Source organism: Bos grunniens, chromosome 9 (assembly GCF_055505025.1).
Source record: "Bos grunniens cultivar Pamir isolate PY7600 chromosome 9, Bosgru_T2T1.0, whole genome shotgun sequence".
Taxonomy (NCBI): Eukaryota; Metazoa; Chordata; class Mammalia; order Artiodactyla; family Bovidae; genus Bos; species Bos grunniens.
The window spans coordinates 24,978,249-25,266,606 of record NC_141173.1 but is presented as its reverse complement, the minus strand read 5'-3'; the positions used below and the strand labels follow the sequence as shown (position 1 = coordinate 25,266,606).

Sequence of the window (288,358 nt, the reverse complement as noted above, 5' to 3'; positions counted from 1 at the left end):
CTGAATAAGTTAGGTTCTGGTAAAACCCCAGCATCTTTTAAGCTTTAGCAAAATCGTTTCTCCTACGGGAAGGTCTTGTTAAGATGAACAGAGTGCTCTAGCACATTTCAAAATGGTTTCTTTTATCTCTTACTGCATGAGGAGATTTTCTTGATACTCACTGTGAGGATCTCATGAAGCCCCTGGAAGCAAAACTAACAAAAGTGTGAGGGTCTTCAGATGACTGGGTCCTCTTGGAATTTTTAACCTTCAAGCCTGTCCACTGTGAGCCTCTAACAATTTGTCAATTACAGTTCATATTTTCCTCTCCTGACCCTGGTTTCCATGGAGATTTCTGCTCGTGGTTTTCTACCCTGGTAAGTTGAGATTCTTTGTATCTTCCGTATCTGTCTCCTCAATTTGAAGGTCAGCAGTTTGCCGTATGATCTCAATTCTCTGATAGATATAAGAAGCTGTTCATTGTTCAGTCGCCAGCTTGTGTCCAACTCTTTGCAACCCCATGGACTGCAGCACTCCAGGTTTCTCTGTTGTTCACTATCTCCTGGAGTTTACTCAAACTCATGTCCATTGAGTCAGTGATGACATCCAATGATCTCATCCTCTGTCAGCCCCTTCCCCTCCTGCCCTCAATCTTTCCCAGCATTAGGGTCTATTCCAATGAGTCCGCTCTTCCCATAAGGTGGCCAAAGTATTGAAGCTTCAGCCTCAACCCTTCCAATGAATATTCAGGGTTGATTTCCTTTAGAATTGACTGGTTTGATCTCCTTGCTGTCCAAGGGACTCTCAAGAGTCTTTTCCAATACTACAACTCAAAAGCATTAATTCTTCAGTGCTCAGCCTTCTTAATGGTCCAACACTCACATCTATACATGACTACTGGAAAAACCATAGCTTTGACTCTACAGACCTTTGTCAACAAAGAGACAAAAATCTCTCTGCTTTTTAATATGTTATCTAGGTTTGTCATCGTGTTCCTTCTAAGGAGCAAGTGTCTGAATTTCACGGCTGCAGTCACTGTCAGCAGTGATTTTGGAGCCCAAGAAAATAAAATCTGTAACTGTTTCCATTTTTTCCCCATCTATTTGTCATGAAGTGATGGGACAGGATGTCATGACCTTAGTTTTTTGAATGTTGAGTTTTAAGCCAGCTTTTTCACTCTTCTCTTTCACCCTCATCAAGAGGCTCTTTAGTTACTCTTCACTTTCTACCATTAGAGTGGTATCATCTGCATATCTAAGGTTGTTGATATTTCTCCCAGTAATCATAATTCGAGCTTATGATTCATCCAGCCCAGCATTTAACATGATGTACTCTCCATATAAGTTAAATAAGCAGGATGACGATATGCAGTTTTAATGTACTCCTTTCAGAATTTTTAAAGAGTCCATTGTTCCATGTCCATTTCTAACTGTTGCTTCTTGACCTGCATACAGGTTTCTCAGGAGACAGGTAAGGTGGTCTGGTATTCCCAGCTCTTTAAGAATTTTCCAGTTTGTTGTGATCCACACAGTCTAATGGCTTTAGCATAGTCAATGAGGCAGAAGTAGATGTTTTTCTGGAATTCCTTTGCTTTTTCTATGATCCAGCAGATGTTTTGGCAATTTGATCTCTGGTCCCACTGCCTTTTCTAAATCCAAATTGTATATCTAGGAATTCTTGGTTCACCAACTGTGAAAGATGAGCTTGAAGGGTTTTGAGTACTACCTTGCTAGCTTGTGAAATGTGAGCAACTCTATGGCATCTTTGGCATTGCTCTTCTGTTGGAATGAAAACTGACCTTTTCCAGTCCTGTGGCCACTGATGAGCTTTCCAGTTTGCTGGCATATTGAGTGCAGCACTTTAACAGCATCATCTTTTAGGATTTTAAATAACTTAGGTGAAATTCCATTACCTCCACTAGCTTTTCTTGTAGTAATGCTTCCTAAGGCCCACTTGACTTCACACTCTAGGATCTCTGACTCTAGTTGAATGACCACAATGTCATGGTTATCTGGGTCATGAAGATCTTTTTTGTCTAGTTCTGTGTAATCTTGCCACCTCTTCTTAATATCTTCTGCTTCTGTTAGGTCCATACCGTTTCTCTCCTTATTGTTTCCATCTTTGCAGGAAATGTTCTCTTGGTATCTCCATATTTTTTGAAGAGACCTCTAGTCTTTCCCATTCTATTAGTTTTCTCTATTTCTTGGCATTGTTCATTCCAGAAGACTTAGCTCTCCTTGCTGTTCTCTGAAGCTCTGCCATTAGTTGGGTATATCTTTCCCTTTCTCCTTTGCCTTTCACTTCTCTTCTTTTCTCAGCTATTTGTAGTCCTCCTCAGACAACCAGGAGACCTGTGTTTGATCCCTGGATTGGGAAGATTTCCTGGAGAAGAAAATGGCAACTCATTCCAGTATTCTTGCTTGGAGGATTCCATGGAGAGAGGAACAGGCTAGAGTCCATGGGTTTGCAAAGAGAAATTCAAAGAAGGTTTAAATTCTGTAATAATATGTGTGAGCAGTGAGCTTACAAAGTATTCCAACTAATATTTACATAGCACTTATCACTAGTTTAAGTGAGAGATTTATTGAACACAAATGCAGGCTATTTGTTATCTGTATCAAATGGATGAGGAAACCTGGACAAAGGGAAATTTAGTAACCATTTAAGGTCACCCTCTGATCATCCAGTGTACACTATAATAAGTTGGAAAATCCAAATTTATTGATATTTTGGCTCCTCCATGAAAATGGGTTTAGAAATATTCCTTCTTTGACCTAACAGATATTCTTCTTTGATTGTTCCTCAACAGAATTTATCTCCTACTGATACAAGCAAGCTGAATTAGGGAGCATGGAGATAAAGTTAATTTTCTTGTATATCAGACATATTATTTATACATTTCTAGATTCATAAATACATTCATAAACATTGGAAATACCCCCCAAGTACCAGATTTGTCAGCACATGCATTCAGGTGATGCAAATAAAGGTGTTTAATACATAGCTAAGTTCCATAATAAAAGGCAAATTACTGTAATTATTTCATAAAAAGTAATTTGAATGAATAAACATGTTATCTATATGTATGTCTGTAGCTATCTATGTCCATTCTAAAATATCACATTAAAACATTAAATTTCACATTAAGAAATGCCCTAAATAAGGGCAAAGATCCAAAGCAGTTTGAGAGCCTGATAGTTCTTCTGAGTTATGCAGGAGAAACAGGATCCATAAGCAACATCTCTCATTAATAATAAAAAAGAGTACACAGAATTGAGCCTCCTACTTTCATTGCTAAGCATTTAATTTAACTCACTTTTCCTCTTATCATAAAAGTAGTCAGTTCACATCACAGGGAAGAGAAGAAGTGCTGAGAATCAATCATTTTCCTTGTTGCTGAAAACATAAAAAGTCCCCACTGGGACAAAAATGATTCCTTACTCAAAATCGCTTGATTTACACCACATTAGCTATTCTCTGGGCTCATTGGGTAGCTTAGTTGGTAAAGAATCCACCACCAATGCAAGAGACCTGATTCAATTCCTGGGTCAGTAAAATCCCCTGAAGAGATAGGCTACCCACTCCAGTATTCTTGGGCTTCCCTGGTGGCTCAGATGGTAAAGAATCCACCTGCAATGCAGGAAACATGGGTTCTATCCCTGGGTTGGGAAGATCCCCTGGAGGAGGGCATGGCAACCCACTCCAGTATTCTTGCCTGGAGAATCCCCATAGACAACAGATGTCTTATGGGCTACAGTCTACGGGATCGCAGAGTCAGACATGACTGAGCAACTAAGTTCAGACATTCTCTAATAGTTGACATTACATAGATATTGACACTGAAAATGCTATGGAAGAATACCTAGGGGCCTAAATAACTATAGCTCCAAAAGGATGCTCTAATGTAATCTGAATTTAAAGGGACAGATAAAACCTTAACATACATACTTGTTTTAAGCACTCATGTCCCTTTATTGCAATTGCCTTTGCATCAATGTGTTTTTCTCCATGTGGGCCTTTTTGATGGCTTGAATCATCACTTGTTTATCTTTGCCCTTTCAATTTCCAACAAATTGTTTGTCTTAAAATCTGTAATGACAGAAAATGTGCTAAATGAATAAGTGAAGGAATACCTGCATCTCTAAGAAATACTTTTTCTTTTCTCTGGTGAAAATGATTGAACATTTCTTAGTCATTTTCAGAATTTCTTATTCTCATTTATGGAAGAGTTGCTCTCCTTACTTATAAATGGAAATACCATACACAATCCATAAAATGAAACTGCTTAAACTTATTTTATACAAATAGAGCAGGCTAGAGAGAAAGCATTGGTGTTGGAGAAAAGGAAAAAAACACTGTTGAGATTTGACATAGGATTTGCTTTTTTCCCCAAGCATGGTTACATGAATCCATGAATTGACTCTTGCTCTCTACTCTCAAGGAAACACAAATTAGTTAAGGATATTAAAACCAACACTCAGTTTCGTGTTTGTGGGTTGACTTGTTACATTGAAATCAGAGTGTATTTTCTGTGGCATAATATTTTTATAGTGAAGCAGCCAAAATACCACAAGTGCATAGCACGAACAGGGAGCACTCTGGCCCTTCAAGGCATTTCTGTGGCTTGGCATTGATAAATGCAGGTGAGATATGGGTTGCAGTCAGGATCAAATTACAGCAAACACTGACTTTTCCAAAAATATGAGTTGCTAAAACAGCTTCCCTATTACCTTGAAAGAGGATGCTTGTCCATCAACAAGCTGGGACTTTAGAGCAAGTTCTCACATTTGGATCTTTGGAGTGAACAAAAACTCAAACCCAGAAAAATAAAGACAATAATGAAAGACACTTCCTTCACATTTCCACAGTAGCCTTGTGTAGCAAACACAAGTGCACAGAACCACTTCCTTTTCCCTTCTTCTCATGTCCCAGGTGTATATTTTTGCCTGCTATTGAATTTAAAAGGGTAAGGTGATTGATTGATTTCTTAATTTGAGAAGTGATCAAAAAGTAAAGAGACCAGTTTGTGTGTTTATCTATAGAATCCTTCTCATTCTTTTTCTAGGCCCACCTAACACTTATGTGTACCACTTATATTAAATATTAGTATGATTTCTTAATATATAGGTCATTATTCTATTGTTGTTAACTTGTTGCTGTGCATTCATACGTGCAGGCTCAGTCGTGTCTGACTCTTTGCAATCCACCAGTCTCCTCTGTCCATGGAATTTTCTAGGCAAGAATTCAGGAGTGAGTTGCTATTTCCTACTCCAGGGAAACTTCCCAACCCAGGGATTAAACCCATGTCTCTTAAGGTCACCATTCCCTTCTCCAAGAGATCTTTCCAGCCCAGGGATTGAATCCAGGTTTCCTGCATTACAGACAGACACTTTTATTACCTGAGCTACCAGGGGAAGCCTTAAGTCTCCTGCGTTGGTAGGTAGATTCTTTACTACTGTACCAACTGGGAAGTCATGAAACTTGTCCATAAGGGTCTTTTCCTTTGTATTTTCTCCCATGAACTTCTTTTTAATTTGCTTACATCAGATAACAAGACAATGTACCTTGAAAACACAGTGTGTGGCACATACAGCATGTGCAGTGTCTTGTGGTTATTAATAGACCGTCTAAATGTAAGATACTTCTAAAGATTAAGAAAAAATAGAGCCTCTGTCTTTTATGCATGTATGATTTTAATTTGCTTTCCTATAATAAATGTGAAATATAGTCTATAATTATCCAAAGCTGTCACTATAGTCACACTACATTTTCACTTATTCTTTGTGATTGAGAGTCTAAGATAAAATTTGTGTTTTGAGATAATGTGGCTTTTCTGAAGCTGGTAAGTCCTAGCACCATTTCTCCTGTGGATGAATTTCTCAGTATTTTCAAGAATATATTTTGAGAATAAATATTTCTATGACATTTTTTCTACCAAATGAATTTTTTTTTAATTTTTAATCAGAAGATTGGAAGATTTACAATGTTGTGCTGGCTTCTGTCGTACATCACTAATCAGTCATAACTAAATATATATTCCCTCTTGAGCCTCCTTCCTACCCGCCGCCCTCATTTATGTGGCTCTTGACATAGCAACTATGATTAATTTCATTTCAAACAATCAACCAAATAGTATGGAGTCCACACATTTGGATCCATATAAAGTTAAACAGTATTGTACCATAGTTCTACTTTATACGAAAAACATTTAAAACAGTACTGAAAAAAATGCTAAAACTTTTAAATTATTCTCAAAGAATGAATCCCTCAACACATCATCAATCATTTTCCTTTTTTCCCTTCCCCATGATATCCCTTCATGCTACTTTCAACAAACTCCCTGTGGATATTTTGACCTTAAGACAACTGCCACCATTCTTATAGAGACACAAAAAGACATTTATTACAGTCAGATCGATGCAAAACTGATGTAGTTAAACCATTTTATGATTAGTTCCCTCTCCAATTAATCTCTGATGAATGCTTTCCACTACCTCAAAAGTTCCAACCAACTGATGTTTTGTTCTTTTGTTTTTATGTTGACAAGGACAAATTGAATTTCTCATTGCCCAGGAATACACTTACAACCATTACAATTATTTATACTTGCACTGGTAAAAATTTCAGTCCTCCAGAACATTTAGTGATAAAGAACCGCTCATGTTGGAAACATTAGAAAGACAGTTACCACACTAATTTCAGCCTTTGTATTGAAAATTCTATTAGCCATGTAGAGAACGGTGTAAATCGATTGTAATCAAATTGAAAATGTGAATCAAATGGGACAGGGTAGATACTAGGCAATGAAACAGCTTTCTAACTTCTACACTACGTACATGGTCCTGTGAAGTCTGATAGATCCTGATGATTCATTGACCCGATAATGGAGCCAAACATTTGGGTTCTGAAGTTAGGAAAGAATCTGGGTAGCTCAGACATAGTTCTGACCATGCCAAAATAAGCTAGGGAAGGGAAACAGCAAGTCTAACCAATGATTTGGCAGCATGAAAACCCAACAAATATGTTAACTGATGTTTGTTTTAATATTGAATATAGTCAAATCCTTTTTATGTAAAACCAACCCATTAAAGAAGACACCCTCTGAAGGAGAACAGTTAAGCAATAGTGGTCAAGTGTGAACTGAGCCATTCTTCCTTAGAAGTAACAAAAAGAGGCTGAAATTTTCTGATAAGGTTTTGAAATGAAACGGAGGGGAAAAGAATATGGAAGTTATGCTGCTTTTCAGGTTGTATATGTAGTATTACTTGGCATTTGTAGAGCAAGAAAAATTTTCCTCACCAAATTCTGGTGTTCAAAGGCTATAAAATATGAAAGTGTTAGATCTACATTTGCAAAAGTCCTCTGAAATATTAAAATCTTAACATTTTATTTCAACAATAAGTTGTGAAGTATTATGTACTGAGATTCAAATCTTTTTGGTTTGGGGAATTTGCATTAAAATATATTTTGAATGAATCTTCCCTTTCTTTTAAAACTTTCTCTGGGTTATAATGTGCTTTTTCTCTGCTAATGTGTTTTATGATATATAGATCCAGTTGATAAAACCAAGGTTTGTATAGGTACTATACTAATTCCTAAGCATATCCTTCATACTCAAACAAAAAGCCACATAACACTTGATACCTAAGAGGTTACAGTTCATTCTACTCTGAGTTCTACTAATCAATGTCTTCTTGATAAAATAAGATGAAAATCATATATCAGAGAATACAAGTCAAGTCTAATAGTGCTTTAACTTAACTAGGAATGAAACAGAACATAGCTATGATAATAATAATAATAACCTTAGATTGAGAACACATAATACGTGGTTTGTGATATAGCAATTCGGATATTCTCTTTTATTTAATCATTAAACAAATATTAAGGTCAATTTTATCATTCCCTTTTTATAGATAAGGAAACTTGTTAAGTAGCCCATCCAAAAATAATCACACAGTTGGTTAATGTGAAGCTGAAACTCAGATCCAGATATGACTGCACTGAAAGCCCACTCTCTTTTCACTCAGCAACTGTGCCTAAAAAAATAATAATAAAGTGAAACACCAGGGCTAAGGAGAGAATATGATATCTCTGGTCAAGTCTATGTGCTTTCATGCTTTGAGGTCATATCCCCCATCTCCACCCCGCTCCAAACTCAGCAGTTATTAAAAAAAAAAAAAAAGAAAGAAATTTCAAGGAAAACAGTGAAGTGATAGAGACAAATTAAAAACAATTGAGACGGAGCTCTCTGTGGACCTGAAGTGGAAGAGAAGCCATGGTGAACTAGTGTGTGTGTGTGCATGTGTGTGTGTGTGTGTGTGTGTGTGTGTGTGCGCTGGGCAGGATGGGGAGGGAGGCATGGCTGTCATTTGCCTGTTTGCACTCAAATCCATCCCCTGCCCTTCTTCTGTCTATACTGCAGGTAGTTACATTTCCCCAACCCCCTTGACAGTTGGTTTTGGCAAAATTGAGTCAATGAGAAGCAATGGCAAGAAATTAAAGACCAGGAGAAAGGAAGCTCGAGGTTATCTTGCGCCTTCCGTCTGCCTCACTGGCATCCAGCAGTGACTGTATCTCTCTAGGGGATCCAGTCCTGCCACGCCTGCTCCTTCCATGTTCCCACCTCCACAGACTGGTTTCTGCTTCTGGCCAGTGGCGTTGGTGGTCAATCTTTGATAATAGTAGCTTGTCCTCAAGTCTCTTCAGTCATAGGGACAATGTCATCTTCTCACCATTGATAACCTCTAGGATAACTTACTGTCCTCTGTTTGTCTTCTCAACTCACTGTGTAAATAATGATCTGAATTAAATACCCTTTCTGAAATAAGTGGAATGATTTGTTTTCTAGATTCTGACTGATAGTATGAGGTTGTTGAGGGTGGTGGGGAGAATAAAAGCTACAATAATGTACATTGGTTTATGAGTCCAGAACCCAAGGAACATTTAAGTCCTACATTTAACACAGATAGTGGTTGTTGTTCAGTCACTCAGTTGTGTCTGACTCTTTGGACTCTCATGGACTACAGCACACCAGGCCTCCCTGTTCCTTTTGATCTCCGGCAGTTTGCTCAGACTCATGTCCATTGAGTCGGTGATACAATCCAACTATTTCATTCTCTGTCGTCCCCTTCTCCTCTTGCCTTCAATCTTTCCCAACATCAGGGTCTTTTCCAATGAGTCGGCTCTTCCCATTAGAATTATTGGAGCTTCAGCTTCAGCATCAGTCCTTCCAATGATTATTCAGGGTGATTTACTTTAGGATAGACTGGTTTGATCTCCTTGCAGTCCAAGGGACTCTCAAGAGTCTTCTCCAGCACCACAGTTTGAAGACATCAATTGTTTGGTGCTCAGCCTTTTTTATTGTCCAGCTCTCAGATCCGTATATGACTACTGGAAAAACCATAGCTTTGACTAGACAGACATTTGTAGGCAAAGTAGTGTCTCTGCTTTTTAATACATTGTCTAGTTTGTCATTGCTTTTCTTTCAAGGAACAAGCGTCTTTTAATTTCATGGCTACCGTCACCATCTGCAGTGATTTTGGAGCCCAAGAAAATAAAGCCTGTCACAGTTTCCATTTTTTCCCCAATTATTTGCCATGAAGTTATGGGACCAGATGCCATGATCTTCATTTTTTGAATGTTGAGTTTTAAGCCAGCTTTTTCACTCTTCTTTTTATCAAGAGACTCTTTAGTTCCTCTTCATTTTCTGTCATAAGGGTGGTGTCATCTGCATACGTGAGGTTATTGATATTTCTCCTGGCAATCTTGAGTACAGCTTGTGCTTTATACAGCCCAGAGTTTTGCTTGATGTACTCTGCATATAAGTTAAATAAGCAAGGTGACAATATACAACCGTGACATGCTCCTTTCCCAATTTTGAACCAGTCCATTGTTCCATGTCTTGTTCTGTCTCTTCTTGACCTGCATACAGGTTTCTCAGGAGGCAGGTAAGGTGGTCTGGTATTCTCATCTCTTTAAGAATTTTCCTCATTTTGTTGTGATCCACATAGTCAAAGGCTTTAGTATAGTCAATGAAGCAGAAGTAGACTTTTTTTTAATTCTCTGTTTTTTTTTTCCTATGATTCAACGGATGTTGGCAATTTTATCTCTGGCTCCTCTGCCTTTTCTAAATCCAGCTTATACATCTGGAAGTTTTCAGTTCACATACTGTTGGAGTCTAGCTTGAAGGATTTTGAGCATTACTTTGCTAGCATGTGGAATGAGTGTAATTGTGTGGTAGTTTGAACATTCTTTGGCATTGCCTTTCTTTGCAATTGGAATGAAAATGGACCTTTTCCAGTCCTGTGGCCAATGAGTTTTCCAAATTTGTTGGCATATTGAGTGCAGCATTTTCACAGCATCATCGTTTAGGATTTGAAACAGCTCAGGTGGAATTCCATCACCTCTGCTAGCTTTGTTCATAGTGATGCTTCCTAAGGCTCACTTGACTTCGCACTCCGGGGTGTGTGGCTCTAGATGAGTGATCACACCATCATGGTTATCTGGGTCATGAAGATCTTTTCCGTATAGTTCTTTCGTGTATTTTTGCCACCTCTTCTTATCTTCTGCTTCTGTTAGGTCCATGCTATTTTTGTCCTTTATTTTGCCCATCTTTGCATGAAATGTTCCTTTGGAATCTCTAATTTTCTTAAAGAGATCTCTTGTCTTTCCCATTCTACTGTTTTCTTTTATGCCTTTGCATTGTTCACTCAGAAGGTTTTCTTATCTCTCCTTGCTCTTCTTTGGAACTCTGCATTCAGATGGATACATCATTCCTGTGCACCTTTGCCTTTCACATCTCTTCTTTTCTCAGCTATGTGCAAGGCCTCCTCAGACAACCATTTAGCCTTTTTGCATTTCTTTTTCTTGGGGATGGTTTTGATCACTGCCTCCTCTAAAATGTTACAAATCTCCACATATAGTTCTTCCGGCACTTTGTCTATCCGACTTAATCCCTTGAATCTATTTGTCACTTCCACTGTTTGATCATAAGGGATTTTGATTTAGGTCATACCTGAATGGCCTAGTGGTTTTCCCTACTTTCTTAAATTTAAGTCTGAATTTGGCAATAAGGATTTCATGATCTGAGCCACAGTCAGCTCCCAGTCTTGTTTATGCTGACTGTATAGAGCTTCTCCATTCTTTGGCTACAAAGAATATAATCAATCTGATTTCAGTATTGACCATCTGGTGATGTTCATGTGTAGAATCAGACATGGCTGGAGCGACTTAGCAAACATGCAATGTTAGTCGCTTAGTCGTGTCTGACTCTTTGCTATCTCATGGACTATAGCCCACGAGGCTCCTTTGTCCATGGGATTCTCCAGGCAAAAATACTGAAGGAGGTTGTCATTCCATTCTCCAGAGGATCTTCCTAACATAGGGACTGAACCTGGTCACCTGCATTGCAGGCAATTTCTTTACCTTCTGAGCTACAGAGAAGGCCATTCCATTGGGTAAATCTAGACAAATTTAGCACAATATCATATTCTCTCCTTCCAATTTTACTATACAGAAGTTAAGGCCCTGAAAGCAACCAACTCATATTCAAGAAATCTCCCTCAAGTCTACTTATTTGACCAAGCTAAATGTGGTGTAAGTACATTTTTTAGGATTTTAAGTAGCCATGGATGACATATCATGGTTTATGCTCTAAAAAATGTGTAAGTGGACATCAAGTCAGCTATGTTTAAGTTGACAGCCATTGAGGATTTATTATTTATTCATATGCTGTAAAGGGTGATGGATTAATGGTCTAACTGATTGATTGATGCCTTAAGTGATCCTGGAACTGCCTAAGGATGCTAGTATGGCTGGCTTCTTTTCCAAAGGCTTGACTACCTATTTACATCAGAGTCCTAATTAGGATCCTCATTTTTCACAATTCATGTATCATTTACTTCATTTAAATAAATAGAATTTCTCCTTATCAGAAACTCAACAATACCTAGATTGCAAGCCTTTGTCAGAGGATAAATCTTCAAGTATTTATTGTTCTATATTTGTCAAAAACACCTGAGAGTAAATATATTTTTGAAAGTGGGTGTTAGTCGTTCAGTTGTGTCCTACTCTTTGTGACCCAATGGACTGTAGTCTGCCAGGCTCCTCTGTCCATGGAATTCACCAGGCAAGAATACTGGAGTGGGTAGCCGTTCCCTTCTCCAGGGCATCTTCCAGACCCAGGGATTGAACCTGGGTCTCCTACATTATAGGCACATTTTTACCATCTGAGCCACCAGGGAAGCCCTGTATATGTGGAAGGAAATATCAAAGATAATCCTCTAGTTTAACTGACGTGCATCCTCAGTTCAATCTGCACCATCAGAAAGCCTTAAACACTAGGAAACACTATTATCATAGCTCTCTAGAGACCTATTTTTACTGAATTGTACTTTGGTACAAAAGAATCCTCCTGCCAATGCAGGAGACGTTAATGATGAGGGTTCAATCCCTGGGTCGGGAAGATTCCCTGGAGAAGGAAATGACAATCCATTCCAGTATTCTTGCCAGGAGAATTCCATGGACAGAAGAACCTGGTGGACTATAGTCCATAGGGTTGCAAAAAGTTTGATACAACTGAACGTCTGAACACACACACTTTGGTACTGGGTCCTAGACTTGTATTGAGAGCTGCAATAAGAAAAACAAAATAAAAGTAAACTCTTCAGTTAGAGTAGACTAAACCTATTTAACAAACAGACCTAAACATCTCTATGTGCCTCAAACACAATAGCAGTTCATCTGTCATTCACATAAAGCCTAAAATGGTCACTCCCTGTAGTTGCTCAATTTTCATCTGTGTGTTGAATCAGGAATCTTTTGTGGCTCTGCCAAGCCCTGTGCTCTCATTGTCACGTGTGTTGAATGCTAAAAGTTGATGGAGATTATGGCAGAACGAACCTCTTCTACAATATTGTAATTAGCCTCCAATTAAAATAAATAAATTTAAATTAAAAAAAGGCTTAACTAGAAAAGAGCACTCATATCTTATGCTCACTTTCCACTCATAAGAGTTATTAATAGATGAATGGTCACATTTTTTAGAGTCTTAAAAAATAGCTGTGACAGCACATTTGTCTTTTCCTAAAGCATTATTGGGAATGTTCCTAAAGTTCCCCTTTTAGAATTTCTCCCTTAAAATAAGGGGTTTTTTTTCTCTTTTATGGTAGAATTTATTTAATTTATGATCAATAAATTCAAATTTACTATTTAAAGTTTTATTTTTCAGGTTTAGTTATAAAAGTGATGCTAAGTTGAGTAAAACAATTCAAAATTTTCTTTTCTATGTTATAGAGCAAGTAAATAAAAGAGTTTTCTGCTCCATATATTAAAACATACTCTTGGACTAAAGCTTTAGGGTGGAGAGGAAAGACAGTAACACAGTACAAATTCTTCCCTTGCTTTTATGACATTTGAACTATTTGGGGGGTTGTTTTGGAAATGTATCTTTCCTAGAAAATCTCCCATTTTTTCAAGATGTGCTAGGTTTTTGAAGGAGGTTAAAAGACATCATGTGGTCCTTTTAGATTTCCTCCAATCTATAGTTATTTCCCCCTCATCAATTCTTATTTGCACATTTGTGCTTTCTCCTCTTGCTGTCCTTAAGTAGGTCTGCTTACCTAATTTTTAGGGAACTTGTTCTTGGATTTATTCAGTAGTTCTAAGTTTTTTTCCATTTTCTAATTTATTAATTTCTGCTTTTATCTTGCCACTATGTTCCTTCTCCTTTCCTTAAGGCTACTTATTCCTTTCCACCTTTCTGAAATGAATGCTCTATTCACTTCTTTTTACTATTCATTTTTGATTAATACAAATATTAAGGCTGAGAATTTTCCTAGGTTCTGATATGAGTGTTTTCATTTTATTTTCTAGGCTTTTTTAATTTTTATTTTCTCTTGTTATTTGAGAAAGAGGTTTTTTTTTTTTTGGTTTTAATTTCTAAATGGAAGCATTTGTCGCTTTCTTATTTAGCTATTATTTCTGCTCATATTATATTATGGTCAGAGAATATTGTTTGTATTATTTCTCCTGCTTTAGATGTATTAAGATATTTTTAATGTCCCATATTAAACTAAATTTTGTGAATGGTCATTGAACAGTAAAAAAGACATATAATTTGTTTCCAAGCTACATACAAAGTTTGTCATATTAGTTAACACTATAAGGTCTTTTGTTTTATCTAGGTCTTCAGTTTCCTTAAAAATCTTTATCCACTAAATCTATCAAAGGCTAAGAGAGTGAATAAAAGTCAGGTACTAATGTTGTCTCTCTGTTTTTGTGTGCATTTGAGTTTGTTTTTGCTCTAAGAATGGCAATGCAATTTTTCTATCAAATGGTTATTCACATATGTCAGAGTTTCATTGCAGAATGCACTCTTTATCATTATTAAGGATTCTTCTCAGTCTTTTAGTGTTTGTGCCAGTAGTACAACCATTTTTGATACAATGATGTGTCCTTTTTATTTTCATTTGTCCGGTGTGTTGTTATTTGTTGTTTAATTTTCAGTCTTCCTGAGTCACTTTCAGTTAAATAAATCTCTTGTTTTCTCTGCTTTTGCCTTGTGATCCAATTTGAGAATTTTCTTCTGTTAATAGATGAGTTCAGGTCATTTGTACTTATTAATATGACCTGTGTGTTTATTCTTAGTTAAGTCACCACACTTAATATTTTCTGCTGCTGCTGCTGCGTCGCTTCAATCATGTCCGACTCTGTGCGACCCCACAGATGGCAGCCCACCAGGCTGCTCTGTCCCTGGCATTCTCCAGGCAAGACTATTGGAGTGGGTTGCCATAGTATATTTTAACCTTCTTAATGTTTTATCATTCTTATCAAACTGTATTTTCTTTGGCTCTAGTATTTAATTTATTTGTACTTTATTGGATGCATGTTAAATAGTCTTAAAATATATTGTTATACAATATGGAAGAAAATAGATACTTACTGGATAAATGTGTGCATATAGAATATATACCTACTCATGTACCTGTGCCCATTTATAAATTTCTCTGTCAGACAAAACATTTTATATTTCTCATATCACATATGACCAGAAAGGCAATTCAACAACAGAAAGAACACTGGTATAAGACTCAAAAGACCTGGATTTTTCTGGTTCCAAATTGTACTAGCCAGAATACTCTGGGGATATTATTAAGCTTCTCTACAAAATTAAGTTTTCTTTTATGGTAAAAGTTCTTTAAAAGATAAAATATATTAAAGTGTTTTTCTAGAAATACCAGCTCTTGGTCTGTTTTTTTTTTAATTTCTCAATCACCCGAACAATAAAAATTTTAACTCAAAGTCTTAACACTATGCGTGAATCTGACTTGAAAATTCTCATGTACACAGATTCAGAAACAAAAATTTCATAACCCCACTGAATTTTATCAGATCAGTAACCCTTTGCAACAATTTTGACATTTGCTCATTCAGAAGTCACTCTGACAGTGAATATAATTTGCATAAATACTTCTGGTGAATTTTAAGTAAGAGAAACAGAAGGCATCTGATGATGACCATGATGAAAACACATCACTGTGTCTGTTTTCAACAACAGCAGGTGGCTTTGGACCTGAAAAGTAATAGGGTGGGAGTCCCTCGGTCATTTAGAATTAGTCATGAGGCTGTATAGGGGCGGGGGGGGATACATATACCACAACATGAAATAAAATAGCAGAACTACCTCACACAAAAACGAAATCAGAAGACGGAGCAGAGCGTGAAATGTAACATGAGCTTAGCTAGTGTGTGGGCTAGTACGTCATCCCTCTGTGCTTGTTGTGCCTCAAAATAGAAAACAAAGGCCACTGGCACCTCCTGTGCAGCGATCTAAACCTACATGAATTTACAGTCTCAGTTCCCCTGTCACCTAGGAACATCACAGACATAAATCATTACTGTAATGTTACTGTAAACAACAGCTCACTGGACTGTTGTTGATCCATTAACTTCTCACTGTTTCTAACAACACTTCATTTCTCGACACAAGGAATCTCCCTAGGCATAAAGAAAAGGACTCTAAGGACCTTTAGCAGCACACATTACTGTATATTACATGTAAGACCAGGCTGTTCTTTTAGATAAGAATAGCACGCTGTAGCTTTTAGAGGTAAATTAAGCTAATTGGCTGTAATAACCAGGAAAGCAATTACATTTCATGAATTAGTATGTGTATAAGAAAAATACTACCTTAAAAGGTACAAAATACTTTGATAGAATTAAAAATCGAAATTCTACTAAAGAGCAGAACTAGAGCAACTATTTACTGCCTCCTCAGTGCACTTAGATATGCTGTCTTTTAGGATCCTTACGGAAAATCTGTACTGTCTGTGTTAATGCTTTAATTTTACAGGTGAGAATATTGGGGAACAGAGAGGTTAAGTATGTTTTCTAAAGCCATTCAGCTTAGGAAACAGCAAATACAGGTGTCAAACCCTGGTGTGTCTGACTTCTAAGCCCTTTTGCTTTCCAGTACACCACACTATTTCCTTTAGGGCCTTTAAACAAGGTGCACACTTCTATGCCGACAAAGGTCCGTATAGTCAAGGGTATGGTCTTCCCAGCGGTCACGTATGGCTGTCAGCACTGGACCGTAAAGAAGGCAGAACACCAAAGAACTGATGCCTTCCAACTGCGGTGCTGGAGAAGACTTCTGAAAGTCCCTGGGACTGCGAGGAAATCAAACCAGTCAATCTTAAGGGAGATCGACCCTGAATATTGACTGGAAGACTGATGCTAAGCTGAAGCTCCAGTATTTTGGTCATCTGATATGAACAGACAACTCTTTGGAAAAGTCCCTGGTGCTGGGAAAGATTGAGGGCAGAAGTAGAAGAGGGTGTCAGAGGATGAGATGGCTGGACATCACTGATGCAGTGAACATGAACTTGGGCAAATTCCAGGAGATGGTGAGGGACAGGGAGGCCTGGCGTGCTGCAGTCCATGGGGGTCACAAAAAGTTGGACACAACTGGCTAACTGAACAGCAACAACAACATGTGTATGCAACGTAGGATATTTAAAATAGGTAATGCAGAGTCTGTAGCACTGATTATTTTGAAAGTTAACTGATTAGAGTTTATGAATAAGTACAAGACAAAGCGTGAGGAGAGGTTTAAAACAGTAGTAGGAGAGGTTTAAGAGAGTAGTGAAGGATTTAAATAAAGTTGATATGAAATCCAATTTACAAAATTCAGAAACTATTTCATGAAAAATGGCATTTCAAACTGTTTTAAAAATTAGAAGAATGTTGTAGGGAGAAACCATATTGTTAAACATAGCTTTTAAACTATGTGAAATTGGACGTCCAGTTTATTTGCTTTTTTGTAGATACATGGCAAGTGATTTCCATTTTACCTGGTGTGTTTCATGAAGGAAGTTAAGTCTCTGGCAGATAAGAGATTCTTGCAGGTAAGATTTATTAAATCTAACCTGAGAATGTTCCTAGAAAATGTTTGCAGGCGTTTTTCTAAAAATCTAGATGATCATATTTGTACCTTAGCCAAATGTAACGTAATGAATCTGTTCTTGTTTATAAAGGAACACTTCAAAAAGTTTCAACAAACTACCTTCCACAAAGAAGAATTTAGCATCAAGGTATGCCAATTAAAGGTATATATTACAATGTGTATATATTTAACACCTGGACAACTCATTGACATGTGTTGGAAAATGGCTCCAGCAGTCTAAAATTCAGCCGTGTCAAGGTTCTGGGGTTAAAATTGGACTCAAAAGACCTCAACAAACCTGGTGAGCTTTAGGTCAGTGGGCCAAATTCTTGCACACAACTGCTACTGACATCAGGGAAAGAGATCAGACTGCAGTGAAAGGTGACCTTAACTGATCTGGAGTAGCACCGGTCTTCCAACTCACTATTTAATTCATTTAAACTAACTGAGCCCATTTAAAAGACAAAAGCTGGGTTTCAACATCATGAATGAATAATATTTTCTGTGTCTATCAGAATCCTCCCATGTGAAACGGACAAATGGAGAAACAGTCTGTTCGATTTCTTCTCTGACAATGCCCACAGCACTCTCCAGAACACTCCATAACAAGGTGAGATATTTCTACTTGTTAGAGAACAATTTCTTCTTTTTAATTTTCTTTAAATCAAAATTCCTTACCCGCTAAACTCTGTTTTCACTTTTTCTCAGAGTAACTTCGTTTTTTGTTCAGGGTGTCAATTATGTTCCTCATGTGTTACATGTTTTTATAAATAACGTTTTCATTGATGTAACAATGACATGTCCTCTTTCTCAACTGCAAAAGAAGATAGCCAGTGTTTCAGTGGAATAGGAAAACATTGACTTATTTCTTATTTCTTTATTCCTCTGTTTCAGTCACTTTCATATATGCTAGAAGCTAAACATAATGGTAGCTGAAAGTGGCATTTAATGTTTCAAAGTACACTGGAGAGGTGAAGGGCGTTTCTGTAGGAATCAGGAAGCTCCACTATCAGGGTCTAGGAACTGTGGGTATGCTTTGGAAGTTCCTGGTCAAGTTCATATCAACAAGCATCCTGCTTCTTTTAGGATTTTTCACTCTTATTCTCTCACCATCCTTGATGCTCAGACAGACAAAACTGCCCTCAATTCCCATCTATCACATCCATTCTCACTCTTAATTCTTTTTATGTTCCTTTGCTCAGGCACCACCTATTGCAAATAACTAACACAGGTCAGTTAGAAGACCTTTGTATCATGATAGCTTTGTTTTCCTCTTCTTATTGAGCACTTACATTGCAATTGCATGCTTACTGGTCTGAGTCTCATCCCTTATTGAAAGCTCACTGAAAGGGAAATACTTTGTCATATTGTTCACAGTTATATATCTCACAGTGTCTGGCACATGGTAGGCATTCAATAAGTATTTATTAAATGAGTAAGTAGTAAATGAATGAATGAATGAATGACTTTCAGACCTGTATGAGGAACATTAGAGTAATATTTGCTGACTTTATACATAATAATTGATATCATTGCTCAAATATAATATTATTGTAGTAAATGAATAAAGAAAGAACATATGACTATATCATAACTTTTGAACAAGTTGAATGATAGATCTAAGCAATTTGGACCTAGGTGGAATTTCCTCTTCAGCCAGAATAAAGAAAAGCAGCTTTCTTGATATTCCTGAATTTATCATTATTCTAGAATCCATCTGGTCTAGTCTTTAAGTTATTAAACATTCCAGAGAAGTTTGACAGGAGATGAAGTCCACTGAGCATTCACACTGACTCCTTACCTTGGCTTCCAGAGCTGGATAGGAAAGTGGACCACACACCTGAGACAGTATTCTTTCTCCATCCACACCTGTAACTATACCTAGCCAGAAAGTGTGTGACTGCTTCTCATTGATAGAGTTATGTCAGGCATCCAGCCATACAGATCACTTTTACAAGCTCCAGTGCCCTCCTTGCTAAACACTGATGGATTGGTTGAGACATCTTTAACCTTTACTCTGCTTTCTACTTTCTGACATCTGTGAATGACACATTCACAAATTTAATGCAATTTCAACTCTGAGATAGAGTGGAATGTAGAATATCTTGGGATCTTGGGGCTAGAGAAGGGGAAGAAACAAGATGTTGGAGTTAAAAAAAAAAAAAAAAGACTGAATGGAAAGAGACCAGGACGGCAGGGGAGTAAGGTTGTCAGGTATAATGAAGATTTAGTGCTTCAGCAATAAATCTAATTCAGCTAGAAGAGCATGCTGCCAAAACACTGTGCAAGAAATACCCCCAAGGTATTCAAAGGGGTCTCTTTAAACCCTGTTCCCTTCACATTGCATATCTGAACACAGACAGTTGGAGTTCAGAGAGCACACATCTGGGTCACTGTGCAAATCCCTACTCTCCTTTAAAAAAATAAAATACACACACTCCACCTACTCTAGACTTACTCTACTGCTGTGTCTGCCAAGGAAAACCATTTTGTTTTGGAATACAAAAGCCAAAACACAAAGTGGAACCAACCCACACAGAGTAATGCTCAGCTACTTCATGTATCCAAAGAAAGGAAAGTATTCAAAGCCCAATTCTCAGATTACTACTCCATCAGGCAACTGGACTTAGTTTTTTTTTTTTTTCCATTCCATTGTTTTCTGCAGTGAGGACCAGAAATCTCTGAGAAGTCATGAGATTTAACAAAGCAATATCCAGCACCATTCATTTCTCTTGCATTTAATGTAGAATTAAGCTCCATACTCACAGTTTGACACATTACACTTTTTGCACATTTTTTGGTTCATCATGATAATGTAAGGAGAAAGGCTTTGTAAACTTCAAAATGCTACCTTTAAAGAGAAATATTTTATGGTTACAAGTTGCTTTCCTCTCTTTTTAATTTTATACTTTGATATTTTAATATAGGGGCATTTCCAGTGGCTCAGCAGTAAAGAATCTGCCTGCAATGCAGAAGACCTAGGTCCAGTCCCTGGGTTGGGTTGGGAAGATCCCCTAGAGGAGGGCATGGCAACCCACTCCAGTATTCTTGCCTGGAGAATCCCATAGACAGAGGAGCCTGGTGGGCTACAGTCTACAGGGTCACAAAGAATAGGATATGACCGAAGCTACTGAGCATGCATGCCTTTTAATACAGGAAAGCAAATATGTGTAATTGTCTCATTATTTGGCTTCTAAAGATTAATTCTTTATATAGAAGTTGCTGAATGGAAAAAATACCTCCTGAGTTTTCCAAAATCATTCAGTAAAGAAGGAAATTGTGTCTAAGTAGGTGCTTACTAAGAGAGTTCCATCACAATCCTCATAGTAATAGATAAAACCAAGGTAAAACAACTCAGTAGTTTAGTCACTAAGTCGTGTCCAACTCTTCTGTGACCCCATGGACTGTAGCCCACCAGGATCCTCTGTCCATGGAATTTCCCAGGCAAGAGTACTGAAGTGAGTTGCCATTTCCTTCTCCAGGGGATCTTCCAACCAAGGGATCAAACTCATGTCTCCTGCATTGGCAGGTGGATTCTTTGCCACTGAACCATCCAGGGAAGACTTCTAATAGGGTGCGTGCTAAGTCACTTCAGTTGTGTCCAACTCTTTGTGAACCTATGGACTATAGCCTGCCAGGCTCCTCTGTGCACAGGATTCTCCAGGCAAGAATACTGGTGTTGGTTGCTGTGCCCTCCTCCAGGGAATCTTCCTAAGCCAGGGATTGAACCCACATCTCTTATGTCTCCTGCATTGGCAGGCAAGTCCTTTACCACTAGCACCACCTGGGAAACCCTCTGATAGGGGTGGATTCAGGCAATCCTCAATAAACTATTCTTGTCCCATCAACCTTCATTTCAGATAACTAATACAAATATCAAAACAATAGACTAAGAAGAAGAAAGGCCCCCAACTTCATTTATCTTATTTTTATTTCATTTAAGATCATGTTTTCTTTTCATGAGAAGGCAAGATAATCAATCAAGAAGTTTAAATTATGGTGCCCACCCTCAAGATGAGAGACAAGTATAAGCACTTGATGAGCTAAATAGCAATACATCTTAGATGTAACAGCCAACAACCTAGAGATATCAAAACAGAAGTTTAGACAATAATTACTGAAATGGCAGATCATTGTAAACCACAGTGGTTTACAGGCTGTCTGTGAAATGATGCTCACTCTACAACTTGCACAGAATTGTTCAAACTGATTGGTGCAGTTGATGTGAAAAAAATGCCCTAAACAATTCTATAATGACTACAAATATTTATATATGTAATGAGAACTTGAGTCAATAGAAGTCTTGTTGATAGTAACAAGACCTTATTGCTTAAAACAGAGTTTATGAAACTTTTTACCTACTTATTGTATCTTATCCCTACAAAGTATCAGAATCCTTATTTGAGGGATGAAGTCCAAGGCTGGGAGAAGATGAAGGGACTGCCTAAATGTACATTGTTCGTAGTGGTTTTGATCAAACTTTAAGCATTTGATTACTAGTTAATGTCATTTCCACTATAGAATTATTAAAATTATCTTTAGGAAAATAATATTTATAAAACTGAATGACATTTTAAGCTTGATGATAACTAAGAACTGACCATATATTTCTGAATTATAATAATTAACATTTACAGGGTACTAAGTTAGAGCTAAGAATATTTATGTATACTATCTCATTAAATCCTTTTAGTAATTTTCTGTTTGGGACATTGTTAATCTTATTATTTCTGTTTTGTTCTATTCAGTCGCTCAGTCTTATCTGACTCTTTGTGACCGCATGGACTGCAACATGCCAGGCTTCCCTGTCCATCATCAACTCCTGGAGCTTGCTCAAACTCATGTTCATGAACTTTCTCAAACTTATGTTATCATTTAGAATATGGAAAAACTGAGTTAGAATTAAAATTTTAACCCCAACCTGTACACAGTCCAGAGGCTTCCTCCATGGTCACCTATGCACAATCTGGGCAAGTTGATTTATATTATTAGACAGAGGCTCTCCATAGCAAAAAATTATTCTTTAGCAGTTGTACATTGGACTCAGTTTAAACCTACAATATCATCATTATGGTAAATAATCTGATGACTTACTGCACATCTGAATTTAGCCTATAATCACTTTACCACTCAACCTCAGAATTAAAGAAATCATGTTAATATAAAATATTAGAAAAGCTTTAGAAGAAAATATTTCAGTTATACATAGAGTTCACATGTATATTTCAATCTCTAAGTTAGAATGACATCACATGAGATAAAACAAAATAAGCCTCCGGGTATCAAATAATTTTATTACTGTTGGAAAATACTTACTAATTCCATCAGCTGTGAAGTTCTAAAATCAATCCAAATGTCTTTAAAATGTCAGGAACCATATTGAAAATTCTTCTCAGCTCATTCCAAATGAAATTCACTATTAATAACATCGTACATTTACTATACTCTAACAAAGAATATTACGTTTAATTCATGATTATCAGATCTACAGTTGGTGGAAATAAGAAAGCAATCAACATACATATGAAAGTCCCAGTCCCAGATTCCATAGATTCTAAACCATAGCTTTTTGTGCCCTAGGGAGTTTTCAGTTAACTTCAAAATAACTAAAAATATTCCTTAGTTATAATAGAGGTCTATGAGCCAAAAGGTCTTTGAAACCACACAGATCCTTAGTTGTAGTACTAATAGAAGAAATTCTTCAGTAGATTTTGGGTGGCACTAGAGTATTCAGATTTTTTTTTTTAAAGAAAAACTTCCTGGATTTTCTCTTATGTAATATCCATTATCAATGAGAGTATCTGCATCTGAAAACTCCTGAGGTAGAACATTTCATTACCTCACCATGCTGATGCACCAGGTGTTATAGTGAAAATAAATTTAATATGAACAGTTTAGAGATAGCATTTGATGATGGATTAGTTTACAGAAAAGATGCTATAAATCAAATCTTATCTTAATATGGTAAATTCCAGTATTATTATTACATTCTTGATCTTCCACTCAGTATTTATGGAATTGACCACAAACATAACATTAATTCAACTACAAAGGAACTGTTTCTATACTGTAAAAAAAAAATATTTGTGGCTTCCCTGCTAGTTATTTTTTAAAGATTTATTTATTTTAATTTAAATGTATTTATTTTTAATTGGAGAATAATTGCTTTACAATATTGTGTTCATTTCTGCCATCAACATGAATCAGCCATAGGTATACATATGTCCCCTCCCTCTTGAACCTCTAGGTTGTCACTGAGTACACTGGGTTTGAGCTCCATGCGTCATACAGCAAATTTCCACTGGCTATCTATTTTACATATGGTAATGTACATGTTTCAATGTTTGGAAAAGCTGAAAGAGTAACATTCAGTCAGTTCAGTTCAGTCGCTCAGTAGTGTCCGACACTTTGCAACCCCATGGACTGCAACCAACTCCCGGAGTTCACTCAAACTCATGTCCATTGAGTGGGTGATGCTATCCAACCATCTCATCCTCTGTCGTCCCCTTCTCTTCCCGCCTTCAATCTTTACCAACATCAGGGTGTTTACAAATGAGCCAGTTCTTTGCATCAAGTGGCCAAAGTATTGAAGTTTCAGCTTCAGCATCAATCCTTCCTATGAATACCCAGGACTGATCTCCTTTAGAATGGACTGGTTGGATCTCCTTGCAGTCCAAGGGACTTTCAAGAGTCTTCTCCAACATCATAGTTCAAAAGCATCAGTTCTTCAGTGCTCAGCTTTCTTTATAGTCCAACTCTCACATCCATACATGACTACTGGAAAAATCATAGCTTTGACTAGACGGACCTTTGTTGGCAAAGTAATGTCTTTGCTTTTTAATATGCTATCTAGGTTGATCATAACTTTTCTTCCAAGGAGCAAGCGTCTTTTAATTTCATGTTTCAATGTTTGGAAAAACTGAGAGAGTAACATTATTTATTATTTAATTTATTTTTAGCTATGCTGGGTCTTCATTGCTACACACTGGCTTTCTCTAGTCGCAGTGAGCAGAGGCTACTCTCTAGTTATGGTCATGAACTTTTTATGCAGTGGCCTCTCTTTTTGTGGAGCACAGGTCTAGGCACAGTAGGCTTCAGTAGTTGTAGCACATGGGTTCAGTAGTTTCAGCTTATGGGCTCCAGAGTGCTGGCTCAGTAGCTATAGTCCATGGGCTTAGTTAACCTGCCACATGTGGGACGAGGGGTTGAACCTGTGTTCCCTGAATTGCAAGGTAGATTCTTTACCACTGAGCCACCAGGGAAGCCGCCCTGTTAGTTATTTTACTAGTAATCAATATAGCATAACAGGCACAGATAAAAACATAAGTGAATCAAAGTAATACATAAAGAGAAAATTGGGCATACCTTCACTTTTCACTTTTAAATAACTAAACAAGAGTTTAGACTTAAAGGTAACTTGTAAAGATTCATTGCAATATATATTTTTAAGCCTATAGCACCCGGTATTCCCAGGAGGTCTCCCATCCAAGTACTAACTAGTCATTGCAATATTTTAAAAATGGAACTGACATGATTGAACTTGTGTTTTAGAAGAGCACTCAAGAGGCAATTATGGAGGATGGACATGAGGGGGAAGAGATTAGCAGCAATGGGAACAGTTAAGAAGCAAATTGACGGGAACTGAAAGTCCCATGGCAGTGTAGATAGAGTGGCAAAGAACATTATTAACTGACATCTAAATACTGCTTACTCTGTGCCAGGCAACATCCTAAGCATTTTACACATATTAATTCATTTAATCTTCACTACAACCCTATGAATTAGTGTTATCAGTTTGCTTTTATGAGATAATAATCCAAAACATAGTACTTTAAATAATTGGTTGGCAGTTCTCCTAATCTTGGCTAACATCACACATTCTCTGTGGTCAATGTCTGTGTTGGCTAGGGTCTGACTGGGCTAAACTGGCTATAGTTAAGAAGATTTTTCTCTGAACCACATGGTCTCTCCTTTCCCAGAGAGTTGGCTCATGTTTGAGAGAACATAAATATTCAAGGTCTTTTAAGACCTGTTTAGAATGGACACACAATCATATTTTCTTCATTCTATTAATCAAAGCAGTATACAGTCTAAACCTGATTCAAAGGTGGAAAATTAACTTAGTCTCTTTTAATTTTTTAATAAAACATAGTTGACATACATCATTATGTTAGTTTCAGCTCTACTACTCAATGATTTGACATTGTATACATTATGAAATGATTACTACAATAAGTCTAGTAACCATCTGTCCCCAAACAAACATTGCAGTATCACTGACCATCTTTCTTAAGCTGCATATTAAATTCTCTGATGATTAGTGATGTTGAGCATTTTTTAATGTGTCTGTTCACCACCTGTATGCCTTCCTTAGAAAAATATCTATTCAGGCTTTCTGCCCATTTTTTAATTAAGCTGTTTTTGTTGTTGTTTTTATTGAGTTCCATGAGTTATTTGTATATTTTGAATATTAACCTGTTATTAAACATATCATTTGCTAATGTCTTCTTCCATTCAGTAGGCTGTCTTTCCATTTCTTTAAAGGTTTCCTTTGCTGTGCAAAAAATTTTATAGTTTGATGTATTCCATTTCTTCATTTTTGCTCTTCTTTCCCTTGTCTGAGGAGATGTATCCAAAAATAATTGCTAGGACTGGTGTCAAAGAACGTACTCCCTACGTTTTCTCCTAGGGGTTTTATAAAAGACTTACATTTAAGTCTTTAATGCACTTTGAATTATTTTTGTATATAATGTAAGAAAGCAATCTTGTTTGATTCTTTTGCATGTAGCTGTCCAGTTTACCCAAAACCATTTATTGAAAATGTCATCTTTTCTCCATCACATAATCTTGCCACCTTTGTTGTAGATTAAGTTAAGTGTAGGTTTCTTTCTGGGTTCTCTATTCCGTTTCATGGATCTGTGTATCTGTTTTTGTGCCAGTACCATACTGTTTCAAGTACCGTAGCTTTGTGGTATGGTCTGAAATCAAGTGTGTGATACCTTTGTCCTTCTTTCTCAAATTTATTTTGTCTATTTTTATTCTTCAATCTTTAAATATAATATATAGTATTGAGTGATTTGCAAATACTGAACCATCCTTCTCCCAGAAAGATAAAAGGGAGAGAAAGCAGAGAAAACTTTGCCATTTTAATTCTAATGTGTCTTGGTGTCGACATCTTTGGGTCCATCTTTTTTGGGACTCTCTGTCCTTTCTGTAGTTGATTATCTGTTTCCTTGCCCAGGTTAGGAAAGTTTCCAGCTAGGATGAATCTGAGTACTAGGGTGGCTGCCTGTGGGATCCAGGGGGCCGAGGGCCATCAACCTCCTCTCTTGATGATAGGGGCTTGAAAATCACATTGCAAGGGGAACAGTAAAGAGAAGAGGAAAATATTTTGGTGATCCTTGATGTCTGCCTCTGGGAGGTATTATTATTATCAAGCCTCTTTTGCAGGTAGGGAAACAGAAACACAAATTTATTAAATAGTTGCCCTAAGCCATTCACCAAACAGTAAAGCTCTAGTCTGTTGTCTAAGGAATTTTCTTATATGTCTCTAGGTACAGAGGTACAGAGTGTTAGTCACTCAGTCATGTCCAACTCTTTGCGACCCCATGGACTGTAGCCCACCAGGCTCCTCTGTCCATGGAATTCTCCAGGCAAGAATACTGGAGTGGGATGCAACTTCCTTCTCCAGAGGCTCTTCCCAACCCAGGAATTGAACCCAGGTCTCTTGCATTGCAGACAAATTCTTTACCATCTGAACCACCAGGGAAGCCCATATGTATCTAAGTTTTTAATAAATGGAAAATGGTTAAGAAAGTATTAGAAGGAAAAATCAATAAAATTTAATGATTGATTAGATTTAGGAATACTCAGAGAAGGAATAAGAGAGGATTCAAATTTGGAAAAGTGATACTATGAAGAGGAGTCAGTATTTATTGATTATACTAACCACAAATTAAGTAATGTAGAATAATAAAACATTCAAGACTGAGCTACCCTCAGGTTATGCAGGTGGATATATTTATTGGGCTGCTGCTAGAGTTGGAGTGTCTCACTCAAAAGAAAGAGATCTGAATAGAGATACAGATTTCAGCTTCACATAGTTGATTTGGCAATTGAAAGCATGAGAGTAGATGAAGAGACTCAGAAAGAGCTTAAAGAAGGCCAAGGGCAAAGTCTAGAGAAGTACAAAGACAATGCAGAGGAAGAGGGGCCTTCCCAGTAACTTTCAGATGACAAAAACAGTACACAAGTTCCTGGCAGAAACACATGTAAATTTAAATCCATTTGTGATATGATAACATCATTGTAAGATTCAAATTATTTCAGCAAAATATTTAAATATAAGGTCTTACACATAATCAGGCATACTAGAAGACAAGGCAACATGAGCAAAAGCAAACCAACAACAACAAAAATTAGATAATAGAAAAAGACTGATAGGGGCTTCAGATACTGTCATTCACTGATAGACATTTTTAAATAACCATGAATGCGGTGCAAGGAAATAAAAGACAAAATAAAAATTGATGAAAGAACTGAAAATACTAAAAATATTCAGATGGAAATTCTGAAACTCAAAAATGCAAAAAACAAAACTAAAAATTCAGTCAGTAAGTTTAACAGTAGGTTAACACAATTAAAGAGACAATTAGTAACCTGCAAGAAAAATCAGGGGGAAAAGTGTCCAGAATAAAATCATAACATGTCGAAAATATAAGAGTACACAGGACACAGTAAAAAGGACTACCTATAAGGTTTTAGAATATCACACAGAGAAAACAGAGAAAGGCACTTAAACCACACTTTAAAGAAATAATATCCAAGTGGTCAATAGACATTGTAAAAATGTGTTTCACTTCATTAGCATTCAGAGAAATGCAAAATTCAAAACACACTGAGATACCACTACATTCCAAAATGACTAAATTTCTGAAAGACGTCAATTGCAAATTTGGCAAGGATGTGAAATAAGAGGAACTCACATACATGTCTAACCATGTAGGAAACATAGGAAGCCATTGATGAGCAAGACATAGGAATCGGAAAGAAGTAAGTATACAACAGGAAATTTACTTTTACAGAGATGAAACCTATCTTTTCTTTGAGAGCAAGGAAAATGGATAGATTTGTTTGGGGCTAAAGTTTTGAGGAAGCTTTGAGTGTGCTCTGAGTTCATTATCCAAGAGAGTGGGGCCACTAATGAAGTGGAAGTAAGCAAGGCAAGGTAGGGAGTTTGCAAATGTTGAAGAAACATTTGGGATATCTGTTGGGAAGACTTGACATGAGAGTTCACTAGGCATGTATAGAAGAGTGACTGAGATTACGAAGAGCCAGTTGATAATGAAAACAATGTCATTTATATGAGTCTATGGTGCAAAGATGGTGACTGCAGCCATGAAATTAAAAGATGCTTACTCCTTGGAAGAAAAGTTATGACCAACCTAGATAGCATATTGAAAAGCAGAGACATTACTTTGCCAACAAAGGTTCGTCTAGTCAAGGCTATGGTTTTTCCTGTGGTCATGTATGGATGTGAGAGTTGGACTGTGAAGAAGGCTGAGTGCCGAAGAATTGATGCTTTTGAACTGTGGTGTTGGAGAAGACTCTTGAAAGCCCCTTGGACTGCAAGGAGATCCAACCAGTCCATTCTGAAGGAGATCAGCCCTGGGATTTCTTTGGAAGGAATGATGCTAAAGCTGAAACTCCAGTACTTTGGCCACCTCATGCGAAGAGTTGACTCCTTGGAAAAGACTCTGATGCTGGGAGGGATTGGGGGAAGGAGGAGAAGGGGACGACAGAGGATGAGATGGCTGGATGGCATCACTGTCTCAATGAACGTGAGTCTGAGTGAACTCCGGGAGTTGGTGATGGACAGGGAGGCCTGGTGTGCTGTGATTCATGGGGTCGCAAAGAGTCAGACACGACTGAGTGACTGAACTGAACTGAACTGATGGTGCAAAGAATGTTCAAACTACCACACAATTGCACTCATTTCACATGCTGGCAAGGTAATGCTCAAAATCCTTCAAGCTGGGCTTCAATAGTATGTGAACCAAGAACTTCCAGATGTATAAACTGGATTTAGAAAAGGCAGAGGAACCACAGATCAAATTGCCAACATCTGTTGGATCATCGAAAAAAAACAAAAGAATTCCAGAAAAACATCTACTTCTTCATTGACTATGCTAAAGCCTTTGACTGTGCAGATCACAACAAACTGTGGAAAATTCTTCAAGAGATGGGAATACCAGACCACCTTACTTGCCTCCTGAGAAACCTGAATGCAGGTCAAGAAACAATAGTTAGAACCAGATATGGACAAATGGACTAGTTCAAAATTAGGAAAGGAGTACTTCAAGGCTGTATATTGTCACCCTCCTTATTTAATGGCTAATTATGTCATGCAAAATGCTGGGCTGGATGAAGCTCAAGCTGGAATCAAGATTGCTAGGAGAAATATCAATAACCTCAGATAGCACATGATACCACCCTAATGGCAGAAAGTAAAGAGAAATTAAAGAGCCTCTTGGTGGGTGAAAGAGAAGAGCAAAAAAGTTGGCTTAAAACTCAGTATTCAAGAAACTAAGATCCTGTCATCTAGTCCCATCACTTCATGGCAAATAAATGGAAAAAAAAAAAAAATTGAACCAGTACCAGACTTTATTTTCTCAGGCTCCAAAATCACTGTGAACAGTGACAGCAGTGCTCCTTGGAAGGAACACCATGACAGACCTAGACAGTGTGTTAAAAAGCAGAGACATCAATTTGTCAACAAAAAGGTCCATAGAGTCAAAGCTGTGGTTTTCCAGTGGTCATGTACGTATATGAGAGTTGGACCATAAAGAAGGCTGAGACTAAAGAATTGATGCTTTGGAACTGTGGTGTTGGATAAGATTTGAGAGTCCCTTGGACAGCAAGATCAAATCAGTAAATTCTAAAGGAAATCAGCCCTGAATATTCATTGGAAGGAGTTATGCTGAAGCTGAAGCTCTAATACATTGGCCACCTGATGCAAAGAGCTGACCCACTGCAAAAGACCCTAATGCTGGGAAAGATTGAGGGCAGTAGGAGAAGGGGGCAACAGAGGGTGAGATGGCTGGATGGCATCACCAACTCAATGGACATGAGTTTGAGCAAACTCCTGGAGATAGTGAAGGACAGGGAAGCCTGGCGTGCTGCAGTCCATGGGGTCACAAAGAGTCAGTCACAACTGAGCGACTGAACAACAACAAACGGTACTGTTTTAGTGATTTCTCTGCTTTCAGTGTTGCTGTACCATCTTGGTTTATGAAACATAGCATAGGTCTTATTGGAGTTTTCTTTGAGGTCTAATTCATTCATTTACTAAGAAGTGCTTCTACACCATACTCAATATAAAAGGGCATTATATATCTGTTCAGAAACAATTATACTTAGTTATATAGAAAAATATGCAAGGGAAATGAAGACAAAGCACTTACATTGAATCTAGAATATAGTGGTGAGCTTGACCATTTAATCCACATGCTTGGCTACAGACAGTCAGCATTTAAGGTATCTTAGGCACTCAAGCATCTGTGTCCCTGAAGCCATCTCAAGCAAAATGGTGCAGGCCCTCAAATATCACTAAACCTCAGTAAGAAAGATTCAGCCAACTTCCTTTGTAGACCATTGTAGTTTCTCCCAATTCTTATGGCCCAGACATACTTTCTTATATGTTTCATGGTCTATTTAACTTTCCCCGAAGTCTGGAAAACCTCAAAAGCCTGTTGACAGCAAGGATTTTTAAAAGTCATTCCTAAGACAGCCAAAACTGTAGTTCAGAGCTTGCATAGAAACCTTGATTTTTACAAGCAGACCAGTGATATAGATACTCCCTCCCCACACTCAATTACATTCCCTCATTTCAGTTCAGCTTTGCATACGAGTTTTACAAAGCTGAGTCTGACGAGATGAAATGTTAGGAAGAAAAGGCAAGTGCATGGCAACACCCCACCAGATATATATTTAATTAAAATGACTCACCCTAACAAAGCGAAAAAGCAGGTCATTTCATAGACTGTCCCCCAAATGTTCTCCTTATCTTACCACCCAAATTCACATGGTCTTTAAAAAAAAATACTCTTCAGAACAGGTCCTGAGTAGATTCTGGAAGGGAATACGTGTTTGCTTGGTACCCTTTTACATTTTATTATCCCACAAAACATCAGAATAGACAGGACCAAGTTTGAAAACCAAGTTTGACCAAGATTGAAAACCCAGGACAGACCTTCAACAGCAACCTTATCTTGTTTGAATGCATGTTCTGAGGTCACCTGGGGTGAGCCAGAACTCAGCTGACAGTGTATCAAAAGGCTTCAAGCTCACAAAAGAAAGCATCGTGAGTGCACAAAGGTCGAGCATCTTTGGAAGTGGGTAAATTGGAACAATATGATATGCCATGTCTGAAAACATTTCCCATTTTCTAACTTTGCAAAAGCAGTTTGTGGTCTGGATTCTTGGAAGCAAAGGAAATGAAAATGAATAAAAGTAAGTTAATGTCAGAAGTGCTGGACTTTTTGGTGGTGATGGTAGTGTAAAAAATAAAAATAACACTTATACATGCCGAAGTACATAGACAGTAATTCCTTCAAAAGCTGGAAAACTTGGGGCAAACCCAAACAGCATGCACCTATCATTCAATTTGAGGAAATCAAGACAGCACTGAATTTCACAGATTGTATCATAGACAGCTATTACTGTCCAAGCCAGTGGCACCTTTTGCTCCATCGTGACTAACTACCAGTCCAATTTGCTGGATTCACTCTCTCTGTGTGTCTTCATTGTTTCAAGCCGGGAGAGACTTATCCTAATAATGGGTCAATCCTCAGCCAAATGTGTTCAGCTGAAGGCCACCATAGAAGAATGGCAGGATATTGTCTTTCCACCAGCAAGTGAATTGCAGGCAGCTTAAGGCAATATCCATTTCGCTATAATGCTGGTTTATATTACAGCTCTTTTCAAACTTCTAATTGCCCTGTATTGCTGACATTTATAGACATGCCCTATTTTAAACGAAAACACAACACTGAGGTCAGGAGGAGGTTCTGGGACAGCTGAGACCCTAGGTGAAGCCAAAGGGGGAAATTACTTTAAAACTTCTAAATGCCAAACATGTTTGAGAAAAGGAAGAAAAAAATAAATAAAATCTTCGGGCAGAAAAAACATTAATCATAGCCCCATGGTATAAATTAATAATAACCATATTTAATTCTATGTAAACATTCATTGGTTGGATTATATAATTTTTAAATGAAAGTAAATATTATTCATTTGGCTTGGTAAGTCTGGTAAGTCTCAGCTTATATGGAATAACTTTATGATTTTTTTCCTTCCAATTTCACTTTTATTTGTTAAAAGCAAACACACCAAGCTAACCAGGTTTGTCAGCTGCTTTTGGCAATCACAATATGTTATGAGTCTTTCAGATCATTCTAAAAGTTGCAATGAATAAAATAATATTTCACATTTATGTAGGACTTTTCACCTTGTATCTCATATGGTTTTATAAGCAATAAATCACTCATTCCAGACTTGCAACTAAACAGTCTCAAATGCAGTGCCAGTAGGTATTTCCCAGGTAGCTCCAGAAGAAGAAAGGTATATATGGGCTATAATCATTTTCATTTGTATATTTGTACATTCATTCACTGAATTAGTGAATCATTGATCCATATACTTGACATATATTCATGTCATGTTCATAACTGTCTAACACTGTGTAGATTTCAGGCTGTATAAAGAAGTATTAAAGAGTTTACACTTTAGTTGGGTTCTGATTAGGAAATCAATTGTTTGAGATCTTACTCCCAATAGCCAGAACAAATTCTTTTCAATGCTGTGGTCTCTTAGTCTCCTTGTGAATTGAGAAATAAGAAAATTATTAATAAATAGTCAACACTAGTGCTTTTCTTTTTACAGGCCATATATATTCATAGAAAAATTTTAGGAAAAAAAGAACTCACCATTCATTTATTTATTTATTTGGAGGCTAATTACTTTACAATATTGTATTGGTTTTGTCATACATTAACATGAATCCGCCACGGGTGTACATGTGTTCCCCATCCTGCACCCCTTTCCTGCTTCCCTCCCCATCCCATCTCTCTGGGTCATCCCAGTTCACCAGCCCCAAGCACCCTGTATCATGCATTGAACCTGGACTGGCGATCCATTTCACATATGATAATATACATGTTTCAATGCTATTCTCCCAAACCATCCCACCCTCGCCCTCTCCCACAAAGTCCAAAAGTCTATTCTTTACATCTGTGTCTCTTTTGCTGTCTTGCTTACAGGTTTATTGTTACCATCTTTCTAAATTCCATATATATGCATTAGTATACTGTATTGGTCTTTTTCTTTCTGGCTTACTTCACTCTGTATAATAGGCTCCAGTTTCATCCACCTCATTAGAACTGATTCAAATGTATTCTTTTTAATGGCTGAGTAATACTCCATTGTGTATATGTACCATAGCTTTCTTATCCATTCATCTGCTGATGGACATCTAGGTTGCTTCCATGTTCTGGCTATTATAAACAGTGCTGCGATGAACATTGGGATACACGTGTCTCTTTCAATTCTGGTTTCCTCGGTGTGTATGCCCAGCACTGGGATTGCTGGGTCATAAGGCAGTTCTATTTCCAGTTTTTAAAGGAATCTCCACACTGTTCTCCATAGTGGCTGTACTAGTTTCCATTCCCACCAACAATGTGAGAGGGTTTCCTTTTCTTCACACCCTCTGCAGCATTTATTGCAGTCAGAATGGCTGCTATCCAAAAGAACTCACCATTTAAAATTTTTCTTTTTGTCATAGTTGTTTAGTCGCTAGGGCATGTCTGACTCTTTTGCAATCCCATGGACTCTAGCCTGTCAGGCTCCTCTGTCCATGGGATTTACCAAGCAAGAATAATGGAGTGGGTAGCCATTTCCTTCTCCAGGAGATCTTCCAACTTAGGGACTGAACCCACATCTCCTATATCTCCTGCACTGCAGGTGGATTCTTTACTGCTAAGCCACCAGGGAAGCCAGAATCACCATTAATTCCACTATAGGAAGATAAACATTGTTAACAATTTGGGATACAAATTTTTTGTTTTTAGTTTTTCTTTGTATAAAATACACCCACTTTTTGCATAAATAAGATCATGATATGTATATTGATTTATAACGGACTTTTCAGTTATTAATATATTATGAATATTTCTTATATGATTAAATTTGAGCTTTGAGTACATGAATTCATATGTAATGACTATATGGGGTTTTTAATTTCACTTCAAGTTGTGAAAGGACACTGGACCACAACTCAAGCTTAACTGAAGAAATAAAGAGTACAAGCAAACTACTGAACATACCAACAACTAAAAAGGATTATGCAACATGACCAAGCTGGATCTATCCTAGGGATGCAAGGCTGGTTCTTATAATGAGAATCAATCAATGTAATATGCCATGTGACTAGAATAAAAGTAGAAAAACCATGGTCATCTCAAGAGGTAGTTTGACAAAACACAATACTCTTTGATGATTTTTTTTAAAGTTTATTAAGATACAAATAGTGTAAAAGTTTTGAATTCCTTTTGTTAAATTTATTCACAGAAAAACTTTAAAACGTTGCTGAAAGAAATTAAAGAAGATCTAAATACATGGAACAACATTCTGTGCTCCTAAATTGGGAAGCTTAATATTGTTAAGACCATGATACTCTCCAAATCAGTCTTCAGATTCAAAGACCCCTTTCAAAATTTCACTGCTTTTCTAGAATTCATGTTACTGAGTCCAAGCTTGCTCTGCTCACTGCAGAACAGGCCAATGAAGCCAAGAGACAAGGTGTTGAGGCAAAGAATACAACTTTATTTGGAAAGCTGGCTGACTGAGAAGATGGTAAAGTCTCAAAGTAACATCTTATTGGGGCCTGGATGCTAGGGATTATTTTACAGCATCAGAGAGAGAGAGAGGCAATGAAGAACAAAAGTCAAAAGGCAAAATAGAGAGGGAGAGGCAGTGAGGAAGTAAAGTAAAATAAGGTCTTTAATCTTGCAAAACATCTCCTGGAAGGGTCAGCCTCTGGAAGGAGTGTGTTAATCTCTTCTATTCACAGGTGAGCAGAGTCAGATCCCCTGGTGGCTCAGACAGTAAAGAATCTGCCTGCAATGCGGGAGACCTGGATTTGATCCATGGGTTGGGAAGATCCCCTGGAAGAGCGTGTGGCAACCCACTCCAGTATTCTTGCCTGGAGAATCCCCATGGATAGATAGATGCCTGGTGGGCTATAGTCCATGGGGTTGCAGAGTCGGACAAGACTGAGTTACTAAGCACAGTTATGAGCTGAACAAAGGTACTTTGTATTAGTTTACAATCAGAAGGACAAGTCCTCTGAGGCAGGCTATTATGTATGATTATAATAACAAACCTAATGAAAACCAAGTCAAAGAAACAGTTTCCAACATGGAGTCAGAATTGGCTTCTTCTCTGCAACATTCATACAGAAATACAAGGTACCCGGAATAGACAAAATAATCTTGGAAATGAACAAAACTGAAGAACTCACAATTCCTAATTTCAAACTATTAAAAATCTATAGCAATCAAGAAAGTGTGATAGTGGCATAAAGCTGAACAATATAGGTCAATGTTATAGAATTGAGAGATCAGAAATAAACCTGCTGTCTATGGCCAAATGATTTTCAATGAGGGTACCAAGATTATTTGGGGGCAGGGGGAGAATCATCTTTCAACAAATGGTACTGTGACAACTGCATGTCCCCATGCAAAAGTATAAATTTCAACCCTTAACTCATATCTTATATAAAAATTAACTCAAAATTAATCAAAGGCCTAAATGTAAAAGTTAAAACTATAAAACTCTTAGAAAAAGACAGATATAAATTTTTGCAACCTAGGATTAGGAAATTAATTCTTAGATATGACATCAATAAAGCTTTCCAAATATAAAATAGATAAGCTAGACTTCACCAAAATTAAAAACTCTTTGTGTTAAAGGATGCTATATGATAAGGAAAGTGAAAATACAACCCACAAATTAGAAGATTGTAATTGCTAGTCATATATCTGATAAAGAATTATTGGCCAGAATATATAAAGAACTTCAGAATTCAACAACAAAATGTCAAATAGCCCAATTAAAAATAGGCAAATGATTTAAATAGATATTTCTCCAAAGATATACAAAAGACCAATAAGCACACACACACACACACAAATGGTCAACATCATTAGTCATTAGAGAAATGCAAAGCAAAATTATGAGATACACTTCACACTCACTAGGATGACAATTTTTAAAAAGAAGGAAGGACAGAAGAAAGGAGGGAAGGAAGAGAAACCTGGACAAGAATGCGAAGAAACTGAAACTCTTATACACTGCTAGTAAAAATGTAAAATGTTGTGCTTGTAGTGGAAAACAATTTAGCATTTATTCAAAAAGTTAAATGTAGAATTACCATGTTGTTGTTATTTAGTCACTCAGTTGCCTCCAACTTTTTGTGGCCCTGTGGACTGCCTCACACCAGGTTTCCCTGACCTTCACTATCTCCCAGTGTTTGCTCAAACTCATGTCCATTGAGTCAATGGAGCCCTCCAACCATCTCTGATCCAGCAATTCTTCTAGGTACATACCTAAGAAAACTTAAAACTTAAGTTCATATAAAAACTTGCACACAAATATTGATAGTAGCATTATTCATAATAGCTAAAAAATGAAACAACCCAAATGTCCACCTAGTGAATAACTGATAATGGATAAGCACAGTGTGGTATATCCATATAATGGAACATTGCATACATGCATGCTCAGTCACTTCAGTTGTGTCTCACTCTTTGCATCCCTATGGACTACAGCCCACTAGGCTCTTCTGTCCACAGGATTCTCCAGGCAAGAATACTGGAGGGGGTTACCATTTCCTTCTCCAGGGGATGTTCCTCACCTAGGGATCTAACCTAAGTCTCTTATGTGTCCTGCATTGGTCGGTTCGTTCTTTACCACGAGTGCCACCTGGGAAGCCCAGAGAAATATTATTAACCCATTAAAAGGAATGAAGTAGTGATAAATGCTACAAAATGGATGAACCTTGAAAACAGTATGTTAATTGAAAAAGGCCAGGCACAAAAGGCCATATACTGTATGATTACATTTATATGAAGTGTTCAAGATAGGCAAATCCACAGCATGAGAGAGGAGATTAATGGTTTCCAGGGCCTGGTTGCTAATGTGTTCATGATTTCTTTCTGGATAATGGAAATGTCCTTGAATTAAATAGTGGTAATGGTTGCACGACTTTACAAATATTCTAAAAGCCAATGAGTTATATGCTTAAAAGCAATAAATTTTGTTGCATGTGAATTATATCTAAATTATTAAAAATTGAGGCTAGAAGACATTTATAAACATCTTAGAAGTACATGGCTTCCTGAAATAAGAAGGTAAAAAGCAGAAGAATGTGTGGAAATAACAGAAAAACAGGAATACAAAATGCATGAAACAATACATTTTCTTAAAGAAAAAAGATCACAGATAATAATGAGGTAACACTTTGGCCACCTGATTCAAAGAGCTGACACATTGGAAAAGACCCTGGTGCTGGGAAAGATTAAAGGCAGGAGGAGAAGGGGATGACAGAGGATGAGATGGTTGGATAGCATAACCAACTCAATGGACTTGAATTTGAACAGACTCTGGGAGGTAGTAAAGGACAGGGAAGCCTGGTGTGCTGCAGTCCAGGGGGTCACAAAGAGTTGGACATGACTTAGGGACCAAGCAACAACACAATTAAGCCAAATGGAAAAAAATCCTTTGTGTTGTCAATGCATTTTGTCCACTGATAGAATATACCTGCTAGGGTACCATTTGTGCGTGTGTACGTGAGTATTAGCAAAACATAAGGCATGAATAGACATTGTTTTTTGTTTTGTTTTGTTCTGGTGACTTTCACTTTTTATAGGTAGGGAAACTGAGGCACCAAAAGTTTAATGTTGACATCACACATCTAGTAAGTGATGGAGCTCAACCCTAGAGCCTCTGCCTCTAGAGCCCCTGCTCTGAAACCCACATAGCAGCGCCATTCAAATCTATCTTTGAAGCCTAGGCAATCTTAGAAATACAATCCACTCTCTGTATTGTTACCTTCTGATTATGCTCACAATTTTTCTCTGCAAAAGTGATAACTTGGGAATATTGAGGGACCAATTGCTTAAGTAATAAATGAACTGCTACGTATGCCACAGTCACCGCATTTTGAATAGTTTTAAAAGCTGCTCCTCAATCTAGCCTGCTGAAGTTTCTGGTCAGGGTAAGGACCTCTACTATGTGTATGATTTTACCACAGGACACAGAACGGTGTTCCTATTTTGGAAAATTAAGGATAGCTATATCCATAGTTATTAAATATTAGACACAATATTAATTAAATATTAGACACATATACTCACCTCTCTCTCTCTGACATTTTAAGTCCTTGAACTATGAGGATATACACAGTGTTTCCATTTACGGTTCTCTGTTGCCAGGAATAGTATTCATTTCTGTTGCATTTCAGTAACTTGTGACAAAATTTAATACACAGCAGTATTATAGTACACATTAAATATAAGAAGAAAGGAAGGAGAAAGTAATGGAGAGGAGGGAAGGAAGAAGAGTAAGGGATGGACGAGGGAGAAAGAAAAAGAGAAAGGAAGTTTAGTTGGTTTATAGACTGAGTAGTACACTGAGGTCTCTATTCTCTGCAGAGTTTAGGGCAGTGGTCCTCAAACCTACAATGCCCCCTTTAAGAAGTAAATGTGTAGTATTATAGTATCCTCTTTTTTACCCTGAAAAGTAATTCTGAGATACTATAACATTCAAACAAATATCTTCAGGAAAATATAATATGAAATCTTATTTTTAAAAGAATTTTAGCAAACAAATGTAGGGTTCAATATGTAGCAAGTGCTCAGGTATAACTATACTACAAGGCAAAATGAGTTCATCAGGTGCTTCACCTACTTGTAATGAATATGTTTGTATTTAAAGAACAAGGGAGATCAGAGGTCATTCCATAAAAGAAGTAAAGGAAAATGAAATGTTGATGCTATTGGTGATATTAGATTAAAAATTAGAGTTAGGAAAAGTATTGACAAACCAGACTTGTGTATTTATAAGAGGAGGAAATGCTAAATAGGTAGCATTGCTACCTAATTGCTAAATAGGAGGAATTGCTAATAGACCAAATTACATCTTGTGAAAATAGGAAAAGTAAATACAATATACCTTCGTTAACTTGCCACTGTCCTTCTTTGTAAAATGTTCATTTGGTTTTCTTGGTTTCACTACTTGCTTCATTATTTAAAAAAGAATGTTACCATAGAACATTGATAACTTTTCAACTGTAAGCATAATTATAAAACTCAATTACAACTATTCAACTGAATGTTCTCAGTATTTTTCTTTTTGTCATCAAAAAAAAAACTTTAAGTAAATGTGTGTCTATATGTGTGTGCATACACGTGTAGCTACGAGAATTACAATGAATGTGAGAAAAACTGATCAGAATATGTGGTACTGGCAACTCAAATACCAAAGTGGCACTGCCAGTGGTGATTTGATTTTCCAAATCAAATAAATTTTAAATGTGATAGATTTTAAAAAATCTTATTCCAATTTATATCTTCTGATCTCTGAAAAAATTCAGTGCATGTAAAGATGTTCCAAACTTCTTGTAGTTATATACTAGATAACTGTATTAAGGTTCGGATATTTACAAATTGGTTTTTCAGTCATATGTTTGTCTCCTAGAGTTTTCAAAATCCACGCAGGATGGGAGCCAATTCTCTTTTGTGTGGGATTGCCCCACTTATTGAAAGACATCAAACATCCATGTCTCCTGTTAAGTAAATGTAAATGGCAATAAACACAAAGATGTGTTTTGTATTTGTTTGCTGGCTTCTTGAGAAGATCAATGAAATATGATTCTGGAAACACAGTTTCTAGCATAAATTGATCTGAAACATTTGTAGGGCTGCTGATGTCTCAGACTAAAATCTCATTAACTTAAGATAAAAAGGCTCAAACGCAGGATGTTAAATTTAATAGCGCACTGTTATTGATGAGTAGTAGCTGAAGAATAACAGCTGCTTACCAATACTAACTTAATTACAGTTTATTGTAACCAGTTCTGGCACTAGTGGCTTATGAAACCTTCTATTGACAACTTTTAACAACAATGAAAATCCCAAAGGGCCTTATTTCTCCTTAAATCAAATTGGCGAAGGTGAAAAATGGACTAGAGTGAAAGGTATACCTAATATGGAAATGCTTTATCTCTTCCCATAACTATTGTACTTTCCGCCCCCACCCCCAAACTATTTGAAAGGTAAATAAAAATCTGTAGCCTGCATTATGATTTCCCAGTGTTCTTTAAAATATTAGGAGAGTCGATGTTGGCTTGGAGGAGATTGGAACCCAGTAATGGAATTTACTGTATTTTAATTTTTGGAAAGAATTTTTCTTGTTATTTGGAAAAGACAATATTAGTGCAATTCTTAACATTGACAAAGAGACCACAATTCTTTTGACGTCAGCATCTTAATAGAAAAGTCTACCAAAAACATTTGAGTGAAATAATTCATTGACGTATAGGAAAATTTACCAGTTTTAAATCAACAACACAAGAAATACCAGAAGGACTTATATCTACTTGATTTCTACTCAAACTGTGACATAAGAGGAGCATGATTGTGAAGGGAATCTGATTGTCAGAAAAAAATTTTGTTCAGTACAGGGATTGAGCCTAATGCAGATGACTCAGAAAACCTTAGGGGTGATGAAAATATTATGAATATTTTTTGCATGTTGCTCACGTAACTATACACATCTGGAAAAATCATAAAACTATACTTCTAAAAAGGGGAGGGTTCTGTTGTTGTTTGTTTTACACATAATTTATTTTATTAAAATAACAGAGAAACACTTGCATAACTGTATTTGTCAGACACAATGAAAACAAAATTGACAAAAACTTCTGTTCCTAGTTTCCTTTCATACATAAGATATGATGTAGAGACAAAGTAATCCTGTGGACCTACCCCATGCTAAGTCGTTTCAGTCGTGTCCGACTCTATGCAACCCCATAGATGGAAGCCCACCAGGCTCCCCCGACCCTGGGATTCTCCAGGCAAGAATACTGGAGTAGGGTGCCATTTCCTTCTCCAATAAATGAAAGTGAAAAGTGAAAGGGAAGTCGCTCAGTCTTGTCCAACTCTTAGCGACCCCATGGACTGCAGCCTACCAGGCTCCTCCATCCATGGGATTTTCCAGGCAAGAGTACTGGAGTGGGGTGCCATTGCCTTCTCCATGGACCTACCCCAAAGGGGCAGCTATAAAAAGAAGGAGTTTTACTTTATACAATTCTAACTTTAAAAAATAATTTGGGGGAAGGATGTAGTTACTGGTGCTTGTTCAGTGACTCAACATTATCAGGATGAATGTTGTGTTATGATTTCATTTTGTTATCATTCAATAGAAGTTCCATATAATTTATGGGATGCATCTAAAGCAGTGTTTTGGGAGAAATATAAAGCCCCGAATGTGTCCTTAAAGGAAGAAATACTGAAAATTAACGTAGCAAGGGATTGAAAAAATAATAGCAAAATAAATGTAAAACTAGTAGAAAGAAATAGTAAAGAGATTGATCAAAAGAATTAGCAAAGCCAAAAGTTGGTTATTTGAAAACAAAAATAAAACTGATAAACCTCTATTGAGATTAATTTTTGTTTAGAAAGAGATGGTGCAAATACCTAATATCAGATTCTCCAAGCATTATAAACAACTTTAGGCCAGCAATTTTGAAAACTTAGAAGAAATGGATAAATTCCTAAACCTATCAAAACTGATAGAAGATGAAACAGAAAAACTGAAAAGGCTTAAAGAAATCTTTAGTAATGTTATTAGATCTTTATTATAATTTTACTGAAATAATCTGAATATTTAAAACATTCCCACAAGGACACCTCTGAGCCCATATAGATAAAATCTTACCAAACAAAAAAGAATTAATGTCAGTATTATGCAAATTCTTAAAGAGAATAAGAATAGTAGAGAATAAGAAAAGTAGCTCTATCATTCAGGAAGGCTAGGTCCTGACTAAGTTGTTGACAATAAACAACCTCAGAAATTTCAATAAAATATATAGAATTATTTTATACATACCATATATATACATATAATATTTATACATGTACATGTTTTATATGCTACTATAGTATATATACTATAATTATATATTATTATACTAGTATATGGGGCTTTCCAGGTGGCTCAGTGGGTAAAGAATCCAACTGCAATGCAGGAGATGCAGGAGACATGGGTTCACTTCCTGGGTTGGGAAAATCCCCTGGAGGAGGGCTCGGCCACCACTCCAATATTCTTGCCTGGAGAATCCCATGGACAAGAAGAGTCTGGCAGACTATAGTCCATTGGGTCACAAAGAGTTAGACATGACTAAAGCACCTGAGCACATATGCATGCATACTATAATAATATGTGAACCACAAAAATCTAAATATATAGTACCATCAATACTATATACTATATGTACTGTATGTTGTTCAGTCACCCAGTCATGTCTGACTCTTTGAGACCCCATGGACTGCAGCACGCCAGGCTTCTCTGTCCCTCACCTTCTCCCAAAGTTTGCCCAAGTTCATGTCCATTGCATTGGTGGTGCCATCCAGTCATCTCATCCTCAGATGCCCTCTTCTTCTGCCCTCAATCTTTCCCAGCATCAGGGAACTTTCCAATGAGTCAGCTGTTCACATCAGATGACCATATATATACTATATGATACTATTCAAAAAGTATTATTAATATATTGTAGAATAATAAAACATATATTAAGTATTTTTCTTCAAGACTACTTAATATACAAATAAGTGAAATTTATAAGTAACACAAGTAAGTGAAAATTATAAGAGATGCGCCAAGATATTCTACAAAAATTTCTTGTACACACTATGTGTTAGAGTGCTGCTGCTGCTGCTAAGTCACTTCAGTCGTGTCCGACTCTGTGTGACCCCATAGACGGCAGCCCACCAGGCTCCTCTGTCCATGGGATTTTCCAGGCAAGAGTACTGGAGTGGGTTGCCATTGCCTTCTCTGATGTGTTAGAGTATATGACTGTTAATCAGTATTTTTTTTCCTTATTCGTGAAAGACTACATTTCCCTGCAAAATTAAAGTTAGGCTTTACTTCAATTCAACAGTGATTTGTGTTGGCTAATAAGAAAATGGGTTATAATGTTCTCTGTGACTTCCAGGCTGAAGCCTCACTCTCTTCTCCCTCTACCACTGTGATAGGAAGTCCTCTAGCCAGGAGCTACTTTTCCAGCATGGGTTCTAGACTGAGGACAATGGCAATGTAAGTTGCAATGGACTTGAAACATGAACAAGAAATAAACCTTTGGTGTTTTAACCCAGAGAGAATGTGGTTGTCATTACAGCATTACTTAATTTGTTCTGACACAGCACATTAGAACAATAGACAGACTACCCAAGTCCTTGGGCATTCAGAGACACAAACAGGGATTTGATTTAGAAGGCTGTATATTGTCACCCTGCATATTGAACTTATATGCAGAGTACATCATGAGAAACACTGGGCTGGATGAAGCACAAGCTGGAATCAAGATTGCCGGGAGAAATATCAATAACCTCAGATATGCAGATGACACCACCCGTATGGCAGAAAGCAAAGAAGAACTAAAGAGCCTCTTGATGAAAGTGAAAGAGGAGAGTGAAAAAGTTGGCTTAAAACTCAACATTCAGAAAATTAAGATCATGGCATCTGGTCCCATCACTTCATGGCAAATAGATGTGGAAACAGTGACAAACTTTATCTTTTTAGGCTCCAAAATCACTGCAGATGGTGACTGCAGCCATGAAATTAAAAGACACTTGCTCCTTGGAAGAAAAATTATGACCAAACTAGACAGCATATTAAAAAGCAGAGACATTACTTTGCTGACAAAGGTCTGTCTAGTCAAGGCTATGGTTTTTCCAGTAGTCATGTATGGATATGAGAGTTGGACTATAAAGAAAGCTGAGCACTGAAGAATTGATGCTTTTGAACTGTGGTGTTGGAGAAGACTCTTGAGAGTCCCTTGAACTGCAAGGAGATCCAACCAGTCCATCCTAAAGGAAATCAGTCCTGAATGTTCATTGGAAGGACTGATACTGAAGCTGAAACTCCAATGCTTTCGCCACATGATGTGAAGAACTGACTCCTTGGAAAAGACCCTGATTCTGGGAAAGATTGAAGGCAGGAGGAGAAGGGGAAGACAGAAGATGAGATGGCTGGATGGCATCACCGACTCAATGGACGTGAATTTGAGTAAACTCCAGGAGTTGGTGATGGACAGGGAGGCCTGGCGTGCTACAGTCCATGGCGTCTCAAAGAGATGGACACAACTGAGGAACTGAACTGAACTGAACTGATACCTCCTCATAGTTTAACCATCCAATTGCTCTTTCCTTTCATCTTTTCAGAAGTCTATACAGATTCTTATTAAAGAACTTATATTAAACATTTCTCATATTGGCTTCCTCAACTGAGTCATGAGGTTCCTGAGCTCAAGGATTCTGTCCCTTCCATCTCTGTATCCACAATGTCTGTTGCCCAGCCGGTCTCCGATTATCAAGAACTGAATCATCAGGCATGAATGGATGAGTGGATATTAGAAGGGTAGACGAGTGGAGAAACAAATATTTAAGTGCTAAAATAATCTGGTCTCATAATCTCCCTCTAAATTTGGGTAAACAAATTTATTAAATAATTTAAATTAAAATTTCTCTTTTGACAGTAAATACACATTTTCTAAAATTATTTGCCTTATTACTGATATAAGACATTGACTAGGTCTTAATTTGCTACAAGCTAAATTTTGCCATTAACCTCAAAGCACAGATAAAAGAGGGCCTTAAAGTAAATATAAATGGGAAACAAAGACTGAAGTAAACTACCATCCTCCCTTGCCCCAGAAAGAGGAGCTGGGGTGAGAATGAAAGCTGTTGGGTGGAGAAGCCCATGAAAACATCTGCCAGGAGGGTTTCAAAGAGTGAAGAGGACACTTACTGTGTGTGCTATTGCCAAAGCCCCCCAAAACTCAACATCAATGGAGTGCTGTTTGTTTTTTCTATAGTCAATAGATCAAAAGCCTGAGCGGTGGTGCGATCTGCTCTTTGTAAGGAGAAAAGGTCTATGCAGAGAAATGGGGGAAAACATCTGGAAGTATCTGTCTATGAAGCTGTTTGAAAAATCACCATGTAGCAGCAATAGGAGAAACATCTGTGCTGTGTACACCAGCCTGGCATAGGAGAGAAGCTGCTGAGAAGAGAACCATGTAATCAAGACAAAGATCAGGGTGGAGACAGGCACCCTTTGAATGACAGAGCTTCCCAGATCTCATTTGTAGCCATATGTAATCAATAAGAACAGTTTTCCCTTCCAAAGAATTTAGATTAGCAGCACCTGCTCCAGACATAGCTGGGCAAAGGCAGAATACAATATGTTAAGGCAATTTCTCAAAGACATTGTCAAATGTCATTAAAGAGCAGGATCTGTGTGTTATGTGTTCACTGTGAAGTTCTAAACACTAATGAATTATTTTAGAATGATGTTTGGAAGCAGCTTATAAGCACGAATGTTGAACCCCAGATACCTTCAACACAGTTTTCTTACACAAATTATGTGCATCAGTTTTTTAATCAAAGGTATTTTGAAAACACTATTTTTCATCAAAGCTAATGCAAATTCAACAATTTTCTTAAAACAAATGTTTGTTTTGTTACATTTTGAACTAATGCCGTCACACAAGTTTTTAAAAATAAATATGCAAGTAATAAATACTCAGTTACATGCTCTTTAAAATACAAATTCATGAAATCGTTTCCTATATGCCTGGGGGTATCTCTATCATCTTTTGATAAATTAAATTAACTCTGTTATTCAATTAAAATATAAAGTTAGAGAAAATCTCTAGAGATGAAAACTTCATTTACATCTACATTTTAAAAATACTGTACAGCTGTGAAACTAGATTAAAGTACATTCAATGTTTTTGTTATTTATAAAATTTGGCCTGCAAACATGGTGTTCCCGATATTGGTGTTAATTAGCAAGTTGTCACTTTGTATTAGACTGGAGTTTTCTAATGCTTTTATTGCATCTTGAAACAGTGTTTACATGCCCCATGAAATTATTTTGTTAGAATATTGTTCAATTCTTTTAACTTTTCTCAGTCCATGCTCCCATAATTTATCGGCATAGCCCTCAGAGTCAACAAAAGAGTCTGAAATGCAGTACTTGGGTGCAATCTCAAAAATGACAGAATGATCTCTGTTTGTTTCCAGGGCAAACCATTCACTGTCACAGTAATCCAAGTCTATGCACCAACCACTAATGCTGAAAAAAAAATGAAGTTGACTGCTTTTATGAAGACCTACAAGACCTTCTAGAGCTAACACCAAAAATAAATATATCCTTTACATCAAAGGGGACTGGAATGCAAACGTAGGAAGTCAAGCGATACATGGAATAACAGGCAAGTTTGGCCTTAGAGTACAAAATGAAGCAGGGCAAAGGCTAACAGAATTCTGCCAAGAGAATGCACTGATCATAGCAAACACCATTTTTCAATAACACAAGAGACGACTTTATACATGGACATCACCAAATGATCAATACTGAAATCAGATTGATTACATTCTTTATAGGCAAAGATGGAGAAACTGTAAACAGTCAGCAAAAACAAGACCTGGAGCTGATTGTGACTCAGATCATCAGCTCTCAGAGCAAAATTCAGGCTTAAACTAAAGAGAGTGGGGAAAACCACTAGGTCAGCAAGGTATGACTTAAATCAAATCCCCTATGAATATATAGTAGAGGTGATGAATAGATTCAAGGGACTAGATCTAATAAACAGAGTGCCTGGAGAACTATGGACAGAGGTCTGTAATATTGTATAGGAGGCAGTCAACAAAACCATCCCAAAGAAAAAGAAAGGCAAGAAGGCAAGGTGGTTGCCTGAGGAGACTTTACAAATATCTGAAGAAAGAAGAGAAGTGAAAAGCAGGGAAGAAAAGAAAAGATACACCTAACTAAATGTAGAGTTCAGAGAATAACAAAGAGAGACAAGAAGGCCTTCTTCAATGAAGAATGCAAAGAAATAAAAGGAAAGCAACTGAAAGGGAAGGACTAGAGATCTCTTCAAGAAAACTAGAAATATCAAAGGAATATTTCATCCAAAGATGGTCACAATAGAGGACAGAAATGGTAAAGACCTAATAGAAGCAGAAGAGATCACAAAAGATAGAGAAAAAATACACAGAAGAAGATACACAAAAGAAATACACACAAAAAGATCTTAATGACCCAGATAACCACAATGCTGTGGTCACTTACCCAGAGCCACACATTCTGAAGTGTGAAGTCAAGTGGGCCTTAGGAAGAACTGCTTTCGATAAAGCTCATAGAGGTGATGGAATTCTAGCTGAGCTATTTCAATCCTAAAAAATGATACTACCAAAGTGCTGGACTCAACATGTCAGAAAATTTGGAAAACCAAGCAGTGACCACAGGACTGGAAAATGTCAATCCTCATCCCAATAGTCAAAAAGGGCAGTACTAAAGAATGTTCAAGCCACTAGACAATTGCACTCATCTCCTATGCTAGTAAGGTTATGCTCAAAATCCTGCATGCTAGGCTTCAGCATTTTGTGAACCAAGAACTTCCAGATGTCCAAGCTAGGTTTAAAATAGGCAGAGGAACCAGAGATCAAATTGCCAACATTTGCTGGATCATAGAGAAAGCAAGAGAATTCCAGAAAAACTTCTGTTTCATTGATTACGCTAAAGCCTTTGACTGTGTGTATCGTAACAAACTATGGAAAACTCTTAAAGAGATGGGAATACCAGACCATCTTACCTGTCTCCTGAGAAACCTGCATGCTGGTTAAGAAGCAACAGTTAGAGCCTTGTATGGAACAACTGACTGGTTCAGGATTGAGAAAGGAGTATGACAAGGCTGTTTATTGTTAACCTATTTATTTAACTTATACACAAAACACATCATGAGGAATGCCAGGCTGGATGAGTTACAAGCTAGAATCAAGATTGCTGGGAGAAATAGCAACAACCTCAGTTATGCAGATGGTACCACTCTAATGGCTGAAAGCAAAGAGGAACTAAAGAACCTCTTGAGGAAGGTGAAGGAGGAGAGTGAAAAAGCCAGTTTAAAACTCGGTATTAAAAAACCAATATCATGGCATCCAGTCTCATCACTTCATGGCAAATAGAAGGGGAAAAGATAGAAGTAGTGCCAGATTTCCTCTCTTCTTGGGCTCTAAAATCACTGAAGATAGTGACTGTAGCCGTGAAATTAGAAGATGACTGCTTCTTGGCAGGAAAGCTATGACAAATCTAGACAGTGTCTTAAAAAGCAAAGACATCACTTTGCTGACAAAGGTCCATATAGTCATGGCTATCGTCTTTCCAATAGTCATGTATAGATATGAGAGCTGAATCATAAAGAAGGCAGAGCACCAAAGAATTGATGCCTTCGAACTGTGGTGCTGGAGGAGACTCTTGAGAGTCTCTTGGACTGCAAGGAGATCAAACCAGTCAATCTTAAAGGAAATCAACCTTGAATACTCATTGGAAGGACTGATGCTGAAGCTCCAATCCTCTGGCCACCTGATACAAAGAGCTGACTCATTGGAAAAGACTTTGATGCTGGGAAAGATTGAAGGCAGAAGAGGGCAACAGAGCATGAGATGGTTGGATGATATCACCAGTTCAATGGACATGAACTTGGACAAACTCTGGGAAATGGATGTTTATAATAACTTGATTCACAATTGCCAAAACTTGGAAGCAATAAGGTGTTCCTCAGTAGGTGAATGAATAAAGTATGGTAATACAGACAATGTAATATTATTAAGCCATGAAAAGACATTGACAAACCTTAAATGCACATTACTAAGTGAAAGAAGCCAATCTAAAAAGGCTGAATACTATATAATTCCAATTATTAATATATGAAATTCTGGAAAAGATAAAACTATGGGAGAGCATAGAGAATTTTTAGAGCAGTGAAAACATTCTGTCTGATCCTGTAATGGTATATATATAATATTATGCATTTGTCAAAAACCATACAAAGAAGCACGCAAACAATGAACCATAAGGTAAACTATGCATTTAGTTAATTATAATGTATTAATATTATTTCATCAGTTCTAAAAAATTTACTACTCTAATGCAAGATGTTAATATTATGGAAGACTATGTCAGGAATGTATGGATGTGAGAGTTGGACTGTGAAGAAGGCTGAGCACCGAAGAATTGATGCTTTTGAACTGTGGTGTTGGAGAAGACTCTTGAGAGTCCCTTGGACTGCAAGGAGATCCAACCAGCCCATTCTGAAGGAGATCAGCCCTCAGATTTCTTTGGAAGAAATGATGCTAAAGTGGAAACTCCAGTACTTTGGCCACTTCATGCGAAGAGTTGACTCATTGGAAAAGACTCTGATGCTGGGAGGGATTTGGGGCAGGAAGAGAAGGGGATGACAGAGGATGAGATGGCTGGATGGCATCACTAACTCGATGGACGTGAGTCTGAGTGAACTCCGGGAGTTGGTGTTGGACAGGGAGGCCTGGCGTGCTGCGATTCATGGGGTGGCAAAGAGTCGGACACGACTGAGCGACTGATCTGATCTGATATGTCAGGAAGGAGGGAGTACACGTGACCTCTGTCTTTTCTGCTTAATTTTTTTGTAAATCTGAAACTACTCTAAAAAATAAATCCTGTTAATAGTGTTTTAAAATGCTATCAGAGCTCAGAGTGAAAAAATTGTTTCCAGTCAGAAAAGGCAGGGAAAATAAAACTACTCAGAAGAGATGATATTCCGAATAGACAGTGACAGATTATTAAGATTTAGATAATACAATATCCTTGTATAGGATAAGGACATTCTGATATTAAAAAAAGAGAGAGAGAGAATGGGTAAAGACAGAGGTAACATTCTCAACACAAACCGAAGTTGCTCAGTTGTGTCCGACTCTTTGCGACCCCATGGACTGTAGCCTACCACGCTCCTCCGTCCGTGGGATTTTCCAGGCAAGAGTACTGGAGTGGGGTGCTATTTCCTTCTCCAGAGGATAAGGACATTCTGGTAGAAAACAAAAGAGAATGGGTAAAGACAGAGGTAACATTCTTAGCAGAACAATTAAGCAAATGTGCAAATCAATTCATCTGTGTCTCCTGAGTTCATTATACACCAGTAACCTTTACTACTTAACCTATGTGAGCTTCCATGTCTTTATTACTAAAGTAGGGATAGTTGTATATCACAAGTTTGTTCTTATAATTATATTATATAATACGCATACAGTCTTTATATTACATGAGCATGGCATAGCCCTAGACTCACTACTATTCCCATTATTAGTAGGAAAATATTCAGTGGGTATAGGTTACAGTGGATACTGTGATGTCCATCCCTCTAAGATGGACTTAGAGGGATTGTAAGAACAGTTGAGGGAAAGGATTGATAAAAATTTTGTAAAAACAACTGTTAGAACATTTGAATTAAACTAAAGACTTTGGACAACGTTCTATTTTTCAGGAAGAGAATGGAGGTTCTACTTTGGTCAGTATCATAACATTTGAGATGCATCTAGCTCTGTATCTGTCACATAGTAGATGTGAAGGATGACAGAATGTTAAGGAAGGCTACAAAGGAAAGAATTCCAATGACATGACATTTTCAACACTATCAAATACTCAGAGGTGTTAAGGAATCTGAGGAAGAGTCAAAATCATTGGATCTGTCAACCAATTGGTTATATGTGACTTCTGAGAAAATTATTTTTACAAAGCAGTTGGAGCAATAGACAAAAGAATGGTTTTTAATGTGTGGAAAAGAACTAGAAAACGCAGTGGAAACAACTCTTTCTAGAAGTTTAATTGGAAAAGGAAGCAGAGACCTAGGAGAATAACTCAAAAGGGTAGCAAAAAAGAAAAGCTTGTTTTTAGGATGCAGAATATTTCAACATGCATACTAGTATAGAATTTTTCAATATTAAAGATGCAAAAGAAAGGATAGATAGAGGGTATACAATCAAAGCACATAGGCTAGGTAGACAGAGAATCACGGTGGTGGTGGTCGTTTAGTCGCTAGTTTGTGTCTGATTCTTGCGACCTCATAGACTGTAGACCACCAGGCTCCTCTGTCCATGGGATTTCCCAGGCAAGAATACTGGAGTGGGTTGCCGTTTCCTTCTCCAGAGAGACAGAGAGTAGTAGGGAGAAAAGGCTCATTTTGAAGGAAAGGAAAAATGAAGAAAAGAGGAGTGAGTAACTGAAGAAACAGATATTTTGAAGTTTAGAGAGTAGAAGTTGAAGCACCTCCTTCATTCAACAAACATTTTTCTGCATCAAAGTTTCTAACATGGGCAAGGGAGCAAGAACAGAAGCATAAAATGCATATAATTCCAGGATGGAACAGGAAATTCTGTGATAGAGGGGAGTGTGAAATGGCACTGGAGTCAGGGGAGACTCCACAGATAAGGCAATATTTCAACAATGTCTTTTAAGTTACAAGTAGAGCAGTCAGGGAAAGGCATTTCAGACAGAAGAGACAATGTGTAAAATTTAATAGGGAAAATTAAGAAAATCATATATGATAGTCCTTTGGAGGTAAAGTCTTGTTTCCTGGCTTCTATAATAACTGACGGGAATTTGTTTTCTTCTAAGCAAATGTGTGTAGACAGTGGAGATCATAGTCAATAATTCCAATGTCATTCCTTCAACCTCACAGACAAGATGGCTACATTACTGGTCCATGAGTACATACAACCAATAAGCAGATAAGCACAAAACCAATTCTCCCTTTGCTTATAATTATTAATGGCAATACCATTTTCCCTACACCCACTTCAGCTTTTTTTTTTGTCTCTTCACGTACCACTCTATTAGCAACAAATACTCTAAATTAATTCTTCACAGAGTTTTTCATTTTTAAAATTTTCTACATCCACTGACTAGGTTTTAATCGAAGTCATCATTAGATCATGCCTAAATTCTTGCAACTTTCTTAGCTTCTATCTATAATTCCTTACTTTTCAAAACTATCCTGTACCCAGCTGCCAGCTTATCTTACCAAGCACTATCTTCCCTAGGCTTTCTGCTATTATCAGACCCCTAGGTGACTCCCGGCTACTGAAGACGGAGCCTCTAGCCACAAAGCCTGGTTCCTTCACAACCTAATCAGGACTCAGTTTTTACCACTTAGCTTCGGCATGCTGCACTAAATATGCAAGAATATGGAGCAAGCAGAACTCTCACACATTTTTAATGGAAACTGAGAAGAGATATGGCAATTTCTCACAAAACTAAATATGCATCTACCTTATGACACAGCAATTCCACTCAGATATTTTTCTAAGGAAAGAAAACTGTATGTAGGAATAGTAATAGCACCTTTTATTCATAATAGCCCCAAACTCAAAACAGTCCAGGTGTTCATCAGTAGACAAAAGGATAAACTATAGTATATTCATACAAGAAAATATTATTCAGTTGTAAAAATGAATGAGCAACGGATACAATAAAATGAATGAATCTCAAAAACAGTATGCTAAGTGGAAAAAAAAAGGCAAAACAAATCTATGGTCAAGTAATATCAGACTAGTGGGGCAGCGGTTACAAAAACTAACCAACAACAGAAACAAGATAATGCTTTGAAATGATGGTAATATTTTGTATCTTGATAAGAGGTTTGTTTTAAAAATGTACATGGAGTAGTCAAATTTTTCAACAGTACACTTAGACATATTTTTCTGTTTATACATTTTACTTTAAAAAATAACTTTAAACAAATATTGAACCCACTTACTCATATACATGATGAAGTGCTTGGTGGGGAAGTATACAGATGTTTGCAACTTACTTTGAAATAAATTAATAAGTAAGATGGATTGACTTACAGATAGATGGATATATAGATGGACAGATATGTGATAAAGCAAATATACTCAAATGTTGAGTGTATAATTTAGGTAGCAGTATATGAATGTTCACTGTATAATTCTTTTAAATTCTGTGCATTTGAAATTTTAATAATAAAATGTCAGATGTGGGGAGGGACCTGGTTTCCCATAACTTCTTTAAATATATATATATTCCCTGGTGGCTCAGATGGTAAAGCGTCTGTCTACAATGCAGGAGACCCGGGTTCGATCCCTGGGTCGGGAAGATCCCCTGGAGAAGGAAATGGCAGTCCACTCTAGTACTATTGCCTGGAAAATCCCATGGACAGAGGAGCCTGGTAGGCTACAGTCCATGGGGTTGCAGAGAGTCAGACACGACTGAGTGACTTCTCTTCACATGTATATATATACACACATTCTGACCTACTTGACCATTTTCATTTTTTCTCACCTCTTGTACCTTTAACGAACAAATATCTCCTTTACCCTCCTTCATACTCAAACCCAAACTTATCCAATCTATAGGCTGTCCTCTACAAAAGTTTTGGTGACTGAGTCCATCTAAAATGACATCTCTCTCTTAAAATGAAGTTTAATTAATTCAATGCTTTTCACTGGACTTAAAATATAAATTGTGACAAGAAATACTCTATCTGAGTGTTATAGCATAGGCCAGGCTCTAGAGAAAAGCACCTAGTTTTAATCCCAGCCCCACAATTTATTAAACCATGTAGTCTTAGGCTTGAGATATCTCACTCGTAAAACCAGAAAACTTTTATCTCAGATATTATTGTGAGGAAAAGGTATTTTCGTGTTAATATCTTCTGCCTGACACATAGAGCTTAATACATGTTATTAAGTATTGTCTTTGTTCGAGATAGACACACTGTTTCACTGCGTTCTTCTGCAAAAAGGTACCATATAATAGAGGTAAACCCACTAAGAAAAGTATCTCATTAATGAATGAATGACGGAACTTTACAAATTAGTCTGTTTTACTAGGGTGCTACGCTGTCTCTGTCTGACCATCCTTTCCAGAATTATAGCTTTAACTAATCTCTTCCAAGCAGCATATAACAAAATTACTAACAAATGAAAGACTGTTTGTTAATTTAATGCACATTCTTCACTGTTGTGTTAGAAGCACATCTATGTTTTGACTGCTTTTAGAATCATGAAAAGAAATATTTGGTACGGACTGCAAACTTTGCTAGTGTTTTCTTACATACTAAGATCCAATTAGCCATTCATCTTCTAGAGTGGGGAATTCTGGAGTTCCGGAGATGCTCAACTTTGAAAGCTTCTAACACAGAACAGAATCAAACAAACATGAGTTTTATGTCTTTGCTGTTTCTTTAGAGAAATATTAAAACATTGCTGGAAACTAATTTTATGAACTTCAAAAAGCTAAAGGAAACCATACATCTTGCAGGATCATAGTAAGACTAAGCCTTATTCATCAGTACCACAGCAATGATGACACAATTATTTTTATGGGATATAGAAGTATAAAAACTTATGAACAACTGAGAGATAAAATTAGCAAGTTACATGGCAAGTTGGAGGGTCATATCTTACCACAAATGCAGAGAGGCCCTATAGAAATTATATGCAAATGTAAAGACTTCAGGAAGTCTATCACACAATGAGTTTCCATCTCAAAAACTTTTCTCAGAATTCCAGAACTATGGAGTAATTAGAAATCATAAGTGCCTATCTATGAACAGTCTACTTTTCATATGCCATAATGAGAATTTAAAGCTTATGCACAGATGGCTTTAAAATGTCAAGATAACTATTACGTACTTTCTACTACCTGGAACTTCTAGAGGAGCTCTCACATCTATACTTTATACAGGAATCCTGGCTAGAACAGGATTCTAAAGAAAGTCCAATGTCTTTGTTTTGCTTTAAGGCTAAGGCCAGGTACTTCAGCCTGGCCTCTTGGAAAGAATGTTCTGAGTCATGCAAAAAACTCATGAGAATGTAGAGGTATCCACAAACATACCACTGGAATAGCTCAAGTTAAAGAGATTACAAAGGCCTGTGGGCAAGTAAAAGGATGTATTTGGTGGGGAGGGGTTCTCTGCTGGTGCTCATAAACTAACTGGATACATTTAGCAAGTAGCAGAAATTTCTTGTACTTCCTTCAGAGGAAGAAGGCAGGCCTGAGTTGAAGTGAGGTCTCCAAGGTGATGCTTCAAGGTTCACCAACACAGGGGCTCTCCATCCAGGGGAGTCTTTTCTATTAACAAGTGCCTCCTACACGGGGTCCTGGTTCTCATGGGTATTTACCAATTATTTACCTATGTGAGGGCAAGCACAGCGTATTGCATGCAAAGACTGGATGGCTTGCATAGGAAGTTAACACCAACATTCGCATTAATTTATAATTATCATATTTCACTTAACAGGTAAGTTCCCTAGTCCACTTCCCCATCACCCCAGTCGCACCTAATTGCCTAACCACACTAAGAAGTCTGTTCCCTGAATAATCCCAATTATTTGCCCTCAGTTGCATTGTTTGCTCTCAGAGTGATCCGCTCAAACTCAATCTCATCCTTTCATCTCTCAACTTTTACAGGCTAGAGTTGTTCTTTATGGTGATTTGGCCTTTCAAAAGTTTCTCTCTGGTTTCCCTGGTGGCTTAGTGGTAAAGAATCTGCCTGCCAATGCAGGAGACACGGGTTCAATCCCTGATCCAGGAAGATCCCGCATGCAGCAGAGCAACTAAGCCCATGAGCCACAACTATTGAGCTTGCACTCTAGAGCCCAGGAGTCGCAACTACGGAGCCCATGTGCTGCCACTACTGAAGTCCAAGCACCTAGAGCCCATGGCGCACAGGAGAAACCATTACCAGGAGAAGCCTGTGCACCGCAACCAGAATGTAGCCCCCCAGTCACCAACTAGAGAAGAGCCCGAGCAACAATGAAGACCCAGCACAGCCAAAAAGAAATTTTAAAAATTATATAAAAAAATTCCTCTCATCCCTTAATATTTATAAAACCCTTGCAGATTTCAACCACAGGAAATAGCTTGTAATCCTGATAGTGTGTATACATACAAACCCAGAAATACTTGGCAATGAGCAGTTTTAAGAACATAAAATACCAAATCTTAAAAGGGTACATTTCCCTTTTTGTTTCCTGTGGCTACTGTAGCAAACTATGACAGACTTGGTGGTTTCGACCAATGAAAATGGATTCTGTCACAGTTCTAGGAGCCAGAGCACCAACATCAGTGTCACTGGGCGAAGATCAAAGGCTCATCAGCTCTGCCTTCCCTCTGAAGGCTCTGGGGGAGAATTGGTCCCTGGCTTCTCCCAGTTTCTGGTGGTGCTGTGTATGTTTCTTCTTCTGTGTGTATATCTCCCATGTATATATCTTCTTCTTTATTATCTGCATCAAACCCCACTCTGCCTCTCTCTCATAAGATATTACATTTAGGGTCCATCCTGATTATTCAGGATAATCTCCCTAACTCAAAATTCTCAACTGAATCACATCTATTGTACATAGACCTTTTCTTTCCCTTTATAAGGCAACACTTACAAGTTTCAGAGACCAGGAACTGATATCTTTGGGGGGCATTATTCAGCTTACCCCACCCTCCAATGATCCCCCCATTCCGGGTGCTTTATATAAATATCAGGGGATCATTTTGCTACTATTACTCTATAAATGGAGGAGGAAATGGCAACCCACTCCAGTATTCTTGCCTGGAAAATTCCATGGACAAAGGAGCCTGGTGGGCTATAGTCCATGATATTGCAAAGAGTTGGGCATGACTGAATGATTGAACACGCAAGCACTCTGTAAATACCATTCTTATTATAATGAATTGTATTTAAATATGTTTATATACTCAGGTGTAAGAGCCAAGCTCATCCACTATGTATGGGGAAAGGGCTAATCAGATAGATGAAGTCATTTCTAGTACTACTTAGACAAAACAAACATGCAAATTTAAAAAAAAAGAAAAACTCAGAAACCAAAGCACAGTCTTCCACTAACTGAGGAAAAACATCAGAGTACCTTTGCCTCAATCATGGGCATATTAGGTCACCATAGAGAAGAGTATTTAAGCCATCCCCCAGAGTAGTTTTAAGATGGTACTAAGGGAAACCATCTAAGAAGTAAGTCATAAGAGCCCAGGCAAAGTTGTGAGGGCCCTTGGGGGCCATCTGACTCAAACTGGAGAATGAGATGAGTCAAGTTCATGAGCCCAGTGGCAGGACTGCCAACACAACTCTAGAAACTATTTACTTCTTTGATTGCACTCTTTTTATATCTCCTGAACTATCTATGCTTTCCCCATTTGGCTATTCTTATACCCTATTATTCAGTCCACAAATATTGATTGAATGCCCAATATACGCCAGGCATAGCATATGTCCCCACAATGCAACCCTTAACAAAACAGACCCAGTCTCTATCCTTCTTGCACTCACAGTCTGTAAGTGTAGCTCCTTGGTGCTCAGTAGCAGAAAATCCCTGCCTTATGTCTGTGAAGAGAAGCCCAGGGCCAGTGGCTTAACAGGAGTACATCATGAAGGTGGGAGGGCTTCCCCGAGACGTAGGTTTGATCTCTGGATGGGGAAGAGCCCCTGGAGAAGGAAATGGCAACCCACTCCAGTATTCTTACCAGGATAATCCCATTGACAGAGGAGCCTGGCGGGCTAGGGTCCATAGGGTTGTGAAAGAGTCAGACATGACTGAACACACACACATGAAGCTGGAATGGGACTAAATTGAATGTGAAACTGAAGGAAGCAGAGACAGAGAAACTCAATAAGCTGTGCTTCTTCATTTGGAGATTCCCCTTCCAGGGAAAACCCAGTGTTCCGGAATTTTATTTTAATAAGAAAGTCCAAATTGATATAGAGCAAAGGGCTTCAGAGCCCTCGGAGAAGTGAGAGAGCAATGGGATGAGCCCCCTCAAGCGCCTTCTTCAAACAGAGCAGCTCTGTTTTCATCTGGTTTACATCTTAGGCGTTTAAACAAAGGGTTCTGCAACCAGAACAATGAAGATTGAAAACTCCTGCTTCGAGGAGCAGGCCCCACAGTGACCAACGAACTCCTCCTGCATTGCGGCATGCATGGGAAACAGCTCAAAACGTATGCACCAGGAATGGTGGGTCAGGCATTGGCTTTTCTTAAGAAGTGTATGCTATTTAACCAGTGACAGGAACCAGTGTAGATGACGATAACCTGACTTTTCCTGGTGTTTCATTTTCCCTTTATGTGACGGGAAAAATAACCAGGAAGGGAATGAAAAAAGGCAAATTTGTTCTCACAGTGCTTGCCACCTATCAAGTGATAATTTCCCTGCTCATGTTCCAAACATTCTCCATCTCATTTGAAGCACTTTACATCTTTATGAATTTCTGAAGAGCTGGATCTTGGAATTACATGAGTTACTTTTTTAAAAAGGAATTGAGTTAATATCTGAAAGTTTGATGAAAATCTCCCCTTATTGATTATAGATGTATCTTTTTTACTACCTTATGAATTTTTAGAAAGATGTGTGTGCATGCTAAGTCACTTCAGTCTTGTCCGACTCTGCAACCCTATGGCCTGTTGCCTGCCAGGTTCCTCTGTCCATGGGATTTAGAAAGATGAGTGAAACTCATATTTCACAGACTACACGAAGAGGTTAGTGAGATAAGTGATAATAACAACAGTAATCGTCAGTTTGATCTGGTTCTCCTTCTGCCTGATCTGCTGCTGCTGCTGCTAAGTCGCTTCAGTCGTGTCCGACTCTGTGCGACCCCATAGACGGCAGCCCACCAGGCTCCCCGTCCCTGGGATTCTCCAGGCAAGAACACTGGAGTGGGTTGCCATTTCCTTCTCCAATGCATGAAAGTGAAAAGTGAAAGTGAAGTCGCTCAGTCATATCCAACTCCTAGCGACCCCATGGACTGCAGCCTACCAGGCCCCTCCGTCCATGGGATTTTCCAGGCAAGAGTACTGGAGTGGGGTGCCATTGCCTTCTCCGTCTGCCTGATCTAGAGTTCAAAAAATTCTTCCCAAATGGTTCTGAGTTTTCTTAGGTGGAATCTTACACTTGGCACCTAATATTACCAGGCCCTTTCATTCTTGCTTGCAGTCACAATTTCTTTAGTCACCTTTAATGTCAAAAGTGGCATCATATCATAATGACCACAGTTACTTAAAATGAACTGGTTTAGAGTTCTAGCACTTTAATGAGTCAAATCTCAGTTGTGCCAGAATCTGAAGGCACCCTGCCGACAGAAGCGAAGATAGTTCAGAGATGTCTGTAAGCTCCAAGGGCCAAATGGGACAGTGGGTTCAGGGTTGCGTAAATAGACAAGCACTAAGAACCAGGCTGATGAACCCTCCTTCACAATATCTGAGCTCCACCTGCTCCAGTGTTTCAGAATGCAAATATAACCTGGGGACAGATGTAGACTGTATTGAGAATATTGTCTCTACCTCCATAGGAATCGTGTTCAGGTAGACAATAAAGTTTTATGTTCTAATCACCCAAATTCATTAACTGATAATTCTTTCCCTTTATGTAAAATGATTAATCATGCTCAATTAATTATTCATTAAATCTAAATATTAAATTATAATACATTATAATAATAAAGTTAATGTTATCCAAAATCACTTTAAAATACTAATTACATATATATATAACTGAATTTTATGTTTTCCTAGGCTATTCTTTTGGAATAGTTGCTTAACCAATATTCCCCCAAAGATTTTTTCCAATTTTTCAGCATTTGATGCTTTATAAATTGTTTATTAAACCAACTGGGCCCCTACACTTGATATTTTTGGAGAAAGAACTTATATTCTCTTCCTATGAGTCAAGAACACAAACTATGAATGAGGCAGCCATAGAAAGGGGGCAAACTCTTAAGTCCAGGGCCTCAGTGAGAAGAGTCTCAGATATGCACGTAACTTGAAAACTGCCCTTTCTTACACCTTCTCCTATTTTACTCAAAGAAGTTCTTGCAAATCCCTTTATGTTTAACTCTAAATTAGATCTTCATTTGCTAAGGTTCTGTTAGAGAACTTAAAATCGTATTACTATTTAATGGAACTAGGACAGCACCCTTCCACCACTCCAACAATCATGGTACCTGAAAATTTCAGCCAGGGAGGGGAGAATAAGCAAAAGAGTATTGTTTTAAGAGAACAATAGATCTTCTTATAGGTTCACTGGAGACACAAGCAACAAAGCAACTACTGGAAAGTCTGGTAAGTCTTGGCCTGCATCTGGAATTGATAGGAGGAAATGACTTAGGACAATTATTTGTCTTCTGTGAACTCAAAAAGTCAGCCTGTTGAGCACTGTATTTTTTTTTCCTAAGAATATTTGTTCTTCAACATAGTATAGTCTTTCTTGTACACAGATGTACATAATGGATGAATAGAGCAAGGCCCATGGTTTCAATGTTCTCACCCTCCAAAACTGAATTATACCAAGATGCTGCTAATTACACAATAGTTCTAAATGAAAGCTCACAGCAACAAAACTCACAGTGGGGGGTTTTAATGGATAGTATTGAATAATTGAATCTTTAGCCCCTGAAGAGGTCCTCAGCTTTTAAAGTTAAAGGCAACCAGGCCTGGCATGGGAGGGAGCCATATAATTCATACAGAGAAAAAAATAGTACTAGGAACCAAAATAATTTCCTCTTTACCACATTTCCTCCCCTATACATATTTTGTACATTTATTACCAAAGAGCATTACTTGTTTACCATCTCATCAAGACAAGTATTATTTTCCCCTTTTATAATGTCTGTTTTATAAAAGACATTAAATAGAATATCAATTGAACACAGACAATTTAGTTCCTTTTTTCTTAACTCTGAATAATTACACTATTACTAGCATTAATAATCATGTATTATTATTATTTAGCTACCATTTTTCACACAGCAAGATATTGCGGTAAGACTTATGCATTAAACTAATTTTTCAACAACCTATGTGATACAGTAACACTCCTTCTACAGATACGAAACTCTAGGTTCAGTAGTAAGCACATTGGCTAAGGTTATACAGACAATAAGTGCTGAAGAGGAATTCAAAGATAGGGCTTTCTAAATCTTTTATGATACGGGGGATTTCCACTAAATGGTTGTTGTTGGTGGTGGTATTCAGTCACCAAGTTGTGTCTGACTCTTCACAACCCCACAGACTGCAGCATGCCAGGCTTCCCTCCCTCATCATCTCTAGGAGTTTGCCCAAGTTCATATCCATTGAATTAATGATGCCATCCAACCATTTCACCCTTTGTCACCCTCTTCTTCTGCCTTCAGTTTCTCCCAGCATCAGGATCTTTTCCAAAGTCGACTCTGCCAGGTGGCCAAAGTATTCAGTTTCAGCAGTGGTCCTTCCAATGTTGACTTCCTTTAGGATTAATTGGTTTGATCCCTTTACTGTCCAAGGGACTCTCAAGAGTCTTCTCCAGCACCACAGTTTGAAAGCATCAATTCTTCAGTGCTCTGCCTTTTTTATGGTCCAGCTCTCTCAGCCATACATGACTACTGGAAAGACCATTGCCTTAACTTTATGGACCTTTGTCAGCAAAGTGATGTCTTTGCTTTTTAAGACACTGTCTAGGTTTGTCATAGCTTTCCAGCCAAGAAGTAATCGTCTTCTAATTTCATGGCTGAAAGAAAGTGAAAGTGAAACTACTCAGTCATGTCCAGCTCTTTGCAACCCCATGGACTGTAGCCTACCAGGCTCCTCCATCCATAGGATTTTTCCAAGCAAGAGTACTGGAGTGGGTTGCCATTTCCTTCTCCAGGGGATCTTCCCAAACCAGGGATCGAACCTAGGTCTCCCGTATTGTAGGCAGACGCCTTACTGTCTGAGCCACTAGGGAAGTACAATCTCATGGCTAAGTACCACTAAATTGTACTTACCTCTCAAATGCATTCTCTCTCCCCTCGTTGGACTGGAATTGTAAGAAATGCTCAAAGCCCTTAACAGATTCTGGGTCTAGATTTCCTATTAAGATCTTAAGTTCCTCAATAAGATTAATTGTCCCCTTTTATAATGAGGGCCTGATGTCTCAGGCAAATAATAAAGAGTCATATTTTCTTTCACATACAATCTCTTTGGGCAAAAAGGCAAAGTGCCTTTACACTGCTTCCTGGCTATTGAAGCAAACACTGGGGCAGTTCTAAATCTAACCTGCTTTTCAGGTTTGGCTTTGAGGGGTGAAACAAATCTTTGTGATGCTGATTATCTCAAATATTACCAGACATTTGCATCTCTGGCTGCCACACACCAAATATCAATGGTGCCACAAGGCCCCCCACACAAATACAAACCCCACTAGGGGTGATACTGCCCCTAGTTAAGAACCACTGAGTGCATGGCTTGCAATGTTCTGCAGTCAGCAAGCAGCTACTATATAGATGCAAAAATGAGTCCTGGACTTTCCCTGCAGGGTTACATCATTTTGATCCTAGTCCAAGAATGTTAGGAGCAGATCACGTGCTGCCATAGGCAGATTTGTACTAAGCCACTGCTCTAGGACAAAACTGTATTAGATCAAGTGTGCAGGGAATGCTAGGGAGGCAGATCAGAACGCATGGAAGTGAAAAGTTGGTCAGTCGCCATCCTGAGTCATCATCATGAGTAGGAAGGAAAGGAAAGAGAAAACACATTAGGAGATGCATGTCTCCAGTTCACTGGAAGTAAAGAGCAGTAGTAAAGCCTGGTTTAGTCTCCATCTGACTGGGTGCCAGCTTCCCACACACTACTGGCTCATGACATGAAAATTCTCTGTCTGGAACCCCTTCTGCCTTTACAATCACTCCTCAATCACCTAGTAACTACTTTTAGGCCCCATGGAAGACAGGCCAACTGTCTACTCTCATGTCTGCTGTAACTTATTCTGGAAATATGTCACTCTGAAGACTAAAAAGCTTGTTGCCCCGTTCAGCACATTTTGAATTGTATTTTTGTAAGAGGATGTTTGGGCAATGACACACAAATTACATGCACAAAGCCAAATTAATTATTTGCAGATATGTAGCATAATTATATGGGTTTATGCTATCCATCTGTGAACCTTAGTCTCCCCTGCTGCAAGTACTGCTTACAATAAAAAGGGTTTAATAGCTTTAAGAAGAATTTATTGTGCTTACATTTGCACGAGAGTTAAGTCTTCATTACTGGATGGCATTCTTGGGATCCTGTGGGTGGAGAGGACCTTGATGAGCCAAGTGGTCCATTTTCCGGCATTCAAGAAAAATCGTTGTTAAACAAATTTGGAAAGACAGTATTGAGGAATTGTCACAGCCACTTGGATGAAACATTTCATTATTTAGTATCTTTTACCCTCAAGAAATGTTTTTATTATTGTATCTACATTTCCTATGGAAATTTACACTATCCCCACTCATCTGGTGCTCACTGGCTCCACAAAATGCCCAGTTGTGTCCTCTATGTTAAATCACATTGCAACTGAGAATTGTTATGGAGTGATTTCTACTTACTCTTTGCTGCTGCTGCTAAGTTGCTTCAGTCGTGTCCGACTCTGTGCAACCCCATAGATGGCCTCCTACCAGGCTCCTCTGTCCCTGGGATTCTCCAGGCAAGAACACTGAAGTGGCTTGCCATTTCCTTCTCCAATGCATGAAAGTGAAAAGTGAAAGTGAAGCCGCTCAGTCCTATCCGACTCTTAGCGACCCCATGGACTGCAGCCTACCAGGCTCCTCTGTCCATGGGATTTTCCACACAAGAGTACTGGAGTGGGGTGCCACTGCCTTCTCTACTTCCTCTTTAGATTGACTAATAGTACAATTAGCCTTTCCTCATAGGTCTTGTTTTATAAAGCATCATAATTTTCAGTCCATCCCATACAAATTTGCCATACTCGTTTTTAACAGTGAAGACAATCAGACACAAGGTTGGTCAGTGCATGATTGCACAGTAATGAGAAGATCATTTCAGAGGTCCTTTTATGCATTTTTCTTTATTTGTATTGGTATCATGTCAGCTTTTAAGAACATTATGTGACTGACTGTGTATCCTCCAAGCCCAGGTGCCTCATTCTTATGGCGCAGTGACATAACAGCTGCTTTGGCAATTGGACAAGATATTGAAAGAGGTTTTAAAAAGAGAATAGAGTGTTTACCTTAGCCTTGGGTGTCAGGGGGTGCTTTGCAGAAGTGCCCTGCAGTTTCATCTTCTGGAATGAGAAGCAACTCTCCAGCAGGAAAGAGAAAGTTACACTTAGAGAGAATATTATATGACAAAAATGGATGGGACCAAAAAACAGATTGGAGGTATTTCATGCATACCAGCATGCTGACACATAAGGTGAAGGGAATGCAGTGAGTGAAGGAGGAAAGGAAATGTGTTGAGTATTGTTTAGGTGCTGAATGCATCACATACATGGTTCCATTTAATCTTCACCATGGTTATATACATGGCTTCCCTGGTGGCTCAGCCAGTAAAAGCGTCTGCCTACAATGCGGGAGACCCAGGTTCAATCCCTGGGTGGGGAAGATCCCTGGAGAAGGAAATGGCAACCCACTCCAGTATTCTTGCCTAGAAAATCCCATGGATGGAGGAGCCTGATAGGGTACAGTCCGTGGGGTCACAAAGAGTCGGACATGACTGAGCGACTTCACTTCACTTCACTTCATGGTTATATACACTGACCAATATTCTACCCATGAAACACCCAAAGTTCAGAAGGCTCATTACTTTGCCCACAGTCAGACAGACAGTGAGTGGCAGAGCCAGGATGAGAACTTGGGACTGGCTTGATGGTAAAGGACATGCTGTGTGTTTATCATATTACTCTTATTCCAAAACTAGTAGATCAACAGCAGTCCGATCAGGAGAGCTTTGACTGTACCGCTGTTAATACAAAATTTGTCATTTCTTTACAGACTCAGAGTTGGAAGAGTTTTTCTTATTTTATTATATAGAAAAAAACGATAGAGATGATTCTTGTGATATTTAAAGTGGATCTGAAATTTAAAGTAATAGAAATGTTAGTCAGAAGCTGTCAGAGGCTAAGGTATCTGAAATTTAAAGCAATAGAAATGTTAGTCAGAAGCTGTCAGAGGCTAAGGTAACACCCAGTTCAGACCCAGTGAAGACCTAATCTATGGCAGTAGCAGTGAGGATGACATGGAGCAGATAGATTCATGAGCTCCTCCAAAGGTTTTATCTCCAGGGTTTGGTGACTGCTTTGATGTGGAAATGAAGGTCCATGAGGAGTCTGGGATCATTCCCAGGTTACTGACTCGGCAGAGGGTGGGGTGTGGTGAATAATGGTACAATAAATCAAGATAGTAAATGCCAGAAGGAGTAGCCAGTTTGGAAGCAAAAGATGAAGAGTTCAGCTTTGGGACATGTTGAATTTGAAATAAAGATGTCCTGTAGGTAAGGAGTTCTCTGGGATTTGAGTTCATAATTGCTGAGAGTTGGCAGAGAAAAGAAAACTTATCCTGGGGAAAGATATAGAGTCAAGAAAGCATGGACTGAGGAGTAAACCCCAAAAGTCATTAATTTTTTTTTTTTTATTTTTTAGAAGCTAGGTATAGAAGAAGGAATGGGTATCAAAGATTCCAAGGACTGATTCAGGAAGTGGAAAGAAAACCAAGAAGTTTGGTGTCATAGAATCTGAGGCAGGAAAGTATTAAAAATAAATAGTGGTGAGTACAAACACTGCAGAGAAAAAAGTGATATGGAGACTTATGAGAGTCTTATAAGTTTGCACAGTTGTCACATTAGTGGTAAAGACTAATGGTGGTGTGTGAGGAACTAATGGGAAGTGAAGAAGTAGAAATGGTGGAATAAAGTGCATTTTAAGAGCTCAGAGTGTAATTAGTGACTTGAAAGTGCAGAAATCATAAGATACATTCATGAAATTAATTTCATTATCTCTTTAAACATCTTCATTGAGGATAATCCTTCCATGCTGGTGCTGGTGCTCAGTCACTAAGTCTTTGCGACCCCATGCACTGTAGCCCACCAGGCTTCTTCTCTCCATAGGATTCTCCAGGCAAGAATACTGGAGTTGGTGGCCACTTCCTACACCAAGGGATCTTCCTGGCCCAGGGATCAAATCCACATCTCCTGCATCACAAGTGGATTCTTTACTACTGAACCACCAGGAAAGCCCAATCCTTCTCTGCCCCTGGATAAAAATTAGGCAGAATCCATGACTCTGCTTTCAGTTAGTAAAAATTCTCATAGGTATTTCAAGTCACAATTTCAGCCTCATTTCATTAATTAAAACTGTCCAGGCAACATAATAAATGCATTTTCAAGGCTTGTTCAAAAATAAATATTTGTTCTCTTTTCTCCGGGAAGAGAGGCATTTCAGAAAAACACCTCACCTACTCTTTCCCCAACTGCATTCCAAGGGCAGCCTTTGAGACCTTTACTCTTGCCTCATCTCCTGATACCGTGTGAGCTTTCTCAGCTTCTTCATATAAGCCATGGGGTAGTTCCGCCATTCGGCACTTAATCTCACCTAACTGGACCTGTTGAGATGCTGACTGTCCTCCCATGCCCAGGTTCATGGAGAAGCCACGCACTGCAAAGCACAAGGTCTGGCTTTCCTAGCAGCTTTCTAGAGGGGCCTGAAAACACAGACTGGGTCAAGGGTCAAAAGTAAGGAAGTTAATGCCTCAGAAGTTGAACTTGAAATGACAAGGGACAAGAGATAAGAAAACAAAACCAGCAGATCAATGTCTCCCCATTACTTCCACTGAGAGAATATTCTAAGGAATGGTGGCTCCACAAAACCTGTGTGGAAGAAGTGACCTGCTCGTGCATGCTCAGTCACTTCAGTGTCGTGTCCGACTCTTTGTGACCCTATGGACTGTAACTCGCTAGGCTCCTCTGTCCATGGGATTTTCCAGGCAAGAATACTGGAGTGGTTGCCATGTCCTCTTCCAGGGGATTTTCTTGACCCAGGGATCAAATCAGCATCTCCTGTGTCTCCTGCACTGCAGGCAGATTCTTTACTGCTGAGCCACTGGGAAGCCCAAGAGGTGCCCTAGGAACAAGCAATTAGCTCTGAGTCCTGGTGAAGCTATAGCATGCTCAGTGATGTGCCACCTGCTAAAGGCACTTGCTTTTTCCCTGCCTGACTCATTTCCTTTTCCCCTTGACCTTGCCATATTGACATGACATTTTGCTATACAGTCTCAGAATGTAAGCTTTCAACAGGACTTTCTTCAGGGAACCAGGCCAAGATAGAAGTGGTTGTCTTCTCTTTTTTCCACTTAACAGCAGTTTTTTTTTTTCCCCCTAAAGTCTTAGGAGCAGGTCTTGACTGGTACTGCTACACCCTGTATGGCTCTATATTCAGTTAACATTGACTCTTTCCCTGGGCATCTTGGAAAGACCCTGGGTGGACCTTCTGACAACTCCCTTGATCCAGGCAGTGCTTCCTTTTTGGCTGCTTATTGCAAATCCCCCACTACCTGTCTCCAATAACACAACTTACAGCCTCTTTCTGCTGGACAACACCACTATCAGGTCACACTTTCTCAGGTGTGAATCCATCACAAGCTCACAATTTCCCCCAACTTTAGAAAATACACTAATATACACTTACAAATACACTTTTATATTATATATGCATGCATATTATGAATCATTCATATATATATACACATATGTACTCAGTTGATCAGTCATTTCCAGGTCTTCAAGAACCCATGGACTGTAGCCTGCCAGGCTCCTCTGTCCATGGAATTTTCCAGGCAAGAACACTGGAGTGGGATGCCAATGTCTACATCAGGAGACCTTCCCAACCCAGGGATGGAACCCTGGGCTCTTGCCTCTCCTGCTTTGGTAGGCAGATTATTTACCACTGTGCCACCTGAGGAGCCCACATATATGTACACAAACCTGTATATATGCATATCTATATACATATATACCAGATTCCTTCAGTAGTCCCCTTAAGCCCCTTTTAAAAGATGTAAAGTTAAGAAGTTGCTTTGAAGAGATGTGGATGAACCTAGAAACTGTCATACTGAGTGAAGTCAGTCAGAAAGAGAAAAACAAAGGTTATATATTAGCACATATAAGTGGAGTCTAGAAAAGTGGTATAGATGAACATTTTTGCAAAACAGAAATAGAGACACCGACATAGAGAACAAACGTATGGACACCAAGGCGGGGAGAGGGGGTGGAATGAATTAAGAGATACATAGTTCTTCTGTGTATTCTTGCCACCTCTTCTTAATATCTTCTGCCTCTGTTAGGTCCCTACCATTTCTGTCCTTTATTGAACCCATCTTTGCATGAAATGTTCCCTTGGTATCTCTAATATTTTTGAAGAGATCTCTAGTCTTTCCCATTCTATTGTTTTCCTCTACTTCTTTGCATTGATCACTGAGGAAGGCTTTCTTATCTCTCCTTGCTACTCTTTGGAACTCTGCATTCAAATGGGTATATATTTCCTTTTCCTCTTTGCTTTTCACTTCCCTTATTTTCACAGCTATTTGTAAGGACTGGAATGGGTGAATTTAACTCAGGGCAAAGGCTAATAGAGTTCTTCCAAGAGAACGCACTGGTCATAGCAAACATCCTCTTCCAGCAACACAAGAGAAGACTGTACACATGGACATCACCAGATGGTCAACACCGAAATCAGATTGATTATATTCTTTACAGCCAAAGATGGAGAAGCTCTATACAGTCAGCAAAAACAAGACAGGGAGCTGACTGTGGCTCAGATCATGAACTCCTTATTGCCAAATTCAGACTGAAATTGAAGAAAGTGGAGAAAACCACTAGACCATTCAGTTATGACCTAAATCATAAACAAGATTATAAGGCAACTATACTCCCCCCAAAATTAATGAATTAATTACAATGAAGTTGGACCGTCATTCCTCTGGGCAGAGGGAAAGGATGAGATAGGCTCACAACACACAAAAAGTTCTCTTCAAATATCTGTCTCAAAAAACATTCTCCTTTATTTCTAACCCTGGATAATTTTATATTCTTAATATATGAGCTGTTCAAAAAACAAGTAACACATCTTTGATTATCTACTTTGAAATTTTGAAATTTCACATAAAATCTAGTATCTCCTCTGATTTTTTGTCTAGACAAAATCCACTCTTACTGTACAAAAAAGATCTTCATGACCCAGATAATCACGAAGATGTGATCACTCACCTAGAGCCAGACATCCTGGAATGTGAAGTCAAGTGGGCCTTAGAAAGCATCACTACAAACAAAGCCAGTGGAGGTGATGGAATTCCAGTTGAGCTATTTCAAATCCTGAAAGATGATGCTGTGAAAGTGCTGCACTCAATATGCCAGCAAGTTTGGAAAACTCAGCAGTGGCCACAAGACTGGAAAAGGTCAGTTTTCATTCCAATCTCAATGCCAAAGAATGCTCAAACTACCACATAATTGCACTCATTTCACATGCTAGTAAAGTAATCCTCAAAATTCTCCAAGCCAGGCTTCAGCAATACATGAACCGTGAACTTCCAGATGTGCAAGCTGGTTTTAGAAAAGGCAGAGCCACCAGAGATCAAATTGCCAACATCTGCTGGATCATTGAAAAAGCAAGAGAGTTCCAGAAAAACATCTATTTCTGCTTTATTGACTATGCCAACGCCTTTGGCTGTGTGGATCACAATAAACTGTGGAAAATTCTGAAAGAGATGGAAATACCAGACCACCTGATCTGCCTCTTGAGAAACCTATATGCAGGTCAGGAAGCAACAGTTAGAACTGGACATGGAACAACAGACTGGTTCCAAATAGGAAAAGGAGTACGTCAAGGCTGTATATTGTCACCCTGCTTATTTAACTTATATGCAGACTCCATCATGAGAAACGCTGGGCTGGAGGAAGCACAAGCTGGAATCAAGATTGCCGGGAGAAATATCAATAACCTCAGATAGGCAGATGACACAACCCTTATGGCAGAAAGTAAAGAGGAACTAAAAAGCCTCTTGATGAAAGTGAAAGAGGAGAGTGGAAAAGCTGGCTTAAAGCTCAACATTCAGAAAATGAAGATCATGGCATCTGGTCCCATCACTTCATGGGAAATAGAGGGGGAAACAGTGGAAACAGTGCCAGACTTTATTTTTTGGGGCTCCAAAATCACTGCAGATGGTGATTGCAGCCATGACATTAAAAGATGCTTACTCGTTGGAAGGAAAATTATGACCAACCTCAGTTCAGTTCAGTTCAGTTGCTCAGTCGTGTCCGACTCTTTGCAACCCCATGAATCGCAGCATGCCAGGCCTCCCTGTCCATCACCAACTCCTGGAGTTCACCCAGACCCACGTCCATTGAGTCAGTGATGCCATCCAGCCGTCTCATCCTCTGTCGTCCCCTTCTCCTCCTGCCCCCAATCCCTCCCAGCATCAGAGTCTTTTCCAATGAGTCAACTCTTCACGTGAGGTGGCCAAAGTACTGGAGTTTCAGCTTCAGCATCATTCCCTCCAAAGAAATCCCAGGGCTGATCTCCTTCAGAATGGACTGGTTGGATCTCCTTGCAGTCCAAGGGGCTCTCAAGAGTCTTCTCCAACACCACAGTTCAAAAGCATCAATTCTTTGGCGCTCCTAGACAGCATATTAAAAAGCAGAGCCATTACTTTGCCAACAAAGGTCCGTCTAGTCAAGGCTATGGTTTTTCCTGTGGTCATGTATGGATGTGAGAGTTGGACTGTGAAGAAGGCTGAGCGCTGAAGAATTGATGCTTTTGAACTGTGGTGTTGGAGAAGACTCTTGAGAGTCCCTTGGACTGCTAGGAGATCCAACCAGTCCATCCTAAAGGAGGTCAGTCCTGGGTGTTCATTGGAAGGACTGATGTTGAAGCTGAGACTCCAATATTTTGGACACCTGATGCAAAGAGCTGACTCATGGGAAAAGATCCTGATGCTGGGGGGGATTGGGGGCAGGAGGAAAAGGGGACGACAGAGGATGAGACGGCTGGATGGCATCACTGACTCAATGGACGTGGGTCTGGGTGAACTCCAGGAGTTGGTGATGGACAGGGAGGCCTGGCATGCTGCGATTCATGGGGTCGCAAAGAGTCGGACATGACTGAGCGACTGAACTGAACTGAACTGAACTGTCTTTATAATGAAAATGGTGAGAAATAATATATAGCTAAAGAGAGCCAAAGAATTTAAGTAGTACTTTTAAATTTTATTTTATTTTGATGGAAATCTAGAAAGCTTTACTATACAGATTCAAAATGGACTTATCAAAGCAGAAAAGACAAAATCTACAGTAACAAAAGTGTATTATTTTCACTTGGTTAGTTTTCTTATCCACAGAGTGGAGCTAATAATACCTACTAATATAGAGAGATTGTGAATATTAAATGCAATAAAAATGTTAAAGATGTTAGGTATACCTGGCCTAGAGTAAAAGCATAAAGAATCTGGAATCCATTAAGCTGAAAAATTTTTTTTTAGATTTTTCTAGAATCATGATCTAGATCTCTGTTTTTAACTCTGCTGTGAATCTATAAGTTTTTAGTGTTTCAGTAACCTGGATTAGAGTAATGTGAGAGGATTTATTCTTTATAAATATGAAATCTCTTTCTTTTCAAGGGGTCTGTGAAATTGACTTTAGTATAAATCTTTGCCTTTTAGTCTCTATAATTTTCAATATCATTCATATATATGTGTGAATTTATATTATATTATATTACATTATATACATGTGAGTGCTAAGTCACTTCATTCATATCTGACTCTTTGCAACCCTATGGACTATAGCCTGCCAGGTTCCTCTGTCCATGAGATTCCCCAGAAAAGAATACTAGAGGAAGCTGCCATTTCCTCCTCCAAGGGATATTCCCAACCCAGGGGTGGAACCCACCTCTCTTTCATCTCCTGCGTGGGCAGGTGGATTCTTTACCACTAGTACCACCTGGGAAGCATTATTGTATTAGCCTAAATTTTCTCCCTTTTTAGGAACATTCTGATCTTTTATGTGGTTTTATAATAACTGGTGTCTTTGGACTGATTTGACCTAATCGTTTTATTAAACTACAAGAAAGTCATCCAGGACTGCTGATTTCACTTGTCTACTGAGGCAACTTTAATTTTTAACAAATTGATAATAATAGAAAAATTAACAGACACCGAGTGCCTCATATAAGGTACTGTGCTAAGGAGGTTACTTGCATTAATACACCCAAAGATCTTATGAGACAGATAGTTTTACTATCCCCATTCATGGATTTTTTTTTAGTGAGGCTTAGAGAAGTTAAGTTTTCAAAATGATTCTAAGATTTGCCAATATCTTAAAAGCAGCACATTTCCCATAAGGATGAGAGTCTTATTAAGGAGATTGAGAGAAGTGACCTTGTACACTGTGGGCTCTAGCTCTTTGCCCAAATATGGTGGCTTCCCATGGAGCCGCCTCTGCCCTCACTTCGACTCTGCCCACCTCAGAAACACACCTCAATCATAATGAATTACCACAAATAGAGTTTTTGTTGAAGAATTCATGATACAGAAGAATATCTTCCTTGAAAAATTGCATGACATTGGAAGAACAAGATGGCAGAGGAGTAGGTGGATGGAGAGTACATCTCTCTCCACAGATACATCAGGAATACACCTTCAGACACAGAAGTGCCTGCAGAACACCAGCTGAGAGCAGACAGGAGTACCTGGCCAGTGGAAAAGAATATACAGAACCACGCAAAACTCAGTAGGATGAAGGAACTAGGGGGAAAAACAGGAGTGTTAGTAAGACTGGACCTGCCCTCAGCAGGTGGGGGAACTGAAGCAGGGGTCAAATCCCCAGAGCGAGGCAATTTTCTGAGCCAGAGGAGAAACATTTAAGGCTGAGAGTGAAAGAGCTGATCTGTCACAGCCTACATGGAATGAGAATCAGACAGTCCTTGCCGCAGCCATACATACCCAGGACAGGAACACTGGTCTCCTAGAAGGTGCAGCGGCTGGGAGCTGGAGTTTAGGGATTGTGGAGCAATCCCAGGGTGAGGGCTGCTGCTGACTGCGGAGAGATGGATTGAGGGGATGTGAGGGGTGAGATTGTCGTGGGAAATGCCAGTGGAGGAAAGCCAGGCAGCCGTGGAAGCAAGGCAATACTGCTGAGTCACGCGTTGGGGGTGGAGCCATCACCGTGGCCTCTCTCTCCCCACACACCAGCACGGGCAGCTGAACAATAGAGAGGCTGGCCCATCAAATGCCTGAAGAGCTGAACTACAGAGTAGGACCCTACCCAGTGTGCCCCTTTAAGTGCCTGATGTGCCAATCTACAGAGTAGGATCCCAGCCAGGGGGTCCCCCTCTATGTGCCTGCCACTCGGAAAAACAGAGAAAGACCCCAAGCAAGGGCGCCTGTAAGTTCCTGAAAGGGCAGAGTTATGGAGAAAGACTGGCCAAAGAGGCCTTCTGATCACCAGCTACAAGAGGCTTGAAAAAAGACTCTGATAGCTGTAATCCCTGCAGCGGAAGCAGTCCATGTCCCTGTGCACTTGGTGCCGCCAGGGTCCCCACAAGCCAAACAGCTGTGCCACCTTCAAGCTCAACTCTCACTGGGGAACTTCCACAAGCAAAAAAAGTCTTGCATCTATGCATGCAGGGTCACTTCAGTCGTGTCTGGTTCTTTGCGACTCTGTAGACTGTGGTCTGCCAGGCTTCTCTGTCAGGGAGGGGGGTTCTCCAGGCAAGAATACTGGAGCGTGTTGGCCAATACTGGTTGCCATACCCTTCCAGAACACTGTATCTCCTTCTGCCCTAGCCACCAATGCCCCTGAGGACCTGGTGCTGCCAGAACCCCTGCAACCCAAGCAGCTGCACCACCTCCACACCTGGTCTTCACTGGGGAAAAGCCAAGCCTCAAGGGCAGCCTCAGGAGTTAAACCCCAGTGGGCAACCAACATGTAGAGGTAGAAATAAAACCACAATTGAAACCCAGGGGCAGTGTGGCTAAGGAAGAAGACCCAAAACCTTCCCACCAGATGTACAAGCTGCAGATGAAATCCACACGCTCAACTACGCAGACTCTGTGCCTCTGTTCCTTTGTTTGCTTTTCCTACTGTTCTTTTCCCCTTGCAGTTAATCTTTAATGTGCATAAATCTTCTTTATCTACCTCTATTTAACTTTGCATATCTATTCTTTCTTTCTTTCCTTTCCTCTCAACATATTTGTTAATTTTATTTTCATTGCTTTATTCCCCAATTGACACCTTGCTTTAGTTTTGTTTTCCAGTTTGTGCTTTAATTAGTTTTGTATATAAAAGGCCATTGAGAGTTCCCACAAAAGAAAACACGTTAGTTCTGATAACTGTGGACATTGGAGGCAAGAATACAGAGGAGTAGGACCAGATTAGAATCTGAGCTGCCCCCAGAGGAGGTCCAGAGATCAGCACAGTGTTAGAGGGCATCCTAGGGAGGGAAGGTGGACTGTGACTCCCAGTGAGGGAAAGGGCTGTGACAGCAGTGACTTGAGAAAAACGTTTATTATTCTTATTTTTTGACTTGTTCTGTAGATTCTTTTGGATTTTTTTTCTTTTCTTTTTTTTCCTTTTCTTCCCCCTCTGTTGTAGATGTCAATTTTATTGGCACTAAGAAATCCAGTTAAGCTTTGAGCTTTTTCTTTTCCTCAGTCACATTTTCTATTGTTGTCATAAACCTCTGTCTCTACATTGGGTTTTTGCAGTTCTGTGAAAAACTCCTAAAGGAGTTTTCCTTTTTTTCCCTTTTTTTCATTCTTTTCTTCTTCCTTTTCTTTTCTCTTTTTTATAATTTTAATTTATAATTTTTTAAACCTATTACATTTTTCTACATTTATTCTTTTGTTTGTCTTTCCAGTAGGAAAGTTAATCTTTAATGTATATAAATCTTCTTCATCTACCTCTATTTAACTTTGCATATCTATTCTTTCTTGTCTTTCTTTCCTTTTCTCTCAACATACTTGTTAGTTTTGTTTTCCTTGCTTTATTCCCCACTTGGCACCTTGCTTTAGTTTTGTTTTCCAGTTTATGCTTAAATTAGTTTTGTTCTCAACTGGTAAATATAATTTTTGATTTCTTTTGTTCACCAGGTCAATCTACTGTACTTTACTTGTGCTGGACTGTTTTCACTTTGCTCATGGGTATATATTCAATTATTTTAATTACTGTTTGCCTAATTTTGTAACTGCCATTTGTCTGGGGTTCTTCTTTGATTTCTTATTTTTGGATATTTGGTTTAATCTCACTTACGGCCATAACAAACCACTTGTGGAAATTTCATTCCTGACCAGAAATCAAACCCTGAGCCTTTGGAGTGGGAGCACAGACTCCAAGATGGTAGACTACCAGAGAACAAATCCTAGGGAGTATCAAATAGTGAGAACTCACACAAAGGAAACCACTTGAATACAAGACCTGGCATCACCCAACCACCAGCAGCATCCTGTGCAGGATGCTTCATCTAAACAGCAAACAAAACAAAAACATAAACCCAATCATCAGCAGACAGGATTACCACCTCACTCAGCCTTGCCCATCAGAGGAAAAACAAACAAACAAACAAAAACTCAGCACAATTCTTACCCTATACAAGCTCACACAAACCACTGGACCAACCTTATGAGGGCAGAAATCACAAGGAAGAAAGAATTCAACCTTCTTCAAGGAAAGAATTGAACTTCCCTTGAAGCCTGAGAAAAGGAGCCCTCAAACACAATAACTTAAAAAAAAAATAATTTAAAAGGCAGAGAAATACTGCACAAATGAAGGAACAAACTAGAAACACAGAAGTCCAAATAAAAGAAGAGGAAATAGGCAAACTACCTGAAAAAGAATTCAGAATAATAATAGCAAAGATGATCAAAAACCTTGAAAAACAAAATGGAGAAAATGCAAGAATCAATTAACAAAGACCTATAAGATTAAATAATAAACACACAGAGACAAACAACACAATTACTGAAATTAAAAATACTCCAGAAGGAATCAATAGCAGAATATCTGAAGCAGAAGAACAAATAAGTGAGCTAGAAGATAAAATGTTGGAAATAACTTCTGAAGAGCAGAATAAAATAAAAAGAATGAAAAGAGCTGAGGACAATCTCAGGGACCTCTGGGGCCGTATCAAAAGCACCAACATTCAAATTATAGGGGTCCTGGAAGAAGAAGAGAAAAAGAAAGGGTATGAGAAAATTTTTGAAGAGATTATAGTTGAAAATTTCCCCAACATGGAAAAGTAAATTGTCAATCAAGTCCAAGAGGCACGAAGAGTCCCATGCAGGATAAACCCAAGGAAAAACACACCAAGACACATGCTAATCAAATTAACACAGACTAAATACAAAGAAAGAATATTAAAACCAGCAAGGGAGAAGCAAAAAGTAATATACAAGGGAAACACCATATGCTTAACAGCTGATCTTTCAGCAGAAACTCTATAGGCCAGAAGGGAATGGCAGGATATATTTAAAGTACTGAAAGGGAAAAATCTACAAGCAAGATCAGTGTAGCTGGCAAGGATCTCATTCAAAACTGATGGAGAAATAAAACACTTTTCAGATAACCAAAAGTTAAGAGAATTCAGTACCACCAAACCAGGTTTACCACAAATGTTAAAGGGACTTATATAGTCAAGAAATACAACAGAAGAAAAAAGATCTACAAAATCAACCCCAAACAATTAAGAAAAGGGCAATAGGAACATATATATCAATAATTACTTTAAATGGATTAAATGCTCCAACCAAAAGACACAGACTGGCTGAATGGATACAAAAACAAGACCCATATATATGCTGTCTATTAGAAACCCACTTCAGACCTCAAGACACATATAGACTGAAAGTGAGAGGATGGAAAAATATATTCCATGCAAATGAGAAGCAAAAGAAAGTTGAAGTAACAATCCCCATATCAGAAAAAATAGACCTTAAAATAAAGAAGATTATAAGAGATAAGGAAGGATACTACATAATGATCAAGGGATCAATCCAAGAGAAAGACAGCAATTGTAAATATCTATGCACCCAACATAGGAGCACCTTAATACATAAGACAAACACTAAGACATAAAAGGAAACATTGATGATAACACAATAATAGTAGGAGATTTTAACACCCCACTCACACCACGGGACAGATCATCAAAACAGAAAATTAATAAGGAAACACAAGTATTAAATGTTACATTAGATGAGATGGATCTCATTGATATCTTCAGGACATTCCATCCAAATGCAGAAAAATACACCATATTCTCAACTGCATGGAACATTCTCTAGTATAGGCCACATCTTGGGTCACAAATCAAACCTCAGTAAATTTAAGAAAATTGAAATCATATCAAGAGTCTTCTCCGACCACAATACTATGAGACTAGATATCAATTACAAGAGAAAAACCATAAGAAACACAAACACATGGAGATTAAACAACACATTTCTAAATAACCAACAGGTTACTGAAGAAATCAAAAGGAAAATAAAAAAAATTTCTAGAAACAAATGACAATGAAAACACAACTCAAAACCTATGGGATTTGAGCAAAAAGCAAAAGCAGTCCTAAGAGGAAAGTTTATAGCAACACAATCCTACCTCAAGAAACAAGAAAAACATCGAATACACAACCTAACTTTACACCTAAAACAACTGGGAAAAGAAGAAGGAAAAAAACCCAACATTAGTAGAAGGAAAGAAATCATAAAGATCCAAGCAGAAATAAATGAAAAAGAAATGAAAGAAACAATAGTAAAGATTAATAAAACTAAAAGCCAGTTATTTGAGAAGATAAATAAAATTAACCAACCTTTAGTCAGACTCATCAAGAAAAAAAGAATCAAATCAACAAAATCAGAAATGAAAAAGAAGAGGTTTCAACAGACAATGCAGAAATACAAAAGATTATCAGAGACTATTATGAACAACTATATGGCAATAAAATAGATAACCTGGAAGAAATGGACAGATTCTTGGAAAAGTTCAATCTTCCAAGACTGAACCAGGAAGAAATAGAAATTTTGAACAACCCAATTACAAGCACTGAAATTGAAGCTGTGATTAAAAAAAAAAAAAAAAAAAACTCCCAAAACACAAAATCCCAGGACCAGATGGCTTCACAGGAGAATTCTATCAAATATTTACAGAAAAGCTAATGCCTATCTTTCTAAAACTCTTTTTAAAATTGCAGAGGAAAGAACACTTCCAAACTCATCCTATGAGGCCACCATCACCCTGATACCAAAACCAGACAAAGAAAACATGAAAAAAGAAAACTACAGGCCAATATCACTGATGAACATAGATGCAAAACTCCTCAATAAAATTTTAGCAAAAAGAATTCAGCAACACATCAAAAAGCTCATACACCATGATCAAGTTGGGTTTATTTCAGGGATGCAAGGAATCTTCAATATACAGAAATCAATCAATGTGGTACACCATATTTACAAATTGAAAGATAAAAACCAAATGATCATCTCAATAGATGCAGAAAAAGCCTTTGACAAAATTCAGTAACCATTCATGATTAAAATTCTTCAAAAAATGGAGATAGAAGGAATCTACCTCAACATAGTAAAGGCTTACCGTATATGATAAGCCTACAGCAAACATTATTCTCAATGGTGAAAACTGAAAGCATTCCCCATAAGATGCAGAACAAGACAAGGGTGTCTACTATGGTCACTATTATCCAACATAGTTCTGGAAGTCATAGCTACAGCAATCAGAGAAGAAAAAGAATAAAAGGAATCCAGATCAGAAAAGAAGAAGTACAGCTCTCTCTGTTTGCAGATGATGTGATACTGTACAATTAAAATCCTAAAGATAGTATCAGAAAATTACTAGAGCTAGTCAGTGAATTTAGCAAAGTTGCAGGATACAAAATCACAGAAATTAGAAAATCAGAAATCACTTGCATTTCTATATACTAACAATGAAAAATCAGAAAGAGAAATTAAGGAAACAAACCCATTCACCATTGCAACAAAAAGAATTAAATATCTAGGAATAAACTTACCTAAGGAGACAAAAGAACTGTACACAGAAAATTACAAGACACTAAAGAAAGAAATCAAAGATGACATAAACATATGGTGAGATATTCCATGTTCCTGAGTAGGAAGAATCAATTTTGTGAAAATGACTATACTACCAAACACAATCTACAGATTCAATGTGATCGCTATCAAATTACCAATGGCATTTTCCACAAAACTAGAACAAAAAAATTTCACAATTCTTATGGAAACACAAAAGACCCCGAATAGCCAAAACAGTGTTGAGAAAGAAGAATGGAGCTGGAGGAATCAACCTTCTTGTCTTCAGATTATACTACAAAGAAAGCTACAGTCATCAAGACAGTATGATACTGGCACAAAAACAGAAATATAGATTAATGGAACAAGATAGAAAGCCCAGAAATAAACCCATGCACCTATGGGTACCTTATTTTTGACAAAGGAGGCAAGAATATACAATTGGACAAAGACAGCCTCTTTGATAAATGATGCTGGGAAAACTGGACAGCTACATGTAAAAGAATGAAATTAAATCACTTCCTAACACCATACACAAAGATAAACTCAAAATGGATTAAAGACCTAAATGTAAGACCAGAAACTATGAAACTCTTAGAGGAAGACATAGAGCACTCGATGACATAAATCAAAGCAAGATCCTCTATGACCCACCTCCTAGACTAATGGAAATAAAAACAAAAGTAAACAAGTGGGACCTGATTAAATGTAAAAGCTTTTGTACAGCAAAGGAAACTATACGCAAGGTGAAAAGACAACCACTCAGAATGGGAGATAATAATAGCAAATGAAACAACTGACAAAGGATTAATTTCCAAAATATACAAGCAGCTCATACAACTCAATACCACAAAAAGAAACAACCCAATCACAAAGTGGGAAAAAGATCTAAACAGACATTTCTCCAAAGAAGGCATACAGATGGCTAAGAAACACATGAAAAAATGCTCAGCATCACTTATTATTAGAGAAAAGCAAATCAAAACTACAATGAGATAGCACCTCACACCGGTCAGAATGGCCATCATCAAGAAGTCTACAAACAATAAATGCTGGTCAGGGTGTAGAGAAAAGGGAATGCTCTTGCACTGTTGATGGGAATGTAAATTAATACAGCCACTTTGGAAGACGGTATGGAGATTCCTTTAAAAACTAGGAATAAAAGCACCATATGACCCAGCAATCCCACTCCTAGGCATATGCCCTGAGGAAACCAAAATTGAAAGAGACACATGAAGTGTGTCACACATTTGTGCACACATTGAAGCACTATTTACAATAGCTAGAACATGGAAGGAACCTAGATGTCCATCGACAGATGAATGGATAAAGAAGTTGTGGTACATATGCACAATGGAATATTACTCAGCCATGAAAAAGGAAGACATTTGAGTCAGTTCTAATGAAGTGGATAAACCTAGAACCTAATATATAGAGTGAAGTGAGTCAGAAAGAGAAAGACAAATACCATAATTTAATGCATACATACAGAATTAGAAAAATAGTAATGAAAACTTTATTTACTGGGCAACAATGGAGTAACAGACATAGAGAATAGACTTATGGACATGGGGAGAGGGGAGGAGAGGGTGAGATGTATGGAAAGAGTAACATGGAAACTTACATTGCCATACGTAAAATAGATAGCCAACAGGAACTTGCTGTTTGTCTCAGGAAATTCAAACAGGGGCTCTGTATCAACCTAGAGGGATGGGATGGGGAGGGAGATGGGTGGAAGACTCAAAAGGGAGGAGACATATGTATACCTATAGTTGATTCATGTTAAGGTTTGACAGAAAACAACAAAATTCTGTAAAGCAGTTATTCTTCAATAGAAAATAAATAATTTTTTTAAAAAGACAGACACACACAAAGTTCACATTGTTTCAACTCTACTTCAGTTAAAAACACACTACATTGTATACTTTAAATATATAAAATTTTCACCAATCATACTTCAGTAAAGCTGGAAAAAATAATATTTTATGGAAAACAAGCAAATCTTAGTGATCTTAAAAGGCAAATCCAACAAACTAATTTGATCAAACAACCAAAAATTGGAGGAAAAAGTACATAAGTTGTAAATGTAACAAAGTACCTTCTCTAGTGATTAAGCAATACTTCCTTTTTTCTTAATAACACAGGCCAGAAAAAAAATATTATCTAAAATCACTTGTCCTAAACCAGGCATTTCATATCCCTTCTCTTTCTTCCCTTTATCTCTTAAGGAAGGGCATCACTGAACAAGCAAAAGCTACACAGTTCAGGGAGAATCAACTGCTACTTAAGCCTGCTCCTTCAGTTGGGTGGGGAGAGCTATCTCACTCACCTATCCCCAAGAGCCCATGCAATTTATTCACTATTTCAGTCAGTTCAGTTGCTCAGTCGTGTCCGACTCTTTGAGACCTTATGGACTGCAGCATACCAGTCCTCCCTTCCATCATCAATTCCCAGAGCTTGCTCAAACTCATGTCCATTGAGTCTGTGATGACATCCAACAATCTCATCCTCTGTCATCCCCTTCTCCTCTTGCCTTCAATCTTTCCCAGCATCAGGGTCTTTTCCAGTGAGTCAGCTCTTTGCATCAGGTGGCCAAAGACTGGAGTTTCAGCTTCAGCATCAGTTCTTTCCATGAATATTCAGGACTGATCTCCTTTAGGATGGACTGGTTGGATCTCCTTGCAGTCCAAGGGACTTTCAAGAGTCTTCTCCAACACCACAGTTCAAAAGCATCAATTCTTCGGAACTCAGCTTTCTTTGTAGTCCAACTTTCACATTCATACATGACTACTGGAAAAACCATAGCTTTGACTAGATGGACCTTTGTCAGCAAAGTAATGTCTCTGCTTTTTAATATGCTATCTAGGTTGGCCATAGGTTTTCTTCCAAGGAGCAACTGTCTTTTAATTTCATGGCTGCAGTCAACATCTCCAGTGATTTTGGAGCCCCCAAAAAATAGTCTCTCACTGTTTCCATTTTTTCCCCATCTATTTGCCATGAAGTGATGGGACAAGATGCTATGATCTTAGTTTTCTGAACGTTGAGTTTTAAGCCAACTTTTTTCACTCTCCACTTTCACTTTCATCAAGAGGCTCTTTAGTTCTTCACTTTCTGCCATAGGGTGATGTCATCTGCATATCTGAGGTTATTGACATTTCTCCTGGGAATCTTGATTTCAGGGTGTGCGTCATCCAGCCCAGCATTTCTCATGATGTACTCTTCATATAAGTTAAATAAGCAGAGTGACAGTATACAGCCTTGACATACTCCTTTCCCGATTTGGAACCAGCCTGTTGTTCCATGTCCAGTTCTTACTGTTGCTTCTTGACCTGCATACAGATTTCTCAGGAGGCAGGTCAAGTGGTCTGGTATTCCCATCTCTTTAAGAATTTTCCAGTTTGTTTAGATATTCACCATGTAGGTAAAGCTTATTAAGAGTGGAAAGTGGCAAGGCAGGTTTTGATACAAAGAAGAAAATTGTCCCATCAGTCTTTGCAGGACTGGGACCAGAATCAATTCCCTGACAACAGTGGATCAAAACAGAAGAGAGAATAGGATGGACACACCCTCTTTGATGATCAGAACAGATGAGCCTAAACCTCTCTGTGAATTCTATGTATTATTCAATGTTTTAACTGATCTTTGTGAACCAAATGTAGAATTCTGAAATTTGATAAGTCCTTTAATATCAACCATCAGTGACATACTTAGTAGTTACTATAGAAACAGGTTAAAAGCAGAGGCAAGGAGAAAAATTATGCTGACCATTTCTGCTATGTTGTCCTGAAGGAGAAACTCAACAGCTTCTTACTCAGAATAAAAGGAAGAAAATAAAGGGCATAAGAAAGAACAGGCAATGATTAAATTATTTCAGAAACAAAAAATTTTCTTTGCCAAACTGTGTTTTCTAGGACACAGACATGTTCAAGTTTTGTTGGTCTTTGACTTAGATGGAGATTTTCCTTACAACAGATATTTTAGAGAGGGTGTGAAAGTAATCTCACTTGGTAAGTTTTACTTGGGTATTAAATTTTGAAAACATAAATGATGTTTTCTCATGTCTAAATATATATCACTATTAATGATGGCATAATCACCAACTTCTCTTCAATTTCCATACAAAGATTCTTTCCCTGTGTGAGAATTTATTGACTTGCAGTTTAAAGCATAAAATCCTTTAAAAAAAAAAAAAGTAGTCAGCATTTCTAAGTATGAAAAATATTTTGACCAGAGAAAGCCAACTCCAAAACAAGGAAATGTTTTTTGGTTTGTAAATTTAATCTTTATCTTCCTTTTATAGTAAGGGATATTTTTGTAATTTGTACTTATTTCCTTGCAAGTTCAGTTTCATGTGGAATAGTTAAGGTGGAATAATATTCCATGAATAATTATTCACGTGGAAAAAAAATTATTCACGTGGAATAATAAGCCAATCTATTATATTTCCCATTTTTGAATTACAAAGACTATATACTATTGCAAACACCCAGAATAAAAAGATCAACCAGTAATGTCCACAAAAAAAAAATAGATGCTACAGTATTGAATCAATTTTCACTGAGATGTTATAGGACAATGTATTCCAAATCAAAAATTATATATTCTGTTTTTTATGACTTTGAGGAAAGGCTATAATTAGTTTATTAAATTGACATCCCTTGTTATTTTTGATTCTCTGTTTAAATTTCTCTCATTGTTATCTCCTTATTCAGTATCTCTTATTAGACTCTTTTATTTATATCAGTTATAAAAATGCTGTCGTTTTGGCATCACAAAATTTAAATTCTTCAAAAATCCATACAACTTATATATCTAAATTGCAGCTAATTCTGATATATTTCACTATAAGTAAAAAATTCCATTAAAAATCAATACTCTTCAGTAAGTCAACATTCACTGGTGAAAATAGATATGATAATTATCTCCTTTCCCTTTTTTCTTTATCTGCTGCTGCTAAGTCACTTCAGTCGTGTCCGACTCTGTACGACCCCATAGACGGCAGCCCACCAGGCTCCCCCGTCCCTGGGGTTCTCCAGGCAAGAACACTGGAGTGGGCTGCCATTTCCTTCTCCAATGCATGAAAGTGAAAAGTGAAAGTGAAGTCGCTCAGTCTTGTCCGACCCTCAGCGACCCCATGGACTGCAGCCTACCAGGCTCCTCTGTCCATGGGATTTTCCAGGCAGGAGTACTGGAGTGGGTTTCTTTATCTAAAAACTAGCATATCCTTCAGATTCCAGATTTATTTCAGGGTTCTAGATCAAAGAAGAATCAGTCACAATAATTCAGATGCCAGCAACTAGAATTCACAGTAATCCATTCCACACTCTGCCATAGTTAATACCTATAGCACCCTCTGAATACTCAGAAGACAGCCAGGGTATTCCTCAGTCCTGCCTGGGAACTAGCAGTTGCCAAAAGTAAGGCATTTTTCTATCCATTTGACCACACAGTATATTCAATTTTTTACACAAAGATAAATTGCCCTTCTTCTCAAATTGTTTCACTAATTTTGAGAGCTTGAGAGCCCTATTAAAAATTCTTTAATCAGGTTCATTCTGAACCATTTAATAGGAGTTCAGAGCTTAAACTCTGGCAGACCCTCTGTTTCATGCAAGAAGCTGAGAGGTTCTAGGAAAACAGGGAATGGTGAAACAAGGTTCACCATGCCCTCCAAGTTTATTTTACCATGTTTCTTCCAGATTTTAATTCTCTTATTTTCCATCCAGTCTTATTTACTGATTGTTGTTCTGTGCTGATTAACGGGAAATCTTAGGCCAGAACTCACGCTAGGAAGAGATACTTCTGATGTAGAGACCTAAGGGAGAGGTAAGTCCAAGGGATTCAAGATCATGCAGGTATAAAGCACACTGAAGAAAAAAATCTCCAATATGAAACATTTCCTTACTCGTTTTCTTGGAAAACACAAAACTTCATCAGGCTTCAACCCAGAGAATGTAATTAAGAACTAAGACAAAAAGAGTTTCCACAAATGTCTTCCTAGTTATTATTCCTATCCTAAAAATAGTAATAATAACAGAAATAATTTACAATTTCCTTAATAAAAAGAAATTCCCCATGCTATTTAACATTATTAATAAGGAATATTCTTTGGTAAATTAGCAAAAAAATTACTGGAGTATCTACAATAAAATTGATAATATTACAAGTTTGAAGTTCTAAAGCTCATTGTTTTTTTTTTATTTTTTTATTGAATGATAATTGTTGTACAGAATTTTGCTGTTTTCTGTCAAACCTCAACATGAATCAGCCATAGCCATAGGTATACATATATCTTGGAGAAGGCAATGGCACCCCACTCCAGTACTCTTGCCTGGAAAATCCCATGGATGGAGAAGCCTGGTAGGCTGCAGTCCATGGGGTCACTGAGGGTCGGACGCGACTGAACGATTTCACTTTCACTTTTCACTTTCATGCATTGGAGAAGGAAATGGCAGCCCACTCCAGTGTTCTTGCCTGGAGAATCCCAGGAACGGGGGAGCCTGGAGGGCTGCAGTCTATGGGGTCACACAGAGTCAGACACGACTGAAGCGACTTAGTAGTAGTATACATATATCTTCTCCCTTTTGAACCTCCCACTCGTCTCCCTCCCCATCCCACCTCTCTAGGTTGATACAGAGCCCCTGTTTGAGTTTCTTGAGACCTACAGCAAATTCGCACTGGCTATCTATTTTACATATGGCAATGTAAGTTTCCAAGTTACTCTTTCCATACATCTCACCCTCTCCTCCTCTCTCCCCATGTCCATAAGTCTATTCTGTATAGAATATGTAAAATAGATAGCATATAGGTGTTAAAATACAATATTTATCTTTCTCTTTCAAACTCACTTCCCTGTATGTGATAGGTTCTAGGTTCATCCACCTCATCAGAAATGACTCAAATGTCTTCCTTTTTCATGGCTGAGTAATATTCCATTTTGCATATGTACCACAACTTCTTTATCCATTCATCTGTCGATGGACATCTAGGTTCCTTCCATGTTCTATCTATTGTAAATAGTGCTTCAATGAAAAATGGGATACATGTGTCTCTTTCAATTTTGGTTTCCTCGTGGGATTGCTGGGTCATATGGTGCTATTATCCCTAGTTTTTTAAGAACTCTCCATACCATCTTCCAAAGTGGCTGTATTAATTTACATACCCACCAACAGTGCAAGAGCATTCCCTTTTCTCTACACCCTGACCAGCATTTATTGTTTGTAGACTTCTTGATGATGGCCATTCTGACTGGTGTGAAGTGCTATCTCATTGTAGTTTTGATTTGCTTTTCTCTAATAATAAGCGATGCTGAGCATTTTTTCATGTGTTTCTTAGCCATCTGTATGCCTTCTTTGGAGAAATGTCTGTTTAGATCTTTTTCCCACTTTTTGATTGGGTTGTTTCTTTTTGTGGTATTGAGTTGTATGAGCTGCTTGTATATTTTGGAAATTAATCCTTTGTCAGTTGTTTCATTTGCTATTATTATCTCCCATTCTGAGTGGTTGTCTTTTCACCTTGCATATAGTTTCCTTTGCTGTACAAAAGCTTTCACATTTAATCAGGTCCCACTTGTTTACTTTTGTTTTTATTTCCATTAGTCTAGGAGGTGGGTCATAGAGGATCTTGCTTTGATTTATGTCATCGAGTGCTCTATGTCTTCCTCTAAGAGTTTCATAGTTTCTGGTCTTACATTTAGGTCTTTAATCCATTTTGAGTTTATCTTTGTGTATGGTGTTAGGAAGTGATTTAATTTCATTCTTTTACATGTAGCTGTCCAGTTTTCCCAGCATCATTTATCGAAGAGGCTGTCTTTGTCCAATTGTATATTCTTGCCTCCTTTGTCAAAAATAAGGTACCCATAGGTGCGTGGGTTTATTTCTGGGCTTTCTATCTTGTTCCATTGGTCTATATTTCTGTTTTTTGCCAATACCACACTGTCTTGATGACTGTAGCTTTCTTTGTAGTATAATCTGAAGACAAGAAGGTTGATTCCTCCAGCTCCATTCTTCTTTCTCAACACTGTTTTGGCTATTCGGGGTCTTTTGTGTTTCCATATGAATGGTGAAATTTTTTGTTCTAGTTTTGTGAAAAATGCCATTGGTAATTTGATAGCAATCACATTGAACATGTAGATTGCATTGGGTAAAATAGTCATTTTCACAATATTGATTCTTCCTACTCAGGAACATGGAATATAATCTCCATCTGTTTATGTTGTCTTTGATTTCTTTCACTAGTGTCTTATACATGTGTTTAAAGCTATACATGTGTATAAAGCTTATACATGCATATAAAGTTCTAAAGCTCATTGTTTTGATCCAATGACAGAGAGAGAAAGGTGAATCATAGCATATATCTATATATAAGTATACATGTATGTATGTACATATACTCATACTTTATATATATGTGTGTCTGTGTCTATGTTCCCTGGTGATTCAGATGGTAAAGAATGTGCCTGCAATGAGGGAAACCTGGGTTCAATCCCTGGGTCAGGAAGATCCCTGGAGAAGGAAATGGCAACCCACACCAATATTCTTGCCTGGGAAATTACATAGACAGAGGAGCCTGATGAGCTACAATTCATGGGGCCACAAAGAATCAGACACGACTGAGAAACTAACACTTTCACTTTCACTTCCATGAGTGTGTTTGTGTGTGTTTATACACCATTTTCATTGTTTTCAGTTTTTAAGGAGGTAGAACATGTGCCATATTACATTGTGCACATACTACGTAGCATAGCTACAGGAATGGCATGGGAGCTGAAAAATATTAATTAGCTCAGTTCAGTCTATTCAGTTCAGTCGCTCAGTCGCGTCCAACTCTTTGCAACCCCATGAATCGCAGAACGCCAGGCCGCCCTGTCCATCAGCAACTCCCGGAGTTCACTTAAACTCATGTCCATCGAGCCGGTGATGCCATCCAGCCATCTCATCCTCTGTTGTCCCCTTCTCCTCCTGCCCCCAATCCCTCCCAGAATCAAGGTCTTTTCCAATGAGTTAACTCTTCGCATGAGGTAGCCAAAGTATTGGAGTTTCCGCTTTAGCATCAGTCCTTCCAATGAACACCCAAAACTCACCTCTTTTAGGATGGACTGATTGGATCTCCTTGCAGTAAAAGGGACTCTCAAGAGTGTTCTCCAACACCACAGTTCAAAAGCATCAATTCTTCAGTGCTCAGCTTTCTTCACAGTCCAACTCTCACATCCATACATGACCACTGGAAAAACCATAGCCTTGACTAGACGGAACTTTGTTGGCAAAGTAATGTCTCTGATTTTAATATGATATCTAGGTTGGTCATAATTTTCCTTCCAAGGAGTATGTTTTTTTTTTTTAATTTCATGACCACAATCACCATTTGCAGTTATTTTGGAGCCCCCAAAAATAAAGTCTGACACTATTTCCATTGTTTCCCCATCTATTTCCCATGAAGTGATGGGACCAGATGCCATGATCTTTGTTTTCTGAATGTTGAGCTTTAAGCCAACTTTTTCACTCTCTTCTTTCACTTTCATCAAGAAGCTTTTTAGTTCCTCTTCACTTTCTGCCATAAGGGTGGTGTCATCTGCCTATCTGAGGTTATTGATATTTCTCCTGGCAATGTTGATTCCAGCTTGTGCTTCCTCCAGCCCAGCGTTTCTCATGATGGAGTCTGCATATAACTTAAATAAGCAGAGTGACAATATACAGCTTTGACGTACTCTTTTTCTTATTTGGAACCAGTCTGTTGTTCCATGTCCAGTTCTAACTGTTGCTTCCTGACCTGCATATAGGTTTCTCAAGAGGCAGGTCAGGTGGTCTGGTATTTCCATCTCTTTCAGAATTTTCCACAGTTTATTGTGATCCACACAGTCAAAGGCTTTGGCATAGTCAATAAAGCAGAAATGGATGTTTTTCTGGAACTCTCTTGTTTTTTCCATGATCGAGCAGATGTTGGCAATTTGATCTCTGGTGGCTCTGCCTTTTCTAAAACCAGCTTGAACATCTGGAAGTTCACGGTTCACATATTTCTGAAGCCTGGCTTGGAGAATTTTGAGGATTACTTTACTAGCATGTGAGATGAGTGTAATTGTGTGGTAGTCTGAGCATTCTTTGGCATTGCCTTTCTTTGGGATTGGAATGAAAACTGACCTTTTCCAGTCTTGTGGCCACTGCTGAGTTTTCCAAATTTGCTGGCATATTGAGTGCAGCACTTTCACAGCATCACCTTTCAGGATTTGAAATAGCTCCACTGGAATTCCATCACCTCCACTAGCTTTGTTTGTAGTGATGCTTTCTAAGGCCCACTTGACTTCACATTCCAGGATGTCTGGCTCTAGGTCAGTGATCACACCATCGTGATTATCTGGGTCATGAAGATCTTTTTGTACAGTTCTTCTGTGTATTCTTGCCATCTCTTCTTAATATCTTCTGCTTCTGTTAGGTCCATACCATTTCTGTCCTTTATTGAGCCCATCTTTGCATAAAGTGTTCCCTTGTATCTCTAATTTTCTTGAAGAGATCTCTAGTCTTTCCCATTCTGTTGTTTTCCTCTATTTCTTTGCATTGATCACTGAGGAAGTCTTTCTTATCTCTTCTTGCTATTCTTTGGAACTCTGCATTCAAATGGGAATATCTTTCCTTTTCTCCTTTGCTTTTCGCTTCTCTTCTTTTCACAGCTATTTGTAAGGCCTCCTCAGACAGCCATTTTGCTTTTTTGCATTTCTTTTCCATGGGAATGGTCTTGATCCCTGTCTCCTGTACAATGTCACGAACTTCCATCCATAGTTAATCAGGCACTTTGTCTATCAGATCTAGTCCCTTAAATCTATTTCTCACTTCCACTGTATAATCATAAGGGATTTGATTTAGGTCATACCTGAATGGTCTAGTGGTTTTCCCTACTTTCTTCAATTTCAGTCTGAATTTGGCAATAAGGAGTTTGTGATCTGAGCCACAGTCAGCTCCCAGTCTTGTTTTAGCTGACTGTATAGAGCTTCTCCATCTTTGGCTGCAAAGAATATAATCAATCTGATTTCAGTGTTGACCATCTGGTGATGTCCATGTGTAGAGTCTTCTCTTGTGTTGTTGGAAGAGAGTGTTTGCTATGACCAATGCATTCTCTTGGCAAAACTTAAAGATAAAATTAGCCTTTGCCCTGCTTCATTCCATACTCCAAGGCCAAATTTTCCTGTTACTCCAGGTGTTTCTTGACTTACTTCCTACTTTTGCATTCTAGTCCCCCTATAATGAAAAGGATATCTTTTTTGGGCGGAGAAGGCAATGGCAACCTACTCCAGTACTCTTGCCTGGAAAATCCCATGGATGGAGGAGCCTGGTCAGCTGCAGTCCATGGGGTCGCTAAGAGTCAGACACAACTGAGCGACTTCACTTTCACTTTTCACTTTCATGCTTTGGAGAAAGAACTGGCAACCCACTCCAGTGTTCTTGCCTGGAGAATCCCAGGGACAGGGGAGCCTGGTGGGCTGCCGTCTATGGGGTCGCACAGAGTCGGACACGACTGAAGCGACTTAGCAGCAGGAGCAACCTCTGCTGCATTCCTAGTCTGTGCCTGAAACTATCCTGTACACACTGGCAACTAGCATTATGAGATATTGCCCATTGTCTTTGAAAGGCTTACAGCTAAATAGGAAAGACAAGACCTCCTACACAAAGCTATTCAGAGTCCCATTAGAGAATAAATATCTTGAGATAACAATGCAAGATGAAAAATACATGGTTAGGTGTGAACAACTGCACTTAATATCAGAATCAAACAATGGTGTTACATTTCACAAACTGTAGCATCGGAACAGTTCCCTTCCTCTTGTATCCAAAACAGAGGTGTCCATATTACACAGCTATTAGCGGAGTTAGGGCAATTCTAACCTTGAAGTAGAGATGACCAAGCCTCCCCTCCAGCCCCAACATGCTTCTTTGCTAATGATACCTAAAGTCTTGATTGAGGCTAACAGGTGTCACAGTACTTATTTAGTGACTGTCTGCTTCATCTATGAGGCTAAAATGCCTTTTGATATCTTTAATACTGACATAATAGCTAATAATATAAGCAAACTGAAAGACTATCCCATTGTCCTTGCATGGTATTGAACAGAATTTAGTGAGCCATACAGCTGGCCATAAAAAGCCTTCTTTCCAAGAGAGGGGGGAATGTTCTAGAAAGCAGATAATACAAAAAGAAATTATACAACTTTCATGAGAAGTTTTATGAAAAAAAAATAAAAAACACATTTATTTGAAATTTGGTAAAACCACAACTAATTAAAGATAAAATAAGCACAGACTAGAGCATGGAGAATATAATTTTTATATTCAAATGAAATTGCTTTTTGTCCAAAGCAGTTCTGTTAAAAGCAGACTGCATTGAAGAATCCCCTTTGTTTAATTTAAACCAGTAGTTTTCCATAGAAGTCTATGGAGAAGCTTCAAGAGTCACACAAATGTTTGATAGAATATAATTTCTAAATATTTTTGGCTAATTTGAAGAGTAGAAAATGCATAAAACAATATATATCATATTTTAATACATGAGAATCTGTGGCACTCACCGTGACTTCTAGGTTAAATTGCTTTTATGCAGATTTTGGAAATATAGCCTGCTTTGCCATCTCTATATATATTTAACTTTCTTACAAAGGTGAAATTCATGAGGAAGTTTTAACTTAGTACTGGTCTTTTAAGTGCCAGGCCTCTGCATGTCCACTTCTGTAATATTGCACAAGTGAAGGGAGTACCATGGAGAATCTCGATATTGTGCAAAATCAAAATGGTATTCAAATAAATAGGTTGTCAACTTGAAACAAAACAGTGGCCGTTAATTTGGACCACAAGTTCAAATTTCAAATTTTTTTATCTTGAAGGTAGCCTTATTCTTCTTGTGTATTTTCTGTGTAAGTTCTATAAATTTCTAAAATAAATTTATAGACATATGTGTATCCACTATTTACAAATGTTATCATTTATGAAATATGTTTATACTAATAAACACACATTAGGCTTTTATTTATTTCCCTTTCTAAAGGGCTTTCTTACAGTTGTTAATAATCTTGAGTAGCATAATACTATTAAACATTTTCCAAAACCAAATTTCATTCCTTATCCATTTCAGTTTCATTATTCACTCTAGTAAAACTGCTGTATACAAGATCAGTAATGGCCTTAATAAAATGAGTTGTCTTCATCGAGCCCATGTTCTCTGGCTGTTCCTCATTGTCCCGTCAATATCTTGCTCTTCAGTAGCAGCATTTGCTAATTTAATTCTGCTCTCTCCAATCATGCTGTTTCCTTCACTAACACCTGGAGTATTTTTCCATTGACGATTAATACTGGTATTGCTCAACCTCAGTCCTTGCCTTTTGTCTTCTCTAAACTTCACCCTCAGGAACCTCATTTGTTCACCTGATTTGGTTCTACATCTCCAAACTTTTAGAGTACCATGCCAAGTGGTATCTGTGACAGGACTCCACCACTGCATTATCTACCTATGCCAAAACTACATAATGGCATCCAACAACCACTTTGTTTAACTTGTGATTTGGGGATAAGGTGCCTGAGAAGGACTCAACTTGATGTTCCATTTTGATAGTCACGATATCAGGTTGATAGCTAGGGTAGCTGGAGAATGTACAGTCCTCAAAGGTTTCTTCACTGACATTTTGCACCAGTGTGCTCCTTGTGTGTGTGTTGTTTCTCTCTCCTTCTCTCAGAGCCTCTCCACGTGGATTTGACTTCTTAGAGCATGGTGGTTTCTGGGTAGATGCAGTTCTGACAAGGTAGTTGGCTTTTCAGAGGCTTGCAGGCTATGCAAAGGTCTGGCACAGTATCACTTCCTCCATAAACCATTGTATTACCACCTCAGTGGGAGATCATGTGCTCATTTTTATTCCCCTGACTTAGAATACCTTCCTTCTTCTCCTCCTCCAATTCATGTCTCTTGCTTCCTTTAGAAAACATTCTCTCATGATTTCTTTCCAGATTGACTCCATATCTCTTGAGTTCCTGTCCCTGAGAACTTAGACACCATCTTACTATATTATGTATCATGGACATTTCTTGCTTTTTGGCTGTTCATTATTGAGCACTTCCCTTCTTATTGGTAATTCAAATTTATTTGAGTAATTACTTTTTGTAGAAATCTATGGAGGTTTTATCCACCTCCTTCAAAATAAGCTGTACTAGTTCTACTCCAGAGAAGTAGAACCAACAGGATGTGTGTGAGAGAGAGAGAGAGGGAAATTATTTTAAGGAATTGGCTCTCATTATCATGTGGTTTGATGCATCCAAAATCTAATGGAGTAAGCTGGTAGCCTGGAGACACAGGAAAAAGTTCAGTTCAAGTCCAAAGGCTGTCTGCTGGCAGAATTCATTTTTACTGGGAGGAGATCAGTCTTTGTTCTAGAAAGGTCTTCAGTTAATTGCATAAGACTATGGAGGGTAATCTGTGATTACTCAAAAGTTCACTGATGCAAATGTTCATCTTACCCAAAAAGAAAAAAAAAAGCCTTCATAAAAACATACAGAATAATATTTGTCCAAATATCTGGGCACTGTGGCCTGGCCAAGTTGACACATAAAATTAACCATCACCTAAGCCAAACAGACTTGTTCCTCCCTTGCTTCTCCACACCGTGGGCACCTAATGTAAGTTCAGTGCATCAGATGCTCTTTTCAAGGTTGTTGAATCTTAAGCAATTAACACAATGGTATCAGAATAGCAGGTGGTCATATTTGTTACAGCAGCAGTAACAGCAATAGCATGTCATCAGATTGTAGCAGCACGACTACCACTGTTTCTGCAGTCCAGTCTTCTAGTCAATAATCCTAAGTCTGGAGACTCTAGACACTCCCAATAAATACCCTGTTTTCTGCAGATAAACAGGATTGATTTCTGCTGCTTAGCACCAAGTTGCACTTAATACTATATTATATTACTTACATTCATAAGTTATACTGAGAATAAATGCATTGTTAAAAGTATACTGAACAAACTCCTAGCATAGGAGGATGATAAATAAATTATATTAGTATGTTTTTCTTCATGTTTATTTTATTCTTCCTATCCTTCCTAATTATTAGTAGTATTATAATAACTATTATTGACCTTTCTATATATGTTTTAAACAAGAAACAAGACTCCTGGCATAACACTCTGGACAATGCAGCACCCAGCTCAATTCTTTAGACTGATAGGCTCATACACCACAAGACTAAAATTTTGAGTCTTAAGGAACTTTAGTAGTTCATACAATAAGCTGTACAGTTCAGTGCTGAACTCTCTAAACTCTGCTATATTTTACTACATACTTAAAATATTTTGGTTATCTACAGAAAAGAATCTTAATAGCATGGAAATTGGAGATGAAAAAATATCAAAGTTGATTTTTCAGAAGTACAAATGAAACTTTATTCAAATTGGAAGTTAGAAAGAAGGTACCAGTTCTCTGAAATTTCTATCAATAAATCCCACAAAAGGCTGCTAAGGGGTACAGAATTTCTTTTTGAGGTGATGAAATGTTCTGGGATTAGATAGAAATGATGGTTGCATGTTTTATGAATATATTAAAAACTACTTAAGTTATATACTTTACAAGTATAAATTTTTGTGGTAAGTGAATTATACCTCAATAAAAAAATTTTAAAGCAGCTAACCATGCTTTAAATATCTGATTAGTGATTTAAATTATAGAATTTCATTATTTACTTCACAGCCAGGATTCCTGTATTACTGGAGGAAATTTCTAAATCACTGCTATTTATTTCTTGGGCAGTTTTTAAACCTGTCAACTTATGTATTCACTTTAAATAAAAACTTCATCATTCAGATTTCAGGTGGAATCTAGTTGTGGAATTCAGTCATTCCTAATGGACACATATTTTATTATATCTGGAGATTTATCTGGCAGCTACTTAGTAAAGTAAGGAGATGGATTGATTCCAACAATATTTGAAGTTGTGTGGTGGGTCAGCGCATCCAAAGCATATGAATAAATCAATGACACCTTTCCATTTTTTCGTCATGGCTCAAACATTCAACTATGCTTTGGAGTGCTTACATCTAAACACGTTTAAGATGGAACATTCATTGTTCTTTTGTGTTACTTCCAGGCACATAACTGGGGACAAATACAGGTTACATGATAACACTACTAATGGCTACAAACGGCACAGGAATACACTGCCTATACATTATTTGCCTAAACTGCTCTGAGAAAGAGAGGGAAATATTTCAAAGTCCTCAAACACAACTTTAAGAAGAAACATTTTATATTAATTCACCTGCTTCCATTCCAGGAGTTTGATGTCGCTCCCTGGACAATTCTTTAAGGGAGCATATATCTTCAGTCTCACTGCAGCATGACAAGAAGGCAGATGAGAGGAGGTGGAGAAGAAGGAAGAGGAAAAGGAAGAAGAAGAAATAGTTGCTAAAACTGGCAATGCGCCAAGATTCACATTCAGTACTCCGCTGCATAAAATGGAATCGGGCCATTTTATCTCGTGAGTCTTTCTTTCTCTGCCTCTCTGTGTCTGTCTCTCCCTCTCTCAAGCAATCCACTTATCACTGTGCCCAGGCTTGATTAGATTTATAGTTTGTTTATCTGAGAGCTCAATGCTTTATTGCATCCAGAAGCCAAAATATGTGCACCTCCACAACCCAGCTGAATAAAACAAACTCATTTTGATCTTTGTGTACAAAGCCATCAGCACTGGTTCAAAGTGTAGCGCAGCCGGTTCTGGACAGCAGATGCGGAGTTCAGCTCTTCTCCTGGGCCCTTGGTTTCAATTAGGCCGTCGGCCAAGTGGCCCATGCGCCTCTGTGTGCTGAAATATTTCTTTGAGGCAGATTTTTTAAATTAGGAAATAAAGACTTCCCATGTGATTTGCTATATATACAATTTATGACAATTGATTTTTATAGTTAAAATACTTACATTTTTAACATATTTCTCTTTCTGCAAAATAGCAGCTTTCTGACAAGAGAAGAAAATTAGCAAAATGTAAATACTGCATTTCATTTACTCTTCCAGCTCTAAAATATACTCAAACATACATAAAAATGATATTAAAGGCCATTAGGTTGCAAAAATAAATAACGTCTTTGTCTTAAAAGATTTTTTGAAAAAGGGGACAGTGGGATCAAAGCATTTTCTGACTTCTAGGAACTGTAAATAGGGAAAAAATAAATATGAACAAAAAAGAAGCTATAATTTCTTGAGATTGGTCAGTTAGTTCCTCAACCTGAGTAGATATTTTCTTTACTTTCACTACCATTTGGGCCTTTTAACTCCTGAACTGACCAACACAACCTTGTGACCTGGCAGCAGATATAACAAATTCCAAAAGCCAACTGCCAATGTCTAGCTGATTCGTAGTAGATCCATAAGGTACACGCACAGCAGATGTCTGTGCTCCACAGCCCTGGACGCACACATATGTGTGTCAACATAACTCTCACCAAAGACAGCCTCGTGTGGCAAAAAAATCCAGAAACTCTTGAAAGCAGTTATCTCATTGTCCCCAAGCTATTAACAATACCCTCCTGTTGCTACTTAGAGAAAGGAGCAGCCAAGTCCTAAGACATCTCCATGGACAGCAACTATCCCATAAGGAAGGTCCAGGCCAGGAAATCATGATGCTTTCAAACTTCTTGAAAGCTTTCAGGTCAACTTTGAAGAAGCGCCCACACAGACCTGGATTATGCCTTACAGTGAATTCAGGGGCGTTTAAACCCTAAAAACCTGGGCCTACAAATTGAGCCATCACTTAGCAGATGTTAGCCACTGCCAGTGCCAAGCCAAACTGAAAATAACCGGGTACCCACACTAGCAACTGAATGGTAACCAGCTGTTAGTGGTGAGTTTAAGCAGGCCCCATACCATGCTAGGCCACTCACACAGCAGGGACCCATAAGTGTGGCATACAGGTTTTTTGTTTTTGTTTTTAGTAACCAGATGGTTTTATTGAGTCATTTGCCTGTTTTCCATAAAGCTGAATTACTACATTCCTGAAAATCTCTATTTCTAAATTAGTACATTGTCCATTGCCATGGTGCTTAATGTTGAAGATACTGAAAATGACAGTGCTATGCTTTCTTGATGCAGGAAATTTCAATAACAGAGAAAGGAGCAACTGAAAAACATAAACTTATTGAAGAAATATTTAGAAAAAAATTTCTTAATCAAAGAATAATAGGATTCATGTCAGAGATAAAAATGTTTTAATTTTTTCCCTTTCTCAAGGCAACGTGACAATTAGAAGTTTATAAATTATCTATATATATCTTGTTACACTCAATGTAGTACAGAGTAGATGAGATAATCTTTCTAGCACTTATCATAAAACATATACAGACGATGCAGCTGAATTAACGCTTAACAGATATCTACAGTATTTGCCTCTTTTTCTTCTACCTTTTGACCCCCTTCACTTATTTCTCTTACATTCAACCCTTCATCTCTGGCAGTCGTCAATTTATTCTCTGTATATCTGAACTTGTTTTTTTGCCTTTTTTTTTTTTTTTTAAGATTTCACATATAAGATAGATTACACAGTATTTATCATTCTCTGACTTACTTCACTTAGTATAATGCCCCCAAGCTCCATACATGTTGTCACAAATGACAAGATTTCATTTTTTTATGGCTGAATGACATATATAGTAATATGCATGTGTGTGTGTGTATCACAATGTCTTTATTCATTCGTCAATCACACTTGAACTATTTCTATATCTTGGCTATTATAGATAATGCTGCAATGAATACGGGTGTGCATATATCTTTTTGAATTGGTGTATTCATTTCTTTAGATAAATATCCAGAGTGGAATTGCTAAATATTATGGTAGTTCTAGTTCTAGTTTTTTGAAGAGCCTCCATACCATTTTCCATAATGGTTGAACCAATTTATATTCCCACCAATAGTGCACAGGGTTTTCCTTTTCACTACATCCTAGCTAACAGCTGTTATCTCTTTCCTTCTTCATAGCCATTCTAAAAGATATGAGGTGAAGCTTTATTGTGATTTTGATTTGCATTTCTCTAATGATTAATGATACTGAATATCTTTTCATGTAACCGTTGGCTATCTGTATGTCTTCTATGAAAAAATGTCTCTTCAGATCCTCAGCCCATCCTTTAATCGGCTTGTTTTCCATTGGGTTGCAGGAGTTCTTTATATATTTTGTTTATTAGCTCCTTATCAGATGACTTACAAACATTTTCTCTCATACAAAGGTTACCTTTTCGTTTTGTTAATACTTTCCTTTGTTATGCAGAAGCTTTTTGGTATAATGCTGCTAAATTTATTTATTTTTGCTTTTGTTTCTTTTACTTTTGGTGTCAGCTTCAAAAAAATCACCACCAAGATCTATGTCAAGAAGCTTACCAATTATGTTTTCTTCTAGGAGTTCTATGGTTTCAAGTCTTACATCCATTTTGAGTTATTTTTGTATGTGGTGTAAAATAGCAGTAGATTTTCTTTTTTTTTTTTTTTTGCATCTAGCTATTGTTTCCCCAATACATTTATTGAAAACACTGTCCTTTCCCCATTACATATGCTTGACTGCTTTGCTATAAATTAATTGAATATATATGCATGTGTTTATTTCTGGGCTCTCTATTCTGTTCCGTTGATCTGTGTCTGCTTTTGTGCCAATAGCATACTCTTTTGATTACTATAGCTTTGTAATGTAGTTTGAAGTCAGGGAACATGATAACCTCCAGTTTTGGTCCTCTTTCTCAAGATTATATTGGCTGTTCAGGATCTTTTGTAGCTCCACACAAACTTGGGGGTTATTTGTCCTATTTTGGGGAAAAATGCCATTGGAATTTTGATAGGGATTGCACTGAATCTATAGATTGCTTTGAGTAGTATGGACATCTTAACAATATTGATTCTTCCAATCCATGAGCATGTGCTATCTTTCCAATTATTTGTGTCGTCTTCAGTTTTGTTCATTAATGTCATGGTTTCCATGTATAGGACTTTTATTTTCTCAGTTAAATTTTTTCCTAGATGTTTTCTTCCTTGATGCAATTGTAAACACGATCGCTTCCTTTCTCTTTCTGGTAGTTCATTATTAGTATACAGAAATGCAACAGATTTTTGTATATTGATTCTGCATCCTTCAACTTTACTGAATTTGTTTATTATTTCTAAGTTTCTTAATGAAATCCTTAAGATTTTTCTATATGAGTATCATGTTATCTGCAAATAGAGACAGTTCTATTCCTTCCTTTCCAACTTGCTGCTGCTGCTAAGTCGCTTCAGTCATGTCTGACTCTGTGCGACCCCAGAGACGGCAGCCCACCAGGCTTCCCCGTCCCTGGGATTCTCCAGGCAAGAACACTGGAGTGGGTTGCCATTTCCTTCTCCAATGCATGAAAGTGAAAAGTGAAAGTGAAGTCGCTCAGTCATGTCTGACTCTTCATGACCCCATGGACTGCAGCCCACCAGGTTCCTCCATCCATGGGATTTTCTAGGCAAAAGTACTGGAGTGGGGTGCCGTTGCCTTCTCCGTCCTTTCCAACTTGGATGCTGTTAATTTCTTTCTCCTGCCGAATTGCTCTGGCTAGGACTTCCAAAACTATGTTGAATAAAAGTGACAAGAGAGCACATGCTTTTAGGTCTTTGTATATTTCCTTTATACACTGAGGTACTCCTGTGTTGGATGCATAAAGATTTACAAACATTATATCCTCTTATTATTGACCTCTTCATTGTTATGTAATGCCTATCTGTGTCTCTTATTACAGCCTTTGTTTGAAAGTCTATTTTGTCTGATCTATGTATAGTTACTTCAGTTTTCTTTTGGTTTCCATTTTCATGGAATATCTTTTCCTATCCCTTTACTTTCAGTCTGTGTCTGTCTTTACATGGAAAGTTCTTTGTGGGTAACATATTGACTGGTCCATCCTACCACTGTAATGTCTTTGAATCAGTGAATTTAGTTAATTTGTATTTAAAGCAATGATAGGTTAATACTTACTGCTATTTTGTTCATTTTATATGGTTGTTTTTTGTAGTTCTTTTCTGTTCCTTTCTTCTCTTGCTCTTCTCCTTTGTGATTTAAAGACTTTCTTTAGTGATATGCTTATACTCCTTTCTCTACTTTTTGTGTATTTACTATAAGATTTTGCTTTGTGGTTATGATAAGAGTTACATATAACAACTTGTATCTATAATAGTTTAAGTTGATAACAATGTAAGTTTAATCCCATTTTAATTTAAAGTTCAACATTTTTACTGTCCTCCCCTAATATTTTACATTTTTGATGGCACATTTTACATCTTTTTATCTTTTGTATTCCTTAAATAATTAATGTAATCATAGTTTTTATTACTACTTTTGTCTTTTAAATTTTTACTAGCTTTATGAGTGATTAACCACTAAATTTACCTTTACATTTACCTTCTCAGTGAGATTTACTCTTTCTTTGTTTTCTTGTTACTAATTAGTGCCCTTTCTTTTCAACCTAAGGAAGTCCCTTTATCATTTCTCATAAGGCTGCTTTAGTGGTAATGATCTCCTTTAGTTTTTGCTTGCCTGGAAACCTCTTTATCTCTCCTTCGATTCTGAATGTTAACTTTACTGGGTAGTGCATTCTTGGTTGGAAGTTTTTCTTTTTCCTTCGTGCTACTCTCTTTTGGCCTGCAATGTTTCTGCTGAAAAAATTTGTTAATAGTGGTATGGGGGTTCCTTTGTACATAACAAGTTGCTTTTCTCTTGCTGCTTTTAATATTCTGTTCTTGTCTTTAACTTTGATATTTTAAGTATAATGTGTCTTGATGGTCTCTTTGGAGTCATCTTATTTGGAATTGTCTGGGTTTAACAGATCCGGATGTCTATTTCCTTATCCAGGTTGATAAAGGTTTAAGCCATTATTTCTTCAAAGAAGATTTCTGCCCCTCTCTTATTCTTTTGGGCCCCAATAATGTGAACATTATTTAGCTTGATGTCCATAAGCCCTTAAGCTATTTTCACTTTTTTTCATTCTTTTCTCTTTTGGCTGCTCTGATTGAATGAATTACACTGCCTTTTCTTCAAGTTGACTAGTTCCTTTCCTATGCTTTATTTTTTTCTACTGTGAACCCCTCTAGTGCATTTTTCTCTTAGCTATTATATTCTTCAGCTCTGTGACTCCTATTTGCTTCCAGTTCAAGATAGTGACATGGAAATATCCTGAAATGACCTTCTCCCGTGGATACACTGAGTCTACAGCTACATATGGAACAATTTCTTCTTAAAGGAAACCTAAAGGCTGGCTGAGTGATGACTTCACATTGGGAAAACAAGAACAAAACCACACTGAAGTGTGTAGAAGAGGCTGGAACACAGTCTCACCATAAACCCCATGCCTACACCCAGGAGAAAACTCAAAAGCCAGAGCTTCTCCCTAAGGAGCAAATAGCTTAAACTCCACATCAGGCACTTCAACTTTTAGAATTTGTACCAAAGAGAAAAGACCCCAAAACATCCAACTATAAAAATTAACAAGGCTGTGTCCTGAGATCCATAAAATTGCAGCAAACTGAGAGACAGCTCTTAAAGGACCCAAGCTCAGACTTACCCACTTCTGAATCCAGCTCAGACACAGCAAATTTCTCCCATACTTAGAGTACAGAAGAATAATTTGCTTATAATAAGCATTTCCCTGATGGGCAGGCATCTAGTTTAACATATTCGAGAAGCTTCCTGGAACATTCTCCAGGGACAAAGACTGCAAGATACTATCTTTTCTCTTCCCTTTGTCATGCTTTAGAGTACCAGTATCTTTGAGAAGGGGAATTTTTTTATGTGTCTGGTGCCTTGATCTCTGCAGCTGCTACCCAGGGGACATTTCCTGGCTGCCTGACTCTAGGGGCCAGGGAAGCTTGTGTTTTTGGTCCCATGGGACCATAATAATTGGGGTCCCACAAAGGACTTCATATTTCTATCTGGCACCCTGATTTTTGTGGCTCTGGTGACCAGCAGGACCTACACTTGTTGTTCTCACGAGACTGTAAACCATGAAGAAAGAATTCTTAAACAAATACCACCCCCAGGGCACAAGAGGCAACAGGCCCAGGATCTCAGTCTTTCTGTGAAAGAGACCTATTAGGTAATCATCAGGGCTGAAGTCTGAAGGTCAGGTTTCTAATTAAGCAGTCCTTAATTAGGAGCTAACAGCAGTCCTTTCCAGGGATCACAGAGCATAGGTGCTATCTTCATATTCTCCCTCTGCCATGCCCAGCCCACCAGTGTCTACTAAAAAGGAGCTTTATATGCAGCTGGTGCCCTGGTTTTCACATCTGGTTTTCACCCCAATTTTTGCAGCTATAATCCAACCCCCTTCATTGCCTAGCTCTTGCAGCCAGGTAAACTTGCACTGTTAAAGCCCACAAGACTATGATAATCAGAAAGATGGTTCTTGGCAGGATGCCACAACTAGGGCCCTGTGCAGATAGCGACTGAGTCACTACCCGTAGTCTTTCTGTGAAAGAGCCCTCTTTGCTTGTCCTGGAGCTTCAGTTTGGCTTCAGGTTTGGCACACTGCTAGTGTCAAAACATATAAATATAAGGACACCAGTTAAAGGAGTGACTCATTATCAGCTGCTCCCTTTGGCTCAAATATCCACATGGAATCTAACTTAGCTTGTGAGTTAGGCTGAACTACATAGAGCTACATGTCAATTGCTGATCAGTTGCTAAGTCATAAGGGATTTGATTTAGGTCATACTGAACTGAACTGAACTGAACTGAATGGTCTAGTGGTTTTCCCTATTTTCTTCAATTTAAGTCTGAATTTGGCAATAAGGAGTTCATGATCTGAGCCACAGTCAGCTCCTGGTCTTGTTTTTGCTGACCATATAGAGTCAGTCATCTATCTTCTCCATCTTTGGCTGCAAAGAATATAATCAGTCTGATTTCGGTGTTGACCATCTGGCTATGTCCATGTGTAGAGTCTTCTCTTGTGTTGTTGGAAGAGGGTGTTTGCTATAACCAGTGTGTTCTCTTGGAAGAACTCTATAAGCCTTTGCCCTGCTTCATTCTGTATTCCAAGGCTAAATTTGCCTGTCACTCCAGGTGTTTCTTGACTTCCTACTTTTGCATTCCAGTCCCCTATAATGAAAAGGACATCTTTTTTGGGTGTTAGCTCTAAAAGGCCTTGTAGGACTTCATAGAACCGTTCAACTTCAGCTTCTTCAGCATTACTGGTTGGGGCATAGACTTGGATTACTGTGATATTGAATGGTTTGCCTTGGAAATGAACAGAGATCATTTTGTCGTTTTTGAGATTGCATCTGAGTACTGCATTCCAGACTCTTTTGTTGACCATGATGGCTACTCCATTTCTTCTAAGGGATTCCTGCCCACAGTAGTAGATATAATGGTCATCTGAGTTAAATTCACCCATTCCAGTCCATTTTAGTTCGCTGATTCCTGGAATGTCAACATTCACTCCTGCCATCTCCTGTTTGACCACTTCCAATTTGCCTTGACTCATGGACCTAACATTCCAGGTTCTTATGCAATATTGCTCTTTATAGCATTGAACCTTGCTTCTATCACCTATCACATGTGCTTCTATCACAACTGGGTATTTTTTTTTTAATTTATTTTTAATATAAATTTATTTATTTTAATTGGAAGCTAATTACTTTACAATATTGTATTGGTTTTGCCATACATAAACATACATCATGTTGATGTATGGTATTGTTTTTGTTTTGGCTCCATCCCTTCATTCTTTCTGGAGTTATTTCTCCACTGATCTCCAGTAGCATATTGGGCACTTACTGAGCTGGGGAGTTCCTCTTTCAATATCCTATCATTTTGCCTTTTCATACTGTTCATGGGGTTCTCAAGGCAAGAATACTAAAGTGGTTTTCCATTTTTGGGCTCCAAAATCACTACAGATGGTGATTGCATCCATGAAATTAAAAGATGCTTACTCCTTGGAAGGAAAGTTATGACCAACCTGGATAGCATATTGAAAAGCAGAGACATTACTTTGCCAACAAAGGTCCATCTAGTCCAGGCTATGGTTTTTCCAGTGGTCATGTATGGATGTAAGAGTTGGACTGTGAAGAAAGCTGAGTGCTGAAGAATTGATGCTTTTGAGCTGTGGTATTGGAAAAGACTCTTGAGAGTCCCTTGGACTGCAAGGAGATCCAACCAATCCATCCTAAAGGAGATAAGTCCTGGGGTTCATTGGAAAGACTGATGCTGAAGCTGAAACTCCAATACTTTGCCACCTCATGCAAAGAGTTGACTCATTGGAAAAGACCCTGATGCTGGGAGGGATTGGGGGCAGGAGGAGAAGGGGACAACAAAGGATGAGATGGCTGGATGGCATCACCGACTCGATGGACATGAGTTTGAGTAAACTCCAGGAGTTGGCAATGGACAGGGAGGCCTGGCATGCTGTGATTCATGGGGTTGCAAAGAGTCAGACATGACTGAGCAACTGAACTGAACTGAACTGCTAAGTCATGTCTGACTCTTTGTGACCCCATGGACTGCAGCACACCAGGCTCCTCTGTCCTCCACTATCTCAGTTTGCTCACATTCATATCCATTGAGTTAGTGATGCCATCTAATCATCTCATCCTCTGTTGCCCCCTTCTCCTCCCACCTTCAATCTTTCCCAGCATCAGGGTCTTTTCCAATGAGTCAACTCTTCGTATGAGGTAGCCAAAGTACTGGAGTTTCAGCTTTAGCATCATTCCTTCCAAAGAAATCCCAGGGCTGATCTCCTTCAGAATGGACTGGTTAGATCTCCTTGCAGTCCAAGGGACTCTCAAGAGTCTTCTCCAACACCACAGTTCAAAAGCATCAACTCTTTGGTGCTCAGCCTTCTTCACAGTCCAACTCTCACATCCATACATGACCACAGGAAAAACCATAGCCTTGACTAGACGAACCTTTGTTGGCAAAGTAATGCTCTGCTAAACTATAGCTTTGACTATCTGGACTCTGTTGGCAAAATGTCTCTGCCTTTTAATACGCTGTCTAGATTTGTCATAGTTTTCCTTCCAAGGAGCAAGTGTCTTAATTTTCTCAAGTGTCATGTTTACAGTCACCATCCGTAGTGCTTTTAGAGCCTGAGAAAATAAAATCTGTCACTTGTTGTACTCAAGTTGTTCCATGTCCAGTTCTAAATGTTTCTCCTTGACCTGCATACAGGTTTCTCAGGATGAGAGTAAAGTGGTCTTGTATTCCCATCTGTTTAAGAATTTTCCACAGTTTGTTGTGATCCACACAGTCAAAGGCTTTAACGTAGTCAACAAAGAAGTAGATGCTTTTCTCTAATCCCCTCACTTTTTCTATGATCCAGTGAATGTTGGCAGTCAGATCTCTGGTTCTTCTGACTTTTCTAAATCCAGTTTGTACATCTGGAATTTCTCAGTTAATGAACTGCGGAAGCCTAGTTTGAAAGATTTTGAGCATAACTTTGCTAGCATGTGAAATGAGTGCAATTGTACAGTAGTTTGAACACTCTTTGGCATTACCCTTCTTTGGGACTGGAATGAAAACTGACCTTTTCCAGTCCTGTGACCATTACATAGGCCTAAAACCAGGACTCCAGCTTTCTCTGTGCCTTTCTACTACTGCCAAGGTCATATCTCTATCTGTTAACATGGGAAATTCAACTCAAGGTAAGACAAGCAAAGGAAGGGCTATTCTACTCAACCTAACTCAAGCTTCCTAAGAGTGGTGCTGTTCCCTTCCAAGAACAACCATAAGCCTTTTCTTCACAGCCACACTGGAAGGAGACAGCGATCCTAATAGAAAATAACCAAATAAAGGGCTTCCCCACGCCACGAAATAAGTGTCCTTGTTCTGGATTCATCCATGTCTGTTGCCAACACCATTACTTGAGGTAGACTGAAAGTATGAAGGACTAGCAAAGTCCAAAATCATGGTACACTTGTGGAGATAATTGAATTTAGTTATGGAGGTTTTGTTGTGTATAGTTAAGACCATTGTTAACCTGAAATTTCCTAACAACTGCCAATGGTAGCAGCTGAGTTTCCAGTCTCCATGAACTACAGTATCCATAAATGAATTTTACACCTGACCCATAAGCATTTCTGGATCCCAGAAAGTTCCTTCTAAGAGGCTCAAAAGGAAAAGATCGGGGACCTGAAGAAACTACATGAAAATCACAGCAAAATGAGTCACAAAGTAGAGTGTGGACACTTAGAAGGGAAGTTGAGTTTTTACTTTTAAAAACCTTTCTGTGGAAAGAAAATGTCAAAGCCCAATAGGATTTAGTTACTTGTCATTATTTATGTGAAGAGAAAATTGAATAATATTAGTGAATACAAACTAAATGTATAACTGCAAAAACCAAACACACATGACATAACCAAGGATAAATGTAGAGAACAATATGGTGGCAATTTGTAAAACAAAAGACAAATAACTAGAGAGTAATGTCTGGACTAATCTAGGTGTTTTAGTAAATTAACTATTAGTTGAATTTTCCAGGTAGCTAAGTGTATTTCTTTCAAAATCCAAAAATACTTCACTTTAATCATTATTTTCTCTAAACCATTTATGGAATTTCTTGACTTTTTAAGTGATATTAATTCACATGATGCAATCTTTTATTTTAATTCACTTTACCTAATTCAAAATTACCTAACTCACTTTACCTAATTCAAAATTTACCTAACACAAAATTCCCCTTTAATCTCATCTAGCCCACCAGGCTCCTTTGCCCATGGGATTTCCCAGGCAAGAATACTGGAGAGAGTCACCATTTCCTTCTCCAAAGGATCTTTCTGACCCAGGGATCAAACTCACTTCTTCTGCACCACCTGGGAAGCCCCTCTAATTTCATCAATATAATATAATTATTTTTAAAAGTTTTATCAACACATATAGTAATATTATGTTCCAGGCATTATTCTTAGTGTTTTTCACATATACTCTATAAGTTCAATCCTTATAACAGCATACAGAGAAGATAATATATCCTTGTTTATCAGATGAATAAACTAAGACACTTGGGTTTAGTTTCATAATTTGCTCAAAGTAGGGAAACTAAAAAGCAACAATCTGGAACCCAAACTCAGGAAACCTGTTTCCAAGGTTGTGAACATGGCCTCATGGCCTCTATGTTCTGTGTTTGCATTTATTTTATTTCATTCCAATCTTTATTGACAAATATGCTTCTTTTAAATAGCAGTGATCAATCAGATGTCTGTGTAATTCTATGATCACTTCTTTACTTAACACTGTTGACATTCCGTATTTTGATATAGTTCTCATTATTATAGTTTAAATGACTCAATAATATTCTATTGGGTTAATAGACCATCTTTCAGTAAACTTTTTCTTATTGTGGGACACAGATTTCTTCAGTTGTTATGGAATCACTTGTATTTGTTTGAAAGTTTTTTGTGTCAAATTTCATGAATTTTTTGACCTCAAAGAAGATAACATTTGCCTGAAAAAGTTTTTTTTTTTTTTTTTGTACTCCAAAATGTTATTAAAGAAACAGAAATTAAAATTATTTAACTTATTCTAGAAGACTCAAAGCAATTATTGCAAATTCCAATTATTTAACTATGATGTACCAGTGTTACCTTGGGAACCACTGAAAGGTGCAGGTTATTTTACATATACAAATTAAATAAAACACACACTGCTGTTCAAGTTTTGTCTGTTTTATGTAGATTCATTTTAGTCTCTTCTTTTGCTAAAAAGCTGACAGGATTCAATTTTGTTTTTAGAGCATGTATACTTCCAATATATGTTGCACATATAATTTTGTAATATTGTATAAACAACGACTAAGTGAGATCTGACTGAAGGTAGTGCTCTTTTAGGATTGAAATTTTGGATGTTGTTAAAAATATTTCAGCCACTTATAGTCTTTCAACAAATTTCTCTCCTTTGTTTCACAAAAGCTAGAGTATTAGCCTCAGATCTACCCAAAGTGAGCTGCTACCAAATTTCAATAGTGGGAGAATAGACAAAAAGGCATGAAGATAGGAGAAGACAAGAGAGTAAATTCACTGAGAGCCATATTGATGTATAAAACAGGCAAATAAATAAAGATCCATTACCTAAAGGGTTTTCTCTTTAGGAATTTATAATTTAACTTTTGTTTGAGACTTGTGGTTAACTCCATAAGCTAATGCATAAGAATACCATCAGTTCAGTCAGTCAGTTCAGTCGCTTAGTCATGTCCGACTCTTTGCAACCCCATGAATAGCAGCACGCCAGGCCTCCCTGTCCATCACCAACTCCCGGAGTTCACTCAGACTCACGTCCATCGAGTCAGTGATGCCATCCAGCCATCTCATCCTCTGTCATCCCCTTCTCCTCCTGCCCCCAATCCCTCCCAGCATCAAAGTCTTTTCCAGTGATTCAACTCTTCGCATGAGGTAGCCAAAGTACTGGAGTGTCAGCTTTAGCATCATTCCTTCCAAAGAAATCCCAGGGCTGATCTCCTTCAGAACGGACTGGTTGGATCTCCTTGCAGTCCAAGGACTCTCAAGAGTCTTCTCCAACACCACAGTTCAAAAGCATCAATTCTTTGGCACTCAGCCTTCTTCACAGTCCAACTCTCACATCCACACATGACCACTGGAAAAACCATAGCCTTGACTAGATGGACCTTTGTTGGCAAAGTAATGTCTCTGCTTTTGAATATGCTATCTAGGTTGGACATAAGTTTCCTTCCAGGGAGTAAGCGTCTTTTAATTTCATGGCTGCAGTCACCATGTGAGTGATTTTGGAGCCCAAAAAAATACAGTCTGACACTGTTTCCACTGTTTCCCCATCTATTTCCCATACTAACTCATAATAGCAACTATATTTAAGATGTACTTAAACATTTTTATTATTAGAATCCATTGTTTGCTGAACTATACAAGGTGGGGATATGAGCATATAGCTGATGTATGTAACATGAAATCTGCTTTTGAAAATCCAAGTCTTTTTAGGTATAGCATGTGAAGCAATGTAAGAGAGCCTACAGATATTAATAACTGTAATGATATGATTTCCAATGAGAAGACAATGTTAGTGACTTAATATTAGTGATATACTTATTATTATTATAGTTACATATTTATATTGAAATGTGACTCTCTGTAAGTTACTTTTGCATGTATAGTAGATCCTGAGGTTAAAAAAAAGAAAAAAGACAGTATGAAGTTTCTTAAATATATAGGACATAGAAAATCTCAGAGAAGGAAAGAATGCTCATAATTCTCTGGGAACCCAGCAGATTTTTAAAGTCTGGGTCATGATGGATTACATTAGAATGTGGGAGAGAAATACCATGCATTGTTCTGTAGCATTTTTCTTTTAACTATTCCTTTCCCATTTCTTTAATGTTCACCTTATATTAATAGTGACTGACATGTTATAGTCAACAGACTTGTGTTGTACATCCAAAGAGAAATTTGCAATGAATTTAAAGATTTGACCTCATCTGTGATTCCAGCAGATAAATAGAAAAAAGCTAGAGAATTGGGATAAAAATTAAAGGAATATTGAAGTCAAATTTTATGCATTATGTCTTCACATTTTTGTGAAATATGAAAATGTATGCAAAAATACACAAAACTTTGCTGTCAGCAAGAATGGATTAGCAAAAGAGAAACAACAAATTATTATAATCATCATCAAGATTCATGTGTTAATTCATATATTTTTATTGCATTGGTTTAGATGTGTTAAAAGCAAATTAAATAGGCATGGTCCTTATCCTACAGAATCTTGGGATTTAAGACAGGCTCCATTACCAAGACAAATGTAAGAGAAAAATAGACAAGTATATACCTCTTAGAGAAAGACATACATTAAGTGAATGAAAGAATAAATAAACTGAATCCTTCCTTTGGCTTATAAGTTTGAGAAAAAGGAAAATGACACCTCCTCAGATTTGGAGTTTAACCACCAGTTGTCACAGGAATAACTTTGAGGGTATACTTTTGCAGTAATGGCAGAAAATAATCTGAAAATACTGGTCTATATCAGTCTATTATTCCTGGTCTATTCTGGTTTATTCCAGTCTATTTCAGTCTATTCTGATCTACTCTACTCTAAACTGGTCTACTGGTCTAAACCAGCATGGTCTATTCCAATCTAAACCAGTCTATTCTGATAAAAACTGATCTGATACAGTTAAACCGACCTGAGCCAGTTGGGACCAGTCTGAAACAGATTGAACCAACTCCTCAAAAACGGTTTAAACTGGCCTGAATCTGTTTGAACTAGGCCAAACCAGTTTGAACTGGTCCGAGCTAGTCCAAGCCAGTTTGAACCAGTCTAAATTGGCCTGAACCAGTTTAAACTGGTCTGAACCTGTTTGAACTGGTCTGAGCTAGTTTGAGCCAGTCTGAGCCAGTTTGAACCAGTCTAAACCAATTTGAACCAGTCTGAACTGATTTGAATAGGTCTGAGCTGTTTTGTGGATGTTCATTGGAAGGACTGATGTTGAAGCTGAAACTCCAATACTTTGGCCACCTGATGCGAAGAGCTGACTCATTTGAAAAGACCCTAATGCTGAGAAAGATTGAAGGCAGGAGGAGAAGGGGACAACAGAGGATGAGATGGTTGGATGGCATCACTGACTCAATGGACATGAATTTGGGTGAACTCCAGGAATTGGTGATGGACAGGGAAGCCTGGTGTGCTGCGGTTCATAGGGTTGCAAAGAGTCGGACATGACTGAGCGACTGAACTGAGCTGGTTTGAACTGGTTTTGCCCAGTCCAAACTAGTTTAAACCAGTGTTCATTCAAAATCCATACTATTCTGATCCAACCAAGTTAAATTTTCAGAACAGACTATTTTAATAATTAAATTAAAATTTCAGTCATCCTCAAAGTTCCTTTTTTTATTTAAAATGCCTTCAGTAATAAAAAAGACTGAATCTGGAAAATACAAGCTTTCATAATTTAATATCCTTAAGTCAATTATTTAAAAAGTAGAATGAAATAGCATGAACAGTATGGCTCATTAATATATTAGCAATGCAAAAAGTAGTTATAGTAGTTGCACAATGTTATAATTTTTTAAAACACCCTTGGTGTTATTCACTGCTTCTTAGTGAAACACATTTGTATTGTTTATTTTTTAATTTGCTTTTCATTCCCTGCTTTACAATTGAACATGTGTTTGCAATTGTATTTAGCAAAATTCATGATCTTAACATTGTACACCAAAGTCAATGTGCCTTCCTGGCACAAAATACTCCGTATTCAAACACTTTTCTAATGTTTGGGGTTCCTGTCTCAATTGACAATACTGAAAAATATGTATTAGCCAAGCAAACCCACTATCTCAAAGCCATGCTGAAAATTACTCCAACCTGTCAAAGCCAATTGCAATTCCCTCCTAGCCCAATTCTTAGCTTCACTTTGTATGTGAAATAGGAAAAGTTGGATTTGATTATAACCACATGCAGAAGAAATCAAGGAATCATATATAACTTATATATTTAATATTATAGATAATTTTCCTTTTAAAGAATATGTCTTTCTTTTCCCATCATTTATCCCATCTCACCTCTTCCAAATAAGTCACTCATCAATACATGAGTAGTTTAGAGTTGTATAACACATTTTAAAATCCTTGCTGCACCACATCATTCTCACCTTGGAGATAGAATAACCCTAATGGAAGAAATCTAAATCTCTTGCAGATTCAGTAATTTGAGGTTTTGCTCAAATGTCAGCCTATTTTCTATGATTTATTATGTTTATATACCGACTACAGTGGTCTGCTAACTATAGTACCCAGTGGCTATTAATACAGTTCTAACAAAAGGGCATGATTCCATCCTTGAAGTTCACTTACATAAAAGTAAATTTCCTTCTTTGAGGAAAAAAATCAATTTTATTTCATACCAGAACTCAGAAGGGCTAAAACAAGGTTATACACTAGATGAGAAACATGACTAAAATATTACCCTGCCCCACTACTGATGGCGAGCACTACAAATTGCTTAAAAGTTAGAGCCCATAAAAATCCCTGGCAAAACTTAAGAGAACAACAAAAAACAAAATAATGGCATTGGGGAAAATAAAGGCAGGTTGCTTGGAATAAACAACATGATTTCCATCTATAAAATCACCCGAGTCCATTGCATTTAACATTTATGAGCATTATCTAAAGGAGAAAGCAGACTGCGTTCAAAGAAGTCTAAGAGACAAATATAAGCTTTACATCTCGGTTCACTGTTATTTATTGATGAAATATTCTAGGATTTTCATCAAGGCTTTGATGTAACTATTTCTTCCTCATTTTAGCTAGTGTGATTGAGACTCTGGTAGAATAAATGATGCAGTCAGACAAGTCAGCACATTATTGTCATGGAAGGAAATGCATTGGGAACTAATTTTCAGGCACTAGAATGACTTGGAGAAGGCAATGGCACCCCACTCCAGTACTCTTGCCTGGAAAATCCCATGGACGGAGGAGCCTGGTGGGCTGCAGTCCATGGGGTCGCTAAGAGTTGGGCACGACTGAGCGACTTCACTTTCACTTTTTACTTTCCTGCATTGGAGAAGGAAATGGCAACCCACTCCAGTGTTCTTGCCTGGAGAATCCCAGGGACGGGGGAGCCTGGTGGGCTGCCGTCTCTGGGGTCGCACAGAGTCGGACACAACTGAAGTGACTCAGCAGCAGCAGCAGAAGAATGACTTGAGATACTCAGCCATTCGGGGTAAGTAAAGTTTTGAATTCTAGTTTGAGGTACTTAGGCTTTTCATCATTTATACTTGCTTATGGGTGAAATATAAATTCAAGGGAGAAAAGTACCTGTAAGACTGAGCAGATGCCCTCTTCCACTACCACAACAATTGTGGAAAGAATTGTTAAGGAAGTGACACATGATCAAGTTAGTCTGTGCTCCCAACCCGGGGCGGGGGGGGGGGGGGGTGGGGGGGGGATGGTTCTATGCTCCCACATGGAAGACAGCTGCCCTGGAAAGCTGCCTGTACCCTCAGCAGACCTTAAGAGAGAGCAAATAAATAAACTGTTGTATATTAAACCACTGGGATTTCAGTTTTTCTTGTTTCCAAACTATAATGCAACCTATCTTGACTGATATTATCAACCACAGTTACAAAACTGTTAATACACTTCCATTAGCTTTCCAGTATTATTTTAGATTATATATATATATGTGTGTGTGTGTATATATATATATATCATGTTTTCCATGTTATTTTGTAAACTATTCTCTACATATATAATAAATTAACATCTATATAATATATAATGAATATTTTCCAGGTTATTAAATATATTTTCCAAAACACTATTTTCAAGTTACAGAGCACTGAACTAATACCATACCATATTTTATCTAACCTTTCACTAATATTGAACAGTTTTGCTAAATAGTGCTTTACTAGCTAACCTATCCTAGCTCTTTGTGTATATTTCTATCTTCCTGGGATAATGTTTCCAAAATGGTAACACTGAATCAAAGCTTATTCATTTTAAAGGCTTTTGATACACATTGCCAAATTACCCTTCAAAGTTTTTGTATGAATTTATAATTTTTATGAGTATGCAATATATCATTGTCACTCTGCCCTTGATGACTCTGAAAATTATAGTTTCAAAAACTGAAAACTTGGTATATAAAAACTATCTCATTTCTTATTTTAATTTGAAGGTAAAGTTATTTTGAGTAGCTGATGTCAAAGAGAAGACCAGGAATTCAGATCTTTTGAGAATGGAACCATTTAATGCTATATATTTGACTCTCTATATCTTTCATCTCATTCTGAAAATGCTACTATGTGACCTTTCATCATCATTATTTTATAAGGGTCCTATAGATTCAATTTCATACTTGATCCCAAAATTTCATAGGACAATTTCTAATTCCAATCTTTGAGGCTCTTTTTATTTGCTTTGTTGTTGTTCAGTCCCTAAGTCATGTTCAACTCTTTGCAATCCCATGAACAGCAGCATGCCAGGCTTTCCTGTCCTTCACTATCTCCCAGAATTTGCTCACATTCATATCCATGGAGTTAGTAATGCTATCTAACCATCTTATCCTCTGCTGCCCCCTTCTCCTCCTGCCTTCATTCTTTCTCAGCATCAGGGTCTTGTCCAATGAGCCCGCTTTTTGCATCAGGTGGCCAAAAGATTGGAGCTTCAGCTTCAACATCAGTCCTTCCAATGAACATTCAGGGTTGCTTTCCTTTAGAGTTGACTGGTTTGATCTCCTTGCAGTCCAAGGGACTCTCGAGAGTCTTCTCCAACACTACAATTTAAAGGCATCAATTCTTTGGCTTACATCCCTTTTATAGATTACCATTTTTATTAATTCATGGTCTGAGACTGATTTGCATAATTCCATTTATTAGCATTAAAATAAATATATTTTGACTCAAATACACACTCATTATTTTTAAAGTTTTGTTTTAGTCTCACAGACATGGTAGACATGATCAATCTGGCACAAAGGAGCCATTCTCTCTGTTTTCTGAAGAGTTTTTTAGAACTACGAAGTCTGGAAAGCTAAAATCCATATTTCCAAGGTTAACTGGCAATTTCAAATGTAGATGTGAAATAGATCACACTGAAAATGTAAGATCCTTGATCCAAACCTCAAGATTGGGAAGGTGCAGGTGAAGCAGGGGACTTCTTATTTTGTCTCTTGCACTGGCAAGTAAGGACAAAGATGGTATTGCCTCGGTGCCAGGTCACTAAGCTTACAAGCACTTGCAATGGAGGCACGAGCAGCAGTCTCCTGATGCTGGATCACAGCTCCAGGGTTGTGCTCTTGAACTTGACAGTCCAGGTGGAGTTTGCGTAATTACCCACTTCTCTGATCACAGCAAAGGTAGCGGCAACCCTGCAGGCCCATTGAGCAGTGCGATTCTGGGAATCATAGCCCAGTTCCCTTCTCTTTCCAGCCATTTTGTGTGAACTAAATTATCTGAGTCAAATGTCTTTTGCTTTAAATAGCTAGACTTGGGAATTCCCTGGCTGTCCAGTGCTTAGGACACTGGGCTTCCATTGCAGGAGGCACGGGTTTGATCCATGGTCCGAGAACTAAGATCCTGCATGCTACACCATCAAAAAAAAATGAATAGATAAATAAAATTAAATAATAATTTTTAAAGTAAATAATTCTATATATGCTGCTGCTAAGTCGCTTCAGTCGTGTCCGACTCTGTGCGACCCCAGAGACAGCAGCCAACCAGGCTCCCCCATCCCTGGGATTCTCCAGGCAAGAACACTGGAGTGGGTTGCCATTTCCTTCTCCAATGCATGAAAGTGAAAAGTGAAAGTGAAGTCACTCAGTCGTATCCAACTCTTAGCGACTCCATGGACTGCACCCTACCAGGCTCCTCTGTCCGTGGGATTTTCCAGGCAAGAGTAGTGGAGTGGGATGCCATTGCCTTCTCCGATATGCAGAGTACCTCATATGAAATGCCCAGGGGGATGAAGCATAAGCTGGAATCAAGACGTAGTGTCGTTGCTGGTAACATAAACTAGGACATCAGAGGAGTTCCTGCCAGTGGTATATCGATAGCAGTTCCAAACACAGCTGATCAAGTAACCCTTAAAAGCCAAGATAATGCTGATATATAGAAGAATAACGAGGACCAAACAGGTAGGATTCACTGACATGATATCATCTTTGTACGGAATATCAGGAGGCAGCTGTCGTGTGTATTCCTGGATGGAATTTGGATAAACAAGTATGGTGACCACAACCAAGGTGTTCAGGGCAAAATCAAAGATTCGGTAGCAGAAGAATGGGATGATCCAGGCTGCGTGTTGCTTGTATGCTCCATATGTAGCCATGGCACAGATAAGGATCATGAGAAAAGAAATCACGATGGCAATGCACATGTTGGCATCATTCATGAACTCAAAGTCACCCCTGAGTTCAGATCTTGAAAAGTGGTAATGATATGGATCAGCCAGGGTGTTCAATAGAATCAGCAGTACCACGGCATTGACGATCAGGTACCAGACACCGAGCAGGATGGTGCATAATAGTCTGTATATTTCAATCCCAGTGTCCCAATTTATCCTTCCTCCTCTGTTTGTTTTCTACATCCATAATTGTATTTCTGTTTTGTAGATAAATTTATCTGTTCTCTTTTTTTAGTTTCACATGTAAGTGATATCATATGATATTTGTCTTCCTTTGTCTGACTAACTTAACCTATCTGTTTTTAAATAATTAGAGAGTATTGTATTGTATTGAATTGTATTGTACTGTATAGAAGTCTTCTTCAACAGTTGTGGGGGGTTTTTTTTTCTCCTTGATTTATAATGTATTTTCTTTCATGGATTTTTATATTCTACTTGCTTTGTAAAGTTTCATTTTGTTAGAATTTCATTGTATTTTTGTATCTTTCACCTACTAAAAAATAACCACTTTGTTCACTTTAATGCTTTTCTTTTTCTTTAAACTCTTTCTCATCTGATACCTCTGGAGAAGGCAATGGCACCCCACTCCAGTACTCTTGCCTGGAAAATCCCATGGACAGAGGAGCCTGGTAGGCTGCAATCCATGGGGTTGCTAAGAGTCAGATTCGACTGAGCAACTTCACTTTCACTTTTCAATTTCATGCATTGGAGAAGGAAATGGCAACCCACTCCAGTGTTCTTGCCTGGAGAATCCCAGGAACGGGGAAGCCTGGTGGGCTGCCTTCTATGGGGTCTCACAGAGTTGGACACAACTGAAGCTACTTAGCAGCAGCAGCAGCATCTGATACCAATATTTAGATTTGGAGCATCATTTTTATTGCATTTGTTTGATATAAATTTGTTCATTTTTAATTTTTAACCTCTATACATGACTTTGATTTTATACATATAGCAGTCTATTTACAATGAAGAATTAGTTGACTGAGGTGAGATGATAATGTGTGAATAAAGTAAAAAGCAGGAACTTCAAATGGGTCCAACTTACAACCAGTTCAACTATTATTCAACCTTGATAATATCAATCTAATCTAAGACAGCTTGGTTTAAGTAAATTGTCAAAGTAATAATATCAACATATAACTTCTGCCTTTTGCCATGACATAAAATCTAACTCTGCCTTAAGACACAAAGTGCTGGTCACATTTAGTAAGGAAAAATAATCATGGCCCACAACAGGTAAACTTCCACATAAACGACTTTTATATCAATGCAATTTCATAAAACTAACTTTATGAAAATATTTAAGCAACAATTAAAGACATATTGTGCTCATTTCACATGCTAGTAAGGTTATGCTCAAAATCGTTCAAGATAGGTTTCAGCAGTATGTGAACCAAGAACTTCCAGATGTAAATCTTGGATTTAGAAAAGGCAGAGGAATCAGAAATCAAATTGCCAACATTTGCTAGATCATAGAGAAAGCAAGGGAATTCCAGAAAAACATCTACTTCTGCTTCATTGACTAAGCCAAAGCCTTGACTGTGTGGATCACAACAAACTGTGGAAAATTCTTAAAGAGATGGGAATACCAGACCACTTTATCTATCTCCTGAGAAACCTGTATGTGGGTCAAGAAGCAACAGTTAGAACTGGACATGGAACAACAGACCAGTTCCAAATTGGGAAAAGAGTACATCAAGGCTGTATATTGTCACTCTGCTTATCTAACTTGTATGCAGAGTTCATCATGAGAAATATGCCAAGTTGGATGAATCACAAGCTGAAACTAAGATTGCCAGGAGAAATATCAACAACCTCAAATATGCAGATGATACCACTCTCAATAGCATAAAGTGAAGAGGAACTAAAGAGCCTCTTGATGTGGGTGAAAGAGGAGAGTGAAAAAGCTGGCTTGAAATTCAACATTCAGAAAACTAAGATGATGGCATCTGGTTCCATTACTTTATGGCAAATAGAAGGGGTAAAAGTGAGAGCGGTGAGAGATTTTATTTTCTTGGGCTCCAAAATCACTGCAGATGGTGACTGCAGCCATGAAATTAAAAGACGCTTGCTTCTTGGAAAGAAAGCTATTACAAACCTAGACAGAGTATTAAAAACTAGAGACATCACTTTGCTAACAAGGGTTCATACAGTCAAAGCTATGGTTTTTCAGTAGCCACGTATGGATGTGAGAGTTGGACCATAAAGAAGGCTGAGAGCTGAAGAACTAATGCTTTTGAATTGTGATGCTGGAGAAGATTCTTGAGAGTCCCTCAGACTGCAAAAAGATCAAATCAGTCAATCCTAGAGGAAATCAACCCTGAATATTTATTGGAAAGGCTGATGCTGAAGCTCCAATCCTTTAGCCATTTGATGCGGAGAACTGACTCATTGGACAAGACCTTGATGCTGGGAAAGGTTGAAGGCAAAAGCAGAAGGGGTTGGCAGAGGATTAAATGGTTAGATAGCACCACCAACTCAACAGATATGAGTTTTCACAAACTCCGGGAGTGACAAGGAAGCCTGGCATGCTGCAGTCCATGGGGTAGCACAGTTGGACACAACTTAGCAACAGAACAACAAGGAATTTTAAAAACATTATATCTGAATTTAGAAAACACATACATATAAATGTAGAAGTGGCTCTGATAAGCAGCACTTGATTAGTCAAGTTTCCATTACAATTATTGTCTTAATTGCCCATTTTGAGATTAATCATGTAGGGCACTCTTGCTACTAGTTAATCTATGGCTGAAAAGGAATGAAAAGAATACAGAAAAGGAACTCAGATTGTGTTAGTTTTCTATTGCTGCAAACAAATTACCACAATCTTAGAGACTTAAGACAACATCTACTTACTGTCTCACAGTATCTGTAGGTCAGAAGTCCAGGCACAATGCAGCTGGGGTCTCTGCTGGGGTCTAACACGGATGTAACCAAGATTTTGGCCTAGGCTGTGTTCCCATCTGGGGCTCAGAGTCTTCATCCAAGCTCATTCAGGTTGTTGGCAGAACTATGTCTCTTGCAGCTGTAGGACCGGGGTCCCCAGGGACTGATCTCAGATTTTAGAGACAAACCTCAGATCCTAGCCACGTGGCCCTGTCACAATACTGCAACTTCTTTAAAGCCAGCAGGAAAATGTCCCTCCACACAGCACAACCTAATCAAGGGAATAATAACCCATCATATTCATAGGTCTTCTCCATTCTCCAGGTCGTGCAGCTTGTGTGCACCAACAGGAGGAAATTAGGGGGCCGCCTTAGATTCTGCCTACCCCAAGATGGTTACAGGGAGATTTTTAATACAGTGTCAAAAGCATGGCCTATTGTGTATCAAATGAATGTGTAGAAGACAAGTCTCTGACCTGAAGAACAGGAATTGAGTCCTTAACAAAAATAGATATGAAACAACTCAGGAAAAATAAACAAAGGAATCAAGCATTTAAAAATAGAATTTAGCTACAATATTATAGATTTTTTTTAAATTTGGAGTTAGCATTTAAACAATTGTTTTATTATTTTTGAAGTGAAATTGTAATGTTATTGATTATAAATACACTGCTCAGTGGTACAATTAACAACGGTCAATGTGGAATGCTCTGTGACACACCAGATGGGTAATACAATTCAGACCATCTCCCCATCTTCAGGTTCCAGTCCTCCACAAAGACTTAAAACTGGTTGAAATGACCTGAAAGACCATAGTTTTAAACTATGCTGCTAAGTGCAATATTAACAGTAATCCACTAACAACTCAACTCAACTCTTGAGAGAAACAACTCACTATAATCAGTTAAATAATTTTAAATGATTGTTTTGTAAGTCTAATTTGTTTCCTTTGTTCCACTTGCTTTTTTTATTTTAAAGTGAATCGAGAGACTGGGATTGACATATATTAATATATACTACTGTATATAAAATGAACTTTCCTAGTGGCTCAGTGGTAGAGAATCCACTTGCCAAAGCAAGACACATGGGTCTGATCCCTGGGGTCGAGAAGATACCCTGGAGAAGGAAATGGCACCCCACTTCAGTATTCTTGCCTAGGAAATCCTATGGACAGAGGAGCTTGGCAGGCTACAGTCCATGGGGTTACAATAGAGTCAGACATGACTTAGAGACTAAAAACCAATAATAATATAGAAAATAAGTAACTAATAAGAACTTACTGTATAGCACTGGGAACTGTATTCAATATTCTGTGGTGACATAAATGGGAAGGAAATCTAAAAAGACTGGACATATATATAGGTATAACTGATTCACTTTGCTATTTAGTGGAAACTAACACAACATATTAAAACACCTATACTCCAATAAAATTTAATTTGCAAAAGTGAAATATCATAGGTTTTTACCCTGATTCCTATATTACCATAAAGTATTTTCAATAAAACCCTGAAGGTTAAAGATCATTTTGTCTCTTAAACAACATCACAATCTCTTTTTGGATGACATAATCTTTTTAATAATTCAAATATTTTCTAAGTAATTATTAGTTTCCAATATTTAGACTTTGCTTTCTAATTTCTAGATATGGGAAAGTGTGTTCTAAAGCATAATTTGCTTTAATTGCCTTTTCCCATATACTCTATTTGATAAAACCATAAAGTCAAAATAGTTTTAAGGGTTGAAAGAAATTCCCTACATTTGACAGTGTATTAGCATATCAAATGACTTCTGCTTTTATTAAAAGAAAATTAAGACATTGAATACAGAGTAATATAAAACTGAACATATGCACAAAATTTCCACCAGAAAGGATATAAAGCAAAATGTTAAATCTCTATGTATAATATGGTATGTTATGCTTCAGTTTCCATAGCAACTTTGACAGATGTTAACAGGGATATTGCCGTGAAATATAAAATAGCATAAAACAAAGTTATGCACATTTTCAATCAGTGATTAGCTTACTACACACAAGAGCAGAAGCTAAACCACATGATATTACTGTTCTAAACAAAGATGGTGACAGGTCTGAGAGGTTTACACTGCAGCATTAACAAGCTCTATATTGGAGATAAATCATTCAAACATCCAACTGCATAGCTCTTATAATGGCATTAATAATCAGGACAAGGAATTTTGATGAAAAAGCAATTGTTTCTGTGAGCAGACTATTGTCTACACTGTAGTCCTGTAAGGATATTTTTTCTATGAGCACAGCCTCACTGTCACTGTTAAATGGGTAATTAGCTTAATATCTTGCTTTGTTTGGTACAGATGAGCCTATTTCCAGGGCAGGAATAGAGACCCAGAAGTAGAAAACAGACATACGGACATGCGTGTGGGGGAAGGGAGGGGGGATGAATTAGGAGATTAGGATTGAATATATACACTACCATGTGTAAAATAGACAGCTAGTGGGAACATGCTCTAAAGCACAGGAAGCTCAACTCGGTGCTCTGTGATGACCTAGATGGGTGGGATGAGGGGGAAGTGGGAGGGAGGCCCAAGAAGAAGGGGATATTTGCATATGTACAGCTGATTCACTTTGCTGTACAGTAGAAACTAACACAACAGAGTAAAGCGATTATACTCCAATAAAAAATTGATTGAGCCCCTTTTGCTATAACAAGATAGAAACCCAATTTAAAATGGCTTCAATACAAAGGAATATTTTCTTAACTAGAAAATTTTAAAAATAGGACTAAGTTTCTCTTTTATTTTCTCTTGGACGTTCATTGCTCAACATATCTCAGACGATCTTCACATTGCAAGCCAATAACAAATTTTTGGCTTTATATTATGTCACATATCAGCACCATTTGTCCTAATCATTCATTACAGCTTGAATCCCTTTCTTTGCTTATCTGCCTAGATACTGGTACAGCAAATTAGTTTTTTTTGTTTTGTTTTCCAAAACACTCAGATTATTTAACACATTGGACCAAATCTTCTAAACAATTTCCATGTCACTCAGAACAAAAGAATGAGCCTGACCCTCTGTATGCATGCGGGTCATTATGACAGAAACAATTTCAGTGTGGATGAAGGCAAAGCAAAGTTCATCGAAGACTTACTGGGATGAAAGGGGAGTAAACTAGATAATGCTTTCAAATAGTTATCATAAAGAAAGAAATAATTTAGGATTTTAAAAATATTTTATATAATGTTTTTATATACATATAAGATGATGTATAAACATAGCCTGAATAAGTACCCTACATTAAATTTAGCTTTTTCCTTAAATACATAATATTTTGTACAATACAAAACCATAAACCTTTTTAAAAAGCATTCAGTTATACAGAATTTTATTATGCATAATACTTGGTTTATGACACATTCTTGCTACTGATCTATTTAATAAATTAGTCTTTTTCCCCTAAATTCTTGAATTTATGAGTGTATTCCCTCATTATGATTTTAATGGCTTCAGGATCTATAGTAAATAATACCCATGTCATTCTTGATATTATTTTCATTTTCTCTCTTTCAATCCTTGTTAGTCTCTCTAGAGGTTTATCAATTATGCTGCTTTTCTTCAGAGTCAGCTTTCTGTTTTATTGACTTTTCTCTGTCATTTTCCTATTTTCAATAGATTTCTACTCTTTTCTTTATTATTCAGTAATAAAGAATCAGTATTTCACCATTAAGCATAACATTAGCTGTAAGTTTTTCATAGATAATCTTTATCAAACTGAAACTGTTCAATTCCAAATTTTCAAGTGTATTATCAGGAATGGATGTTGAACTTTTCAAATACTTTTTATGTCTCTCCTGACATGATCATATTTCTTTTCCTCTTTTGTTTGTTAATGTTGTGCCTTACATTAGCACAAATAAATCAAAACCTCAGGCCTGTCTTCAAACTAGTGTATTCTTTTTAGAGTCTTCAAAATTCAGTGGTATAAATTTAGATTAGGATCTCCTTTCTGTGTATCATTTCCTCAGAGCATTTAGAGACATTCTCATAACTTTTTTTAAAAATTCCATTAAGTATTTCCATGTATTTGACACTTGGCAAGGTCACACTGGTAGGTAGGAAGGCTATGAAAGGGACCAGTGAAGATAAAGGATGGTTCTATTTTAAGTGTCATTTTTCTTAAGCTTTAAAGCACTGTTATTTAATTAGAACAAAAGCAGTACTGATGAAATTCAAATTAAGTTTGTGAAATAGGCAAAATAACTAAAGCAGTATCAAATATGATATGTAAAATACCATCAACATGGTATAGATTCATGTGTATTGAACTTTGGTTTCTCTGAAATGGGTAAATGTTTTTGATGCTGAATATAAGAGTTTTTCAAAAGGAATGATCAGAGGACATAAGCTGCTTCAGGAGTAATTTAGTTGTTCTGATGTGGTCTTAATAGTCAAATAATTATATGTTGAAAATGTTAAACAAACATTTAATGAAAAATCCCACACAGCAGTTATCTTTGATAGACAAATAAGTAAAAGATAAAATTAATTCAACAATATACTTAAATTCCACATATACACACCCACTCAATATAGCAAATATGATAAACAACTGAAGTGTATATTGTGTGATTTAGGTAGTTTTAAATCTATAACTAGTAGCCAAATAATGTAAATGTTTTCATTAATCTATATTTCTAAGTTTACTTTGGAATTTGTTTGCCTTTGTTGTTATGTATTTGGGGAACCAATGAAGTCTTTGTAGAATGTTGATACCTTATCTGTTCTCTTCAGTAGCAACAGACAATTTTTTTTTCATGAACAGATGACAGACTGGAATTGCTTCTCTTTAGGTTATTATTGTTCTACTCAGATTTTCTTTTTCAACAAGTCCATATTACCTGCAGAAGAAAGACCAAAATGATGAATTCTACATCTAAGGCCCCTCAGAATCTGCTACTAAACAAAATTTCCTATCCCAATTTCCAAGTTTTTTCAGTTAGTAACTCAACATTCTAGCCAAATTGGAAGACACTGCATCTTTTGAGAACTTTAAGTTTTCACAGTTTGGCGACTTTGATTCTGTGTTCTCTCTTCCTGGAAATCATTTACACTCATCATTTTATGCCAAAACTCTTTTCTATCTAGATTGCAGATAATAGTTCAAATAACACATCCTCCAAAAACCTTCAAATTGCAGAACCAAGTAAAGTCTAATATTTAAAGAAATTCTGAATAACTCTCTGAATGATAGGTTAATTTTCATATTTAAGTAGGCACTTGAGAAATCTGTATGCAGGTAAGGAAGCAACAGTTAGAAGTGGATATGGTCCACCAGCTTGTTCCAAATAGGAAAAGTAGTACACCAAGGCTGTATATTGTTACCCTGTTTATTGAACTTATATGCAGAGTACATCATGAGAAACACTGGGCTGGATGAAGCACAAACTGGAATCAAGATTGCTGGGAGAAATATCAATAACCTCAGATATGCAGATGACACTACCCTTATGGCAGAAAGTGAAGAAGAACTAAAGAGCCTCTTGATAAAGGTGAAAGAGGAGAGTGAAAAAGTTGGATTAAAGCTCAACATTCAGAAAACCAAGATCATGGCATCTGGTCCCATCACTTCATGGCAAATAGATGGGGAAACAAGGGAAACAGTGGCAGACTTTATTTTGGGGGGCTCCAAAATCAGTGCAGATGGTGACTGCAGCCATGAAATTAAAAGACACTTGCTCCTTGGAAAGAAAGTTATAACCAACCTAGACAGCATATTAAAAAGCAGAAACATTACTTTGCCAACAAAGGTCCATCTAGTCAAAGCTATGGTTTTTCCAGTAGTCATGTATGGACATAGTCATGTTGGACTATAAAGAAAGCTGGGTGCTGAAGAATTGATGCTTTTGAACTGGGTGTTGGAGAATACTCTTGAGAGTCCCTTGGATAGCAAGGAGATCCAACCAGTCCATCCTAAAGGAAATCAGTCCTGAATATTCATTGGAAGGACTGATGCTGAAGCTGAAATGCCAATACTTTGGCCACCTGATGCGAAGAACTGATTCATTTGAAAAGACCCTGATGCTGGGAAAAATTGGAGGCAGGAGGAGAAGAGGATGACAGGATGAGATGCTTGGAGGGCATCACTGACTCAATGGACATGAGTTTGAGTAAACTCCAGGAGTTGGTGATGGACAGGGAGGCCTGGCGTGCTGCAGTCCGTGGGGTCTCAAAGAGTCGGACACGATTGAGTGACTGGACTGAACTGAACTGACTGATGATTCTGTGTGGTCATGATTATAGTATTAATTGATGAGGCCCTGATTTTGCTATAGTGTGCTTTCTAGTAAAAGATACACACTCAAGCTTTGTCAGGAAGTTTGCAGACACACACATTGATACAGGTAGAGTGAGAATTTAAATTTCCTCATTTTTCAGTATAGATAGTTTAAATGAATAATTAAGAATATTTATATTTTCCTTGCTCTAAATGATTTTATGTGATATTAGATGATCTACTTTAGAAAATAGGTTTTAGTGTCATTCTTTTGGAGGGTCTAGCAAGAAAGCCTATGTCTACATCTGCAGTATAAATACCTTACTGCCATTTTCGCAGCTGATTTTTCCAGATACCATGGACATCATAATTTAGGCAACCAAGCTTTAGAAAAGGCTAAGTTTAAAAAAAAAAAAAAAAAGAAAAGGCTAAGTTTAGAAAAGGCTAATTACTCCTGTGGGCCTGTGATAGGCATGGGTTCGTTCTGGTGATACTGTACCTTGAAACAACTCAGAGGCTTTGACTTTGGCCAACATGGGTGTTAATATCAACCTTGGTGTTTTCTTGAGACACAAATGTTACAACAATCTTAACACTAACTGGTATTCTAATAGTAAAAATTATATCTGATCTCAGCTTCCCAAATGTAGATTATCTAAAGCACAAAAGTGATAAGCACAAAAAAATCAAGCTTATTCAAACTTGAAATTCTAAATTTTTTCCATATTAATATATGTCTTTGATATATATCACAAAAAAAGATGAATTCATTTCATATTCATACAATTTTCTGCATTCTGTTTATTATTAAGGGCTTTCCAAATGGCTCAGTGGTAAAAGAATCCATCTGCCAAGGCAGGACATGCAGGAGGCTCAGGTTTGATTCCTGGTTGGGAAGAACCTCTGGAGAAGAAAATGGCAACCCTCCCCAGTATTCTTGCCTGGAAAATCCCACGGACAGAGGAGCCTGGCAATCTATAGTCCATAGGATCTCCAATGGTCGGAAACAACTGAGCACATCACACACACATTTATTATTAAATGGGTCTAGTAATGCTAGTAAGGCCTTCCAGGTGGCACCAGTGATAAAGATCCCACCTGCCAATGCAGGAGATGCAAGAGACGCATCTTCAATCCCTGGGTCAGGAAGATCCCCTGGAGGAGGACGTGGCAACCCACTCCAGCATTCTTGGGAAGATCCTCTGGTGGAGGGCATGACAACCCGCTCTAGTATTCTTGTCTGGAGAATCCCATGAAAAGAGGAACCTGGTGGACGTGGCCCATGGGGTAGCAAAGAGTCAGACACAACTGAAGTGACTTAGCATGCATGCTAGCTATGTTATCTGACCAGAATTTCTAAAAGTTTGATTTATATACAGTGAGGAACTATTTAAGTAAAGTTTGGTAGACAAGATCTTCAGACACATATAGTTCAATAGTCAGGGAGTAGTCAGACACAACTGATTAAAATTTAAGTCACTGTCATCCAAAATAAAAAAACCATAATTATTACTTTGATAATACAAGTATCTTTGACATAGCACTAATTTGTTCTGTACATGATACTGCATCCTATAGCCTACTTGGCGAAGTCTTTGCATCTTGGTATTTTCATACCTAAACTTTTTGTAAGCTTTCCTTGAGTGTGCACATATGCACACAGACACACACAAATGCACATACTTCATTTGGGGGTATGTCTCTTCAATTTCATATCTGGTATATAACTCTATCCATCCAATTACTCCATTGATAGATAACCCTAATTAGATATTTATATCCCACATGCTCCTTTATGCTGCTTATCATTGTGTTCCCAGTATCTTCTACCTCAGTGTCTGATATACAATAAGTTAAACTCTTAGCAAATGAGAGAATCTGTCCCTTTCACATTATTTTTTTCTTTTTTTAAAATAATTCACCATCTCACCACTAGTAACTTACCACCTCAGTGCAACTCTAACCACTGAAACCTCAAGTCTTTTGTCCTTTTTCACCTTATTCATATTAGCAAATACTCATTTTAAGTTGACAGTACTAACCACCACCTAGTGGCTAGGATGGGGAACTATATGGTTTGATATAAGCTACCTGGCACCTTTTAAGAGATTTCGGAGGTCCACAGACTTGGAAATAGAGGTTATCAATGACAGCAGAAACAGCAAGTAAACCCCAGCAGAATCCAGCCTAGGCTCTGGATAGCCTTGCTCTTTGACCCTCTTGTCCTGGATTTAGATCATTTAATCCTCCTTTAAGATGTCTGCATACGACAGTGAGGGACCCAATACCAGACTTCCCAGGTTCAAGTCTTATATCTCCCATTTACCCTCTGAATGATCTTAGACAAGCTATTTAATCTCCCTATGTAATAGTTGTCTTATCTATAAAATCGGGATACTAATATTACTATATGGGTCTTCATGATGGTTCTATCCACACTGAGGTTCTTTGTCAAATAACTACAATAACTCATTTGAAGAAATGAACACAGTGCCTGGCACTTAATTACAGCTCAGTATTGAGTATGGCTTTTTTATTGAGCTAGTTCATCTTCCTGGCTGGAATTGAAACCACCCTTGATTATACTCATTATACTCAGTGCAGTTTTTCTCCAGTTCAGGTCCTGGTTTCCATTTTCTTCTTTGTCTGCACAAAGAAGACAGAAGGTATCTGCTTCTGTCTTGCCCTGGCCCCATCCCTTTGTAAGTCCAACGCTTGACTCTTCATGGGGATGGTGAAAAACAGGCCCATGCTCAGTCATGTCTGACTCTTTGAGACCCCATGGACTATAGCCTGCTAGGTTCCTCTGTCCATGGAATTTTCCAGGCAGGAATACTAGAGTGGGTTGCCATTTCCTTCTCTAGGGAATCTTCCTGACCCAGGAATAGAAACTGTGTCTCCTGCACTGCAGGCAGATTCTTCTCCACTGAGCCAAAGACAAACATCTCCTTCCCAAAATCCACTTCTTTGCTGAAAAGATGTGTGTCTGAAGTGAAGTTCCTGTATTTTCATTTCTATGACAATAGAGATAATTGCATCTTGGATAACTTTCCTTGTTTGTTAATTTCATTTTGATCACTTTTCCATTTTTATGTATCTCTCATTGCACACTCTGTTTCTTCAGAGGAAAAAAAAAATCATCATCTCTTTCTCCTACTCTTTTCTTCTGTGGTATTGTCATGAGGAATAACACAGATGTGGGTCTGTGGAACATTATGGGAACCAAAGAAAGAGAAAAGTTAAAAATTTTAAAGCAGACTTCCCTAATGGTCCAGTAATTAAGACTCTGTTCTTCTACTGCAAGGGGTACAGGTTTGATCCCTGGTTGGGGAACTAAGATCCCACATACCATGAGGTATAGCCAAAAAATAACAAAACAAACTTCCTTAGAAAAAAAAGTTTTAACATAAAATTAGGCTTAAATCATATGAATGCTATTAATCTCTAAAGACCTTGAAAATGTCCATAAATCCACCTAAAAACCTGCACAAACTTGCCATTTTCTAGCTTCTCATCTGACTGAAATACACTTTTCTTCAAGCTTCAATCTATGAAGAAATATTTTTAAACATTTCCTAAATAATTTTGTTGTGACAAACTGAAAACATTTTCTGTAAATGTTTATACTTCAAGCATATGTTTTATTTTATAAAGTGGGCATTTGTACCAATCCTGGAAACCTAACCACTACCATGAATATTGGTATCATAGGATAATGTAGGCCAAATGAATTTATGGTACTCGATTCATTTCTAAGTTAGGAACTGGATATAAGAAGAAAGAATATGATACCCAAGTTGAATTATTCTGCTTGGCATGTCCTCCTGTTATCTAAGTTATTGAGTAATTTGATCTTAGTTGTTTTTTTCTTTTCCTCGGTGAAACAACTATGCTTTGAAATTTAAAATAATCAGAACAGCATAATCAGATACATTTTACTCAGATTCCATCGAATATATCCTAAATATATTACCTGGTGATGACAGTCTTTTGTTCAGTGGGCTGTTCACAGTATGTTGAACAGTGGAAACATCACTCGTGGTGATATTATATTTCTCAGTAACAGGTCAGATGGTGGGAATTTCCTGGTTTGTTACCCTCACTCAGGTAAGATAACTTGTTCCCAAATATTTGGATGAAGGTGCAATCTCTTTTGATAACAGCAGCTGTACAGATATAAGGTCTCATTCAGTTGGTTCCATTCTCAAACTGGACATTCTTCTACAAATCAGGTTAAAAGATGAAAGGATAGAAGCCAGTCCCATTTCCTTCTGATTTTGGTCTGTCATGGTTCCCACATTTTCCTCTGGTTTACTCAGAATGCACTGGCAAGTGACCCCAGAGTAGACACAGAGAAATCAGTCAGAGGTCTGCTCAGATCGCAGTAGATAAGACTTGCCTGCTTACAGTGCAGTCTTCTTGGCTTATGACTCTTACTTTTTAATATAATATAGAGTCTGAAATTTTTTATTTTGTGATTTATATTTATTTATTATTTGATCCTAGATGAATCGCTGAAATTATGAAAGGAAAGAAATCCTCAATGCTAGAACTAACAGAATCCTTGTGTTATACATGATGGCTATCAGAAATAGGTTTTAGTCATAAGATTTCTGTGATGTTAGATATTTTTAAGTGTCAGAATTTTGCATCCAAGATCCATACTGTAGAAATGTAAGAAGGAAACTGACACTTAAATGACTGTTCTGTTAATATCTAGTGTGTGTGTGTGTGTGTGTGTGTGTGTTGGGGGCAGGTGTTTCTGAGGTGCTGGTTCTGGGTTCTCCAGATTCTATCAGGTCTTATTAATTCACTGCCTAAAATTTGAAGATTTATTAAAAATGTTTTTCTTTCCTAAAATTACAAAAGGAAATGAGTTGATTTACCTGGAGATCTCTCATTACTCTTGGGAAAAATTTTTCCATTAAATTTATACCTGCTTTATAAATATTCAAGTTCATACACTCATGACACATGTGTTCATTCAAAGCAATTTTTTTCTAATGGTCAAACTGTGCAAGTGTTAAAAGTAGGCTGAGTCTCACTCACAAGGAGGGAAATAACACAAAAACATGTAATGGAACCAGACAATTATAAATCAACACAGATGTAAGAATAGGATAATATAAAGCAGTAATCTCAACACAGTATTCATTTTTAGAAAACAAACTATAGAAGGAAAGTTAAGCTGTATCCAGGTCAACATTGGACCATGTGAGAATTTAAGGAAGCTGGCAAAGGGAATATAAGAAAAGAAGTCACGAATTGTATGACAGTGAAACTAAGGAGTGAAATACAAAACCAACATGCTATATGCAAGACAAAAATTAAAGAGCAGTTAGAGATTCCATTAATTAATACAGAGTCCCTCAAAATGAAGTTCCATTTGTCTCAGAACAACTAGAGATGTTTTCATTATAATCAAGAGAGAAAATATTTCATTACCTCGAATGTTGTAGATTACTTCTTACAATATAATATAAAGAAATTTTAATCTGCTGAATGTTCTGAAAAATTTAGGTAGGTGAGTGTTCTTTACTATGCTATATAAAAGTTAATACTTAAAAAAAAAAAACAGACACAAATAGTTAATCCTGGAGATTAAATTTTAAGACATAAAACTAAATGCAAGAGAAATATTTTAGAACATTTTGAAAGTTAAGGGAGCAATAAAGAGCAAAAATCAAACAAATAGAACTACCAAGACGAAGCACACTGCCATTACTTTTGTGAGTGTGATAGTATTAACTGACTAACTTAAAATATTTCTTCTAAACAGCTGACTAAAAAGTTACTTGGGATTCAGACAGTGTTCCAGAACAGAAGCTAGTAAAAACTCTGTTTCAATAGGAAGGGATATAAACATCCAGCGGAGCCATTCTCATTAGAGCCCAGAGAAATGCAACATGTCATAGGAAAGTTCCCTAAGTCTTCACTTGATTTGAAGTGCTACTATTTAAAATATTGATTTCTCAACAAAAGTAGTTATTTCCATGTTTCTTTTTGTAGAAGGCTTCCTTGAGGACATTTAATCCCCATCCCCCTCACCATCCAACACCTAAAAGAGTAATTACTTCATCTTTGCTCCACCTTGAATCTATTTCTGTCATAAAAATATTACCCATTATTACATAGGAACAACCAACAAATAACACTTGTAACGAATGGGGAGCTCCTTAGGACCAATGTTCATTATATCCCTATAGCCTCATACACTGCCAGGCATCTATGAGGGATGTAAAAAACTATTACTAAATAAAAGTAGAAGTTTAAAGTTTTCTTAGAATTAACATTAGCTGTTTGGAAAAAGTATATTATATTCCTTTGTAGCATTTTGAATTTTTTCTTCTTATCCATTACTATATTTGTCATGAAATAATTACCAATGCAAATAATTTTTAATGATCGTCTTCTCATCATATTAAGATGCACAAGAGCAGTGATGTAATCTGTCACGTCCATAGGTGTGAATCTCCAGTTTCTAGGACAGCTTAACAGGAGCACAATAAATGAGTGAAGGTTTGAACAGAGGAACAAACGAAGACATGAATGCACATAATTGTTTAAACTACCTGCTGGCTTCCTTAATCGACTCTGATATGTATACATGTATATATATAAATACATTATGTTGCCTGGGCCAAAGACATAACTAGAGGGCTCAGCACAAAATGTAAATGTGAAGTCTTTTCTTCATAAAGTGGGGGGAAAATTCCATAAAATCACTAAAATGGAAAGCTTTTTCCTTTCTTCTGAAGTCTCTTAAATTGTCATGGTGTTTTTATTTCCTATTTAATGTCATTCTAAGTAAATAAACAATTTAAATTAAATTGTTGTCCTAAATATTACCACAATTTTATATTGTGCAGTGTCAGTTTTAAAGGCAAATCTAAAAAAAACTAACTCACAGAATCACTGAAATTACACAATTTCAGTTTCGTAACTTGTACATGCATATGTATTTTGATGTTGTCAGCACAAAGGATATTCTGCATAAAACTGACTCATCTATTTTATTTCAGTTTTTGATATGCATACTCTACCATGCTCTCTATTTGTGGCTTACCCATGAGCAAGGAAGGACAGAGAAGAAAAGGAAATATGGGTTACCCTACCTTTCCTTTCCCTTCTGTAACAACAACTTTCATTGCATACTTGTCTTGTATCTGCTCTAAGTCTTTCTGAATGAACTCCAACACACTGAATCCAATGGAATGCATGGATGGGACATCAGGTAGGCTTTAAGCAAATGGGATGGTGAGGAACAGTGCCCACACTTACTGCTCACAGCTTCTCTGCTCATGTGAACGCTCTACTGTCCCATCAAACTCCACTTACAAACGCAAGTTCTCCGATAAAAAGAGTAAGAACTGAAGGTGCACACGAGGATATTAATCCAAACAAAGGGTATTTCTGAGGGCAGAGGCTCGTGTGACCTGCACAGGTCATATGCACATGAAGCCAGCCCTGTCTGGTGCCCTTGTTCACCTTTAGACAACAACTCAACCATCAATATTGGCCTGGAATTAGCACTAGCATCAGAAGGCAGGTGACTTAAGTTTTGCTGTATCTGGATAGTTGATTCAGTTCAGTCGCTCAGTCGTGTCAGACTCTTTGCGACCCCATGAATCACAGCACGCCAGGCCTCCCTGTCCATCACCAACTCCCGGAGTTCACTCAAACTCATGTCCATCGAGTCAGTGATGCCATCCAGCCATCTCATCCTCTGTTGTCCCCTTCTCCTGCTGCCCCCAATCCCTCCCAGCATCAGAGTCTTTTCCAGTGAGCCAGCTCTTTGCATCAGGTGGCCAAAGTACTGGAGTTTCGGCTTCAGCATCAGTCCTTCCAATGAACACCCAGGACTGATCTCCTTTAGGATGGACTGATCGGATCTCCTTGCAGTCCAAGGGATTCTCAAGAGTCTTCTCCAACACCACAGTTCAAAAGCATCAATTCTTTGGCGCTCAGCTTTCTTCACAGTCCAACTCTCACATCCACACAGGACCACTGGAAAAACCATAGCCTTGAGTAGACGGACCTTTGTTGGCAAAGTAATGTCTCTGCTTTTCAATATGCTATCTAGGTTGGCCATAACTTTTCTTCCAAGGAGTAAGCGTCTTTTAATTTTGCGGCTGCAATCACCATCTGCAGTGATTTTGGAGCCCAAAAAAATAAAGTCTGATACTGTTTCCACTGTTTCTCCATCTATTTCCCACGAACTGATGGGGCCAGATGCCATGATCTTTGTTTTCTGAATGTTGAGCTTTAAGCCAACTTTTTCCCTCTCCATTTTCACTTTCATCAAGAGGCTTCTTAGTTCCTCTTCACTTTCTGCCATAGGGGTGGTGTCATCTGCATATCTGAGGATATTGGTATTTCTCCCAGCAATCTTGATTCCAGCTTGTGTTTCTTCCAGCCCAGCGTTTCTCATGATGTACTCTGCATATAAGTTAAATAAACAGGGTGACAATATACAGCCTTGACGTACTCCTTTTCCTGTTTGGAATCAGTCTGTTGTTCCATGTCCAGTTCTAACTGTTGCTTCCTGACTTGCATACAAATTTCTCAAGAGGCAGGTCAGGTGGTCTGGTATTCCCATCTCTTGAAGAATTTTCCACAGTTTATTGTGATCCACACAGTCAAAGGCTTTGGCATAGTCAATAAAGCAGAAATAGATGTTTTTTTCTGGAACTCTCTTGCTTTTTCGATGATCCAGCGGATGTAGGCAATTTGATCTCTGGTTCCTCTGCCTTTTCTAAAACCAGCTTGAACATCTGGAAGTTCACGGTTCACGTACTGCTGAAGCCTGGCTTAGAGAATTTTGAGCATTACTTTAGTAGCGTGTGAGATGAGTGCAATTGTGTGGTAGTTTGAGCATTCTTTGGCATTGCCTTTCTTTGGGATTGGAATGAAAACTGACCTTTTATAATGTTATCTTTTAGACTGTGGACAGGAAAGCTAATAGAAAGAAAGAAAGTGAAGTCGCTTAGTCGTGTCTGACTCTTTGCCACCCCATGAACTGTAGCCTTCCAGGCTCCTTTGCCCATGGGATTTTCCAGGCAAGAGTACTGGGGTGGGTTGCCATTTCCTTCTCCCGGGAACTTCCCAACCCAGGGATCAAACCTGGGTCTCCCACATTGCAGGCAGACACTTTTACCGTCTGAGCCACCAGGGAAACCAAAGCTAATAGGGTGATTGACCAAAATTTCATGAATTTTATTTAAACTTATATAGATACTGTTTGTGGGAATACAGTCAGACAAAAGCCTCTGTTACAGAGATGCTACGTATCTGAAGTAAAAAATGATTTTCAAGCCACGAAATGGCCCTCCACTAGTGGACCTTAAAATCAAATTACTGGATTTTAAAGACAATTTTTTAAAATAATGAAATAGATTAGACAAGAGTAGAAAAGATTAAACAGCTGCAAATATGGCAAATATATGGATAATTTTATAAAAATTTTATTTCATATATATATAATACATACTATATATATATATATATATATATGAATGAAAGTAATAGATGGCAAAATAAGATATTTCTTACTGTAGGTTATCATTTAAAAAGCCATTGTCCTAAAATCTGTGTCCTCCAATGAAGTCTATGGTTTTTAAACTGTCCAACCATCTTTCCATATTATAAAAATTTAATTTCAAAAGAGAAAAATCAAGTGCATAAAAGAAATCTGAAAATTACTTTCTACAAAATGTTGTCTTTTCAAGCTTAGATTTTTGTAAATGATTATGTTCTCAAGGATTTGTAGACAATGTACCTAGCCATTCTCACCCTTGCAACATCCATCAAAGACTAGGCATTCAGAAGTAGAAAGAAAAAAACATACTTATTCACTTTAATTATGTGATTGAATCCTCAGTGTCATCTCTGAAGTGAACACTACCACCCTGTTTTATAGGTGGGGAAGGTGAAACTCTGAACATTTAAGGAATTTTCCCAGTCACATATCTTACTAGTGGCAAAATGAGACTTGGAGCCTAGGCTGTCTATGTCAAAGTCCAGCATTTAAGTCTCCCGAGGTGCTATAATCTTATAAAAATGTTGAAAACTTAAAATTAAAAAGGGAAATAATGTAACTGATGCACAAAAATCAAGGTTTGATTGTGTTACAGTCTAGTGAAACATAATTTAATTTTGGACTCTATTTTCCCACTGAACCATACCGTAACTAATAGGTAATATTCTTTTGTGAATCAGAGTCTCAGCATTTGCATTTTCTTGTGGTTACATTATAAGAAATAATGTGCAATGTTTTGATTTCTTTGAACCCACAATCTAAGCTTTTCAAAAACAACAAAATTCCACAAAGAAGGAGGAAAAAATAAATTTTAGAGAATTTTGGAAAGAACAGTATCAACTTTTTATAGCAATCATAAGAAAATCATCTACATTCGTATCAAATATCAGGTTTCCAGCTCAGGAAAAGAAAACTGCAGTACCTGCCATTTTAAATTACTCCTTGTCATGTTTTTATTTCTCCTCCTCCCCTGGGATGTTAATGTCTTGAAGAAATATGTGTGCACTCTGAAAATATTTCCTGAAGTCAGTGGATTCCATATGTTCCTAAGGAAACAAATTATTCACTCCATGGGTCATTCCTGGTGACATTCAGGTCTTCTAATCAGTACATTTAGGCCCTATGTACTTCGTATTTTCAGAGCTCTCTAATGTAGACCTACATAGAACTTAAGAAATATTCTTGACTCAAATACTCCCTCAACCTAAAAGAACACACATGAAACACACACATACACTCTCTTTCATACATATTTATACACACAAGCACATATACAAAGCTGCATGAATATATATTGTCTATAGTTCAACAATAATGGATATTGGAGTTTTGGGATAATGGTTTTTGAAAATTAAAACAGCTACTGGGACTTCCCTGGTGGTCCAGGGACTAAGGCTTTGCACTCCCAACGCAGGGGCCCCAGGTTCGACACCTGGTCAGGGAACTGGATCCCATATGCTACAACTAAAGATCCCACATGCTGTAACTAAGACCAAGTGCAGCCAAATGAATAAATAAAATATTTTTTTAAAACAGCTATTAATATTTTGAACTAAAATAAATGATAATCCCAAATGCAAAGTTAGAAATATACAAGAAAATATACCCAATATCTTCAGTTCATAAATAAAATTGATCATAGAGAAGAAGACAAAAATAATGAATTATAAGAGACGAATTTTGTTTGATTTGTGGGACTTTTCAATTTTTTGTTTTGTTTTTTACAAAATAAAGAGCAAGAATTGGAGTGTGACTTTTGCTTTCCTTTGAATGACAACAAGAGGTGCTGTTCTTTAAATACTTTCTTCATTTGGTTTCAGGGCACTGCTATCTTTCTGGTCTCAAAAATCTATAATGACTACTCTTTTCTGACTCTAATGTTAGAACTTCCCCAGAGTATTTTATTGGTCCTCTTCTTTGCCATCCTTAGAAAGTTCAATATTATCTCAGGCTTCAATTGTCATCAGTACACCAAGAACTCCCCAGTATATATCTTATTCATTTATTGTGCATGTATTTGTTGATTGCTTATATATCCCAGAAAGTTGTATTATTTAGTTGGAACAAAATAGTCATTGCCATCTTGCAACTTAACATCAAGTACTGAAGACATTTATTTAATATGCAAATACTACAAAATGTAATCAAAGAACCATACATAATACCAAGAGGGGAAAAAAAGAAAAAGGACAAAAAGTAAGAGCATAACAAAGGAGGAGAAAGGTCATGAGGTAGTCACAATTAAGTTGAGATCTAAAGGATAAGAAAATCTAGTCCAACAAAGAGCTAGGAGGAAATTGTTCAAGGGATTCTGGCATGGAACCCCTCATATCCTGATTTCTCTCTGAGCTGTGAACACACTCCAAAAGTTGCCCAATAAACAAACATTGGCATATGTAACTTCCTTGATTTTAAGATGTATATAAATGAACTCTCTAATTTCCATGCAAATTCAGTTGTTTCTCCTCTCAGCTATTTCTGTCTTGGTTAATGGCACAACCATTGACCCAAGCTGAACACCTCAAAGAGTCTCACAAGAATCTTTCTTGTACCTCACGTTTTACATAAATCATTCATCAAATTCTATAAGTTTCACTCCACAAAGAAGGTGCTTTATTTTTTTTGTAAATACATGAATGAATCAGTAAACCAATGACTAAAAATCTTTGGGCTTCTGCTTACTGTTGAGAAATTTTCAAGTGCCACCATTAAACTATCTTAATCACCAAGTGCCTGCTTCTTCTTCATTTAGAATGTATACTCTGTCTTTCAAAGGAACGTTCAAACTACTTTTTGTTGAAAATATCACATTACTGCAAAACTGGGGAGAGAAACTAGTTCCTATCTTGCCACTGATCTCAGTCTAAAATCAGTTCTTAACAAAGAAGATTTGATAAAGGCTACATCTTTATATTGGAGAAGGCAATGGCGCCCCACTCCAATACTTTTATTAGGAAGTATTGTTCTTTGGGAAGAGCATCAAAAAAAGGGGGAAATAATGCTCATCTTTTGGGGCTTCCCTGGTGGCTCAGACAGTAAAGCATCTGCCTGCAGTGTGGGAGACCCTGGTTCAATCCCTGGGTTGGGAAGATCCCGTGGAGGAGGAAATGGCAACCCACTCCAGTACTCTTGCCTGAAAAATTCCATGGACTGAGGAGCCTGGTAGGCTACAGTCCATGGGGTGGCAAAGAGTTAGACACGACTGAGCAACTTCACTTTCTTTTCTTCATCTTTTACTATTTATACAGCCAGCTCACATATTTATATTTCTGTCCATACCTCTTCTCTGAATTACTCATCCATAGATATATATTCAACTGCCTACTTGTAATTTCTACTTAGATGTACAAATAACTTCCTGAACATATATATCTGAAATGAACCCCTGATATTCCTCCTCAAACTCTGCTTCTCCAACAGTCTTCATTATCTATGTTGATAACAACTCCATCCTCCCAATTGCTCAAGACAAAACCTTTCTTTCTTAACCCTCCTCTTTTCTTATATCCCACACTCAATCTTTCTGAAAATCTTGTTGGCTATACCTTCTAAGTAGATCCAGAATCCGAACAATTATCACCACCCTCACCCCTACAGCTGCCCTAAATCAAAATTATCTCTCTTTGATTATTGCAAAATCTTCCCAAAGGGTTTCTCTTTTTACACTTGCTTCCCTACAGTACTTTCTCAAAACAGCAGTCAGAATAATATTTTTTGCTCAACACTCTTGAATGGTGCCATCTTATCTGGAAAAAAGAAAAAAGGGGTGGGGGGGGGCATTTTTCCTTTGTCTTCATTTGTGTCTGTCTTTATTATTCTTGATTTGGCTGAAACGTTTTAATCTGTTGATCAACTTCTTCCTGAAACAAACTCCCTTGTTTTTTAAAAGACTGCATCATCTCATTTCTATTCTTTTCCTTCATCATGGTACTTTCTTGATCTCCTTTGGAAGGATCATGATTTGAAGAAAGAGAGAAGGGGAGAAGGGGAAGAAAGAGGCAAGGAAAAGCTTCTGAATCAGAAAATCCACTTTCAAATAAGACTGTACTTTCAAAAAAGACTTCTCTTCTTCTACAAGGCCTTATACCAGTTATTACCTTGTTTTTAACTTTCTTCATCTGTATATTTATACTGAAAATATGGAGCTAATAAGATTATTGTGAACATTAAATAGATAATATAATTGATTATCTATATCCCCTATGACATGACCAGGTTGAAAGTCACAATGTCCTGCATTCTGGTTTAACTCAGTCACCACTGGCAGACCAGCCTCCTTCTACATCAACTAGCCTTATCTCCCAATTTGGATCTTTATATCCTTTAAGTCTAACTTAAGCTTCCACATCTTGTCAACACTCTCCACTCTAGCACTGTGCCCCCCGGAATTCATGGTTTGTCATCATCAGTGAACCCAATTCTCAACCTCTTCTATTCCAGTCCTCTTTATCATCAGATTCAGTCTACCCTGCATATTCCTCCACATTCCTTGCATTTTCTTCCACCCACAGGAATGAGGTAGATATTCCCTCTGCCTTTTATTGCCACTTCCAAAAAAGCTTCCAGCTACTTCCAAGTACATGCGATCAGACTCTGATATGTGATACACCTTCCTTGTGTCATCATCCAGGTTGCTTCCTCTCCTTCATCTTTCTCTTTACCACCAGCTCTGCATTAATATTCTGGGAATTTCAATGCCTATCTAACACGTGATGACTTGGTTCATTGACATCCCACTCATCCTATGCTGTTCTTCTACCACAGCCGTAAACCAAGCTAAACTATGTAATATTTCCCAAATATGCCCCATGTTTTCCAGTCGAGGAATAATTTCTTAAGCTCTTTGTGTCTGCAGTGGAGCACTATCCTTTTCTTTTTCTATCTAGAAATTTTCTGCTCATCATTCATTGCCTACCCTTAATGACATTTTCCTCATGCAGCTTTTCTTAATCATTTGGTTGTGAATTCTCTTTTCTTAAAATCTTGTGTCATTTTTATTAAAGTTAGTTTTTAATTATACTCTTTTGTATTCTTACCTTATCTCCCTATGTCTTATACCGATGTTTGCTTTATAGTAAGCCCTTAGATGGGGCTTCCCGGGCAGCACTAGTGATAAAGAAGCTGCTTGTCAATGCAGGAGACATAAGAGATGTGGATTTGATCCCTGGGTTCAGGAAGATTCCCTGAAGGAGGGCATGGCAATCCACTCCAGTATTCTTGCCTGGAGAACCCCATGGACAGAGGAGCCCGGTGGGCTACAGTCCATAGAGTCACAAAGAGTCAAATACAACTGAAGCAATTTAGCACACACTCTTGCAAGCCCTTAGATAGCAGGAATTAGTTCTTACCCATGGTGGCATTACTTAATACACCTAATTCAAACATTTCCCTAAGTATATGTTCAAGAACCCTTATTCAATTGGAGAATTACAGTTACTTCATGATAGTTAATAACTTAAACATTTTTTATCTTAATAAGCTGCTGGTTTCCATAAAGAAGATAAAGTCAGGAAAGGGGTAGAATAGCATCTTTTTCAGATTCTGGTTGCCTACAACACTGATTTTATAGTAAAACAATTTTTGCTGAATAAATTAATTGTTCTGTTTTTGTAGGTCATGTTTTCCCATGCACAATAAGCAAGACAGACCCATGCAAGGGGCAAACAATCTGCAGAAGTCTTGCAAGAAAAACAATAAACCGGAGTGAAAGTATTGGCAATTCTCTAAAATTATAATTCAAAACTTGATCAGTTATAAGAATCATCTTCAGAATATGTAAATGTCTACCAAAATGTAAATGTCTAAGCCCCAGACATACTAATTAAAATTTTAGCAAGTGAAACCACTGTTCAAATAACTTACAATCTGGGGCTGAGACAATTTTGGAAACATCTCCTGTAGGAGACATGACTGATAGCTGGTTCCATTTCCTACCAGTAGATATAATCTCTGTACCCATCCAAAGTAATTATATATAACATATTTTTTAAAAATATGAATGTTTGTATTCTGTGCATTGAATAAACATTTAGGAAATATAATTGAGGATTCTCCAGGCCAGACTACTGGAGTGGGTAGCCTTTCCCTCCTCCAGCAGATCTTCCAGACCCAGGAATCGAACTGGGGTCTCCTGCATTGCAGGAGGATTCTTTACCAACTGAGCTATGAGAGAAGCCCAATTATATGTAACATACTTAAAAAAATCTGAGTGTTTGTAATCTGTGCTTTAAATAAACATCTAGGAAATATAATTGAGGCAGAATAATTAAATTTGCAGGTCAGTGATAATTACGAGTAAATACTTCAAAAATGAAAAATGTAATGTGGTTCTGCTTCATTTAAAATAGATTTAGATAATATTTAAAATGCTGGATGTCCCTGGCGGTTCAGAATCTGCCTACCAATGAAGGGGTACAGGTTTGATTCCTGGTCTGGGAAGATCCCACATGCCATGGAGCAACTAAGCCCGTGCACCACAACTACCGAACCTGTGCTCTAGAGCCAGCGAGCTGCAACTTCTGAGCCCACGCGCCACCACGCCTGAAACCTGAGCACCCTAGAGCCTGTGCTCCACAAAGAGACGCCCATGCGCCTCAACTAGAGAGTAGCCCCCACTCTCTGCTACTAGAGAAAGCCGAGCACAGCAACCAAGATCCAGTGCAGCCAAAAATAAACAAATATTCTTTAAAATGCGAATTTGGTATACGAGAAAAGATTTCCAACCTAGTGTTTTTCTGGAGATTTGCTGAATACAAAAAGACTAGGAAATGTTAGTGTGTATTTTATATTGTCTTTTCTTGGCTTGTCATGTATAATTGTGTCATATGAACAAGTCCAAGCCAAGCAGAGATAATTTAACAATGTAAAAGTAACATGACAGCTAAGGAAGATTATGTACAGTTACGTAAGACAGCCAATTGGAATTTCTGTTTTTCATTCGTGGAACTAATCACAGTGGAATAACACTAACTTTTACTTAGCTAATCCACATCTCCTCTATTTTCAGAGAAAACTGAGCACCACACCTTGTTCTCAGAAAAGATTTAATAACCGAGAACTGAAGTGAGGTTGAAATGTCAAGTTGTATTTCTCATATTAAAATTAAAAGTGGTTGGCAAGAAGCAAAAACACTGGACATTGTTGACTCAACTGATCTAAGTTCTTGTGCTAATTCTACCCCTGAATTGCCGCAGGGAAAATGAAAGCTGTTTCAAATACTGCCGATATATTTTTATTTAAATAGCAATTAATAATGATAATAAAGACAAAAATAAACTTTGTTTCATATGTGATAGACATAGGAAACTCTGACCTACAAAGATAGAACAGAAGTCATTCATTCAACAAAAATAATTTGAGCATTAAATGATTGCAGCAGACACTCAGAAGACAAAAAAAAAAAAGATGACCCTCCAGCCCTTTGGATTCATGGTCTAACAGAGAAGAGATAAGCAATGAATATTTTATTAAACATCTATTGTGCAGTTATCTAACATGGGATGAGTTCTTGGTAGGCTTTTGTAGCCATAAAAAACTTGGAAGGAAGAGAGCAAATTTAGCTAGGTTTGAACATTAAATGAAAAGATAATGAGGCATCAGAAAGTATTATAAAAAATGTTCTAAAGTAATAAACACCATATTTGCAGTCACAAGACTTTGAGTTCATTGAGAGTCATGTGATTCTTAAAAGCCACTTAGCCTTTCTAAAACTCAGGTTTCTCATGTTAGAAGTGGGGAAAATAATATCTACCTCTCATGATTATTGGAAGGATTAATAATACCTGCAGAAGTGCTTTTAAAGATGCAAAAAGCCATGAATATGCTTTGGATTCTTTTAGTTGGGAAAATGATGTAACTGAAAGACCCACATTCCCTGGGAGCCAAATGTTTGGAAGACAAAAATTGACAGTAAGAAACTCAACTTGGTTTAAGTGAAGACTTTTTGGAAGTAATGTAAAGTCAAGTCAGATAGACAGAATTAGGGTCAAATGATTTTGTTTGCAATCTTGAAAAGCTGTCTGGAGTTGGTTTAGTAAGCAATGTTAAAGTACTCTAAGCCCTTGAAGTGGAGGGGAAAGGGGGCAAGTCCAACCCGAATTATTTTCTGACAAAGCTATGCAGATGGCTCAAAAGAGGGAAAACATATCAAATAGTGAAAAACTGCCGCATTTTAGAAATGATTTCTTTGTGATCTGTGCTAGAATATTGTCTCTGATAATGGAAAAGAAGAGCTGTGTAATGACAGAATCAACTTGGCAGAGTAGCTGACATGTTGTAAAAGTGTGATATTCCAATAGGATACCCAAGATTCCATACTGTTGTTGGGTCATGAATACAAATGGAATATAGAAAAATAAAATCACTTCAAACGTTTAAGGCAGTGGAGAAGTAGAGAGGCAGGGGACTGCCAAAATGACAGTTTGTTTTAATCACACTGATATACTGTTAGAAATGAATGCAAAATTTGAGTATAATAGGAACATGGAAATCATGAGTATAGAATTGATAATGGAAATGCTAAGAATTTTGATTCATATGTATGAGGGAGAAGAGCATAGGATATTCATATGTATAAGGGAGTTGGTAAAAATGAGAATGTTTAAGAACTAACAAGAAACAAGAGACAGCAAGTAAAGGTTACAACTATTTTAGTTATTTTAGCAAGTTTAAATTATTAATATTATTAAAATATTAATAATTAATAAAACCTTTAGTGGTATTAGGACAACAAATTGTAATGCTATTGAGCATATTTGTAGACAAAGTGAAAACAGGAAATTAAAGAAAGAAGTTCCCAAGAGGGACTGCAAGATGAGACCAATTTTTTCATTTTGTTTAAGATATAAACACTTCCTATTCCTTTCTCTCTTTCCTACTAAGTAATTTTTATTTTTTCATAATGGTACCTCAAAGTATGAGAGGACATTTGAGGAAGGAAAAAAAACAGGCATTGCCACCCTCTTTAGCAGAGTGGGACAAATCTCCAATAAGCTGGGGGAGCATTGATGATTGTGGAGGTCAGAAGACCTGAGGAACTTGGTGAGGTGGAACTCCGAACTCTTTTATAGAGGATCAAGCAGTTAAGTAGGACGGGAACTAATTTTTATAGAATGCTTATTAGATAGCCAGAATCATTCTGTTTTCCATATTCTTGGGCTTCCCTTGTGGCTCAACTGGTAAAGAATCTGCCTGCAGTGTGGAAGACCCGGGTTCAATCCCTGGGTTGGGAAGATACCCTGGAGAAGGGAAAGGCTACCCACTCCAGTATTCTGGCCTGGAGAATTCCAGGACTATACAGTCCATGGGGTCGCAAATAGTCGGACACAACTGAGTGACCTTCACTTTCACTTTCAGTGAGCCAGAGAGTGCTATTCTCATTCACAGAATAGCCTCACAGAAGTCAGTTTTCCAAAAACCAAATATCAAGTAAGTAGCAAGCATAGGGATTTAAATGTGATTAAATCTGACTCCAAAGCTTGTTATCACTCTCTCTATCCCACTTTCTCTTTATCCATAAGATGAAATTACTGGGCTAGATATTCTCTAAGACCCCTTCCAATTCTAACATTCTCTGCATCTCCATCGTGTAACCACTTCACTGAACAACTCACTTAATTTTTTCCTTGCTGGCAAAGCAAGGTTTTAAAATGAGTCCTTTGACTGATACTTTGAGGGCGTGAGGGCTTCCCACGTGGCTCTCGTGATAAAGAACTCGCCTCCAATGCAGGAAACATAAGAGATATGGGTTTGATCCCTGCTTCAGGAAGATCCCCTGGAAGAGGACACAGCAACTCACTCCAGTATTCTTGCCTGGAGAATTTCATGGACAGAGCAGCTTGACAGGCTACAGTCCATAGGGTGCCAAAGAGTCAGACAGGACTAAAGAGACAGCACACATGCCTGAGTCCCCGATCTTCCTTAACTTGCGTTTCTTTCATTTAAAAATGTATCCTTTATTTAGTATATGAAAGTGAAAGAAAGTGTTAGTCGCTCAGTCATTTCTGACTCTGCAACCCCATAGACTGTAGCCTGCCAGGTTCCTCTATCCATGGAATTCTCCAGGCAAGAATATTGGAGTGGATTGCCATTCCCTTCTCCAGGGGATCTTCCTGACTCAGGGATCGAACCCGGATCTTCTGCATTGCAGACAGATTCTTTACCACCCAATCCACCAGGGAAGCCCTATTTAGGATATATGTCATATTTAATTTGTAAAAATTCCCTATCTGAATCTTTGCCTGTTCTTTGAAAAGTACTAGCAGGTTAGACATTAAATGAAAAATGATCCAGATGGTAACGAATATATGTTGGGAAATTCAGGTGGTATTTTCTCTTCTATTTACTCCATTGGTATAGAATACTCAAAGTGTGCTTTAAGAGTTCTGCATTCTGCAGCAAAATTTCTAAAACATCTATAGAAATGTGGAGTTTGAATAAAGTTGAGATTCTACCTTAATCATTTCATTTTATAGGTGGAATAACCAAGGCCCAGAAACATAAAAGCAATAGAGTATTCAGTAAACACACGAACTTTGGAATGACACAGCCAAGACTAAATCTTGGCTCCTAATAGCAATGGTTTCTCAGACTCAGTCTTGGTCTGATTCTCAGATGATTATCTATAAAATGAGGATAATTTTAGTATCTACCTGATAGAGTGAGTAGTTGAGATGATTACATAATTTAACATATATAAAGCCATAGTGCCTGACCTAGGATGACTGCTCAATTAAAAGTTTTTGTTATTCCTACTATCACCTTCATTATCACAACACTGTTAGTATCCGCAGCAGCAGCCTTGTTATTCAGGGCTAGTCAGAGGCAAAGCTTGAACCTAGGTCTCATGAGTCCTATCTCAGTATTCTTTCACTTGAGTTTCAAGCTACTCCACAGAATTCTAAGTTAATAACATTGCATAAAACTGCTTTAAAAATGCCTTCTTCTTGGATACCTCTCTCAAAACTGGCAATTCTGTTTCAGTAAACATTACTATATATGTACTTTCCCCAATCCTGCCCTGACCATGGCCAATTAGGATGAATGTCCTGATAAAAAGCAATAACAAATAAAGCTTCATCACAAATGCAAATAGCAATATTAGAGAGCTGAGACAATGAAATGCATAATCACTGAGTGACAACATGAAGTTGACATTTTTCATCAGTCTGGCTGTCTGTGGCACAACTCTTCTCTAATTGTCCCACATTCTTCAGATGGTAGAATCTTTGCATAGAGATATATAGTTTTTAGAAAAGTTTTCAACTCATATCTTCCCATTTGAGTCTCATTATTCCATTTTACAAGTGAGGATAGTGAAGCTAAGTGACTTGTATATTACCATATGTGAAATAGATCACCAGTCCAAGTTCGATGCATGAAACAGGGCACTCACAGCTGGTGCACTGGGATGACCCTGAGAGATGGGATGGGGAGGGAGGTAGAGGGTGTTCAGGATGGGGGACACATGTACACCCATAGCTGATTCATGTCAATGTATGGCAAAACCCACTACAATATTGTAAAGTAATTAGCCTCCAATTAAAATAAATAAATTTTTTTTAAAAAGTGACTTGTTCTAGGTGATCCAGTTGGTAAGCAGCTGAGCCTTCACTGAAACCCTGAAATTCTGACCACAAGTGCATATATGCCCTTCAATTAGAAAGTACTCTCCCTTTAGCTTGATTTCGTACATAGACAATGATTTGCCAGACCATCAAAACGAGAGGCTTCCCCAGTGGCTCAGCGGTACAGAATCTGCTGGCAATGCAGGAGCCACAGGAGACATGGGTGTGATCCCTGTGTTGGGAAGACTCCCTGGAGAAGGAAATGGCAACCCACTCCAGTATTCTTGCCTGGAGAATCCCATGGACAGAGGAGCCTGGCAAGCTACAGTCCATGGGGTCTCAAAGAGTTGAACATGACTGAAGCAATTTAGCATGCACACAAAATGGGATTTCTGTTTTCAGACCAGGTCTCAAGTATAGAGTTGCCAAGCATGTTCTTAGAGTAACTGAAAGATACTAGCATCCTACAAAATAAGTTAGTCCTAAACAGACAGAAATATTAGTATGGTTTTCTGAGGGGTTTGTAGCTGTACTCCTTCCAGACAGAACTAGATACCTGTGAAGATAAACTTATGAATCTTTCTCTAAAGCCTGGACACATACATAGTAACCTTTCCAATGAAAAGAAAAGAAACTTAACAGAGCAAGCAAGCAATGGCCATCTTTCTAAGTTGTTATCAAGACTTCCCGTGCAACATCTGATTCTGCACTCTGTCACTGCCCAAAGCCAAGAAATAAAGAGACAGTGGGAGTCAAGTCCTTTGTAGAAATTAGTGGAGTTGTTGGGGGCTTTGTTCCCTTCCTTCTGCCAAATGGGATGGGACTCTGGCAGCAAAACTTTATAAATCGCGAAAACAGTTCTAAGGGCCAAGAAATTACTTCATAAGGGAGAGGGAAGGCGATGAAGAAGGAGATGCTGGATCCCTGGAGCAATCAACTTATGTGCTGCGATATGAAGTTTGATTATCTTTATCTGATTTTTATTACTTCAAATGCTATTGGTCACCAAATACCTTGCATTTTTAGGATCTCTGATTCACTTTTTAGCCTGGTGACCTGTCTCTACATCCTGGGTATGTGTTCAGTTTTTCCCAAGCAGTTCAGTTTGCAATACCTCCACACTCCCTGAGGGTATTATCTTGTCTTTTGTTAACTGGCATTGATTTTCATTTTTTATTCTTTGATTCTAATTCATTTTTCAATATGAAGCTAAAATAATCACAGCAGGTTATCATGGGGAAAATGCTGAATTTAATGTAGGGAGGCTTGAATTGAGGTCCTGGTTTTGTTATTAATTGTATGACTGTGTTAAGCTTAATTGTATCAAGCTATCTTTAACCCTCAGGAGCTCAGTTTTCTCTTTCATTCAGGAAAAAAAAAAAAAGTTTCTTTCTAATTTCTAAGGCATTAGTACATTCTATAATTCTACAAATTTCTGAGTTCCAAACAATCCATAGAAATTTCTATGTAGCCGAACACTGAGGCAGTATTTCTAAGTAAAATACACTCTCCTCCCACTCCAGTAGGAGACTAGAATTTATAGGCTACAGCACATATAGCTAAGGCCACATTTTATTCTAAAATATATCTGTCTAGGTAAATTAAATAAGCAGATACAAAAGCAGTTAAGATTTTATGTATTTGTTCATATCTTGTTTTAACTTGTAACTTTAAAATATATATAATAATATGGAAATATTAACATTGAAGAATTAAAATAAGGAAAATTCAAGTTGAACAGAAGATCAAGACCATAATGGTAGACAGAAAACAGTGTGTGTGGATTGACAAGGTCTTTAATTGTTATTAACATTGATCTTCATGTCAGTCCTCACTCTATGTTTTCCCCTTGCTTAAAGATCACAAACTTTTTTATGGGGCAACGAAGTTAATGTTCATTATTTCTGAAGTCAAACATATTTAAATATTTGTGGTCTTTCCTTACAAAATATCTATCTCATTCTGAAAAAACTCTGTCTCATACCATATTTCATAGGTCCCAGATCATATCTGAAGCACTCAGGATTGGACAATTTTACCTGTCTTATGAAAATAATGTGTTCTCGATGTTTTTTACAGCATATATATCTGATCCATACTTAAATAGGTTTTAAATCCAAGGTCTGGATCTTTATTGAAATGGTTTTCAAGATATACCTCCCAGTTATACATTACTATTTGATTCTTTCAACCCCACTGTCAACCCAGAATATACACACGAAGTAAAAGCTTGATGACCATCTGGTAGGGATCTTACAAAGAGTGTTCATGTTTCGGGCAGAGTCTGGCTTCTTTTCATAAAAGCTGGTGAAAAGTGGGTATGGACTTCAAGCCTGTGGACCAGTTCTCAGGAATGAGATAGAATCTTGGAGGCCTGGCTAGAAGAGATCTGTTTTGCAGAGTACTGGACAGCAGATATAAAACAAGGAGTAAGCACTAGTTTTATCACAAGGATTATCAGGCACTATTGGAAGAATTTTATTAAACAGAAGATCCAAGAAACAAATGTAAAGACACAGACAAGAAATAAGGCAAAACTCAGGACCTAAAGAGATCATGAGCAAGTCAGAAATCAGAGTGAATGCTGCCATAGAGTGAAATGTTTATGATAAATGCTATCTTGTCCACAAACAAATGAAGCAAGGCTGCCAGGACCTTTTTTGGGAGGGATAGTGGTACAGGGGATGGTAAATAGATTAGTCAGCTTAAAAGAGCATTATGTTGGATATATACATATATATACTTCCACCTCCCCCAAGCCCCCACAGCTACCCAGTAGAGAAGACAAAAGTGTCAAACTCTCTTCAAACATTCTGGACCCTCCACAGCCACCTTAGTGCCATTTGCCCTAGGAAACTAAATGTAATAGGCCTTTCAGATCACTCAATAGTTTAAGTGCAAGATACCTAGAGGATAAGCACATTTTTGTCAAATTTTGTTTGAGGACAGAGTTCTCCACGAGCCTCTTCCATTCTTCCACATCTTGGGAGCAGAGGCAGTTTCTATTGTTCTTACAGACTATCTTTTCAAGGATATTTGTATAACAAAGAGCCTTTGGAAAATAAAGACAGGTTACACACCAGAGCAAAGGGCAGGTCTGTCCATTGTCCCGTAGAATAAAAAGTGTGTCCCTTTTCAGACTAAAGAGCAGGAATGGTTACTGTCCATTATAAAAGATTCGGGTTTCCTAATCTTAGGACCTTTCTCCTTTAATACAACTCACTGCATGGACAGGTATTACCTAATCTTTTGTACTGTCCAATAAGAATGGTGTGTGGGGAAACAGCACAAGAAAATGCTTGATACTCTGGCTTTGGTATTATTGATAATAAGGTCCTTTGTCTCAGAAGCAGGAATCCTGTGTCATCTGCCAGCATCTATGAAAGTATAGCAGGTTAGCTTAATTTGCAAGGAGTACAAAATCTCAAACAGAATAAAGATTAATTTAAAATAATTTGCTTATAAAAGAATTATCTCTGTTAACTGCCTCCAGGCGAAAAGTGATTCTTTACCATAAGCTCTGAAGAGTTTGAAAGCTTAAACTAACCACTGTATGTACTTTATGTGATAGTTATCTATTATATTTTATACACCAAAAATACTGGCTTTATATAACTTTACTTCAAGAGGCCTATGCATAACTACGGAAAAGAAACCCATTTATACCTAAAGAAACATTGAGTACATTCTATCTAATGTACTAAACAAGATTTCCTATTAATTGATAAAACTTAGATTTAAAAAGGGGCTTCCCTGGTGGCTCAGATGGTAAAGAATCTGCCTGCATGCAGGAGACCTGGGTTCAATCCCTGGGTTGGGAAGATTCCCTGGAGAAGAGAATGGCAACCTACTCCAGTATCCTTGCTTAAAGAATTCTTCTCCATGGAAAGAAGAGCCCAAATCCTATGACTTTTCCCCCTTGAGTTTCACCTCAGTTATTCTTGATCTCTACTCCAATTTGCACTGAATCTTTATTTATGTCTTTAATATATTCAGTACATTTGCAAGGCTCAAATGGTAATCATTTATAATTATACCAACCTGTTGTTTTCCAGTTATCACATCTACAACATTATTGGTCCAGGTCAGTCCTGTAAGCCTTTCCTTAAAAACTGGAGGAAAAATGAACTATATCTACGTGGCACTCTTTTCTTTTTTCTTTTAACATGGTACTCTTTACAAAGGTCCCTTGGAATTTTTTAACTCATTTTTTATATGTTTTTGGCATTATGGCTAGATTGGGTCAGTCATCCTGGAATACAGTTGGAGAAAGATACAGTGCAACCAGAGAGAATGAAGGATCGTACTATATAAATAGAAAGGAAGAAACAAAATGTAAGGAATTACAATGAATTTTGGTCAAAGAGGTCAGTAAATTCAAAAGGAGTCCAGGAGGGGAGGAGATAGAAGGAATGGAGGTAACGGGACAGGTTGTGTCCTGAGGCAAACATGTGAGTGCATCCCAAGCTTAGATTGTTTTATCACTTCCTTGTCCCAAACAATTCCATCCATACAAATGTACCACCCTATTCACTTCAGCAAAGCTTGCCAACACTCAGTAAGTTTCAGTTTAAACACATCACACAGATGTTTACATTCAGCAGAGAAATTTGAGAATTTTCATCAGGATATACAAAAATTGAGTCTGGAAGTCTGTGGTCTAAAAAGTCCTCCTACTTAAAGGCATTATGGCTAAAAAGGCTGTTGATGAGGGGACAGAAGGACTGAGAGGTTTTACAGACAATGGGAAATATCACACTCATCCCAACTACTTTGTGTTATGAATCAAGTCATCTTTCTAGCCACACCAAATTATCCAAGACCAGATTTCTGTGTTTCCTCGAATTTAGTGTCATAAAAAAAAAGAGGAACTGTTTATTTCAAACACTACACAATGGAATTCATGGCTTTGGTTTTTTCAGGAATGCATGCTAGGACCCTGAGTAAGCAGGCCTCTTATTTCTATCAATGGAAGTTTTCCCCTAGAATATAAGTTCTAAATTGTCATTTCCCTTTTGGTTTCTCATTTTTCACTTTCTGCTATTTATGCAATAAAAGTCATTGATGACCTACTATATTTAAAGCATTTCACTCAGCACAGAGTACCCAATGATGAATAAAACAAAATCTTTGCCCTTAAGGAACTTAAAGTAGACAGTTATCTTTGGAAACAGACCATCATAGAAACAAACACATACTGCCTTGCCAACAAAAATATTTAGGTTGTGAGTTGGTTTAACTTGCCACATTTATTAAGTGATTTCACCTATCAGAATAAAATGCTTTATATTACATGTATTTACATGTATATAAAATTGTTACTATACTTTTATAAAGTTGGAAGTGACGCAAAATCACAAGTGGCTAGGCTCATTCTTGTCATGCATTTCTATTAAATAGTAAGGTAGTAGAAATACAAAAACTAGCTTGAATTAAAATATAGTAACAATAATGACTTGTGGTTTTTCTATAACCACTACAATCCCCAGTCTCCAGTCATGAATCCAGCACTTGGTCACTCTTTTTACCTGTGTAAAGGAGCAGCTGGGTCATTCTTATCTTATTGTGAATTCACTGCCATCATGAAGTTTGCTTTTTTTTGTTAAGTAAGTCCAAAGAAAGTAATCCAAGGAAAGTTTCAGATAGCATGGTCAGAACAGAGATAATACAGGCATTGAAGACCCATCCTATAGCCATCAATCAGCATCACATAGTCATCTGATAAACTTACTGTTTGGGTTTAGCCTTTTAGCAGCCACCTCTGCTTTTGCACACAAGACAATTACTACATTGACATCTATGGGCTTCCCAGGTGGCTTGGTGCTAAAAAGTCCGCTTGCCAATGCAGGAAATGCAGGTTCAATCCCTGGGTCAGAAAGATCCCCTGGAGGAAGAAACGGCAACCCATTCTGGCCTGGAGAATAACATGGACAGAGGAGCCTGGTGGGCTGCTGTCCATAGGGTCACGGAGAGTTGGACACAACTGTGAGACTCACCATGCACACAGAGGCTCTACAGAAACTGCAACTAAGAAGTCTATATGAGATCTATTAGGAAACAAGGACAAAAATTGAATAATCATTTTCTCCAATGTCCTTCTATCCTAACACCCTCTGCATCAGAGAGTAAAGCCACCTTGCTGCTAAGTCGCTTCAGTCGTGTTCGACTCTGTGCGACCCCATAGACAGAAGCCCACCAGGCTCCCCCATCCCTGGGATTCTCCAGGCAAGAACACTGAGTGGATTGCCATTTCCTTCTCCAATGCACGAAAGTGAAAAGTGAAAGTGAGGTCGCTCAGTCGTGTCCGACTCTTAGCGACCTCATGGACCACAGCCTACCAGACTCCTCCGTCCATGGGATTTTCCAGGCAAGAGTACTGGAGTGGGGTGCCATTACCTTCTCTGAAAGCCACCTTATGTTCAGTCATATATGGTCTGTACTTAATATCTGGAGCAGCAGCCCTAGAGGAGGAGAGAATAAGCAAATAAAATCTAAACACAAAAATCTGCACTATTGATACTATGTACAAAATAGGTAACTAATGACAACCTACTGTATACTTTAGGGAACCCTACTCAATGCTCTGTGGTGACTTAAATGGGAAGGAAATTCAAAAAAGAGGGGATATATACATATAGCTGATCCATTTTGCTGTACAGTAGAAATTTAACAAAGGCTTCCCCAGTGGCTCAGTGGTTAAGAATCCACCTGCAATGCACAGCCCTCTTCTCTGTAATCCTCTTATGAATGTTCCAGTTTTGCCATTTGGGGTTAAAACTGTGAATGTATTCTACTAACTCGTCTTTCTTCCTCAACCTCACTTCCTATCAATGCTCCTGCCATGGTGATACCAGAGCAATGTTTCTAAAACACACATAGGTAATTCAGTATGAAACGGCTAGAAGTCTGATAAATCTCACCATTCACCACCTAAAAGAAATGAAAAGTTGAATACACTGGGAATTAAGACTGACAGTGAACTAACTCCAGACTTTAGGAAGCACTGGGGAAGAATCTTAAAAGGAAAGCTGATGGCACTATGGCACTGCCCACCACAAGGAGAGAAAAGAATACTTATTTGTTGAGTACCTCAGTTCAGTTCAGTTCAGTCTCTCAGTTGTGTCTGACTCTTTGCAACCGGATGGACTGCAGCATGCCAGGCATCCCTGTCCATCACCAACTCCCGGAGCTTGCTCAAACTCATGTCCATCAAGTCAGTGATGCCATCCGACCATTTCATCCTCTGTTGTTCCCTTTTCCTCCTGCCTTTCCCAGCATCAGGATTTTTTCAAATGAGTCACTTCTTCACATCAGGTGGCCAAAGTATTGAAGCTTCAGCATCCTTCCAATGAATATTCTGGACTGATTTTCTTTAGGATTAATTGGTTGGATCTCCTTGCAGTCCAAGGGACTCTCAAGAGTCTTCTCCAACACCACAGTTCAAAAGCATCAATTCTTCTGCACTCAGCTTTCTTTATAGTCCAACTCTCACATCCATACACGACTACTGGAAAAACTATAGCTTTGACTAGACAGACCTTTGTCACCAAAGTAATGTCTCTGCTTTTTAATATGCTGTCTAGGTTGGTCATAGCTTTTCTTCCAAGGAGCAAGTGTCTTTTAATTTCATGGTTGCGGTCACCATCTGCAGTGATTTTGGAGCCCAAAAAATAAAGTCTTTCACTGTTTCCATTGTTTCCCAATCTATTTGCCATGAAGTAATGGGATTGGATGCCATGATCTTAGTTTTCTGAATGTTGAGCTTTAAGCCAACTTTTTCACTCTCCTCTTTCATTTTCATCAAGCTCTTCAGTTCCTCTTCACTTTCTGCCATAAAGGTGGTATCATCTGCATGTCTGAGGTTATTGATATTTCTCCCGGCAATCTTGATTCCAGCTTGTGCTTCATCCATCCTGGCATTTCGCATGATGTACTCGTCATATAAGTTAAATAAGCAGGGAGACAAAATACAGCCTTGACGCACTCCTTTCCCGATTTGGAACCACTCTGTTGTTCCATGTCCAGTTCTAACTATTGGTTCTTGACCTGCATACAGATTTCTCATGCTTTCTCATACAGATTTCTTATATTGAGTACCTACCATGTGTCAAATCATCTAGTGGGTCTTTAGACAGGAATTCAATTCATCACAATCCACTGGATTTGAAGTGTACGAGTTGGACTGTGAAGAAAACTGAGTGCTGAAGAATTGATGCTTTTGAACTGTGGTGTTGGAGAAGACTCTTGAGAGTCCCTTGGACTGCAAGGAGATCTAACCAGTCCATTCTGAAGGAGATCAGCCCTAGTATTTCTTTGGAAGGAATGATGCTAAAGCTGAAACTCCAGTACTTTGGCCACCTCATGCAAAGGTGGACTCATTGGAAAAGACTCTGATGCTGGGAGGGATTGGGGGCAGGAGGAGAAGGGGACGACAGAGGATTAGATGACTGGATGGTATCACTGACTCAGTGGACATGAGTCTGAGTGAACTCCGGGAGTTTGTGATGGACAGGGAGGCCTGGCATGCTGCGATTCATGGGGTCGCAAAGAGTCGGACACGACTGAGTGACTGAACTGAACTGAACTGATCCAGAAGGAAGACCTAAATATCCCTGGTGGTGTGTGCTAAGTTGCTTCCATCCTGTCGACTCTTTGCAACCCCCTGGACTGTAGACCACCAGGCTCCTCTGTCCATGCCATTCTCCAGGCAAGACTACTGAAGTGGGTTGCCATGCCCTCCTCCATGGGATCTTTCTGACCCAGGGATCAAAACTGCATCTCTTATGTCTCCTGGAATGGAGGTTCTTTACCACTAGCCCCACCTGGGAAGCCCATCCCGAGTGGTAGGTGCAGGTTTTTGAAGCAGGCAAGGGGCTTCTTCCCACTTCCACTTCCCAAACCACCAGAGACCTCCCTTTCTACATCTTGGTCTAATCCCACAAACTCTAGAAAAGCTGGGTAGGGATAGAATGTAAACACAGTAGTAATGGCATACTTATTTCTAGAAAAGATAATTCTTACAAATAAGATATTCTTACATTTTAGACATAGGTACAGACAAGAGCATATTCAAAAGCAGAGCATTACTTTGTCAACAAAGGTCCATCTAGTCAAGGCTATGGTTTTTCCAGTAGTCATGTATGGATGTGAGAGTTGGACTGTGAAGAAAGCTGAGCGCTGAAGAATTGATGCTTTTCAACTGTGGTGTTGGAGAAGACTCTTGACAGTCCCTTGGACTGCAAGGAGATCCAACCAGTCCATCCTAAAGAAGATCAGTCCTGGGTGTTCATTGAAAGGACTGATGTTGAAGCTGAAACTCCAATATTTTGGCCACCTGATGCAAAGAGCTGACTCATCTGAAAAGACCCTGATGCTGGGAAAGATTGAGGGCAGGAGGGAAAGGGGACAACAGAGGATGAGATGGTTGGATGGCATCAACAACTCAGTGGACATGGGTTTGGGTAGACTCTGGCAGTTAGTAATGGACAGGGAGGTCTGGCATGCTGTGGTTCATGGGGTCGCAAAGAGTTGGACACCACTGAGCGATTGAACTGAACTGAACTGAACAGACAAGATTTGTGTATACTGAAGATTGTAGTTTTTAATGTCCTCATGTGTTCAAAACGACATATAGCAGGCAGTGTAATATAAAGACAGATCAAATTTTTTATAGTGACACTAGATAAACAGTTGCAGTTAGTGAAAATTGAGAAAGAATTCCCTGTACTAACCAGCCATTAAGGCCAGAAGTCTGAGAAGTAGACTTAGCCATCACTAAAGTAAATCGACTCTAAAGCCCAAGGGCAATGTAGACAGCCAGTGTGTTAGCAAACACCAAGAGTAAATAAATAGAAAAATAAGACAAAAATAAAGAAAGCAAACTGGACTTCTGGAGAAAAATAAAAAGCAATGGCAACCTGGGAGAAGTTACATCAAGTTTAAGGCCCAGTGAAAGAAAGAGAACTTTGAAAAAATAATTTAAGATGTACATGTTTGGTACTTTCTTTAAGACTCAAGGACTTAGAACATTTATGAAATGGAGGAGAAACCCATAAGGGAGAGATGGAAAACCAGCAGAATATGAAAAACAAGGAAATAGGTAAGAAGAGATCACTTTCTTAAGCTAAAATGTAATAACAGAATTTAAATTCACATTGGAAGACATAAATTATGATATTAGCACTGTGAGAAGTCAAATCAGTGATGTCATATACATACCTGAAGCAGTCTTCCAAAATACTTTGAAAAAAAAGAAGACTACATGGTGGTGTGTAGACAAAGTAACAAATATCTAAAACATGCAGAGAAACTTTCAAAGCACTTTACATGCATTCCGCTTTCTCAGTTCTCTCAACAACCCGTTCCATATTTATACACTTAGCAATTGAGAGAAACAATGACTAGCCCAAGATCACAAAGCAAATAGGGAAAGCCTTACAACTGAGGCCATTTGACATCAAAGTCTGCTGTTTATTAGTGGGTATGCCATAATATCCAGGGGAAAAAAGTCACATAAAAAAGAGAATTTAACTGATAAAGGATTTGAAAAGTTATATGTGGACTTATTACCCATACAGATAAACCTAGACAAGAAATTTACATGATGACTACAAAGAAAAGGAATAGCTGATATAAATTTTTTTTCTGTAACAATAACTGGCAAAAAGATCTAAGGGAAAACTTCTTGTCTCAATAATTTAATATTCAGACAAGTTAGTATTCATCTGTGAAGGCAACTGAAGACATTCAAAGGTTCAGAAGTGTTACCTTCCTTGTAACACTTATAAAAAAATATATTGACATGTTTAAGAACATCATACAATTGTGGCAAAAGTAAATTATAAAATAACAGGTATTATATGTCATTTTAAAATATATGTATCATTATAGACATATTCACTGAAAATATTTTAAAAGTTATATAACAAAATATTAACATATATGAAAGTGTTTTTTATCCTTGTGAATTTCCATATTTGTAGTTTATAATTGCTTGTGTCATAAAATAATAATAAACGTTGAAGTTTAAAAAGATTTCTGAAAGCTAAAAATCAAAACTTCGTAAGTAATCGTATTATTTAGAAAGATTCTAAGTGCTGAACTCTGTTAAGGACAAGCAGGAAGTTAGCTGAGAGCAACAAGAGTTGGCCCCTTCAGCTAACTGTCCAAGAGCTACCTAATCCCACCAAGCAATTTGCAAGCCCCACCCTTAACATGCCCTTGCCAGCACTCCAAAAATAGTCAGAGAAGGCATAAAAACCAGCCCCAACATCTTCACTGGCAGGACTTTCCCCACTCTAGCACATGCGCAAACCTCACACTATTCTGTACCAAAATAACCTTTGGTGGCCATTGGACTCATTCAGTTCAGTTCAGTTCAGTCGCTCAGTCGTGTCTGACTCTTTGAGACCCCATGAATCGCAACACGCCGGGCCTCCCTGTCCATCACAAACTCCTGGAGTTCACTCAGACTCATGTCCATCGAGTCAATGATGCCATCCAGCCATCTCATCCTCTGTCGTCCCCTCCTCCTCCTGCCCCTAATCCCTCCCAGCATCAAGGTCTTTTCCAATGAGTCAAATCTTCGCATGAGGTGGCCAAAGTACTGGAGTTTCAGTTTTAGCATCATTCCTTCCAAAGAAATCCCAGGGCTGATCTCCTTCAGAATGGACTGGTTGGATCTCCTTGCAGTCCAAGGGACTCTCAAGAGTCTTCTCCAACACCACAGTTCAAAAGCATCAATTCTTCCGCGCTCAGCCTTCTTCACAGTCCAACTCTCACATTCATACATGACCACAGGAAAAACCATAGCCTTGACTAGACGAACCTTTGTTGGCAAAGTAATGTCTGCTTTTGAATATGCTATCTAGGTTGGTCATAACTTTCCTTCCAAGGAGTAAGCGTCTTTTAATTTCATGGCTGCAGTCACCATCTGCAGTGATTTTGGAGCCCAGAAAAATAAAGTCTGACACTGTTTGGACTGTTTCCCCATCTATTTCCCATGAAGTGATGGGACCGCATTAACTGCTTATAATTATTCCATGAGTACATGCATCTAATTATAACAGACTGAATTATGGGAAGGACATCCAGAGTAGAGCATCTGGTTGTATAACCTGCAGTGGTCAATCAAGGCTGTCAATCAACAAGCCCCTGGATTATGCAAATAACCTTGCCTTAACAACTCTGTACCCCAGCCCTCCAGCGCCATTTGACTCCCTTGGCGTGGTCTACCTCTCTCTTGCAGTGTTCTCTTTGTTCTTTCTCTGTGTCTGCTCAGTCACTTGGTCCTGTCCAACTCTTTGCAACCTATTCTTTCTTTCCTTATTGTTAATGAACTTACTTGCAAGGGCTAAGACTGTAGATTCTTCTTTGTGTCCTAAACAAGAACCAATGCCAGCAGGAGGAAGGGTCTTCAGACTCTCCTTCTGCTAACAGAATCAAACTGAAATATTTGATAATAAAACCTAATGAGAAACTACATGAAAAAATAGTTATTTGCTAATCATCTTACATAAAAGTCAGTATTTATGAAAAATAAGTACCTCAGTAGCAGGAAAGGCTGAAGAGTTAAATATTCCATAACACTTCATAACACACGTGGGCCCAAAAGCTATCATGAGGAAAGAATAAAAGCAGGCACTTTTAGAAGAAGCCATTTTAGTGGCTGGGAAAACATGGGAAGCTATTTGTCTTCTTTAATTAGGCAAATATAAATTAAAAGAACAATGAAATTTTTTTCACATATGGGCTTGGCATAAAGATTTATATTATCCAGCATTGTTGAGTTTGAAAATTGTTGAAGTTGATCACAGTAAAAATATGTGCAGATGACGGAAGATGTGGGATTTGGGAGTAACAAGTAAAATTTACAATGTGCATGACATTCATCTCCAGCAATCTCACTCAGAACTTCTGTATCCCAGAGAAATATGTGAACATGGACACATAGCACGTAGAAGCACCTGCAAAATATTTATTGCAACATTATGTGTAACAGTGAAAAAATTGGAAGCATGTAAACATAAGTTAAAAGGGAATGGCTTAGACCTTTAGGTTCATCCATACTGTGGAATACTGTGTTTAAAGGAATGATATAGAACACGATGTACTGGCATACAACAATGTCCAAAAATCATGGCTTTATGAAAAGACCAAATCTCAGGAAAATGTATCCAAGATTATTTCATTTCTTACAAAACTCCACAGAGAGAAAAAATAAATAAAATATATATATATATATATATATATATATGCATGTATTACCATCTGTCCTAAGTATATGAAAATGTTTACTAAAAATCTGGAAAAGTGGGCCTTCCTTGATGGCTCAGTGGTAAAAAATCCACCTGCCAATGCAGGAGACACCAAGTCGATCCCTGACGTGGGAAGAACCCACATGCCTCTGAGTAACTCAGCCCCAGCACCATGACTACTGAGCCTGTGCTCTAGAGCCCGTGAACGGCTGCTACTGAGCCCACACGTAGCAACTGCTGAAGCCCACGTGCCCGAGAGCTCATGCTCCACTAGAGGAGAGAGCACCACAGGGAGAAGCCCCACACCAAGACCAGAGAGTGGCCCCTGCTCATCATGACTAGACAAAAGCCTTCACAGCAACAAAGACTCAGGACAGACAAAAACAAGTAAATAAGTACACACACAAAAATTTTTTAACTAAATGTTAAAAAAAGAAAGAACCCTTACAACTCAATAATAGAATAAATAGCCCAACTTTTTTAAAAATCTAGAAAATGAAAAAAAAACAGGAATTATTTTTTTAATTCCTACATTTTTATATTTCAATATAGGGCTTAATTTAAAACAAATATATATCTGTCAAAACCAGGATTTCCTCTAAACAGAGGCTAAGTTAAAGATTAAGTCTTAATAGCTTCACTTGGGAAAAGAATGCAATCAGTGGCTCCAAGAATGAATGAGAGAAACCAGCAGAGGAGACAAGGAAGCAAGGAAGCAGAAACAACATGAGACTGGCACAGCTTCACAGGAAAGCGTGGCTGGGGCCGTGTCCTGGCAGGCCACATGGAACGTCCGTTCGCACGCTGCAGTAGTTGGGGATGAGATGGGGGTGAACTAGAGAATCAGCTCTCTCTCATCTCCTCTTCCTCACTGGTCAACTATCCCTTCACAAGTTAACTCCTCTGTCCTGCTGGCTTGTATTAGTCATCACATCTGAAGAGTCTTTGGGAAAGGCATGTCTCATGCCCAATGCTCAGCGGAAAGCAGAACCAGTGGGAAGAGGAAAAGTTGTTGTGCATTTAGCCGGGTTGAGCCTGCTTTACCTGCTGCTGTAGTTCTCCTCCATCAGGTGCAGTAAAATCTGCCATCTTGCCAGGGGAATCTGCGACAACAAGTGATATTTGGGAACAAGGCAACACTATAGTGTAATGGTCAAAGATCTCCACTGAGCAAACAGCCAAGACCCCGGAAGTACATGGCATCAGGTGAATGTGAGAAGATGCAGGAATGTTTAATTCGACCACAGATACATCAATGATGTAAATATACTAATTACAGAAATAAAAATAAGTAACCTAAACAAATGAGTTATTAATATATGTTTACCTTCAATATAAGACACACTAATAAACTAAAGCATTTTTGAAAGTATTTTAATTCTACTAGTTAAGCAGGAGTAAAATTTAAAATGGGATGCTTACTTTCCAAATTCCTAGACAAGTCAAAACCAAAATATAACTCATCATTAGTAAAAGGAGACTCCAAGGGAGCACGAAAGTCAGGAAATATCAAACAGAATACTAAAAAAGAAAGATTTAAATTATGCTAAATGGTCAACCTCCCTATTAAAAGGCAAAAATACACAGTATTAAAGCAAACAAATCAATATCCAAATATTTATTGGAAAAACATTCCTCATCAGTTCTGAGACCTCTCAGAACACATGGATGAAAAGATATTTATTTTATTCAATGTAAAACATCTCCAACTGTCAATAGAAAAAGTTAGTCCCCAAATGAGTAGATGAATACAGATGTCTACGCATAAAATCTAATGGCCAGAACTAATTCGGAAGTTTGAATCTAAATGCTTTACTTATTTTTAATGGAATGTATCTTGTCTATAGTAGTAGAAACATGGTTACATTGCCTTGTTTTCTAATATGAAAAAAATCATCATTTTACAAATCATGGAAACCACAGTGGCATGGAGATGTTTTGATGGGGTGAGGAGAGACAAAGCACAGGAAGAGTGCGAATCCTCAGGCTTATGGAGAAGATCGTTTGAGAGCTTGACTTCCCTATATGTTTTGCATTTTTAAAAGTCTTGGCATAAAGCTGAACAGAAGTATAAAGGCAACAAGAGAAATCTACCAGTAATAATTCAGATAAGATTTTTAAGAGAGTTCATCATGATTAAGATAAGTTCCTTATTTCTGTGCCTCTGCTCCAACATAACTTTTTTTCCCTATAAATATTTTACATATTTTTCTGCATTATTGTAAATGAAACTTAATCTTTTTTTCTTCCCTACTTCAAAGACTTTTAGTGGGTTTCCCAAAGCCATATCTAAATGTTTGAGATAATTGCTGCACTGCAGAAATTTACATATGTTGTCCAAGTCCTTACCATTTACCCTCAGGAAATTTTGCAGTTAAAAGATAGTTTTTTCTGTGTCATCATGCTATCCTTGATATAAGCTGCACCCCAAAACATAAAATATGAAGGATAAAAAACCATATATGCAGGACAAAAGCCAAGACTTATGACTCTAAGTAATGCATAGGTTACTATGAAGACTACTCTTCTGACACATTTTTTCCCAAGGAATGATCTTGGCACTGCCTCTTTATATATCTTTACAGATAAACACATTAGCCATGATGTGTTTAGTTCTAGATTCTGAACATTTTTATGATATTAGTGTCTTTCTTCCAAGATATTCAAGCACTAGCTTTATCAGTCATTCATTTTAAGAGTTTCAAAAAAGGCTTGGGTCCAGGACACACGAACACATCAGTTTGTCAGTTAATCTATACTTTTCAGCCATTAAAAAGAAATGAAGAAGGAGCAAAAGAAAGAAGGGAGATGATGACACAAATCTAAAATCCTGAAATATTGAGAGCAGTTCAATGCTATGACAACATCATAAAATTTATGTTCACTTTATCAATATTGGCCATACATACGTTATACTTTACCAGCAACTTATATCGTTATCAACAGCATGAAGTGCCAGCCTGAAATCCAAGTCAGCTCTGAAACCAAGAGAAGAGAATGATACCAACCACCTTATGAGGGCAGAGAACCAGCTGTTCCTTAGTAGAGTCACAATGGCTTTAATACTCAAAAGATTCCTCTATCATTTAAAGGCACACCTTAAACTGCAAAAGGAATCATCAAAGAAGACACAGAAACTAAGCCTCTAAAATCATAGATGATACTATCTCTATTATGAAATTCTGTTCAGAGTTTTGATGTAAAGGGTAAAAATATGTTTTGTTTTCTGCCATATCAATAGTTTGATTTTTAAATGAAAACATCTTCCTTCTACAAGGAAGACCTAGAAATTAACCTGGAATATAAGTTATCACAAAGCCTCTGCAATCTATGTTAGACATTGCACACTCCATACTGCTCAGCCTTCTGGAATGCCAAAAAAAAAAAAAATCAGTTGAACAAAACATCAATCCAAGGGACAGAACTCAAATACAGAATGCCATGAACTCCTACCAGAGCTCATCTTTGCAAATGGCATTTATCCTCTTTAATATACAGGATGAAAAGTTTGTGATGAAAAAGACCACTGAGAGGGCAAGTAATTTTGCAAGTTACCGAAAAAAAAAAAGACAAATTCTACACGCATGACTCGTTTCCCTGGATAAAATTCCACTCCCTAGTAGAGGAAAATGACCAGTAAGAATAAAAACAAATAAAACATGTATTGAAAACCTAGTATATAAATGTCTTGTCATAGCTGTGGGCTGTAAGGAAGAAACAAAATGTGGAAATCAAAACAGGAAGAAGAGAAGGAGGCATAATAATAGAAATCAAAGTTGCAATGATTAAGAAACTGTGAAGCAAAAGTCTATACGCATTTTGTACTAAATATAAGAATTTCTAATTTCACATCCAGTTCTACTTGGAGATGTGATCCTGTTATGATATGGAAATAAATTGGTATCTGATGAGAAAAATGCTGGCTACTCCTCATCCCCAAGGGCTACATTTACAAGAATGAACTACATGAAAATGTTTTGCAGATCTTAAAAGCATTCATACAAAATCTGCTTTGAGTAATACCAACTTATAGCTGCCAGAGAATAAAATCGAAACTATAATTTCTTAGAAATAAATATGTAAAGTACACTAGAAAAAAGATATTCAAAATAATTTTTCCTCCCTTGATCCCTAAAGAGAGAATTTCCTAAAACTATTTCCTCAAAAAATATAGGAGCTGTCTCAGCATTCAAGGAGGAAGCGTGAAGAATTGCAATTAGTGATACTAAAATGGACTCCACGTCTCCTTATAAGTTTCTAAAACTAGGTGTGTTTTTTTTTATTAAGTAGCATTCTTTTTATTCATGTTTGAATAAATATTTGAGCATTTCCTATGAGCAAGTCATGCTACTTAAAATGAAGAACATAATCAGAAAAGTTATGACCAACCTAGATAGCATACTCAAAAGCAGAGACATTACTTTGCCAACAAAGGTCCGTCTAGTCAAGGCTACGGTTTTTCCAGTGGTCATGTATGGATGTGAGAGTTGGACTGTGAAGAAGGCTGAGCACCGAAGAATTGATGCTTTTGAACTGTGGTGTTGGAGAAGACTCTTGAGAGTCCCTTGGACTGCAAGGAGATCCAACCAGTCCATTCTGAAGATCAGCCCTGGGATTTCTTTGGAGGGAATGATGCTGAAGCTGAAACTCCAGTACTTTGGCCACCTCACGTGAAGAGTTGAGTCATTGGAAAAGACTCTGATGCTGGGAGGGATTGGGGGCAGGAGGAGAAGGGGATGACAGAGGATGAGATGGCTGGATGGCATCACTGACTCGATGGACGTGAGTCTGAGTGAACTCCAGGAGTTGGTGATGGACAGGGAGGCCTGGCATGCTGCGATTCATGGGGTCGCAAAGAGTCAGACATGACTGAGCGACTGAACTGAACTGAATCAGATCTACACTTAAGGAGCTTTAAGATGTGCTGAAGATCCCTGGGTAGGGAAGATCCCATGGACTAGGAAATGGCACCTCACCCCATTATTCTTGCCTGGAAAATCCCATGGACAGAGGATCCTGGTGGGCTACAGTCCACGTGACCACAAAGAGTCGGACACAACTGAGCACAAAGAGGTAAGCCACATCCAAAAAACAATTACGAGGCAAGACAAAAAATGATAATGCCAGAAGAAAAATGAAAGCAAAATGCCAAGAAAGTTCAGAGGAAGCAGAAATCATTCCCATTATGTTGGAAGGTACAAGGTGTTTTTCATGGAGCACACATCAACTGAGTAGGGCCTTGAAGAACACATAGGATTTCTATAGTTGCAGAGAGCAGCTGGAGGAATTCCAGATGAAAAAAAAAAAGCCATAAAAGGAGAAAAGAGCCCAATAAGTGTTTAGGAGAAGAACATGTAGTCCAGTTATGTATGTTCAGTGATGGTCCAAGTATTTTAAGAACAAAACACTGGACATTCACAATTTATCTAGAAGTTCCTGGCTCCTTCTCAGATTTTCAAGGCAGGCTTTTATACAAATGGTAAACTATCTTCTGTTGAAATAATATCATAAAATTTAGATCTGGATCTTTCTAACTCAATGCTCTATTTTAGCAGAATTGGAAAACTGACTTTCCAAGAGGATAATGGCATCTCCAACTTCATACAGCTAATTAAAGGCAATGTTAAGACTCATAGTGGAGCTTATATTTTTATCTGGAAGGAAGAATTTCCCTGATTCATAAACACTTTCTCACTCCACTCTTTACCTCCCCATACATGCCAAAACATGCATTGGTTCACAGGCTGACCCATGCAGTCTGTAACGACGGACAGGATATTTTCTCTGTAAGATGCTATCTGGTTCGTATAGGGAGTCAGTCCCCACTTTGGCCTCATTAGCTCCAGGTTCTCATCACCTCCTGGACTGAACCTTTATTAACTAAGAGGACCAAACAACAATGTCACCAAAAAAAGGAATTTCTAAAAAGAACCAATAGCAGTTGAAATGCAGGAAGTATAACTTTCTTAGATTTGACTCCCTCTAGAGTATGTTGGAGGAAAAGACTTGATCCAGTGAATTATTTTTCAGTTCATATTTTAAAACAGGAAAAGCTATTGATACAGTATTCCCCTTCCCCCACAAAATCTACGAAGTTTCTTAAAGAAGAAAAGCCATAACAATTCTGTTATTCTTAATGGATAGAGCTAAAATGTTTCTGCTGAGTAAACTATTGATTTATATCTCTAACCTGCCAGGACAAGAGATCTCTAAAGTCAAGTCATTAAATACTGGCTTTGTGATTTATAGTATTAAAATTCCAAATTCCCAATAATAGCTTTAGTGTGAGGCAGCTAGTGTTTTTTTCCAATGCGCTAGCATTTAATAAATGCTATCAAATAAACCTACCATGAAGCCTTTATTTCTACAAATTAAAGTTCACTAACCAAATTCAAATATATTCAGCTTTTTCACATGTATAATGAACATAGAGTTACTTGTAAATGTGAAAATGTTATGCATTTTATTATGGCAAGATATATATGTATTAGTTCCATGCTGCAAAAACAGAAATCAGGGACTTGCTTAATTCTCCTAATATCTTAACATTTGGATACCTTTAAGAAATTTCTTTCACCTGTTCTGCATTTTCAAACTCAAGTAGGCTTATTAAACAGAGAAATTTTCTCAAGGTCATTGAAACATTAAGTATCATACATTGATAACAATCGACATAACTGTGAAACCCCTCAAAGGAATAATACTTATGCTGCTGCTGCTAAGTTGCTTCAGTCATGTCCGACTCTGTGCGACCCCATTGACGGAAGCCCACCAGGCTCCCCAGTCCCTGGGATTCTCCAGGCAAGAACACTGGAGTGGGTTGCTATATCCTTCTCCAATGCATGAAAGTGAAAAGTGAAAGGGAAGTCGCTCAGTCATGTCTGACTCTTCGAGATCCCATGGACTGCAGCCTACCAGGCCCCTCCATCCATGGGATTTTCCAGGCAAGAGTACTGGAGTGGGGTGCCATTGCCTTCTCCGATTCTTATGGTAGGATAATCAAATTACATCTAACCATTTTTGTTCTTTATAGCAGGATACCTACATAAAGTGCATCTATATATGTGTGTGTGTGTGCTTAGTCTCTTCAGTCCTGTCTGACTCTTTGTGACCATATGGACTATAGCTCACCAGGCTCCTCTGTCCATGGGATTCTCCAGGCAAGAATACTGGAGTGGTTGCCATTGCCTTTTCCAGGGGATCTTCCTGATTCAGGGATTGAACCCAGTCTCCTGCATTGCCAGACTGATTCTTTAAAACTGAGCCATCAAGGAAGCCTATTATGGATATAGATGGATATTTTAGTGACCTGTTTAGTGAACTTCTGCTATTCTAGGTTGGTAAATCCTATTTTAATTTTATTTTATTATCTACCAACCCAAAATTTAAATAGTGCATTTGAGGGGGTGGGGGGGCAGCACGCGTGCAGGGAGCATGTGTGCAGCTTGCCAGATCTTAGTTCCCAGACCAGGGATCAAACCCAGGCCCAAACCCAGGCCCTGGTAGTGAAATGGAGAAGGCAGTGGCAACCCACTCCGGTACTCTTGCCTGGAAAATCCCATGAACGGAGGAGCCTGGTGGGCTGCAGTCCATGGTGTCGTTAGGAGTCGGACACGACTGAGCAACTTCATTTTCATTTTCACTTTTCGCTTTCATGCATTGGAGAAGGAAATGGCAACCCACTCCAGTGTTCTTGCCTGGAGAACTCCAGGGACGGGGGAGCCTGGTCAGCTGCCGTCTCTGGGGTCACACAGAGTCGGACACGACTGAAGCGACTTAGCAGCAGCAGGTAGTGAAAGCATGGAGTCCCAAGCACTGGACTGCCAGGGAATTCCTGAAGAAACCATAAAATCTTAATTGGAAAATGCCTTAATATTCATCCGAATTTACTTAGAAATTCTACTCTGCAGGAAAACATATTCCACTTTAGGCAACTCTCATGATTCAAAGCAACCCTTAAGTTCTCTCTCAACAAAGCTCCTATCAGTAAAGAAATCTCTTCTTAGGCCTTTGGTCTCTGGCTACTAGTTAGTAAAGTACTAGTTAGTAAAGTACTTTGGCCTGTCAACTAATATTAATAATTAACTTGATTGATTAATATACATTAAAGAGGCAGAGGAAAGTCATGCTGGTGGGAACCTGTACGAACTGGTTATTTATTTGAACACTACAGTACATTAAGAGTTCATTTTGACTTCATTGAATACTGCAAAGCAGATAACTGCTCACTTTCTGCAGGATTTAGAGGGGGAAAAAGTTTTTTTTGGTAAGTTGCAAAATGCAGTGACTAATCTTTATTATATTGTATGACACAGTTGTGTGATCACTCCTGATGTCAATAGACCATTTCCCATCCCACAGACTGGACTCACTTGACTTTCTGTTTATTTAAGTGACACTTTTGTTTGAAATTCTGGGTGCTTCTTATCCCTTTGAGTCACATACCGCATCTGGGAGCCTCTGCTCTGGCACTTTTTAGCACCTCATTAATTACTAATTGTAGCAAAGTCCTGCTGTTTTGCAACTCCTCTGCCTTTGTTGGGAAATCACAACCCCTTGCTAGGAGGAGAAGGCAGGACAATAGTTATCTGCAAAATGTCCAGTTTGGAAGCATATTACAAAGGCTAATTATCTTAAGGTCTTGTAACTTCCCTAGATATTCAAGCTTAGCAAGATAACTCATTGTGTCTCTGAAGTACCTTAAAACTTAGCGCCAGGGACACACCTAAGAAACCTTTGCATTCAGCTGTTTTTAAGAAAAGTTAAATAATTATTAAAGCTCTAAGTGAGAAAAAGTGATGAAATAGAATAAGTCTCTGAGTTCACACATCTTTTAGAGGGAGAAGCCCAAAGCATAATATCCACAAACGTAAGAGAACCCCCAGTGGGTTCTCTTCCCTGTCCATTAGCACTTGTCTGAATCTCCCATTTGGCTTTCAATGTGTGCTCTGCTTCACAGTTGTTTATGTTTTGGGGCATACAAGTTCTGACCATCCCACTCCCCCTATTTCCAATAAATTTTAAGCCCTTCAGAGGCAGGAGTGGTATCCTTTAATATTCTTTTCATCTGCAGCACCTAGCAGAGTACTCTGCACATTTCTCTATGTAGGTATTTAAAATACACAGTATTTTTCTACTACAAAAATAAAACAAATAAAACCTAAATAGTTCCATAAATGAGTGCAAGGTCTTGAATGACAACTAACAATTTTATGAAGGATTCATCTTAGATATCAATTTGGTGCTGTACGTCAAGATGGTTGATGTATTGAACGAATGCAAGGATCATATCCACACCACTATTAGAAAAGTGTTGTTGCCCTTTGTGCCAGCAATAAAAAGACTACACATTTTTGAAATCAGTATTCCTCAACTTGGGGACAAAATAGTAAAAGAAATCCACAGAATAGCTTTCCACAGTACTGAAGAACGCCTACTCATTCCTTTCCTATTGAATCTGAAGACTCTCAATCATATTATCCATTCTGATTTGCTCTCTGTCTTCCCCTAAATACTCTGGTTATCTTCTCTGAAATGTTACCTTCAGCACCACCCCTTTCCCAAACAAAGAGATTCAGAATTGTTGAAAATCATTCACTGACCTAGGTGCACCAATGACTCTTGATTAAGATAAGGGGATGCAAACTGATTTGAGCCCCACCCACCTCCACCTCTGCTTCAGTTCAGTTCAGCTCAGTTCAGTCGCTCAGTCCTGTCCGACTCTTTGTGACCCCATGGACTGCAGAACGCCAGGTTTTCCGGTCCATCACTAACTCCCGGAGTTTACGCAAACTCATGTCCATTGAGTAGGTGATGCCATCCAACGATCTCATCCTCTGTTGTCCCCTTCTCCTCCTGCCTTCAATCTTTCCCAGCATCAGGGTCTTTTCCAATGAGTCAGCTCTTCGCATCAGATGGCCAAAGTATTGAAATTTCAGCTTCAGCATCAGTCCTTCCAATGAATATTCAGGACTGATCTCCTTTAGGATGGACTGGTTGGATCTCTTTGCAGTCCAAGAGACTCTCAATGGTCTTCTCCAACATCACAGTTCAAAAGCATCAGTTCTTCAGTGCTCAGCTTTCTTTATAGTCCAACTCTCACATCCATACATGACTACTGGAAAAACCATAGCTTTGACTAGATGGACATTTGTTGGCAAAGTAATATCTCTGGTTTATAATAGGCTGTTTAGGTTGGTCATAGCTTTTCTTCCAAGGAGCACACGTCTTTTAATTTCATGGCTGTAGTCACCATCTGCAGTGATTTTGGAGCCCAAGAAAATAAAGCCTCTCACTGTTTCCATTGTTTCCCCATCTATTTGCCATAAAGTGATGGGACTGGATGTCATGATCTTAGTTTTCTGAATGTTGAGTTTTAAGACAGCTTTTTCACTCTCCTCTTTCACTTTCATCAAAAGGCTCTTTAGTTCTTGTTCACTTTCTGCCATAAGGGTGGGGTCACCTGCATATCTGAGGTTATTGATATTTCTCCCGGCAATCTTGATTCCAGCTTGTCCTTCATCCAGCCCAACATGTCACATGACGTACTTTGCATATAAGTTAAATAAGCAAGGTGACAGTATATAGCCTTGACTGACTTCCCCAATTTGGAACCAGTCTGTTGTCCCATGTACAGTACTAACTGTTGCTTCTTGACATGCATACAGATTTCTCAGGAGGCAGGTCAAGTGGTCTGGTATTCCCAACTCTTGAAGAATTTTCCACAGTTTATTGTGATCCACACAGTTAAAGGCTTTGGCATAGTCAATAAAGCAAATGTGAAAGAAAGTGAAGTCGCTCAGTCGTGTCTGACTCTTTGCGACCCCATGGACTGTAGCCCACCAGGCTCCTCAGTCCATGGAATTTTCCAGGCAAGAGTACTGGAGTAGGTTGCCATTTTCTTCTCCAGGGGATCTTCCCAACCCAGGGATCGAACCCAGGTCTCCCGCACTGCAGGCAGATGCTTTACCGTCTGAGCCACAGCAAAAGTAGATGTATTTCTGGAACTCTTTTGCTTTTTCTATGATTCAACAGATGTTGGCAATTTGATCTCTGGCTCCTCTGCCTTTTCTAAATCCAGCTTGAACATCTGGAAGTTCATGGTTCACGTACTGCTGAAGCCTGGCTCAGAGAATTTTGAGCATTACTTTGCTAGCATGTGAGATGAGTGCAATTGTGTGGTAGTTTGAACATTCTTTGGCATTGCCTTTCTTTGGGATTGGAATGAAAATTGACCTTTTCTAGTCCTGTGGTCACCGCTGAGTTTTCCAAATTTGCTGGCATATTGAGTGCAACACTTTCACAGCATCATCTTTTAGGATTTGAAATAGTTCAACTGGAACTCCATCACCTCCACTAGCTTTGTTCGTAGTGATGCTTCCTAAGGCCCACTTGACTTCACATTCCAGGATGTCTGGCTCTAGATGAGTGATCACACCATCATGATTATCTGGGTCATGAAGATTTTTTTTGTATACCTCTGCTTAGACCCTATAAGATACTTTGAAACACATATCTTATCCTATATTCTCTCTTTCCCATGTTTACCTCCCTGCTTTGTGGGTCTGTCTTGTCATCTGGTAAAAGGATGTAGGGGCACTGACTAGAAGAAGGGCAATGCCAAAGAATGCTTGAACTACCACACAACTGCACTCATTTCACATGCTAGCAAGATTACGCTCAAAATCCTTCAAGCTAAGCTTCAGCAGTACATGAAACAAGAACTTACAGATGTAGCAGCTAGGTTTCGAAAAGGCAGAGGAACCAGAGATCAAATTGCCAACATTTGTTGGATCCTGGAGAAAGCAAGGGAATTCCAGAAAAAACCTACTTGTGCTTTATTGACTACATAAAAGTCTTTGACTGTGTGGATCACAAAAAAACTTCAGAAAATTCTTAAAGAGATAGGAATACCAGATCACCTTACCTGTCTCCAGTCAGTTGTTCCATATCTGGTTCTAACTGTATATGAGTCAAGAAGCAACAGTTAGAACTGGACGTGGAACAACTAACTGGTTCCAAATTGGGAAAGGAGTACAACAAAGCTGTATATTGTTACCCAGCTTGTTTAACTTCTATGCAGAATACATCATGCGAAATGTTGGGCTGGATGAAGCACAAGCTGGAATCAAGATTGCCAAGAGAAATATCAACAGCCTCAGATATGCAGATGATATCACTCTAATGGCAGAAAGTGAAGAGGAACTGAAGAACCTCTTGATGACAGTGAAAGAGGAGGGTGAAAAAGCTGGCTTACAACTAAACATTCAAAAAACTAAGATCATGGCAGCCGGTCCCATCACTCCATGGCAAATAGAAGGAGAAAAAGTGGAAGCAGTGACAGATCTTATTTTCTTGGGCTCCAAAATAACTGTGGATGTGACTGCAGCCATGAAATTAAAAGACTCTTGCTCCTTGGAAGAAAAGCTAGACAAACCTAGACAGCATATTAAAAAGCAGAGACATTACTTTGCTGACAAAGTTCTTTATAGTCAAGGCTGTGGTTTTTCCAGTAGTCATGTACAGATGTGAGAGTTGACCATAAAGAAGGCTGAGTGCAGAAGAACTGAATTGTGCTTTTGAATTGTGGTGCTGGAGAGGACTCTTGAGGATTCCTTGGACTGCAAGGAGATCAAACCAGTCAATCCTAAAGGAAATCAACTTTGAATATTCACTGGAAAGACTGATGCTGAAGCTTCAATACTTCGGCCACCTGCTGTGATGAGCCGACTCATTGGAAAAGACCCTGACACTGGGCAAGATTGAAGGCAAAAGAACAGGGGAGCAGTGGATGAGATGGTTAGATAGCATCACCGACTCAATGGACATGAATTTGAGCAAAGTTCGAGAGATAGTGACAGAAGTGCCTGGTGTACTGCAGTCCATGGGGTCACAAAGAGCTGGACATGACTTAGCAACTGAAAGAAGCACTGACTAGAACCTCCCGGGAAATGTTTCAATCATACAGATGCCTAGTCACCAGAGATTCTGATTTAACTATGTTGAAATAGAGCTCACTAATTAGTACTTTGAAAGTGTGTTAGTTGCTCAGTCATTTCTGACTCTTGGTGACCCCAGAGACTGTAGCTTGCTAGGCTCCTCTGACCATGGATTCTTCTGGCAAGAATACTTGAGTGTGTTGACATTCCCTCCTCCAGGAGATCTTCCCAATGCAGGGATAGAACTCAGGTTTCCTGGATTGCAGGCTGATTCTTTACTATCTGAGCTACCAGGGAAGTACCTTGAAAAGCTCCCTTAAATGACTATATTGGGAAGCAGCTTCTTAACCCTGAATGTGCATGCAAATCACCTAGGAAAATGGTTGAACTGATTCAGTAGACTGCTTCAGCAGATCTCAGGTGGGGCCTGAGATTTGGCATTTCTAATAAGGTGGACTCTGGGGTGCTGCTCTGTGGACCACGTATGAGCAGAAAGGCCTATTAAATTGACATCTTTGGGAACAGAGTGAGAGCTAGAGCTAGGGCTTAGTCACCGCCTCTCCTTCCCTTCTCCCTCTCCCCTACACACATCACTTATATATTTTAGATTCCAGTGGTGGGTAAGACTAATAGCATGGAGGGGAAGATTGAGAATAACCTGCCTCCATGGAAAAACAATTAGGTGAACGAATGTGACAACATGCCAGAGCGCTTTACATGGTTAGTGGAACTGAGCTCTCAGGAATTGCTGCTGAAAGGGAACCTGAGCATTCTGAAGGAGCGGGTGCACAGACTGGGACATTCAGTTAGTCTTAAAGGAGAGAGAGAAAAATTCAAGCCCAAGTGTTTCCTTTGAACAGTGAGAACGTCAGCACCTGAACTACCCTCTCCCTATATCTTCATCAGGTTTGCTTCAAAATCTGGCTTAACACCCAAATCTTCAAACACTGACACGTTGACTGACTGACCTAGTGTTTCTCATTTCTCTGTAGTCCAAAGAGTAACCTTTTTCTAGGGATAAGAATATATCAAGAGCATAAGATTTTCATGGTTCTTATATTTCTTTATGTCTTCTTCATAACTAAATTATGAGTTCCTGTGGACCTATGTCCATCATTTCTTTGGTATAATTTTCACAAGAGTAATAAATTCATGTTTATTGCTCACATGGCAGACACAGTATTCTCACTAATCAGCAGTGGGAAAGCAGAATCCAAGTGACTTTTTTATACATGAACTAATTTGAAAATAAATGACAATTTCATCAGTACAAGTATAGGGTAATACATGGAATAAATACATGGCCTTATTTAACTGTGGAAGTTATACTTTTTTTTTTCCTTAAGTGCAACTGAAAAAACAGGGCCACTTGTATAGCAAATTCATATTGGAATCCTATATTATAAAAACAAATATGGGCCTCAGGAAAATAAAAACAGAAATATTAGATCTCCCTTCTATTATATTCGGAATTCATCTGACCCTAGATTTTGCAAAAACAAGTAAATGAAAGTCTGTGAGGAATTATTCAAAGAATCAGAATTAAAGTGTTAAACCCAAGGAAATTGGTAAATTCGTACTATTTTCTGTATGAAGAGTTCTTCCTTTGAAAGTGGTAATGAGGATCAATACAATTTCCAAAGAAGGTAGTAAAGGAGTGTTGGATAAATGGGAGTACACAAAAAAATGAACTAGTTAATGAATGCGCTGTTCTGACCCTATTGATGTGAAACAAAAAAATACAAATTTCTAAAATAGTGATGAACACTGAATGCTAAATGAAACTACATGCAGAATCTTGGTGTGGTCAAAAATATCCTAAAAATGAGAGGGATTGGGCTTTAGTCTCAGCTTTGCCAGTGTGATTTTGGGCAGGTCATCTAATCTTTCAGGTCTCAGTTTCCTCATCTATAAAACTAAATAATATACACTAGGTGATCTCTAGGAGCACTTCCAGTTCTAGAACTCCATGAATTTTGCAAGTCAAATTAAACTGAAACTTACATTAAGAACTGGAAGTTTTACCAGCTTCTGGGCAGTTTTTGGTTTGTTTTTGAAATTGCAATTCAGGACAGAAACCTTATGCTGGCATAAGTGGCATTAGTGTTAGTCGCTCAGTCGTATCCGACTCTTTGCGACCCCATGGACCGCAGCCCTCCAGGCTCCCCTATCCATGGGATTTTCAAGGCAAGAATTCTTGAGTGGGTTGAATTCCTCCTCCAGGGGATCATCCCACCCAGGGATCTAATTTACCTCTCTTTTGTCTCCTACACTAGGAGGTGGATTCTTTATCACTAGCACCAGCTGGGAAGCCCATAAGCTGCATTAGAGTGAAATAAAATTTGTTCTGTACTTTTTTAAGCTTGCAAAGAAGACTGGAAATCCCTCCCGCCAAGGTGTTTAACAGCAGTGCAGTCTCAGGGATTCCTTAAGCATTCTGCCTCAGGTTCTGGTGCCAACAGGTTTCCCTATTGTATTCCAGCTCTAAAGGCAGTCATAGCATGCTGCCCTGCATACACAATAATCCTGAAGCCCCTTAGGGCTTGGTGTTCCAAAGTGCCACAATCACAGTGAATGAGTGCACTTCAGAGGGCGGGAGTTGGAGCATCAGAGTGAAATATTTGCCAATATGAAAAATTAGAGTAACTACCACTCCCTTCAAATTCTCTAAAACGTGTATATAGCAAACATATCCTACTTCAGGGAATCAGCTATACAATCTTTCAGTTAATTTTGCCCATTATCAGTAAGAAACTATTGAATCTTACCTTGTAAATGATCCATTATTATTATTTTTATGGAAATTGCCTATTTTAATTCTCTAATTTATTCTCCTTCTGCACACTTATTTTCATTCACATATGCTAGGACCTATGTTGACTGAAGGAATAAAAATCTGACTTTAGGGAAATCTTAGTAGCCCACTAACTACAAAGTTTTGTTTCTCTTTCCTGCTGCATGTCCAACACAGCCATCAATAGGTAGAGAGTAAGAGGGCTGGCCACCATAGTCCCCCAGGGACCTAGTCTGATGAAGGCTTCATTTTGTCAAAATTATTTTTAGGACAATCCATTGTGAAGACCTACAAGACCTTTTAGAACTAACACCCAAAAAAGATGTCCTTTTCATTATAGGGGACTGGAATGCAAAAGTAGGAAGTCAAGAAACACCGGGAGTAACAGGCAAATTTGGTCTTGGAATACGGAATGAAGCAGGGCAAAGACTAATAGAGTTTTGCCAAGAAAATGCACTGGTCATAACAAACACCCTCTTCCAACAACACAAGAGAAGACTCTATACACGGACATCACCGTGTCATGATGTCACGGTCATGGTCAACACCGAAATCAGATTGATTATATTCTTTGCAGCCAAAGATGGAGAAGCTCTATACAGTCAGCAAAAACAAGACCAGGAGCTGACTATGGCTCAGACCATGAACTCCTTATTGCCAAATTCAGACTTAAATTGAAGAAAGTAGGGAAAACCACTAGACCATTCAGGTATGACCTAAATCAAATCCCTTATGATTGATTATACAGTGGAAGTGAGAAATAGATTTAAGGGACTAGATCTGATAGATAGAGTGCCTGATGAACTATGGAATGAGGTTCATGACATTGTACAGGAGACAGGGATCAAGACCATTCCCATAGAAAAGAAATGCAAAAAAGCAAAATGGCTGTCTGGGGAGGCCTTACAAATAGCTGTGAAAAGAAGAGAAGCGAAAAGCAAAGGAGAAAAGGAAAGATATAAGCATCTGAATGCAGAGTTCCAAAGAATAGCAAGAAGAGATAAGAAAGCCTTCTTCAGTGATCAGTGCAAAGAAATAGAGGAAAACAACCGAATGGGAAAGACTAGGGATATCTTCAAGAAAATCAGAGATACCAAAGGAACATTTCATGCAAAGATGAGCTCAATAAAGGACAGAAATGGTATGGACCTAACAGAAGCAGAAGATATTAAGAATAGATGGCAAGAATACACAGAAAAACTTTACAAAAAAGATCTTCACGAACCAGATAATCACGATGGTGTGATCACTGACCTAGAGCCAGACATCCTGGAATGTGAAGTCAAGTGGGCCTTAGAAAGCATCACTACGAACAAAGCTAGTGGAGGTGATGGAGTTCCAGTTGAACTATTTCAAATCCTGAAAGATGATGCTGTGAAAGTGTTGCACTCAATATGCCAGCAAATTTGGAAAACTCAGCAGTGGCCACAGGACTGGAAAAGGTCAGTTTTCATTCCAATCCCAAAGAAAGGCAATGCCAAAGAATGCTCAAGCTACCACACAAGTGCACTCATCTCACATGCTAGTAAAGTAATGCTCAAAATTCTCCAAGCCAGGCTTCAGCAATCTGTGAACCGTGAACTTCCTGATGTTCAAGCTGGTTTTAGAAAAGGCAGAGGAATCAGAGATCAAATTGCCAACATCTGCTGGATCATAGAAAAAGCAAGAGAGTTCCAAAAAAACATCTATTTCTGCTTTATTGACTATGCCAAAGCCTTTGACTGTGTGGATCACAATAAACTGTGGACAATTCTGAAAGAGATGGGAATACCAGAACACCTGATCTGCCTCTTGAGAAACCTATATGTAGGTCAGGAAGCAACAGTTAGAACTGGACATGGAACAACAGACTGGTTCCAAATAAGAAAAGGAGTTCGTCAAGGCTGTATATTGTCACCCTGTTTATTTAACTTATATGCAGAGTACATCATGAGAAATGCTGGACTGGAAGAAACACAAGCTGGAATCAAGATTGCCGGGAGAAATATCAATAACCTCAGATGTGCAGATGACACCACCCTTATGGCAGAAAGTGAAGAGGAACTCAAAAGCCTCTTGATGAAAGTGAAAGTGGAGAGTGAAAAAGTTGGCTTAAAGCTCAACATTCAGAAAACGAAGATCATGGCATCCGGTCCCACCACTTCATGGGAAATAGATGGGGAAACAGTGGAAACAGTGTCAGACTTTATTTTTCTGGGCTCCAAAATCACTACAGATGGTGACTGCAGTTATGAAATTAAAAGATGCTTACTCCTTGGAAGGAAAGTTATGACCAACCTAGATAGCATATTCAAAAACAGAGACAACTTTGTTACTTTGCCAACAAAGGTCCGTCTGGTCAAGGCTATGGTTTTTCCAGTGGTCATGTATGGATGTGACAGTTGGACTGTGAAGAAGGCTGAGCACTGAAGAATTGATGCTTTTGAACTGTGGTGTTGGAGAAGACTCTTGAGAGTCCCTTGGACTGCAAGGAGATCCAACCACTCCATTCTGAAGGAGATCAGCCCTGGGATTTCTTTGGAAGGAATGATGCTAAAGCTGAAACTCCAGTACTTTGGCCACCTCATGCAAAGAGTTGACTCATTGGAAAAGACTCTGATGCTGGGAGGGATTGGGGTCAGGAGGAGAAGGGGAGGACAGAGGATGAGATGGCTGGATGGCATCTCTGACTCGATGGACGTGAGTCTGAGTGAACTCCGGGAGTTGGTGATGGACAGGGAGGCCTGGCGTGCTGCGATTCATGGGGTCGCAGAGAGTCGGACACAACTGAGCGACTGATCTGATCTCTGATTGTTTAATCTTTGACACAATCTTCTCCTATGGTAAGGGAATTGCAAGAAGGTGTCTAACTTAAATTTTCATTAATGCTTCATTTGCTCACCTCCAGAAAACTAAGTTCATCCTTGAAACAGTCACATCTCCCCTCTGCTGCTTTTTCTTGCAGCTTCTGTTTCTGTCCTTATTTTTCAACCTCCCATAGTCACTGAGCATCCTTATTAGACACGTCTCCCACACACTCACATTTCATAATGCCCTGCACACGCTGATCTTCCCTTGCCACATGTCAGAGATCTGTTAAGAAAAAACAACCTAATTAAAATAGTTCACCTGTTCTTAACTTTCTTGGGGGTATGTGCATTTAAACTTAATTTTTAATTATGATGATTTCAAGTAGTATACATAATGTTGTGAACAATTTCAGCAATGGGATTAAACAGGTGAAAAAAATATATAGTCATGAGCGCATATAAAGGCAAAGGTAAAGCAAGCTGTATATACTAATATAATTACTTGAGGGAGACATCCTCAGGTTATTACTTATCTATTAGAAGCTGAGCTGGCATCAAATTTCTAACTACTATACCACATGTCTTTAACAAAAACATGAAAGACACCATATTTTACATATATTATGATGCTACTAAAAATATTAATTCTTATGACCACAGATGATGAAAATTCACCGTAAAGTCAGGCAAAATCACTGTGCCATTCTTAAGTCAGAGAATCAATGAATACTGAGGGAGTAAAGATTGTGGCTTCACCTTATTAAATTCCTTATGTTCCGGTGCACGAAAATGAAAAGTCCATTTGTCAGTGTTGGTAGGCAAAAGAAAGGCTCTCAGGAAGAAGGCATTTAAACAGTAGTTCTTTTTAATGAAGAGCTCTCTATGCTGTATTCACAAATCTTAAGTCACACTTATCTTAGCCCATGAGACAAGAAAGAAAGGAAGGGAAATAACAGGCTCGAGTTACCTCCATATAGAGAAGCTCTTATGACTTCTCCCAAGACTACAATGCCCCAACAAGTTTTTCCTCCATGAGTTCCAAATGACAACAGCTCTCTACTTTTAGACTTAAGTCCAGAACTTTGTCCTACAAGTGTCCTGGAACTCTGTTGCTCTTGTTCAGTGGCTAGGTCGTGTCCAACTCTTTGCAACCCCATGGACTGCACCATGCCAGGCTTCCCTGCCCTCCACCAGCTCCCCCACCTGCCAAATGGGAAAAAGTCAAAAGCAGGCTAGCATCCACATGCCAGAACCACCAGCAAACCAGAAACTTTTCTATTCCTTATACAGGCTTTAAAATCCCTATATCTGGGGCATACCCCCCAGACCAATGTGAAATCAAAATATGTTTCTAGAAAGAAAGGCTTCTGTGAGGGAAGAGAAGAAGGAGACAGTGACAGAGCTAAGTCAATCCTTTATCACTAATGTGTGAATTAGACTTTGGTTTCAGAGTAGGGCGCTTCTAAAGCGGGGGAGGGTTAGATCAACCAGTGGATGAGACTCAGCAGGGGACGTTTGGGCAAGGTTGGGTGACCGAAACACTGTCTGAGAGAACATGTTGCAAAGAAATACTTGAATGTGTATGGAATGGTGGAACGTGGGGGTGGGGCAGGAGAATGAGAGCAGCCAGACACCAAGCAAGACTGACTTTCATTTTTTGTTGTTGTTGGTTATTAGAAATATATTCAAAATACTTATAAGAAACTGGAGAAACGAACTGTCATTTTTCTCACATGAGTGGAATCCACCCACAGTGCAGCTATAATAAACCGGTCAAATCATTAACCCACAAAGACCCCTGCATAGGTATCAGCCATTAACAACACTCCCACATAGTCAATACTGAGCCACATTGAATTGCTGGAAGAGGAGGCCTGATACCACTCCAGGGGTATGGCCTCCTCCCTAGCAAGCAGGCAGCCAACCTTGACCACCGACCTTCACACAGCAAAATAGAAGGAGAGCTTATCCCTCCACTCTGAGTTAGGGCCAGTCTAAGCAAGGGAAGGAATCCTTCCTTATCTGCATTAAGATTCACTATTAGTCCTTTAAATGTTGCCCATCTTAGACACAGAGCTTATCACACCCCACCTTCCCCCAAAGCATTGTTCCTCTTTCCTCTTCCCACAACACGGCACCAGCCTTATCACACAGCATTTATCTCCTGGAAGCTTTCATGGTGTATGTGGCTCTCTCCCTCACTAAGGGGCTTCCCGGTGGCTCAGTAGAAAAGAATCTGCCTGCAAAGCAGGGAACTGCAGGAGACAGTGGCTCAAGTTTGATCCCTGGGTCAGGAAGATCCCCTGGAGAAAGGAATGGCAACCCACTCCAGTACTCTTGCCTGGGAAATCCCATGGGCAGAGGAGCCTGGCAGGCTACAGTCCCTGGGGTCGCAAAGAGTCAGACACAACTGAAGCGACTTAGCACACACACTCCTTCAATGAGCGTTCTCTACTTGAGGGCAAGGTCCTAGTCTTCAGAGTTTTTGTATCTCTAGAGCCAAGCATGGTGCTTACCATATGTTCAGTGAATGCTGAAATAAGGGTGACCAGTTGACCAAAACCAGCTACCTAAATGTATTGGGTAACAACCAATGTAAATGAGAAGCAACAGGTAAATATATAGATGGAGAGAGATTGTTTTTGTTCTATTGTTTTGCTTTTTAATAGAGTTGCTCAGATGAGATATTTCCTTAAAGCTTTTGAACATGCCCTAATGTATCTCTCCATGCCATTTTATTTCTGTCATAAACCATCATATTGTTTCTAACCAGAATGCCAATACAACCTACACAGCCATCACTTCCACATTCTTGTCTTAAAGACCATGCATGAACCTCTGTCTCCTTGTCCAGCCTGGTGTCCTTCACAGGAGGCACCATCAACATACACTTGCGGAACAAATGAGTACCTGATTTACCTTTCCTGTGTAATCACCTTATTTCTGATGCCCAGTATAATTTTGTACATGAATTTCACTTTGCTCATTGCCATTCTGATTCTAGTTATTCACTCTGGTTTAACCCACAACTTTGCTCCAGAATCTGTTGTATGCCTGCTTGTTTACATCAGAAGCCTTCCTGGCTTGGAACCCTGCAACTTCCCCTATTATCTGCCCCTTTACCCATCTCAGTGTTAGTCAGAGTACATTCCTCTGGATAGGGCTGATGACATGGTAGAAAAAGCACTGACTAAGTCAGATGACCTAGTTTCCAGTCTCAGCTCTGACACTTATGTGTCACTTGGGGAGGGACCTTACAAGACTTTTTGAATAGGTGGTGTGTTTTTTTTGTTTGTTTGTTTCTTTTTTTAAAAGGATTATTTATTTGGCTGCATCGGGTCTTAGTCATGGCATGCAGGAACATTTAATCACATCAGGTGAACTCTTAGTTGCAGTATGTGGGATCTAGTTCCCTGACCAGGGATCGAGCCTGGGCCCCCTGCATTGGGAGCACAGAGTCTCAACCACCGGACCACCAGGGAAGTCTGGAACCCCACAAGAATTTTTGGAACATACTTTTACAAAAAGGACTATTTATGATAGCACAAAGTAAAGGGAAACAACAGGAGATGTTAAGGCACCCAGGAACTAGCCATTTTAACTCCTAGGTAAATAAGCAGGGAGAGTCAATGGTGTTATTGAAACCTGGTTAAGAACTAGAGCCATAGAAATGGGGCTGCTTGACAGAGCTGTGGCCACCCCCATGGATACAGCCACTTCTAGAATGATGCTGAAGCTGAGAAGGAGCAGAATCACTCTTTCCTCCCATATTCTGATCTCCTCCTGGTGGTCCCATTGACCGAACTGAATCAGGAACCAGAGGAAGAAAGTTCTGGTGGCTAGTCCATAGAAATCAACAACTTGGGGGTCAGGGAGAGCAGAGAACATAGCTCTTGAGGGTGACATAACCAAAGAGTGTCTATATACGTTTAGGCAAACAATTTTATCTTTCTGACTTTATGTTGTCTCATCTATGAAATCATGTGCTTTGAGGCTGTTTTGAGATAACACATTCAAGAGCAGTTGTTAACATGTTAACACATGCAAAAAAAGTTGTTCATTTAAATTATCATGTAGCCTTGCCCACGACATCTTATAGGATTTGAATGTCATTGACGGTAATCCTTCCACCTAAATCTGTGACCACTGCCACTCAAGCTTCACCGTTAACTTCCTGGAGCATTTCCTGGGACAAACGAGACATGGATATCAGTCCTCATCCAAAGACAGGAGTAGGAAAAAGAAAGGAATAACACAGAATAAAAGGAAAGGCCACACACTCAGTGAAATCCATGTGCCTTCCCCACTTACAATTCCTAAAAACAAAAAGAGATTGAGTAGTATCTCCATGAGGCACAGAAGTCCTTTTCCCTAATCTCTCTGGGCATGTGCCCAGAATCCAGGATTAAAATTTGTTCCTCTTTGTCCCCAAGTCTAGAGACATCTAGACAGATGAAACTAGTCCTGGATCTGACTTGCCAGGCCAGTCATCTAGGATTCTTGTAAGAGCTTAGGCATTTCCAGAAAATCAACACATTTACAGGCAGATTTCTAAATCTGGACCTATTCAGTTAAACATAATTCTGTGAGTGAAAGCTGTGATGTCACATAACTAGAAATAGCGTTGACATTTGCAATTACAAGCATGTCTTTCTTTTCTGGATATATTGCCATTATTTTCAGAGCTAAAAGGGACTCTGCAGATGATTGGATTCCCTCATTTTTCAGATAAAGAAACCTGAAACACAATCACAAATTCAGAACAAGGACTCACCTTGATCCCTAGATTTCTTGCCCTTCTTATCACAACACACAGCCTCTTTCTATTAATACTCTGTAGTCAAACAAAATTTTCTGAGGTAGTAAATAATTTATATTAAGTACTACCAGACATTCACTATTTAAATGAGCTCAGTAATCAACTGACTTGTGAAAGGTTTTTAAAAACAGGCACACCAGACAGTGAGTGTGCGCTCAATTGTGTCTGAGTCTTTGTGGCCCCAGGGGACTGTAGCCCACCAGCCTCCACTGTCCATGGAATTTTCCAGGCAAGAATACTGGAGGAGCATTGCCATTTCCTACTCCAGGGGATCTTTCTGACCCAGGGGTCGAACTGGAATCTCTCATATCTCCTGCATTGGCAGGCAGGTTCTTTACCACTGTGCCACCTGGGAAGCCCTTACACCAGATGGTGCTCACCACAACTTTCTAAGTGTCCCATAACTTCATCTGGGAGGAAGAACATTCTTTCTCATTGACAGAAAGTAATGCATCATGGGTCTTGATTTTCTCATGTTCTTAATGCTATATAACGATTTAATCATTTTTTAAAATGCTATAATAATTCTGTCTCCTCTGTTACTCTCTCTAAAAATAGTCATTTCCTTCATCTACTCATTTCAATAGCTTTTAAATACTGCTGTCTGCTCTCTGTTTCAGGAGTGACTTCCAGCTGCATCAGTTACACAGACCCCACCCGCAGTACCCTGCTTGACTTAACTCACTCAGATGCCTCCAGATCTGAGTAACTGGAGAGCTGAGCGTTTTCAGGGTCTGCATGTTAGCTTTGTGGTATAATGACTGATGTCAGCCCAAACTTTGCCAAACATCTCTCATCACTACCAGTGATGTCCCATTCCAAACTCTTGGGCTTGCTCTCTCTTTCTGCAGCACGCCTCCACCACCACCGCCGCTCCCACCCCCTTCACATATTTGCAGTATGGATTCAACAATATGACATTCATTTTCTTTCCTTAAAGTGCCACTGCTGCAAGGGACAAAAATAAAGTGTTACTGTTGTCACTGCCTGGTGGGGGAAGTAAAGAAAGGAGAGATGAGAAATTGCAGTAACTAGTCTGGATGTGTTTAACCCTCTATCTTTGTCCAAAACTCTTCTGTCCTCACGGTCTGACTCAAACTCCTGGTTATCTAAACTCCCTGGAACTTTAATGTTTTCTGGAGAAAAACAGACAGCAAGCAAAAATTGACTTCTAGGCTAAGCCTATGGCTTTTAACTTGTTTTAGGCTTGGGCCCTAGAATCCATCAGCAGCCACATGCTTTTGTGAGCATCGTTTCCTTGATTTAAAAAAAAAAAACAAAAGGACTATGTTGCACAAAATAGGCCATGGCAAGCTTTCCATAAGCTGCAAGGACAGTGCAGGGGACGTAAGACTCAGCCAGGAAAGAAAATACGCGTTTAATAGTATGATAACATGGATCAGGAAAAAGTTATTCTAACACATAGTGTCAAGAGAGAAAGAATACACTAGCCATTTATTTAATGTTTTCCTTATGTTTCCTCAGAGCAGCTCCTTGACAAGCTTTTCCTGCCCACTGCATCCTTTCTGGGATGGCTCAGGAACCGTAGTTTCTCACTGTTTGTTTATTTACTGACAGGGCCATTCCTGCCCTCATCCAAATGAACGTATGTCTGCACAACACACAGTGAAAAGTAAATGTCTTTCTTTGTGTTTATTTCCCTGAACTTGTTCGCCAAATTGCTTTTTTACATCCCCTTTTTGCAACCTCACCCCATCCGGCTCAAGTATCTAAGATTAGAAAAGCCCTCTCTGGAGTCCTTTTCAAAGGGAGCCTCCCACAGCCTTTAAATCCCCACGTTTTATGGTGCAGATATTCAGGATCTGAGGCATTAAGAAGGAAAGCAAGGCTGGCCCAGAGGGGCACAGAAAACTAGAGTAGCTTCTTCCTTGGACAATCAGTATTGGAATTGTCCTGTTATCTGCAACTTTTCTGGTTCAAAGTAACAGACTCAGTCATTTGGAACAGGACATTATGCAACAGATTAAGGAAGGGAGTGTGTGTGTGTGATGTATAGAAAATACAGCTCCACCACAGAAAGAGAAATGTTGCAAATGCCAATCTTTAAAATAAGCCCCAAAGGATAATCTTGATGGGTTGTTTTCTGCAGAATAAAGAAGCTAAAGAAAACTATTTCTACCTTCAAAATCCCCATACAGGTATGCAAAGTAATAGATGATATTTAATTAAGGAATTCACAAGGAAAGGCAAGTCTCTCAGATTCTAATTTTTAGCACCTTCACAGCAGAGTTTATTTCATGTTTCCTTCCTATTGCTTCCAGGCCATTTCATCTCCTCACTTTGGGGATGAATAACAGCTACATCTTCATAGACACAAACAATTTGAATGAAGCATTGCAAGCTTGTAAAATGTGATGAATAGAAGCAATCACTTTTTTTTTTCCTCCTCTCATTCATCAACATATAAATTAAGGCAAACCAGTAAGAAAGATTACAAATGGATAAAAGAAGGGAAAAGACAGATCTTACTGTTTTTCTGCAAGGCTTTAGCTATTTTCTAAACCTGAATTTTTGAGCATACGCATTAGCAAGCTGTCTATGAATCAGGGACTTTTTCAAAGCCACCTCTAAGAAGCCTGGGGCTGTGTAAAGTTGTAAGGCCATAGAGCAGAACCCTGGAGACAGACACTCCGAGTAATACAGCACAGAGGACAAATTTACATTAAAATCACTTTGGGGGCTTGTGACTTTCAGTTTCTTCAGTAAGTACTGGAAGCTCTTCCGACTTGTGGTACTGGAGAAAAGAGATGGGAAGCTACCACTGAGTAATAACAGCCTGGGTGTACCCTGCTCTGAAGGGCCAGCCCTCAACTTTCCCACCTCGGACGGAGGTGGGGCGTAGGAGGGGGGCGAAGGTTCGGGAGAACAACGAACCTTATTTTCCACTGCCAAGGACCCCCTACTTGCACTGGGAACAGGGATAGCGGACCTTCTCCTCCTCCCCCAGCCCAAACCGGGAAAAAGCTTTCCCAAGATCATTCCCAATCCCCCAGATGAGAAATCAAATTGCACACGAGATCTTCTCGAGAAGATTGAGAGAGAGAGAGAGAACGGCTCAGAGCGAGGGCGAGCTGACTGTGGAGGGAACTGCCCGAGGGGAGGAGGAATCTTCCAGAGCCCCGGCAGAGACTCCCTTTAGGAGAAAGTCGCAGCACAGTTGAACTTCCAAACTGTGTGAGGGCACACACCTCTGAGTCCGACCCGCGTCGGGCAGGTAACGAGCGGTCCGGCTGACCGCCAGTGTCCACCGAAATTCCTCCGGACCACCCGCCCTGCGCCGGACCAACTGCAGCGACTTTTATTGAAAAGAAAGAAAGGAAAGGAGAGAAGCAACAGAGGAGGGGCTCGAGAAGACGGGGAAGGAGTCCGTAGCCAGAAACCCTCCAGCGATCTGCCCCGGAGGGCGAGGAGCGAGCTGCCGTGGGGCCGGGGTTGCGCGCGGGCTCCGGGAGCCGAGGCGTTAGGGAGCCGGGACGCTCGGCCCCCGGGAGGAGCGGAGCGCGCCCGGCCTCTGGCGGCGGAGACCCGCCCAACTCGGGAGTCGGCCCCGGGGGGCGGGGCGGGGAACGGGGGCGAGGGACGGGGTGGTCTCGCGGCCGCGGGACCTTCCACCTCCACACTCGCAGCCGGAGCGCGCCCACCTCTCCCCGCGAGAGCCGCCCTTCGGAGGGGTTCCACTGCCCTCGCAGTGCCTCCTCGGCTCCCCCCGCCCCGGGCTCGCGTTCTCCCGCCTTCTTCGCCGCGTCCAGAGATGCTCCGCCGCAGACCCGAGACCCCTTAGGCGCCTCTTCCCGTCCCTCTGCCAAATCGCGACGCCTGTACTTTTCCAGCTCCCTCTTTCACTCTTGAAATTGAAAGTTATTGAGGTCGCTCGGGGTTGTTGCTCCAGCAGTTTCCTTCCCCGCCCCCAAGCTCCCCCCGCCCCCCGCGGCCGTCCCCCTCCCCCTCCCTCGCCCTGTCCCTCCCTCGCGGCCTCCCTTCTTCCCTCCCTCCACCAGTGGAGCCGCTCCTGCTTGCGAACGGCAGAAGCAGCTCGGGGTCTCTCCGCCGCCCCTTGGCCATGGCCGCGGTGCCCACGGCGCCCGCTCCCCTCCGCTCCCGGGACCCCCGCCGCTGCCTCCGCCACCTCTAAAGCCCCAGGGGCCGCCACCGTCGCCACCGCCCGCCCGGATCCCGCGCAGCCGCGGCGCACCATGCTACCTGCGGCCACCCTGGCGAGGCCGCTCGCTGCTTCTGGAACCCTCACTCGCGGCATTGACAGCCACCGCACGGGAGCCCCCGCAGCTCAGGGCTCGGACAGTTTGAAAGTACAATAGTTGGTTTCCCTGACCACCCGACCCCGCTGCGTTTGCCATCCCGGCTCGCCTGTCGGATCTGAGTGGAGAAGTTGTCCGCAGCTGGGGTTAGCGCTTGCTCTCTCCATACGCCTAACACCTACGTGTATTTCTGAAACAGTCAATCTTAATTAACAATCAAAAGAAAAAAAAAAGGAGCAAAGGAAGGGAAACATTATTGGGTTACTATGCACTTGCGACTGATTTCTTGGTTTTTTATCATTTTGAACTTTATGGAATACATCGGCAGCCAAAACGCCTCCCGGGGAAGGCGCCAGCGAAGAAGTAAGTGCAGGCTTTTTTACGCATTTGCTCCCTCCCGCCGCGTTCACCTGTCGGGTCGCTTTTCCTTAACTTGAGTCGGCTCACAGCGGCGGCAGTCCTCCCACCCAACACCCCACGCCTGGAGAGGAGGTAACAGTTGAGGCTCCTGTGTTTCACGCCTTCTTTTCGGCCGCTCCTCTCTTGCCCCGCATCTTTCTGGGTGCCATAGTCCGGCGGACCCGGCGCTCCTGTGCCTCCCGCGCCCCCATAACCGCAGGTTAGCGGAAAAGTTTGCTCCTTCTTTAAGACCAGCTCAGAGGATGTGTGCTTTCCCCCCAAGACTGGGACAGGAGCCTCCAGCCCCCAGGCGTCGCGGACGCCCGGCTAGCGGGATGCCCCTGACCCACTGAGTGCCCGCCGGGGGAGGCGCGGCCGCGGCACCCGCTCACCTTGCGTCGCCACCTCGCGTGGGGAGACCTCGCGGGGTCCTCCCTCGGCAAAGGGGTCGCGAAGAGCTCTGCCGCCCCTCGGGAAACCGAGAGCCAGCGCCTGCGCGGCCGCTACCCTCAGCCACGCGCGAGTGGAACGGTAGGGCGCGCCGGGCGCTCTGGGTTCGCTTGCCTACGCGCTGGCGGAGCCGCTCGGCGTACCCCTCCGGGGATCGCGAGAGATGCAGAGCCAGCCGCTGGGAGCCAAGGGTGCCAGGTTTCCAGTGACAATCTTGCCTGTCACCCAGGAGGGCTTTTACCGTCTCAGGCCCTTTCAAGTGGGTCCCCTGGGGGCAGACACATACCGAGGGTGGGGTCCCCCTAAAGACTCTGGCTCGCCTCCTCGCTTCCCCTTATCCTGACTCCAGTTACTCGGAAGGTTGGCTGGTGTAGCCTTCCTAGGACTGTGCCGTAGCTGGGATGAAACGGGTATCCCGAAGGGCACCCCCATCGCGGCTTGGTCTGTTTCAAGGTGGAGTCTTCCATAGATGAGGAGACAAACCCGAGAAAGGCACCTCTCCTTGCTGCCGGGAAGGCTGGCGCGCTGGGCGCTCTGGCTTCTGTGCAGAAGTGGGGAGTCCCTTCTTCGCAGATAGAGCCGGAGCGACCCGGGCTCCAGTGTAGGGAGCGCTGGTGGGGACCCGGAGGGAAAAAGCTTCCCGGGGCGCAGAGAACGATGCTATTGCCTTGACCAACTCAGTCCGCCGCCGCCCGGGAGTCAATGACGCTTGCCGGCGCCTGCTCCGGCGCGCAGAGCCAGCTCCCAGCGCTGGCCCGCGAAGCCCCTCGGGGTAAGCGTGGGTAACAGCGCAGAAGACACAGCATGGGCTTGTGTGAGATGGAGATTTAGTAATCGCTTCTCCGCCGCTATTTGTGCCCTGTCCCTGGACGTGAGGGTCCCCTGAAAGCCCCCTTTGTGCCGCTTGCCTAAAGCAGACAAGGTCTGATTCACCTGAAAATTGTCTTTAAAAAACATAGCTGAACCAAAGCGCCAGGGGCTCCTGCCCAGCCTCACTGCCTCTAGGATCGCGTAGCAAGGGGCAGGAGGGCCTAATCTAAACATGTCAGGGCATCCAATTTATTTTTCTTGGCCTCTGAATGGTTGTAGTCTTCAAAACTCTTCCACCTACCCTTCCACTCGAGCCTTGTGGCTGCCTCATGCGGCTGCCTCACAAAACAAATGGCTTGGGACTCGAGGCTTGCCCTGGTTCCTGGCAGTCCCCAGGTCACCTTTTTGCAAAGTCTGGCTCTAGGGCACTGAGTGTCTCCTGCAGGTCGATGGCGAGAAAGAGAGATGCTAGGCACAAGCGCAGCCTCCTGCCTTCCCATCCCATATTCCAGCCAGTACCCAACCCGGCGCCCGTGGCTCACACCCTCTTTCACGCTACCGAGGATCCCAGGGCCAGGAGCCCCACAATTGCAGGGGAAGGACAGGGTCTTGCATGTCTGTTAGAGTTGTCTCCGATTCCGGGGTGGGGGTTGGGGGAGGGCTGTTTGCGATGAAAGACACCGGCAAGAAAGCTGACCACCCATTGGTTCTCACTTCCCTGGTGAGGACAGCGGTGCAGGAAGCTGCCCAGTGGTGCTGCCGCAAGTCTTCTGGGAGCAGAGGGGGATGATGCACCTCTGGGCTTGGACTGGAGAGGATTTACAGAGTCTAAAGACGAGCTGCTTTTTGATCTGCCTTCATCGTCTCAAGGCCAAGTCAAAGGCGCCCTCTTGTTGTGCAGCGGGGATGAGAGACGGAGTGGGTGAAACTGTGTTGAAATTCCGAATGTAATGTGGGTGTGAGGCGGGAGAGAATTCCCCTAGCAGGGGATGCTCCTTGCTCCTTCACGCTTGAGTCTTGCCTTTGCTACTGGGGTTTGCTGGTGCAATTATGGGAGAGGGGCGACCCCTTGCGTTCTCTGAGGAGACAGATTCTCTTGGCAGGTGTAGCATGGGGCTTGTTCGTTTATTTTGAGAATGGGGAAGGGGTAAGAGGGTAAAGAGAGAGATTTGTTCAAAAATCCAGAAATTCTAGGTCAGATTGCATGTTCACATACTCATTGTTTGGGAAATCTCTGAGGGGAAGAGTTTTCTCAAATAGGGAATGCGAAAAAGTTGTTTAAATGAAAAATAAGGTAGTAGAGGTATTCTAGAAAGAAAGTCTTTCTTCTTTATTCTTCAAGAGACAATTAAAGTATTTAAGGGTATCCATTTTGTCCTTAGAGTTAAATAGCTTCACTATCCTAAACTTTAAAATCTTAACTAATGATAGAAAATTGAGGTGCAAGAAATATTTTTCAAAAATTTTAAAGCGGTTTTGGTGGAAAATGTTTTGGTGGAAAAGTTTCTTGCAAAAAAAAATTCATTTGCAGTGTTAAATATTATCAAGTATAAGGAGCCATGACTAATCCTGAGATAAAGGAGATAAAGCTATATCAGTAATCCTGGTTTCCCTCAGGCAACTGGTATACCATTTATCTCTACTTTGTTGCAAACTAGTTTCTTGTTTCCTTTTATAAAAGAAACAGCATTTTAAACAGGAGTTTGATACTTTAAAAAATACTTATTGGGTTATGGATAAGGATCTACCTGCAATGTAGGAGGTGTGGGTTCCAGCAGGGGTCAGGAAGGTCCCCTGAAGAAGGAAATGGCAACCCCACTCCAGTATTCTTGCCTGGAAAATCCCATAGACAGAGGAGTCCGGTGGGCTACAGTCCATAACGTGACAAGAGTCAGACACAACTTAGCAACTGAACCACCACCACCATGGCGTTATGGATGAAAAAATACCCAATAACTGTATTATCTACTTGGATTCATATACAGCTCCTAGAGTTGACTAAGTTGAATTTACTTAAGATAAACATGGAATGCAATCCTCATTCAACAGTCCTCAACCAGAAATGTTTTCAGAGGATGTTACATAAAGAATCCTTAATCCAGTTTTAAAATCATTTCCCACTCAGCCTTTGCTACTTGATAGAGTTAGCTTCTGAATTCTAGATTATCTGCTAATAAAAGTAAAGGTTGTGTTTGCCATAATAACCACAGTATCTTACAATTGCACCACACTTTAACTTGAGTTATTTGCTAGGGACCCTGTATAGCCACTTGAGGTATAGAGGCCAGTATTAATATACCCATTTTACAGGGAAAGAACCCAAGAAACAGAGGCTAAGTAATATATACAAAGCTGTAAAATACTGGATGGAACTTGTCTCCTGCTATTTATGCTATATGCTAATCCATGTCTGTGAGTAGATGTCAGGAGTATTAGATAATAAATCTGATTGTCTCCAAACCATCATTTATCCTGTGTTTGGAGAATAAGCTCTTATGGTTGACTGGACGTTTTTGAATTGTTCTTTCTAATGTATTATATATTAATGATTGGTGTCAAAGAGTTAAATACCTGATAGTTTGCTAAGTATAATATACTATTTGGTTATTAGGAAGACATTGTGGGTTCATATTATGCCAGAATGCTATTGTGAGAAACATCAGATGCCATTACGGTATCCTTTTTATTTGATGCCATCTATTAATTCATGTTTAATTGCTTGGGTTACAGACAGATCCAGGTTTTGACAAGCCATTGTATGCATCATAATTACCAAGCTCCCATTGTACAATCTATAAAATTTTTTAAAATATTTCATAAAGATGTTTGAAATAAAGGAGTAAGAACACAAGAGAAATTATTTTCATGGTGACAAACTGAAAAATGATGAATACAGTGGCCGCTGCTCATGATATCTTGGTTGTTGAGCCATTCTCTGAAATTATGATACACTCTTGATGATTATATAACTACCTGGGAAAACAGGTTAACTGTAAGACAGAAAAATCGTTCATTCTGCTATACATTTTGTAATATTAACTTTAATGAAAGTGTGTCTGGTTTGGATACTGACTACAGTGCATTTTTTCCACTTGTCTACTTTGTCGCAGTCTACCTTGTTTTTGAGAGAAACACTGTTTAATGGATGGAGATACGAGTAAAATTTGCTAGAGAAAACATATTCTGCAACATATCATATGATATCTTCATGAATCAAAGCCCCAAATTCAGGCTCTTAAGTAAGCAGTGATGGCAACATCTAAATATAAGCAAAGATCTATTTTTGTGAATTCTAATTTAATCATTATTACACTATCAAAATTGTTTCTTAAAATATCTCTTTGTCATACTATTTTAACCCTTTATCACTTCAGTAGAATGATTTTACTAAGAGCATTAAGAATGATAGTTTTGTCTTTTTAGTCCCAAGTTATTCTATGTAAAGTCATTGACAGTATAGTAGGCATAAAATTGATCAATGTCATTAATTCAGCATTTTTTAAGCATGAAATATGAACGGCCTTTTAGCTTGTAAGTAAGTAAATAAGTTTCGTTCAATCGTTTCTCCATTAAATATTTCCTGGAATTTAATATTTTACAAATTAGGTCCCCAGAAAGTGATGAATGGGGAATTACAGCATGTAGTTAATTTTGATTTTCAAATTATGGAGAAACTCTCGCCACACTACTGCAAAACAAGTTTATTAGTCATCTGATCACTTGAGGCTATTTTAATTAGAACAGAGATCTCCAGATTGCTACTATTTCAAATATTTCTAGTTAAATGGTTAATCTTTTTTTAAAAAAATGCAATCGTTCTTTTAAATTCTATGTATTATTGATAGAACACTGTATGCTGTCAGATCCCTACGTAGAGTTAAGACAACATGATCCCTCTGCAATTACAAGAATAAACTATCAAAAAATAAAACTATTCCACATACAACAGTTTTCTAAATCATCTTCCCCCTGCTTTATCTCTATGCAAATGTTTCATTTTGGACATTGTCCTAACCTCTCTTCCCACTTCCTCACTATTCACTCTCCCCAGCCCCCAAAATATTTTTTTCCAAGTAGTGAATTCTTGAAATGCCATCAGAGTGGGTATTGTGTTTCATGAAATGTAAGAATCAACTTTGGTTACCATTAGGAAAACATCATTCAGTTTTGAGAGCATGGTAAGGATCATGTAAGACAGTGTGTTGAAATTATATGTTTTACTTAGTTAGGACTTTTTCTTCTCTGAACAGCACATTGTACACTGGCATTCTTTTGAGAATGATCATTTGTAAAAATGTTGCATCATAAATTATATAGATTTTTTTTTGCCTTGCTTTTGATTTTGAGGAAAGATGTGGGTTGCTTTCTTGATTGTGAATTTTTTCGTAAGATTTAAAATGATTGGATTATCTTAAATTTACCATATGTTGGCCAACCTAGTAAGTTTGAAACGCTTTGTAACTATATCTTAGCAAACATATAGCATATAAACATATAAAGTATAAAATACATATCTGTAAAAGATGGCTGTCCATTTTTTCTATTTATTTAGTTCTGTCCATCAGATGTTTCCCATTCAGGATTACTACTAGTATTCTGATTAAAGTAGTTATCCAACACTGCTGAAAAGAATGGAATGTTCCATTCTCAAGGATTGTGGGGTGCTGAAGATGCCATTGAGTATTAAGAAATCCCACTTTTCTGCTCCGAGGGTATCTCAGCAACATGAAACTTTTAAGCAAAAGACCTGAATTCTTTTTACCTAACTTCTCTTCCCACTTCCTCACTATTCACAATTATTCAAACCGTAAAAAGTTTGAATAATTTAAAAAATTCATTTTAAAAAAGACATGTTTGCAGGTGCCTCTTATCTGATGAGAATGTTTCTGCCTTATTTGTAATCTTGGCGAAGGAGCTAGTTACCATCTGCTGTCACTAAAATTCTTCTGAAAGTTTTTAAAGAAAATTTAATGGTACTAAAGGATATGATTGCCCAATTAAATACATATTTAATAAGCTTTAACTATCTTTATGCTTTATGCCTTATGCAAGCATCCAACCCAGTCTTCAGATTACTACTTTATTAGGCTTCCCTCTGACCTTAGTAATTTGGTGGATAACAGCAAACATACATAAATCCATGGTAGTGCCTGAGACCTAAGACATCACTGAGGGAGAATTCCAAGTGTGTTTTGGGAAAAGTAGACTGAGAAGTAGAAGTCCTGGGTGCTAGGTCCAGTGCTGCTTGTAATATCTGAATAACCCAGACAAGCCCTTATACCACACAAAGCTTCAGTTCCTCATCTGTGAAGTGAGGTGGTTGGTTAAAATTTTAGAGCTAAATGATGCTTATAGTCTCTTCAACCTTTAATCTTTTGGTATAAGAGCATGAAGCATGAGCAGAAGTGGGGAGTTATTTCTTCTAAACTTAGCTATCTTATTTAACTCAGTTTAGTAGATGAAGAATATAAATGAATATAAGAAGTATCCATTTATTGTAAGTAAAATGTAAATTCATCATATAAAGATTAATAAGTAACTTATCAACATAGAGACTGAATTAATTATGATATCCCACACACCCCCCGCCCCCATCACAATTTCTAGTGCCAGAAGACCATAGCCGTAGCATCAGTCCACACACTCCATCTTCAGCAAGTTCATTGTGTCCTTAGATGTAAGAGTCACAGGGAACTGGTTTGGAATCCCAACCAGAGAGATGCTTCAGAACTCCCTTACATGTCAGGCTTTTAGAAGTGGCCTGTGCTGGGGGTGGAAGTGGCAATTGCAGTGGCCCAGGTTTAAGTTATAAGACCCTGTGTTATGATAGTAACTGAGCAGGAGAGTGCATATGAAGGAAAAGAGGAAGAGAGCCATATTTGTCACCACACTTTGGAGTATAAGGACTCAGGTCTGGTGAAAAGCAAGGCACTTCATCTGGGCTTCCCTCGTGGCTCAGCTGGTAAAGAATCTGCCTGCAATGTGGGAGACCTGGGTTCAATTCATGGGTTGGGAAGATTCCCCTGGATAAGGGAACACTACCCGCTTCAGCATTCTGGCCTGGAGAATTCCATGGACTGTATAGTCCATGGGGTTGCAAAGAGTCGGACACTACTGAGCCACTTTCACTTCACTTCACTTCACCTGTTTTAAGGAGCCTAGTATATCATTCTCAACTGTGGTTTCTCATTTTTATAACCCTTTTTGTGCACATAAGAGAGCAGTCATTGGTATCAGGAGCTTTAATTTTACATTGCCAAGACTTCCAACTGAAAATCATACTTGAAAGTCTCATCAACTGTGGAACTGTATTAGTTTGCCACAGATCTTAGGAGACCTAAAAAAGTTTATAGTAAGGAAAGATGTTTCCTTAAAGTATAAAAGTGATTTTTTAATATCATTCCACTTGGATCTAGCATCTACTCATAGCATTCTACTTTCAAGCAGATTTTTCAAAGTACCCTCTCTTAAAATAAGAAATTCTCCAGTGGGCAAGAATGGAGGGAAGGATAGTTAGGGACTTTGGGATGGTAATGTACACACTGCTATATTTAAGATGGATAACCAACAAGGACCTACTGTATAGCACATGGAATTCTGCTCAATGTTACCTGGCAGCCTAGATGGGAGGGGAGTCTGGGGGAAAATGGATACATGTATATGTAAGGCTGAATTCCTTCATTGTTCACATGAAACTATCACAGCAGTGTTAATCGATTATATCCCAATAAAGAGTTTAAAAATAAAATAAAATAACACAAATTCTCAGAATGTATTGAAACGAAGGAATTCAGTCCATCTATATAGAACATGAACTACTTCTGCAACATGCCCACCAAGTAATTGTCTAGCCTCAGTTACAACCAGGTAGGGCTTCTCTGGTAGCTCAGAGGGTAAAGAATCTGCCTGCAATGCAGGAGACCTGGATTCGATCCTTGGATTGGGAAGATCCCCTAGAGAAGGGGATGGCAACCCACTCCAGTGTTCTTGCCTGGAGAATCCCAAGGACAGAGGAGCTTGGTTGGCTACAGTCCATGGGGTCGCAGAGTCGGACATGACTGAGTGACTACTACTACTACTAAATAACAACCAGATCCCATGCCTTTGCTTGCTTCTCCTAGTCAAGTTGGGTCTTCTGTATCAGGAAGCAGGGTATATTTTCTAGCATGCCTGTTCTCCTTCTTCTGAGCAACTGACAGGGGCATGAGATTGAGATTTAGTTACCTTAAAACTTCCTTCTAAAATGAATACACAATAATTCAGTGCACCATATTCACTCCCAAAAATTGCCCTTTGAAAACTAGCTGGTAAGCACATTTATAATTATACCCCAATACAAAGCACATTCCTGAGAGTAAGTGGTAAAGCAGCCCCCATTTTATAACCACATAATACAAGCCACCACCACACAATATAAAATCACATAATTTGTGAAATGCTTATTTTAGAACACCATTTTCTTAACATATGCTTGATTATAAGAAAAGGAGCAGCTATTTTCCCACTGTTATGTACCCTCATACAATGGGACCTCACATATGTGAACACGGTCATCTCGTCAAAGGCTGTCCTGTAAGAAGAGGCAGAGTCAGTCACATTTAGATGATAGGAAAGAGGTGAAATGTTATGACAAAGTGTGTATAGATACCTCGTGGCAGCTGTAGTTTTATAGTTCTCAGAACCACTGTTATATTCACATGCATTCTATCTGAATGTGCATTTGTATTCATTTATTAAAGTGAGTAATGTGATGATGATGATTTAAATAGGTGCTGTGTTTTAATCACCCGTGGGTGCCAGACTCTGTCCTTGATGTTTTTGCAAATATTATCTCACTGAGTGCTCACACTTAACCTGTAAGACAGGTGCCAGTAGTCTCATATCAGTTGCCTGAGGTCACTTGAGTAAGATGTGGTACCTGGGATTCCAGCCCAGGACTGACTTCAAAACTCATGGCCTTCCTTGATTTTTTCATGTCACTTCAACTGTTGGGGTTGGAGTACTTGAAGCAATCATGGCGGGGGATGGGACAGGGGCTCTCAAACCCTACCCTATTTTTCTCTTTCCCTTACTCTCATTGCTTAGTATCTCTTCCTCCTCATTTAACAAACCACAAGCCTTCTTCAGACTTTTACTCCCGAGGTTGCTTCTGGTATTCTAATACTCTTTCCCACATCTCTTTCCTTTCTTGGTTGTTTTTCCTCTCCTTTCTTAAACCTGTCCTACTGATAGTTTTTAAACATAGAAAGTTGCTTAGAAGCAATAGAATAGCACAGTTTATATGAAGTACTTGAAGATTATTCTTCCCATCTATGGTGTGTAATTCAAGAGAAGACTGACTAAGGCATGAGAATGTGGGCAAAGTCTGTAATTTTGCAGTTAAATATCAAAATCCTTCTATGTAATTTATAACCACAATAGATATTTCACTGGCTCGTGTTTGTTATCCAGAAGAGTTATCTTTATGGTGCTTCATAAAATCTCTTATTTATATTCCTTTTACCATGAGCATTAACAGTAACCTCCACCCTGAATTCTTGCTTTATGGGCCTTGGTACAGTGCTTTTCAACCCTAACTTCAAATTAGAATCACCTGGGGATCTTTAAAAAATAGTCAGGCTCCACCCTAGACCAGATACAACCATCTCTGGGGATGGGGACCTGGACATCTGCACTTTCAAAAGCAATCCTGGTGATGCTAAGATGCAGTCAAAACTGAGAAGTTCTATTGAAACCTTCATCTGAAGATAACACTGACAACTGAACAATTTGAAAACAATGCCAGTTACATGAGAGCTAGACAAACAAAGTAGACTTGTGGGGATTATGATAAGAGATGAGATCTGTGTCACTGAACAGATAGTAGTTTTAAAATGTAAAGCATGTGTTTATCTGATAGCCCCAGATTGTTAATCAGGTGAGTCCTGTTTAAACTTGTGGCACTGACTGGTGCAGCCAAGATCATGTGATTTAGAATCGTCTTGTTCAGAGTCGGAGGAGAGATAGCAAAGTGCACGCAGTAGGATATGTGGGGAGTGTAACAGACACTGCTGTTGGTTTCCCTGACGGGAACCTTGCTGCCAAGAGAAGTGGATTCAGGAGTCAGGGTGCTTGCTGCTGAACTACAGCAGGGCTGAGGGAGGCAATAAATAGGATGGAAGATGAGGTATCAGCCGCACCAAAGATGTTTTTTTCAGAGCTACAGAATCATAAACAACTGTTTTCATGTATTACAAGATGATTGTGCCCTAGAGTCCTCTTTGTTTTCAGGAAAAGCGAAATGGTTAGGAAATAGCCTCTAATAAGAAATAAACATCTTTTTCTTTTATGATTTCTACAATTCCTGACTAACTCTAGATTGACTACTGGTGATCAATGAAACTACTATAAACCGCATAGTTTTAACTGCATCTTAATGGGTGACGTTTTGCAGTAAGTTGTTTATTCTTGAACTTGCTGTTCTTACTTCCCCCCTAATGTGCTCTTCTTCAAGTGGTTATCTTCATTAAATCTTGTTTATTATTCTTTTCTAGCCCACGAACGATGTTCAGACCTTGCCATAAACCAGGGAAAACTCCATGTAAAAGTGAAGTGGAAATTTGGGCTTCCTGTCAGACTTAATTCTGCTTGTTAAGGGGGCTCCTTGGGAGAATTTGGGTTCCAGGGAGTCACTAGGCCAAATCCCAATAACCACAATTGCCAAAAGCAATTAGACTGAGGAAAGCCAGGCTTTGGGGGCAGAGGGTCATCACAGCACGCTTGAGCCATTGCTCCGTGGTCAGACCTAGTTACTTGTCCCTGGGGATTGGGAGCAATCATGAGTTACAGGCAGCAGGAAACCCACCAGAAAACAATGCTTTTCCACCAATTTTTTTCCTCAATAGGTTATTCACCCTACGCATGCACGAGATGGAAACATGCCGCCAGTATACGTGCCCAGGGCAAATCACGGTCATCTTATAAACCACCTTGTCTGCCTGCACGAGGGCAAACCACACATACAGAGCTCCAGCTGTCACCACTGCAAGCTCTCCTCCTCCCTTCCTGAGTAGATAAAAAGAACTCAAGGAATGCAGCCTGAGTCTTTGTATAAGAGGTGTCCGATTAGGATGGGGAGGGAAGGGAAAGGATCTTTGTAAACATCCTAAGGTCATTTTAGATATAATATTACTGAAGTAATATTTGGAAATAAGAAAATAGAAGTACATTACACAGGATAGGAGGTCTAAAACCTCCTAGGAAAAGACCAAGAGCAAACTTAGGGATTCTTTTACTGAAAACAATACCATTTTGAGGTGTGTCGCTGTCAGTAGCTCAGTCAAAATTATTAAGAGCTAAGTGGTGCTCTAATTTTAAGCTCTCAGTATGTTAGAAAGTAGAAGCTCTAGTGGTAAAGAACCCTCCTGACAATGCAGAAGATGTAAGAGAAGTTGGTTTGATCCCTGGGTCTGGAAGATCCCCTGGAGGAGGGCATGGAAACCCACTCCAGTACTCCTGCCTGGAGAATCCCATGAACAAAGGAGCCTGGAGGGCTAGAGTCCACAGGGTCACAAAGAGTCAGGCGTGCCTGAAGCAACTTAGCATGGGAGAAGATTGTTAAACCTCTCTATAGGAAAACATTCAAGTAGCACATATGTATCTATCCTTAATAATCTCAGTGAAAGTTCACCTTTGAAACTATTGGCATTGCCTCAAATACCCAGAAAGGTTACTCTGTCACCTCGAGTGTTGGATCTTTAGTTGAACAAAGACACAGAGTCCCCACTGATCAGTGTCCTAAATGTGGTCTAAGTCTGACATTCTTTTATGATTCAGAATGATGTCAGTATATTTCAGTACTCCTATGATCTTAAACCTTAGACTCCTGTGACCTGAGTCTCTCTTTGTTTAAACATATGGATGGGTGATATTGCTTTTTTTAAACCCACAGAAAGGCAGGAAGTCACATTCTTATTCTTGCCAGCCTTCTGCAGAAACTGGCATTCTCCAGGTAGCACTGGGCAAGTAAACTCTGACCTCATGCCCTTTGCCAGAGTTAGCATGATCTGCTATCAATATGATAGCAGTTTAGTGAAATCATGTATTTGATTTTCTTTGGTCTTAAATTTGGCCATGAGCTGATTTAAGAATGGAAGAATCTTAACTTTTGGAAATTTAGCAGCAAAATGTGCTTACTTGTATCATACCTTTTGATGACATGTAGTTTCTGCCATGAAATACAAAAGATATAGACTAATGTTGCCTGACTCTTGAGAGTCTTGAGAGACCCTTGAGAGTCCCTTGGACTGCAAGGAGATCCAACCAGTCCATCCTAAAGGAGATCAGTCCTGAGTGTTCATTGGAAGGACTGATGTTGAAGTTGAAACTCCAATACTTTGGCCACCTCATGCGAAGAGCTGACTCATTGAAAAAGACCCTGATGCTGGGAAGGATTGAGGATGAGATGGTTGGATGGCATCACTGACTCAATGGACATGAGTTTGAGTAAACTCTGAGAGTTGGTGATGGACAGGGAGGCCTGGTATGCTGCAGTCCATGCAAAGAGTTGGACACAACTGAGTGACTGAACTGAACCTGAACCTGAATGTTGCCTGGCCACAAGCTAAAGGACCACACATTGAGCCACTTCCCTGGTGGTTCCGACAGTAAAGAATCTGCCTGCAATGTGGGAGACTTGGGTTCAATCCCTGGGTCGAGAAGACCCCCCGGAGAAGGGAATGGCCACCTACTCCAGTATTCTTGCCTGGAGAGCCCCGTGGACAGAGGAGCCTGGTGGGCTACAGTCCATGGAGTTGCAAAGAGTCAGACACAACTGAGCAACTAATAGTTTGACTTTTCATTGAGTCCCTGAAGATTTGTCTGTTACAGATTTCAGTCTTATTTCCCAATGTGTGACCAATTTGTTGATCTAAGTTTAAAAGGACACTCATTACTATTAGGTAACAAGAAGTAAAGCCCAAAGGTAGTGTCCTTAAGCCCCTCTGGTCTAAGTTCACACACTCATTTGATGTCAATATTAAGATGTTAACTTGTAGCCCCCTCCACAAAGACTAATGTAATTAAAAATAGGCAGTGTCTCCTGTAGCATATTTCTAAGACATCCATCCAGCATTCCAGTTCTGTCCAGAGCTTGATGTAAATCCAAGCTTTTAACATAGATCAGTGGGATTCCCTTGGAAGCCAGCTAGACTTGCAGGATCATGTCGATGCATTCTTGGCCCCAGTATAATCAATGGCATGTGCCATTCTACCCAGCATGGAGCCTCCAGGAGCCAGCCCTAATTCGTATGTGTTTGCAGACTTGTGAGCATTATGTGCCCATTCAACATTTAATTTCTAATAGAATAAGGGAGATTTCCAGCAAGAGTAGCTCTAGACCGTTTCAGGCTACTTCTACTGTTTTCAGTACCCACGTGGACATCTCATTGACGTTCTCGAATTCATTGTCAACTGTTTGCCTTTGAATTTAATAAACTGCCCATACTATAATGGAGTGCTTACAAACCCAGCAAGCTTTGTGGAATCGTTTTTTAACCAAACTACTTCATTCATAGACTTTGGGGGCAGAAATACCCTCATTCATCAGATAAGAACATATTTCAAGTGAAAATTTCCGAGATTTTCCAGTGCAGGATATTTTCTCTGCCCTTTCTAGCCCAAACTTACTTCCTCAATCCACCCCTTAAATTCTAAACCATTACTAAGATGAGTCGAATAGCCTTAATTTTAGGCTCTCCCAAAGAAAAAACAAACACACAGACAGCGGAGTTAATTTATAAAACACTGTTAACATTTATCTTGGCATTTATCTTGGCAGGTTTCACTTCTCTCCTGTCTAACTCTTGCATGCTGACTCTCTCACTTAGCAATTCATGGAGGGAACAAGACATTTCTATATATTAAAGCACCTTGAGGGCCATTGCATAAAATGATTTCAATGTTTGTTCACACTTCCTGTACAAGATTCTTTCCTCATGTACAGTTTTGTTGCTGGGTCTCTGAAACCTAAACCATCCCTTTTACTTTAAACCTAAAGCCAATGGAGAGCCATTTTTACAAGAGCAATAAATGAAAGTGGCTGTTCAGATACTTCACTTGAATTGGTCTACACACTGAAGTACCTTTTTGTTAATACAAACCCCTCATATTCCAGCAAGAAGCTTCCTGAAAATCTAGGACTGCTTAAGATTAGACAACCAAGGACCAGGAATCTCCCCTCCCCCTAACACCAGCTCCCTGCTCCTGGGAGTATGCCAGCAATTTTGCAGGATTCATTCTGACAACTGTTCTGGTGTAAATATTTAGAGAAATCCTTTCCATTAGAGATGAAACAAAGTGTAAGTAAGTGTTCCCAAGTGATAGATCTTATTAATGTTTGCAACAACAAGCCTTATGCTATCTGATGCACAGATTCCGATATGGGACACTAGAGAAAAAGGTGAAGGGGAAAAAAAAAAATCAAGACAAGAGTTCGATTGAACTCTATGTAACCTGAGCTGCAAAATATTATTTTAAGTTATCACCAGAGAGATGACATGTTTTAATGTATACAGAATGTAGGGGAAATGACTTCGATTAAATTGACAATAGTAAAACTTGGCTACTGGTGTTTTTAATGATTTAATAAAAAGTGAGGGGCAATTAAGATTTTTTGATCAACCCTGCCAGTCAAATACAGTTCTTAGCTATTTCTCCATATTCCCCAAAAAATGAAGTCATACATCTGAGATCCTATCTGGTGTAAGTTCTCATTTCTGTATTACTCAAGAACTACTAAAAAGGATAATGGCTAGTCTCTAATGCTTATATCAAATATCACTTGTTGAAACAGGGTGGTACCCTAGCCTCAGTGGGTGGAAGAGCACTAGTCCACTTCTGTGCCGTCCTATTTGCGTAGCATGTTCAAGTGTTTTCTATACTAGGGGATTGCCCAGCTAAGTAATTGAAAGCACTGGAGGCTTCACTGACTGAATTTTAAGTCAATCCCGCTATACTCATGATTACTGTGATACTTGATTAGAAAAGGTATTCATCCTTTATACCAATTATTGTTTCCACCTTCCCTTGATGATTTAAGGCCTACATTAAAATATAAAAAGCCAAGAATTTTAATTCAGTTTCTATATTGATAAGTCACAGTCTAAGATTTCTTATTAGTATATGTAATTTTTTCTTCTTTTATAGGAGTAGGATTTTTCTTCACTTTCCATAGGATTTTTTTTTCTGCTGAAACTCATTTTAGAAAAACAATGCTCTAAAAAGAATATTATTAAAATATCTACAATGAGATTTTACTCCTCCTTGTTTTGAGTCTAACTTATTATGACAACCATTTGATGCTGAGTCTCCAGCTGGATCCCACTTGAATCCTGTATTTGTTGATGATTTAGCAAAGAAAATAAAAAGAGATTTAAGGAAGATGAAATGGAAACTTGATAAACTTCATTGAAGGAAAATATCTTTTTCCTTGGCTTTTTAGAATCTTGATCTTTGTGAGTTTGGACTATGGTTAGAGAAATGCCACACTAGAGGGTGGGTGAATTGATTTCTGATTAACGTTATGCTGTATAATTTAGACAAATCATTTAGTCTGTGATTCAGTTGCAGCCATTATAAAATCTGATTTTTAATCTTTCTTTTATTTGAAAGCAGGACACTGATCTTGAAGTCCCTGCGACAGTAAGATCAAAGAACTTTCCCTTTCCTCCTTGTAGCATTCTCTAAACTTAACAACTATTCATCAAAACTTCAAGAATATGGAGTTAGGGCTTGAATGCAGCAGAAGTTTCTCTTTGTACTTTCATGGGGTTTTTTAGATCATATTTTTAAAAACTAACAAATGGAAAAGAAGTTCTAATGGGGGAAAAGTTGAAATTAAGCTTAGCCCTTATTAAAACAGCATAAATTTATTCATTTGTTCATTCAACAGTTATCTATCGAACATTTAGTACGTGATGAGGTTACAAAAGTGAGCAAACCACACGTGAAACCTGCCTTCGTAGCACATCACGGTGGTTAAGGAAAAAAGAAACATGAAACCAGAATTAAACAATATTTGGTTTACAGTAAATGAGAACTGTTAAGCACTCTAAGCTGTATAACTTTTCTTTTGTAAGGCTTGCATAAATACAACTGGAAATCAAAGTGTTTACAAATAAGCCGAATGAATATCCAGGTTTTTCTCTGGAAAATAAGGATAGTAGACATACTGTAAGGAAAACACAGGAAAGTCGAAGACAGATCAACAGAAAACACTGGAATTTATTGAGTCTCCTGGTATTTTCTTGTTTGAAAATTTATGACCGATGAATAGGAGTCATCATGTAGCATGACCTTTGTGACAATCATAGGAAGTTTGCCATGCAAACCATAAAAGTGGTTGGCATTGTTAGGTAAGGCTTGTAATGGAGCAGCGTGGTTTAGCTGAGTGAATTTCTTTTTTTGGCACTGAACAATTTCTATAGTTGAACTTTCACATGAGTTCCTTAACTGGAATTACTTTTATCAAACAAACATTAAAATATTGTATGTTTAAACATAGTGCATTTTTGCTCATATCTCAGAGGCATTTTCCAAACCTTTTATGGTAACCTTTGACCACGACATGGAACATACAATCAGATCTATTAATACATAAAGCACCAGTGTGGCAAGTGCATGTCAACAAGTTATTTGGATTTCTATGTAAGTCTGTTCGTGATCTTTCCTAACATCAATTGATAGCTGTAAGTCTGTCAGTTGCCAGAATTCAGATTCCCGAAAATCACATGACCCACTTCTTTTCTGTGTGTTATTACTAACTTGTGAAGGATTTTGAGTAAAGAGAGGTGACCCTCAGGCGTTTTATATGTGTTATCTCATGTAACCTTCACCTCAGTCTTGTACAATATCAATATATAGTTAACTATTTTAGAAATGAAGAAACTGAGGCTTAAACTAATTAGGAAACAGGTCTAAATGACATAGTCAGCAAGGGTAGAACTGAGTGTGTACCCAGATCTTCTAACCAGAAGCACTGTTTTCTCCATTACACTCTGCTTTTCATTAAGTCCATTAACCAGAAGGCCAGAAGAGGTTTAAGTGAGGGAAATTCTCTTTCTGCTGCTGAGACAGAACTACTAACGCCTTCTTGGACAAGTGAGGTTGAAAGAGTACACTCGGCTAACTGGCAGAAACGGTTACTTGGGAAGCAGAACAGAAGCCTCTAAACTTGTTACAGCAGGGGCCTGATACGATCACAGCCACTCTTCTGAAAAGTCCACTGTCACTGCTCAACAGGAGTCAGAGTGGTGGCAGGAGATGGGAAGATGTGAGCTCTGTTCATAGCAAAGGGATTGGAGATGAGAATGGGGAGGGCGCTTGGCTCTCTGGCTCTAGCCCATGGGTGGTACCATTTACCGAAATTGAGAATACTAGAGAAAGAGCCATGTGGATTAGGTGTACAACGTGTTTTAATAGCTAGGAAGATTGGGGGAAATTATGTCTGTGGTATAATTCCCTTATGTAACTTAAGAGGAAAAAGAAAGGCCAGAGAAGTGAATTACTTGACCAAACTCACTTTGCAGTGGAGCCAAGAGTAGAAACAACTCCTGTGGCCATTCTGTAACACCAAACACCGCACAGCAGATGGTTCCAAGGACTGATATTCCAGAGAAGTACTCTGTGGATCTTCCAGCAGTCTGATTTCCTATTTGTTTAATTAATGGTCATTTCAAAGAAAATTATCTGTTCACTGGCTATTTATTTCACAATCTCTTCATTTTCTTACTCCAAGATCTAAACCTTAAAAAGTCCCTAGTATAACAAGACTCACAAGAGGACACACACACACACAAAAAACTCAATTATACATATTCCCATAAAATAAACTTGTCAGTTTTCTCATCAAATGTATTCTTATTCTATTCCTGGGAATGGTAAGTTCAAATCTGGCCCTGAGATGGTAGAGTACCATCATGCCCATTTTTAACAACAACATATCAATATATTAGCTTGGCCAAAAATTTCATTCAAGTTTTTCCATAAGGTTATGGAACATCTTGCATCTTATGGAAAAACCAAGATGAACTTTTGGCCAACCTAATAATTTTGTATAACTTATAAGCACTTTTTCATATTTGTCTTGATTTTTTTCAATACCCTATGAAATGAGCAGAGCAGGTTTTACCGTCCTCACTTTACAGATAACTCTCAAAGATGTTAAGTGATCTGTGTAAACATCATAAAGGTTGTAGGTGGCAAACCTCAGCCTCAGGTTTCTTACAGGGGAATATGTCTTTTGTTTTACTACAAGTTTATAGCCTTTCCTGCATTGGCAGAATCCTCTTTTATCTTCCTGTGAAATTACTACTATTAATAAAATTTTCTAAGAGTCTGACAACAAAGGCATATAAATTAGGGGAAATCTTTGTTATGGATGAGATTGTTCTTACTGGTCGATAAGGTGAATTGGTGGTTCTTTAAGGTCCTTTCCCATTGTAATACCCAAGCGTGAGCTCATCCTGGAAGGTGGGGTGTGTGGAAATTCTGAGGGAAAAGGGTACCCCAAAAGGGGGACCATTTTAAAGAATGAACAAAAATGCTTTTAAATCTAAGAATAAAATTCTAAACCCATGACTCCCTCAATAGTCCTTATAAGCTAAAAGAAACTAAAAATAAAGATTCATAGTAATATATTAATTTATAAAATTATTAAAGATAAAATGCTTTCCCATTTTGTTGTTTCATTGTCTATAATCATTTACTTTTGTTATATATAAGGTCATGAATTAGGACCTTGAAATTAGCTTCCTGATTAAAATTGACTGAGAGCTTTCTGATGATACAGTATCCAAAGTAACTTGCTTACTGGGGGCATGATGGAAAATGAACCAATTTGGATCTCTTTTTGTTACTAAAGATTTTGGCTCTACAGTCTCAATGGAGAGTGACCACTTGTCATGGACCACAGGAACATTTCTTTGATCCAGTGAGGAAGATAGAATATCAGAGGTATAACAGTCAAGTGTCTGTGCTCCTACTCTGGGCAATATTAATGACTAACTTTCCAAGACCTGTCTCCACAATGACTAATCACAGGGAAATGAACATCAGGGAATGATCTCAAACCCTGGAAAATGTAATGGGATATCGATCCTGTAAGAAATTACACTTAGTGTCAGCATTTTAGCTCTCTTTGGTTTTGGAGAACTCTTAGATTCCATTCCTAAGTTCTCACATGCTCAGGTGTAGTGATTAAACTGCGGGATCACAAGCACTGTGATTCCCAGCTTTGTGTTCTGAACTCGTATAGCCCAAGAACAACTTTTCCTAAAGTCCCATCACCTTTCAAAACCATGACGTATCCTTGTTATCGTCATGGTCAACTCCTTGGCCTGCTTCCTATGTTTAGTCTTAACTTTCTCTCCCCTCTATTTCTCTCCACAAATTTTACATTCCAGTCAAACCAAAAAAGAAAAACACAAACCCTGAAGAGTGCCACTAATCCTAGGAGATCCTTGTCAAGGCATCAAACTCCATAAACCTCAGCTTTTGCTTTTTGGGGTTTGAATTTTCTTTTTAATAAAATGAAGGGGGTTAGGGTATTATTCCTTATGGAATCTTGTGAACCTGTTAATATGCCTTGTCCTGTGCTATGGCTTTGGGATACACAAAGAGAAATAAAACAAGTCCAAGCCCCAGGACCTCAAAAACAATCATTTTAACTTACTTTTCTCCCTCCCTCACTACCTGTCCTTCTGACTTGGTATCTGAATGCCCTTATCTCAGTTACCACGTTGTTTTATGCCTGGTCTCCCAAGTTAGAAACCCCCAACTTAACATGTGTTACTCCTTCATTTGCCCATTGAAAACTGATTGTCAAATGCTGTCAGTCCTGCCTGTCTTCATTGGAAATAACTTTAAGATCTGTGCTTTCTTATTCATGCTGTAGTAATTGAGCAGAAAGCAGTACCAGGTACAGACCAGAACGTCCTACTGACGCCCTCAACTTTAGTCTCCCTTCTCCAGTGCATCTCTTCTTCACCATCAGAGAGGATTCCCTTAAAACCAAATTAGAGCATGGTCTTAGATTTGCCCATAAACAGTTCGTCCAGATTACATTTATGATTAAATTCAACCCCCACCCTCCCCCAGTTTCTCTTATTTCTCAAAATCCAGCTCAAATGTAAGGTCTGCCAACTAGGTGTCTGCTTTCTGCCTGGTTTGTACACAGAATTCACCACGCTGGCTTAACCTAGTTTGTAATCTCTCACCATACTGGAAACTCCTAGGTCTTAACTATCTTTCCATCCTAGGCACCAGGTATTGTCTGACAAACTGTCTTAAGGAAAACAGAAAGCATACTGAGTGTGGTCTATGATATTAGGTTGGTGCAAAAGTAATTTTGGTTTTGTATTGTTGAACTTTGCCATTTGATATTGGAATACGTTCTTAAAATGTGGTTATGTTCTGCATCATTTTAATGTGCATTTCTTGCTTTATGTTTTTTGCTAATGAATTATTACTTGCTATTTATTTTATAAGTATTTTGGACTATGGAAATGATGTTAGACAAAGAAATTCAAGCAGATTTCTTATTTGAGTTCAAAATGGATTCATAAAGCAGCAGAGACAACTTGCAACATCAGCAATTCATTTAGCCCAAAAGCTGCTACTGAACATACAATACAGAGGTGTGTCAAGAAGTTTTGCAAAGGAGATTAGAGCCTTGAAGATGAGGAGTGCAGTGGCCGGCCATTGAAAGTTGATAAAGACCAATTGAGAGGATCATTGAAGCTGATCCTCTTAAAACTACACCAGAAATTGCCAAAGAACTCAACGTCAACCATTCTACAGTTCTTTAGCATTTGAAGCAAATTGGAAAGGTGAAAAAGCTCAATAAGTGGGTGCCTCATGCTGCTGCTGCTGCTGCTAAGTCGCTTCAGTCGTGTCCGACTCTGTGAGACCCCATAGACGGCAGCCCACCAGGCTCCCCCGACCCTGGGATTCTCCAGGCAAGAACACTGGAGTGGGTTGCCATTTCCTTCTCCAATGCATGAAAGTGAAAAGTGAAAGTGAAGTCGCTCAGTCGTGTCCAACCCTCAGCAACCCCATGAACTGCAGCCTTCCAGGCTCCTCCATCCATGGAATTTTCCAGGCAAGAGTACTGGAGTGGGGTGCCATTGCCTTCTCTGGGGTGCCTCATGAGCTGACCACAAATCAAAACAATAGTTGTTTTGAGGTGTCATCTTCTCTTATTCTACACAACAATGAACCATTTCTCAATTGGATTGTGACATGTGACAAAAAGTGAATTTTATACGACAACTGTTGATGACCAATTCAGTGGTTGGACTGAGAAGAAGGTCTAAAGCACTTCTTAAAGCCAAACTTGCACCAAAAAAGTTCATGGTCTCTGTTAGTTAGTCTGCTGCTTCTCTGATCCACTACAGCTTTCTGAATCCCAGTGATACCATTACATCTGAGAAGTATGCTCAGCAAATCAGTGAGATGCACTGAAAACTGCAATACCTGAGTTTGCCATTGGTCAACAGAAAGGGCCCAATTCTCTACAACGGCTGACTGCATGTCACACAACTAGTGTTTCAAAAGTTGAATGAATTGGGCTACGAAGTTTTACCTCCTCCACCATATTCACCTGACCTCTTGCCAACTGACTACCACTTCAAGCATCTGGACAACTTTTTGCAGGGAAAATGCTTCTACAACCAAAAGGACTCAGAAAATGCTTTCCAAGAGTTCATCGAATCCCAAAGCATGGATTTTTATGCTATAGGAATAAACAAACTTATTTCTCATTGGCCAAAATGTGTTGATTGTAATGGTTCCTATTGGATTAATAAAAATGTGTTTGAGCCTAGTTATAATGATTTAAAATTCAGGGTCCAAAACCATAATTACTTTTGCTCCAACATAGTAGTATGCTTCAAAGGGCCCCTAAAACACCCCAAAGAAAGATATTTAACTAATTAAGTTCATTTGATATGTTGGATTACTTGAGAAGTATTGTCAAATGAGGGCTTCCCTGGTGGCTCAGACGGTAAAGAATCTGCCTGCAATGCAGGAGACCCAGCTTCAATCCCTGATTCAGGAAGACCCTCCTGGAGAAGAGAATGACAACCCACTCCAGTATTCTTGCTGGGAAAATCCTATGGACAGAGGAGCCTGGTGGGCTATAGTCCATGGAGTCACAAAGAGCTGGGCACTACTGAGCAACTAAGCACATGAACTTTGTGAAAGACAGATTTACATTCACTGTGGGGAGACATTTTAATATGTTCAATATGATAGGGTGCTATAAAATAATTATATTGTTTGCCCCAGATATCATAAGATTTGTTTTACTAAACATGATTAAATAGACTTTTCTGGGAGAGCTGTTTGAACTAAATCCCTCTAAAGTTCCAAAGGTTTATGATTCTATCAGCTGGAAGCTGGTTAACTTTATGGATGTCAGTGTTCTCATTTGAAATTTAAGAGAGAAGGAAGAGCTCTAAGATCCCTTAAAATTCACAGCTTTATATTCACCATTGTTCCAAATATTCTTTTTATATTCCTGTTATGAACATTCCTGTTCATAACATTCCTTCCCTTTCCATTTGTCTAAGTTATTCTCTTCCCTCAAGTCCCATAACTATTCCTAATTGCTCTCTGCAATCTTGAAATACCTCAACCATCAGTAATTGCGCCTACCTTTTAATGTCTGCTGTACTTCATTTCTAAACTATATATTTATAGCCCTCAGAATGTAAACAGACTATTTTACTGTGGCATTATAGAATTCTTGAGCCAGGGACCATGCTTTGTCTCTCAGTGCCTAGCAGAGAATTTCCAGTAATCACTGAATAAGTACCTAGTTGGGAGGATGGCCATGATATGATACTGAGAGTATGATATTAGTATCATCTGCGTCACATTCACCTAGAGTGCTTGTTGTAAATGGAGCTACCTAAGCCCACCTCTTCATTCCCCAAATCACAGAGTTTTGGAGTGAAACCTATGTACCTGCATTATTAACAAGTACTCCAGGTCGTTTTCACACATAGCAAAGTTTAGTCTAGACATTAGTCTGGACATACTCTAGAACCTTCAGGTTCTCTGTTATCATTCTGGTACCACTTTCATGGCATGCCTGACCTCTTTCCATCTGTTTAAGCAGGTTCTTGTCTTCAATGGGTTGCTAGAGTCCCAGAGGACTTCTTGCTCAGAATGTTGTGAAAGACCATCTTGGATATTCATTAAAAGCTGTGTCTGCAGTCCTGAAAAAGTAGCCCCTCTCTATGACTGTTAGTGAATCCTTGGCTCTTAAAGGTTCCCCAAATCTCCTGTCTCCTTGCTTGGAGGCTTTTGAAGAGTTATTATTGACCAAAAGCTCCCAGCTGCCTTGAATAAGAGTGGACATGATACAAGAATGTGGTTGGTACTTCTCAGGTAAAACAAAATGTCTTAACACTTATTGATCTGTAACAAGTGCCTATAAGAGTGGGCTTCCCAGGTGGCACTCGTGGTAAAGAAACTGTCTGCCAATGTAGGAGACATAAGAGACGTGGATTCCACCACTGGGTTGGGAAGATACCCCGGAGGAGGGAATGGCAAGTCACTCCAGTTTTCTTGCCTGGAGAAACCCATGGACAGAGGAGCCTGGTGGGCTACAGTCCATAGGGTTGCACAGGGTCGGACATGACTGAAGCAACTTAGCACGTATGCACACACACCTGTAACAGTGCTAGGTGCTTCCAAATGCTCTCACTTAATTCCCTCCTCCCACCCCCACCATGTCTATCAGGTAGATATTCTCAGGTTGCAGGTAAGGAAGCTGAGGTTCAGAGAGGTTACACATCTGTTGTCTATCTAAATAAATAATCAGACTGTGAACTCTTTGACACAGATTATTGGTTTTATTCATCTTTGAATGTTCACCAACTCGCCCCATGTCTGGATGTTTAGAAAACTCAATCGTTTAAATGAACAGCTAGTTGAAGAGGTACATTCTGGTTTTCCAGCTAGTAAATGTCAGAACTCTGTTAAAGTCCCAAACCAGCTCTCCTCCTCCCAGTCCCTGTGCTCCTCTAGGAAGTGCAGAAGCCACATTTCTGACTGAGACAGTGCCCCGGTGAGTGGTGCACATAAGTTCAAACACACATCCTACTCACAAAGGTGCGTGTCTGCACCTTCTGTTTTGTCAGCAATTTTGTGAACCTAGAGGAAAAAAATCCACTTTTTTTTTTTTTCTGCTCAGGATTTCAGATGTCACACATAAAGCTGGATTTATTTAATGGTATACCCACTATTTGCACATCTTCTTGTGCCTGTTAAAATACCACAAGTCCCTCGCCTGCTGTTTGCTTATGCTAAGACTTCAGCATGAGATATGCTACTTGAGCATGCTATGTGGTGAGAAGATCCAAGTTTATTCCTAATATAACAAAGTGGAGTTTGTTTTTAACACAAACTGAAGTTTGTTTCATTCAAGAATGCAAACTTAGTAGTTATGGAATCACACCCATGCAGATTCATTACCATTAAACTATCACATTTTCTGTTTATGTTGATTTCTAATTAATTCTCTCCTAAAAAAAAAAAAAGGAATGGCTCAGCCAGACCAGAGCACATAATGATTCCCACTGTTGGATGAACACTGTTGGATCTGTCTCATGAAAAACGCTGCTATTACCACCCACTAACTCATCAACAGGTCCTGGCTCTCTACAGAATCTGGGTCTCCGTTACCCCCATCCAGGCCTTCTTGTCCTCTATTCACCTCCACTTGGGAACATAGCCACTTGGAGAAGGGGAAGCTCTCCCGCTCTTACCAACAGCTGGAGATGTTGATTCAGTACCTTATGTATTACACCCATAGCAGAGTGCATTAACTTTATGATAGATTTTCTGCTTGTAGTTAAGGGGAAAAAATTCCACTATTTTGATTCTACAAATGCTTTTTGTTGCAGTTTCAGCATCAACTACAGCTATTGGTAGGTCACATGAAAACTAATATGGTTTTCACTGCATTTGAAGAATCAACTTTGGAATTAGTCCTTAGGTTATTTAATTCATTTAATGGGAGAAAAAAGAACATAATAGTGGGATTCTAAAAGGAAGGTTAGATCATAAGTGAAAACAATAATGTTGTTGTTCTAAATTAGACTGTGTCAGTATGTGTCACTAATGGCAAGAATTCAGAAAAATACAAAAAAAAAGATTATATGCAAGATTGCAGAATGCTTTACTTTTTTAGAGTTTGTTCTTATGACATCTTATATATTTCATAACATTTTTGTTTCTCCTCACCACTACCAAGGCCCCCTCCCCTCCCCTCGACACACACTCCAGTACAGTAGAATGAAAATTTAAAACCCCAAAGAAAACTAAAGTTACTGCTAGAGAGAGATGGGAGAAACAAAAATGAAATAACATCTTCCCAAGAGCAAAGTACAGGTAGAACAATGTACACGAGATTGGAATCTGAATGTAAATTCCTAAGTTATGTCTAGTTAGAACATTATCCTTTAATATAAAACTTAATAAGAAAACCTGTGTTTGTGGAATCCAAGATGTTGGTTCTGTTCTATAACCTATAAAATTAGCAAAAAATTAAAGTGGATGACTAAGTCAGGCAAAAATGTGTTCTTTCCTTTCCTTCTGATGTCTGCTTAGCAATGCAGAGTCTAAAGGGTCTTGGTAGACAATCCCAGCTATTTACTTTGGTCATTAAGGGTCTGTAGGATCTGGCTTTAACTTTAACCTCCTTTCCTAACCTTGTCTCATACCAGTCACAGCACTGCAGCCTCATTGGTTCCCCTTGACTATTCCTTGTGCCCTGTTCTTTCCCACAGCCTTTGTACTGACTGAGGCTCCACCTGGAGTGCTGGCCCTCAGGTTTTCCTGGCTGAGTCCTTCTCATCCTCCCAGTCTCAACTAAAGGGTAAACTTCTTAAAGGGGCCTTTCCTGACCACCGTATTTAAAGTAGATTCCCAGAGTCATTTTCTGCTTTATCCACCTGTTTACTTCCTTCACAACACTCATCACAATCTTTGACCATTTAATTTCTTTGTTGACTTGCTTATTAACTGATTAACATCATGAGATTGGGAACCAGCTGTCTTATTCGCTCCTATGTTTTCTGCACCATGTGTAGTGCGGGGCACATACAAGTTATCTGAAAATTTTGTTAAAACCCTTAACACTGATCTCCACTATATACATGTGTATATAATAGCATATATATGTATATATATATATAATAACACATACGTGTATATAATGTATATATAACATGTAATATTATATGTAATATTTTATGTAGTATATATGTATTACATGTAATACTATATATACATATATACACACGATGCAACCCACTTTCATCTTTTATTTCTAGTTCTGATTCTATAGCCTGTGGATAGACAAAGCTCAGTCATTGGCCACCAACTTGGCATCTAGTTCCAAATATTCATCATATCTTAGATTTCGGGAAATCTATGTCTGCCATCACTTGCTAGCCATGTTCTTAATATTTTGAGCTGGCTTGATTTTAGTGGAAAGTCTAGCTAATTGCTACTTAATGTTAGGTCTGTTTTATTGCTGTGGTTTTATTTTAAAGTATTTATAGAATATAAATATTAGACTCCCTTCAGGAAATTATTATTCAGTAAGAGAAAGAGAAAGATCTTCCAAGTTTTCAAAGAAATAGTTTCCATTAAAAACAGTATGTTTCCCACATAATAATGGTGGAGTCCTAACTGGGCTATATTCAGCAGCTGGTGAATACATTCCTCTCTGAGATTGCTAGGAATTTTGTGAACCCATTGGTCTGGGCACAGACTTTCAGAGTATCAGAAGTTGATTCACTGGGATAAAAGATGTGGCAGACTCGATTGTTTTAACTGCTTCATGTCGGTTAATGTCTGTAATATTGATTTAATAACAGACCAAATAGGATGTGTGAGTGTCATGTGTTTAACACAAAAACGTGTACATTTGTATATTTACATAGCATAGGCAAATTTTAATTCATTTAATGATTAAAACATTGGTATACAAAAACATTAAAATCATCAGATGATACACAGTATTTCAACAATAGAGTATATGTGTGTATATATAAACATGTCACTCTTTCAACAAATTATTAGTCAAAAATAATAATGGATGACTATGCTAGACCTCTGTTCATCCAGATATCATTATTCAAGAATGTATACAAGTATGTATGCAAATATTGTATGTATACAATTGTATACATTGTATATATACAAATGTTTATGTATACCAGTATTGTTACTATATGTACAATAAGTAATCATATTTATTCAAGCAACTTTTGATATTTTGATGTTACACCTAATAGTCCCAAGTTACCCAAATGGTTCTAGAGATCTTAGCTATAGTCACTTCTGCCCTAAAAGATTTAACTTAGGAATAAATAAGAAACATTGACTCTCAATATTTTCTGGGGTTGAATCAATAAAATTTGAAAGAGACTGCCAAGTTATTCAAATTTTTAGTATTAGATTTTTCTTAAAGTGAATATTGCCAGACATTCCAGAGGAACCACAGAACATCTTTTTCTATGACCAAAACATTGCATTAAACTTAAAAATGATTCTATAACAATCAAGTCTCAAGATATGATAGAAATGTGCTGTTCTTACTTAGGCAGGAAACAAGTCTACATTTTCTCTAAGTGAATTGATAACTCAAGTAAATGGCACCTAGAGAACTTTGTGTGTGTGTGTGTGTGTGAGAGAGAGAGAGAGACTGAGCCTGTAGCATGCCAGATCCTAGTTTCCCAACTGGGGATCAAACCCATGCCCACTGCATTGGGAATGCCAAGTCTGAAGCAGCAGACCACCAGGGAAGTCCCCTAGGGAAGCTTTTATTATATTATTTTGAATGATTTATTTCATAATTAATGAAGCATCCTCAAAATGTATGTGATATAAAATCTGATTTCTTTACTATATGTTCATAGCTGCAGTTCATTTAAAATCAATTATTGGGCTTCCTTAGTGGCTCAGATGGTAAAGAATCTGCCTGCAATGCAGGACACGTGGGTTCAATCCCTGGGTTGGGAAGATCCCCCGGAGAAGGGCAAGGCAACCCTCTCCAAGCTTCAGCAGCATGTGAACTGAGAACTTCCAGATGTACAAGCTGGATTTAGAAATGGCAGAGAAACCAGAGATCAAATTGCCAACATCTGTTGGATCATAAAAAAGCAAGAGAATTCCAGAAAAATATTGGCTTCATTGACTATGCCAAAGTATTTGACTATGTGGATCACAACAAACTATAGAAAATTCTTAAAGAGATGTAAATACCACACCAACTTACCTACCACGTGAGAAACCTGTATGCAGATCAAGAAAAAACAGTTAGAACCAAACATGGAAAACAGACTGGTTCAAAATTGGGAAAGGTGTGTGTCAAGGCTGTATATTGTCACTCTGCTTATTTAACTTATATGCAGAGTACATCATATGAAATGCCGGGCTGGATGACTCACAAGCTGGAATCAAGATTGCTGGGAGAAATATCAATAGCCTCAGATATGCAGAAGACACCACCCTTATGGCAGAAAGTTAAGAGGAACTAGAGAGCCTTTTGATGAAGTTAAAAAAGGAGAGGGAAAAAGCTGGCTTAAAACTCAGCATTCAAAAAATGAAGATCATGGCCTCTGGTTCCATTATTTCATGGCATATCAGTTTAGTTCAGTTCAGTAGCTCAGTCAGGTCTGACTCTTTGCGACCACATGGACTGCAGCACACCAGGCCTCCCTGTCCATCACCAACTCCCGGAGTTTACGCAAACTCATGTCCATTGAGTCGGTGATGCCATCCAACCATCTCATCCTCTGTTGTCCCCTTCTCTTCCCACCTTCAATCATTCCCAGCATCAGGGTGTTTTCAAATGAGTCAGCTCTTCTCATCAGGTGGCCAAAGTTTTGGAGTTTCAACTTCAACATCAGTCCTTCCAATGAATATTCAGGACTGATTTCCTTTAGGATGGACTGGTTGGATCTCCTTGTAGTCCAAGGGACTCCCAAGAGTCTTCTCCAACACCACAGTTCAAAAACATCAATTGTTCGGTGCTCAGCTTTCTTTATAGTCCAACTCTCACATCCACACATGACTACTGGAAAAACCATAGCCTTGACTAGATGGACCTTTGTTGACAAAGTAATGTCTCTGCTTTTCAATATGCTGTCTAGGTTGGTCATAACTTTTCCTCCAAGGAGTAAACATCTTTTAATTTCATGGCTGTAGTCATCATCTGCAGTGCCATGGCATATAGAGGGCAAAAAATGAAAACAGTGAAAGACTATTTTCTTGGGCTCCAAAATCACTATGGATGGTGACTGCAACCATGAAATTCAGATGCTTGCTCCTTGGAGGAAAAGCTATGACAAACCTTGACAGCATATTAAAAAACAGAGACATTACTTTACCAGCAACAGTCTGTCTAGTCAAAGGTATGGTTTTTCCAGTAATCATGTATGGATGTGAGAGTTGGACCATAAAGAAGGCTGAGCACTGAAGAATTGATGCTTTTGAACTGTGGTGTTGGAGAAGACTCTTGAGAGTCCCTTGGACTGAAAGGAGATCCAACTAGTCCATCCTAAAGGAAATCAACTCTGAATATTCATTGGAAGGACTAATGCTGAAGCTCTAATACTTTGGCCACCTTATACAAAAAGCCTACTCATTGGAAAAGACCCTGATGCTGCAAAAGATTGAAGGGAGGAGGAGAAGGGGATGACAGAGGACCAGATGATTGGATGACATGACCAACTCAATGAACATGAGTTTGAGCAAGCTCTGGGAGATGGTGAAGGACAGGAAAACCTGGCATGCTGCAGTCCATGGACTTGCAAAGTCAGACAGGACTGAGTAACTGAACATGAGCAACAACAATAATGGATTCCTTCTGCATAACAATTACAGTAGATTCCTTCTGCATAACAGTCAGATTAGTATTGCATTTGGGCTTTAGAAGGGAATTAAAGTAAGGCAACGGTTTCCATGGTGGCTCAGCAGTAAATAATCCACCTGCAATGCAGGAGTTGCAGGAGACACAGGTTTGAATCCCTGGGTTGGGAAGATCCCCTGGAGGAAGGCATGGCAACTCATTCCAGTATTCTTGCCTGGAGAAGCCCGTGGACAGAGGAGGCTGGTGGGCTACAGTCCATAGGGTCACGAAAAGTTGGGCACAACTAACGCTACTTAGCATGAACACACAAAGTTGGGAAAATCGTTGACTTACACTTAAATGGTTAAAGAAACAAACTTAGATTCCAATGCTGTAGTTGGTTTTGTATATCATAAACACTAATATAAAGATTGTGTATTTTTCAAATGCACAGTACCATTTAAAACTCCAAGTTCTAGATATTTTATTTAAAAAGTTGAATTGGCTGTCATGACAAGAGCATTTAGGAATGGTTGCATCGGTTATGCATCGTAAGTTTATCAAACAGAGAAACAGTAGGAAGGTTTGTTTAATAGCTAGAGAAATTGAAGTCACTTACACAGATAGTGTCGACAGTTCAGACACTGAAAATTGGTCTATTATGCATTAAGATATATTCTTCATACTTAACTTTCATATACAAGTTAAGAAAAGATACTTTCTTTTTTCCCAGTTTTAGGAAAAGTCATACAAATTTCTCCATGTATTTGGTGCATCATAACCAGAAGGTCCCAATTTAGAGTTTCCATGAATTCTGCCCGTTTTTCACTTTATATTTATCCACATTACACATCTAAAGTTTACTTATATGTAAATAGGTTGGTTTGCTGTTGTTTAGTCTCTAAGTCATGTCCAACTCTTTTGCAACCACATGGATTGTAGCCCACAGGCTCCTCTGTGCATGGGATTTCCCAGGCAAAAATACTAGAGTGGGTTACCATTTCACATCTCCAGGGGATCTTCCCAACCTAGGGATCGAACCCACGTCTCTTGTCTCCTGCATTAGCAAGTGGATTCTTCAGCACTGTGCCACCTGGGAAGTCCTAAATAGATTGGTTTCAAGTATCAAAGGTCTAAGTTCTACTCTTGGATCTGAACTCACTATTTGTCAAGTAGCGTTTCATTGAGTCCTAGTCTGGGGTTCCAAAAGAAGTAATTGTGATAACTTCTGTCCTTACTGACAGTAATGTCCATGCTTATATTATTTGTTTATTTACTGATTGCACTGAGTCTTTGTTGCAGTGTCCAGGCTTCTCTGGTTGTGGTGTATGGGCTCAGTAGTTGCAGTGTGGGATCTTAGTTCCTCTACCAGTGATCAAACTCAAGTCCCTTGCTTTGGAAGGCAGATTCTTAACCACTGGACCAGCTAGGGGGTCCCTCCATGGCTAATTTAGCCTTCTGAGATGCATGCTTTGAAAGCAAAAGTGATATAGAAATACAAAGTATTACTGAAATTGTTGTTTAGTAGCTAAGTTGTGTCCAACTCTTTGCAATCCCATGGACTGTAGCCCACCAGGCTCATCTGTCCATGGGATTTCCCAGGCAAGAATAATGGAGTGGGTTTCCATTTCTTCCTCCAGGGGATCTTCCTGACCCAGGGATTGAACCCACATCTCCTGTATTGACAGGCAGATTCTTTTCCACTGAGCCACCAGGGAATCCCTATTACTAAAATTAACTGATTATACATCTTTTTCTCTTCCTTATTTGGACTACTATTCCTTCTTTTGGCCTCTTTGGCCATCTCCCCCTTTCAAAATGTCTTCTCTAATTAAATGACTCCCACATTCATCTCTAGGAACCATTGCAACATTAAGCTCCATCTACTATGCATCGCTTTTTGGATATTTCACAAAATCTGCAAAATCAAGGACCCCAACCATGTTTATATTTGTAGACCTTCTTATTCTATGTACCTTGCCCTTCCCTCCAACTTCAGGCTTTTATTTAGCAGTCCCTTTCCATTCTATTTACTGGCCAAAATGCAAAACACAAGTTATTTTACGTACTCAGTCCACATTCTCTTGGTCAACATATTTGATTGATGCCGCCTCCCAAGTATCCTTGGAATATGAATCCCTCCCTCACCACATTACACTACTTCTGCTGTATTTGAAGCTTTCATCTGTCTTTTTACCTTGATCATTGCTTTAGTCTTCTAGTGTCCATGCCTGCATGCTGTCAAGGAAATTTCCCCTCTATAATAATACAGATGTGGTTATATCACTCACCAGGTATAAGTCCTCCAAGTCTACAGAATAATTTCCTTGGGAGAGCCCACAAGGGGTTTTGTAATCTAGATCTATCCTGTGCTTCAAAATTGTCTTGATATGCCTTCTACTTCCATTCACTACTAGTTCAGCATCAGTTGCGTGGAACTTGTGCCAGTCTCCTTGATGGGAATTAACATGGTGTTCCCACCTCCGGCCCCACCATGGCCTCTTACATACTGCTAACTTTGATACATTTTCTAAGATTAAGTTCAAACGTGAGATGTTCTATGAAACGTCACCACCACCAATCCCTCCAGTGCTCGTATAAAATAATAATACAAAACATTGTTTGAAAAGGAATGATTCAGAAATAGAAAATGAAGGTATTACTAGAGTGGGGGGAAAATGAACAGCACAACAAGTAGAGTTCTATTTTCTCTCTTAGTATTATAAGACTTTAAGGCTGGAAGGGTTGTTACAGTCAATCCAGACCAAAGTTTTCTGTGGTTTCCATATAAAAAGTAAAAACTCTTCCCTTAAGATGAAGTTTGGGAAATTTGTATCTAGTTGTGTAATACCAACTGCATAACTTGAGTGATCCTTATACAAGGTTCAAGAAAGCAAAATGTCATGATTCTTAACTATAAAAGAATCTAGAATCATAGAATCTAAATTTTGTAGTCTCGATTTTTTTCTTACTTCCCACAGCATAATACTTAACCCCTCCTGAATAAATAAAGTTTGCCATTATTTGTAGCTGCCCATGTTCAAAATTCTCTGATTAAAAACAAATAGGTATTTTCTTTGCCAGTTAGAACAATTACATCTTTAATTTTTCAAAATTATGTTGTCAGAACCTTGAAAAAACAGATCAAAGTTGTAGGTATTAAACCTCATAATTAGAAAATATCCTAAATGGTACACCAAAGTAATTAACACAGTGTGATAGTGGAAGGAAGAAAATTGGGGGAAAGAATGCTATTTTGTTAAAAGCTTTTGTCTCAAAAAGCAAAATATGGGGAAAAAAAGAGTAATTGTAGTACCATGTGTGAGTTGAGTGTGCTACATTTCATCAGTAAAGGTTTTAAAGAGGAGGTTGAGAGAGATCACTTTAGCACATTTCATCATTTGGGGCAAAATTGTTAATCCTGGGATGCATACAGAGGTCTCTCTTGCAGAAGTTACCAGACATTCAAACCCAAATTTTTAAATAAAATTTATTTCAAGGTATATCCATTTTTGAGGCTCAGAACATGTAAATCATGTTTATTTTTTTAACTAATATATTTAACCTTATAATTGACAAAAGTTTCAAGGGGCTTAAACTTACACTTCTGTTCCTTCGAGCAACTGTGTCTCAGAGACAGAGACACATTGATGTGGACCAATCCAGTCCATCTTCATTTAAATTCAGTCTCTTGCTTCCCTGAGCTCAGAATGACTTTCTTTCAAACTGAGGTCTATTTTCCCATGGATGATTTTTACGAAAAGTTTTACAGGTTTTGACCTACAACTATCACTTTTTGAAATGGATCAGTTTGATTCCAAATGCATGGAGTTTTCACCCCCTTTCTTTTTTAGGGTCTTTCCCTGATTAAAATATGTACACATTTTCTGTAAGTCTCCAATACTGGAGTTACTGGCATGAAAAATGACTCTGTTCCTTGGAAGGCAGTATTCGCTTACAAGTCCCCCAGGTCCTGTAATGTCTAAACCTCCTGTGCCACTTTATATGTCCGCCCCACCCCATGGAGGAGCATGTACAGGAAAAGCAGACTTCCCTTCCCCCACACATTTCCTCAGTTTATTTACAAAATGTCTTGGAATGAGAATGAGCTGCTTGTGGTTCCTGTGGCTGATTCAGGGATGGTTTCCTCCAGGCAGAGGATGCTGGTCAACTGAATGACCTCTCAGCAGCTAACCCGTGCGCCTCCGTGGTAAGGCTGATTGGGTTTATGTGTACTCCTTCTAACTAAGCCTGATGGGACTTGTTTTTGCAGTAAAGGACTTTGCAGTAATCAAACATCACTGTGAAGACAGACTTAATAATTGGAGGTCCCTCCCACCACCAACAGAAGAGAGAGAGACACAAGGATGCCTTTGCACTCTTGTGCATCAGCCCTACTTCTCTTAGGGTCAGGATGATTCCCTTCTGCACTCCTAAAGGGACAATAAAGATGTTAATATTGTATTTGAATAGAGAATACATTAGTAGAAAAAATCATCCCAAACACTAGCTACATGAAAGATGCCCCTCAGTCAGCAAATTCCCTCTGCTCACAGACAGTGTCTATAACTAGTTAATAGTCATTTAAAAAATGTTTAAAGTTATGAAGATCTCAAGTAAACATGAATCTTCCAAATGTTTGCTTATATTTGTTCAGACTTGCTAATGAATAGTCTCACCACGTATGTTGGTGATTCTCAGAAATCTTGGAATTCTCAGGAACATGTGTAGTAGCAACCCTTAGGATGGACTGGTCATGTCCTCACCAAATGTAGATTTCACTTACGTAAATGAAAGATGAGGGCACAAAAACTATGACTTCTCTCCTAACAGATCAAATATTGAACACAACTTATAATAAATATTATTTAATATTATAAATACTTCATATGATCCATGTGGAACTACTGGTAAGGTAAATCACATTTTCACCATTATATAAATTTCAACTGGCAAATATCATGTGAGCAGAAATGATTCAGGAAAGCATTGGCAAGGAGTGAGGTGCTAAATAGCTACAGAGCTTCAGAGTCAATTTGGTTTGAATCAAAGAGTAAAATTGTGTTTTCTAATACACCAGAGTTTGAAAAAGATATCCTAGAAAGTAATGTTCCTTCTCCAATTAAGTCCCAGTCTATGTTGTCATCCTTATTTGAAGACATTAGATACATCCACCACATACATGAAAAGCAAAACTAATATGTACTGATTTCAAGGAAAGAGCACACAATTCTCATCTCCAATCTACTGGGACACTAGTTCAGTAAGGATACTTCCATTCAATTTATTTTATCTATAAATATTTTGAGGCAGTATATTCTTATTTTTCAAATGCTCACATTTTTAAAACTTTGAAACTAAAAAATAATGTATGTATCTATTCAAGGGAAACACCAGATCACAGAAAAGAGAGGGAAAAATTCTGAACTCAGTCACCCATTACCACCAAATTGCAAGCTAATAAAAGAACATGTGTATCCTGCCCAGAGAACGTCACTGAACTTCTATATTTATGATTTAACTGTTATTTTTGTCTTTCTACATTTGTCCCCCCAGTGCATCCTAACGTCAGTCAAGGCTGCCAAGGAGGCTGTGCAACATGTTCAGATTACAATGGATGTTTGTCATGTAAGCCCAAACTATTTTTTGTTCTGGAAAGAATTGGCATGAAGCAGATTGGAGTGTGTCTCTCTTCATGTCCAAGTGGATATTATGGAACCCGATATCCAGATATAAATAAGTGTACAAGTAAGTGCCTAAACAAAATTATGTTTTTATCTCATCCTTGGGGGATGGCATCAGTGACTCGATGGACATGAGTTTGAGCAACCTCTGGGAGTTGGTGATGGACAGGGAAGCCTGGCGTGCTGCAGTCCACAGGGTTGCAAAGAGTCAGACAGGACTGAGTGACTGAACTGAACTGACTGGGGGTACTTTCCAGATATGAAATGGCCTCTAGAATTTTTTTAATATTCAATGTTAAGTAAATGATAGTCTTTACCTGACAGTTAGACTAAACCATACTTGAACTTAGCCCTCAGGGCAGGAAAATTCTCACCACTCTGAAAAATATTCCAGTTTTGAGAGGTGTTTTTTGTTTTGTTTTGTTTTGTTTCATTGTAAAAAACAAAACTGAGAATGTGGTGATTATTCATTGAACCTGTATAAGAATATGGCAAGCACCAATGCCATCTGGGTTCCCACTGCTATCACGGAATCCAAGTATTTAATGACTGAAAGAAGTAATTCAGCTCTTCTTGCTTCAAGGATTCCATTACAACAACTGAAATATTGACTTATCAGTTGGAATTAAATGTTGGAAACTCTCAGATCACCTCTCATGTAGACCCTGAAAGTCTTCTCTCCACACTGTAGACTGAGGAACTTTTCAAAACACGAATTAGCACACAGCACTTCTCCAGCATACACCGCATGTGGCCCTGCTTTTCTCTCCAAATTCCCTCCTGTGACTGCCCCTCGATCACTTTGCACAAACTCCACCGGCCTGCTTACAGGATCCCCTCACCTCAAGGCTTTTGAAATCACTGTTCTACACTCCCTGCCTGGTAGTTTGGAAAGCTCTTTGCCCACACCTTCACTTGTTGGCTGGCTCTCTCCCTTCATTTAAGATGCTGCTCAGATGTCATCTTCTGAGAGAGGCATTCCATGGCTATCTTATCCAAAACAATCAACCTCTTCCCCTTACCTGGTGGCTCAGATGGTAAAGCATCTGTCTACAATGTGAGAAACCTGGGTTCGATCCCTGGGTGGGGAAGATTCCCTGGAGAAGGAAATGGCAACCCACTCCAGTACTCTTGCCTTGAAAATCCCATGGACGGAGGAGCTTGGTGCAGGCTACTATCCATGGGGTCACAAAGAGTTGGGCACGACTGAGCGACTTCACTTCACTTCACTTTCCCCTTACCTGTCATTTTTCATATCTTTTTCCTACCTTTTAGGTTTGTCTTAATTTTTTTCTACATCACTTGTCACTCTGGAATAAGTCTGAAACAGACTGCCTAGTTTCAAAGACCACTGTGTTCCATGGTCTTGAGTTAATGACACAATCTTTTTGAGCTATAGTTCCCTTATCTGTAAAATAAGAGATAATAGGGGCTTCCTCGCTGGGTTGTTGTAAGGTTTAAATGACTTAATATTGTAAAATACTTGTAGCAGTGTGTGACCCATGGTAATCACCATGTAAGGGTCAACTATCATTGTTGATCACATCTCCCGTCTTAGAATATAAGCATCATGAAGAACAGACCTTATCTCTCTTTTGTTTGCTGCTGTCAACGTATATCTAGAATGGTGCTTGGCACACAGTGGGCAATCAAATATTTGGTGAATGAACGAAGAAATCTCAAGAGCAGCGCGAAGGCAATATCGTAGCACATTTCATGAAAGTTCTAATAAAACATTTTTACTATCATTTAGTAGAAGTGGACGTGCAGTCTTATAAACATTCTTGTCAAAATTTTTTCACAAGGCCAGAAGAACAACAATTTTGAAATCAATGACTGATGTGCATCAACTAAATGATTATGGAGGACTCTTGAATTCTGTTTGGCAAAATAGTTTGAGGCTGTGTGTTTAACACACAAGTTGCAGGTGCCAGTGTTGTAAGCATACAGAACTGGACCCACAAACAATAGTTAACTCACAGTAATGGAAGTCTATTTCTCTTTTCTTTTTTTTTGTTTTCAGAATGCAAAGCTGACTGTGATACCTGTTTCAACAAAAATTTCTGCACAAAGTGTAAAAGTGGATTTTACTTACACCTTGGAAAGTGCCTTGACAATTGCCCAGAAGGGTTGGAAGCCAATAACCACACCATGGAGTGCGTCAGTATTGGTGAGGACTTAGGAGATTTGAGAAACATCAGAGCTGATAACATCAGTCTCCGCTCAGAGTCCTGCCTCGCAAGAACCTGAGGGGTTCCTCTTAGAGGCTCACTCCCTCCTTTACAAAGATAACATCTTAATGGGCCTTACTCAGCATGTATTACAGTAAATTTAACACCTTGTGGGCGCCCCATTATTTCTTAGGAACTGTCAATAACTCTTTCAACTATTGTGATATAGACTTATTTTGTATCATTATTTAATGAAGTTTTACTTATAGCAATTTATAGGTATACACACACATACTTCCATATATATGTGTGTGTGTGTGTGTGTTACAAATTTAATCTTGAACTACATTTCCACCTTAGCTCAAGAGTTTCCATCTAGGTCTAATGTCAACCAGTGACCAAAGTTATTTTCCAAAAGGAGGAAACATATTCTCTGGATCCAGCCCATTAATACTCAGTAAATGGATCAAAGATTTAAAGAACTGGATATGATAAATCATATTTTTAAAAATCACACTTTTTTCTCTCACACTACTTTGCTGAAATTCTCTGCTTGCACAGGTATTCAGAGACAAGAAGAGGATTTTGGACTTACTCAAACTGACAGACGGACACAGTCCCAGGGTCTGATTAATTGCAGGCTGAGTTTCCTGGAGGGGAGGTTCCTCAGACAAGTTGTTTGTCTAAATAACGGATCACTGTCAGGCTATATTTTCCCTCTTTTAAATGGTGGGCAGCTACTACAGCTACGAGTTTGATGAACAGTTGGGGAGCAGATGCTCAACCAAATGGGGAAACAGCATACTAAATCTCAAAATCCCCTGGGCAAGGGCTGCAAGAACCTTTGATGCTGCAGTGATGCTGGCATATGCACACAAATGTCCCCTTGATTCAGTACAAGATCGTCTCCAGGACACCCCTGGGGTCCCCACAGACAGATCCATTAGAATCGAAAATACTGGAGTAATAGCTCTAAAGTGGCGCTTTAACCATTTCAGATCCATATGAGACTTTTATTTCTAAACAAAGTTTGTATAAGAATGAAACAAATAGATGAAATTTTAAAGATAATTTCAGAAGCATCTGGGAAACAACTTTCCTGAAACAGTTCATGGCTCAATTTGGTTGAGTCTTTATTTTTTTCCCTCTAGGCAATAAAAACAGAAAAATAACTTAGAAATAGAGTAAAAGGTACATGAGAAAGCACTTCACATTCATCTCTCTGTAGGTCCTGAGGGCTGATGATTAGAGGTAATAACTTCCAAACTGTGGAGAAAATAGGAAACAGTTCTGTGGAATATTCAAGGACAGAAGTTCAGAATGAGTTGTAGAAAGTTAGTGGTGTTGCTCTACCTAGGAAAGGGGTGAATGTTTAGACTTATCAGTTGTAGAAGGTATAGCATCAGTCCTTCAGAGGCCATTCATCTTAAATGTGTTAATGCTTTCCTATCAGAGAGAGCATTTAACATCTGAAACTGTGGGATTAGCTGTTAAAGCTTCCTGGTAATTTATGCAAAGTAATTTACATAAAGATTGGTAACACAATTAAATTTAAGAAATGTATATATTTTAGAATAGGGGTTAGCAATCTAAAAGCCATTTAGTGAATCTGGCTCCTTGAATAGATGGGTGTAAATCAGGGGTCCCCAATTTCTGGGATCTAATGCCTGATGATCTGAGGTGGCGCTGATGTAATAGTAATAGGAATAAAGTGCAAAAAAAAAAAAATGTAATGCCCTTGAATCATCCCAAAACCATCCCCTAACCCCTGGTCCATGGGAAAATTGTCTTTCGTGAAATAGATCCCTGGTGCCAAAAAGGTTGGGGACTGCTGGAATTGACCTCTGACATAGGAATAGGCAAATCAACTGCTTTAGTTCTCAGCTGGCTTTTGTTGCTTGCTCTCTAAGGGATGCCTCCCATTGCATGGTATCTGGCCTACAAGCAGTGTGTTGGCCATGCCCGTGAGTTTACCTCAGAATTTCATGAAAAATGATAACCTGCTTGATGATCACAAAGAACTGTTAAAGCTGTTCCTTTAACAAATCTGAAGACTAGAACCCAGTGAGCTGAAACAGTGATCCCAAGGACACAATGTGAGTTACTGTCAGTGCTATAATTAGTACCTCGACTCTAGCTCTCTAGGACAGAGGTTGAAGGCTATGTCTCTCCCTTTGCTAAAATCTAGACCGTATGACTTGTATCTTACCCAGATTTTCAATTGAGAGAGCCTGTCATAAACTGAGAAAACACTACCCTCATACAGAGCTAGGGGGAAAGACTTACGTCATAACATATCCACTTCTCATGGTTTGCAGGTCGAATTAAGCAAAAATGTCAGATGTACCCAATCTTTTAGTAGACCTATTACTTACACTTTGTGCTCCAAATATTTGCCTCTTTTCTGCACTGTCATTCTGCCATTGTCATTGCTCTTCTTAGAGAGCTGGTGTTCAAGTAGTCATAGAAGGAAAGTACCTAGCTTCAAACAGTGAGTAGTGAAGTAAATGGCCTTGCTACATTCCTTCTGGAGCTATGCAGTCAGACAACAAGAATGAGAAGTGAATAATGTTGTAAGACCACTACTAGTGAAACATTCGAGTTGAACTTTTCTCCATTTCAAGAATCCCTTTTACAGCATTCCAGGCTGATGATCAACCACACCATGACCACTTCCGGAGACAAGGAGCTCATTACGTTTTTGAGACACTTGTTTCATTAGTGAACAGTTAAACGTTTCCAATGTTAAGATTATTCTTAATGCAGAATATAGAAGAAAGGCAGAGTTGAGCAGTCCTGCTTTTTTCCTTAATTACCTCTTAACCAAATAGTGCCCCAGACCTACACTGTTCATTTAATGATCTGAGTATTACTTAAATCACCCTTTTTGTTGTCTTTACATGTTCAACAAAGTTGCCATTTTTTCCAAAAATCTTTTTGCACACAAACATTAAAGGCTCATTTCTTATTCTCTCAATATTTTTTAACTATCTTATTGTATTAGAGCCCTTTATTGTCTGAACTCATTAGTTTTGAATATTTTTCCTCCTCCTTCTTCAATGGAATAATATAAGGCTGTCAGTAAAATTTCATTTTTAGAACCATTCATCATCTGACTGAAGCTACCTATGTTGTAATTTTTAAAATCTGTTTCTCTGAAGTCTGGATATGCTTTTTCCTAGAGCATCTTTGCTCTTATAAAAAAGCACTAAAGTTTGGGTCATTTCCACATCATATAATTTTTTTTCTAATTTAGTACTCATAGTTCTGGCATTAAATGAATACTGGACAAAGTTACAGCTCACAAACTGGATTTATTTTTTCCATTTACTTTCTTGAAGGTATTTTTATTGGTGCGTACTAAAGCTCCCCTATGTTTTAATGACTAATATTGGGATCAGAGATATGACCTTAACTGGCAAGAGATTATGACATCATTAGGTGATTTGGTTGCTCTATTCTTTAGCCAATATTATAACAGTATAGCTGAGCATGAAGACTGTTTTGAAAGTGGCTCAATAAAGTTCATTTAAGTTCATAGAAACTTAAACTCACATCCATTTCCACTCAACTCTGTGTTGCACTCAGATATCTGAAAGTAACTGAAAAAAGCATGTGAAAAAAAATGTATTATGAATGGTTTTAAATGTCTAAAACATTTAAGTTATCTTTCTTGAGATTGTACGAAAAATAGTATTCTGCTCTGAAATAAGGATTCTTTACATCAGAAGCTAGCAAAAAAGGTTACTGGGAACTTGTTTTTGTAGAAAGAGAGTCTTCTATCATCTGAAAGGGTTACTGTTGCAAGTCATTTCAGTTGTTGTAAGTCAGGAAGTTTTATGAACATAAATATAAGAATATCACCTTGCAGGTACATATTTTTATAAGTGCAAAAATCTGTTATAGGAAAGACCTTGGAAAGCCAAGACTGAAAAGATTGAAACATACAGAAAAAGGGAAAAAATTCTACCAAAGAAGCTTTAGAAAAAGGATATCAATTCATCCGAGAAACAAGCCAGTCAAGTGAATTCTAGAAGCAGTTTATCAGCTGAAATTGACCTGGAATTCACTTAAAATAGACACTGCTATGCCTGATCTATACTAATTAATAATTGGCAATATTACAGTATTGTAGCACTGTAGCAAAGGCAGTGAGTTGTAGGCCAAAGACCTGGATTCATCTTTTGCTTAACCATTGTCTCGTACAGAAGTTCTCAAAGTGTGTTCTCAGTACCTGCAAATCTGTATCACCTGTATCATAAAAATGCAAATTCTCAGGCCCCACACAAGACAACTGAATCAGAAACTCAGGGTTGGGACAGGTCCAACATTGTTTTAGCAAGCCCTCACTGAAGGTGATCCTGTTGCACAATGAACTTTGAGAATCAATTCTTGAGAATGACTAACCTAGCAAGCTATGGTCAGTCAGTTCAGTTCAGTTGCTCAGTCGTGTCTGACTCTGCAACCCTATGGACTGCAGCACGCCAGGCTTCCCTGTCCATCACCAACTCCAGGAGCTTGCTCTAACTCATGTTCATCAAGTCGGTGATGCCATCCAACCATCTAATCCTCTGTCATCCCCTTCTCCTCCTGCCTTCAATCTTTCCCAGCATCAGGGTCTTTTCCAAGAGGTCAGTTCTTCTCATCAGGTGGCCAAAGTATTGGAGTTTCAGCTTCAGCATCAGTCCTTCCAATGAATATTCAGGGTTGATTTCCTTTAGGATTGACTGGTTTGATCTCCTTGCAGTCCAAGGGACTCTCAAGAGTTTTCTCCAACACCACAGTTCAAAAACATCAATTCTTTGGTGCTCAGCTTTCTTTATAGTCCAACTCTCACATCCATACATGACTACTAAAAAAAACCATAGCTTTGACTAGACAGACCTTTGTTGGCAAAGTAATGTCCCTGCTTTTTAATATGCTTTCTAGGTTGATCATGGCTTTTCTTTCAAGGAGCAAGCATCTTTTAATTTCTTGGCTGCAGTAATCATCTGGTCAGGATCAATCAATAGTTGTAGCAGGGCTTCCCTGGTTGCTCAGTGGTAAAGAATCTTCCTGCCAATGCAGGAGATGCAGGTTTGATCCCTGATCCAGGAAGATCCCACGTACCATGGAACAACTAAACCCACGTGTCACAACTATTGAGCCTGTATCCTAGAGCCGGGAGCTGCAATTACTGAGTCCTCATGCCACAACTACTGAAGCCTGTGTGCCCTTAGAGCCCATGCTCCACAACTACAGTAGCTCCAGCTTGCCGAGACAAAAGAGAAAGCCCCCAAGCATCAACGAAGACCCAGCATCAGTTCAGTTCAGTTCAGTCGCTCAGTTGTGTCCGACTCTTTGCGACCCCATGAATCGCAGCACGCCAGGCCTCCCTGTCCATCACCAACTCCCAGAGTTCACCCAGACTCACATCCTTCTTGTCAGTGATGCCATCCAGCCATCTCATCCTCTGTCGTCCCCTTCTCCTCCTGCCCCCAATCCCTCCCAGCATCAGAGTCTTTTCCAATGAGTCAACTCTTCACGTGAGGTAGCCAAAGTACTGGAGTTTCAGCTTTAGCATCATTCCTTCCAAAGAAATCCCAGGGCTGATCTCCTTCAGAATGGACTGGTTGGATCTCCTTGCAGTCCAAGGGAATTTCAAGAGTCTTCTCCAACACCACAGTTCAAAAGCATCAATTCTTCCCAGCATAGCCATAAACAAATACATAAATTATAGCAGTGCTCTAGAAATTATAAAGCATTGGTTACTCATGAGTAATTACATTAATGCCTGAGTTAAAATCTACAGTGAAAAGTAAGCCCAATGCAAGAGTGAGTTTACCTGATAATATAAGGATTAAAAAGGGGAAAACATTCTATTCCTGCCTTTCCCTATTTCTTAAGTCATCTTGCCCAGTTTCGTCCTGCAGGATTTCTGCTCAGAATTTGGGCAAGTACTGATGGAAGCAAGTCTTTTTGTTTATTTAACAATTGTGAAACTGTGTGTGAGTGAACTGAGGCTGTTTCTGGTGTTCTGTTTCAGTGCACTGTGAGGCCAGTGAATGGAGCCCTTGGAGTCCATGCACAAAGAAAGGAAAAACATGCGGCTTCAAAAGAGGAACTGAAACACGGGTCCGAGAAATAATACAGCATCCATCAGCAAAGGGTAACCTGTGTCCCCCCACCAGTGAGGCAAGGAAGTGTACAGTGCAAAGGAAGAAATGTCCAAAGGGAGAACGAGGTACAGTCATACCAACAATATGTGCTCAGTTGGATCCACATGATTTGATGCAAATTTCACTATTTCTTAGGAAACATTTAGTATGATCACTCATGTCTAAAAAAATCTAAAATGTGTACCAAAGAATATGTTGGCTGTAAAGTACAGAATCTTGAGATGGTGATTCTTAAAAATGGAGCTTGGTATCAGAACTTTTCACACAAGTGTGCTAAATGAATCCTGGAGAAGGAGCTGCATTATAATGCATCTATGTCTATATCTTCCTTTGGGGCCATTATCTTTCCTATCACGCATCTTCCTAGTACCTGGCAAACTCATGGGAAGCCTCAGAAATGCAAAGTCTAACAGCATTTGGTACACATATGAGAATGGTGAATACCAGCCACCAACTTACTCCTTTTTTCATTTCCTACAAATCAAAGTAGTGCAATTAGGTGTTAAGCTTTTATAGCAAAACATGTTTTAAAAGTTGTATATTTTATTAGCATAATACAAGCATTAATGACAATTTATCCCCAGATTTTTTCATATTACACTAACTTTATATATCAGATTATAGAACCTACCAAATCAATATTAAATAACTCTGTGTAAGGGCTTGTTCTGAAGTCTTGTTAGGGCTAAAGAAAACTCATGTATCATTTAATATGATGGTTTCTGGTGATTAAACATCTATCTAGATTTGCAGCTGTTGACTTTTAAAATATAATTTTTCCATCTTTCTTGCTTATCCCCAGTACCACTGCCTACAAATATGCTATGTACCTATTAGTAGTAATCTGAGTCTATAAATGATCCTTTCAATTAATTAATTGAAAAAATTAATGCAGCCAAGCTATAGCTTGGCTGACTCTATAGTTGAACTTCCTTTGCTTATTTCATTCATTCATCATTTTATTGAATTTTTACTTTATAACCACACATAGAGCTAAGCACTTGGGATTCTCAACTAAATAGGGTACCATCTCTATTCTGAAGTTACACTCAGAGTCCAGTGGAGGGTTGAGATAAGTTTAAGCAGATAATCATAGTATCACATATGAAGGGAGACTTGGTGTGTGAAAACACTCAATGGAAACACAGAAGAGAGTGCTGTGAAACTTTAACTTTGCTCATACAAGAAAGAACTTGGGTCACCCATCCTTTGCACTGTCTTCACTGTACCAAAAGACCAAGTTGATCATCATCAGGATGGGTACAGCCTGCCGTTGCCATTAGTAATCAAGTAGTTAATGTGACAAACTTCTTGAGTATGTGGATTATTTTAAAGGAAATTTCAAACTTTTGTAAATTTATAGGAGGTTTTGATTAAAAATTAGGCTTAAGGAATGAAAGTTGGCTAGTGAAAAAGGTCTTTCTGACATTTGTTACCAATTAATTTAAAACATCTTAGATTTTAAAAGTTGGATTTGGAAATCAAATATTTCATCACTCTTACTTGCTGGTAAGCTCCCATAGCCTTACATTTACTTATGTTTACTAAATTTTCTTGAAATTTAATGATTCACAGGTGGTCTTTGTTCATATTATTTTTTCCACAAAGATTCTACATTACTAATCAGTATTTAGTGTACTTTGCTTTTAAAATATAAGTGAAGAAAATCTCATCCAATAGATAAATTATGATACTAATTACATTTTATTTCTTTTATTTGAGAAAGTAGTCTTCTAATATATTTTGCTAGCACTGACTTAAACATTGAAAAATGTTAGGTTTTAGACTAGCAGCAAGTAAAATAAATGCCATAAGAAGTTTAAAATAATAACCTGTAACATAAGCTTGACTTAAAGTTTCTTTCTGGTCTTTTTTTTCCCTTCTAAGTAGGATACAATGACATTTTATGTTTACAATGAGAACTTTATACAACTAGAAAATTTTAGGTGCTTTATTCTTTTCCAAATTTGATAATCAATAAACTACCGAGTAGGAAGTGTGGATTACATGTATAATTAAATTCAAGATTCAGTTCCATTTTTATTTAATTTTCACTCCTTTTTTTTAAATTTTATTTTATTTTTAAACTTTACATAATTGTATTAGTTTTGCCAAATATCAAAATGAATCCACCACAGGTATACATGTGTTTATACGTCTGTCAAAAGTATTTTCTCAAGTAGCCTATCTAGAAAGTTAAGATAGGAAGGAAACCACTTTTCTCTTCTTTCCTTAACTTCTCTAATCTATTGATTTTCTTAACTTCTCCTAATAATAACTCAAATGTCAAATAAATATCTATTTGAATATGAAGAAACCAAATAGAAAAGTAATTATGACTTCTGAACTTGCCACTCTAGCAAAAATCACGTCAAAATCATACTACTACCCAGAGCCTTCTCATTTATATTGTATATCTCAGAGCTATACAATAAAATGATAAATATAAACACAATAAAGTGATGAAGATACGATTTATCCTACCACTAGAAGAGCTGTTACTTGAGTTGCACCTAAATCCTTGTCGATTTACAAAATAACATCTTCTAGGTTCATGGCTGAGCATTTCCATATGAGTAAGCTAAAAGATAAGGCTTTATAAAACAAAATTTAGCCTGAAAATCTTGAATTTAAATTTATATCTATCATCCCTGCCTAAGAGGTTAACAATAGACAGAGGTAGATAATTCTTATTTGGAAAAGGTATGGAGCATGTGTTCAGGATTTTTTCTGCTGTGTTGTAATTGCCAAAGGCAAGGTCTCCAGGGAAGAATGATAAGATCCAGAAATGACTTTTCAAAATGTACACAAAGAAGAAGCTGAATAATAAGAACTAGATTTTAGTAACAGAGTGGATTACTCTTGTTGTAAAATGGATATTTATACACATGAAATTTTCACATATATATATATGAAAAGTTGGTTGCAAAATCTTACACATTTACACATTTTTCTTACTGATATTCTTCTCATGCTTAGAATAATTATCATAAATTAATCCAAGACGATGAATGTGTTTTCTGTAGCCCCAAATCTAAACTTTTCTCTGATACACTACTTGCTTGCACGTTTAGGATTATTCCCTTTTACCTGACATGCAGCATTTTAATCACTCTTAACTTCTCCATCAATTATAAACTTTTATAAGAAGTTATTACTATTGCAGTAGTTTCTAGTTGAGTATATCTCAATTGAATTATATATATCTGAAATGTCACAGGTAAGTAACATGTATTTTAAGAGATTATGAGGGCTAACATAACATATACTAGTATCACATATGCCTTAAAACAATGTATTTGAAATAGAAATAAGCAAGGAGAAAATGCACTTTTAATGGTTTCCAAATTATACTTTTTAACTCTTTTGATATATTGGGTTAACCGTCTTAGATAAGGGGAAGTGAAACAGAGCAGGGAAGTATATATATCTTTGCATTTGATGCAAAAGAGTGATTTTTTTGTTTGGAGTGGAAGGTAGATGCAAAGAAGGGAAGATCACCAAAATGTTTCCCATTCATATGTGAACGTGAACGAAGTCACTCAGTCGTGTTCGACTCTTTGCGACCCCGTGGATTGTAGCCTACCAGGCTCCTCTGTCCATGGGATTTTCCAGGCAATAGTACTGGAGTGGATTGCCATTTCCTTCTCCAAGGGATCTTCCCAACCCAGGGATCGAACCTGGGTCTCCCGCATCATAGACAGACGCTTTACTGTCTGAGCCACCAGGGAAGTCCTCACAAAACCATTCATATGTAGATTCCTTTAATTAACTGAAGAGAATTTCCGATAGATACTGGGTTTTGAACAAATTTACAAAGAATGAAAGAAATTTTGTCCTTTGGTGAATTGCATGAACAAGATCCTAATTAATTACATGTAGTACACGATCTTGGGATAGAAAGGAGAGAGAACAGAGTCATGGAAAAAATGGGGACAGGGTCTACTTTCTTGGTGTAAAGAAAGAAATAGCATCCTTCTTGGCAGAGGAGGAAAAAAGGAATCCATTAAAATATAAACAAATGAAAATATCCAGACATTTCCAGGGAAGAAACAAGCATGGGAATTATTGCATTATTTGAACGTACTGTAGGTCACCTTATGTGCCTTCCCAAAATTAAGTCCAGTTGTAAAATTCTACTAGGTTTTACATAGAAGAAAAGTGTTGTAAGTTAACTTACAAATTATTAATCATGTTTTTAAATATCAGTATTATACACATGCATTATATTTATCATGAGCACTATATTTAAAATTACAGCAAATTTAGTTTTTTAAAAAGGAAGGAAATAAAAAGTGAATCTACTTTGTTCCCAGGTTTGTGCCCCTGTCCTCTGGTTTACTTCTTAAAATATTTGTAACAACCACCCCAGTGATGAAGAGTTGAGTTTTCTACAGGAAGGATTCATATTAAAAATTCATTCAAATTCAAAACAAGACATTTAGCCAAAATTTTTGGAACCGTTTTCAAAATCCAAATAGAAGGCTTCATTAGCTCAAAATTGTAGGATGCCAACTGGCTTAGAGAATTTCGGTGATGTCCTCTCACCACCTTCACCTCATGGAGGAAGACCAGCTGGCCTGCAGACACTCATCCTGTTTAAGCATTGGAGGGAGGGCGCTCTCTGCTCTTTCCCTGCACACAGTCAGTACACTGGCCCTTTGACATGTCAGAGAAAATTCCACAAAATAGAGAGCTGAGATAAGGATGGCATTAAAGACTGGTTTACAGCCAGTCGTGAGTCTGCTCCCCAGCGTATACATCTTCTTGTCACAGTTAGAGGCATCTAGTGGGGCAAGGCTGCTAAATAGTTTACAATGCACAAGACAGCCCCCCACATCAAAAATTATCTGCCAGTTTAGTCCATCCTAAAGGAGATCAGTCCTGGGTGTTCATTGGAAGGACTGATGTTGAAGCTGAAACTCTAATACTTTGGCCACCTGATGCAAAGAGCTGACTCATGTGAAAAGAGCCTGATGCTGGGAAAGATTGAGGGCAGGAGGAGAAGGGGATGACAGAGGATAAGATGGTTGGATGGCATCACCGACTCAATGGACATGGGTTTGGGTGGACTCCGGGAGTTGATGATGGGCAGGGAGGCCTGGTGTGCTGCGGTTCATGAGGTCACAAGTTGGACACGACTGAGCAACTGAACTGAACTGAACTGAACTGAACTATGCCAAAGAGGAGAAACCCTGGTGTAAACTCAACAGTTTCTCTTTGTGATCCTTCTTTAGGGTCTAGTCAGCCCCTTACCTAAATGGTTTTTTGTTGAGATTCTGTGAAGAACCAATGTAAGGTTTCATTCAACCAAGGCAAGGTTTCATTGCCACCAATGGAAACCTGTGCATGGTGCAAACCTTTGGTGACAAGAACAATTTGGTGGAACAGAGGGGAAGTTTTTGCCACCCAATTTCCCTGGTGGCTCAGACAATAAAGAATCTGCCTGCAATGCAGAAGAGCCAGGTTCAATCCCTGGATTTCGAAGAGCCTCTGGAAAAGGGAATGGCAACCCACTCCAGTATTCTTGCCTGGAGAATTCCATGGACAGAGGAGCCTGGTGGGCTACAAGTCCAGAGTCCAACACAACTGAGCGACTTTCACTTTGAATTTAAAATATTCCAGTACCATACAAAAATATTTAGCTATGTTTAAAGCCTCTAAGAAAAGTAATCTATTGCAAATATATAATGCCTTTCACTCTGAGATATGGTCCTTCATATAAATGTGTGGCCTTTCTCTTAAAGGCTAAACCCAGCTTTTCATCTAATGTCCCCAGTGGAGAGGGCTGTCATTTGTTTAGTAAATGTTTAGCTCATTTTTTTGGCTGCACTGGGTCTTTGTTGCTATACACGGCTTTCTCTAGTTGCGGCGAGTGGGGGCTGCCATCTAGTTGCAGTGCACTGGCTTCCTGTTATGATGGCTTCCCTTCTTGCGGAGAACAGGCTCTAGGAGCACAGGCTTCAGTGGTTGTAGCACGTGGGCTCTAGAGCTCCAGCTCAGTCACTGTGGTGCACGAGCTCAGGTGCCCCACGGTATGTGGGATCCTCCCAACCCAAGGATCAAACTCGTGTCCTCTGCACTGGCAGAAGGATTCCCAACCACTGGACCACCAGTAAAGCCCCATAGCTCTCTCTTCACCAAGACTAATTATGTGACTGTAGTCATCTTTGTTTTGTAATGCTTTCCTGTCTATTCGGTTAAACCACATGAAACTGCCATTTTCTTGCACATAAATGTGTGTGTGTTAGTCATGTCTGACTCTTTGCAACCCCATGAACTACAGCCTACCAGGCTTCTCTGTCCCTGGGCTTCTTCAGGCAAGAATACTGGAGTGGGTTGCCATTCCCTTTTCCAGGGGATCTTCCAGACCCAGGGATCAAACCCGGGTCTCCTGCATTCTTTACCGTCTAAGCCACCAGGGACTAGCTCTTACTTTGCTTGTCAGTAGTCAAATATTAACAATTTCATGGGCTTCCCTAGTGGCTCAGTTGGTAAAGAATCTGCCTGCAATGCAGGAGACCTGGGTTCAATTCCCAGTGGGGAAAATCCCCTGGAGAAGGAAATGGCAACGCACTCCAGTACTCTTGCCTGGAGAATTCCATGGACAGAGGAACCAGACAGGCTGCAGTCCATGGGATTGCAAAGAGTCAGACATGACTGTGCGACTTTCACTTTCACTAGAGTTTAACCTAATACTTCAAAATTTTATCTCTAAATTCTATAAATACTCAAACTAGACTTAGAGTACCATTGTTACTGACCAAAAGATTACAGTTTGTATATGCTATCACCAAATACAAATTTGGGGCTTTTAATATTAATACAAGTATGCTACTGTTACTGATCCCTAAAGACCCCATAAAAACGTGGCTCATCTTCCAATCCATCTCAGTCACGTTCACACATGGCCTATGCACTGATTTATTTATTATGTATTTTTTCCTTCACTATGTTACGCAACGGTTACTCCACTTTGTTTCTTTCCTGCCAATTCCAGCCTAATCTTTGAAGCATCAAATCAACTTGCCAATTCCACAGCCATGTGTCCAAATGTATTATCCATATGGTTAAAAGAGTTTGCCTCTGTGATAGGCCCCAGTTTCTCTCATTGATTCCTCTGACGTTGACATTACAATGGCAGGATCTTTGCAGGCATTATCTGTTGCCCAGGTTTGTGGGGTGAAGACAATGCTAAGCTCGTTTATATATGTACAGTTTACTCCCCTCTGTAATAATGGAACTGAAGGGTCACATCCAGCACCTAGACAGATTTTGAAAAAAAGTGAAATGACAGTTATTAGGTTTCTTGCTTTGAACACAATTGCATTGTATATTCTTAATCTCTGTTAATGAAAAAGTTGAATACAATTGCATTGTATATTCTTAGACTTCTGTTAATGCAGAAGTTCTGCAGAAGGTAAGATGCCTTTCATTTCATGTTTTGCAATCCCAGGTACTATACTATTTTTTATAATTTAGCCAAGTTGTTATCTCATTAAAATTAATACCAAGTTTGTACCATTCCATTTTTGTAGGTTCTCTGAGATTTGAGGGCTATTCATAGTGGTCAAAATTCACAATGGACATGATTCACAGTGTGAAATACTTAAGTATCACTATTATCTGTGCAGTCTCTGCTGGTAGAAGAATCATTTTTAGGCTTCACCAGTGTGTTGGAACATACACTGCAGCATCTCTATTCTAAAATCGTTTTGATACTAACTCTTTATAATAAATTATTTTTGCAAATGCCTATATTTTCTGAGATTTCTTTTTTTGTGATTTTTATAAATATCTAATGCTTTCAACCCATTGGTATGTGTGACATAGTGCACATTGGTCAGGATGTTGACTCGAGTAGTAGCTGTAGTATACAAAGCCTTCTTCAGCCTCTAACCAGGCAGTGATCGTGCCATTGTTTACATCTTGTGTGTTGGGATGAAACTGTTTCAGTTCATTTTTGCTCCATAAGAAATAACCCCCAAACATACAGGCTTAAAACAATAAATGTGGATGGGCAGTGTGGGCTGGGATCCACTGTGCAATTCTGGCTGGTTCCCTAATGTGGTAGACTGGTTGAGCACAGAGGAAACTGCTATTTCTATCATCCTCAAGGTGGCCAGGAATTCTATAATGTTCTAAGAGGAAGAGAAGCAGTCCTGTTGAGTATGTGCTGAGAACTGGCACAATTTTATTTCCACCATGTTTTGTTAGTCTATGCAAGTTACAAGGCCAGTCCTGATTCAAGAGTTAAAGAAATAGATATCCCCTCTTACAGGGAGAAGTCCCCAGAGTTACTTTGCGATTTGGTATCTGTATACAGGGATGAGTAGAGAACTGTAACCGTTTTTTTCCATCTACCACAGAGGTCGTTCTCTTGTTTGTAGTTAGATGAGTGTGACTGCTCTTTTATTCAGCATTGTCTTCCTGTCTAAGGTAATGTCTCTTCCTTTGTAAAAACACACTCAACAGTTGATACAGGAGATAGTGTATAGATTATTTCTATTATACTTTCTAGTTTGTAAAGGGAAGAGTAGGAATATTAATAATAATTTTTTAAAAGGCCAGTCAAGAAACCCTCATACACTCAACACATATCTATTAAAGCACCAGCTTATGCTTGGCACTTTCAGCACTTATGGGGTTGGCCAAAAAGTTCATTCAGGTTTTTCCACACACTCTTAAGAAAAACCCGAATGAACGTTTTGGCCAACCCAATAGCAGTGGATAGGAAAGACAGAAGTCTCGGCTATCGTGAATCTCTTATTCTATTAAGTGTGTTTATGTGTGTGTGCTAAATCACTTCAGTCGTGTCCTACTCTTTGCGACCCCATGGACTGTAGCCCGCCAGGCTCCTCTGCCCATGGGATTCCCCAGGCAAGAATACTGGAGTAGGTTGCCATTTCCTCCTCCAGGGGATCTTCCCACCCAGGGATCGAACCCATGTCTCTTAACATTTCCTCCACAGGAAGGTAGGGGGTTCTTTACCACTGAACCACTGGGGGAGCCCATCATGGTTTATATTGGGCCACAGAGCAAAGACCATCAATGCTCAGCTCGCGTGTAGCATCCACTTGTGTGGACAGTTTTCATCGGGATTTGTTCTGTCAGTAGCTGCAGTTTCATTCGTTTGCATTTATAAAAACATTTGTTTATGCTGGCAAGAACAAACGATCTCTGCCTGCTTTTCTATTTGGTCTGCAGGCAAATCTTTTTCTCTCTGACCACCATGTCCATGTGCTAATGTGTGCTTGTGAGATGACTGAGTAGGGTTAAAGGTACAGCTTGTAGTTGTGGAACAGAGCTGCGTTAACGGGCTCTTCGGAGAAATGACCCTGAGACCTTGGCTTCGTGTGCAGCCTGTTCCAGCCAGCTGAGATCCCTGCCAATGAGGAGGGTTCCCTAGAGAGAGCCTCAGGGAGCATCAGCATAAATTTAAATTCTGGACCCCCAAGTATAGTTTCCAAAAGGGCCTTCTTGTCCTTTGCTAATTACAAAGTAAACATTTCTCCGGCAAAAAAGACACTTCCTCCTTTCATGCTCCTGTCCTCCTTCCCACCTCCCAAACACAGTCACTCCTTGAAACTGCTGGTGTTGCTGAAACCTCTTTGGCAAAGAAATCACCTCACATTTGAAGGCACAAAAGAATTATTCTTTCCATAGATTATTATCTTGTTCTCTTTTTTTATCTACTCCGGTAACTTCATAGAAGTGTTACAGACTAACTTTGTAGATTGTTAACGGCCTGACAGAAAAGACTAGTTACCTCTATCCACCCGCCTCCCAAGAGGCCAATACAACCAAGGTTACAATGCCAAGCCAATACAACCAGGTTACAATGAAATTCCCTGACCTCACTGAAACAGAAACATTCTCAAACTTGTTTACGTTAAAACCCTATCATTTTTAGCATCATGAAATGGAAAGATCACTTGAATGGTTTCATTCTCGTACATTACTATCAAAGCAGACCCCACATAGATTATGGTGTACTTTTGTACTAATGGACAAACCCAAGCATAAAATTCTAGCGCAGTGGCTGGCACCTGTGGGCTATTATCGGTAACATGTGCAAAATGAGTATAAATTCTTCAGAACCCATTATTCTACTAGGTTTCTGCTCTCCTTCACATGTACTTCACTTTCCATTTTATTTTCTATTCGATTCGTTTTTCCTTTGGCTTAAAGCACCTCATTCTTCATGTCCTAAATCGGAAATGTTTTCTATCACTTTTCTTACTGTTTTTAAGTTTCTTTAAAAAATTATTTGCAAATGTTGTCATTATTAAGAGTAAAACAGTGTATGTCAGAGTATTTATCCTTCAGTGATAGTCCTTTTTCACCAAGCTCACTGTTACCCTCTGTGTACTCACTAGGATGTTTAAAAATGACAGATTTCAAATTTTAAGCAAAAAGGAACCTATTGGCTGAAAACACAGCTTGCTCTAAGTGCTCAAACGGTATCATTGGATACATCTTCTTTCCTCCTTCTTGGCATTTCAATTCATCCTGCCTCTGTTTGTGTTTGTTTATTGGCATTGTTCTCCCCTGCTACAGGGAGTCTGTCTCTACTCACAGGGAAAGCTTGGCTGGAGAAGCCCTAAGTCTACATCCAGGTTGCTCTCAGTCCAAAAGGATAGTAAGCTCTCTCTTTCAGCATCCATTCATCCAATCACATGGGAGATGCAAATTGACCCTGCTTGACTCATGTGTCTACCCTTGAACCCATCACTGTGGCAGAGGAAATGGAGTGCTGTGATTGGTCTGCCTCAGTCACACGCCCACTGTTGAAGCCAAGGGACACATGGGCCATTTGAGTGGCAGTTCCATGTAGAAATAAGAGTGCTAGGCTGAAGAAACAAAAATATTAGTCGCTCAGCGTGTTGTAGCCCTCCAGGCTCCTCTGCCCATGGAATTCTCCAGGCAAGAATACTGGAGTGGGTAGCCATTCCCTTCTCCAAGGGATCTTCCTGACCCAGGGATCGAACCCAGATCTCTTACACTGCAAGCAAATTCTTAACCATCTGAGCAACCAGGGAAGCCCAAAATTAAAAAGTTTGTACTCTTCTATAGGGTAATCCCTATCCAATATTATTTATGGAAAAAAAAATGTTTAAGTAAAAAAGTGTAATCAAAGTTTTACTTCATCTATTTTAGACTGGACAAGCGTGTCCAGCATAATGCAAATATTTTAACTGATTTTTTTTTTCTGATTTTTCTGGTTTGCTATAAACCTTTCTTTATAAGTAAATGGTCTCTCAAATGAATAGAAATAGAATCCACTATTCATATGAATGGTTTCTGGGATTGATTTGTGCAGGCTAAAGTAAAGACATGTCCATTTCCATTTCTAGCAGCTGAGTGTTCTGTGTGAAATTTACCACCAGTATGGGTAATGACCTTTTGCTTGATTATGCACCAGGCCACTGGAACTTTAAGATTAACTCAAACCTAATTACTGAACTGTTGTGTTTATACTGTGTATACACCACCCGGTCATAACTCTATCCTTTGTGAGCCCAAGCTGCCATAATTGAAAAATATGTTTTGTAAAAGCTTGTTTTGTTTATTTGTTGTTTCTGCTGGAAAAGCCAACTTTTGTAATTTTTGCAAGAGATCAAATTTAGGAAATGGTTTGTGAACAGAGTCCAATTATGTTTTCTATCTCAATGCAAAATGTACATTTTTAAATGAGATATCCCTTTTACTCTTGTCTTATGTGACAACTAATGTCTGGAAACATGGTGGCACTCATTTTTCATTGCTTTTTTAAAAGTAATTAATTTTTTATTTATTTTTGGCTACCCTGGGTCTTCATTGCTGCAGGCAGGCTTTCTCTAGTTTCAGAGGCTAGGGGTTACTCCCTAGTTTTGATGCGTGGGCTTTTCATTGCAGTGGCTTTTCTTGTTAAAGAGCACAGGCTCTCAGTGCACGGGCTTCAGTAGCTGCAGTTCATGGGCTCTAAAGTTCAGGCTCAGTAATTGTGGTGTACAGACTTAGTTGCCCAGCAACAAGTGGAATCTTCCCAGACCAGGGATTGAACCCATGTCCCCTGCCTTGGCAGGCAGCTACTTAACAACTGGACCACCAGCAAATACCTCACTGAATTTTTTCTTTTAAATAATATCACATTTTGGGCAAGAAAATATCAGTATACTGAATTCACACTTGGAAAACATGAGTAATTGATAATTCTGAAAATGAGTCATAGAAATGTATATATATCTAATTAATTACAACCTGTGAACAAAAAGTATTATCCTAATTTATAGGAGAATGCTAATTAGATAGCTAATTATTTTTTTATGGACTGTAGACATATGAAATAGTGAAATATTCCTCAAAGTAATAAGTACAAACTGTTAATCTCTGATATTATGCTCCTCTGGTTTCCAACCAACTCTAAGCTCATAAACGAATTTTGTTTTGTTTCAGATTGGTTTGTTTCAATAGTTAAGATGCACTTGAGTAAAGTATTTCTTGGACAAACTGGTGGTGGATGCACACTTGTCCAGTTTTTCTAATTTTTCTTTGAAATGTGTAGGAAAAGGGAGTTTTCCTATTTAATTCCTCTCCCTAGGACCTTTGGCTTCCTCCCATCTTTCATGCCCTTGGTGTCCCTCCACTTGCTTTGTGTCCTGCCTTATCACCCTTTCCTTCCATTTGTGAGAGTTTCCTCCATTTTCAAAGGATTATCTGCTCATAGAATCATCATTTCTTCTTGCGTTCACAGTTGTCAAAGTAGTTTAATACACGCAGTGTCAACCGACTTAAGTAAAGAGTGCTGAACTAGTTTGACAACCAAAACATCTCAGTTCAACTCTGGATTTGCTGTTTCTTTATTGTCTTTGGTTAATTTTCACAAAAGGATTATTTTTAATGTCAGTAAGTGTATACATGATATGGCATGTATAGATACCAGAATGGCATACTACCAATATACCATAATAGTACACCTAGATAGCAAAATGTTTTCCTCTTCTTTGCTCTTAGTACTACAACAAAAATCTCTATAGTGTTAATGAACTGATGCATTTATTTTCTACCAGAGGTTAAAGAGGTGATCAGTGCAGTCGCTCAGTCTTGTCCGACTCTTTGCGACCACATGGACTGCAGCACATCAGGGCTCCCTGTCCATCACCAACTCCTGGAGCTTACTCAAACACATGTCCATCAAGTCAATGATGCCATCCAACCATCTCATCCTCTGTCACCCCCTTCTCCTCCCACCTTCAATCTTTCCCAGCATCAGGGTCTTTTCAAATGAGTCAGTTCTTCCCATCAGGTGGCCAAAGTATTGGAGCTTCAGCTTCAGCCTCAGTCCTTCCAATGAATATTCAGGACTGATTGCCTTTAGGATGGACTGGTTAGATCTCCTTCAGTCAAGGGACTCTTAAGAGTCTTTTCCAACACCACAGTGCAAAAGCATCAATTCTTCAGCACTCAGCTTTCTTTATAGTCCAACTCTTAGATCCATACATGACTACTGGAAAAATCATAGCTTTGACTAGACAGACCTTTGTTGACAAAGTAATGTCTCTGGTTTTTAATGGGCTGTCTAGGTTGGTCATAGATTTTCTTCTAAGGAGCAAGTTTCTTTTAATTTCATGGCTGCAGCCACCATCTGCAGTGATTTTGGAGCCCAAAAAGAAAGTCTCTCACTGTTTCTACTGTTTCCCTATCTATTTGCTATCAAATGATGGGACCAGATGCCATAATCTTAGTTTTATGAATGTAGAGTTTTAAACCAACTTTTTCACTCTCCTCTTTCACTTTCATCAAGAAGCTCTTTAGTTCTTGTTCACTTTCTGCCATAAGGGTGGTGTCATCTGCATATCTGAGGTTATTGATATTTCTCCGGACAATCTTGGTCCCAGCTTGTGCTTCTTCCAGCCTAGCATTTCGCATGATGTACACTGCATATAAGTTAAATAAGCAGAGCAACAATATACAGCCTTGACGTACTCCTTTTCTGATTTGGAGCCAGTCTGTTTGTTGTTCCATGTACAGTTCTAACTGTTGCTTCTTGACCTGCATTCATATTTCTCAGGAGGCAGGTCAGCTGGTCTTGTATTCCCATCTCTTGAAGAATTTTCCTGTTTGTTGTGATCCACACAGTCAAAGGCTTTGGCATAGTCAATAAAGCAGAGGTAGATGTTTTTCTGGAACTCTCTTGCTTTTTCGATGATCCAGCGGATGTTGGCAATTTGATCTCTGGTTCCTATGCTTTTTCTAAATCCAGCTTGAACATCTGAAAATTCACAGTTCATGTACTGTTGAAGTTTGGCTTGGAGAATTTTGAGCATTACTTTGCTAGCATGTGAGATGAGTGCAATTGTGCAGCAGTTTGAACACTCTTTGGCATTGCCTTTCTTTGGGATTGGAATGAAAACTGACCTTTTCAAGTCCTGTGGCCACTGCCGAGTTTTCCAGATTTCCTGGCATATTGAGTGCAAGACTTTCACAGCATCATCTTTTAGGATTTGAAATAGCTCAACTGGAATTCCATCACCTCCACTAGCTTTGTTCGTAGTTATGCTTCCTAAGGCCCACTTGACCACATTTCAGGATGTCTGGCTCTAGGTGAGTGATCACACCGTCATGGTTATCTGGGTCATGAAGACCTTTTTTGTACAGTTCTTCTGTGTATTCTTGCCATCTCTTCTTAATAGCTTCTCTTCTGTTAGGTCCATACCATTTCTGTCCTTTATTGTGCCCATCTTTGCATGAAATGTTCCCTTGGTATCTCTAATTTTCTTGAAGAGATTTCTAGTCTTTCCCATTCTATTGTTTTCCTCTATTTCTTTGCATTGATCACTGAGGAAGGCTTTCTTATCTCTCCTAGCTATTCTTTGGAACTCTGCATTCAAATGGGTATATTTTTCCTTTTCTCCTCTGCTTTTCACTTCTCTTCTTTTCACAGCTATTTGTAAGGCCTCCTCAGACAACCATTTTGCCTTTTTGCATTTCTGTTTCTCGGGGATGGTCATTATCCCTGCCTTCTGTACAATGTCACAAACCTCTGTCCATAGTTCTTCAGGCACTCTGTCTATCAGATCTAATCCCTTGAATCTATTTGCCAGTTCCCCTGAACAATCATAAGGGATTGATTTAGGTCACACCTGGATGGTCTAGTTGTTTTGCCTACTTTCTTCAATTTAAGTCTGAATTTGGCAATAAGGAGTTCATGATCTGAGCCACAGTCAGCTCCTGGTCTTGTTTTTGCTGACTGTATAGAGCTTCTCCATCTTCGGCTGCAAAGAATATAATCAGTCTGATTTCGGTATTGACCATTTGATGATGTCCATGTGTAGTCTTCTCTTGTGTTGCTGGAAGAGGGTATTTCCTATGACCAGTTATTTGTCCCTTGTTATATGTCCCGGGACATATTCTTGTTATTTGTTCCACCTAATCCCCTAGCACAATGCTTTTTTTCAGGATTTTTGTCGTTTATTCTCCTTTTTTTAATTGCCAGATGCAGAATTGAAAGCACTAGGTTACAAACCAGCTTTAAATTGGCTAGGAGCTTAGGAGAACTACTCTGAACACTTTTTATATAAACTCTAAGGAGGTCAGATGTAGAAAAATCTCAGCTGCTGTACTTGGATCCCATGAGCCACTGACCATTTATAATTAATATTAATAAATGGCAGATGACAGATGTTTATTGCTTAACTAAAAATGTGTGTGCAATACTAAATTTAAAAAAATAAGTTAGTTTAAGACCCAAAGGACTTGAATATATGTATTTGGAATATTGAAAAGAGTAAAACTACCAACACATGATCCAGAATCTTCTAACTGCAAAAACCCAAAGTTCCATAGGAAACATAAAACTGTCTTTAATTCATGATATTAGATATTGGATTTGCCATGAAACTCTGTTCCTTTAAACTAAAAGGCCTTTTCACAAACCTACATTTCTCTGGAAAGGAGGCTTATGAATCATTAGTAAATCCTTAATTATTGATATTACAGTCTAAAACCAGATTGTTTAACATATTTAGCTTTTATAGTCGATTTTTTATTTAAAAAATTCAAATTCTGAGTTGGTTTAAATCTTAATATTCCATGGAGCCCCACTAAATTGCACAACAACTGGAAGAATTTTCTCACTGCTGGACACTAAAGGGTGGGGTAGTTCAGTTTCCTAGTTTCATTATGCCTCGGAACTTGATAAAATGATTAAAATGGAGATGAGACTTCTAGTTATTAATGAAGAAGTAATAATGGTTTTCCAGAGTAAGGCATCGGAGAAGGCAATGGCACCCCACTCCAGTACTCTTGCTTGGAAAATCCCATGGATGGAGGAGCCTGTTAGCCTGCAGTCCATGGGGTCACTAAGAGTAGGACACGACTGAGTGACTTCACTTTCACGCATTGAAGAAGGCAATGGCAACCCACTCCAGTGTTCTTGCCTGGAGAATCCAAGGGACAGGGGAGCCCGGTGGGCTGCCGTCTATGGGGTCACACAGAGTTGGACATGACTGAAGTACTTAGCGGCAGGGTAATTATAGTGGGCCACAAATTACCATTTTCAAAAAGCCAAAGAAAATAATTTGCTTGGGTTGTATCCTTGCCTGCATGCATGCTAAATCACTTCAGTCGTGTCCAACTCTTTGAGATCCTAAGGACTATTCCTCTGTCCATGGATTCTCCAGGCAAGAAAGCTAGAAAATAATTTGGTTAGGTTGTATATCCTTGCTGTATATCCTTTACTCAAACCCAATAACCATATCCATTGACATATATTCTTTCTGATGGGGTTGTGATCTAACAATATGATTTGTCTAAATCTTGGCAGTTTGCATAATTATCTCATGTAGTTCTTTTAACTATTTCAGGTATCTCTGCATTTCTACTATCAACTCCATTTTAAAAATGAGGAAATTGAGACTTTGCATTTGAGTGCTTAGTCGCTCAGTCGTGTCTGACTCTTTCTGACCCTTTGAACTGTAGCCCACCAGGCTCCTCTGTCCATGGGATTTTTCAGGCAAGAATAGTGGAGTGGGTTGCATTTCCTTCTCCAGGGGATCTTCCCAATCCAGGGACTGAAACTGAGTCTCCTGAACCTCCTGCATTGCAGGCAGATTCTTTACCCACTGAGCCACCTGGGTGCAAGTGAGTCAATTCAGTTCAGTCGCTCAGTCATGTCCAACTCTTTGCAACCCCATGAATCGCAGCACGCCAGGCCTCCCTGTCCATCACCAACTCCCGGAGTTCACTCAGACTCACGTCCATCGAGTCAGTGATGCCATCCAGCCATCTCATCCTCTGTCTTCCCCTTCTCCTCCTGCCCCCAATCCCTCCTAGCATCAGAGTCTTTTCCAATGAGTCAACACTTCGCATGAGGTAGCAAAGTATTGGAGTTTCAGGTTTAGCATCAGTCCTGCCAAAGAACACCCAGGACTGATCTCCTTTAGAATGGACTGGTTGAATCTCCTTGCAGGCCAAGGGACTTTCAAGAGTCTTCTCCAACACCACAGTTCAAAAGCATCAATTCTTCAGTGCTCAGCTTTCTTCACAGTCCAACTCTCATATCCATACATGACTACTGGAAAAACCATAGCCTTGACTAGACGGACCTTTGTTGGCAAAGTAATGTCTCTGCTTTTGAATATGCTATCTAGGTTGGTCATAACTTTCCTTCCAAGGAGTAAGTGTCTTTTAATGTCATGGCTGCAGTCACCATCTGCAGTGATTTTGGAGCCCCAAAAAATAAAGTCTGACACTGTTTCCACTGTTTCCCCATCTATTTCCCATGAAGTGATGGGACCAGATGCATGTGAGTAGGTGACTATAAATCACGCATAGTAAGCTATAGACATAGAACTCAAACTCAGACCTGACTCCAAGATCAGTGAGATTTCAAGTAACTGAGGCTGAAAAAAGTTTATAACAACCTTAAGAGTGTTAGCTAATAAATAGATGATTCAGGACTAGAATGTGGATATTTTGTCTGTTAATCCAATCTTCTTTCTATGCTATGTCTTTCAACATTTTTGCCACATGTTCAAGATGACCATTTATTTATATTTTTCCGACCTTTGAAAATTATACACACCAGACATGTGGTTGGCATTAGCTATTATTTCTTATTGTCATTTTATTGCTGGTAAAATTGAGAACCTTCTATTTCTACCACGAAATCTGCTAAATCTTTCCTGTTTTACAACCATTCTGTTGTTCAAAGAACAAACTTGAACTTAATGAGCAAATTGGCCTTTTGCCTCAAATCACACTGCTGTTTTAAAGTCAAACGTTTTTCACAAATTGCTAACATCGTATTCAAATGGAGTAAATGGTTATGTTCGCAGCATCACACTGTCTAAACAAAGACACTGTCTGTCAATAGTCTGTGACCTTCAGGCTCTAAGTGCCTTACATGCAGTTTTCATGGGGTTATGTTTAAACATGGAACCTAATAAAGATCCTCATTGGGGTTTTTAAAAGGTTATTAAAAATAATACCTCATCCAAGTACTATAAAATAACAAGACAAAATGAAATTCACAAAAACAAAAATGTATTTCAGAGGTTCAGATTTGCAACTCGGTTTACAAAATATATATGTCTCCTAAGTGTCGTGTGAATCAGTGAATACACCAGACGTGGAGCAAAGTTCCCAGCCCAGGAGGCTTCCAAGCCTGAAGCAAGCTGTAAGAGGATAGAGTTCCAAGAGAGAACACAATGTGCATGTAGGAATAAAGCAGATGCGGCATGACTTTTGGTTTGTTCTTGGGAACTCACGACTGTATGGAAAAATCACATGCTACTCTCAATTGCTCTAGACATCTGCTGAAGGCACGTGAGATTGAGGGTAGGGCAATGGTGTAAAATTCCTCCTAGAATATAGTAGCTTAACTTTGAAACTGACTGTCACAGAAGAAGAGTTTATTTCTAACATTATAAATATATATATATAGCATGTTCCTCCAGGTAGGGAAAGAGAGAGCAGGAAGCTGTTTGTTTGCAAAAAGATGGGAGCATATAATTCCTCTAGTAGTTTTATTAGGTATCTATTTACAGACTTTAGTTTGGGCTGTCAAAGACCAGCCCACTTCTAATGGTGTGCATGTTTGTGATACCTTGCTCTTGGCAAAAGCTTAACAATTTAAAGAGGCTTTTAAATATTTTTTAGACATGAAATTGAGCTCACAAAATAAGCCTAATGGCAAGTTAGTCAGAAACACATGGATATGTTTCCTTTCAATTATATACAGATTTTCAGAATTAAGATGTGGTAAAACCTACTAGTGATCTATTAAGCCTTCTAGAGCACATGAAACATAATTAGACATCTTCAAATTCAAGGATGGCCTCATGGAAATAAGAATAAATTGGTGCTTGCCATTTTGGCCTCGCACATGTGTTTTTACAAATACTTCATTTAATATCATTTTTGAATGGTGGATATGCTCCCATCAGGAAAAGAACAAGAGGTGTGAAGAGAGCAAAAGAAACATGGGATGTTAAAAAAGCAGGGTAATAGATACATTATGAAATTGCTTCTTTGCTGGATTTTATTTTGTTGCTACTGTCCTGTGGGAACATGAAGACCATGGCTTTACAAGTTGACCTCACTCCCACCATAGGGCTTCCCAGGTAATGCTAGTGGTAAAGAGCCTGCCCGTCAATGCAGGAGATGCAAGTTTGATCCCTGAGTGGAGAAGATGCCCTGGAGAAGGAAATGGCAACCCACTCCAGTACTCTTGCCTGGAGAATCCCATGGACTGAGGAGTCTGGCAGGCTACAGTCCATAGGGTCACAAAGAGTTGGATGCAACTTAGCACACACACACACACACACACACACACACACACCCATATTCTCTGGCACCATTAGAATGTAACTAGACTGAGCGACTTCACTTTCACTTTTCACTTTCATGCATTGGAGAAGGAAATGGCAACCCACTCCAGTGTTCTTGCCTGGAGAATCCCAAGGACAGGGGAGCCTGGTAGGCTGCCATCTATGGGGTCGCACAGAGTCGGACACGACTGAAGCGACTTAGCAGCAGCAGCAGCAGTCTTACTTCATTCTCCTCAAAAGTTAAGTATGCATGTGCTAAAAAGTTATTAAAATAATACATGTGGAGTCAAGAGAACTGGAAACGTAGTCACCAACTACATTTTTTTTAAACCAAGTCCATTGTATGATCTATTTGTATATATTATCAGCCATACAATAAAGTTCCATTTGAAGTACTCAGTAAAATTTTCCTAGACCAATTTGGAAGAATGTCTGATAGAAATAGTGTTTAGATTTACAAAGAAGCTTGCTCAGGGCAACTTTATCTTAACGCATTAAACTAGCCGGGGAATCATTATGAGTAACTTGTTTGTATCCCTGACTTTAGGTACAATTGCATGAAACTTTATTCAATTTTAAAACTCTTTAGTGAATAGATTTTGTAGCACATTTAAATACGAAAAGTAATAATTTTCCCAGGTTACCGAAATGGCCTCACTCTCATTATGTTCTATAATTCATTTTTTCTCTAGCATTTATTTTCCTAGTATGACTTATTTGTTGATTCATGGTTTTACCCTTATAATTGACAGTGTCTCTTATCTTTGGGTATGCCCATTTGTTTTGGTTTGTTCATCTGTCTGACTTAGAAAATTGAGTCCTTTTACTGAAGAGAAAGTCCCAAAGCACGGTATTTAGTTTTGTTGGGGTTAGTGGAGGGTGGGGCAGAGGTTGCATCTGCTAAATACTGAAAACTCAGAAAATCCAAAGAAATAGCTTTCCTGGTGTGAATTACAGAACATGTTTGAACGATAATGCAGTTGTGACACTTTCCTCAAATGCATATGATTGACCTATTGTAGTCAAGTGGAAAATTGGTTAGGAGAGCTGGTTCAGTTATCAAATAATACTTCCTTGTAAGATGAAATTTTTTTTTTTTTGTAAATGATATAAAAGACTGGAAAAGTTTATATTTTTTGATAATTTAAACACTTCTAAAACAACCATTTGTTTCAGTATTAATTTGCATAACAAATCCTCTTTCTCCCTGATGATATTGCAAAGGTCAATTTCAGCATATTTATCATAGTTTGTTCTGAACATAGATTCCAAATTCACATACTTAAGCTGAATTTTTTTTTTATTACTTAATTTCTTTTATCTCCATACCGGTCTCAATCTGAAAACTAATAGGAACAGATCTAGTATTAAACCCCGAATATTCGTAAATATGGTATTATTAAGACTGGCTTACCAAATTTTCTAATACTGGTGAGTGAAGACACTTCATTTTGAATGAGGGTATTATTAGCCGTATTCCCTCCAAGATTCATCTTAAATTTTTTGTGTTAAGCAGTGTGTATTTATAATCAAAAAGATCACTATTATTTTAAAACACAAAGTGCCCATTTGAAAATGATATGCTGTTGGATGCTTCGTAATGTTAAACAGATGCAGACATAAAGACAAAGGCAAACTCCAGAGTATTTTTGCAGCCATGAAACCACCATAAAAAGAGTGTTTGTGACCCCAATGTTACCTTAACATTGTCTTCAGCATTTCATATTTAATTATAATAGATTACTCACCAATATAATAAATATAGATTTATGAGATACTTTAATGTTCTTAAAACAAATGAAAAACCACCCAAGAGGAGCCTCACCAACCCTGAGGTTGTCCAGATTGCATTGGCTAAGATTAAGTAGAAGACCATTCATCTCCAAGGGTCATGCAATTAATCTCAGAGTGGGAGTTAAAGCAATGACTAAGCAGAAAAAGAAGCTGAAGTGCAAGCCTGTAACAAAAGAAATTGACGCTCCAGTGTCAGGGAACTTGTTATTTCCTTTTTCTGTGTGTGAATAGACCTAAATGCTCACTCCTAACTATCAGCTTCTTTGAGTCCTAAAGTCCCACTTGTTTTATTTTAGATCAGCTATTTTTCATGACTATTCTTAATATGGCCAAACACATGGAGGGAATAAGCCTTTAAAAGAACATAATGTGTTTTAATATCTAGGAAGTGGGGTGGTGGGGGGAGCACTTTATCTTAGGAATCACCAGAAAGTAATTTAGGATGAATTTATAATAATCCAGGGTTTGGACAGTGAAAAACCTCAAGATACGTTATAAAAGAAGAAATATTCTACTCTAGGGTTTATATATTTATTTAATTTCAAATAAAAGTCAAAGTTTCAGTTCAGTTCTGTAGCTCAGTATTGTCTGACTCTTTGCGACCCCATGGAATGCAGCACGCAAAAAAGTGTTCAAGTTTATCTTCATTTAACTCAGGTGGCACTCGTTACAAGATATGAATTCCTTGTTGCTGAATTACAATACTCTTGATAATCCCTATGATTCTCCATGACAGCAAATTTTTACTTCTAATAAACACTACCTGCTTCCACCCCCCTCCACCCTACTAAGATTCTCAAACCTTACATTTTAAACCAAGACTTCTTTTGAACTTGTTCTTTTCTTAATGGTAGAGCCTTGCTCTAACTGGAGAGAGTTCTGACCCAAAAATTGGCCTGCCTTGGGGGTTTTTATTGTGATATGCCACGGCTGATGGCTCACAAAAGTTGACTGTTAAGTCTGCTGCTCACGTCAGTGTTCCCACTGGATATTTTGCTCATTCTTTGGGAATTTAGAAGAATAACAAATAACCAACAAATCATCAAAAGCTATAACATGTTACCCAATTCTTGGGAATAAGCCAGTGAGACTAAAATCTGCTTAAATTATCACGAATGTGAATTCCCAGCCTTTCAAGCTACCAGATTGTACCAAATGGTCACCAACAACAATTCCATATCTCAGCTGTACAGAAGAGGCACATTCATCTGGTATCTATCAACCATGAGGTCCTGCCTCCTTCTTAAACCCAGCTGGCCATCCAGCAGGCAGGACCTGTATATTTGCTCCGAGCAGAAGATAGTCCCCTGTCAAAAAGAGGACGTGGATACAGACATAATCTGAAATTAGTTTATGGTTGGCACCAAATATTCCACGCCAGTAATAAGTTCTGATCACAAGTACTGAACTCTATATTAATTAGAATTTCTGATAAGGTGTGAGGAGTAAGTCAGGAACTATAAAGATGAATAATCAGAGTTGGGTGAACAACTAAATTGGTTAAACAGGAACTGAAAAGAAGTTTTTAAAATGTAAATTAAGAAGATTTGCATCTACTTTCTCTCTCTTTTTTCTAATAACGAGTAAGACAGATGAAAGACAAAGGGAGAAAGGACTCACAGGAAGCCAAACTTTTTACAAATGTGTTTGTTTTTCCTCAAAAGTCAATTATTTAATGGCTGTCCAGGGAAAGGAGGGAGAGACAGCCAAATAGTGGTCTTAAAGTTTTGTTTTTGTTTCTTGGGGTTTGCTGAGTTTTTTTCAATGACTGAATAGAATAAGTTTTATTTCACTAGTATTAGTCTCACACTGTGGGTTACAGTCCTTTGACTCATTTCTGAAATAGAATGAAGTGTTTAATGAATCTGGCATTCATAGAATATTAATAGGTATTTACCTAACTGTTTCTCTAGGACTTTACATTCTGTGAAAGAGTCTATAGTTATCTTTAATTCAAATATTGAAATGTTAACTAATTTTATTTCACTGTATATATTTTTAAACGGTAGTTTATACATTAAGTCGACAAGTAGTGACTTTTGTAGAATTTGGGTTGAACAACAACTTTAAATGTTACAAAAACTCCTTGAGATTCTCTAAGATATATACACATGCTTAGTTACTAAACTCAGAATATATATCTTAAGGCAGCTTAAAATTGAGCCCTGTTTTCTCACATAATAATAAAAACAAAAGACAAGTAACATGATTAAATTTTGGGCAACTTAGTTTTTAGGTACCTCTTCAAAGATTTTCCTAAAATGATTGGAAGTCTAATAAATTAAAAATATTCTCCATGCTATAAATATGCTCAACTGTAAGTCAGAATAGGCTTCCCTAGTGGCTCAAACAGTAAAGAATCTGTCTACAATACAGGAGACCCAGGTTCAATCCCTGGATCAGGAAGATCCCCTGGAGAAGAGAATGACTACCCACTCCAGTATTCTTGCCGAGAAAACTTCATAGACAGACGAGCCTGGTGGGCTAGAGTCCATGGGGTCACAAAGAGTCGGACATGACTGAGTGACTAACACTTCACAGAAGTCAGAATAAATAGTAGAATATCTCTTTCCTATGAATTTTCAAAGAAAGACATGCTGGGTTAAGGGTCAACATCAACATGAAACAACATTTATTGCCTTGTATTACATATTAAATATGATAGAATCATATTATTATATAATCTTAGACATTTCCAAAAGATATTTATCTTTAGTTAACTTATATAAATCAATAAAATATGTGGATATACAAAATAGATATTGTTCTAGATTGTAACTAGATTTTTTCATAGTATGCTTCAAAAGTATGAAAATATTGCTGGGAAAGGAACATCTGTGACTTTTCACATCTAACTTTTCTTGATTATTTCTAAGAAAGCAGACTAAACATGCAGTTCTGACATAATGCAGCATCCCATTTTGATTTCTGGTTAGCTCAGAAGCCTTCATTTGGCTGAAAAAAGTCTCTGAAAAGGGCAAAACTTTCTGACCTCAGGAGGTTCTGATAGGAAGAAGTAAAGCAACGAACACTGTGAGTTCAGAAAACATTGGAATAAATTCCCTGAAGCTCTATAACCACACTGGTGAGGGCACTTGGAGGAAGGCATAATTTCATTCTTAAAGAATCTCCCTGTTTTTACATTCTTTCGTTTCTCTTCAAGCTGATCTTGCAGATGATATACTCCAGATGAATTTCTGCTTAATAGGAATCCTTGTTCACAAATTGATGCAGAAAATGTATTCACCATACATGTAAAAATAAGATGGAAAGGACCCATCTTGTTTCACAACTTTGTCTTAAAATTAATCAGATAATTTTCAGGAGAAGCAAATTTTTGGTTCTCACAAGAGCTAGATAAATATTAGAGGTTATGAACTTTTTAAGAAATTAGTATTTCTGACATTTGGCTGCTTTTGATCTACTATTTTTCACTTGATCATCGGTGAATTCAGTTTCTCCAAATGTCCAGGAAAAAGGTTGCCAGAAAGAAACTATGGTGCTCATGTTCTAAAAGTCTGTGTAGACAAGCGAGATGTTATTCAAAACCAAGACGATCCATTCAAGTTTCCTAGAGCATTTAAATAGCAAAACAATGGCCTTCAAAACCATTTTGGCATATATTTATGAGCTTAAATATAAGAAAACCGTTACAAAGTTTGGGCTCATAATAGTTTTCTATCACTGCCAAAATTTAGTGTCTTAAACAACACAAATTTATCATCTTATAATTCTCTTATGTCAGAAGACCAATACATGCCTAATCAGTTTAAAATCAGGGTGTCCAAGGGGCAGTATCTCTTTCTAGAAGTGCTAAGGGAGAATTCATTTTCTTGCCTTTCCCAGCTTGTATAGATTGCCCACATTTCTTGACTCATGGCCTCTTACTCCATCTACAAAGCCACAAATGGCAGGTTGAGTCTTTAACCATACCATATCTCTGACTCTCTCTTCTGCCTCTGCCTTTTAAGTTCTTTTAAGGACTCATGAGGCCTTCCCCAGTGGCTCAGCAGTAAAGGATCCACCTGCAAAGCAGGAGATCCAGGTTCAATCCCTGGGTTGGGAAGATCCCCTGGAGAAGCGCATGGTAACCCACTCTAGTATTCTCGCCTGGAGAATCCCATGGACAGTGAAGACTGGCAGGCTACAATCCTCGGGGTCATGAAGAGTCGGACACGACTGAAGCGACCCAACGTGCATACACAAAGACTTGTGAGATTAGACTACGCTTACCTAGATAAGCCCAGATATTCTATCCATCTCAAAGTCACCTGAATAGCAACCTTAATTCCATCTACCTTGTAAAGCAGCATATTCATAGGCTCTAGCATTAGGACATGGACAGCTTTGGGAAGCTCTTATTCTGCCTGCCACTGAGCTGTTCCAGCAAAACAAGCCACACTACTTATAAATTTGAAGCCCCCCCCCCAATTTACATAATGTTCTCTGAAGGGCCCCTGGATAAATGATTACCAAGCCAAGGACCAAACATTAACTGGCATTGCTCCTTTTTATGAAGTAAAGACTCACAGTGATGATTTCCTCCATAAGAAATTGTTGACAGATTCAGCTGTCTGCCCGGTTCTTTCATTACTCTATGTATCCCCTCTGACTATCCTCATTGATTTAAAAAAGAAATTAATCCTTCTCATAAACAGACTGTAGAAAATATGACTAAATCCATCATCTTTAACTCATCATGCATGTGTTGTGCATATTAATTAGAGGACAAACTGAAGCCTAGAAAATTGAAAACTGGATGTAACGGTACCATAATTAAGCCTTGCTTCCAGCTGGAGTGACGTGATGATGCCATTCCTCATATAGAACAGTTTTATTTACAGGATCACACCATCACCAAAAACAAAGATTCCTTTACTAAAAAGAATGTAAAGAAACTGACAAAGCAATATCATTGTGACAAAGGCAAAGTAAGTCTAAAAAATAAACCTGATGTCCTATAAGAAAATCTGTTTTCATGAATAGAATTGTCAAACTCTCCCATTGATTAAGTTTTGTGGTATTACTGCTTGCTCAGCTTTGCATGATTCTGGCATTGAACACTCTGTCTATTCATCTTTTCATTTGACTTTATGAGTTGAGTAACTGCTGTATTCCAGAAACCACCCTAGACGCAAGAAGCGAAAATGGCAAGGAGGATACCTAAATCTGTATGAGACTCACTTGAGAGTTTACAATTTCGTGTGAGAGTTGGTTGTAAACAAATAGTGGTAAAATAGACAGATGGGTTGGGTGTTCTGGAAACAGAGGAGATCAAGTATAATTGGCTCTTGAAGAACAAGTAGAATTTTTCTAGCTAAAGAAGCTTTCTATTAAGGACCAGCATCTAAGGCAGAAAAGCAAGAAAGAATATGATGTGATCAGATAATCATGACACATGTGGTTTTAGCTAAATCAAATTGGGGAAAGAAATGACACTCTATAAAACAGACTGGAGTCAGATTCTGAAGGACCTTCTAAGCCACACACTCCCAACTTTGGAAGTACAGGAACCAGGGAGATTAAAAAAACAAGAGATCAACAGGAAGAGCAGAGCAGCCCTCTGTGCAATAAGAAGGTAACCTGACAGCAAGGTAGGAAACATCTGGAAGCAAAAAAAAAAAAAAAAATGCAATGTCCCTAGTTGTACAAAATTATACTCTAGAGATGGTAATAGGCTTGAACTAAATGAGAATGAAGAGACTGTAACAAGTTTGAGAGACATATAAGAAGTAAGATTTTATTTTAAATTTTACTAAAGCACATGGACTTGAGTCATAGTCCTAGACAGCGTATTAAAAAGCAGAGACATCACTTTGCTGACAAGGTCGATATAATCAAAGCTATGGTTTTTCCAGTAGTCATGCACAGATGTGAGAACTGGACCATAAAGATGAGTACCAAAGAATTGATGCTTTCGAACTGTGATGATGGAGAAGACTCTTGAGAGTTCCCTGGACAGCAAGGAGATCCAACCAGTCAATCCTAAGGAAATCAGTCCTGAATATTCATTGGAAGGACTGATGCTGAAGCTGAAACTCCAATACTGTGGCTATCTGATGCAAAGAGCTGACTCATTGGAAAAGACCCTGATGCTCAGAAAGATTGAAGGCAGGAGAAGGGGGTGACAGAGAATGAGGTGGTTGGATGGCATCACCGACCCAATGGACATGAATTTGAGCAAACTCCAGGAGATAGTGAAGGACAGGGAAGCCTGATGTACTGCCGTGCATGGGGTTGCAGAGTCAGACACAACTGAACGACTGAACACCATGGACTTGAGTGGGTTAAGGACTTCCACCAAAAGTCTTAAAAAATTCAGTGCCCCTGAAGTTTTATGTTAGTCATATTAGAGCTTTTCTATTTTCAAAGATGACTTGGTTTACTCCACTCTTTTGTATTTTCATAGAGAGCACCACCACCATCATCATCATATTTTAGGAGTTATAACTTTATAAATAACATATATAATTATAATTTTTTCAATTTTCTAAGTATTTGTTCCTCACACCTACCCCAACTAGTGAGAAGAAGAGGAATTATCTGTTCATGTTTATAAATGAGGCAACTAAATTGCAGAAAGTGCTTCACTTAAGGTCACATAGCTGCTAAGGAACATAGCCAAATGTAAAATGCACATTTTCTGATACCCATTTCACATGTTTGACATTTAATTTAATACCACACATATTTTTAAGCTCATACATATTTTTAAATGAGGTCTTGAGAGTTTAAGTAACATCCCCGAAGGATAGACAATGACTAAATGGTTTGGCAGGGAATCAGACTAGGATCTGTCTAACTTCAAAGTCCAAGGTCATACAAGCTAGACTTCACTGCATCCCTACTCACCTTCTGGAGAATAACTAGAGAAGACTTCATGGACAAAGCAGCCTTTGAAATGTGTCTTGAAGGATGTCTATAGGCAAGGAGTGATTTTCAAAACATTTAACAACTAGTACAGTAAAATATGTGATTAATCCATGTGTGAATCAAAAATGTTAAATATATTAGCATACCTAAAGAACACAAGTAGTTGTTATGTGTTGTAAGCAATAGGGAAAATCATCTATTAGAGCATTTGGTGAGCTCTGAAATATTTGCTGATTTTTAGAAATCACTGGTATTGTTTTCTATTAGGACAGAATCATCACTCACACCCAGACCTGTTCATACTCAGGGAAGGCTGCCCACAAGACAGCCTTTTGTGCTTCACACCTCAAGGCTTCTGGAGCTAAAAGGGCCAATGGAGTCTGCAGGATCCCAAAATGTACTTGATTAAGAACGCCTAGGGCTTCCCTGGTGGCTCAGCGGTAAAGAGTCAGCCTGCCCATGCAGAAGACACGGATTCAGTCCCTGGACTGGGAAGATCCCCTGGAGAAGGAAACAGCAACCAACTCAGTATTCTTGCCTGGAGAATCCCATGGACTAAGGAACCTGGTGGGCTACAGTCCATGGGGTCACAAAAGAGTCAGACACACCTTAGTGACTAAACAACAGCAAAAGGATGGCCAGGGTGTGATGAAAAGGAAGGATTCTCCTTCCTGTCCCTCTAGGCCCTAGCCCAGCAGAGACAAATCTGCCAGTCTTACTCCTGCCTTCCTTAAATATTTGTACTCCTCAGCATTTTAAAAATTATTTTTAATATTTTATTAACATCATTAATACTTATTAATATCATTATTAATATTTATTATTAATAATATTTTGGCTGCGCTGGGTCTTTGCTGTATGCAGGCTCTCTCTAGCTGCAGTGAGCAGGGGCTACTCCCTAGCTGCAGGGCTCAGATTTCTCACTGCAGTGGCTTCTCTTGTTGTGGCACACAGGCTTTAGGCACTCAGGCTTCAGCTGTTGCGATGCATGGGCTTAGTTGCCCCGCAGCACATGGAAACTTCCCAGAGCAAGGATTGAACCCGTGTCCCCTGCATCAGCAGGCAAACTCCTTATCACCGGACCACCAGGGAAGTCCATATTCCTCAGCATTTTCAATCACCTCCTGACTACTACCCTTTTTCCTAAAAATCCCCTGGAGATAAGGCAAAGTTTTATATCAATCATTAGTCACATATTCCCCTTTCTACTTTCAAGTGGTCTTCAGGGATACAAGAAGATTCTGTGTTTTTCTCAGAAAATAAAAACCCAAAACATGAGATATTAAAAACTGTTTATTCCTTTAAAACATTTTTTGCTATTTCATTCAGCATTTTTATTTCCAGGACCTTCTTATTTGATTCTTAAATACTCAATTAAACAATAAATATTCATTTTCATGGAGATTGAGTAAGAGGGCATTCATTCCTTCAGAAACTGTCACAGTTTCTTTCATTTTCAGGTCATTTGACTTAAGGCTTTCCAGGACTTTCTCTGGTTAATTGCATTGCACGTCCCATTTGCTGCCCTTGCTACACCCTCTTCAACTGACAGTATCATCATATTATCAAATGGCCCCTCATTATAGTGGAATTCTACTGAATGCAGAATTTGGTGGATTACAACGAGAGCCACAGTCATTCAAAACTCAAGAGGAAATCAAGCTTCTGAGACTGTGTAGTACCAGTTCAAAAGATTGGGCCCAAGACTGGGCCAAGATAAGCCAGGGTCATTTTTCATTATTTTAGAAGAAGACTACATTCCCAGCTCCACCAAATAGCACTTCATTTATGCCTGCTATAGAAGATAATTTGAAGAAAAACTTATTTTGCCATCTTTCAACTTTTCACAGTCAGTTCCCTTCCCTTCCTCCTCTGTTTCCCCTCTCTGTCTCTCTCCCTAACCCCTCTTATTCTCCAGCCTCAAAAAAATTTTTGTTAGGCCCTGTTTCCCAGTTTGGGGCTGAGAGTTGGTCCACATTCTGAGTTTCAGTGAAACCTTAGAGCTTTCAAATCCCTAAAACTGTTCTGGAATTCAAGTTCCTCCTCACAGTAGAAGACAGTCGGATCCTCTGTAATCTCTCTGTGCATCCTGGACTTCTAAGGTCTCTTCTGAAGCAGCCTTGTGGATACTGCAGTTATTAATCATTGGTTTGGTCCCAAAGATGATCTTCTAGAGCCTGACAAATCAAAATTAGTTCCTTGAAACCATGATGTAGCTCTCTGGAGTGGGTTGTACTCACTTGAAACCAATACTGAAATGGAAGTGGCTAGCTGGCAGAAAAGTGACTGCGTTAGTCACTCAGTCATGCCTGACTCTTTGGGACCTCATGAACCGCAGCCTGCCAGGCTCCTCTGTCCGTGGAATTTTCCAGGCAAGAATTCTAGGGTGATTTGCCATTTGCTTCTCCAGGGGATCTTCCCGACCCAGGGATCAAACCCAAGTCTCCTGTACTGCAAGCGGATTCTTTACTGACTAAGCTACCAGGGAAGCCCCTAACTGGCAGAGGACTCCAAAATGTCATTCATTAAGACAAGTTGTTCAAAATATTGGGTAATCACAGCATGCTTTGGAGAAGGAAATGGCAACCCACTCCAGTATTCTTGCCTGGAAAATCCCATGGACCGAGGAACCTGGCAGGCTTACAGTCCATGGGGTCACAGAGTCGGACACGACTGAGTGACTTCACTCACTCACTCACAGCATGCTTGCGTGTGTGAGAATAACACCAAAAGTATCTCTGTGCGTGCCTGCCCTTCCCCATCTCTCCTTCAATAGAATGACAGGCATTAAATCAAGAAAAAAAGAGCGTCATTCATATTTTCTCTTAGTTTTTCAACAAATATGTATTGAGTCACTGCTGTGTACCGGAGGCTTGTGACACAGAGCAAGGCGAAACTAGCACATTCTTCAGAGCAATGGTAGCAGCGCTTACCTGTGTACCCAGGCATGGAGGCCTCCCTATGGCTCCAGGTTCTCTGTGCATAGAATTATGCAAATGAATCAGGAACCCACTACTGGAAACCCCAACATTACCCACCCCACCCCACCCGAAATAACCCATTCTGTGACTTGCATTTCCTTTCCAAATATTTTTATAGGGAAGCAGAATTAAGGTTGAGTTTCTACAAGGTAAGTCCATCATATTTTCAGTTATTACTACTACAAAAAATAGAAATATAATTATATATATATATACACAAAATATAACTACTTTTACAAAAAATAGAAATATAATTCAATATCATCATGTTGTATTACAAAAGGGCCTAGAAATATATAGGTCAGAATTCATTAGATTATATATATATATATATAATACATATAATGTACACTTAGAAACCCGATCAAAACAATGGAAGGAAATGAACTAGTTAGTCCTGAAGAAAGAAGAGAGAAATTGGGCTTCCCATGATAATGTTAACGTTAGGAGAGAAAGTCCACGTGTAAAAGAGTATTTGAAGAATGAATGTAATTCTTTAAATTTTCCTGCATTAATCAGATGCATATTAGGGCACCATATTCTATTTTTCCTAAAACATTTTGAAAGTTTGAAAAGAAAAAAAGAAAGGGTACAAGTTAACTTAAGTTTAATTTAACATATGGAAAATGTTTGATAAGAAAAAAAGTCACGTATAATCTAGCAGAGTCTCTTAATTTTAAAGGTTTGAGTTTCTGAAGGACTCTTTTAATTGGCTAAATCCCCTTTTAGGCTTACTGAAAATTAAATTGGAAAACAGGCTTTCTGTCTTGAATTGGTATTTTTAAATCCACCAGAAAAATAGAACTTTTCCATCTGTGGTGGGAGAGGACCTATAAATAAATATGTGCATATATATTTATATATATACACAAACACACACACACATTTGTTGCACATGTGTCTACCCTCCTGACTCTTTCCCCACCCTAACATGTACAGTGAAAAAGGAAGCACAACGAAAAACTGTAAAGTGAGATATGGTAAAATATTACTGTGAGTGAGTGAGTGTTAGTCGTCCAGTCATGTCCAACTCTTTGCAACCCCCCAGACTGTAGCCCATCAGGCTCCCCTGTCCATGAGATTCTCTAGGCAAGAATACTGGAGTGGGTTGCCATTTCCTTCTCCAGGGGATCTTCCCAATGCACTGACCAAACTCAGGTCTCAAATCTTGCTTAATTATCAGACTGATATTTCTAGATGAGTAAACACTCAACTGCTAAAAACTTAAAGAAATTAAATTGTGTGTATTCCATTCAAGTATATGTAACCACTGTTGATGAAATAATTACAAGGTGCTATCTTGTTGGTTATGAAAATGAATGTGAAAAGTATCTCTAATCAAAAACAGATCTTTGCACCAACAGTGAGAGGAGAAGAACTAAAACAGCTTGCATTATCTACTAAAGGTGAAATATGCCCCATATGATCTTATTTGCATGAATGAAGAAAATTTATTTCTTACACATATTAATATAGTAAAGGCTACATGGGATTTTCTATGTTTTCCAAGCTAGTTAAGAAGTCAAGAGTTTAGCATCAAGTCTATAACAAAAAAGAAAAGTGAAAATATTTGAGGATGTAGTGAAGGTACATTAAAAAATTAGCCTTACGTAAGTAATCAATAAATTTCTGAAAACAGTAAATTATGACTACAAAAGAGTGTGACATCTTTACTAAAAATGTGGAGTAGCACATGCTAAATGAGACACTTGGTAGTTGTTTTTCCCCCTGTGATGTAATTCCAGATTAGAGTTACATTTTTTCCCCCATAGAGCAGTAAAAAGCTTCAAAGGAAGGAAAGAGTGGGATGTGGTAGAATGAGAATTAGACAGCACAGTCAGCTGGTACATAAAATGATGAAAGAGACTAGAATAATATCAACATCTTGTATAATCAATCACTGCAAATGTGTCACCAAGTATGAGGCCATCTCCAACTGTCAATACGACCGTGTAGATAATCCGGGTAAGGGAGGAAGTACAGCATAGTCAAACACGCCTATCAACACTTCTTTTTTTGTCTCCGAAGAACAAAATTCTGAGACGAGACAAGTTCTTGGAGCAAATGGAAATTTATCCAAATGAAAATCAAACGATAAATGCCAAGAGAATATTCTTTCTTTGGATTTATTTCAGTTCTTTAATTTAACCAGCTGGAATGAATTTTCAAGTAGCATTCTGTTCAGCCTTTTGAAATGGAGGACTTTCCTGTTAATTGGAAAGTTATATTTCATCAAAGATGAAGACAGTGCTCTTGGCTTAGAGATTCTCTTTAAAAAAAAGCATTTGGTGGATATTTACCATAAAAAGATTTCAGAACCTGTATTTCAAGTATGAAAAACTGAACTGTGAGCCTACACACCTAGCTGGAGAAAAAGAAGAAAATTCAAATACCAGTGTTATCCTAAGCTCTACACAAAAATGCACTATCGCTCTGTTCTCTCTCGAGAGGAATATGCAAGGATGTAAAACAGTTTAAAATATCAAGTGTTAATTTTCAGAATCAAATGTTGATATAACTGAGGTTTCTGATCTTCTAAGGTAAATGAATTGGGTAAGTCAACATATTGAAGCATTTTTAATTGTTATTTTAACATGTTTTATGGGGACTGGGGTAACATGATTGTCAACTCAGAAAGATTTAAAGCAAGAAAATGAATATTCACTAGGAAAAAACATTTTTAAGGCTCAGATTTTCAAAGCGCTCTACACTTTGAGCATATTTTCAACTTATTGTTGACTAGTAACATTAAAATTGTTACATTTAAAATTTCAATGGACACAAATTAGGAAAACTAATTTATCACAAAAGTGAAAAAAATTTAATTAAGTATAATGAAATATTAAAGAATTAATTGTTTATATTTCTTAAAGGAATCACTCAAAATATGGTCTGAATGATAACTATGTGTTCTGCTCTAAAATAATTTTGCAAGAAATCCTATCTGTAATACTATCTTACATACTTTAAGTTTGGCAATATGCATATGGTAGGAGTTTTCTAAGAGGCTATTCTACTGGGCATTTTTTTCATATTTAAATGGCTGCAATTGATTTTTTTAAGGATGATATGAAAAAAAACTGATGAAAACATTCCATAGACTCACATATATTCTCTACCTTGCTATATGAGGTGGTAGCCTGTTTAGCAGCCACCATGAGTTGAGGGTGGGCCCTGAGGAAGGAAGCAACGTAGAGAATGAGCGCTGCAACCAAGAGAAACACATCACTTCATCCCTGATATAGTCATTAATACTTTGAGAAGACGGATCTCAACTGAAAATTTCAGAGAGGACGCTTGACAATGCTACAAGGCAAGCTTCAACAGTTTTTGAAATAGTGATACTAGCCACTGCTGCTGCTGCTAAGTCGCTTCAGTCGTGTCCAACTCTGTGCAACCCCATAGACGGCAGCTCACCAGGCTCCCCCGTCCCTGGGATTCTCCAGGCAAGAACACTGGAGTGGGTTGCCATTGCCTTCTCCAATGCATGAAAGTGAAAAGTGAAAGTGAAGTCGCTCAGTCGTGTCTGACTCTTAGCGACCCCATGGACTGCAGCCTACCAGGCTCCTCCGTCCATGGGATTTTCCAGGCAAGAGTACTGGAGTGACATCACTATCTAAATTTCTGAAGATAAGCAATATACACATATCCTCATAAATTCACAAACAGTATGTTAAACAATCCAAAAATCATATCCAGAGTCAATTTTTTCTAAGGAGAGCCATAATAGTAATTTTACAAACTAGTCGTGAATTTCATGGTAGAAGTAATGAACCAAATTTAATTGATTTAAAGCTGAAATTTACCAACACATTCTTTGGCAGCAAATGAAAATCAGAATGTTTATGTGCTTATCCAATAGATAAAATTGTATAAGACCCAAGATCTAGTTCTAAACACACTATGCAAACATGCTTAGATCAAGAAACTTTCGACACATAAATTGTACATGAATTAGTTTCCAAGAATTTTGTAATCTAACATGATGTGCTGGGTAGAATTTCAAAGTCAAGTTAAGAAATTTTGCACTAAAAAAAAAAAAGTACACTGAAATTACTAATTTCAAATGAACTTCCAAACAAAAGTAGTTGATTCAAAAGAAATCAGCCCACATAAAAGAATATTAAATTTAAAATAGCTATATAATATAAATTGTAATGCCCTGTTATATTTTTTAAATATTGTAAAATAAAATACAGGAAACACTTTACTTTTATAATGGGTAAATTGTGCATATTGCAAATAGTAACACATTTAAAGGTTCTTTTTTCTCCTTGTACTTTTTAACTATTTTTATTTTTTTAATTTAAATTTATTTATTTTAATTAGAGGCTAATTACTTTACAATATTGTATTGGTTTTGCCATATATCAACATGAATCTGCCACGGGTGTACATGTGTTCCCAATCCTGAATCCCCCTCCCACTTCCCTCCCCATACCATCCCTCTGGGTCATCCCAGTGCACCAGCCCCAAGCATCCTGTATCCTGCATTGAACCTGGACTGGCGATTCGTTTCTTATATGATATTATACATGTTTCAATGCCATTCTCCCAAATCATCTCCCTCCTCTCTCCCACAGAGTCCAAAAGACTGTTCTATACATCTGTGTCTCTTTTGCTGTCTCACATACAGGGTTATCACTACCATCTTTCTAAATTCCATATATATGTGTTAGTATACTGTATTGGTGTTTTTCTTTCTGCCTTATTTCACTCTGTATAATTGGCTCCAGTTTCATCCACCTCATTAGAACTGCTTCAAATGTATTCTTTTTAATGGCTGAGTAATACTCCATTGTGTATATGTACCACAGCTTTCTTATCCATTCATCTGCTGATGGACATCTAGGTTGCTTCCATGTCCTGGCCATTATAAACAGTGCTTCAATGAACGCTGGGGTTTAATACTGATGACTTATAACAAGAAGGCATCGTAGTACGCATTATTCAACATCTTTAACTGTCCCTTTTGGACTCTAAGTTAATGCCCCTTTTGAGTGGAAAAAGTCTACAGGGTAGTGTTCTGGGCAACAGAAGCACTGTGATAGACTGGAGTTACCTTGGGAGAAAGGCTTATGAAAAGTTCAGTTGGGACATGGAGCCAGAATTCAAAATTTCAGATCCAAATCTTCAGTGAGTAATGAAACTACTTAAACAACTGAAGGAGAGAAAAAAATCCATAAAGACCTGTTGACAACAATCAGTAAGAAACATATTTGCTTTGGCAAAAGCAAGTTCATTATGCTAAGATATTATGAAAACATAGATTCTAAAAAGTTGTTAATATTACTGTTTATGATGTCTGCCATAAAATGAAGTTATTGATAATAGAACTGCCTTCAAACCTCAGTGGGATTTTGAAATTTGAATTCATACAGTTTTTCTTCCCCTTTATTTGATATTAAATGTTAGCTAACTATAAAAATCTCTGATAAATTCTATTAGAATGTTAAAAGTATAATAGTAGTAGTTTTAAAGGTCAAATGAAGTTTATAAGTTACCTATGAATGATGAAATATATAAATGATTTCCAAATTACATGTATACAATACGTCACCTCTATATGATTCTGCTGCTGCTGCTGCTGCTGCTAAGTCGCTTCAGTCGTGTCCGACTCTGTGCGACCCCATAGACGGCAGCCCACCAGGCTCCCCCGTCTCTGGGATTCTCCAGGCAAGAACACTGGAGTGGGTTGCCATTGCCTTCTCCAATGCATGAAAGTGAAAAGTGAAAGTGAAGTCGCTCAGTCGTGTCTGACTCTTAGAGACCCCATGGACTGCAGCCTTCCAGGCTCCTCTGTCCATGGGATTTTCCAGGCAAGAGTACTGGAGTGGGGTGCCATTGCAGAGGTGTGGAAATAATGAAAATTACTTGTAGCAATCAAACAGAAGCCCGTAACTCATGGTGTAAATGAACGGTGCTGACACGAAATATCTACTGCAAAGTACTCTTAGGTTCTGAAGAGCAGCTGGGTGATCAGGAAACTGGAATTCCAAGAGGTCAAAGGAGGTATGTTCTCATCTTTGCAAAACCTCTATGTCTTCTTGTGTTAGTTCACACCTGGACACTGTATTTTCTTTTTTGTTTTTTTGTCCTCATCAGTTTCAGTGTAAATAAAACAAAAATACAAGGATGTCATGTCACATTGTGCTCTGTCAAAATAGAATGTGAAGGCAGAGAAGCGCAGTAGTTTTCCTCATCTGAAAAGGTGTTTTCCTCATCTCTCCATGGAGGTGATAACAGAACTTATAGACACAGTACTTACTCTTAGAAGTATGGCTGGCACTTGGACGTGTTCATTAAATTTTAGTCATCTATCCTTACTCTTACTATTTCTAAAAATTGTTATTGTTTTTGTTTAGTCATTAAGTGGTGTTCAACTCTTTGAGACACTATGGACTGCAGAATGCCAGGCTTCCCTGTCCTTCACTATCTCCCAGAGTTTGCAGTTTTCATGTCCATTGAGTCACTGATGCCATCCAACCATCTCATCCTTTGTTGCCCCCTTCTCCTCCTGCCCTCAGTCTTTCCCAGGATCAGGGTCTTTTAGAAAAAGCAAGGGATTTGCAGAAAAACATCTGTTTCATTGACTACGCTAAAATCTTTGACTGTGTTGATCACAACAAACAGTGGAAAATTCTTCAAGACATGGGAATACCAAACCACCTTACCTACCTCCTGTGAAACCTATATGCAGGTCAAGAAGCAACAGTTAAAACCAGGGATGGAACAACAGACTGGTTCAAAATTGGGAAAGGAGTACATCAAGGCTGTATATCGTCACTCTGCTTATTTAACTTATATGCAGAGTGTATTATGTGAAATGCTGACTGGATGAATCACAAGCTGGAACCAAGATTGCCAGGAGAAATATCAACAACCTCAGACATGTAGATGATACCACTCTAACGCAGGAAGTGAAGAGGAACTAAAGAGCCCCTTGATGAAGGTGAAAAAGGAGAGTGAAAAAGGTGGCTTAAAACTCAGCATTCAAAAAACTAAGATCATGGCACCTGTCCCATCACTTCATGGCAAATAGATAGGCAAAAAGTAGAAAGAGTGGCAGATTGTATTTCTAAAAATAGACAGCATAAGTCATCTTCATCTTGATTATTAAAACAGGATTACTAATTGGGAGTTTAAGGAGCAAAGAGAGGAGAGACATAATTAATCCAGCAGAGGAAAAGATTACAAGAATAGGGAAGATTTTTCTGAAGGTGTGACACGTAAGCACATAAGTCTGAGTTAGATCCAGGGACACTAGAGAATGCATTCTAGGGAAAGGCATCAGTGGGATTTGTAACCATTGTGGGTTATGGTGAGTGATGTGCAGGGGTGACTAGGAAGAGCAGGATGAGGACTTCAAAGTTGATGACTACTTAAGCAGGGGCCAGGTCACCAAGGATAAGCGCCCTGGGTGCCATGGTAGGAAGCTTGGATTTATCTTCTTTAACCTCTGAAAATTTATACTGAGTACGTTATAGTCAGGACAGACTTATTTCAGAATCCCCAAAAGAATGGGGCATAAATAGATTTGTTATTGTTGTTTAGTCTGTAAGTCATGTCTAACTCTTTCTGAACCCATGAACTGCAGTACACCAGGCTCTTCTGCCCTCCTCTATCTCGGAGTTTGCTCAAATTCATGTCCATTGAGTTACTGATGCTGTCTATCTCATCCTCTGCCACCCCCTTCTCCTTTTGCCTTCAATCTTTCCCAGCATCAGGATCTTTTCCAGTGAGTCAGCTCTTCACATCAGGTAGCCAAAGGATTGGAACTTCAGCTTCATCATCAGTCCTTCCAATGAATTTTCAGGACTGACCTCCTTTAGGATAGACTGGTTTGATCTCCTTGCAGTCCAAAGGACTCTCAAATCTTCTTTAGCACCACAGTTCAAAAGCATCAGTTTTTGGCACTCAGCTTTATGGTCCAAGTCTCACATCTGTACATGACTACTGCAAAAACCATAGCTTTGGCAGACAGACCTTTGTTGGCAAAGTGATGTCTCTGCTTTTTAAGATGCTATCTAGGTTCGGCTTAGATTCCCTTCCAAGGAGCAAATGTCTTTCAATTTCATGACTGCAGTCACTGTCTGCAGTGACTTTTGGAGCCCAGGAAAAAAATATGTCACTGCTTCCACTTTTTCCCTTCTATTTACCACAAAATGATGGATGCCATCATCTTAGTTTTTTTAATGTTGAGTTCCAAGCCATTTTTTTCACTCTCCTCTTTCACTCTCATCAAGAGGCTCTTTAGTTTCTCTTCATTTTCTTCCATTAACAATGGATGAACACTTCTTATATTAACCCTTTTCAATTGGTAGCCAAAATGCTGTTTTAGTCTTAATATCTTTGCAAAAGTGGGCTCAAGATAATTTCTCAAATTACAGCATTTAGCAGAGCATGTAATGATACATCAAATTATTTTCCTGCAAATAATTACTCAGAAGCATCTTGGAAGTTAAACGGAAATACAGTTGAACTAATTCATGTATTAAACAATGGTTGACCCTTATACAACTTCAGAGGGTTAATCCATGTATAATTTATAGTCACCCTCCATATCTGCGGTTCCCCTACATCTGGGGATTTAACCAACCAGAAGCTGTAGTACTGTAGTATTATTGTTGAAAAATATCCATGTATAAGTCAATCTGCGCAGTTCAAACCTGTGTTGTTCAAGGATCAACTATACAGAGTAGATAAAACAGGTAGCTTAAATTTCCATTTGGAGACGTTGTCTGCCTATTTTAAGTATCCATTATACCATATTTGCACTGTATTTGAAATAAATTCCTAGGTTAAAATAATAGAAAGGAAATAAGTATTTCTGTTCTGTTAAACAACAAAAACCCAAAAGGTTTTAATGCATTTCTCAAGTCAATTCTACTTGGTAAAAATATAGCTGAGAAGGAATTTAGCCTTGCTGACTTTCAGCTCTGTTCTACACCACTAGGTCAAGCTGTCCTGTGTTTATATAGCCCATAATTCAAAGACCTTTAAATATGTATTTACACAATAGATCATATTTGCTGAAGTCATACTGTAGCAATTTGCCCTCCTTTGCGAAATTTCTTCAGTGATGTCTTCACAAAAAAGGAAAAAAATTGGAATTTTCATCCTCTAAACATAAAATTCAGGTCCAATTCTAGATCCAAAAATCATCAGATTAACTCCTTTTTCACGTCATTTGTGCTCTTTTGAAAGTATTAAGTCTTGGCTTCTCAAATGAATTTCCTGCCGTACCCAATAAAGAGAACTACCTAGCAATGAATTTTGTACTTTTGATGTGATACTCATTTAACTGGCTTGATCGTAGATTCTGTGATATTTAGTCCTCAGTTCATAGAGTGTGTGATACACTTTTAGCGTTCTGAGAAAACTTAGTCTTGGAAGTTGAGCTACTTAAAGCTCAATAGCTCCCCTTAGTGGTGCCTTGCAAGAAATTCACCAAGAAGCCGCTTTTATAAAGATCTATACACAGATATATCTAAATACCCTGAAAATTGTGAACTGATATTCCTAATTTGAGTAATTCTCAATAAACAAATTCTATTTGTGATTCTAACGAGAATGATTCTTTTATTCATAACCCTATTACATTTAAAAAGATAATTGAGCATTTTTTGTGGTTTTTATTTTTACTTGGAACTTAAAATATGTAATACACAATTTAGGAAATATTATTCAAGAGCATTTATTTTGTTCTTTTTTAATATATTTGTTTTTCAGTTCATACTTCTGTTTGAACATATTTTAAAAAGACAATCTGCAAGTAATTTTTTATTTTGTATATAGGTGCCTGTTCCAAATGTACCTAATTAGAAAACTTGACTTAAAAATTAATAGTACAGTAAGTAAAAAAAATATATACCAGATATCCATGGGAAAGTATAAGAAATTAAATGATCAGTGCTGTGATATGAAATAAACTTTTTGAAAGCACATGTTTGAGACAATTGGACTTCTATTGATCTCTAGTTATGGTTCTTAAATGTAGCTGCACAGAAGAATAAACTGGGAATGAACATGTTGTTAACTCCTGGGCACATCGTAAAACTGCTGACTCATAATCTCCAGGAGTGGCACTAGGAATCTATTTTTCAAAGTCATCTGTGCTTGGAAACCCAGTTTGCAGACGGCCCTAGGAGATCTTTACATAAGTGACAATATGGTATTTTATTCATGGGCTTCCCTGGAGTCTCAGATGGTAAAGAATCTGCCTGCATGTCCATCAGCAGATGAATGGATAAGAAAGCTGTGGTACATATACACAATGGAGTATTACTCAGCCATTAAAAAGAATACATTTGAATCAGTTCTAATGAGGTGGATGAAACTGGAGCCGATTATACAGAGTGAAGTAAGGCAGAAAGAAAAACACCAATACAGTATACTAACGCATATATATGGAATTTAGAAAGATGGTAACTATAACCCTGTATGCGAGACAGCAAAAGAGACACAAATGTATAGAACAGTCTTTTGGACTCTGTGGGAGAGGGAGAGGGTGGGATGATTTGGGAGAATGGCATTGAAACATGTATAATATCATATAAGAAACGAATCGCCAGTCCAGGTTCGATGCAGGATACAGGATGCTTGGGGCTGGTGCACTGGGATGACCCAGAGGGATGGTACGGGGAGGGAGGTAGGAGGGGGGTTCAGGATTGGGAACACATGTACACCCGTGGTAGAGTCATGTTGATGTACGGCAAAGCCAATAGAATATTGTAAAGTAAAAAAAAAAAATTTTTTTAATAAAATAAAAATTACATGCAATTATTGGGTTGGCCAAAAAGTTCATTTGGGTTTTTCTACGACATCGTACAGAAAAAGCCGAATGAACTTTGTGGCCAACCTGATAATTAAACTAAATACACCAATAATAAATACTTAAAAAAAAAAAAAAAAAGAATCCGCCTGCAATGAGGGAGACTTGGGGTTTGATCCCTGGGTTGGGTAGATCTCCTGGAGGAGGGCTTGGAAACCCACTCCAGTATTGTATTCATAGAAAATAACTTCAGAATCTCAAAAATGTCAATCGCCTACTCAATTATGATTTGCAACAAATATTGAATAATATGTGGCTATATGATCTTCACAGAGATTTAGGCTAAATTTTAGCTACTCTTTTAAAAGTCAAGGCTCAAAAATAAATACCAGTCATCACCATACTCACTTTATGGGTTCTTATTACTTTTAGAAGTGTTTCTGAAATAGAAAATAGCCTTTTCTAAACTAGAGATTTCTGCTTTGCTCTCAGATTCTGACACTTGCCCTTTTCCAGTTTTCAGTACCACTGGTCCTCAGAACAAATTCCCAAAATGGCAATCAAGTCCTGTCTGTCATTCCAGCTTCTCTGGGTAATATACTATATATAGACTCTGATCAAACCAAGGAAGTCTACTTCAGTTCCCCAGATTCACCATGGCCTTGCATGCCTTCATGCCATTGACATATTGTTCACTGCCTGCTGTGCCCTTTTTCCCTCATCAGCCTGGCAGACTCTCATTAATTCTTTAAAGCTCAGCTTAAACATCACCCCATCCAGGGAGTCTTTTTTGATCTCCATTGGCAGAGTTCAATGCTTTCCTTGCTCGGCAACCAATAGATCTCGTGCATGCTACTATTTTTGCATTAGTGTGCGACTTTATTTATTGTATCTGTCTCCATATCTCACTTGTATCTCCAGGTTTTAACACATTCCTTAGCAGGGATAGAGGCTTAATTCCTGTTTGTGTAATGAGTTAATAACATTAGCCTTCATCTCTCCCATGATTAATATGTACCATGGACTATGCTAAGTGCTTTACCAGCATCCTTAAAAAGTTTAGCAAGTGGTAATGATTATCCCCATTTTAAATATCAGACAATTAATCCCAAGAGATACCAACTTGTCAAAAGTCACACAACTAGCTGGTTGCGTCTAGAATTTGAACACCATGTTTTTCTGAGTAATGTAATATTTAATGTTCTTAAACGTTACACTTCTATGCAAGGACTAATTTCTTTTTGATGGTTTTTATCCAAACACTGCCCTCATAGCTGGGACATAGAAGCATGATGAACATTCTTTTAATCATTGGAGCACTCTACAACCCAATTCCGGTGCTCGTGTGTGCATGCACACACATAATCAGTGAGTGACAAAGCACAAGTGTATATGTAAGACTGTGATAACTGGAATGCATAGTTTGCAAAATCACCAAAAAATGTATAAAATAACTCCTGCCCACATCAATGAAAAGTCAGCAGAATAGAAAAAGAAATTCCCTTTAATGAAAACGACAGAGGTTCCCAAATTGCATGTGATTTTTAATGGACTAGAGACACTCTTCTGCATTTTTATTTCTTGGACAAGAGGAAAATATATTACTTATGCAAAAGGATAGTTAGCATTTCCAACCACTAACACATGGCCTGTAAAAAATAATAATCTCATTTTTCTATTGTGCAATAGCCCCCTGTTAGGCAACAGCAACGTACAACGTGCTAGTTTCCTGTTCCTTTAGTAGAGCCTCCCCTTTCACTCACCGCCCAGACTAAATAGTTATTCCTTGGATAATAAAACTCTAATACTGAGTTTCAAGCTACTTCCAAGAATGTTTCTGCCTGTATTAAGAAAGAATCATATCAGTTTGCTAATAAGCAGAAATGCACTGTAAGTTGAATATGTTGTCACATGTAGCTAGCAAGCATATAAATCAATCCATGACCAAGAAAGAAACAATATATTTTTTATGGTTGGGATCACAGCTGTAAAATGTTGGACCATCATCAACAGAACAATGTCAAACACTGAACTTTTGGATGATTTCCATAAAAATAACATTTTGTTTAGGGTCAGTAGTTTTTATGGAACTTTGGAATGATTTTCACTGACAATATTTTTAGAGATGAACTTAAACACCTCCAAAACGCTCTTCAAATGGAAATATTATGTAATCTAACCTTTTCAGCCATGTTCTTTGGAAAATCAACCACATACCACAAAAACCAGCATCTCTCTCTTTCAGTTTGTACAGATTTATGAAAATTAAATTATAGTACACATGCAAGACAATAAATTAGCTTTTCAGTTTTCTCTTAGTTACTAAGTTCATATCAGCACTGAAAATGTGTAAAGCAGCATGAAAAATAAGAAAAAAACACCCTGAATTTCTTCTATAGAAATCTTATCAATCCAGCAATAGTCTTTTAAGTGAAAAGAGTAGTGGAATTCATGAATCTGTATACGACTAGTCAGCCCTAGATGTAATACTCAACTCTAATATTTTTTGTTCTCTACATATCCCAAATAATTTGCCTGATATTTGATTTACGTGGTCTGAATTCTTATTTTTGTTTACTCTTCTTTTAAAGTCCAAAATTTGGAGATTTTTATGTTGAGCCCAACAAGGTAAGTTTTCACAACGTAACTGGAAGACTTTATAAATATAGTCTCAGACAAAGCTAGTTGTGGCATAAAATCGAAGGAGACGGTGTTGGCTGAGCATACATATGCAGTATTAATAATGTTGGTTCCTAGAATTCCATAACCAGAGCTCAAGAAAAGGAAAGCCAAACCACTGAATTCAATATTTGCAGCCTATTTCAGGACGTGAAAATATTTTGGTTCTCCCATGCAAATAATTTCTCGAAAATACTTTTGTTCAAAATGACTTTTTGTAGACTGAAACTAATTTCAGATTCTACATGACTCAGTATGTGGGGATACACCCAATCAGAATTTCTTCCACACCCAGGTATACTTGGTTCTTAGTTTTCACTTACTGTATTGATTTGAATCAGTAATTTCTCACTGGGATATGTGTGTTAATGGAGATTGCTAAACCATGCCCTCAAAATTACTTTACAATGTAGGTTGTATGTGTAAAATGTTAACATAATAATAAAATATAGCTGATATACTAATTTGAAATTTTAAAACAATTCATCTAATTTGGTGCCAGACTCGCTACTTTGATCAAATTGTGTGCTAAGTCATTTCAGTTGTGTCTGACTCTTTGTGACCCTGTGGACTGTAGCCTGACAGGCTTCTCTGTCCATGGGATTCTCCAGGCAAGAATACTGGAGTGGGTTGCCAGGCCATCCTCAGGGGATCTTTCTGACCCAGGGATCAAACCTGCTTCTCTTACGTCTCCTGCATTGGCAGGTGGGTTCTTTACCACTGGCACCACCTAGGAAGCCCATTGATCAAATTACTCTCTCCTAAAACTGCCAACAGTTACCCAAGGCCAATAGAATGAAATTCATTTCTTCGTCCTGGTCCCAGTCTTCTCTCACTATGCTTCCTACATCAAGACCTTTAAAGTTGTATTGATTCCACTTTTTAAAATGTTTCACACTGCATATCTGAATAAATCTGTGCTTCAAACCCTGTTCAAGGTCAAGATTCTCATGGAATCCAGTATATTTCAATAAACAACTTCTCATTTGGTTGAGAGAGATAAAGTTCCTGCCCTCGTGGCTAATACCATAGGGTTATTGATAAGTCATAGTCACAGGTACCCCTGCATATAGAGAATTTTCAATAAAAATTATCTTCAACATATAAATATTTGTATTAAAATATAATTATCCTCAACCTTATTTGCATATTTGTTATGCAGATTAATTCTCTTCTAGTAGATGGCATGCAGATGTATCAGTTCAGTTCAGTTCAGTCACTCAGTCGTGTCCGACTCTTTGCCACCCTATGCACTGCAGCACACCAGGCTTCCCTGTTCACCAACTCACAGAGCTTGCTCAAACTCATGTCCATCGAGTCGGTGATGCCATCCAACCATCTCACCCTCTGTCGTCCCCTTCTCCTCCCGCCTTCAATCTCTCCCAGCGTCAGGATCTTTTCCAATGAGTCACTTCTTCCCATCAGGTGGCCAAAGTATTGGAGCTTCAGCTTCAGCATCAGTCCTTCCAGTGAATATTCAGGACTGATTTCCTTTTAATGGACTGGTTGGATCTCCTTGCAGTCCAAGGAACTCTCAAGAGTCTTGTCCAACACCACAGTTCAAAAGCATCAATTCTTTAGTGCTCAGCTTTCTTTATAGTCCAACTCTCACAACCATACATGACTACTAGAAAAACCATAGCTTTGACTAGATGGACCTTTGTCAGCAAAGTAATGTCTCTGCTTTTTAATATGCTGCCTAGGTTGGTCATAACTTTTCTTCCAAGGAGCAAGTGTCTTTTAATTTCGTGGCTGCACTCATCATCTGCAGTCATTTTGGAGCCCCCAAAAATAAAGTCTCTCTCTGTTTCCATTGTTTCCCCATCTGTCTGCCATGAAGTGATGGGACTAGATGTCATCATCTTAGTTTTTTGAATTTTGAGTTTTAAGCCATCTTTTTCACTCTCCTCTTTAACTTTCACCAAGAGGCTCTTTAGTCCTTCAGTTTCTGCCCATAAGGGTGGTGTCATCTGCATATCTGAGGTTATTGATATTTCTCCCAGCAATCTTGACTCCAGCTTGTGCTTCATCCAGCCCAGCATTTCTCATGATATACTCTACATATAAATAAACAGGATGACAATATACAGCTTTGACGCACTCCTTTCCTGATTTGGAACCAGTCTGTTGTTCCATGTCTGGTTTTAACTGTTGCTTCTTGACCTGCATACAGATTTCTCAGGAGGCAGGTCAGGTGGTCTGGTGTTCCCATCTCTTGAAGAATTTTCCATGGTTTGTTGTGATCCACACAGTCAAAGGCTTTGGCATAGTCAATAAAGCAAAAGTAGATGTTTTTCCTGGAACTTTCTTGCTTTTTCAATGATCCAACGGATGCTGGCAATTTGATCTCTGCCCTTTCTAAATCCAGCTTGAACATCTGGAAGTTCATGGTTCACGTACTGTTGAAGCGTGGCTTGGAGAATTTTGAGCATTACTTTGCTAGCGTGTGAGATGAGTGCAACTGTGCAGTAGTTTTAACCTTCTTTGACATTGCCTTTCTTTGGGACAGAATGCAAATAGGTAACTGCTACTTGGAAAATTTTGAAAACAAAATAGAACCTTTTGTAGGAGCCAGATAACATATACACATTAGTAAGTTTCTTGAAAGAAAGTATTAATTTCTTAGTCTTGTCTGACTCTTTGCAACCCCACCATGCTCTTCTATGCATGGAATTCTCCAGGCAAGAATACTGGAATGGGTTGTCATTCCCTTCTCCAGGGGATCTTCCTTACCTAGGGATCGAACCTGGGTCTTCTGCATTGCGTGCAGATTCTTTCACATCTGAGCCACCAGAAATCTATTCGAAAATTTATATTAATTATCCATCAATAGCTATCATGTAAAATTATACTCATACCAAATTTACAGCAATAGAACCTTCTGGAATTCAGAACTATCAAATATTAATTACTTCATCATATGTTGCATGTGTTTCATGTTTGCATTGCTTAAAATATAGCACAACAGCCTTCATAAAACTAATTGAATGAATGATTTAAATAGTAGATAATTTCATATCTATGGGCATGGTATGCAACCTAAGAGAAATTCAACTTGCCTTTAAAAACTTTGAAAAATGAAACTGAACAGGACTGAATGCTTTTTAAAAGGTGTCTCCTTTCATTTCAGGAAGAAAAGGAAGGGAGAGAAAAAGAAAAAAACCTAATAAAGAAGAAAGTAAAGATGCAATACCTGATAACAAAGGTCTGGAGCCCAGCAGGGAAACTCCAGAGCAACGAGAAAACAAACAGCAGCAGAAGAAACGAAAGGTCCAAGATAAACAACAGAAATCGGTATCCGTCAGCACTGTGCACTAGAAGGTCCCATGAGATTGTCGTAAACTCGTGATGCTGCTATCTCCACCAGATGCCCAGGACAGGTGCTCTAGCCATTAGGACCACAAATGGACAACATGTCAGTTACTGCTCAGTCTAAACAACATTCCAGATAGTTGCTATATTCTTCATACAAGCATAGTTAACAACAAAGAGCCAAAAGTCCAAAGAAGGGATGCTTTTGAATGGTTATCTTACATGCTTCTGTGCATTTTTAAGAGACAAGAAATTTTGTACATAATCATCAATAGGCTAGAAGCTGTAACAACATAATGATGACAGCTGGAGAAGCAACATCTTCTCCCTCTAAAATCATGTTTTCAAGCTATTGTTTAAAGAAGCAAATGATAGTTCTGCGAACTCAAAGATGCTGTGTCCCTTCAGAAGAAACCAGAGATCAGAGGAGAGAAACACCTTTCAAAGGACAGTGTTGTTTTGTCCAGGAAATCTAGGGAGTGCTCAGATATTAGGGCCTGGCGTTTGGAATCATAGGAATTATCACCACGGAAACAATTGTTTGAAGCTTAGTTCTCTTGCCCTCATTTGTCCTTCTGCAAGAAGCATGAGAGTGCACATATTTTCAGAATTAATATACTGTATGGGATTGGAGGAAGGCAAAATGTGGAAGAAACCATAGAGCTGGAGATGATTTTTGTTCTTTACAAAACTGGGAAGGGTTGCGATTACCTGGAACAGGTCTCCAGTCTATGTCCGCACTGTGTGGTTCAGCCTCTGCTACCCCTTGGGTTATATGTCTGTAAACGTGTACCTGTAACTTACTTCCAAAAACAAAATCATACTTATTAGAAGTAAATTCTGATTTCATAGAAAACAAAAACTAGAGCAAGGAAAATATAACATGTTTGCAAAGTCGTGTGTTTTCTTTCTCTCTCAACTGGGAGGGGGAAAAACAATCTTATTACCTGCTTAATTGTCCACATGAAACTAAAAGGGATACTACTTTCTAACAAAGTGTATCTAATAGGGGGGAAAGCCACCACAATAAATATATTTGTTGATAGTTTTTAAAGTTTTGTTCATTTTATTGTTTGTTTTATTTAAAAGTTGTTACTCTTAGATATTCCTGAAATAGGAAAGTGGATTGTGGATGGAATTCAGAACATATTACATTTCTCAGTGTTTGCTTTTGGAGTCCAGCCTTATCTGAGCTGATGGAAATTTACTTATAACGTATTAGAAGATATTTATCCCATTTTCCTTATTGTGATTAAAAAATTCTAGTTATAGCTACAGGGGCCTCCCTAAATGATTTCATTACTCCCCCTTCTCTGCTTCGAAATTTGTATCTTTTCTTGTATATCGGTTCCTCCGGCATCTTGAACATTTGGCCTTTTCTTCTGCATGTTTTTTCAGTCTCTGGATCTCTTCGGGGAACTGAATCACCCTATCTGGAGGCTTCACCAGTATTTCAGAGAGGCCACAGCCAATCTGCGGCAAGAGGAGACAGGGGCCACAGAACCTCATGACCCACCATAACCTTCCTGTTGCAATGGAAGGACACACAGCTACCCGTTCACCCATCTTCCCAGCCCTCTAAAGAGCATGGCTTTCTGAAGAGCTGGCAATGAGTCTGGTTTCTAGCTGCCAATTTCTGGTCATTCTTTCTCCACAAACTGTACTCTTCATGTGGGCTGTTTGCCTTAATTCTCTTTTCCTCTTCCAAGATATAACATTTCTGAGTGATGTGTTCCTGCTTCTTACTCTGTATTTTCTTTTCTTGTCCATGTGAAATATGTTATGTATAAAAATAATCCAATCTTCAACTACAAATTTATGTCACCAAGGAGAAACAAACATTTGCCTTACAGAGTTGTGTTAGGTGGAAATATAGTCCCATCTTCTAGACCTTAGAGGTGGTTTCTATCACTGTCTTTGTCCTCAATCTTACCTAGTCAAGCCTATGTGGCCAAATAATTTTTGTGCACTTTCTATGTTTATCATTGTCTTCATCCTTCCAACAAGCAGTGACTGAGAAGGTCTACACCTGCATATACAATGCTGAAAAAAGGTTAAATAAACCAGGACATAACAACTGTGGTCAATGATTATCATGTCTTCCCAGGTGTTTTGACTCCAGACTTTTATACTCTGTGGTCCCCCAGACAATGGCAGATAATCTAAATCCCTGATGCAGCTCATAATTACAAGTAGAATTATTACAAAGGAAAAAGAAATGAAAACCAGCATTATAGTCACGTACTGGGTGAAATATAAGTGAAGACAAAGAAAACATCAACTTTAACTGCAGTTCTTAATCCACCTGTAATTAGATCTTTAAGCACGTGAAATCATTATCATCTTCAAACTAGCAGCCTACTCAACTTTGGGAAAATCTCCTGTTTGACTTCTGATAAAATTCCTGTCTTAGTCACTGAAGGCATTAACTTTCTGCTATGATTCTGTCTCTAAGATCTGGTTAACTATTAATGGTGGCAGATGGCTGGTAAAGTCTAGATACAAAGAAAATCAAGGGAATGGAGCAATGTAAATCTGTGTTTGATCCACACGCCTGTTCTGGTCTCCAAATTCTACTTTATAAGAGAAAGGAGGTCTTTTTTCTATCCAGTCATAGATAGCTGGCACTACTTAACAACTGGCAAACTACTTAACTGCTCTGAGTCCTCATTTCTTGTGTGCAGCATGAAAGAGGTGATCTGGAGATGCCCATTGGCAGGGAAGCCTGCATCCTTTGTGATAGTTCAAGGTGATGTCCCTAATAACCCCTCACTAGCGACAGTGTCCTTCTGGGTTCCCCAACTTTGCTTTTCCAAAAAATGGAAATGTACAGGCTCTTAGATGAGAATTAGAAGTTTCACCACTCAATATAATAATTATTCTATACATAATAAATATCAAGAAAAAGAACTAATCCCACAAGCCACACATATAAATCAATTTTTGTCTTGATTAATATGTGATATTATCCATATAAGTGTGCTTAGTCCTTGAAATTATTACATTAACTTCTTATTCCTTGATTTCAAGGAATAAGTAATTCCTTGAAATTGTTACATTAACTTCCAGGAATAAGTAATTCCTTGAAATTATTACATTAATTTCAAGGAATAAGTAATTCCTTGATGTAATAATTTCAAGGAATAAGTATATCTGTGCGATTCAGTGGAAATGAAATGACTATTAGTAACCAAAATGTAAACACAGGTTTTGTCTTGGATCTTGTTAAAATTAAAAAATCACATATTCTTAAAAGTATGTATTTTTTTAAATAAATGAGTATAAAGACACTGAGGAACTGACTAGACTCTATCTCAGTCCAACTGCAACTATTTCTGGGCAAATTAGTGGGAGACAAGGCCTCTTTCTAAAGCTGATATGTTACTTCTTGTAACACAGAGTTAGTCTGGAAGCCAATATAAATTCATCGTCCACTAAAGAATAAGATTACCTAAAGATGGTGGTTGGATCAACTGAGACTTTTTCTGTTGCAAACAATAACATTTCACCTGCTTTTTTAACCTATTTATTTTTAATTGAAGCATAATTGCTTAACAGTATTGTGTTGATTTCTACCAAACATCAACATGAATCAGCCATAGGTTTCCCCATGTCCCGTCCCACTTGAACATCCTTCTCACCTCCCTCCCCAACTAAGTTGTTACCAACCTAGTTCCCAACCACTCCAGGTTGTTCCCAAGCCTCTAACTTAGTAGATGTGTTATCATTTTTATTATATTCTTCTGGATTTATTAGAAAAAGAAACAAAACCCCAAAATTGTCTGTACCTCCTTCATGCTAACCAGTTATCCTTTGACTAAATTATATTATGTAATTATCTCCAAAGCACAGTGAGCAGGTTATTGATATATTTTTTGTTAAAATGAGGAAACTAGAGCGCAGAGAAGCACCCAAAGTCACAGAAGCAGTAATCAATAAGCCTGGAAGTCACTTCAGCTCTGCCCTTGCTCCTTCCCCTACCTCATAACTCTTTGGAATTCCCTGACAGTGGTTAAGACTCCATGTTTCCACCGCTGAGGGCATGTGTTCGATCCCTAATCAGGGAGGTTGTACATTCTGTATAATGTGACCAAAAAACAAAAAAAAAATCATGTCTATTCTTAGTTCCAAAGAAGTTCATAAATGTATTATAGGAATATTTTCTTGTGATCTGAACTAGTAGCTCATAAAGAAGAAGCAGAAAAGTCAAATCACAGAAGCCTTAGCCCAGGATAAGACTCAACTCTGAATCTATACAAATACAAATGTGACTATTTGTATGAATGTGTGTTGGGGGCAGGGGTAGGATGGGGGCTCCAAAGAGTCTTGGGCTGGCTAGTAGGAGATTTGTTGGGAGGATTCAAGTGTGCTCAGAGGGAAATGGAAAAATGAGAATTATGTGCCCTCAGAAAAAGACCAGCATTCATATACAAAAGGAATGGCAAGTATGGCTCCTTGGGAAAGTCCTGGATTGCTATAGCTGTTCTTTATTACTGTGTGCTGCTATGTCGCCTCAATCGTGTCCGACTCTGTGCAACCCCATAGATGGCAGCCCACCAGGCTCCGCCATCCCTGGGATTCTCCAGGCAAGAACACTGGAGGGGTTGCCATTTCCTTCTCCAATGCCTGAATGTGAAAAGTGAAAGTGAAGTCGTTCAGTCATGTCCGACTCTTAGCAACCCCATGGACTGCAGCCCACCAGGCTCCTCTGCCCATGGGATTTTCCTGGCAAGAGTACTGGAGTGGGGTGCCATCTCCTTCTCTTTATTACTGTGTAATGACTCTCAATTCGGTTCTCTTTCAGTGTAAGCAGGATATTGGCCAATTCTATTATCTTTTCCTTGAGTCCTTGTCAAGGGTTAAAATGACACGGGAAGAAGCATCAGCAGATCTTTTTCACTACTGGAACTGCCAAAACAACTTCCTTCAGATAATTCCTCACTTTCTCCTAGCTACTTCTGACATTCAATATCAGTGTTTCAGTTGTCACACATCTTTTCTTGCCCATCCTGTCTCTCCAGTAATTCAAAGAGCAGCATATCCATCACATAAGCAGGTTTTAAGAAATGAAGAAAAGAAAGAAGAAATAAATGGAGGGAAGTAAAGACGGAGGTAAAAAGAGTAACCATAGCTTTATTCATAGTCATTATTTATTTATTTGGCTGCACCAAGTCTGCTGCATGTAGGATCTGGTCACCTGCCCAGGGATCAAACCCAGGTCCTCTGCACTGACAGCACAGAGTCTTAGACACTGGACCACCAGGGAATTCCCCATAGTCGTGAAAATACACCTGTAAGAGAAACTCAACCAGTAAGAATATTTTATTAGCTGGGAAACTGGCAGCATGATAATTTCAGAAGACCGAATTTCATGACCATAAATAGTTTGAAAAATACCTTACACTTGTATATCTACAGTCTGTGCAATGAAAAAAATTGTTCAAAATGATGTTGAGACAATCAAAAATATTGAATAACCTACTAAAGACTAAGTTTTACTTTTAAAATAGAAAATTAGCAAATCCTTATTGGAAAAGTTTTTGTACCATTAACATCAGTTACTATTTTAGTTATCCCTATCAAATTTCCATATCACAAGTAGATTTTAAGCAAGAGATAGAGTTTTTCAACCCACTTAACAACCCATTAAAATGTTTGCAGAGACGCCTACTTTTATAATAAAATAAGTGCTTTGAAATTACAAAGCATAGTAGGATTACAAGCTACTATTACAAGCTACTATTGTTGCTAGCCAGTCACTAGCTAAAGCAACAGATTGCCTTTCTCCATTCCTTACACTGTTGAGACACTGGAGACTATTTTTAGAGGAAATTATCCATATCCCTCCCAAGGAGGGATTAATAAAAGCACTCATTCCTGAGTTGACAGACCCCATATTTGAGAATGCAGCACGCAGTCTTTCCTTCTGGCTTGTTTTTCTGTTGGGACTTCCCTGGTAGCTCAGTCGGTAAAAAATGCCTGCCATGCAGGAGACCCCGGTTGGATCCCTGGGTCAGGAAGATCCCCTGAAGAAGGAAATGGCAAACCACTCCAGTATCCTTGCCCAGAAATATCCAATGAAAAGAGAAGCCTGGTGGGCTGCGGTCCATGGGGTCGCAGAGTCAGACACTACTGAGCAACTTTCACTCTATTTTTATAGCTGCTGTCATTGGAGCTACATCAAAAATGGGGAAGGGGACACCACTCCATTTTGTAAAATTTGTGGTGTCTAAACACAGTAACATAGTTCAGTTCAGTTCAGTCGCTCAGTCGTGTCCGACTCTTTGCGACCCCATGAATCACAGCACGCCAGGCCTCCCTGTCCATCACCAACTCCCGGAGTTCACTCAAACTCAAGTCCTTCGAACAGTAACATAAGTCCCCACTGAATCTTAATTTTATATGGGAGACGTCTTTGAGTGCATTGATGCTACCCTGTGTGCTCTCTGTCCCTGGATCATCCACACTCTTGCCGAGTTCCAACCTCCCAAGAGGCAGAAAGTTCTTTAACAGCTCAGTCAACCATGACAGTCTCAAGGTTTGAAAAAAAGAAAATAGAAGAAAACTTACAATTCCAGAAGAATGGGGGCCCTTAGCTTTACTCACGGACAGCTATGTACTATCTCATTGCTTCTCCCCTAGTTAAAGTCACTCAGTCGTGTCTGACTCTTTGCGATCCCATGGACTATACAGTCCATGGAATTCTCCAGGCCAGAATATCCCTTCCCCAGCAGATCTTCCCGACCTAGGAGTCAAACCGGGGTCTCTTGCATTGCAGGTAGATTCTTTACCAACTGAGCTATCAGGGAAGCCCTGCTTCTCCCCAAGAATGATATCCAAAAAAAAAAAAAAGCCACATTCCTAGCCTTAGGGCATGGGGCACTGGGCTCTTCCTGATGGCAATGTCAGTCATCCTGGACTGTGGCCTCTCCCCTTGCTTTGGTCCTATACTTTGCTTGATTGTTGGTTTTTTTTTTTTTTTGGTTGGCTAGTTTGAGAAGGAAAAAAAAAAAATGACCTAATGATTTAAAAATTAATCTTGGAATAAGTTGGAGAAGAAATAGTTTAATAAGTTCCTCTACTCAATGTAAAACTAAGGAAAGACATTATTTTGTACTTCTTAAAGCAGTAGTTTAATAAAATCAAAACAAAAAGAAACTAGGACTTCCCTGGCAGCCCAGTGGGGTTATGACTTCGTGCTTCCACTGCAAGGGGCTCGGATTGGATTCCCAGTTGGGGAAGATCCTGCTTGCCATGAGTCAAAAAGACACAGTACAAAAATAAAAATAAAAACTAGAAAAAAACAAAAATAAAAACACTTGGTATTTAACATCCTAGGGATTGTCTTTATGTGATAACTGTTTAGAAGCAGATCCTATTTATCACGAAGTTTGCCCCTACTCATCTTTTTCCCATAGAAAAAAAATGGTTATGACTCATAACAAGAACACACCATACACTACAGGAAAATAGATTATAGTTTTATCCAAACCAGCAGTGAGAATAATTTATGATTCCAGAAAAGACATAGACAAGCAGAATCAGTTTAGAAAAGTGAATCATTTTCATGCAAATGAATCCTAACTTTCTTGATTGCCATCCTAGTCTCATTTAAATGTTGACGTTTTTAGGGTGGGAGGGGGGAAATAAATTATTGTGGTAAACCAATATTTCCACTTGTTGACTGTGGAATATTTAAAGCATAGCTTAATATGCAACATGTGAAAGAAAAGGGTCAAGAGAATACAGCTTAATTGGAATCCATATGATCCAATCAAATCCAAAATGCTACTATTAATAGAAAGGAAGAGATCATTAGAATGTGCTATTCCATGTCTCCAGATTTTTCAAATTTATTATGAAAATTATCCTTTCCACATCATCAAAATAGATTGGTCATAGCCATTGTTCCAGGCTGAAGCAATATGAAATTCAGGGCCAATATCAATTTTATTGCCTCAACCCTTTCCACCCCTCAAAACAACCAGCCAATTAGATAATTTATAAGCAATTAAATTAACAGAATAATTAAAAATTAGTAGGTTTAAAAAGAAATGACTGTAGAAAAGCATCAGTTGTTTCAGGTTTGA

At 38.6% G+C, this 288,358-nt stretch overlaps 1 protein-coding gene and 1 pseudogene across 2 annotated transcripts; one reads left to right on the top strand and one right to left on the bottom strand.

Annotated features, from left to right (window-relative positions):
• Positions 1-115,620: 115,620 nt before the first annotated feature.
• Positions 115,621-185,808, bottom strand: LOC147365698 (lysosomal-associated transmembrane protein 4B pseudogene; annotated as a pseudogene).
• A 1,395-nt stretch (positions 185,809-187,203) lies between these two features.
• RSPO3 (R-spondin 3) lies at positions 187,204-281,322 on the top strand. 2 transcript variants are annotated; one of them, XM_086316320.1, is made up of 5 exons: positions 187,204-187,823; positions 223,585-223,776; positions 225,736-225,882; positions 231,909-232,106; positions 280,087-281,322. In XM_086316320.1, exons 1-5 carry the CDS (start codon positions 187,727-187,729, stop codon positions 280,272-280,274), a joined length of 822 nt encoding a protein of 273 aa, XP_086172446.1. In that variant the 5' UTR covers positions 187,204-187,726; the 3' UTR covers positions 280,275-281,322. The 2 variants fall into 2 exon arrangements, with proteins under 2 accessions (XP_086172446.1, XP_086172447.1); XM_086316321.1 differs by having other exon boundaries at positions 187,204-188,079.
• The last annotated feature ends 7,036 nt before the right edge of the window (positions 281,323-288,358 follow it).

Coding starts and splice junctions, on each gene's coding strand:
- RSPO3 (XM_086316320.1), top strand. CDS start 187,727: ATGCACTTGCGACTGATTTCTTGGTTTTTTATCATTTTGAACTTTATG. Junction 187,824..223,584: donor GGGAAGGCGCCAGCGAAGAA/GTAAGTGCAGGC, acceptor TTGTCCCCCCAG/TGCATCCTAACGTCAGTCAA. Junction 225,883..231,908: donor CATGGAGTGCGTCAGTATTG/GTGAGGACTTAG, acceptor GTTCTGTTTCAG/TGCACTGTGAGGCCAGTGAA.